We start from the raw sequence: 288,358 nt of genomic DNA, 5'->3' as shown, positions 1-288,358 counted from the left end.
CTCCATTCACGCCTGTCACGACACCACTGGAGGCGGGCTGCACGATGTTGGGGCATGAGCGGAAGACGGCCTAATGGTGTGCGGGACCGTAGCCCAGCTTCATGGAGACGGTTGCGAATGGTCCTCGCCGATACCCCAGGAGCAACAGTGTCCCTAATTTGCTGGGAAGTGGCGGTGCGGTCCCCTACGGCACTGCGTAGGATCCTACGGTCTTGGCGTGCATCCGTGCGTCGCTGCGGTCCGGTCCCAGGTCGACGGGCACGTGCACCTTCCGCCGACCACTGGCGACAACATCGATGTACTGTGGAGACCTCACGCCCCACGTGTTGAGCAATTCGGCGGTACGTCCACCCGGCCTCCCGCATGCCCACTATACGCCCTCGGTCAAAGTCCGTCAACTGCACATACGGTTCACGTCCACGCTGTCGCGGCATGCTACCAGTGTTAAAGACTGCGATGGAGCTCCGTATGCCACGGCAAACTGGCTGACACTGACGGCGGCGGTGCTTAAATGCTGCGCAGCTAGCGCCATTCGACGGCCAACACCGCGGTTCCTGGTGTGTCCGCTGTGCCGTGCGTGTGATCATTGCTTGTACAGCCCTCTCGCAGTGTCCGGAGCAAGTATGGTGGGTCTGACACAACGGTGTCAATGTGTTCTTTTTTCCATTTCCAGGAGTGTAGATAAAGGGAAAAAGTTTGTCTGGTTGACTTGTTGCAAATGCAACTAAGTTGAGAAGACATAGGCAGCTAGTTTGAATTTGATCCAAGGATGAACCATTTCAATATACATGTGTCCAATTTTGAATTCTTAAGCAAAAGGAAGAACAGAAGCAGCTACAGCAGATACACATGTAATGTAACCCATGTAATGTATGTTAGTTGCTGATGGCTTGTCCTTAATACCATCCATTTATTGGGTCACGAGTCTGACATTCCAAAGATTCATCCATCACACAAGTTGATATTAATCTACAGTTCCCAATACTACAGCAACTTCCATTCCTATTGTCATCCTTGAGATGATTGGTTGGTTTGTGAGATTGAAGGGACCAGACTACTAGGGCCATATGTCCCTTTTTCCATGCACTTGAAACCACCACAAGGAATAAAAACAAATAATGGAGATGACAAGAGACAACAAACAGGACAAGAAAGACACAGACAGACACCTGACAAAAGGAATTAGAATCAGACGGAGAGTGACAGTGGTTGGCCGACCATAAAATCAAATAAAACAAAAAACAAAAAAAAAAGGAAAAGGAAAGGCCAACCACCACGAAACCCACTAAAATCCCAGTCTAAAATCGTAGACCAAATGCCAGACTCTACACAAAAAAAAAATGACACACACTTAGAATAAGCGATAAAAACCTCCTGCATCAATTAAACTCAAAACTAAATCCGCCATCGCAACATCATCTGATAAAAGTTTAGGAAGTGTATCAGGAAGTGCAAACATCTGCCTGAGCAGCGTTAAAAGCGAGCAGTCCAACAAGATGAGGACCACAGTCAAAGGTGACCCACAGCGACAAAGGTGGGTCCTCATGCTGCAATAAATAGCTGTGCGTTATCCAGGTGCGACCAATGCTCTGCCAGCAGAGGACAACAGAGTCCATGTGAGAGACCCACAAGGAGGAGTGCCACGCACCGGTAGCCTCCTTGATGGCCCGAAGTTTGTTGGGTGAAGGAAGGGCGTGCCATTCTTCACCCCAGGTGCAAAGTACCTTCTGCTGCAAAACTGACCAGAGGTCACACTCCAAAAGGCCAATCTCCATGGCTGGTGCACTGACAGCCTGTTTGGTCACTGTGTCAACACATTCATTTCCCAGCATGCATACAGGACCCAGGGTCCACACAAAGACCACAGAGCAGGCACTACTGGCAAGAGTATGGAGGGACCCCTGGATAGCCTTCACCAGACGAGAGTGAGGGAAAAACTGGTCGATAGCTCGTAAACCGCTCAGGGAGTCACTACAGATAATGCAGTACTCACCTGAGCAGAAGCATAAATACTCTTGAGCGTGAGAGATGGTGACCATCTTGGCAGTGAAAACACTGCAGCCAGCTGGCAGTGAGTGTTGTTCATAATGTTCCTGTAGAATAAGAGCATGACCGACATGACCAGCAACCACTGAACCATCAGTATAGACAATGTCACAGCCTTGAACTGTGGCAAGAATTGAGAGAAAGCTGCAACAGAGGGCCTCAGGAAGGACTGAGTCCTTCAGGCCCAGTGCCAAATCGAGCCAACACCATGGGTGGCACACACATCCTGGGGGTATACACTGAGGGGCCCAGAAAAGAATGGAAAACGGAAAACCTCAAGCACAGAGAGAAGAGCTCTGACGCAAACTGTGAGCATACACCCTGACCTGTGCTACCATTCCAGAAGTTGGACGATTGAATGAGGGAACAGAAAACGATAAGTGGGATGCCCGGGCAAGCTACAGATGTGTGTAGCATAAGCGGCCAGTAATTGTTGGCGCCAGAACCACAATGGAGGGACAACTGCCTCCACAAGTACACTATTGACAGGACTTGTCAGGGAAGCACCAGTGGTGAGTCAGACCCCGCTGTGAAATATTGGGCCCAGCAACCACTATGCGCAAGGTGTTACCGAACCATAAGCCAGGCTTCCATAATCTAGGCAGGACTGAATTAACGCCTGGTACAGCCGTAGAAGGGTAGACCGATCGGCACCTCAGTTGGTGTGACTCAAGCAATGAAGAGCATTAAGATGCCGACAGCACATTTGTTTAAGCTGCCAAATATGAAGCAGCCAAGTCAACCAGGTATCGAAAACCCATCCCAAAAACTGATGCGTCTTCCAACACAAGAGGTTTGGTGTCAAGATAAAGCCGTGGCTCAAGTTGAACAGCGTGTCACTGACAAATGCATAACGCAGGTCTTGGCAGCCGTAAACTGGAAGACATGTGCTACAGCCCAAGACTGCTCATTTTGGGTAGCACCCTGCAGCTGCTGTTCAGCAGCTGCAATGCCAGTGGAGCTATAGTACAGGCAGAAGTCGTCAGCCTACAAGGAAGATGAGAAAGGCATTCCACCACCACAGCAAGCCCATTAATTGCTATCAAAAAGAGGCAGCCTCTTAATACAGAACCTTGTGGGACCCCATTCTCCTGAACTCAGGAGGAACTATAGGAGGCCCCAACTTGCACACGGAAGGAACCAAGCGACAGAAAATTTTGTATTAAAATTGGGAGGGGACCCCAAAGATTGTAACCATGAAGTGTACAGAGGATATGATGTTGCAATGTCATATCGTATGCCTTCCACTTGTCAAAAAAGATGGCGACCAGATGCTGATGGTGGGCAAAGGTTGTACAGATGGCAGACAACAGGCATACCAGATTATTGGTGGCAGAGCGGCCCTTACGGAATCCACCCTGAGATGGAGCCAGAAGCCCCTGAGACTCGACTAGCCAACTCAACCTCTGGCTCATCATGGGTTCAAGCAACTTGCAAAGAAAGTAGGTGAGGTTAATGGGGCAGTAGCTGTCCAACTCCAGTGGGTTCTTGCCAGGTTTCAACATGGGGATTACAATGCTTTCTCACCATTGTGACAGGAACTAACCCTCAATGCAGATATGATTGGAAAGATCTAGGAGGAATCGCTGGCAGTCCACTGAGAGGTGTTTGAGCATCTGACAGTGGATGCCATTTGGCCCGGGAGCCGTATCAGGGCAAGTGGCTAAGGCACGTTGGAATTACCTTTCACTGAACGGAGCATGGTACGATTCAGGGTGGCGCGTGTGAAATGAAAGGCTCCGACGTTCCAACGACTCCTTCAGGGAGTAAAAGGACAGTGGGCAATTCACAGAAGTGGAACTCTGAGCAAAATACTCTGCTAAATGGTTTGCAATTGTGTCTGAGTCAGTGCAGACTGTTCCAATCAGTAGAAGTGCAGGTACACTGACGAGGGTATGATAAACACAGAGTCTCCTAATCTTGGCCCAAACCCACAATGGAGAGGTACGGAGGCCAATGGTGGAGACATACCTTTCCCAGCACTCCTGCTTGCATCGGTGAATCAGGCAGTGAGCTTGCACACAAAGCCGTTTAAAGGCGATGAGGTGTTCCAATGAGGGATGCCACTTGTGATGCTGGAATAATCGCCTGAGATCTTTAATCCCCTCAGCCATCTTGGGCGACCACCAAGGCACCGTCCTCCACCAAGGGGCCCTAGAAGAACACAGAATGCCACATTCTGCGGCAGTAATGATGCTGGTGGTGACCGAGTGAACCACGGCGTCAATGGCGTCATTGGAATGAGTCTCAATAGTGGCAATGGAGGTGAACAGGTCCCGGTCAGCCTTATTCATAGTCCATCTGCAGGGGCGCCCAGAAGAGTGATGCTGTGGCTGTGACAGAAATATTGGAAAGTGGTCACTACTACACAAGTTGTCAAGCGCACTCCATGGGACAGATGGCAATAGGCTAGGGCTGCAGCTGGTAAGGTCGTTTGCTGACTATGTGCCATGTGCCACACTGAAATGTGTGAAGGTACCACTATTTAAAAGAGAAAGGTCGAGCTGTACCAATACTTGCTCAACGATGGTGCCTCAGCCTGTTGCCACTGATCCACCCCACAGAGGTTTATGGGCACTGAAGTCGCCAAGTAACAGAAAGATGGCAGCAATTGGACTATCAGCGCAGCCAGGACATGCTGCAGGTCATCACCATCTGGTGGAAGAGAGGGACTGCAGATAGTAACAGCCAGAGGCATCCACACCCAAACAGTAACAACCTCTAAAGGCATTTGTAGAGGGACAGACTCACTGTAAAAGGAATGATGGAAATAGATGCAGACACCACCAAGTACCCTCTCATAAGCTACCCTGTTCCTATAATAATCCCTGTAGCTATGGAGGGCAGGGGTACGCGTCACCAGAAATCAAGATTCCTGAACAACAATGTAGAGGAAAGGGTCAAGGCTGAGAAGTTGACTGAGCTCAGCAAGATGGCGGAAAAAACCACTGCAGTTCCAATGGAGGCTGACATTGCCCCTGGCTGAGAAAGGTGTGAAGGGACCGAAGAGGCAGATTACGCCACTGGGTCACCTGCTGCCACCGATTGAGCACCTGTGTGAGTGACATCCATTGTGTCAGAGTCAGGCCAGATCTTGGTCAGCAGAGTACGCCAGAGTCTCTACCTCGCCCTCAGATGCAGAGCTTGTAGGTTGCGGTGGGCTGGATGCCATCACAAGTTCCTTCATCTTAGAGGTCTTCTTCTTGGATTTTTCTCTCTGCCCCTTGGGTTTCACTGGCTGGGAGGGCTTCACCAATTCAGTCTCCTGCATGGAGTAGGATCACAAAGCCCTTCAATCAGCTGCTTGTGGGCACTTATGCCATTGCCGGGCGTCATCTTTCCCACTTGTGGAAACCTGGGAAGGGAGGGACCCAAGGGACCCCTTGCAAGAGAGAGCAGCTGAACAAGTTGGACATTTCTCTAGCTTAGAAGTGGGGACAGACATCCCCAATACCCAACAGGTGTGTGGGGAGGGGATGGTTGCTCCCAAAGTAGGTGGAGCAGGAGCAGCAGGGTGGCTAGTGACCCCATGGTCAAGGGGATGTTTGGACTTGATCGACTTTGTGAGCCGACTGAAATTCCCTGAGCTCATAGGGCCATCATGGTGGTGGTTGTGGTGGCATATGAGGGTGCCATTCACACAGGATGGTGTCATTCATATTCCCTCTTAGCCCCAGTATAAGTCAGTCGGTCCAGTGTCTTATGTCCATGATTTCCTGCTCCTTCTATAAGATCCGGCAGTCCGGCGAGCAAGGTGAATGAGGCTCTCTGCAGTTGACACAGATGGGAGGTGGGGCACATGGAGTATTGGGATATGATGGGTATCCACAATCTCGACATGTGAGGCTGGAAGTACAGCAGGAAGACATATGGCCAACATTGCAGCACGTAAAGCACTTTGTCAGGGGAGGGATACAGGGCTTGATGTCACAGTGGTAGACTATCACCTTGACCTTCTCCAGTCATGTATCACCCTTGAAGGCTAAGATGAAGGCACCAGTAGCAATCTGATTATCCTTCAGACCCCAATGTATGTGCCAGATTAAATGAACATCTTGATGTTCTTATTTGGCGCGCAGCTAGTCATTAGACTAAAAAGGTGGTCCCTACGGAAAATAATATCCTGGACCATATTTAAACTCTTATGGTGTGTTATGGTAACTGAAACATCCCCCAACTTGTCACAAGCAAGTAATCTCCGGGACTGGTCATAGAATGCTGTTTTTGTCAATACTGACCAAGAGCGCATTTTGGACAAGCCCTCTACCTCCCCAAACATGTCCTCTAAATGCTCTATGAAGAATTTAGACTTTTTTGACATGAAAGACTTCAGCTCTTGTACAAACTAGGAACCAGAGCAAATAAGTGTAACTGCCATCCTGAGACACTCCTCCCACAGCGTGGCCAGGGAGGGGAATGATTTGGGTTTGTATTTCTGAGCATTGAACTGAGCCCACGAATGGTTAGAGACTGCTGGTAGATGGCCACCAGCAAGAGATGATGTACCACGCTTCATTGTGGGTCATCTGCACTGATGCCACCCACTCTGACCAAGGGCCCTCCCCACAGGCACCACCCAGCCTCTACAAGGGCCACCTGGCAGGATGGCCATTGCCGGGAGTCCCGATACCCCAGGGAGATAGGCCTCTACTCCTTGGCATACGTGGGGAGTTGGCGCAGGCATCAGCAGAGTGATCCCTGTGTTGTAAGGGGGCTACAACCAACAGGGTACATGGCAGCTCCACCACAATTGACTGGCTACTATGCTGGATATTAGGTGCAAGGAAGTCCTTGGTCATCAGTTCCGCAAAAAGCAACAATGCACAGTGCCTGGTGGAAATTGCACCTAGGAATGTATCCTCACCCAAGAGATGGAGAACGAACAGAATGGCAGTGCGACAATGAGAAGGCTGGCTAGAGGTTTCTATGCACAATGGGCACAATGTACCATGTAAGGTGCCCTTCCCCAATTGGTTCGCTCTTCAGAAGAATTGGAAATATGGAGGTCAAACCCGAGAGGGGACCATCACATATAGGTTGAAGTATTTGAGGCACCTTTTAGGCACCTCTTATGACAGGCAGGAATACTGTGGGCCTATTCTAACCCCCGTACCTTGAGATGAATTTGTATAGCTTTAACATTACCTGTCCCCACCAAATAATAGTATTTGTGTGAATGGAGGATACCTAGAAATTCATTAATGTGCCAGATACATGACCTGCATTGATCAAAAGTCAATTCATCTGCATACTTCAGATGTTTGCCGAATCCTTAACAGCTTACACTAGAGGTCAGGCCATTTGGGCAAGAAAATTTCTTTAATTGTTTGCAACATTATTAGCATGATGCGAGCAAAATCAGAACTTGATCAATATGCTATTTGTTGTATGTAAGTCAACCACCTTTGACAATACCTCAGTTACAATCATCCATTCACCATCAGCACCAAAAGGATATCGCAGTGAAGCAGACATCAGCAGTTTGATTTGTACCCAAGTCATGAGTGATGACAGCCAATCGTGTATTTGTTCATCTATGTTTATTTGTTATGTTTGTCACTAGTAATTAGGGCCTTGCAGGTGTTCAAAGCCCTCCCATGACATCTTCACTCCTCTGTGCTCCAAACTATTGTTGCTATGATGGTCCATCGCAAGACTGCTCACCTCACCATCATCTTCCTGATCTTCCCTTTCTCATTGTTTCTTTTTGGAGCAATTAGTTTGTTGTTAATTTGCTTGTAAATAATTGCACATGCATCCACATGATATACAGTATGCTAGAACTCTCGTTCAGTACAAACCATGTGTGACCTGAATAATATTGTAAATCCTGTGAAGAAATTGGACATTTTTTTCCATAAAATTGTCTGTGGATCTGCACTTCACAATGTCTATATTGCACTGGGTCATACACAAGCATGGTAATGGAAAGTAAACTAATAGTTTGGCACTTGTGACAGATGAGACCTGTTGGAATATAATCAAGTATTTTGTTGCATCATTTTGCTTAATTAGGCCAGCAACTGAATGATACTGTGAATTACTGGTTTTAGTGTTTCTATTCTTTACCATGATGTTTGGTTTGTGTTCAACAAGTTATATAAAAGTGAAAATCCATCGTATGTCTACATCAGTAATTGCACTTCAAACCTTGGTCTTGCACTTGACTGGAAACTTGTTGCCTTGTTGGATGAGTCATCTCAAGCTGTATCAAGTAGATGAAAGTGTATGGGTATGGAGACAACCTCACGGATCCATAGACCCCACAAGACAGGAGGTGGAAGCTCTGTAATGGTGTGGGGCATGTGCAATTTGAGTGATATTGAACCCGATATGGAAATGCCACGTAGCTAGTGCCTCCCATCAAGTAGACAGTTAGCCTGGTGCAAGTCTTGCGAGTTGACACCACTTTGGTGACTTGTGTGCTGATGGGGATGAAATTATGAATGTAAGGACAACCCAACATCCAGTCCCTGAGCAAAGAAAATCCCCGACACAGCCAGGATTCGAACCTGGGTCGTTAAGTATGATATTCTGTCGAACTGACCACTCAAATACCAGGGATGGACACCCCTAATATGTCTAGAGGTGATAGACAGGTGACATGTACTTAAGAATCCTGGCTGATCTCTTGCATCCATTTATATCCATTGTGCATTCCAACAGACTTCAGCAATTCCAGCAGGTAAATGTGACACTCCACATATCCGGAATTGCTGCCGAGTGACTCCGGAAACACTCCTTTGAATTTGAACACTTACTCTGGTCCCCTCGTGTGTGCGAATCTCATGGGTGCCCAACAATGAGGTCATCATGATAGAAAGTGTTACTGGTACCATTTTGCGAGGACACAGTTTCCCAAAAATACAGAATATATATTGACTAAAAATAAATTGGGTTTGATGGGTTAAGTCACACAGAAGAGCTACACAGCAACAAGAAAAGAATGGCTGTAGTTTCTCCACAAGTTCAGCTGTTCATGGTACCAGCACATCAAGTCCATATTGACAGATGTTACAAGAACAAACTTGTGTTACAGGCAGTTGCCACTACAACTACTGAAAAAGAAGCTACACCACCACCACCACCACCACCACCACCACCACCACCACCACCACCACAACCACACCATATCTCTAGCCTGCTCAGGCCAGAAAAATATATTAAACAGAACTAACAATCCATAGTAGAGCAGAGAAGGTAGAGGGACATCCCACACAGGTTGAAGAGGAGGAAACAGTGCAACTTAGCAGAGTGTGCAGGGACTAGAGGTGGCAGACGAGGCTATCTGGTTTAGAATCGGGAAGGAGTTTGGGTGGGAGGGAGGGAGGGAGGGAGGGAGGGAGGGAGGGAGGGAGGGAGGGAGGGAGGGAGGAAAGGAAGGGCAAAAACTGAGCAGAAAGGAAAGGAGCACACAAAAGGAGAAGGGACTGGTTGGTGCACTTGCAGAGAGTTGTGCACAGAGGGGATGTGAATTGGGAGATGGTAGAACAGTGGGGTGAGGGTGGGAGGGAACATTTTGGCAGAAGAAGGGAGACAGTAGGTTACTGTAGGTTGAGGCAGGGATGGTTTCAGGAGCAGAGTATGTGTTTTAAGGGTAACTCCAGTCTCCAGAGTTCAGAAAAGGTGGTGGTGTATGTGACAACACAGATTGCCTGGGTTGTGAAGCAGCCATTGAAATTGGGCATGTTATGTTTATCTCCATGTTGTGCAGGGTGTTCCACTTTCCTGTAGTAGGTCATGCGTCACATTTACAATGAGCGGCAATCTATCCCTTCTGTAACTCTCAACATTATACAGCAAGGAACTTGGAGGCCAGTACATTCTGACTCTTTAATTTAGAAATTCATGGCAATCCTCCTACGGTACTAGCCAGTCAATTTCTCTCTCTCTTTGATGGGTAGAGAAGGTGAATTATGAACTTCATAGTTGTTCCGGTACAAATAACAGAGTTATTCATCACATGGCCCTCACTTAAAGAATACTAATTTCAGTTAGAATTTACAGAGGAAAATAATTATGCAAGCAGAAAAATGAAAGTTCCAGGTTAAGTTGATAATGCAATGTGCAACTATATTTTATTGGTCATCCTCATTATCAGGAGAAGTGAAGTTATCTGTCATCCTTTGGTAGGCCTGGGAGATTACTTGGGGCGATCACTGCTACAACCTTGTGACTCTGGCTAAAAATGGGGGTGAGATTCAAATACAAGAACGCAACAAGAGAGTTCTCATCTTAATTCTCCACAATCCTACCTACACATCATGGTCCTGTTAAGCTGAGCATCCAGGTGCCACGTCCTTACTATGCCAGCCGCCAACCGCAGACACTGCATCCCTGTACTTCCTTGTCATCTGCCAGAAAACATTGTGAGAAAACCCCAACAAAAGATTGTAAATTCAGTTCAGTTGCTAATATTTCGATTCAATAAGGTGGCATATTCTTTGGCTTGTTATAAAATTTTGGTAGGAGAAGAAACCTTTGGGTTTTGAAGAAAGTTTATCTTTCTGTAAAATTAAGTGGTGGCCTAGTTCCACCTAATAAAATTTTTTGTTCGCTCATGGGTTGTAATCTGTGTATATATAACACAAACTGTCATATAACATACTACTTTAGTAACGTTATGTATTTCACAATGTGTATAGTTTGTATGAATGACAGTGGCTACCATAAAGTTATTTTTAAGTTCAAATAAAGGATTTACACTTTTATATGCTTTCGGAGTTCTCTCTCTCTTGTGCATGAAATCTAGTGCAGGTAAATGAAGCATTTCTGCAAGGTGGGACAATAGCTGCTTTATCATGCTTCACTGTATCTGCTGATTTGAGTTGTTTATTCCATGCCGTCTCAATCTGGTTCAGTTATGTGTAATGCCCTTAGACCTGTGAGCACTGTGAGTACTGCCATTACATCAATAGAATGAAAATGAAGTTGATTGTCATTAAGATTCCATATACTATGTACAGCCTTTAGTTATTAAGGAGAGATTCTCTTCTAAATGAAGATGCAGTATGTCAGTATTCTTTGACAAACATTTTGCATTGTTCATAGAGAATTTAGACTTTAGCTAACATTTCAGTTACCAGTGCAGAAGAAGTTGCAAAGGTTCTGGGGTCAGGAAACCAACTGGAGTGCTGGACATAATGTTACTGAAGTTGTGGTAAATAGGATGAGCAGAAAGGGGTTTACTTCATTAAGTAAGTTGGAAGTGTGCAGGGCAGCACACAAAATCAGGAAGTATTGTAATGGCTGAAACCTCTGGGCTGATTAGATTTGTGGAAAGAGGTCAGGAAGCAATGTGATGTGAATTATATGCTACAAAATCTAACTTTCTTGGTCCTGGTGAAACTCACATGTGCTCTGCCAGGCTCAGGGGTGCTGCCCGACTGTCCCCTCTTCCCCAGTATTGGGGACAGCTCCTCTTGAAGAGGTCCTGATTGACAGAAAAAGAAATTTGCAGTTAATGCAACGAACATTTTACCTGCAAACCTAAAGCAACCAAATAAAATAAGATTGTTTCAACACAAAATGAAAGAGAATTGAATCATTTATGTCAGTCTTTTCAAATCCCTACTGATAAGTGAATGATCAGCATCTAATCTACTCAATTATGCACAAGAATCAACATTACTAACAAACTTCCAGAAAGCCAGAACTTTACTCCAGTTGGAGGCTGGCTATCTGAAGACCTTCAAGGCAAACAAACGTTTACCATCAACATTTCAAAACATTACTGAACAAATTTTAAAATTTTAAATCCTGTAGTCAACTGCCTATTAAAACACACAACCTTATGTTGCAGAGTTAACTCACTGTGCCAAGTTCTACAGTTACAAACAGTGAATAAGACTGTATAAGCAGCCTCGCTCACTGCAGGCATATACTCACACTATATTAATCCAGTCTTTTGCAAAGAGAGAACATAGTGACTAGCAAAAAGCTTCACCCACAATTCAAACTATCATGAATTTTTCTCAGGTATACCCAACACATAGTTATAGGAAAAATGTTTATCGCTTACAAGATTTTTGCTGTTCACACAGTAAAATTGCCACACCAAACACATGCAATGTAACTCTCCTTTCTTTACTTACTGATGAGTAGATGCAGCCAGGAGAATGAGTGGCAAATGGGTGGGGTATTTCTCAGCTGGATTCTTTGTAGAAGTGGGGCAGGAAGAAAAGCGGATGGTTATGACAACATGACGGAATAGGAGACACAATAGGATTGAGGTGCAAGTGGGTGATGTACCATCTGACTGCTGCCTTAAAATCCATCCTTACACCACACAACAGACAGCTGTCTGTTGCTGCCATGTTAAGGAGCCTGAAATCCAAAATCAATGCCTATGATCTTGCCTGTGACAGCCACGGTATAGTTCCCATCCATGAGCCATGTGACACTGGAGAACTTTCAAGCATTACTCCAATGGTCAGCCTTTATAGGTCACTGCAGAGTGGAGCACCACCCAATCCAAGTTCCAGGCACAACTCCAATTATCTACTTTGGAGTGCTGTGACTATATTCCCAGCAGTGCAGCACACAATATTGGTATTTCAAGTGCAGCCTATACTGATGGTGCCTACAGCAGTGTTTGTCAGTTGTTACAAGACAGAGTGCAGGAATGTAAGCTTCAACAATAGTTCTCATATTAGTGCCAATCTTTTAGTGGATCAGGACAATGTCTACCTTGCCTTCACTGGAAAGCTGTTTCATTTGCTGCATGTTACCGTGTACAATGTGTGTGTTGCAATGAAGCTCTATTCTTCTCGCCTATTCAGGAACATCTCTCTTCTTGTGCACTTTTCCTTACTTTCCTGTCTCTGAAAATTTATTTCCATTGTCTTGTGTTCCATCAGGTAGCATTCCGATCTGTGTTCATGTGCTTCCACACCAAGCTTGATGGTTCTGCTCCATGTTTAAAAAACATTGCTTTTGTTTCCTTTGGGTTGCAGATGACTATACACTTTTGTTTTCTCATGTTCTGTGATTCTTTGGCTCATTCTTACCTGTTTTATCTTGTGCCTGTCTTGTGCCACTTCATCCCTTCATTCTGGTGTCTTCCTGCCAGTGTCATTACACCACACAATCCCTCCTTCAAGATGTCCTGGCCTGATTGCTGTATTTTTCTTCCAGGTCTGCACCTCCTTGATGGCACTGCCATCTCCTCCATGGGAATAACAGTTTTCATATTTTTTGCTGCTGTTACAGTGACAACTTTACCCCTGAGTACAGCACACAACATTGGAATCTAGGACATCACCGGTGCACCTTGCAGTGCCCTACTTGCACCTTCATGAATGATTCTCTTTAGTGACAACATTACAGCCTGTCAGGACTATTTACACATTGCTTTCGCTAGGAAGCTGTTCCACTTGCTGAGTATTATGTTGTTCCTTCCATGTTGCAATGATATTCTAATGTTCATGGCTACCTGAGCACATTTCTTTCTTGTGCATGGATCATCCAGAATTGGTGGTACATCGGACCATGAGTGTGGGTGGCAGGTTGGGCAAGGGAGTTCCTTGTTGAACTCCCTATAGAAGATGAGGCAGAATGACAAACACATTGGTCTGGGAACAGACTGTAGAGAAAGGCTTAGTGGGAAAAATTTTATGAGCAAAGGCAATGGCATCCCACATAAATCAAGAGGACAAGATGTGTTATTGTATGTACATTATCTTTGGATACAGTATCTGTACATTTGTGAGGGCTAATCTAAAACTACAGTCAGGATTTTCACATGGTTTTGCATTAACAGACACACAGGTTAGTTAGCAAGGTTGGTTTTTATAGCCTATTACTGCAATGCCAGACATGTCCAGCCATTGATACTTAGTGTTAGCTGTGGTAGCTATGAGAAATGTAGAAACAGTTTTTGATGTAAAGAAATGGTCAGAATGTTAATTTTTCTGAACAATCTACTTACAAGACACAGACATAAGTTCTCTTTCATAATAAGTCATCAGTGAACATATACATCCATGACTAGAAGTGTAGCAAATATTGTAGTATAATACCTTCACTGACTTTGCCACCCACAAAGAAGGGAAAGATAAGAAGCTCCTTCCACAAAACATACAGTGCTCGGTTCTGTAGAAATACAGCAGAAATATACATTTCTAACACCAACTGTCAGCCTGTGTGGTCAGATAGTACGCAAACTCAACAACACATCACAGTACCACACAGAAATTGGACATTCCTACAGATGTGTGGACTCAGAAACAAACATTCTGGCAGGTCCCTTAAGTCCAATGGTTCACAGAAGAGTTACGGGAGCCTCTGAAAATGTTGGTACCAAATACTTCATAGGGTAGTGCTGAATTTATCAACTACAGCCTGTCAAACTAGATTCACACCCCAATATTTAATTTCATTCTCTCCCCTAAGAGGCTGTACAAAAATATTCTGTTTTGAAATTCAAATCACCCTCAATGAATGAAAAATGAGTACATAGAAAATATTTTTCATCCAAGAGCAGACCTCAAATGGAATACTCCCATTTCTAAATACTTTTGATGGGAGAATCATGAAAGTGAAGGAGTGAAATGACATGGAAGAGTGCTTGGTAGTGGAGACGTAATGTTTTCTGTTCATCTGTAGAATAGCCAACTTGCATTGGAGCTCTCATGTTACTTGATGTGATATTATTTCTTGGTCAAAGAGGCTTGGCAGTCAGAGGTTCCGCTCAGGAAATTGCAGATACAAACCAAGAAAATCTCTTGTGAATATTTGTACCCTTATTTCTACAATGATCCAATACATAAGCAAGGTCAGATACCAACAAGTGTCTGGAAAGAGTTTACATGTGCATTATCTGATATGCGATGCTCACAATGAACACATTTCTAGTTGTCATGTCACTGGTGCCATATTGGAACAGAGAGAAAATAAAACATTTTTCTCAATTACTGTTGCTGCAACTCCAGATTCAAATCACACTGAACAAACAACATTCACCCTGCATTATATTTACTGCGATAAGGATACTGATAAATGTCAAACACTTGACTAGTTTTTGGAATTTGTAGATTGTAATCAGGAAACAAGAGTAAAACTGTTAGAAATATTTTACTGAATTTCCAGTCTTCCCAGTTTTTACAAGATTTTTACCATCTTTCTCTTCCCAGGTATATTAAGATCCTTGTTACCCTATGTTTTGTTACCACAATACCACTCTAGCCATATCTTTATAAGTATCAAGTGCCTATTGTTTTGAGCGACTGATCATGAAGCATCACTGGTGAAAAAAGTATGACTAAAAAAATATGACTAAAAAAATAATTTTGTGACCTGAGAAATCATTCATGACCCTACAACCCTTGCCACACGTCCACGGCATCAGACAAAACTATATTTATGCATCAGACCAGTAATTACATGCATAATTTGCAACAAAAGTATGACAACTCTGAACCACTGGTTCTTAGCAACAAGTAATGTTATAAATACACGTTTTGATGTTCCCTGAGAATATCATCTTTAGAACCAACAGTAAAATTTTCCCTTATTTCCAATCAAAAGAAACTGCAAAAGTAGACATCCCCACAGTTTTTTTTCTTTTCGTACAGAAGAAATTGGGGATTTTGCAGCTTCTCAGGAATCCCACATGGAAAAGATGGCATATTAAAGCAACGAAAGTCCTGTCCATACCACACCTAAGACAAAAGAACCAACCAATTTGATCTCCTGGTTTTGAGGAAGTGCATAACGTTTACATTTTTACCCTGTACTGTAGGATAGTTGCACTATCACAATTCTTCCTACAGGGATACAAATCGTCATGCATAAACCAATTGCAATTGTGAAGATGTGGTTAGTGTTTTAATAAGAAATTACATATACTCTTTATTTTATCCCAATGAGCACATTTTGTTGATCTTCAATATTCCTCAAACTGTCATGTTTCATGTCAAACCACCATTAAAATAACAATAAAATTGGGTTAGTATAACAATACCATGAAAATCAATTTTTAACTTATGCAAGCTTCCAGAGCCACACCAAGTATGTTACATTGTCAATAAAATTGGGTTGCTATATTTCTAGATAGCGGCCAGCCCTGTATCATGCTCCATGGCAATCTGATGGCTGGGTTCAGTTTGAAAAACCCGATGTTTACTTTACCTGCCATTATCTTAGTGCAAACAATGACATTCACAGGAGGCATGTCTTACAATATGCCAGTCCTCCTCATTAACTTGTTCTCCCCTTATTGCACTTTCAAAAATGCTAAATGCAGAAGGATAAGTATATATTTGACAGTTCTGTGTAATGTGTACAGCAGAGGAAGATTGCAGAGACAATGACCATTTGAATCAGTTCAACAATGCCACCTGTCATGAAGCAGAATTGTGAGAAAATTATTTATGGACAGTGACATTCCTGAAGTGTACCTTTCTGCCCATCTTACAGCATGAAAGCAATGGTTCATCTTAGGGATGAGATATGAAGGTGGCTTCACTCCAAACCCAATGTCCACTATTTCCATCTTCTCCAGTATCGACTATCGAGGAAGAATGGATGAAAGTTTCCCCAAATGAGTTCAATCATTTAAAGGAGAAGTGTGGACACACCCCATCTTGAAGTCCACTAACAGGTGCCCAAACACATTTGATTCCAGAGTAGAGTAGAGTAGAGTAGAGTAGAGTAGAAACACCAACCTCCAACTGTGGGCTCTTATTGTTACTCACCTGGTGTGTGTGCAGCTGGAGACCTGGAACTGGGGCCAGGTTCCGGCTCCAGATGACGCTGCCTGGTCTTACCCCAAGCACCTCCAGCTGTAAACACACAGAGGAAAACTTCTTTTAAAATCTTTATCTACTGCTTTAATGATGTGTTCCTATTATACCTCCAGTGATGCGTATAAGCATATTTTATCATACACAGAAGTGTAGTGAGCCTACAACTCATTTCAGCAGCCATTATTAAGAAAAAGAGACCCATGGCCATTGCATGTTTGTAAAACAGAAAGAAAGAAAGAAAGAAAAAAAGCTTTTGGCATTGATCACCGGGACACACATTTTATGAACTGTGCTTATACATGATACTCCCGAAGAATGATGCACAGAACTATGCCCTATTAACAATGTACTTAAAAAAGTAATATTATTAATACAGTATGAATATAGTGACCTTAAACAACATATCATACATAAATGTACAGATATTGTTCATTAGATTTATTTGTATTTTGTATGTGGTGACATATGTCGGGGGACAATATGCACATTCAGCAGTGGACGCCTATTGCAGCGGCTTCGAGTGAGAAAGAGTGTGTGTGTGTGTGTGTGTGTGTGTGTGTGTGTGTGTGTGTGTGTGTGAGAGAGAGAGTGTGTGTGTGATAGAGAGTGTGTGTGAGTGTGTGAGTGTGTGTGTGTGTGTGTGTGTGTGTGTGTGTGTGTGTGTGTGTGTATGTGTGTGTGTTTTTGAGGGAAAGTATAATTTGTTAAATCAAAAGTAATACAGTAAGTTATTTATAAATATGTGACGTAGCAAAGGCATTAGTTATGTATTTTAAAGTAATTATTAAAACGGTTTCAGGAAAGTATAGAAGATAAGGTAAAGAAGATAGTTTGTCATTTGACTAAATAGTTACACCACAACACATCTGACTGTAGTGTTAGGAGAAAAAAGACATGAAACGGAAGCTGTGGTTGACAGAGGAGTGAGACAGGTGCTGGCGTCTTGCACAACTAAGCAAGTGAGCACAACATGTGATATTAAGTGACCACAGGCTAAATTTATAGTAGTAGGCAAAACACAAAGGGGGAACAGCACTATTAATGTGCTAATGGTAAACTGCAGGAGCGTCTATAGAAAGGTCCCAGAACGGCTCTCATTAATAAATGGTCATAACGCCCACATAGTACTAGGGACAGAAAGTTGGCTAAACCAGATGTAAACAGGAATGAAATTTTAAACTCAGATTGGAATGTATAATGCACAGACAGGCTCGACAGTGAAGGGGGAGGTGTGTTTATAGTGATAAAAAGTACAAAAGTATCGAAGGAAATAGACGGAGATCCGAAATGTGAAATAATTTGGGTGAAGTTCACGTTTAAAGTAGGCTCAAACATGATAATTGGATGTCTCTACAGGCCCCCTGGCTCAGCAGCTGTTGTGGCAGAGCACCTGAAGGAAAATTTGGAAAATATTTTGAGTAGATTTCCTGACCATGTTGTAGTTCTGGGTAGAGATTTTAATTTGCTGGCTATAGACTGCGAGACTCAAATGTTTGTAACGGGTGGCAGGGACAAAGAATCCAGTGAAATGTTTTTACATGCATTATGTGAAAACTACCTTGAGCAGTTAAACAGAGAACGTAATCGTGGCACTAACATATTAGACCTTCTGGTGACAAACAGCCCCGAACAATTTGAAACAGTTAATACAGAACAGGGAATCAGTGATCATAAAGTGATTACTGCATCGATGATTTCAGCCATTAATAGAAATATTAAAAAACGTAGGAGGATTTTTTTGTTTAGCAAAAGTGACAAAAAGCAGATTTCAGAGTACTTGACAGCTCAATGTAAAAGATTTGTCTCGAGTAGCGATAGTGTTGAGGATCAGTGGACAAAGTTCAAAACCATTGTACAGTATGCATTAGATGAGTATGTGCCAAGCGACTCATAAGAGATGGAAAAGAACCACCATGGTACAACAACCGAGTTAGAAAACTGCTGTGGAAGCAAAGGGAACTTCACAGCTAACATAAACATAGCCAAAGCCTTGCAGACAAACAAAAATTACGCGAAGCAAAATGTAGTGTGAGGAGGGCTATGCAAGAGGCATTCAATGAATTCAAAAGTAAAGTTCTGTGTACTGACTTGGCAGAAAATCCTAAGAAATTTTGGTCTTATGTCAAAGCGGTAGGTGGATCAAAACAAAATGTCCAGACACTCTGTAACCAAAATGGTACTGAAACAGAGGATGACAGACAAATGGCCGAAATACTAAATGTCTTTTTCCAAAGCTGTTTCACAGAGGAAGACTGCACTGTAGTTCCCTCTAGATTGTTGCACAGATGACAAAATGGTAGATATCAAAATAGTTGACAGAGGGATAGAGAAACAATTAAAATCGCTCAAAAGAGGAAAGGCTGCTGGACCTGATGGAAAACCAGTTCGATTTTACACAAAGTATGCAAAGGAACTTGCCCACCTTCTTGCAGCGGTGTACCGTAGGTCTCTAGAAGAGCATAGCATTCCAAAGGAGTGGAGAAGGGCACAGATCACCCCCGTTTTCATGAAGGGACATCGAACGGATGTGCAGAACTATAGACCTATATCTCTAATGTCTGTCAGTTGTAGAAGTTTGGAACACGTACTATGTTTGAGTATAATCACTTTTCTGGATACAAGAAATTTACTCCGTAGGAATCAGCATGGGTTTTGAAAAAGACCATCGTATGAAACCCAGCTCACGCTATTCATCCATGAGACTCGGAGGGCCATAGACACGTGTTCCCAGGTAGATGCCGTGTTTCTTTACTTCTGCAAGGTGTTCAACACAGTTCCCCACAGTCGTTTAGTGAACAAAGAGCATATGCACTATCAGCCCAATTGTGTGATTGGATTGAAGAGTTCCTACATAACAGAATGCAGCATGTCATCCTCAATGGAGAGAGGTCTTCCGAAGTACGAGTGATTTCAGGTGTGCCGCAGGGGAGTGTTGTAGGAACATTGCTATTCACAATATACATAAATGACCTTGTGGACAACATCGGAAGTTCACTGATACTTTTAGCAGATGATGCTGTAGTATATTGAGAGGTTGTAACAATGGAAAATTGTACTGAAATGCAGGAGGATCTGCAATGAATCGATGCATGGTGCAGGGAGTGGCAACTGAATCTCAATGTTGACAAGTGTAATGTGTTGCGAGTACATAGAAAGAAAGATCCTTTCTCATTTAGCTACAATATAGCAGGTCAGCAACTGCAAGCAGTTAATTCCATCAATTATCTGGGAGTAGGCATTAGGAGTGATTTAAAATGGAATGATCATATGAAGCTGTTCGTTGGTAAAGCAGATGCCAGACAGATTCATTGGAAGAATCCTAAGGAAATGCAATCTGGAAACAAAGGAAGTAGGTTACAGTACACTTGTTCGCCCACTGCTTGAATACTGCTCAGCAGTGTAGGATCCATACCACATAGGGTTGATAGAAGAGATAGAGAAGATCCAAAGGAGAGAAGTGCACTTTGTTACAGGATCATTTAGCAATCACGAAAGCGTTATCGAGATGATAGATAAACTCCAGTGGAAGACTTTGCAGGAGAGGCTCTCAGTAGCTCGGTACGGGCTTTTGTTGAAGTTTGGAGAACTTACCTTCACTGAGGACTCTAGCAGTATATTGCTCCCTCCTACATATACCTCGCAAAGAGACCATGAGGATAAAATCAGAGAGATTAGAGCCTACACAGATGCATACTGATGATCTTTCTTTCCACAAACAATACGAGGCTGCAATAGAAGGGAGAACCGATAGAGGTACTAGAGGTACCCTCCACCACACACCGTCAGGTGGCTTGTGGAGTATGGATGTAGATGTAGATCTAGTCTGCCCACACCACCTGTCATAGCCAAGCACAGAAAATGTGGCAAACCTAGATAATTCAAAGACATAGTGTCTGATCTTTTGGTCACACATCCATAGCAACAGACACCATACCTTTATAAATACATGTGCCTAATGGCATATTTGCCTTTCAGTCCTGATGCACGATGTTGTCTTATTTCACAGAAACACAATAGACCTGCAAGCAAAGTAGAACAACATACTGGGAAAAACATGCTGTAGTGTCCATCATATGGAGATTTGGGTTAGATAGGAAACATGCTCTGACAGCCAGAGCAATTAAGGTGACCACTCATGTAAAGTGAGAAAACAGGAAGTCAACTATGTACATATACTGCTTTGCATTATTGTGTTTCCAGTCAGGAACTACTCATTTAAGGCAATGCATTTGTAAGAAAACCCACATTGACACAGCTCCTTCAGTGATACTGAACATATTAAACAATAGGTTAACAACAAAGGGTGTAGGCATGTGTGCTAAAGGTACAAGTCCTTCTAATGCTGTTTCTGGTGAGGTTTTAAAGAACTAGGCCAATGATTAATAGATCTAGGTTCACATTCAGCACTTCATATGTACTGAGTACATCAGCACAACACCACATACCAATGGTGGTCTGCCTTGTCTTGTGTTTGGAAAGAAATCTGCTCCATTCATTAACAGTAGTTACTGTTAGCAACATAATGCATATCTTACTCTTCATCTTTGAGCTTGCATTCAGTACTGCTCAGTTCTGTCTCAGGATTGTTCTTCCACCCCTATTAGTTCTACATGAACAGTGACACACACAACTATGGATAACGTAGCTCACTTAGAATTGGCCGACATGTAGTTTTTTTATGGGTTCATTGAATGCTGTGGAATGATAACACTGTGCTGAACTATTCCCACAGCAAAGGCCACCACACCACAGTTTCATCAATGTGTAGTGGCATTAACCTGCGTTTTGTGTTTTGATGTTTAAATACGCAAACTCTTCCATTTTTGCAAAAGTTTTTCATAGTAACCATTGTAATATGGGTAACAGACTAAATCAATTAATCTTACTGTGTGACAAGCTGCTGTAGACAGTGTGTTCCTTATACCAAAATACTTAGGGACCCCTGAACAATGTCTAGACGTTTGTCTGTGGAGTTCTGGTTCACTATTTGTACTTTCTTCAAGCCTTAATATTTTGTGACAATTGTTTTCCAGCTTTGTTAATTATTTCATAAAAGATACAATTTCAATATACTGTATATTTGTTACTAAGCAAAATACATGTGTCACAATTTAACCTTGAGAAACAACAACTTAGTCAGCTTTGTTGGCCAGGTGTTCCTGACACTGAAGTAGTAATTATGTATACATTACGTATGTAGTTCAAAAGTCATTAATTACTTAAGATACTATTTCAAGTCACCACCTATCCCTGTACACTGTCACACTTTCCTAAAATTCTGATAACTTGCAGTCTGCAATTTTCTGCACATGGTGGCATCCTTAAGTTTCCAAAATAATTTGGCTCTGAGCTAAAATTATTAAAGCTAAAGCTAAAGATAAAGCTAAATCTTTGAGCTAAAATTATTAAAAATTTAAATTTTTTAGTTACTTAAAAATAGTAACTGTTGGAAATCAGGGATATCTTGTTGAATATCAAGAAAGAAGCGTCTTATGGTGTAAACCAAAGATATAAATCATTTAGTACATGAAAGAATAAGTCCTAAAACTCATCTGTTTACCACAACAACATCATTAACAACAACAACAACAACAACAAAAACATCAAAGACAGCATGAAGGATGAGTCAGAGCATCCTTGGTGTTCTTCCAATCTTAAGTTCAGAAGGAAATTCTTCACAGGCACCTTGAATGTGAACTCATTACTAACATTTGGTAAACAGGAATAACTTTGAATTCTCTTAGACAAGCATGACATACAAATTTTAGCAGTACAAGAAACAGAATTTTTCGACAAAAATGTTACATAATCAAAGAAAACAACAAAATTTTTTGGGGAGAAACCAGCAATAAGAATTATAAAAGGTATGGCAATAATTGGGACTGCATTCTATATTCATAAAAAGATTGAATATAATGTGGCAATTTGAATCCCATTCAGAAAGACACACTTCTCACCGTGAAATGCAAAAATGAACAGTATAGTTTTTAATTGACACATTCCAATTAAAGACGATAAGAAAAATATGATAGAAGTAGCAGCATTTGATAACTTTTTAAAGACAAAATACCACAATTACATAGGCTCAAAAGAGACAATACAACATTTTAAGAAGAAATTAAAATAGGAAAATCAGGAAAATGGGAAGAATTATCCAAAGCAATCAATAGGGCAGTGAAGAATCTATTGGTACAACAAAAAAGAAGAAAGTCTGGTGGAATGAAACCTGTGAAAAAGCAGTTGCAGAAACAAAATGGAAGTGTTCTTGGAAGACTAAGCACTTTGATGAATTTGAAGTGCAAAGGAAAGAAACTGAAAGAATAATAAAGGGTGCTAAATGGTCTTTTGGGAACTGTAAACTTCTTGACATACAAGACAGCTTTGCTAAAAATCACACCCAGAATTTCTATAGGTTGTTTAAAAATCACCTAAAGGGCTGCCAAGCTTTAAGTATTTACTTCAGAGAATAAAATGGTAAAGTAAGCAAAATAAGCAAATAACCTGTGAATTAATGAGGAAGTATGGTACTTTCAACAAATCTTGAACTCTGGAGAACTGAACTGTCAGCTATAATTTCCACATCTTCATGGAAAAACAGAAGCAAATCCACCACCTACAGCCAAAGAAATCTAAAAAAAGGCAATAAATACCATGAAAAACAACAAAGCCAGCGGAGAAAATTATTAAATGGTCTCAACCAAAAAAGATGAATTCAGACCGTATTTTAAGAAATATGGGAAACTGCAAAGATGCCAAAAGGCTCTAAAGTGGCTCTTAACCATCCTGTGCACAAAAAAGGCAATAAGCATAATGTAAATAGCTCCAGAGATGTATTTCTGCTGTCAGTGAGCAGGTAGAAGCAACACTTGATAGCTACTTGTGAGAATATCAGAGTGGATTTAGAAAGGGCAGATCTTCCGCAGAACAGAATTTCAACATCAAGTCCATAATCTGCCACACACTTACAAACTCTAAGGGCATAGCTTTAACATTTATATATTTTAAAAAGGCAATTAAATTTTTGGGGCAAATGGTAAATGGAGATACCATGTGGTATAACCATGAATGTTTACAACACAAGGTCTCTGTCTAACAATTTGAAAATATAGCACTACAACCCAGTTGCAGGGCCAAGTGAAGGTTTGGTGTTGAATAACAAATTACACAAATTTTAAGTGATAGATAGAAGAATCATTTGAAACATGCTCACTGTGCTAAGAAATATGGAGGTGTAGATATTGGGAAGTAACAAATAACTAAATCACAACATAGAAAACATAGTTAAAATGCTACAGAAGAGGTGATCGCTATTTTTTGGACACTTATATTGAATAAACAGCAGCAGGTTCACCAAATAGATTTTTAAATATATTTGTAACCAGAAAGCAACAACAGCATGGATTCAAGAAGTTGGCAAAGATTTGCAAAGAAGCATAAGTATAAAGATGCAACATAAAGACAGTCTTAAGAAGAAATTGATGCAAATGAAAGGATACAAGGCAGGAGGGAGAAGAGAACAGGGTCATAATTGTCTGAGGAGATAAAAGGATACATAGTGAGAAGATGAAAGAAACCAGGAGGAAGAAGAAAGAAGAAGAACAAAGGTGGAAGCATTAAGACTGCATGTGGTCACTGGCAGACCCAAATGGAAAAAGAAAAGTGGGAGAATAATGTCTGCCAAGTCATTAATATACATCCACAGCAAGGGCCACACACTTCCCTAGAGCACATCTAAAGTTACTTCTACTACGTTCTGTGAAGCTCTAGGCTGTGTCTTACCTACCAATATATCCTCAGTCTGGTCACAAATTGTATTTCCTTCGTACATATCTTAGTGGAAAAAACATCAATATTTTATGATGCTGGTACACCATTAGATTGACAAGTTTTGGAACACAGAAAAGATACATCTTTAGTGCATCCTGTTAAATCTGTTATTGGTATATATGCAGCTGATACCAATAATGGTGAGCAAATTATTCATGCCTGAAGTCAGCCTTTCCATTCTTTGTGCTTTTATTGTTAGGGGCATTACACATGATCTAACACAAGTTCATATGTCTACAGTCCAAAGGTTACAGTGTGCTTTTCCACTATTTTTATAAATTACATTACCTTGTTCTCACATAATGTGGACATATTGTCTTCAGCAAATAGTCAACCTATGGATGTTATGTTCAACAAAGCACTGCTAGCTTTTAATTTAAAATGGTTGAATGGGTAAAATGAGGGACAGTGGTGTTTATGAATAAGTGGATTTAATGCTAAGAGATAAACATGACTTTAAAATGTTAATCGCCTTTTAGTTCCAGCCACAAAAAATTAAAAATATTAGGATGGTACCCAAGTTCATATAGTTTCTGTTTGGCAGGTTGGTATTCTGATTGCTATGGGTGGCAGTATTTCCCCCATCTGCTTGCTTGTTGTTGATTAGGATTTGAACAGCACTGACCATTCCTATCCCCTATCATTAATGATGACCAAAAATTTTGTATTTATGCTTAAGTAAGAGGAAAAATGGAAAGGAATGCTTGAGTCCAAACAAAGCAGAAACTCCCCATACAAAGACATGTGTGCAACCACAAAAGATAATATTATGCAACTGGTGGAACAGAGATCATGTGGTGTTCCGCAAATTTCTTCCCTGAGGTGTTATCTTCACTGCTGGCATTTATTGTCAACAACAGACCTCCTGCAGATGCAATCAAGAACAACAACCAGGAAGGCTATGTGAAGTGATGCTAGTCCACAATAACACCCACCAGCATTCTACTAGATTGACAAGAAACACTATACCAGAGTAGGGTTCAGAAGTCATTCTGCGCCCACCTTTTTCACCTGATTTTTTTCACCTTTTCTGCTCTGTCAAATGACCTTCACTAAACTTCCTCTCAGGGTGAAAATACACTGTGAACATTGTTACACGAGTTCTTCACTACAAAACCATATTATTTCTAGAGCTGCTAATTCAGAATGTTACCCCAGTATTTACAGACTGTAGTACACAGTGAAGCAGATTATGTTACTGATGATGACTGAAGTCTCCATTATACATAACCTTCATGTTTATTACTGATCTTTAAGACAGTACTATAGTCTTATATGTCAACTTAGTATGTTCCACTGGTTATGAAAGGGTTAACATGGGAACAAGCACTAAAAGGCAAAGCCTGGAATAACATTTGCCACTGTGTGTCCATCTGCAAATCAGATATATCGTCTTAGACCTTCAGGCCAACTGGGTGAGGAGCTGTGTTGGGCAGATCAGGTGAGAAGGTCAGGATGGAGCTATGTACAGGAAAGGTCAGGATAGGTGCTAGTGAGTACTGAGGCAAGGAGGATTGTGTAACTTAAGAATGAGTTAAGGGGTATTCCAATATGTTTAAATAAGGAAAGCTGGTATGGGAGTGGAGTCTCCAGGCCACAGGTTGTGAAGCTGCCAACAAGTCAGGCATCTTGTGCACAACAGCAAGTTGTAACAGCGTAGTCAATTGCATGCTTGCAGTATGCGGATTGAGAGCAATTGTGGTTCCCAAATGGACCAGGCTATTTCAGACATCAGTCAGGTGGAAAAATACTGGTTTGGGGGAGAGGAGAAGGATTAAAGGGACACTATTCTTCGTTTCAAGACATGACAATGAGGTTTCAAATCACTGGCTATGAATGTGGTTGACTTTTTCCAGTCCCCAATAATATTGGAAATTTTACTCTTCAAGAATCTCAGCTATGTTGAGTGACAGTTGTATGCTTAAATATATTTATATCAAGATGATGAGCTGAATATGTGCCATGACTACAGAATAAAGTGTGTGGGGTCTAAACATTGCTGCTTATCGTAGTGTGCCAATTGGCAATCATTACTTACCTTCATTGTGAGCTATTTTTAAATGTCAGTTTGATACTTAACAATTTGTCTTCTTTATCTTTGATCACATTTCCCTCGCAGTCTACCACAGTAAACATTTTGAACACAACTATCTGTTGTAGTTATGATGACACTGCCAATTATACACTATGAATTATGTGCTATATAATTAATATCCAGTGTCAAGTTTTAGTATAAAATTTTGAACAACTGTTTCACTAAACTAATTTAGCATACCACAAATAAAGGATTAAAGTCAAAGAAGAAAACTAAAAGGAAAGTACCACAGAAGAAAACATTTACATGCAATCATTAATGTATAATTAAGCTACTGAAGAAAGCAAAAATCTCACCTGCCAACAGCTCCTCGAGCCGTATCTTTTTAGGAAGCTGAAAAAAAAATAATAATAACAATAACAATAACAATAATATATATGAACTGAATTTAAGTGTAAATCAAACGCCTTTGAACATGGCAGTAGTATGTCATGTCACTGCAATGCTCATCTCTGTATTAGTAAGATGGTAAATTAAAATAGTATTGGAGATAACAAATCAGGTGCAGATACAAGTAGATAGATGTGAAAGTTTATTGAAGTGTCATTTATGAAAACTGCATAATGATCCAAGTGAATAATCACAAAATATTTGAGTTTCAAGTGAGCTCAATTACGTGAATTCACTAGAGCTGCCAGCTGCCACGTACAGCCACTGTCACAGAGCAGACGAAGGTGGCCAGGAAATGCAAGTTAGCATGGTGGGAATGCAGACCTCAGCTGCCAGATATTTGAAGGTTGGTGTAAGCATACTCCCAGTGACAAACACAGTACAGTTTGCAAAAATGAACACTACCTCAGCTATGACCTGGTGAAATAGTCCAAGAGATCATGAAAAGGGAAAGGAGTAACAGACCATTATAAAATTACAGGTTGTCAGTCAGGAGGTAGGAAGTAGGAGATGATATGGCACATAATTTTCTCCATTGTATTCCAGGTTACTGGTCACCAACAGATCTAGGGCTTGGTGGTTCTAGTCCCATTTAGCAGACATCACAAGACATTCGCCACACAGTGTAGTAGAGTTGTGGTAGCTTAGAACTGTAACTTCATATATGAATCCCTTTCTTTTTTATTGGCAGTGTGATGCTGAGAAGAAGCACTAAAGGTCACATGATCACTGTGAATCCCAATCACAGCAATGTTATCTTTTTGCAAATAATGTAATGACTGCATACCTATGCAACTGGAGGACACTGACCTCAACTGTACATTATTATTTTATAAGATTTGTCTATTTATGGACAGACTGGTCTGTCCCGGGGAATTGCATCTTAGAATAATTCCTCATCAGGGTTCATTTGTTTGAATCTAACATGCTATTACCTGTCCTGGAGCATGTTGATGATGTGGTCACGGATACTTAAGATAGAGGGCCATGCAACACTTACAGGTTGCTTCTTACTGATGCACATAGACAGTTCAAGGTACAGTGTTGGTTCGGATCCAGAAAGTTATTTTCCTGCTATGTGAAAATATGTATTTTGTGTGTGTGTGTGTGTGTGTGTGTGTGTGTGTGTGTGTGTGTGTGTGTGTGTGTTAGCACACAGTCTGTTAGTCACCATAGTACAGTCGTGAATTACTGCAGTTCAAGTGGCTACAGCAGACTGCAAATGTGACAAACATAGCGCTGTGGGCATCCAAATAGCTGTTGATGGCATTCATCTGTGGCCACTGGCATCAGTGAACCAGCCTCACTGCATTGTAGCTGTACACACAGAGAAGTGAGACTTATGTGTTTCATAGCGAACACTTAATACTGTGGATGGCGTTAAGGTGCTATGCAGAAATGTATGTCTAATTTACAAAGAAGATAGTGTACATGTCTTTGAGTTGACTATGTGACAGTGGGATCGATGATATCACAATGCAAAAGTATTGTGACAGCTTAACATGTATTCATATTGACGCTGCAGAGAGGAACAGTGGGAGTGAGGAAACAGCACACCAGTATGGGAGTTCCAACATCTCCAAAATTTTATATCCTGCAACGAAATGAACCACATGTCCATGTGGATAAACTGCTTATCCAGCAAATTACCATGAACAAGTGTGGTACTCAGTAGTCATGATTTAACATTAGGCAGTCCTTATATGTAGTTAGAACTATTACAAGTAGCTAATTAAACATTTATACAAAATACAACTGCAATGTAATTTTGGATTCTGTGATGTGCAAAAGGGAAATCTTACATCACCTGGAGGAGATACAAAGTGTCAAAATGGAAGGCTTAAAATAGTCTGTAAGATCACTGTTCAATAGAGCTACAGACAATGCATCCATACTCCATTTTTGATACACTGTAGCATTTGATCAGGAAGATGCTAGAGCAGTTGATGTGCGCAATTTCGAAGCTTCTTTGTATTTTGGCCTGGTGTATCCTCTGTGATCATGACTAATACAGATGGAAGGTGATGTGACAGCAGCAGCACAATGTGACCAATGTGAACATGTCCAATAAACACAAAACTGCAAGTAAGAAATGCTTGTGGAGTCGTGACATGAGCAGGGGCATAATTTGACTGGGGCAGGCAAAGGGCTAGGGGTCTGAATGACATACACAATAAATAAAAGAAGAAAAATTAAAATGGGAACAAAAAGTGGAGAAATAGCAACATATCTTAATCAGGTCCATGAATGTCCACAGTTTGCCGTGGGGTTGCAGCAGTGGTAAGTTATTAATCCTCTGAATGGAAAGCATATCCATTTTGGTTGTAACAGCCTGTTTTGTTATGGTTTTAGGATGCAAGAATGCTACGGTCGTTACTGCCCAATCTGTGGCCTAGGAAATGGCAAAGAACCAAACTGGAAATCAGGAGCAATGAGAGTGGAAACTGACGTCATCTCACTGATACTAATAAACTTGAGATCGCTATCAGCTGAGCTCGTGTCATCTGCTAAAATGGAAGACGTATCAGGTGACAGCTGTAGATGGGTGCATAACAGAGTAAAATAGGGGCACTCAAGTAAAAGGTGTCTCACCATCCACAGTTGAGAGCAGTGGGGACAAAGCACAGGAGAACGACCACTTAACAGATGTCTATGGCTAAAAAGACAGTGCCCTATCCAGAGTCTAGTTAAAATTACCTTCTCCTGATGATGAGGTCTGGAGAAAGAGGTCAAAGCACAAGGAAGAGCTTTCACGTCCCACAATTTATTATTGAGAACTGCAGACCAATGTGAGTGCCATAAAAGAGCAACACAATGACATAAAACCTTCTGTAGATCGGTTAAGAGAACCGTGTGAACAGCAGGCTGAAGAAGAGAGACTGCAGCCTTGGCTGCTATATGAGCCACCTCACTTCCATGGATACCAACGTGTCCTGGCATTCAGAGGAACACCACAGAGATGGCCCTCAAGTGGAACAAGTGAAGACAGTCCTGAAACTGGTGGACCAGAGGGTGGACAGGGTAGAGGGCTTGGAGACTGAGGAGAGAGCCGAGTGAATCTCAGCATATAATATACTGTATCTGCTGATGGCAACAGATGTATTGGACAGCCTGGAGAACAGCGTAAAATTCCGCACTTAAAACTGAACACTGGTCAGGAAGCCGAAATTTATTAGGGGTGTCACCAACAATATTAGAACTCCCTACACCAAATGATGTTTTGGAGCCGTCAGTGTAAATAAATGTGGCATCCCTCATTTGTACACATAGAGCAGCAAATGCCTGATGATAAACAAGAGAGGGAGGGGTACCTTCCTTGGGAAACTGACAAAGGTCACTGAGCAGGCATGTCCGGGACGAAGCCAAGGTGGTGCTCTACCCCTAATTGTCAACAGAGTTTTAGGAAAGTGGAAGGGAAGAGGACATAGCAATTGACAGAAGTGGACTCCTGGTGGTAGCAGAGAGTAAGGGCGGCCTGCATACCCTAAATCCAAGAAGCTGCCAAAAACAAATGTCATGGGTCAGATTAGCAGTCATGGAAGGCAGATGGCTAGCATAATGACTCATTGTCAGAAGGACAGCTCACCGATTGGACAGCAGAGGTTCAGCAGTCTCAGCGTAAAGGCTTTCCACAGGGCTGGAGTAAAAAGCTCCAGATGCTAAACGCAATCCACAGTGGTCGACAGAGTAGAGACGAAGAAGAATAGGCATCCAAGCAGAGGAGTAAACTATGCTTCCACAGAAAAATTTCAAGTGTACTAGAGTGTACTAAGGTGCGATAGGGGCAGAGAAGGACCACTCAGTCTGCTCCCCAGGAGGTACCATTTAGGACACAGTGGATGTTGAGAGATCACAGACTGCGAGCCGTAAGATAGGATATGTGGGAGGACCAGCTCAGTTTCCTGTCAAACGTAAGACTCAAGAATTAGCGACCTCCGCAAATGGATTGTTGACAAGACCTAGATGTAGGGAAGGCCGGAGAACCTCTGTACAAAGGCAGAAATTGACAAACGGTCATACTGGGAGTAAAGCGGAAGCCAGTTTCGATGCTCGAAGAGTGGAGGCGATTGAGACATCCTTGAAGACTTCGTTCAAGAAGGCTGGTCCATTGAGAGCTGTAGTAGATCGCAAAATGGTCCACAAAGAAGGAGCCCGCGACATCGGGAAGTAGACAATCCATAATTGGATTTATGGCAATGGCAAACAGTACAACACTTAGCACGGAGCCCTGGGGTACCCCGTTTTCTTGGGAGAAAGTACGGGAGAGCGTAGTGTTCAATCGCACTTTAAATATGCGCTCTGCCATAAATACGCGTATAAAAAGGGCAGCAGACCTCGAAAGCCCCAAGAGAACAGTGTGCGGAGGATGCCTGTCCTCCAACAGGTATCGTATGCTCTCTCCAGATCAAAAAATATTGCTACCGTTTGGCGTTTCTAGAGAAAATTGTTCATGATATAAGTGGAGAGAGCAACAAGATGGTCAACGGCAGAACGATGCTTTCGGAATCCGCATTGGGCTGGTGTTAAAAGACTGCGGGATTCCAGCCACCAAGCTAAACGGTAATTCACCATACGCCCCAAAACCTTACAGACACTATTCGTGAGAGAAATGGGGCGATAGCTAGAGGGGAGATGTTTGTCCTTTCCAGGTTTCAGAACGGGAACGACAGTAGCTTCCCGCCATCGCCTGGGAAAGGTACTGTCGGTCCAAATTCGATTATAAAGGCGAAGGAGGTAACGCAGGCTATGGGTTGATAAATGCAGCAACATTTGGACATGGATACCATCCGGTCCTGGGGCGGAGGAGCAAGAAGAAGAGGGGGCATGTCGGAGTTCCCGCATGGAGAAAACAGTATTGTAGCTTTCGTGATTTTGAGAGGAGAAAGCAAGATGTCGCACTTCCGCTGCACGTTTCTTTGGGCGAAACGCTGGCAGGTAATTTGAAGAGCTCGAAATCTCAGCAAAGTGCTGACCCAATGAGTTAGAAATGGCGACGGGGTCCACCAAGGTATCATGCGCGACAGTGAGCCCAGTGTCCGGAGAGAAACTAGGCGCGCCTGAGAACCGTCGAAGCCGATTCCAAACTTCCGAGGAGGGAGTGAAGGTGTTAAATGAGCTAATAAAGAATTTCCAGCTTGCCTTCTTGCTATCGCGGATGACGCGACGGCATCGCGCACGGAGCTGCTCATATCGGATACATTTGGCCAAAGTTGGATGGTGACGGAAAATGCGAAGAGCACGTCGCCGCTCACGTATTGCGTCACGGCATGCCTCGTTCCACCAAGGAACTGGGGGGCGCCGAGGCAATTCGGAGGTGCGTGGTATTGAACGTTCCGCAGCTGTGAGAATAACGTCGGTAACATGTGTGACCTCATCGTCGACGCTGGGAAAGCGACGGTCATCGAATGTCGCTAGAGACGAAAAAAGTGTCCAATCGGCTTGGGCAAACTTCCAGCGTCACGAGCGCATATATGGCAGTTGAGGCTGCAGTCTAAGAACACATGGAAAGTGGTCATTCGAGTGTGTATCATCAAGGGCGAACCATTCGAAGCGCCGAGCTAGCGGAACAGTACCGACCGCAAGGTCCAAATGAGATAAATTTGTCGTGGGGGCAGACAAAAATGTGGGGACCCCAGTGTTGAGGCAGACTAGATCCGCTTGGTGGAAGACGTCTAGCAATATTGAGCCACGTGGACAAGGATGTGGAGATCCCCAAAGCGGGTGGTGGGCATTGAAGTCCCCAACCAGCAAATAGGGGGGTGGAAGCTGATCAAGAAGATGAAGGAGATCAGCTCGTGCCATTGGTGTAGACGATGGAATGTATACCGTACAAAGAGAGAACGTGTATCCAGAAAGGGAAAGACTGACGGCGACAGCTTGGAAGGAACTGTTTAAGGGGATTGGGTGATAATGGAGAGTATCATGGAGCAGAATCATGAGTCCTCCATGGGCTGGAGTGCCTTCAACAGAGGGGAGGTCATATCGGATGGACTGAAAATGAGGGAGAACAAAGGGGTCATGGGGACGCAGCTTTGTTTCCTGAAGACAGAAGATGACCGGCGAGTAGGATCATAAGAGGATCGACAATTCATCCCGATTGGCTCGAATGCCGTGGATATTCCAGTGGATAATGGACATAGGGTGTACAGAAAATGGAGGAACGTGACCAAGGGTGCTGTCAACTCAACGACTGCACAGAGCTTGCGACCGACAGCATGGAATGGCATTCAGTCGAAGGCAGAAGATCCTGATCCATAGGTTGGTCAGGAGCAGCTCCTGCCACCAACGATCGGCCAGTTGACCGGCCACCAGCAGTGCGCATCGGCAACACAGAAGATGGCTGAGGGCGATTTCCGCCAGGTGGTGCTGTAGATGGGACACGCCTTGGCGGAGAAGGAGAGGAACTGTGTTTCTTCGTAGCCTTCTTGGAAGTATGATGTTTAGATGAAGGAGGAACCGATGGTTGTGAAGTCGCGGTACATAAAAACTCTTCACGAGAATGATCTTTTTCCGAAGACTTGGCGTCTGACTTTTGGGCTCGAGATTTAGCAGAACCCGACGAAGGGTGAGCCATAGAGTGGGCAGGCGAAAGTGGTGAGGTTGAACGGGCGATCTTTGCACTGGCCGATCTGACGACCGTGGTACTAAAGGTGAGGTCTCAAGTCTGCGTGGCCGCCTCCTTTGTTGGCCGAGGAGAAGCAAGGACAGTGCTGTATTTTCCTTTCTGAGGCACGGTGGGCTGTCGACTTGCGAGTAACTTTCGAGCAGCAAAGGTCGACACCTTTTCCTTCACTCTTATTTCCTGGATGAGCTTTTCGTCCTTAAAAACGGGGCAATCTCGAGAGGAAGCAGCGTGGTCACCCATACAGTTGATGCAGCGAGGGGATAAAGGTGGACAAGCACCCTCATGGGCATCCTTGCCACACATAACACATTTGGCCGGATTGGAACAGGACTGGCTGGTGTGATTGAACCGCTGACATCGATAGCAACGCGTAGGGTTTGGGACATAAGGGCGAACGGAAATTATCTCATAGCCTGCTTTGATTTTTGATGGGAGTTGAACTTTGTCAAATGTCAAGAAGACAGTGCGGGTTGGAATGATGGTCGAGTCAACCCTTTTCATAACCCGATGAACAGCCGTGACGCCCTGGTCAGACAGGTAGTGCTGAATGTCTTTGTCAGACAATCCATCGAGGGAGCGTGTATAAACGACTCCACGCAAGGAATTTAAGGTACGGTGCAGTTCCACCCGGACAGGGAAGGTGTGGAGCAGAGAAGTACGCAGCAATTTTTGAGCCTGGAGGGCACTGTGTGTTTCTAACAACAGGGTGCCATTCCGTAATCTGGAACAAGACTTTACAGGACCCACAATTTCGTCGACACCTTTCTGAATAATGAAAGGGTTGACCGTGGAAAAGTCGTGACCTTCGTCAGACCGAGAAACAACAAGGAACTGTGGCAACGATGGAAGAACCGTCTGTGGCTGAGACTCAGTGAACTTACGTTTGTGAGCAGACATAGTGGAAGGTGAGGAAACCATTGCGGAAGAATCCCCCATGATTACCGGCGTCTCCGATGGCGCGCTCCTCCCTTGTGGGGGCCCTCACCGAGGGCACACCTCCCTTAGGTGATTGTTCACACCTCAGGCCACACCTCCCGACAAACGGACGGAGGGACCAATCGACACTTTCGGAAGGTATCAGCTCGGGTAATCACCCCTCCCTGGGCCTGGCCATTACCAGGGGGTACGTACGTGTCCTACCTATCTACCCGGGGCGGGGAATTACGCATTACCCCGTCACCGGCTACGCATGGAAGTGCGTGGGTCGGCCTTCAGACACGCACAGGGAGGAAAAATGAGAAAGGAAAAGGAAAGAAGAGGGGGTCTCAAACGCCGCAGCGGAGAAATGGGCAAGGAGAAGAGGGAAGGAAAAGAGAAGGACAGAGGAAGGACGAGGACTTGCAAGTGTAGAAAGCAAGGAATTTGGAACAGTTTCGAGCGTCCGTCTCCGGACGTAGGCACAAACCATACTCCCAGAGGGGGAGAAAGGGAAGGATAGAGCCAGAGGTGGGGGGGGGGGGGCAAAGATGGGGGACGGGAAGGGATGCGGAAAGGGAAGGGAAGGGATGCAGCCCGGAAAGGAAGGAGGGCCACATTAGCTCGGGGTCCCGTGCTCGCTACGCACGTGCCCACAAAAGAGTTGTGGACCCCCTGGGGGGTCTCAGCAAAGTGTTGACCCAATGAGTTAGAAATAGCGACTGGGTCCACTAAGGTATCATGCATGACAATGAGCCCAGGGATCGGGGAGAAACTAGGTGCACCAGATAACTGTCGAATTTGACTCCAAACTTCAGAGGAGGGAGTGATGGTGTCAATAGAGCTAGTAAAGAAGTCCTAGCTTGCCTTCTTGCTATTGCGGATGATGCGACAGAATCACACACATAACTGCTTATAGTGGATACAGTTGGCCAAAGTAGGATGGTGGCGGAAAACCCAAAGAGCATGTTGCCACTCACGCCTCGTTCAACCAAGGAATTGCCAAGAGGGGGCAGATAAATCAGATGTCTGAGGTCTGAGGTATTGAACATTCCATGGCTGTAAGAATAACTTCTTTAATATGAGTGACCTGATCGTCGACGCTATGAAAGTGACGGTCATCGAATGTCACTAGAGTGAGCAGGTGATAATGGGGAGGTTGAACGGACGATATTTGCGCTGGCCGATCTGATGACTGTTGCATCAAAGGTGAGATCACAAGTCTGCGGGGCTGCCTCCTTAGTAGGCTGAGGAGATGGAAGGACAGTGCTATATTTACCTGTGGGAGGCACAGTGGGCTTGTGACTTGTGAGTAACTTACGAGCAGCAAGTGTCAACACCTTTTCCTTCCCACTGATTTCCTGAATAAGATGTTCATCTTTGAAAATGGGGCAATCTCGAGCGGAAGCAGCATGGGCATCCTTGCCTCATGAAAAGCATTTGCCCGGATTTGAACATGGCTGGCTGGTATGATTAAACCACTGACACTGTTAGCAATGCCTAGGTTTGGGATGTAATGGTGAAATGAAATTATCTTGTAGCCCACTTTAATGTTTGATTGAAGTTGAACTCTGTCAAATATCAAGAAGATAGTACAGGTTGGTGCCAAGTCCTTGTCAACGCTTTTCATGACTATGTACAGTTGTTACAAATTACCAGTCTGACAAGGTCGTATTTCCTCATTGGACAATCCATTGAGTGAGTGTGTATAAACCACACTGCATGATGAATTTAAAGTGCATTGCACTTCCACCCAGACGGGAAGGTGTGTAGCAGTGAAGTTCACAGCAATTTTTGTGCCTGGATGGCACTGACTGCTTCTAACAACAAGGTGCCATTTCGTCATTGGGAACAAGACTTTACAGGAACTGCAATCATGTCGACACCTTTCTGCATAATGAAAGGGTTGACCTTCATCCAAATGAGAAACAACAAGGAACTGTGGCACTGGTGGAAGAATTGTCTGTGCCTGTAACTCATTCAATGTTCGCTTGTGAGCGGACATAGTAGATGATGATGAAACCCTTGCAGAAGTATGTCCCATGGTTACTAGCATCTCCAATGGTGTGCTCCTTCCTTGTGGGAGCCATCTCTGTGTGCTGTGATGTGATCATACTATGCCTCCTGCCAGATTTACATATATGATAATCAATTTAACAATGTTTGTGGAGAGATGAGGGTATGAAGTGTCAGAGACAAGTGGCATTATGGTTACTCCCCACTCCTCATATCATTTGCTCCTATTGAAAGGTGCAGGAATGTAAGACAGATTGCCACTTAGCAAGGAAATTTAGTGCGTGCTCTTGCTATTGTTATGTAGCACTAACTAGGCAAAATGATCAATTGTTGAGATCAGATGGCCTCTTAACAATGCTGTGCTTTATCAGGCTATGGAGCAAGCGAGATGGAAATTACATGATGCAGTGTCAATAGTTCCATTTCTTCTCCATTTACAGGAAGAACAATTTCAATGCTGTAGTCCACCCTTCAGAAAAAATTTGTCCAATGCAAACAAATAGGACATTCTTTATTATCCTATGCCCACCATAGGAAGAAGAGCACACTCCATCAATTAACTACAGCACACAAGCCAGTTTCAATATTTGAACACTATTTAGAAACTACAAGCCATTCTCATAACCTGGTTCCTGAGAGAGAGAGAGAGAGAGAGAGAGAGAGAGAGAGAGAGAGAGAGAGAGAGAGAGAGAGAGAGAGAGAGAGAGAGAGAGAGACAGGGAGATAAAGTTAGAAGAATGTTTTGATTATTTTTGGGCAAGTCCAGAGGATGGCAATAGAGTGGAAGGCGAGCAAATCAAAAATAACAAAAAATAGCTTTAAAACAATGCTCTCATGATTTATATCTATTCATGTATGTCGGCACAGATTAACTAAACAGAATATAATAATCAAAACGTAACTGGAAGTAGTTTATTTCAGTTACAAGAATGAAGTGAACTAGAACTAGCTCAAATTTTCTCATCTCATGTTTGATGTTTTCCCGTCACCAAGGGATTTTCCACTGGCCCTCAGACAGAAAAGTAAGCAGCAGAAGATGAAAAATCATTAGATACCTTATGTGTGAAAAATACATCTTCCCATGCTGCATTCAGACAGAACTCTGCAACTGCCAGCCAATGTAGCACATTTTCCTCACTGAGTTCCTGTTTTACAGTTTATCTTTGGGCAAGCAGTACCGCTTTCCCCAGCCTTCAGTTAACTGTGTCATTCGAACTGAAGTTGGTCACTCACTTCAACTGCTTCATATTTAGGAAACGAGAGGACAGCTCTTACACTCAAGCTCCATATGGCCCTGCTTTGCACTCAGTCTCTTCCTGCTCGAGCAAGGAATTCTGCTGGTAGTGCCTGTTTCAACATAATTCTTCCAATATCTCTACAGTAGTCAGTGGCGTGCCATATCTCCCACATGCATCTGAAACCAAAAACTTGTATTCTAGAATCAGAGTGCCAACTGTCTCCAACTGAATGCTACCAGTGAGTCAATGCAACTACTTGCTCGCAATGTTATTTCTTCTTGTCACTTTCATGCTGATACCTGGGGAAGAAGTAAATATGCTGCCATGAAAAGGTGTGACTGTGGTGATAGGCTGTCACTGTCTGGGCATAACCGCTGTGGTGCCTGCCTGTGGAGGCTGTGTAGGGCAAGATAGATGCTTTCCCAGGGGTTGTAGGTCTTGATCCCACCTCTGACAGAGGTGATGATTCCTTGAGTTTTTGCACATCTATTCGTATCTCTGTCCCTAAATAAATATTTATGAACCAGTTCTTAAGAAACTTATCTTACCTTGATCAATTACTTGATAACTGTACTGATGAGTCTCTGAATGCCAGTGACTATAGCAGATGTGTCAGAGTCTGATGCTTCAGAAGATATATAGATAAATGGAAAAAGTTTGTCTGGTTGACTTGTTGCAAATGGAACTAAGTTGAGAAGACATAGGCAGCTAGTTTGAATTTGATCCAAAGATGAAACATTTTAATATACATGTGTCCAATTTTGAAATCTTAAGCAAAAGGAAGAACGGAAGCAGCTACAGCAGATACACATGTAATGTAACCCATGTAATGTATGTTAGCTGCTGATGGCTTGTCCTTAATACCATCCATTTATTGGGACACAAGTCTGACATTCCAAAGATTCATCCATCAAACAAGTTGATATTAATCTACAGTTCCCAATACTCCAGCAACTTCCATTCCTATTGTCATCCTTGAGATGATTGGTTGGTTTGTGGGATTGAAGGGACCAGACTACTAGGGCCATATGTCCCTTTTTCCAAGAACCTGAAACCACCACAAGGAATGAAAACAAAGAATGGAGATGACAAGAGACAACAAACAGGACAAGAAAGACACAGACAGATACCTGACAAAAGGAATTAGAATCACACGGAGTGTGACAGTGGTTGGCCGACCATAAAAACAAATAAAACAAAAAACAAAAAAAAAGGAAAAGGAAAGGCTAACCACCACGAAACCCATTAAAAACCCAGTCTAAAATCGTAGACCAAATGCCAGACTATACACAAAAAAAAAAAAAAAAAAAAAGACACATACTTAGATTAAGCGATAAAAACCTCCTGCATCAATTAAACTCAAAACTAAATCTGCCATCGCAACATCATCTGATAAAAGTTTAGGAAGTGTATCAGGAAGTGCAAACATCTGCCTGAGCAGCGTTAAAAGCGATCAGTCCAACAAGATGAGGACCACAGTCAAAGATGACCCACAGCGACAAAGGTGAGTCCTCATGCTGCAATAAATAGCTGTGCGTTATCCAGGTGTGACCAATGCTCCGCCAGCAGAGGACAACAGAGTCCATGCGAGAGACCCACAAGGAGGAGTGCCACGCACCGGTAGCCTCCTTGATGGCCCAAAGTTTGTTGGGTGAAGGAAGGGCGCGCCATTCTTCACCCCAGGTGCAAAGTACCTTCTGCCGCAAAACTGACGAAAGGTCACACTCCAAAAGGCCAATCTCCATGGCTGGTGCACTGACAGCCTGTTTGGTCACTGTGTCAACACATTAATTTCCCAGCATGCATACAGGACCCAGGGTCCACACAAAGACCACAGAGCAGCCACTACTGGCAAGAGTATGGAGGGACCCCTGGATAGCCATCACCAGACAAGAGTGAGGGAAACACTGGTCGATAGCTCGTAAACCGCTCAGGGAGTCACTACAGATAATGCAGTACTCACCTGAGCAGAAGCATAAATACTCTTGAGCGCGAGAGATGGTGACCATCTTGGCAGTGAAAACACTGCAGCCAGCTGGCAGTGAGTGTTGTTCATAATGTTCCTGTAGAATAAGAGCATGACCGACATGACCAGCAACCACTGAACCATCAGTATAGACAATGTCACAGCCTTGAACCTTGGCAAGAATTGAGAGAAAGCTGCAACAGAGGGCCTCAGGAAGGACTGAGTCCTTCAGGCCCAGTGCCAAATTGAGCCAACACCATGGGTGGCACACACATCCTGGGGGTATACACTGAGGGGCCCAGAAAAGAATGGAAGACGGAAAACCTCAAGCTCAGAGAGAAGAGCTCTGACGCAAACTGAGAGCGTACACCCTGACCTGTGCTACCATTCCGGAAGGTGGACGATTGAATGAGGGAACAGAAGACGATAAGTGGGATGCCGGGCAAGCTACAGATGTGTGTAGCATAAGCGGCCAGTAATTGTTGGCGCCAGAACCACAATGGAGGGACAACTACCTCCACAAGTACACTGTTGACAGGACTTGTCAGGGAAGCACCAGTGGTGAGTCAGACCCCGCTGTGAAATATTGGGCCCAGCAACCACTATGCGCCAGGTGTTACCGAACCATAAGCCAGGCTTCTATAATCTAGGCAGGACTGAATTAACGCCTGGTACAGCCGTAGAAGGGTAGACCGATCAGCACCTCAGTTGGTGTGACTCAAGCAATGAAGAGCATTAAGATGCCAACAGCACATTTGTTTAAGCTGCCAAATATGAGGCTGCCAAGTCAATCAGGTATCAAAAACCCATCCTAAAAACTGATGGGTCTCCACAACACAAGAGGTTTGGTGTCAAGATAAAGCCATGGCTCATGTTGAACAGCGTGTCACTGTCAAATGCATAATGCAGGTCTTGGCAGCCGAAAACTGGAAGACATGTGCTACAGCCCAAGACTGCACATTTTGGGTAGCACCCTGCAGTTGCTGTTCAGCAGCTGCAATGCCAGTGGAGCTATAGTACAGGCAGAAGTCGTCAGCCTACAAGGAAGATGAGACAGGCATTCCACCGCCACAGCAAGCCCATTAATTGCTATCAAAAAGAGGCAGCCTCTTAATACAGATCCTTGTGGGACCCCATTCTCCTGAACTCAGGAGGAACTATAGGAGGCCACAACTTGCACACGGAAGGAAACAAGCGACAGAAAATTTTGTATTAAAATTGGGAGGGGACCCCAAAGATCGTAACCATGAAGCGTAGAGAGGATGTGATGTTGCAATGTCATATCAAATGCCTTACACGTGTCGAAAGAGATGGCGACCAGATGCTGATGGTGGGCAAAGGTTGTACAGATGGCAGACAACAGGCATACCAGATTATTGGTGGCAGAGCGGCCCTTATGGAACCAACCCTGAGATGGAGCCAGAAGCCCCTGAGACTCAACTAGCCAACTCAACCTCTGGCTCATCATGGGTTCGAGCAACTTGCAAAGAAAGTAGGTGAGGTTAATGGGGCGGTAGCCGTCCAACTCCAGTGAGCTCTTGCCAGGTTTCAACACGGGGATAACAATGCTTTCTCACCATTGTGACAGGAACTAACCCTCAATGCAGATATGATTGAAAAGGTCTAGGAGGAATCGCTGGCAGTCCACCGAGAGGTGTTTGAGCATCTGACAGTGGATGCCATTTGGCCCGGGAGCCGTATCAGGGCAAGTGGCTAAGGCACTTTGGAATTTCCTTTCAGTTAACGGAGAATTGTATGATTCAGGGTGGTGCGTGTGAAATGAAAGGCTCTGACATTCCAACGACTCCTTCAGGGAGTAAAAGGACAGTGGGTAATTCACAGAAGTGGAACTCTGAGCAAAATACTCTGCTAAATGGTTTGCAATTGTGTCTGAGTCCGTGCAGACTGTTCCAATCAGTGGAAGTGCAGGTACACTGACGAGGGTATGATAGCCACAGAGTCTCCTAAACTTGGCCCAAACCCACAATGGAGAGGTACGGAGGCCAATGGTGGAGACATACCTTTCCCAGCACTCCTGCTTGCATCGGTGAATCAGGCAGTGAGCTTGCACACAAAGCCGTTTAAAGGGGATGAGGTGTTCCAATGAGGGATGCCACTTGTGATGCTGGAATAATCGCCTGAGATCTTTAATCCCCTCAGCCAACTCGGGCGACCACCAAGGCACAGTCCTCCACCAAGGGGCCCCAGAAGAACGCAGAATGGCACATTCTGTGGCAGTAATGATGCCGGTGGTGACCAAGTGAACCACGGCGTCAATGGCATCATTGGAATGAGTCTCAATAGTGGCAATGGAGGTGAACAGGCCCCAGTCAGCCTTATTCATAGTCTGCAGGGCGCCCAGAAGAGTGATGCTGTGGCTGTGACAGAAATATTGGAAAGTGGTCACTACTACACAAGTTGTCAAGCACACTCCATGGGACAGATGGCAATAGGCTAGGGCTGCAGCTGGTAAGGTCGTTTGCTGACTATGTGCCATGTGCCACACTGAAATGTGTGAAGGTACCAATATTTAAAAGAGAAAGGTCGAGCTGTACCAATACTTGCTCAACGATGGTGCCTCAGCCTGTTGCCACTGATCCACCCCACAGAGGTTTATGGGCATTGAAGTCGCCGAGTAACAGAAAGATGGCAGCAATTGGACTATCAGCGCAGCCAGGACATGCTGCAGGTCATCACCATCTGGTGGAAGAGAGAGACTGCAGATAGCAACAGCCAGAGGCATCCACACCCGAACAGTAATAACCTCTAAAGGCATTTGTAGGGGGACAGACTCACTGTAAAGGGAGTGATGGAAATAGATGCAGACACCACCAGGTACCCTCTCATAAGCTACCCTGTTCCTATAATAATCCCTGTAGCTATGGAGGGCAGGGGTACGCGTCATCAGAAATCAAGATTCCTGAACAACAATGTAGAGGAAAGGGTCAAGGCTGAGAAGTTGACTGAGCTCAGCAAGATGGCCGAAAAAACCACTGCAGTTCCAATGGAGGCTGACATTGCCCCTGGCTGAGAAAGGTGTGAAGGGAACGAAGAGGCAGATTACGCCACTGGGTCACCTGCTGCCACCAATTGAGCACCTGTGTGAGTGACATCCATTGTGTCAGAGTCAGGCCAGATCTTGGTCCGCAGCGTACGCCAGTCTCTCTACCTTGCCCTCAGATGCAGAGCTTGTAGGTTGCGGTGGGCTGGATGCCATCACAAGTTCCTTCATCTTAGAGGTCTTCTTCTTGGATTTTTCTCTCTGCCCCTTGGGTTTCACTGGCTGGGAGGGCTTCACCAATTAAGTCTCCTGCATGGAGTAGGATCACAAAGCCCTTCAATCAGCTGCTTGTGGGCACTTATGCCATTGCCGGGCATCATCTTTCCCACTTGTGGAAACCTGGGAAGGGAGGGACCCAAGGGACCCCTTGCAAGAGAGAGCAGCTGAACAAGTTGGACATTTCTCTAGCTTAGAAGTGGGGACAGACATCCCCAATACCCAACAGGTGTGTGGGGAGGGGATGGTTGCTCCCAAAGTAGGTGGAGCAGGAGCAGCAGGGTGGCTAGTGCCCCCATGGTCAAGGGGATGTTTGGACTTGATCGACTTTGTGAGCCGACTGAAATTCCCTGAGCTCATAGGGCCATCATGGTGGTGGTTGTGGTGGCATATGAGGGTGCCATCCACACAGGATGGTGTCATTCATATTCCCTCTTAGCCCCAGTATAAGTCAGTCGGTCCAGTGTCTTATGTCCATGATTTCCTGCTCCTTCTGTAAGATCCGGCAGTCCGGCGAGCAAGGTGAATGAGGCTCTCTGCAGTTGACACAGATGGGAGGTGGGGCACATGGAGTATTGGGATATGATGGGTATCCACAATCTCGACATGTGAGGCTGGAAGTACAACAGGAAGACATATGGCCAACATTGCAGCACGTAAAGCACTTTGTCAGGGGAGGGATACAGGGCTTGATGTCACAGTGGTAGACTATCACCTTGACCTTCTCCAGTCATGTATCACCCTTGAAGGCTAAGATGAAGGCACCAGTAGCAATCTGATTATCCTTCAGACCCCAATGTATGTGCCAGATTAAATGAACATCTTGATGTTCTTATTTGGCGCGCAGCTAGTCATTAGACTAAAAAGGTGGACCCTACAGAAAATAATATCCTGGACCATATTTAAACTCTTATGGTGTGTTATGGTAACTGAAACATCCCCCAACTTGTCACAAGCAAGTAATCTCCAGGACTGGGCATAGAATGCTGTTTTTGTCAATATTGACCAAGAGCGCATTTTGGACAAGCCCTCCACCTCCCCAAACATGTCCTCTAAATGCTCTATGAAGAATTTAGACTTTTTTGACATGAAAGACTTCAGCTCTTGTACAAACTAGGAACCAGAGCAAATAAGTGTAACTGCCACCCTGAGACACTCCTCCCACAGTGTGGCCAGGGAGGGGAATGATTTGGGATTGTATTTCTGAGCATTGAACTGAGCCCACGAATGCTTAGATACTGCTGGTAGATGGCCACCAGCAAGAGATGATGTACCACGCTTCATTGTGGGTCATCTGCACTGATGCCACACACTCTGACCAAGGGCCCTCCCCACAGGCACCACCCAGCCTCTACAAGGGCCACCTGGCAGGATGGCCATTTCCGGGAGTCCCGATACCCCAGGGAGATAGGCCACTACTCCTTGGCATATGTGGGGAGTTGGCGCAGGCATCAGCAGAGTGATCCCTGTGTTGTAAGGGGGCTACAACCAACAGGGTACATGGCAGCTCCACCATAATTGACTGGCTACTATGCTGGATACTAGGTGCAAGGAAGTCCTTGGTCATCAGTTCCGCAAAAAGCAACAATGCACAGTGCATGGTGGAAATTGCACCTAGGAATGTAACGTCACCCAAGAGATGGGGAACAAACAGAATGGCAGTGCGACGATGAGAAGGCTGGCTAGAGGTTTCTATGCACAATGGGCACAATGCACCATGTAAGGTGCCCTTTCCCAATAGGTTCGCTCTTCAGAAGAATTGGAAATATGGAGGTCAAACCCGAGAGGGGACCATCACATACAGGTTGAAGCATTTGAGACTCCTTTTAGTCACCTCTTATGACATGCAGGAATACTGTGGGCCCATTCTAACCCCCGTACCTGCAGGGGGACCTTGAGATGAATTTGTATAACTTTAACATTACCTGTCCCCACCAAATAATAGTATTTGTGTGAATGGAGGATACCTAGAAATTCATTAATGTGTCAGATACATGACCTGCATTGATCGAAAGTCAATTCATCTGCATACTTCAGATGTTTGCCGGATCCTTAACAGCTTACACTAGAGGTCAGGCCATTTGGGCAAGAAAATTTCTTTAATTGTTTTCAACATTATTAGCATGATGCGATCAAAATCAAAACTTGATCAATATGCTATTTGTTGTATGTAAGTCAACCACCTTTGACAATACCTCAGTTACAATCATCCATTCACCATCAGCACCAAAAGGATATCGCAGTGAAGCAGACATCAGCAGTTTGATTTGTACCCAAGTCATGAGTGATGACAGCCAATGGTGTATTTGTTCATCTATGTTTATTTGTTATGTTTGTCACTAGTAATTAGGGCCTTGCAGGTGTTCAAAGCCCTCCCATGACATCTTCACTCCTCTGTGCTCCAAACTATTGTTGCTATGATGGTCCATCGCAAGACTGCTCACCTCACCATCACCTTCCTGATCTTCCCTTTCTCATTGTTTCTTTTTGGAGCAATTAGTCTGTTGTTAATTTGCTTGTAAATTATTGCACATGCATCCACATGATATACAGTATGCTAGAACTCTCGTTCAGTACAAACCATGTGTGACCTGAATTATAATGTAAATCCTGTGAAGAAATTGGACATTTTTTGCCATAAAATTGTCTGTGGATCTGCACTTCACAGTGTCTATATTGCACTGGGTCATACACAAGCATGGTAATGGAAAGTAAACTAATAGTTTGGCACTTGTGACAGATGAGACCTGTTGGAATATAATCAAGTATTTTGTTGCATCATTTTGCTTAATTAGGCCAGCAACTGAATGATACTGTGAATTATTGGTTCTAGTGTTTCTATTCTTTACCATGATGTTTGGTTTGTGTTCAACAAGTTATATAAAAGTGAAAATCCATTGTATGTCTACATCAGTAATTGCACTTCAAACCTTGGTCTTGGACTTGACTGGAAACTTGTTGCCTTGTTGGATGAGTCATCTCAAGCTGTATCAAGTGGATGAAAGAGTGTGGGTATGGAGACAACCTCACGGATACATAGACTCCACAAGACAGGAGGTGGGAGCTCTGTAATGGTGTGGGGCATGTGCAATTTGAGTGATATTGAACCCCTGATATGGAAATGCCACGTAGCTAGTGCCTCCCATCAAGTAGACAGTTAGCCTGGTGCAAGTCTTGCGAGATGACACCACTTTGGTGACTTGTGTGCTGATGGGGATGAAATTATGAATGTAAGGACAACCCAACATCCAGTCCCTGAGCAAAGAAAATCCCCGACACAGCCAGGAATCGAACCTGGGCCGTTAAGCATGATATTCTGTTGAACTGACCGTTCAAATACCAGGGATGGACACCCCTAATATGTCTAGATGTGATAGACAGGTGACATGTACTTAAGAATCCTGGCTGATCACTTGCATCCATTCATGTCCATTGTGCATTCCAACAGACTTCAGCAATTCCAGCAGGTAAATGCGACACTCCACATCTCCGGAATTGCTGCCGAGTGACTCCGGAAACACTCCTTTGAGTTTGAACACTTACTCTTGTCCCCTTGTGTGTGCGAATCTCATGGGTGCCCAACAATGAGATCATCATGATAGAAAGTGTTACTAGTACCTTTTTGCGAGGACACAGTTTCCCAAAAATACAGAATATATAATGACTAAAAATAAATTGGGTTTGATGGGTTAAGTCACACAGAAGAGCTACACAGCAACAAGAAAAAAATGGCTGTAGTTTCTCCACGATTTCAGCTGTTCATGGTACCAGCACATCAAGTCCATATTCACAGATGTTACAAGAACAAACTTGTGCTACAGGCAGTTGCCACTACAACTACTGAAAAAGAAGCTACACCACCACCACCACCACCACCACACCAAATCTCTAGCTGCTCAGGCCAGACCAATACATTAAACAGAACTAACAATTCATAGTGGAGCAGAGCAGGTAGAGGGACATCCCACACAGGTTGAAAAGGAGGAAACAGTGCAACTTAGCAGAGTGTGCAGGGACTAGAGGTGGCAGATGAGGCTATCTGGTTTAGAATTGTGAGGGAGTTTGGGTGGGAGGGAGGGAGGAAGGATTGGGGGGAGGGAGGGGGGAGGGGGGAGGGAGGGAGGAAAGGAAGGGAAAAAATTGAGCAGAAAGGAAAGGAGCACACAAAAGGAGAAGGGACTGGTTGGTGCACTTGCAGAGAGCCGTGCAAAGTGGGGATGTGAATTGGGAGATGGTAGAACAGTGGGGTGAGGGTGGGAGGGAACATTTTGGCAGAAGAAGGGAGACAGTAGGTTACTGTAGGTTGAGGCAGGGATGGTTTCAGGAGCAGAGTATGTGTTTTAAGGGTAACTCTAGTATCCAGAGTTCAGAAAAGCTGGTGGTGTATGTGACAACACAGATTGCCTGGGTTGTGAAGCAGCCATTGAAATTGGGCGTGTTATGTTTATCTCCATGTTGTGCAGGGTGTTCCACTTTCCTGTAGTAGGTCATGTGTCACATTTACAATGAGCACCAATCTATCCCTTCTGTAACTCTCGACATTATACAGCAAGGAACTTGGAGGCCAGTACATTCTGACTCTTTAATTTAGAAATTCATGGCAATCCTCCTACGGTACTAGCCAGTCAATTTCTCTCTCTCTTTGATGGGTAGAGAAGGTGAATTATGAACTTCATAGTTGTTCCGGTATAAATAACAGAGTTATTCATCACATGGCCCTCACTTAAAGAATACTAATTTCAGTTAGAATTTACAGAGGAAAATAATTATGCAAGCAGAAAAATGAAAGTTCCAGGTTAAGTTGATAACGCAATCTGTAACTTTATTTTATAGGTCATCCTCATTATCAGGAGAAGTGAAGTTATCTGTCATCCTTTGGTAGGCCTGAGAGATTACTTGGGCCGATCACTGCTACAACCTTGTGACTCTGGCTAAAAATGGGGGTGAGATTCAAATACAAGAACGCAACAAGAGAGTTCTCTTAGCCTCTCTCATCTTAATTCTCCACAATCCAACCTACACATCATGGTCCTGTTAAGCTGAGCAACCCAGTGGACGGTTGGGTAACCAACCCCAGTGGTGAACTGGGTCAGCAAGCTGACAGGATTGATTGATTGATTGATTTCTTTATTAATCCATGTAACAATTTACATTGTGTGGATTTCGTCAGCAAAATCATATACAATACAATATACCTACAATTATACACATAAAATTAGTATTTACACACATTTTTGAGGTATCTTAAATTAGTTTTATATCCATGTGTAATTTGTAATTTTCTTATAGTACTGTACAATTTTTGATTACATATCATAATTATTTCCTCATGTATTACAATGCAGGCTACTTTAATTACACTACATGTTTTAATTCAGATAGTCCGTTACTGCGTAATAACTTTTATTTAATAAAAAAAATTTTAGTTTTGTTTTGAACTGTCCGATTGTGTCAATATCTCTTATTTTTTGGGGTAATTTATTATATAATTTAACAGCATTGTACAACAAGCTCTGCTGAGTTTTAACTTTATTTTTCCTCTCTAGATGCAGATTGAATTGGTTTCTAGTTTCATAGCTGTGTACTAATGAATTTTTCATATAGCAGTCAATATTTTTTTTTACATACATAACACTTTGAAAAATGTATTCACAGGGGACAGTTAGGATTTCCAGCTTTTGGAAATGTTCAAGGCAGTGAGCCCTACTGCCACTCTTGGTTATTATACGAATTGCTCTTTTTTGTAATTTGAAAACTATTTGAATATTTTTACTGTTGACTCCCCAAAATATTATTCCATAGGTAATAACAGAGTGGATATAAGAAAAATATACAGATCTGACACATGTATATCACAAACTGCAGTCAGAATTCTCAGAGCATAGCATGCTGTAGCGATTCTGCTACTAAGTATTTTAATATGTTCTTCCCACTTTAACTGACTGTCAATATGCATACCAAGAAATTTTGTGTAGTCTACACATTCTATAGTTTCATTGTTTAACTTAAAGTTGTTAAAGTGTGGTTTTTTGCAGACATAGAAGTTAACAGCATTTGTTTTTTTAAGATTTAGTGTTAGTTTATTATTGGATGCCCACTCACGTACACTGTTTAGTGTTTGTTTGACTTTTTCTTTTAGTGCATCTGGTGATTTGTCACTGATTAGAACATTTGAGTCATCTGCAAACAATATTGTATGTCCATGCTTGATGCTCTGTGGAAAGTTGTTTATGTAAATGAGGAATAGTACTGGGCCAAGGACACTACCCTGTGGGACACCTATATTTACATAATTTGGGTCTGAAGTATACTTTACAATATAGTTTGAGCAACTTGAAATATGTGAGATTTCAGTTATCTGTCTTCTATTTTTTAGATATGACTGGAACCACTTTTTCACAAGTCCCCTAATTCCAAGTTCATCTAACTTATTTAACAATATGTTGTGGTCTACTGTATCAAATGCTTTAGTTAGATCAAGAAATATACCTGTTGTGTAGTTCCCTTCATCTAATGCTTCTAGAATGTGTTTTGTGAGGTGTGCTGTTGCTGATTCTGTGCTTTTCCCTGATCGAAATCCAAACTGGTCAACAGACAGTAAGTTGTATTTATTTAAATAACTGATTAGCCTATCTTTCATAATAGTTTCTAATATTTTTGCAAAGCATGATAGTAGAGAAATTGGCCTATAATTTTCAATTATTCCTGCATCACCTTTTTTGAAGAGAGGTAGTAATTTTGCATATTTTAAATAGTCTGGAAAGTAGCCCTGCTTGAAAGATTGATTTATAATATCAATTAAAAGTGGAAGTAGGCTCTTGATACAGTCCTTAATTATAAAAATGGGGACTTCATCCAGACCAGCTGAGTTTTTGTTTTTCAGTTTGCTGACTGCTTTATAGACTTCTTCCTGTGTTGTAGGGAATAACACCATTGAGTGTGATACACCATTATTTGGCTTTTTGACCTGAGGGGCTGTTAGAAAATTTTCCTGTAATTTTATTCCTATGCTACTAAAATAATCATTTATATAGTTTGCCAAATATATTGGGTCTTTTATTAAAGTCCCTTCCTCTTTGATTTTCAAGTTTGACAGATTCATTTTCCTGGTACCAGTTTCCTGCTTCACAATCTTCCATACTGCCTTATTTTTGTTTTCAGCAGAGTGCACTATTTTGGAGTTATGAGCTCTCTTTGCTGCAAACAATATTTTCCTATATGTTTTCCTATATCTTTTATAAAAGAGTGAGAAAGCAGGATTAGTTTGGCTGTGTTTAATGGAGCTCAGGTACTTTAGTGTTTCAGATGATTTTTTGATTCCATTTGTGACCCACTTGCTTTTTCCTGCTGTTGGTAATGGACATAATACTTTAGGAAATGTTTCTTCAAAATTTAATTTAAACAATGTCATGAAATTTATGAATTTTTCATTTGCATCTACCTCTGAGTATACTGAGTCCCATGTTTGTCCTGCTATCTGCTTGGCAAACTCATGTCTATTTTTTTTAGAAAAAATTCTTCTGTAAATAAGCATTTTCTTTGTTTCTTCTGGAGCCACTTGTATATTAAAGATTTGAGCTGAGTGATCAGATAATCCTAGCTCTGCTACCACCACCTCACAGTTTTCTTTGCCTAAATCTGTTAATACCTGATCAACAGCTGTCTTTGAGTATTTTGTTATTCTGGTTCCACTGTTAACCATTGGAACTAAATTGAAACTTTGAGCAAGACTTTGTAATGAGTCCCATGTAGAATCAGGATTCAGTTTATCCACATTTAGGTCTCCACATATGAGAATGTGGTTCTTTGGAGTGGATATCTTGTCAAGAACATGATTAAGTTTGGAGAAAAAAATATTGAAGTCTCCACTAGGAGATATGTATATACATAAGATAATCAAATTCCTACACCTGTATTGGTCCCTGATTTCAACTGCTGCCAGTTCAAAATGTTGCTCTTCACTGATTACACATAAATCGCTTCTGGTCTTATACTGATAATTTTGTTTTACATAAATACAACACCCTCCACACTTCATAGAAGTCCTACAGTATGCACACGCTAAATTATAAGACTGCAAGACTAACTGATTAATTTCAGCCTCATTGCACCAATGCTCAGTGAGACAAACAACTGAGCACTCTGTAGACTCCAGCTCCACTTCTAGCTGTTGGGTCTTATTTGCTAGGGAACATATATTTTGGTGAACAACTGTTAAGTAATTTTTTCCACCGCTATTTGCATTCCCACTTTTTTTCGTTTTAATGTCGTTCTGTTTTGGTTCAACTGCTTCCTTATTACGATTACACTCACGTTTTTTGTTTGCATATGTTATTCTTGGATACTCATCCCCTGCAGACCGTATTAGTTTCCCTTATTTTTTATAATTTTACATAAATCCAGGAGCATTTTACTGAAAGTCATTGCACCTAGTCTGTTTAGGTGCAGGCCATCCCTACCCTGACATTTGTCGTCGAGAAATTTATTTGGGTCAACAAACACAACACCAAGTTCGTCGCACTGTTCCCTAATGCCGGTGTTTATTTTGTTTGTATACGCGTTACTCACCGATCTTCTTTGTAGAATTCCGTTGATAACAATTCTGGAGCTTGTAAACAAACCTTTGGCTGATCGAATTACATTACGAATATCATTTATGATTTCTTCTTGTCTGCTGCTTCTAATAGAGTTTGTCCCTACGTGAATTATCACGCCTTTAAAATTTGTGTTGGAATCATTGTTGTTTTGGTTGGATTTTTCCGTGTTCCTAATGTTGTTGAAATGTTTCACAATCTGCTGTGGTCGGATTCCAGGGCGAACATCGACTTTACAGTTCGGAACCACTACATTTTTTAACATGGAATCGCCGATAACAAAGAAATCACTTTTGTCGATCTGTTTTGCTGGATTTCTTTCACATTTATCTTTTTTCTTATACGTCACAGTTTTCCACTTATATTTGCTTACAGATTTACCGCACGAATCGTTTTCCGCCACTGTTTTCACTGGGATTTGCATATGCGAGTTTACACAGGTTTGTTTACTTCCCAATAACGGAGTTTGCACGCGCGAGATTATTGAATTTCCTCACGTTTCGCTTTCTGCCATTGTTTTTGCGGGAATATGCACATGCAAGTTTTCAAGGTTTTGTTTTTTGCTCGCGAACGGAGTTTGCACAAAAGAGTCCTCACATTTGTTTGTTTTGTTCAGTAATGGGTTTCCACATACGCAGCTTGCCGATTCACTTTTTAGCTTTGCGTTTTCTTCTTTCAGAGACTGAATCTCTTTTTTGAGAGTTCCGATATCACTTTGTAACACTTTAATTATTTCTTCTTTTGACTTTATGGTACTTACAAGTTCTGATGTTTCCCACTGCAAACAGTCGGTGCATGTCCACGGAACTTCGTCACTAATGAATTTCAGGTTCACTTTTGCGCACTTCTCATGAAGCCAAAAATTGCACTTTACGCATAAGATTCCTTTTACCACACGTTTTCTGCATTGCTTACATGTAGAACCGCTGATTTTTTCCTTTTTTGTAGAGACAGGATATGGAGGACAGTGGAAGGAAATGGGAAATCACTACTGGAATTACTTCCCTAGATGTTCATGGGCTTGATCTCTTTGTAAAATATTCCAGAGGTAAAGCTTCCCCTCAATTGGTTCTCCAGGGGGCGAATACAATGAGGAGTCCTGAGATTTGGGAAAATGGAAAAGGAACGAAGGAGAAGAAGGAAGACTTATTGAGGATTGGTAGTTGGAATGTTTTAACCCTTCTCCAGGAAGGGAAATTAGAAAATGGCAAACATGAAGTGACAAGAAACGAATTGGGTATACTCTGTATGTGTGAGGTGAGTTGGGTGGTTGTGGAAAACTAGAAAGTGATGACTTCTGATTGTACTATTCAGGTGAAGATAAAAATGGAATGAATAAGGTTGAAATTTTGACAGGTGGAGGACAAGGTAATCAAGTTTAAATATGTTGGTGGAAGAATATTGATGATGAGACAGAGAGAAAAAGAAAGACTTACTTATCATCCAGGTCTATATGCCAACAAGTAATCATTCAGATGAAGAGGTATAAGAATGTTGTGAGATGATAGAAAACTTAGCAGAGAGAGAAAAGAAATGCATGTATTGTTATAATGGGTGATTGGAATGTGGTAGTAGGTGAAGGACCAGAAGGAGAAGCTCAGGGAAAATATGGACTGGGTGAAAGAAATGAGAAAAGGCAAATGCTTTTGGAATACTGCAATGAAAATTTCATGGTAGTTGGAAATACTATATTTGGTAACCACAAAAGATGACAGTGTACTTGGATACCTCGATTTGACAACAAAAGATATCAAATTGATTACATAATGATACAACAAAGACACCAAAATTGCCTAAAGAGTCTCAAAAGCTATCCAGGGACAGATACTTATTCAGATCATATATTAGTAATAGCTGATGTTCTACTTTAATTGAAAGGAACCTGGGAAGGACAGAAGAGAGATCACATTAACTTTGAGAAACAAAGACAAAGGCAATTGTGAAAAATTGGAGAATGCATATTGTGAAATCATAATGTAAAGTCAGGAAATGGAATGCACAGAAGGAAGGCAGGATCGTTTTAAAAATAGGATCAAAAATGCAGCTCAGGAAACACTGAGTCAAGGAGAGGAAAATAATAAAAAAAGAACGGGTAACACCAGTTATGATAACCAAGATCGGTGATTGCAGGAAATGGAAAACTGTAGACACAGAAGAAGGGAAGCATAACTACAGTAGTTTAAATAATGAATTAAGAAGGGAGACAGAAGAAGCAAAGGACAAATGGCTGACAGGAGAGTGTGACAAGACAGTGAAATTAGAGAAAGAAGGAAAATATGATTTCATGTACAAAGAAGCAATGGATTTGACATTCAGGGGAAAAGAGAAACGACAATGGACTGAAGGAAGTAGAGGCAGCAGATGGTAAAATGGTGAGTGAACCCCAAGAAATTATGATAAGATGGGAGAATATATAAAATGGCTATATGCTGTAAACAGCCGACCAAGTGAAGAAGACATTGGGATAGAAGAAGAAGATGAAGTTGCAGATGATGACAAAGGAAATGCAATACTAACTAGTGAGATTTAAGAGTCTATAAAGTCATTGGAGAAAGAAGGGAAAAGGGAGTTGATTGAATTGTGTAATCAAATATTCATGACAGGAAAATAGCCAATGGACTTTACAGAAAGAATCTTAATACCAGTAGAAAAGAAAAAGAACAGCAAAAAGTGTGAGAAACATAGAACAGTGTGCCTGATACACATGCAGCGGAAGTCTTGCTGAGGATGCTCAGCACAAAGCTATGTGGACAGTTGAATTGCGTACTAGGAGATGAACAATTTGGTTTCAGGTGAGGAGTGAGGACTACAGGTGCCATTGGGCTACTAAAGGTGATAGGGAAAATGTACATGGAGAGGAAAAGGAAGGTATATATTGCATTCATTGATCTTGAGAAGCCTATTGACACTGTCAGATGGGACAAACTGATGGAAATCTTAAGGAAACGTGGAGCTGACTGAATGGATAGATGGCTAATTAAAATCTATATTTGAACCAGAGAGCAAGAGTAAAAGTAGGAGGTGTGATGAATGAAGAAATTGAACTCTGAAGAGGTGTAAGACTAGGTGGTTGCTTATCACAAACACTGTTCAGTATATACCTCAAGGAAATTATTAATGAAAGTTTTGATGGAAGGGGAGGAGTTTACATAGGGGGTCGGAGAGTGGAGTGTATAAGATTTGCAGATGACATGGTTGTGATGGCAGAGAGTACAAGAGAGATGGAACAAATGTTATATAATCTAAACACAAAATTAGAAGAACATCAAATGAAAGTTAACAAGAAGAAAACAAGAAGCATGGTAATTGGAGAAAAGGGGACAAAACTCTGTATGAAAATAGGGGGAGAGGAAATAAAGAAAGTGAATAACTTCAATTACTTGGAAACTGCAATAATGGATGATATGTATTGCTCAACAGAAATTAGGAAAAGAATTGCAATGGCAAAACAAGGATTCAAGAAGAAACAAATTACTTTATGGACCACTCATCAAAAATCTGAGGAAAAGACTTGCCAAATGTCACATCTGGGGCATTGCACTATATGGTGCAAAGACCTGGACATTGAGGAAGGAAGATGAAAGAAGATTGGAGGCACTATAGATCTGGATATGGAGAAGAAAGGAAAAAGTGAACTGGGAAGACCGAGTAAGGAATGAAGAAGTATTAAGGTGAGTTGGAGAAGAAAGAAACATGCTCAAAGTCAGCTGAAAGAGAAAACGGAACTGGATTGGACATTGTTTAAGGAGGGACTGTTTATTGAAGGAAGGAATAGAAGGAATAGTGGAGGGAACAAGGGGAAGAGGAAAAAGAAGATATCCAATGTTGGACAATATGAAAGGTGGCAAATATTCAGAAATGAAAAGACTGGCTATAGACAGACAAAAGTGGAAGAGGCTTAATCCATGATAAGAGCTGCTGTAAGGCAGAATACCATACTACTAAATACTACTACTACTACTACTACTACTACTACTTTGTAGTATTCCCTGCGTGATTCTATTGAGTACCCCCTACATTAGATCAATAGCTTAGGGAGAACTGTCAACTGCTGAATCATCACATGGTAAGTTTGATGCATCATGGCTGAAATTTGTTTCAATAGAATGCTCAGTAAAAACTGAAGGTGCAAATCTAGACTTTTGAATCACTTACGAGATTGGAAGGAAAGATTTCTGTTTCTTCGAAACAGCAGTCAGGCTCATTTGTGTCATTTCTCTCAGCCAGGCACTTACAAATATCGCATCTATAACTCTTAACTTTTCCAGATGTCCAGGAATTAGGTCACCAACGTCCCAGAATATTCACATGTTTTGAAAACACATTTATCAATTGGCATACATTCACATTTAATTCCTTTATAGGCAATAGAATATTTGGTTTTCTTAAGCAGCAGCAACAATACTAGGCATCCTGATGTGATTTAGCTCCATTAAGAAGTAGGAAGGTTTTGCAAGGATACTGGCTGTCATTGAGCTTTTTCTGTCATTTTGAAACAGGTGTCATCACAGAACTTTTAATGCTTTTCATTTTTACACAGCATTCCTCTGAACAGAATTATAGGTGGGATACTTGCAATTGCAGCATCTCCACATTCAACTATTGTTACATTCTCACCATGATCACCAGCAATAATCTGAACTCTTTTTGTCTCTGAAAAAGGGTCAAGTGGCAATCCACCTTGTCCACACTAAATATATTTTAGTGTTTACCAATAAATCCTTTATGTAATTTGCAACTTGTGCCAACTTTTTCGCAATATCAGTGAAATAAATATTATCAGCCATGTCCTGCAAGCTAGTAATTTATCGTTTTGAATGTTATTAAAAATTATCTGTTTAGCAAAAGCTAAACAATCTGCCAAAAGGTATGATCTGGTTCCAGGGTTTATATTGTGGATCTACCCATATGAACCTGCTAATGAGCTGTTCACAGGTGTCAGCTGTCTCAAAAACAATAATTAATTATGGCAGAGCACAATATGAAGAAATCCTCACTAAAAGAAACATAATTCTTCTTATTACAATGAACCATCGAGGTCTTATTAGAGACCTACATTCAAACAATGAAAATCCAGGGTAGGATGTAATGGTATGAGAGTGGTGTCAGTTGCCCGAGACTGCAGTGAGTGTGTTGTGCCAATGCATGTGACAAGGTTCCGTTAGATGGTGGATCTGACTTGAGTACATCAAAAGTACCATCAAGTTGCCCATCACTTAACTGCCACCATTTAATGATGATGTAATGCAGTTCAGGCATTTTTATGACATTTTTGAGTCTTGTGGTAAATAATGAGGAATTACAGGGCACTGCTAAGCATTATCATTTGCTTAGTTAAGTAATGTGAAACTCACAATGCCACTGCTCATATTCTAGTGACTAGCACTTACTTTAATGTGGCCTTTAATATGGTTTGCAACAGATACAATAACACTCAGTTTCTTGCATCAACACGTGGGAAGAAACTTAGCACTCCCATCAATGACAAGGGCATGTGCAAGTGCATTTTATGCACTGCTTAACAAGGCAATTGTGCATGCACTGGTGGCATTACAACTAGATGCATCCCTGCAAGACATGATTATGTTTCAGCCCCTGAAAGAAAAAGTTGACCAGTCTGTAAGAACAAAATCTGAAGCCAGTCTGAGTCCCAATAGCTCCATGTCATCTGAAGAGAGAGTGCTTTCCTCAAAAATAAATGTGAATCATTGCAGATCACAAGACTACAGTACAACCATGGCACAGCACACCTGGGAACAAACAGCAGTCTCCCTCCAATGCCAAGCACTTAGGTCATTGGAGACAAATCTAAGTTGCTATTAGAAGGCAAGGATTGTCTCCATAGGAAGTGATCATCCTGTGCTTCAGTAGTACATGAAAAGGTAATCTTGCATCCAACAAATGTGATAGGACCAGTCAGTAGCTCTTCTTGAGCAACATTATTAGGAACAAAACTGAAAGTGTCCACTGTCTTGGTCACTGGAAGTCTGCTCCTCCTCATGTTTCTTCTGCGGCGGTACAGCATGGCTGTGTGCTTCATGCGGCTGCCTCGAGTCGAATGAGCATGCTGCTGCCTCTCGACACAGTTATCAAGCACCATGACGTAGGAACTTCCGGCCCCCACTCGCGCGCACAGAGCCAGCGTGCCTTATCAGTGTTGCGCAATCTTGATTTTCCAGCAACACGGGCCTAGTAATACTAGGGCCCGTGTTGCCCAGCTGCCTCACTCAGCTGCTAAGTCCGCTTCAAGGTCACACGCCTTACACAGCAGGATGATCACAGCAGTATCAAATGGTAGAGCACATTTCATCGAGGTGTTCAGTCATGTTATGCTTTGCAAAAACTTACACTGATGCTCAAACTTCCTTGAACAGATTCTTGGAGACAGAAGAACTAAATAATGTTGCAATGATGAGAAGAGCAGCAATGCAAAAACACACAAATATAGATTCCACAGGCAGGTTCAATGTTTGTCTTCTGTTTTGGAAAGAGATGAGTCAGTACTCAATTCTTTTCACACTGCAGCAAAATGCTTCTCTCAGACTGAATAGAAACTTGTGAGACAACCAAAGTTTAAAGAAAGCTATGCCAAGTTTATGAGGGAGTACAAAGACTTAGCAACCAGTAGTCATTACAGATGCCATTTTGTGTTACATGGTGCATAGTACTGTCTCTGAGGAAGGCAGATCGACTACTGACTGAGAGTAGTGTTTGATTTTTCTACCATATTGAACATGGATTAGTAACTAAACAGTTTGCTAATGACAGGACCAATCATTCAACAGGAATTGTAATCCATAATATTGTGTTTCTGAATGCACTGCATTGCCTTCACAGCAGATATAGAGAAGACATATTGACAAGTTCTGGTAGCAGGTGAAGATCATGCTTACCAACAAATATTGTGGAATAGTGGTATGTGCAACACTTCAGGAATACCAACTGAAGACAGTCACATGACAAACGGCTTGTGCAACCTTTCTTGCAGAATGGTGTTTGTTTCAACCAGCTCACAAAGAGAGTGACCACATTGAAGCAGCAAACATCATCACTAATTGTTTCACTGTGGACAATCTTTCGTGGTGATTCAGTAGGGGCAGCAATCAAGCTCCAGCAAGATCTCACAAGGATATTTATGAAAGGTGGATCCTCATTATAGAAATGGTGCAGCAACAGTGTGACTACTCAAAAATATCCCCTCAGTAGCGCAAGAAACACAATTACCTCTACTGCTTGACAGCAATGAGGACGTTAAAACTTTAAGTTCACTCTAGCATCCAGCATCTTGTGAACAGTGTCAAACCAGCCCCTGATGTCTACAGCTTCATAAAATGCTCTGTATTGTTTGTCACTTCATCACATTTTTATTCATTTGGATTAATTAGGCCCATTGTGAGCACATGCAAGATATTTGACATTGACTATGGCAATGTAAGTTAATGTGGAATGAGCCCTTGCCTTTAGAATTGCACTCCTTGTGGCAGACACTATACAGTGAATTTTTTATGACAGACAGCAGCTGTGTTGATCATAGAGTCATTGCTGGAGGGACACCTGTCAGCATAAATAAGTCAGTACAAGAACTGGCGGATTGTCAAAAGAATCACCATTTGATTCTGTTTCATGTACCAGAGACCTATCTGAATACTACATAGCTACAAAGTTACTTTTACATTACACTGCACAAACTGTGATACATGAGCTTAAACATAATGTTACTGAAGTTGTGGTAAATAGGATGAGCAGAAAGGGGTTTACTTCATTAAGTAAGTTGGAAGTGTGCAGGGCAGCACACAAAATCAGGAATTATTGTAATGGCTGAAACCTCTGGGCTGATTAGATTTGTGGAAAGAGGTCAGGAAGCAATGTGATGTGAATTATATGCTACAAAATCTAACTTTCTTGGTCCTGGTGAAACTCACATGTGCTCTGCCAGGCTCAGGGGTGCTGCCCGACTGTCCCCTCTTCCCTAGTATCGGGGACAGCTCCTCTTGAAGAGGTCCTGATTGACAGAAAAAGAAATTTGCAGTTAATGCAACGAACATTTTACCTGCAAACCTAAAGCAACCAAATAAAATAAGATTGTTTCAACACAAAATGAAAGAGAATTGAATCATTTATGTCAGTCTTTTCAAATCCCTACTGATAAGTGAATGATCAGCATCTAATCTACTCAATTATGCACAAGAATCAACATTACTAACAAACTTCCAGAAAGCCAGAACTTTACTCCAGTTGGAGGCTGGCTATCTGAAGACCTTCAAGGCAAACAAACGTTTACCATCAACATTTCAAAACATTACTGAACAAATTTTAAAATTTTAAATCCTGTAGTCATCTGCCTATTAAAACACACAACCTTATGTTGCAGAGTTAACTCACTGTGCCAAGTTCTACAGTTACAAACAGTGAATAAGACTGTATAAGCAGCCTCGCTCACTGCAGGCATATACTCACACTATATTAATCCAGTCTTTTGCAAAGAGAGAACATAGTGACTAGCAAAAAGCTTCACCCACAATTCAAACTATCATGAATTTTTCTCAGGTATACCCAACACATAGTTATAGGAAAAATGTTTATCGCTTACAAGATTTTTGCTGTTCACACAGTAAAATTGCCACACCAAACACATGCAATGTAACTCTCCTTTCTTTACTTACTGATGAGTAGATGCAGCCAGGAGAATGAGTGGCAAATGGGTGGGGTATTTCTCAGCTGGATTCTTTGTAGAAGTGGGGCAGGAAGAAAAGCGGATGGTTATGACAACATGACGGAATAGGAGACACAATAGGATTGAGGTGCAAGTGGGTGATGTACCATCTGACTGCTGCCTTAAAATCCATCCTTACACCACACAACAGACAGCTGTCTGTTGCTGCCATGTTAAGGAGCCTGAAATCCAAAATCAATGCCTATGATCTTGCCTGTGACAGCCACGGTATAGTTCCCATCCATGAGCCATGTGACACTAGAGAACTTTCAAGCATTACTCCAATGGTCAGCCTTTATAGGGCACTGCAGAGTGGAGCACCACCCAATCCAAGTTCCAGGCACAACTCCAATTATCTACTTTGGAGCGCTGTGACTATATTCCCAGCAGTGCAGCACACAATATTGGTATTTCAAGTGCAGCCTATACTGATGGTGCCTACAGCAGTGTTTGTCAGTTGTTACAAGACAGAGTGCAGGAATGTAAGCTTCAACAATAGTTCTCATATTAGTGCCAATCTTTTAGTGGATCAGGACAATGTCTACCTTGCCTTCACTGGAAAGCTGTTTCATTTGCTGCATGTTACCGTGTACAATGTGTGTGTTGCAATGAAGCTCTATTCTTCTCGCCTATTCAGGAACATCTCTCTTCTTGTGCACGTTTCCTTACTTTCCTGTCTCTGAAAATTTATTTCCATTGTCTTGTGTTCCATCAGGTAGCATTCCGATCTGTGTTCATGTGCTTCCACACCAAGCTTGATGGTTCTGCTCCATGTTTAAAAAACATTGCTTTTGTTTCCTTTGGGTTGCAGATGACTATACACTTTTGTTTTCTCATGTTCTGTGATTCTTTGGCTCATTCTTACCTGTTTTATCTTGTGCCTGTCTTGTGCCACTTCATCCCTTCATTCTGGTATCTTCCTGCCAGTGTCATTACACCACACAATCCCTCCTTCAAGATGTCCTGGCCTGATTGCTGTATTTTTCTTCCAGGTCTGCACCTCCTTGATGGCACTGCCATCTCCTCCATGGGAATAACAGTTTTCATATTTTTTGCTGCTGTTACAGTGACAACTTTACCCCTGAGTACAGCACACAACATTGGAATCTAGGACATCACCGGTGCACCTTGCAGTGCCCTACTTGCACCTTCATGAATGATTCTCTTTAGTGACAACATTACAGCCTGTCAGGACTATTTACACATTACTTTTGCTAGGAAGCTGTTCCACTTGCTGAGTATTATGTTGTTCCTTCCATGTTGCAATGATCTTCTAATGTTCATGGCTACCTGAGCACATTTCTTTCTTGTGCATGGATCATCCAGAATTGGTGGTACATCGGACCATGAGTGTGGGTGGCAGGTTGGGCAAGGGAGTTCATTGTTGAACTCCCTATAGAAGATGAGGCAGAATGACAAACACATTGGTCTGGGAACAGACTGTAGAGAAAGGCTTAGTGGGAAAAATTTTATGAGCAAAGGCAATGGCATCCCACATAAATCAAGAGGACATGATGTGTTATTGTATGTACATTATCTTTGGATACAGTATCTGTACATTTGTGAGGGCTAATCTAAAACTACAGTCAGGATTTTCACATGGTTTTGCATTAACAGACACACAGGTTAGTTAGCAAGGTTGGTTTTTATAGCCTATTACTGCAATGCCAGACATGTCCAGCCATTGATACTTAGTGTTAGCTGTGGTAGCTATGAGAAATGTAGAAACAGTTTTTGATGTAAAGAAATGGTCAGAATGTTAATTTTTCTGAACAATCTACTTACAAGACACAGACATAAGTTCTCTTTCATAATAAGTCATCAGTGAACATATACATCCATGACTAGAAGTGTAGCAAATATTGTAGTATAATACCTTCACTGACTTTGCCACCCACAAAGAAGGGAAAGATAAGAAGCTCCTTCCACAAAACATACAGTGCTCGGTTCTGTAGAAATACAGCAGAAATATACATTTCTAACACCAACTGTCAGCCTGTGTGGTCAGATAGTACGCAAACTCAACAACACATCACAGTACTACACAGAAATTGGACATTCCTACAAATGTGTGGACTCAGAAACAAACATTCTGGCAGGTCCCTTAAGTCCAATGGTTCACAGAAGAGTTACGGGAGCCTCTGAAAATGTTGGTACCAAATACTTCATAGGGTAGTGCTGAATTTATCAACTACAGCCTGTCAAACTAGATTCACACCCCAATATTTAATTTCATTCTCTCCCCTAAGAGGCTGTAGAAAAATATTCTGTTTTGAAATTCAAATCACCCTCAATGAATGAAAAATGAGTACATAGAAAATATTTTTCATCCAAGAGCAGACCTCAAATGGAATACTCCCATTTCTAAATACTTTTGATGGGAGAATCATGAAAGTGAAGGAGTGAAATGACATGGAAGAGTGCTTGGTAGTGGAGACGTAATGTTTTCTGTTCATCTGTAGAATAGCCAACTTGCATTGGAGCTCTCATGTTACTTGATGTGATATTATTTCTTGGTCAAAGAGGCTTGGCAGTCAGAGGTTCCGCTCAGGAAATTGCAGATACAAACCAAGAAAATCTCTTGTGAATATTTGTACCCTTATTTCTACAATGATCCAATACATAAGCAAGGTCAGATACCAACAAGTGTCTGGAAAGAGTTTACATGTGCATTATCTGATATGCGATGCTCACAATGAACACATTTCTAGTTGTCATGTCACTGGTGCCATATTGGAACAGAGAGAAAACAAAACATTTTTCTCAATTACTGTTGCTGCAACTCCAGATTCAAATCACACTGAACAAACAACATTCACCCTGCATTATATTTACTGCGATAAGAATACTGATAAATGTCAAACACTTGACTAGTTTTTGGAATTTGTAGATTGTAATCAGGAAACAAGAGTAAAACTGTTAGAAATATTTTACTGAATTTCCAGTCTTCCCAGTTTTTACAAGATTTTTACCATCTTTCTCTTCCCAGGTATATTAAGATCCTTGTTACCCTATGTTTTGTTACCACAATACCACTCTAGCCATATCTTTATAAGTATCAAGTGCCTATTGTTTTGAGCGACTGATCATGAAGCATCACTGGTGAAAAAAGTATGACTAAAAAAATATGACTAAAAAAATAATTTTATAACCTGAGAAATCATTCATGACCCTACAACCCTTGCCACACGTCCACGGCATCAGACAAAACTATATTTATGCATCAGACCAGTAATTACATGCATAATTTGCAACAAAAGTATGACAACTCTGAACCACTGGTTCTTAGCAACAAGTAATGTTATAAATACACGTTTTGATGTTCCCTGAGAATATCATCTTTAGAACCAACAGTAAAATTTTCCCTTATTTCCAATCAAAAGAAACTGCAAAAGTAGACATCCCCACAGTTTTTTTTCTTTTCGTACAGAAGAAATTGGGGATTTTGCAGCTTCTCAGGAATCCCACATGGAAAAGATGGCATATTAAAGCAACGAAAGTCCTGTCCATACCACACCTAAGACAAAAGAACCAACCAATTTGATCTCCTGGTTTTGAGGAAGTGCATAACGTTTACATTTTTACCCTGTACTGTAGGATAGTTGCACTATCACAATTCTTCCTACAGGGATACAAATCGTCATGCATAAACCAATTGCAATTGTGAAGATGTGGTTAGTGTTTTAATAAGAAATTACATATACTCTTTATTTTATCCCAATGAGCACATTTTGTTGATCTTCAATATTCCTCAAACTGTCATGTTTCATGTCAAACCACCTTTAAAATAACAATAAAATTGGGTTAGTATAACAATACCATGAAAATCAATTTTTAACTTATGCAAGCTTCCAGAGCCACACCAAGTATGTTACATTGTCAATAAAATTGGGTTGCTATATTTCTAGATAGCGGCCAGCCCTGTATCATGCTCCATGGCAATCTGATGGCTGGGTTCAGTTTGAAAAACCCGATGTTTACTTTACCTGCCATTATCTTAGTGCAAACAATGACATTCACAGGAGGCATGTCTTACAATATGCCAGTCCTCCTCATTAACTTGTTCTCCCCTTATTGCACTTTCAAAAATGCTAAATGCAGAAGGATAAGTATATATTTGACAGTTCTGTGTAATGTGTACAGCAGAGGAAGATTGCAGAGACAATGACCATTTGAATCAGTTCAACAATGCCACCTGTCATGAAGCAGAATTGTGAGAAAATTATTTATGGACAGTGACATTCCTGAAGTGTACCTTTCTGCCCATCTTACAGCATGAAAGCAATGGTTCATCTTAGGGATGAGATATGAAGGTGGCTTCACTCCATACCCAATGTCCACTATTTCCATCTTCTCCAGTATCGACTATCGAGGAAGAATGGATGAAAGTTTCCCCAAATGAGTTCAATCATTTAAAGGAGAAGTGTGGACACACCCTATCTTGAAGTCCACTAACAGGTGCCCAAACACATTTGATTCCAGAGTAGGAGTAGTAGAGTAGAGTAGAGTAGAAACACCAACCTCCAACTGTGGGCTCTCATTGTTACTCACCTGGTGTGTGTGCAGCTGGAGACCTGGAACTGGGGCCAGGTTCCGGCTCCAGATGACGCTGCCTGGTCTTACCCCAAGCACCTCCAGCTGTAAACACACAGAGGAAAACTTCTTTTAAAATATTTATCTACTGCTTTAATGATGTGTTCCTATTATACCTCCAATGATGCGTATAAGCATATTTTATCATACACAGAAGTGTAGTGAGCCTGCAACTCATTTCAGCAGCCATTATTAAGAAAAAGAGACCCATGGCCATTGCATGTTTGTAAAACAGAAAGAAAGAAAGAAAGATAAAAGCTTTTGGCATTGATCACCGGGACACACATTTTATGAACTGTGCTTATACATGATACTCCCGAAGAATGATGCACAGAACTATGCCCTATTAACAATGTACTTAAAAAAGTAATATTATTAATACAGTATGAAAATAGTGACCTTAAACAACATATCATACATAAATGTACAGATATTGTTCATTAGATTTATTTGTATTTTGTATGTGGTGACATATGTCGGGGGACAATATGCACATTCAGCAGTGGACGCCTATTGCAGCGGCTTCGAGTGAGAAAGAGTGTGTGTGTGTGTGTGTGTGTGTGTGTGTGTGTGTGTGTGTGTGAGAGAGAGAGAGAGAGAGTGTGTGTGAGTGTGGGAGTGTGAGTGTGTGCGTGTGTGCGTGTGTGTGTGTGTGTGTGTGTGTGTGTGTTTTTGAGGGAAAGTATAATTTGTTAAATCAAAAGTAATACAGTAAGTTATTTATAAAAATGTGACGTAGCAAAGGCATTAGTTACGTATTTTAAAGTAATTATTAAAACGGTTTCAGGAAAGTATAGAAGATAAGGTAAAGAAGATAGTTTGTCATTTGACTAAATAGTTACACCACAACACATCTGACTGTAGTGTTAGGAGAAAAAAGACATGAAACGGAAGCTGTGGTTGACAGAGGAGTGAGACAGGTGCTGGCGTCTTGCACAACTAAGCAAGTGAGCACAACATGTGATATTAAGTGACCACAGGCTAAATTTATAGTAGTAGGCAAAACACAAAGGAGGAACAGCACTATTAATGTGCTAATAGTAAACTGCAGGAGCGTCTATAGAAAGGTCCCAGAACGGCTCTCATTAATAAATGGTCATAACGCCCACATAGTACTAGGGACAGAAAGTTGGCTAAATCAGATGTAAACAGGAATGAAATTTTAAACTCAGATTGGAATGTATAATGCACAGACAGGCTCGACAGTGAAGGGGGAGGTGTGTTTATAGTGATAAAAAGTACAAAAGTATCGAAGGAAATAGACGGAGATCCGAAATGTGAAATAATTTGGGTGAAGTTCACGTTTAAAGTAGGCTCAAACATGATAATTGGATGTCTCTACAGGCCCCCTGGCTCAGCAGCTGTTGTGGCAGAGCACCTGAAGGAAAATTTGGAAAATATTTTGAGTAGATTTCCTGACCATGTTGTAGTTCTGGGTAGAGATTTTAATTTGCTGGCTATAGACTGCGAGACTCAAATGTTTGTAACGGGTGGCAGGGACAAAGAATCCAGTGAAATGTTTTTACATGCATTATGTGAAAACTACCTTGAGCAGTTAAACAGAGAACGTAATCGTGGCACTAACATATTAGACCTTCTGGTGACAAACAGCCCCGAACAATTTGAAACAGTTAATACAGAACAGGGAATCAGTGATCATAAAGTGATTACTGCATCGATGATTTCAGCCATTAATAGAAATATTAAAAAAGGTAGGAGGATTTTTTTGTTTAGCAAAAGTGACAAAAAGCAGATTTCAGAGTACTTGACAGCTCAATGTAAAAGATTTGTCTCGAGTAGCGATAGTGTTGAGGATCAGTGGACAAAGTTCAAAACCATTGTACAGTATGCATTAGATGAGTATGTGCCAAGCGACTCATAAGAGATGGAAAAGAACCACCATGGTACAACAACCGAGTTAGAAAACTGCTGCGGAAGCAAAGGGAACTTCACAGCTAACATAAACATAGCCAAAGCCTTGCAGACAAACAAAAATTACGTGAAGCAAAATGTAGTGTGAGGGTGGCTATGCAAGAGGCATTCAATGAATTCAAAAGTAAAGTTCTGTGTACTGACTTGGCAGAAAATCCTAAGAAATTTTGGTCTTATGTCAAAGCGGTAGGTGGATCAAAACAAAATGTCCAGACACTCTGTAACCAAAATGGTACTGAAACAGAGGATGACAGACAAATGGCCGAAATACTAAATGTCTTTTTCCAAAGCTGTTTCACAGAGGAAGACTGCACTGTAGTTCCCTCTAGATTGTTGCACAGATGACAAAATGGTAGATATCAAAATAGTTGACAGAGGGATAGAGAAACAATTAAAATCGCTCAAAAGAGGAAAGGCTGCTGGACCTGATGGAAAACCAGTTCGATTTTACACAAAGTATGCAAAGGAACTTGCCCACCTTCTTGCAGCGGTGTACCGTAGGTCTCTAGAAGAGCATAGCATTCCAAAGGAGTGGAGAAGGGCACAGATCACCCCCGTTTTCATGAAGGGACATCGAACGGATGTGCAGAACTATAGACCTATATCTCTAATGTCTGTCAGTTGTAGAAGTTTGGAACACGTACTATGTTCGAGTATAATCACTTTTCTGGATACAAGAAATTTACTCTGTAGGAATCAGCATGGGTTTTGAAAAAGACCATCGTATGAAACCCAGCTCACGCTATTCATCCATGAGACTCGGAGGGCCATAGACACGGGTTCCCAGGTAGATGCCGTGTTTCTTTACTTCTGCAAGGTGTTCAACACAGTTCCCCACAGTCGTTTAGTGAACAAAGAGCATATGCACTATCAGCCCAATTGTGTGATTGGATTGAAGAGTTCCTACATAACAGAATGCAGCATGTCATCCTCAATGGAGAGAGGTCTTCTGAAGTACGAGTGATTTCAGGTGTGCCGCAGGGGAGTGTTGTAGGAACATTGCTATTCACAATATACATAAACATAACAGAATGCAGCATGTCATCCTCAATGGAGAGAGGTCTTCTGAAGTACGAGTGATTTCAGGTGTGCCGCAGGGGAGTGTTGTAGGAACATTGCTATTCACAATATACATAAATGACCTTGTGGACAACATCGGAAGTTCACTGATACTTTTAGCAGATGATGCTGTAGTATATTGAGAGGTTGTAACAATGGAAAATTGTACTGAAATGCAGGAGGATCTGCAATGAATCGATGCATGGTGCAGGGAGTGGTAACTGAATCTCAATGTTGACAAGTGTAATGTGCTGCGAGTACATAGAAAGAAAGATCCTTTCTCATTTAGCTACAATATAGCAGGTCAGCAACTGCAAGCAGTTAATTCCATCAATTATCTGGGAGTAGGCATTAGGAGTGATTTAAAATGGAATGATCATATGAAGCTGTTCGTTGGTAAAGCAGATGCCAGACAGATTCATTGGAAGAATCCTAAGGAAATGCAATCTGGAACAAAGGAAGTAGGTTACAGTACACTTGTTCGCCCACTGCTTGAATACTGCTCAGCAGTGTGGGATCCATACCACATAGGGTTGATAGAAGAGATAGAGAAGATCCAAAGGAGAGAAGTGCACTTTGTTACAGGATCATTTAGCAATCACGAAAGCGTTATCGAGATGATAGATAAACTCCAGTGGAAGACTTTGCAGGAGAGGCTCTCAGTAGCTCGGTACGGGCTTTTGTTGAAGTTTGGAGAACTTACCTTCACTGAGGACTCTAGCAGTATATTGCTCCCTCCTACATATATCTCGCAAAGAGACCATGAGGATAAAATCAGAGAGATTAGAGCCTACACAGATGCATACTGATGATCTTTCTTTCCACAAACAATACGAGGCTGCAATAGAAGGGAGAACCGATAGAGGTACTAGAGGTACCCTCCACCACACACCGTCAGGTGGCTTGTGGAGTATGGATGTAGATGTAGATCTAGTCTGCCCACACCACCTGTCATAGCCAAGCACAGAAAATGTGGCAAACCTAGATAATTCAAAGACATAGTGTCTGATCTTTTGGTCACACATCCATAGCAACAGACACCATACCTTTATAAATACATGTGCCTAATGGCATATTTGCCTTTCAGTCCTGATGCACGATGTTGTCTTATTTCACAGAAACACAATAGACCTGCAAGCAAAGTAGAACAACATACTGGGAAAAACATGCTGTAGTGTCCATCATATGGAGATTTGGGTTAGATAGGAAACATGCTCTGACAGCCAGAGCAATTAAGGTGACCACTCATGTAAAGTGAGAAAACAGGAAGTCAACTATGTACATATACTGCTTTGCATTATTGTGTTTCCAGTCAGGAACTACTCATTTAAGGCAATGCATTTGTAAGAAAACCCACATTGACACAGCTCCTTCAGTGATACTGAACATATTAAACAATAGGTTAACAACAAAGGGTGTAGGCATGTGTGCTAAAGGTACAAGTCCTTCTAATGCTGTTTCTGGTGAGGTTTTAAAGAACTAGGCCAATGATTAATAGATCTAGGTTCACATTCAGCACTTCATATGTACTGAGTACATCAGCACAACACCACATACCAATGGTGGTCTGCCTTGTCTTGTGTTTGGAAAGAAATCTGCTCCATTCATTAACAGTAGTTACTGTTAGCAACATAATGCATATCTTACTCTTCATCTTTGAGCTTGCATTCAGTACTGCTCAGTTCTGTCTCAGGATTGTTCTTCCACCCCTATTAGTTCTACATGAACAGTGACACACACAACTATGGATAACGTAGCTCACTTAGAATTGGCCGACATGTAGTTTTTGTATGGGTTCATTGAATGCTGTGGAATGATTACACTGTGCTGAACTATTCCCACAGCAAAGGCCACCACACCACAGTTTCATCAATGTGTAGTGGCATTAACCTGCGTTTTGTGTTTTGATGTTTAAATACGCAAACTCTTCCATTTTTGCAAAAGTTTTTCATAGAAACCATTGTAATATGGGTAACAGACTAAATCAATTAATCTTACTGTGTGACAAGCTGCTGTAGACAGTGTGTTCCTTATACCAAAATACTTAGGGACCCCTGAACAATGTCTAGACGTTTGTCTGTGGAGTTCTGGTTCACTATTTGTACTTTCTTCAAGCCTTAATATTTTGTGACAATTGTTTTCCAGTTTTGTTAATTATTTCATAAAAGATACAATTTCAATATACTGTATATTTGTTACTAAGCAAAATACATGTGTCACAATTTAACCTTGAGAAACAACAACTTAGTCAGCTTTGTAGGCCAGGTGTTCCTGACACTGAAGTAGTAATTATGTATACATTACGTATGTAGTTCAAAAGTCATTAATTACTTAAGATACTATTTCAAGTCACCACCTATCCCTGTACACTGTCACACTTTCCTAAAATTCTGATAACTTGCAGTCTGCAATTTTCTGCACATGGTGGCATCCTTAAGTTTCCAAAATAATTTGGCTCTGAGCTAAAATTATTAAAGCTAAAGCTAAAGATAAAGCTAAATCTTTGAGCTAAAATTATTAAGAATTTAAATTTTTTAGTTACTTAAAAATAGTAACTGTTGGAAATCAGGGATATCTTGTTGAATATCAAGAAAGAAGCGTCTTATGGTGTAAACCAAAGATATAAATCATTTAGTACATGAAAGAATAAGTCCTAAAACTCATCTGTTTACCACAACAACATCATTAACAACAACAACAACAACAAAAACATCAAAGACAGCATGAAGGATGAGTCAGAGCATCCTTGGTGTTCTTCCAATCTTAAGTTCAGAAGGAAATTCTTCACAGGCACCTTGAATGTGAACTCATTACTAACATTTGGTAAACAGGAATAACTTTGAATTCTCTTAGACAAGCATGACATACAAATTTTAGCAGTACAAGAAACAGAATTTTTCGACAAAAATGTTACATAATCAAAGAAAACAACAAAATTTTTTGGGGAGAAACCAGCAATAAGAATTATAAAAGGTATGGCAATAATTGGGACTGCATTCTATATTCATAAAAAGATTGAATATAATGTGGCAATTTGAATCCCATTCAGAAAGACACACTTCTCACCGTGAAATGCAAAAATGAACAGTATAGTTTTTAATTGACACATTCCAATTAAAGACGATAAGAAAAATATGATAGAAGTAGCAGCATTTGATAACTTTTTAAAGACAAAATACCACAATTACATAGGCTCAAAAGAGACAATACAACATTTTAAGAAGAAATTAAAATAGGAAAATCAGGAAAATGGGAAGAATTATCCAAAGCAATCAATAGGGCAGTGAAGAATCTATTGGTACAACAAAAAAGAAGAAAGTCTGGTGGAATGAAACCTGTGAAAAAGCAGTTGCAGAAACAAAATGGAAGTGTTCTTGGAAGACTAAGCACTTTGATGAATTTGAAGTGCAAAGGAAAGAAACTGAAAGAATAATAAAGGGTGCTAAATGGTCTTTTGGGAACTGTAAACTTCTTGACATACAAGACAGCTTTGCTAAAAATCACACCCAGAATTTCTATAGGTTGTTTAAAAATCACCTAAAGGGCTGCCAAGCTTTAAGTATTTACTTCAGAGAATAAAATGGTAAAGTAAGCAAAATAAGCAAATAACCTGTGAATTAATGAGGAAGTATGGTACTTTCAACAAATCTTGAACTCTGGAGAACTGAACTGTCAGCTATAATTTCCACATCTTCATGGAAAAACAGAAGCAAATCCACCACCTACAGCCAAGGAAATCTAAAAAAAGGCAATAAATACCATGAAAAACAACAAAGCCAGCGGAGAAAATTATTAAATGGTCTCAACCAAAAAAGATGAATTCAGACCGTATTTTAAGAAATATGGGAAACTGCAAAGATGCCAAAAGGCTCTAAAGTGGCTCGTAACCATCCTGTGCACAAAAAAGGCAATAAGCATAATGTAAATAGCTCCAGAGATGTATTTCTGCTGTCAGTGAGCAGGTAGAAGCAACACTTGATAGCTACTTGTGAGAATATCAGAGTGGATTTAGAAAGGGCAGATCTTCCTCAGAACAGAATTTCAACATCAAGTCCATAATCTGCCACACACTTACAAACTCTAAGGGCATAGCTTTAACATTTATATATTTTAAAAAGGCAATTAAATTTTTGGGGCAAATGGTAAATGGAGATACCATGTGGTATAACCATGAATGTTTACAACACAAGGTCTCTGTCTAACAATTTGAAAATATAGCACTACAACCCAGTTGCAGGGCCAAGTGAAGGTTTGGTGTTGAATAACAAATTACACAAATTTTAAGTGATAGATAGAAGAATCATTTGAAACATGCTCACTGTGCTAAGAAATATGGAGGTGTAGATATTGGGAAGTAACAAATAACTAAATCACAACATAGAAAACATAGTTAAAATGCTACAGAAGAGGTGATCGCTATTTTTTGGACACTTATATTGAATAAACAGCAGCAGGTTCACCAAATAGATTTTTAAATATATTTGTAACCAGAAAGCAACAACAGCATGGATTCAAGAAGTTGGCAAAGATTTGCAAAGAAGCATAAGTATAAAGATGCAACATAAAGACAGTCTTAAGAAGAAATTGATGCAAATGAAAGGATACAAGGCAGGAGGGAGAAGAGAACAGGGTCATAATTGTCTGAGGAGATAAAAGGATACATAGTGAGAAGATGAAAGAAACCAGGAGGAAGAAGAAAGAAGAAGAACAAAGGTGGAAGCATTAAGACTGCATGTGGTCACTGGCAGACCCAAATGGAAAAAGAAAAGTGGGAGAATAATGTCTGCCAAGTCATTAATATACATCCACAGCAAGGGCCACACACTTCCCTAGAGCACATCTAAAGTTACTTCTACTACGTTCTGTGAAGCTCTAGGCTGTGTCTTACCTACCAATATATCCTCAGTCTGGTCACAAATTGTATTTCCTTCGTACATATCTTAGTGGAAAAAACATCAATATTTTATGATGCTGGTACACCATTAGATTGACAAGTTTTGGAACACAGAAGAGATACATCTTTAGTGCATCCTGTTAAATCTGTTATTGGTATATATGCAGCTGATACCAATAATGGTGAGCAAATTATTCATGCCTGAAGTCAGCCTTTCCATTCTTTGTGCTTTTATTGTTAGGGGCATTACACATGATCTAACACAAGTTCATATGTCTACAGTCCAAAGGTTACAGTGTGCTTTTCCACTATTTTTATAAATTACATTACCTTGTTCTCACATAATGTGGACATATTGTCTTCAGCAAATAGTCAACCTATGGATGTTATGTTCAACAAAGCACTGCTAGCTTTTAATTTAAAATGGTTGAATGGGTAAAATGAGGGACAGTGGTGTTTATGAATAAGTGGATTTAATGCTAAGAGATAAACATGACTTTAAAATGTTAATCGCCTTTTAGTTCCAGCCACAAAAAATTAAAAATATTAGGATGGTACCCAAGTTCATATAGTTTCTGTTTGGCAGGTTGGTATTCTGATTGCTATGGGTGGCAGTATTTCCCCCATCTGCTTGCTTGTTGTTGATTAGGATTTGAACAGCACTGACCATTCCTATCCCCTATCATTAATGATGACCAAAAATTTTGTATTTATGCTTAAGTAAGAGGAAAAATGGAAAGGAATGCTTGAGTCCAAACAAAGCAGAAACTCCCCATACAAAGACATGTGTGCAACCACAAAAGATAATATTATGCAACTGGTGGAACAGAGATCATGTGGTGTTCCGCAAATTTCTTCCCTGAGGTGTTATCTTCACTGCTGGCATTTATTGTCAACAACAGACCTCCTGCAGATGCAATCAAGAACAACAACCAGGAAGGCTATGTGAAGTGATGCTAGTCCACAATAACACCCACCAGCATTCTACTAGATTGACAAGAAACACTATACCAGAGTAGGGTTCAGAAGTCATTCTGCGCCCACCTTTTTCACCTGATTTTTTTCACCTTTTCTGCTCTGTCAAATGACCTTCACTAAACTTCCTCTCAGGGTGAAAATACACTGTGAACATTGTTACACGAGTTCTTCACTACAAAACCATATTATTTCTAGAGCTGCTAATTCAGAATGTTACCCCAGTATTTACAGACTGTAGTACACAGTGAAGCAGATTATGTTACTGATGATGACTGAAGTCTCCATTATACATAACCTTCATGTTTATTACTGATCTTTAAGACAGTACTATAGTCTTATATGTCAACTTAGTATGTTCCACTGGTTATGAAAGGGTTAACATGGGAACAAGCACTAAAAGGCAAAGCCTGGAATAACATTTGCCACTGTGTGTCCATCTGCAAATCAGATATATCGTCTTAGACCTTCAGGCCAACTGGGTGAGGAGCTGTGTTGGGCAGATCAGGTGAGAAGGTCAGGATGGAGCTATGTACAGGAAAGGTCAGGATAGGTGCTAGTGAGTACTGAGGCAAGGAGGATTGTGTAACTTAAGAATGAGTTAAGGGGTATTCCAATATGTTTAAATAAGGAAAGCTGGTATGGGAGTGGAGTCTCCAGGCCACAGGTTGTGAAGCTGCCAACAAGTCAGGCATCTTGTGCACAACAGCAAGTTGTAACAGCGTAGTCAATTGCATGCTTGCAGTATGCGGATTGAGAGCAATTGTGGTTCCCAAATGGACCAGGCTATTTCAGACATCAGTCAGGTGGAAAAATACTGGTTTGGGGGAGAGGAGAAGGATTAAAGGGACACTATTCTTCGTTTCAAGACATGACAATGAGGTTTCAAATCACTGGCTATGAATGTGGTTGACTTTTTCCAGTCCCCAATAATATTGGAAATTTTACTCTTCAAGAATCTCAGCTATGTTGAGTGACAGTTGTATGCTTAAATATATTTATATCAAGATGATGAGCTGAATATGTGCCATGACTACAGAATAAAGTGTGTGGGGTCTAAACATTGCTGCTTATCGTAGTGTGCCAATTGGCAATCATTACTTACCTTCATTGTGAGCTATTTTTAAATGTCAGTTTGATACTTAACAATTTGTCTTCTTTATCTTTGATCACATTTCCCTCGCAGTCTACCACAGTAAACATTTTGAACACAACTATCTGTTGTAGTTATGATGACACTGCCAATTATACACTATGAATTATGTGCTATATAATTAATATCCAGTGTCAAGTTTTAGTATAAAATTTTGAACAACTGTTTCACTAAACTAATTTAGCATACCACAAATAAAGGATTAAAGTCAAAGAAGAAAACTAAAAGGAAAGTACCACAGAAGAAAACATTTACATGCAATCATTAATGTATAATTAAGCTACTGAAGAAAGCAAAAATCTCACCTGCCAACAGCTCCTCGAGCCGTATCTTTTTAGGAAGCTGAAAAAAAAAATAATAATAACAATAACAATAACAATAACAATAATATATATGAACTGAATTTAAGTGTAAATCAAACGCCTTTGAACATGGCAGTAGTATGTCATGTCACTGCAATGCTCATCTCTGTATTAGTAAGATGGTAAATTAAAATAGTATTGGAGATAACAAATCAGGTGCAGATACAAGTAGATAGATGTGAAAGTTTATTGAAGTGTCATTTATGAAAACTGCATGATGATCCAAGTGAATAATCACAAAATATTTGAGTTTCAAGTGAGCTCAATTACGTGAATTCACTAGAGCTGCCAGCTGCCACGTACAGCCACTGTCACAGAGCAGACGAAGGTGGCCAGGAAATGCAAGTTAGCATGGTGGGAATGCAGACCTCAGCTGCCAGATGTTTGAAGGTTGGTGTAAGCATACTCCCAGTGACAAATACAGTACAGTTTGCAAAAATGAACACTACCTCAGCTATGACCTGGTGAAATAGTCCAAGAGATCATGAAAAGGGAAAGGAGTAACAGACCATTATAAAATTACAGGTTGTCAGTCAGGAGGTAGGAAGTAGGAGATGATATGGCACATAATTTTCTCCATTGTATTCCAGGTTACTGGTCACCAACAGATCTAGGGCTTGGTGGTTCTAGTCCCATTTAGCAGACATCACAAGACATTCGCCACACAGTGTAGTAGAGTTGTGGTAGCTTAGAACTGTAACTTCATATATGAATCCCTTTCTTTTTTATTGGCAGTGTGATGCTGAGAAGAAGCACTAAAGGTCACATGATCACTGTGAATCCCGATCACAGCAATGTTATCTTTTTGCAAATAATGTAATGACTGCATACCTATGCAACTGGAGGACACTGACCTCAACTGTACATTATTATTTTATAAGATTTGTCTATTTATGGACAGACTGGTCTGTCCCGGGGAATTGCATCTTAGAATAATTCCTCATCAGGGTTCATTTGTTTGAATCTAACATGCTATTACCTGTCCTGGAGCATGTTGATGATGTGGTCACGGATACTTAAGATAGAGGGCCATGCAACACTTACAGGTTGCTTCTTACTGATGCACATAGACAGTTCAAGGTACAGTGTTGGTTCGGATCCAGAAAGTTATTTTCCTGCTATGTGAAAATATGTATTTTGTGTGTGTGTGTGTGTGTGTGTGTGTGTGTGTGTGTGTGTGTGTGTGTGTGTGTGTGTGTGTGTTAGCACACAGTCTGTTAGTCACCATAGTACAGTCGTGAATTACTGCAGTTCAAGTGGCTACAGCAGACTGCAAATGTGACAAACATAGCGCTGTGGGCATCCAAATAGCTGTTGATGGCATTCATCTGTGGCCACTGGCATCAGTGAACCAGCCTCACTGCATTGTAGCTGTACACACAGAGAAGTGAGACTTATGTGTTTCATAGCGAACACTTAATACTGTGGATGGCGTTAAGGTGCTATGCAGAAATGTATGTCTAATTTACAAAGAAGATAGTGTACATGTCTTTGAGTTGACTATGTGACAGTGGGATCGATGATATCACAATGCAAAAGTATTGTGACAGCTTAACATGTATTCATATTGACGCTGCAGAGAGGCACAGTGGGAGTGAGGAAACAGCACACCAGTATGGGAGTTCCAACATCTCCAAAATTTTATATCCTGCAACGAAATGAACCACATGTCCATGTGGATAAACTGCTTATCCAGCAAATTACCATGAACAAGTGTGGTACTCAGTAGTCATGATTTAACATTAGGCAGTCCTTATATGTAGTTAGAACTATTACAAGTAGCTAATTAAACATTTATACAAAATACAACTGCAATGTAATTTTGGATTCTGTGATGTGCAAAAGGGAAATCTTACATCACCTGGAGGAGATACAAAGTGTCAAAATGGAAGGCTTAAAATAGTCTGTAAGATCACTGTTCAATAGACCTACAGACAATGCATCCATACTCCATTTTTGATACACTGTAGCATTTGATCAGGAAGATGCTAGAGCAGTTGATGTGCGCAATTTCGAAGCTTCTTTGTATTTTGGCCTGGTGTATCCTCTGTGATCATGACTAATACAGCTGGAAGGTGATGTGACAGCAGCAGCACAATGTGACCAATGTGAACATGTCCAATAAACACAAAACTGCAAGTAAGAAATGCTTGTGGAGTCGTGACATGAGCAGGGGCATAATTTGACTGGGGCAGGCAAAGGGCTAGGGGTCTGAATGACATACACAATAAATAAAAGAAGAAAAATTAAAATGGGAACAAAAAGTGGAGAAATAGCAACATATCTTAATCAGGTGCATGAATGTCCACAGTTTGCCGTGGGGTTGCAGCAGTGGTAAGTTATTAATCCTCTGAATGGAAAGCATATCCTATTTCGTTGTAACAGCCTGTTTTGTTATGGTTTTAGGATGCAAAACTGCTACGGTCGTTAGTGCCCAATCTGTGGCTTAGGAAAAGGTAAAGAACCAAACTGGAAATCAGGAGCAATGAGAGTGGAAACTCAAAAAAATGGGTAAACTAAGAAACAGAAGGGAAGCTTAGGAAACCACTCTACAAGGGGGGTTGTTTGTCCCCAAAAAGAGCTTCAAATGGCTGATGTCATCTCACTGATACTAATAAACTCGAGATTGCAATCAGCTGAGCTCGTGTCATCTGCTAAAATGGAAGACATATCAGGTGACAGCTGTAGATGGGTGCATAACAGAGTAAAATAGGGGCACTCAAGTAAAAGGTGTCTCACCATCCACGGTTGAGAGCAGTGGGGACAAAGCACAGGAGAACGACCACTTAACAGATGTCTATGGCTAAAAAGACAGTGCCCTATCCAGAGTCTAGTTAAAATTACCTTCTCCTGATGATGAGGTCTGGAGAAAGAGGTCAAAGCACAAGGAAGAGCTTTCACGTCCCACAATTTATTATTGAGAACTGCAGACCAATGTGAGTGCCATAAAAGAGCAACACAATGACATAAAACCTTCTGTAGATCGGTTAAGAGAACCGTGCGAACAGCAGGCTGAAGAAGAGAGACTGCAGCCTTGGCTGCTATATGAGCCACCTCACTTCCATGGATACCAACGTGTCCTGGCATTCAGAGGAACACCACAGAGATGGCCCTCAAGTGGAACAAGTGAAGACAGTCCTGAAACTGGTGGACCAGAGGGTGGACAGGGTAGAGGGCTTGGAGACTGAGGAGAGAGCCGAGTGAATCTGAGCATATAATATACTGTATTTGCTGATGGCGACAGATGTATTGGACAGCCTGGAGAACAGCGTAAAATTCCACAGTTAAAACTGAACACTGGTCAGGAAGCCAAAATTTATTAGGGGTGTCACCAACAATATTAGCACTCCCTACACCAAATGATGTTTTGGAGCCGTCAGTGTAAATAAATGTGGCATCCCTCATTTGTACACATAGAGCAGCAAATGCCTGATGATAAACAAGAGAGGGAGGGGTACCTTCCTTGGGAAACTGACAAAGGTCACTGAGCAGGCAGGTCCAGGATGAAGCCAAGTTGGTGCTCTAACCCTAATTGTCAACAAAGTCTTAGGAAAGTGGAAGGAAAGAGAACATAGCAATTGACAGAAGTGGACTCCTGGTGGTAGTAGAGAGTAAGGGCGGCCTGCGTACCCTAAATCCAAGAAGCTGCCAAAAACAAATGTCATGGGCCAGATTAGCAGTCGTGGAAAGCAGATGGCTAGCATAATGACTCAATGTCAGAAGGACAGCTCACCGATTGGACAGCAGAGGTTCAGCAGTCTCAGCATAAAGGCTTTCCACAGGGCTGGAGTAAAATGCTCCAGATGCTAAACGCAATCCACAGTGGTGGACAGAGTAGAGACGCCGAAGAATAGACGTCCAAGCAGAGGAGTAAACTATGCTTCCACAGACCAATTTCAATTGTACTAGAGTGTACTAAGGTGCGATAGGGGTAGAGAAGGACCACTCAGTCCGCTCCCCAGGAGGTACCATTCAGGACACAGTGGATGTTGAGAGATCACAGACTGCGAGCCGTAAGATAGGATATGTGGGAGGACTAGCTCAGTTTCCTGTCAAACGTAAGACTCATGAATTAGCGACCTCCGCAAATGGATTTTTGACAGGACATAGATGTAGGGAAGGCCGGAGAACCTCTGTACAATGGCAGAAATTGACAAACGGTCATACTGGGAGTAAAGCGGAAGCCAGTTTCGATGCTCGAAGAGTGGAAGCGATTGAGACATCCTTGAAGACTTCGTTCAAGAAGGCTGGTCCATTGAGAGCTGTAGTAGATCGCAAAATGGTCCACAAAGAAGGAGCCCGCGACATCGGGAAGTAGACAATCCATAATTGGATTTATGGCAATAGCAAACAGTACAACACTTAGCATGGAGCCCTGGGGTACCCCGTTTTCTTGGGAGAAAGTACGGGAGAGCGTAGTGTTCAATCGCACTTTAAATATGCGCTCTGCCATAAATACGCGTATAAAAAGGGGCAGCAGACCTCAAAAGCCCCAAGAGAACAGTGTGCGGAGGATGCCTGTCCTCAAACAGGTATCTTATGCTCTCTCCAGATCAAAAAATATTGCTACTGTTTGGATTTTCCTGAGAAAATTTTTCATGATGAAGTGGAGAGAGCAACGAGGTGGTCAACTGCATAACGATGCTTTTTCAAACTGCACTGGGCAGGTGTTAAAAGACTTCAGGGCTCCAGCCACCAGGCTGAATGGCAATCCACCATATGCTCTGAAACCTTATTTAAACTACTCGTGAGAGGAATGGGGGATAGCTAGAGGGGAGATGTTTGTCCTTTCCAGGTTTCAGAACAATAATGACAATAGCTTCCTGCCATCTTCTGGGAAAAGTACTCTCGGTCCAAATTCGATTATAAAGGCGAAGGAGGTAGCACAGACTGTGGTACTGTAAATGGAGCAATATTTGGATGTCGATACCATTTGGTCCCCGGGTGGAAGAAAAAGAGGAAGAGAGTGCGTGCTGGAGTTCCCGCATGGAGAAAACAGTATTCTAGCTTTCGCCATTTTGAGAGGAGATAGCAAGGGGTCGAACTTCTGCTGTACATTTCTTCAGGGGAAAGGCTGGCAGGTAATTTGAAGCGCTTGAAATTTCAGCAAAGTGTTGACCCAATGAGTTAGAAATAGCGACTGGGTCCACTAAGGTATCATGCATGACAGTGAGCCCAGAGATCGGGGAGAAACTAGGTGCACCAGATAACTGTCGAATTTGACTCCAAACTTCAGAGGAGGGAGTGATGGTGTCAAAAGAGCTAGTAAAGAAGTCCTAGCTTGCCTTCTTGCTATTGCGGATGATGCGACAGAATCACACACAACTGCTTATAGTGGATACAGTTGGCCAAAGTAGGATGGTGGTGGAAAACCCAAAGAACATGTTGCCACTCACGCCTCGTTCAACCAAGGAATTGCCAAGAGGGGGCAGATAAATCAGATGTCTGAGGTCTGAGGTATTGAACATTCCATGGCTGTAAGAATAACTTCTTTAATATGAGTGACCTGATCGTCGACGCTACGAAAGTGACGGTCATCGAATGTCACTAGAGTGAGCAGGTGATAATGGGGAGGTTGAACGGACGATATTTGTGCTGGCCGATCTGATGACTGTGGCATCAAAGGTGAGATCACAAGTCTGCGGGGCTGCCTCCTTAGTAGGCTGAGGAGATGCAAGGACAGTGCTATATTTACCTGTGGGAGGCACAGTGGGCTTGTGACTTGTGAGTAACTTACGAGCAGCAAGTGTCAACACCTTTTCCTTCCCACTGATTTCCTGAATAAGATGTTCATCTTTGAAAATGGGGCAATCTCGAGAGGAAGCAGCATGGGCATCCTTGCCTCATGAAAAGCATTTGCCCGGATTTGAACATGGCTGGCTGGTATGATTAAACCACTGACACTGTTAGCAATGCCTAGGTTTGGGATGTAAAGGTGAAATGAAATTATCTTGTAGCCCACTTTAATGTTTCATTGAAGTTGAACTCTGTCAAATATCGAGAAGATAGTACAGGTTGGTACCAAGTCCTTGTCAACGCTTTTCATGACTATGTACAGTTGTTACAAACTACCAGTCTGACAAGGTCGTATTTCCTCATTGGACAATCCATTGAGTGAGTGTGTATAAACCACACTGAATGATGAATTTAAAGTGCATTGCACTTCCACCCAGACAGGGAAGGTGTGTAGCAGTGAAGTTCACAGCAATTTTTGTGCCTGGATGGCACTGACTGCTTCTAACAACAAGGTGCCATTTCGTCATTGGGAACAAGACTTTACAGGAACTGCAATCATGTCGACACCTTTCTGAATAATGAAAGGGTTGACCTTCATCCAAATGAGAAACAACAAGGAACTGTGGCACTGGTGGAAGAATTGTCTGTGCCTGTAACTCATTCAATGTTCGCTTGTGAGCGGACATAGTAGATGATGATGATGAAACCCTTGCAGAAGTATGTCCCATGGTTACTAGCATCTCCAATGGTGTGCTCCTTCTTTGTGGGAGCCATCTCTGTGTGCTGTGATGTGATCATACTATGCCTCCTGCCAGATTTACATATATGATAATCAATTTAACAATGTTTGTGGAGAGATGAGGGTATGAAGTGTCAGAGACAAGTGGCATTATGGTTACTCCCCACTCCTCATATCATTTGCTCCTATTGAAAGGTGGAGGAATGTAAGACAGATTGCCACTTAGCAAGGAAATTTAGTGCGTGCTCTTGCTATTGTTATGTAGCACTAACTAGGCAAAATGATCAATTGTTGAGATCAGATGGCCTCTTAACAATGCTATGCTTTATCAGGCTATGGAGCAAGCAAGATGGAAATTACATGATGCAGTGTCAATAGTTTCATTTGTTCTCCATTTACAGGAAGAACAATTTCAATGCTGTAGTCCACCCTTCAGAAAAAATTTGTCCAATGCAAACAAATAGGACATTCTTTATTATCCTACGCCCACCATAGGAAGAAGAGCACACTCCATCAATTAACTACAGCACACAAGCCAGTTTCAATATTTGAACACTATTTAGAAACTACAAGCCATTCTCATAACCTGGTTCCTGAGAGAGAGAGAGAGAGAGAGAGAGAGAGAGAGAGAGAGAGAGACAGGGAGATAAAGTTAGAAGAATGTTTTGATTATTTTTGGGCAAGTCCAGAGGATAGCAATAGAGTGGAAGGCGAGCAAATCAAAAATAACAAAAAATAGCTTTAAAACAATGCTCTCATGATTTATATCTATTCATGTATGTCGGCACAGATTAACTAAACAGAATATAATAATCAAAACGTAACTGGAAGTAGTTTATTTCAGTTACAAGAATGAAGTGAACTAGAACTAGCTCAAATTTTCTCATCTCATGTTTGATGTTTTCCCGTCACCAAGGGATTTTCCACTGGCCCTCAGACAGGAAAGTAAGCAGCAGAAGATGAAAAATCATTAGACACCTTATGTGTGAAAAATACATCTTCCCATGCTGCATTCAGACAGAACTCTGCAACTGCCAGCCAATATAGCACATTTTTCTCACTGAGTTCCTGTTTTACAGTTTATCTTTGGGCAAGCAGTACCGCTTTCCTCAGCCTTCAGTTAACTGTGTCATTCGAACTGAAGTTGGTCACTCACTTCAACTGCTTCATATTTAGGAAACGAGAGGACAGCTCTTACACACAAGCTCCATATGGCCCTGCTTTGCACTCAGTCTCTTCCTGCTCGAGCAAGAAATTCTGCTGGTAGTGCCTGTTTCAACATAATTCTTCCAATATCTCTACAGTAGTCAGTGGCATGCCATATCTCCCACATGCATCTGAAACCAAAAACTTGTATTCTTGAATCAGAGTGTCAACTGTCTCCAACTGAATGCTACCAGTGAGTCATTGCAACTACTTGCTCGCAATGTTACTTCTTCTTGTCACTTTCATGCTGATGCCTGGGGAAGAAGTAAATATGCTGCCATGAAAAGGTGTGACTGTGGTGACAGGCTGATCACTGTCTGGGCATAACCGCTGTGGTGCCTGCCTGTGGAGGCTGTGTAGGGCAAGATAGATGCTTTCCCAGGGGTTGTAGGTCTTGATCCCACCTCTGACAGATGTGATGCTTCCTTGAGTTTTTGCAGATCTATTCGTATCTGTGTCCCTAAATAAAAATTTATGAACCAGTTCTTAAGAAACTTATCTTACCTTGAACAATTACTTGATAACCGTACTGGTGAGTCTCTGAATGCCAGTGACTATAGCAGATGTGTCAGAGTCTGATGCTTCAGAAGATATATAGATAAATGGAAAAAGTTTGTCTGGTTGACTTGTTGCAAATGCAACTAAGTTGAGAAGACATAGGCAGCTAGTTTGAATTTGATCGAAGGATGAACCATTTTAATATACATGTGTCCAATTTTGAATTCTTAAGCAAAAGGAAGAACAGAAGCAGCTACAGCAGATACACATGTAATGTAACCCATGTAATGTATGTTAGTTGCTGATGGCTTGTCCTTAATACCATCCATTTATTGGGACACGAGTCTGACATTCCAAAGATTCATCCATCAAACAAGTTGATATTAATCTACAGTTCCCAATACTCCAGCAACTTCCATTCCTATTGTCATCCTTGAGATGATTGGTTGGTTTGTTGGATTGAAGGGACCCGACTACTAGGGCCATATGTCCCTTTTTCCATGAACTTGAAACCACCACAAGGAATAAAAACAAAGAATGGAGATGACAAGAGACAACAAACAGGACAAGAAAGACACAGACAGATACCTGACAAAAGGAATTAGAATCACATGGACTGTGACAGTGGTTGGCCGACCATAAAAACAAATAAAACAAAAAACAAAAAAAAAGGAAAAGGAAAGGCCAACCACCACGAAACCCACTAAAAACCCAGTCTAAAATCGTAGACCAAATGCCAGACTTTACACAAAAAAAAAAAAAAAATGACACACACTTAGATTAAGCGATAAAAACCTCCTGCATCAATTAAACTCAAAACTAAATCTGCCATCGCAACATCATCTGATAAAAGCTTAGGAAGTGTATCAGGAAGTGCAAACATCTGCCTGAGCAGCGTTAAAAGCGAGCAGTCCAACAAGATGAGGACCACAGTCAAAGGTGACCCACAGCGACAAAGGTGGGTCCTCATGCTGCAATAAATAGCTGTGCGTTATCCAGGTGTGACCAATGCTCCGCCAGCAGAGGACAACAGAGTCCATGTGAGAGACCCACAAGGAGGAGTGCCACGCACCGGTAGCCTCCTTGATGGCCCAAAGTTTGTTGGGTGAAGGAAGGGCGCGCCATTCTTCACCCCAGGTGCAAAGTACCTTCTGCCGCAAAACTGACCAAAGGTCACACTCCAAAAGGCCAATCTCCATGGCTGGTGCACTGACAGCCTGTTTGGTCACTGTGTCAACACATTAATTTCCCAGCATGCATACAGGACCCAGGGTCAACACAAAGACCACAGAGCAGGCACTACTGGCAAGAGTATGGAGGGACCCCTGGATAGCCATCACCAGACGAGAGTGAGGGAAACACTGGTCGATAGCTCGTAAACCGCTCAGGGAGTCACCACAGATAATGCAGTACTCACCTGAGCAGAAACATAAATACTCTTGAGCGCGAGAGATGGTGACCATCTTGGCAGTGAAAACACTGCAGCCAGCTGGCAGTGAGTGTTGTTCATAATGTTCCTGTAGAATAAGAGCATGACCGACATGACCAGCAACCATTGAACCATCAGTATAGACAATGTCACAGCCTTGAACTGTGGCAAGAATTGAGAGAAAGCTGCAACAGAGGGCCTCAGGAAGGATTGAGTCCTTCAGGCCCAGTGCCAAATCGAGCCAACACCATGGGTGGCACACACATCCTGGGGGTATACACTGAGGGGCCCAGAAAAGAATGGAAGACAGAAAACCTCAAGCCCAGAGAGAATAGCTCTAACGGAAACTGTGAGCATACACCCTGACCTATGCTACCATTCCAGAAGGTGGACGATTGAATGAGGAAACAGAAGACGATTAGTGGGATGCCCGGGCAAGCTACAGATGTGTGTAGCATAAGCGGCCAGTAATTGTTGGCGTCAGAACCACAATGGAGGGACAACTGCCTCCACAAGTACACTGTTGACAGGGCTTCTCAGGGAAGCACCAGTGGTGAGTCAGACCCCGCTGTGAAATATTGGGCCCAGCAACCACTATGCGCAAGGTGTTACCAAACCATAAGCCAGGCTTCCATAATCTAGGCAGGACTGAATTAACGCCTGGTACAGCCATAGAAGGGTAGACCGATCGGCACCTTAGTTTGTATGACGCAAGCAATGAAGAGCATTAAGATGCCAACAGCACATTTGTTTAAGCTGCCAAATATGAGGCAGCCAAGTCAACCTGGTATCGAAAACCGATCCCAAAAACTGTTGCATCTCCACAACACAAGAGGTTTGGTGTCAAGATAAAGCCATGGCTCACGTTGAACAGCGTGTCACTGACAAATGCATAACGCAGGTCTTGGCAGCCGAAAACTGGAAGACATGTGCTACAGCCCAAGACTGCACATTTTGGGGAGCACCCTGCAGTTGCTGTTCAGCAGCTGCAATGCCAGTGGAGCTATAGTACAGGCAGAAGTCGTCAGCCTACAAGGAAGATGAGACAGGCATTCCACCGCCACAGCAAGCCCATTAATTGCTATCAAAAAGAGGCAGCCTCTTAATACAGAACCTTGTGGGACCCCATTCTCCTGAACTCAGGAGGAACTATAGGAGGCCCCAACTTGCACACGGAAGGAACCAAGCGACAGAAAATTTTGTATTAAAATTGGGAGGGGACCCCAAAGATTGTAACCATGAAGTGTACAGAGGATGTGATGTTGCAATGTCATATCGTATGCCTTCCACTTGTCAAAAAAGATGGCGACCAGATGCTGATGGTGGGCAAAGGTTGTACAGATTGCAGACAACAGGCATACCAGATTATTGGTGGCAGAGCGGCCCTTACGGAACCCAACCTGAGATGGGGCCAGAAGCCCCTGAGACTCAACTAGCCAACTCAACCTCTGGCTCATCATGGGTTCGAGCAACTTGCAAAGAAAGTAGGTGAGGTTAATGGGGCGGTAGCTGTCCAACTCCGGTGGGTTCTTGCCAGGTTTCAACACGGGGATTACGATGCTTTCTCACCATTGTGACAGGAACTAACCCTCAATGCAGATATGATTGAAAAGGTCTAGGAGGAATTGCTGGCAGTCCACTGAGAGGTGTTGGAGCATCTGACAGTGGATGCCAATTGGCCCAAGAGCCATATCAGGGCAAGTGGCTAAGGCACTTTGGAATTTCCTTTCACTTAACGGAGCATTGTACGATTCAGGGTGGTGAGTGTGAAATGAAAGGCTCCGACATTCCAACGACTCCTTCAGGGAGTAAAAGGACAGTGGGCAATTCACAGAAGTGGAACTCTGAGCAAAATACTCTGCTAAATGGTTTGCAATTGCGTCTGAGTCCGTGCAGACTGTTCCAATCAGTGGAAGTGCAGGTACACTGACGAGGGTATGATAGCCACAGAGCCTCCTAAACTTGGCCCAAACCTACAATGGAGAGGTACGGAGGCCAATGGTGGAGACATACCTTTCCCAGCACTCCTGCTTGCATCGGCGAATCAGGCAGTGAGCTTGCACACAAAGCCGTTTAAAGGGGATGAGGTGTTCCAATGAGGGATGCCACTTGTGATGCTGGAGTGCCCGCCTGAGATTTTTAATCCCCTCAGCCATCTCGGGCAACCACCAAGGCACAGTCCTCCACCAAGGGGCCCCAGAAGAGCACAGAATGGCACATTCTGTGGCAGTAATGATGCCGGTGGTAACCAAGTGAACCACGGCATCAATGGCATCATTGGAATGAGTCTCAATAGTGGCAATGGAGGTGAACAGGTCCCAGTCAGCCTTATTCATAGTCCATCTGCAGGGGCACCCAGAAGAGTGATGCTGTGGCTGTGACAGAAATATTGGAAAGTGGTCACTACTACACAAGTTGTCAAGCGCACTCCATGGGACAGATGGCAACAGGCTAGGGATGCAGCTGGTAATATCGTTTGCTGACTATGTGCCATGTGCCACACTGAAATGTGTGAAGGTACCACTATTTAAAAGAGAAAGGTCGAGCTGTACCAATACTTGCTCAATGATGGTGCCTCAGCCTGTTGCCACTGATCCACCCCACAGAGGTTTATGGGCATTGAAGTCGCCGAGTAACAGAAAGATTGCAGCAATGGGACTATCAGTGCAGCCAGGACATGCTGCAGGTCATCACCATCTGGTGGAAGAGAGAGACTGCAGATAGTAACAGCCAGAGGCATCCACACCCGAACAGTGACAACCTCTAAAGGCATTTGTAGGAGGACAGACTCACTGTAAAGGGAGTGATGGAAATAGATGCAGACACCACCAGGTACCCTCTCATAAGCTACCCTGTTCCTATAATAATCCCTTTAGCTATGGAGGGCAGGGGTACGAGTCACCAGAAATCAAGATTCCTGAAGAACAATGTAGAGGAAAGCGTCAAGACTGAGAAGTTGACTGAGCTCAGCAAGATGGCGGAAGAAACCACTGCAGTTCCAATGGAGGCTGACATTGCCCCTGGCTGAGAAAGGTGTGAAGGGACCGAAGAGGCAGATTACGCCACTGGGTCACCTGCTGCCACCAATTGAGCACCTGTGTGAGTGACATCCATTGTGTCAGAGTCAGGCCAGATCTTGGTCCGCAGCGTACGCCAGTCTCTCTACCTCACCCTCAGATGCAGAGCTTGTAGGTTGCAGTGGGCTAGATGCCATCACAAATTCCTGCATCTTAGAGGTCTTCTTCTTGGATTTTTCTCTCTGCCTCTTGGGTTTCACTGGCTGGGAGGGCTTCACCAATTCAGTCTCTGGCATGGAGTAGGATCACAAAGCCCTACAACTAGCTACTTGTGGGCACTTATGCCATTGCCGGGCGTCATCTTTCCCACTTGCGGAAACCTGGGAAGGGAGGGACCCAAGGGACCCCTTGCAAGAGAGAGCAGCTGAACAAGTTGGACATTTCTCTAGCTTAGAAGTGGGGACAAACATCCCCAATACCCAATAGGTGTGTGGGGAGGGGATGGTTGCTCCCAAAGTAGGTGGAGCAGGAGCAGCAGGGTGGGTAGTGCCCCCATGGTCAAGGGGGTGTTTGGACTTGATCGACTTTGTGAGCCGACTGAAATTTTCTAAGCTGATAGGGCCATCATGGTGGTGGTTGTGGTGGCATATGAGGATGCCATTCACACAGGATGGAGTCATTCATATTTCCTCTTAGCCCCAGTATAAGTCAGTCGGTCCAGTGTCTTATGTCCATGATTTCCTGCTCCTTCTGTAAGATCCGGCAGTCCGGCGAGCAAGGTGAATGAGGCTCTCTGCAGTTGACACAGATGGGAGGTGGGGCACATGGAGTATTGGGATATGATGGGTATCCACAATCTCGACATGTGAGGCTGGAAGTACAGCAGGAAGACATATGGCCAACATTGCAGCACATAAAGCATTTTGTCAGGGGAGGGATATAGGGCTTGATGCCACAGTGGTAGACTATCACCTTGACCTTCTCCAGTCATGTATCACCCTTGAAGGCTAAGATGAAGGCACCAGTAGCAATCTGATTATCCTTCAGACCCCAAAGTATGTGCCAGATGAAATGAACACCTTGATGTTCTTAATTGGCGCGTAGCTAGTCATTAGACTAAAAAGGTGGTCCCTATGGAAAATAATATCCTGGACCATATTTAAACTCTTATGGTGTGTTATGGTAACTGAAACATCCCCCAACTTGTCACAAGCAAGTAATCTCCAGGACTGGGCATAGAATGCTGTTTTTGTCAATACTGACCAAGAGCGCATTTTGGACAAGCCCTCCACCTCCCCAAACATGTCCTCTAAAAGCTCTATGAAGAATTTAGACTTTTTTGACATGAAAGACTTCAGCTCTTGTACAAACTAGGAACCAGAGCAAATTAGTGTCACTGCCATCCTGAGACACTCCTCCCACAGTGTGGCCAGGGAGGGGAATGATTTGGGATTGTATTTCTGAGCATTGAACTGAGCCCAAGAATGCTTAGAGACTGCTGGTAGATGGCCACCAGCAAGAGATGATGTACCACGCTTCATTGTGGGTCATCTGCACTGATGCCACCCACTCCGACCAAGGGCCCTCCCCACGGGCACCACCCAGCCTCTACAAGGGCCACCTGGCAGGATGGCCATTGCCGGGAGTCCCGATACCCAAGGGAGATAGGCCTCTACTCCTTGGCATACGTGGGGAGTTGGCGCAGGCATCAGCAGAGTGATCCCTGTGTTGTAAGGGGGCTACAACCAACAGGGTACATGGCAGCTCCACCACAATTGACTGGCTACTATGCTGGATATTAGGTGCAAGGAAGTCCTTGGTCATCAGTTCCGCAAAAAGCAACAATGCACAGTGCATGGTGGAAATTGCACCTAGGAATGTAACCTCACCAAAGAGATGGGGAACAAACAGAATGGCAGTGCGACGATGAGAAGGCTGGCTAGAGGTTTCTACGCACAATGGGCACAATGTACCATGTAAGGTGCCCTTCCCCAATTGCTTCGCTCTTCAGAAGAATTGGAAATATGGAGGTCAAACCCGAGAGGGGACCATCACATACAGGTTGAAGCATTTGAGACTCCTTTTAGTCACCTCTTATGACAGGCAGGAATACTGTGGGCCCATTCTAACCCCCGTACCTGCAGGGGGACCTTGAGATGAATTTGTATAACTTTAACATTACCTGTCCCCACCAAATAATAGTATTTGTGTGAATGGAGGATACCTAGAAATTCATTAATATGTCAGATACATGACCTGCATTGATCGAAAGTCAATTCATCTGCATACTTCAGATGTTTGCCGGATCCTTAACAGCTTACACTAGAAGTCAGGCCATTTGGGCAAGAAAATTTCTTTAATTGTTTTCAACATTATTAGCATGATGCGATCAAAATCAAAACTTGATCAATATGCTATTTGTTGTATGTAAGTCAACCACCTTTGACAATACCTCAGTTACAATCATCCATTCACCATCAGCACCAACAGGATATCGCAGTATAGCAGACATCAGCAGTTTGATTTGTACCCAAGTCATGAGTGATGACAGCCGATGGCGTATTTGTTCATCTATGTTTATTTGTTATGTTTGTCATTAGTAATTAGGGCCTTGCGGGTGTTCAAAGCCCTCCCATGACATCTTCACTCCTCTGTGCTCCAAACTATTGTTGCTATGATGGTCCATCGCAAGACTGCTCACCTCACCATCATCTTCCTGATCTTCCCTTTCTCATTGTTTCTTTTTGGAGCAATTAGTCTGTTGTTAATTTGCTTGTAAATAATTGCACATGCATCCACATGATATACAGTATGCTAGAACTTTCGTTCAGTACAAACCATGTGTGACCTGAATAATATTGTAAATCCCGTGAAGAAATTGGAAATTTTTTTCCATAAAATTGTCTGTGGATCTGCACTTCACAGTGTCTATATTGCACTGGGTCATACACAAGCATGGTAATGGAAAGTAAACTAATAGTTTGGCACTTGTGACAGATGAGACCTGCTGGAATATAATCAAGTATTTTGTTGCATCATTTTGCTTAATTAGGCCAGCAACTGAATGATACTGTGAATTATTGGTTTTAGTGTTTCTATTCTTTACCATGATGTTTGGTTTGTGTTCAACAAGTTATATAAAAGTGAAAATCCATTGTATGTCTACATCAGTAATTGCACTTCAAACCTTGGTCTTGGACTTGACTGGAAACTTGTTGCCTTGTTGGATGAGTCATCTCAAGCTGTATCAAGTGGATGAAAGTGTATGGGTATGGAGACAACCTCACGGATCCATAGACCCCACAAGACAGGAGGTGGAAGCTCTGCAATGGTGTGGGGCATGTGCAATTTGAGTGATATTGAACCCCTGATATGGAAATGCCATGTAGCTAGTGCCTCCCATCAAGTTGACAGTTAGCCTGGTGCAAGTCTTGCATGTTAACACCACTTTGGTGACTTGTGTGTTGATGGGGATGAAATTATGAATGTAAGGACAACCCAGCATCCAGTCCCTGAGCAAAGAAAATCCCCAACGCAGCCAGGATTCGAACCTGGGCCGTTAAGTATGATATTCTGTCGAACTGACCACTCAAATACCAGGGATGGACACCCCTAATATGTCTAGATGTGATAGACAGGTGACATGTACTTAAGAATCCTGGCTGATCTCTTGCATCCATTCATGTCCATTGTGCATTCCAACAGACTTCAGCAATTCCAGCAGGTAAATGCGACACTCCACATATCCGGAATTGCTGCCGAGTGACTCCGGAAACACTCCTTTGAGTTTGAACACTTACTCTGGTCTCCTCATGTGTGCTAATCTCATGGATGCCCAACAATGAGGTCATCATGATAGAAAGTGTTACTGGTACCTTTTTACGAGGACACAGTTTCCCAAAAATACAGAATATATAATGACTAAAAATAAATTGGGTTTGATGGGTTAAGTCACACAGAAGAGCTACACAGCAACAAGAAAAGAATGGCTGTAGTTTCTCCACGATTTCAGCTGTTCATGGTACCAGCACATCAAGTCCTTATTGACAGATGTTACAAGAACAAACTTGTGTTACAGGCAGTTGCCACTACAACTACTGAAAAAGAAGCTACACCACCACCACCACCACCACCACCACCACCACCACCACCACACCAAATCTCTAGCTGCTCAGGCCAGACCAATATATTAAACAGAACTAACAATCCATAGTGGAGCAGAGCAGGTAGAGGGACATCCTACACAGGTTGAAGAGGAGGAAACAGTGCAACTTAGCAGAGTGTGCAGGGACTAGAGGTGGCAGATGAGGCTATCTGGTTTAGAATTGTGAGGGAGTTTGGGCGGGAGGGAGGGAGGGAGTTTGGGTGGGAGGGAGGGAGGGAGGGAGGGAGGGAGGAAAGGAAGGGAAAAAACTGAGCAGAAAGGAAAGGAGCACACAAAAGGAGAAGGGACTGGTTGGTGCACTTGCAGAGAGCCGTGCACAGCGGGGATGTGAATTGGGAGATGATAGAACAGTGGGGTGAGGGTGGGAGGGAACATTTATGCAGAAGAAGGGAGACAGTAGGTTACTGTAGGTTGAGGCAGGGATGGTTTCAGGAGCAGAGTATGTGGTTTAAGGGTAACTCCAGTCTCCAGAGTTCAGAAAAGCTGGTGGTGTATGCGACAACGCAGATTGCATGGGTTGTGAAGCAGCCATTGAAATTGGGCATGTTATGTTTATCTCCATGTTGTGCAGGGTGTTACACTTTCCTGTAGTAGGTCATGTGTCACATTTACAATGAGCACCAATCTATCCCTTCTGTAACTCTCGACATTATACAGCAAGGAACTTGGAGGCCAGTACATTCTGACTCTTTAATTTAGAAATTCATGGCAATCCTCCTACGGTACTAGCCAGTCAATTTCTCTCTCTCTTTGATGGGTAGAGAAGGTGAATTATGAACTTCATAGTTGTTCCGGTATAAATAACAGAGTTATTCATCACATGGCCCTCACTTAAAGAATACTAATTTCAGTTAGAATTTACAGAGGAAAATAATTATGCAAGCAGAAAAATGAAAGTTCCAGGTTAAGTTGATAACGCAATCTGTAACTTTATTTTATAGGTCATCCTCATTATCAGGAGAAGTGAAGTTATCTGTCATCCTTTGGTAGGCCTGAGAGATTACTTGGGCCGATCACTGCTACAACCTTGTGACTCTGGCTAAAAATGGGGATGAGATTCAAATACAAGAACGCAACAAGGGAGTTCTCTTAGCCTCTCTCATCTTAATTCTCCACAATCCAACCTACACATCATGGTCCTGTTAAGCTGAGCAACCCAGTGGACGGTTGGGTAACCAAACCCAGTGGTGAACTGGGTCAGCAAGCTGACAGGATATGGAGGACAGTGGAAGGAAATGGGAAACCACTACTGGAATTACTTCCCTAGATGTTCATGGGCTTGATCTCTTTGTAAAATATTCCAGAGGTAAAGCTTCCCCTCAATTGGTTCTCCAGGGGGCGAATACAATGAGGAGTCCTGAGATTTGGGAAAATGGGAAAGGAACGAAGGAGAAGAAGGAAGACTTATTGAGGATTGGTAGTTGGAATGTTTTAACCCTTCTCCAGGAAGGGAAATTAGAAAATGCCAAACATGAAGTGACAAGAAACGAATTGGGTATACTCTGTATGTGTGAGGTGAGTTGGGTGGTTGTGGAAAACTAGAAAGTGATGACTTCTGATTGTACTATTCAGGTGAAGATAAAAATGGAATGAATAAGTTTGAAATTTTGACAGGTGGAGGACAAGGTAATCAAGTTTAAATATGTTGGTGGAAGAATATTGATGATGAGACAGAGAGAAAAAGAAAGACTTACTTATCATCCAGGTCTATATGCCAACAAGTAAACATTCAGATGAAGAGGTATAAGAATGTTGTGAGATGATAGAAAACTTAGCAGAGAGAGAAAAGAAATGCATGTATTGTTATAATGGGTGATTGGAATGTGGTAGTAGGTGAAGGACCAGAAGGAGAAGCTCAGGGAAAATATGGACTGGGTGAAAGAAATGAGAAAAGGCAAATGCTTTTGGAATACTGCAATGAAAATTTCATGGTAGTTGGAAATACTATATTTGGTAACCACAAAAGATGACAGTGTACTTGGATACCTCGATTTGACAACAAAAGATATCAAATTGATTACATAATGATACAACAAAGACACCAAAATTGCCTAAAGAGTCTCAAAAGCTATCCAGGGACAGATACTTATTCAGATCATATATTAGTAATAGCTGATGTTCTACTTTAATTGAAAGGAACCTGGGAAGGACAGAAGAGAGATCACATTAACTTTGAGAAACAAAGACAAAGGCAATTGTGAAAAATTGGAGAATGCATATTGTGAAATCATAATGTAAAGTCAGGAAATGGAATGCACAGAAGGAAGGCAGGATCGTTTTAAAAATAGGATCAAAAATGCAGCTCAGGAAACACTGAGTCAAGGAGAGGAAAATAATAAAAAAAGAATGGGTAACACCAGTTACGATAACCAAGATCGGTGATTGCAGGAAATGGAAAACTGTAGACACAGAAGAAGGGAAGCATAACTACAGAAGTTTAAATAATGAATTAAGAAGGGAGACAGAAGAAGCAAAGGACAAATGGCTGACAGGAGAGTGTGACAAGACAGTGAAATTAGAGAAAGAAGGAAAATATGATTTCATGTACAAAGAAGCAATGGATTTGACATTCAGGGGAAAAGAGAAACGACAATGGACTGAAGGAAGTAGAGGCAGCAGATGGTAAAATGGTGAGTGAACCCCAAGAAATTATGATAAGATGGGAGAATATATAAAATGGCTATATGCTGTAAACAGCCGACTAAGTGAAGAAGATATTGGGATAGAAGAAGAAGATGAAGTTGCAGATGATGACAAAGGAAATGTAATACTAACTAGTGAGATTTAAGAGTCTATAAAGTCATTGGAGAAAGTAGGGAAAAGGGAGTTGATTGAATTGTGTAATCAAATATTCATGACAGGAAAATAGCCAATGGACTTTACAGAAAGAATCTTAATACCAGTAGAAAAGAAAAAGAACAGCAAAAAGTGTGAGAAACATAGAACAGTGTGCCTGATACACATGCAGCGGAAGTCTTGCTGAGGATGCTCAGCACAAAGCTATGTGGACAGTTGAATTGCGTACTAGGAGATGAACTATTTGGTTTCAGGTGAGGAGTGGGGACTACAGGTGCCATTGGGCTACTAAAGGTGATAGGGAAAACGTACATGGAGAGGAAAAGGAAGGTGTATATTGCATTGACTGATCTTGAGAAGCCTATTGACACTGTCAGATGGGACAAACTGATGGAAATCTTAAGGAAACATGGAGCTGACTGAATGGATAGATGGCTAATTAAAATCTATATTTGAACCAGAGAGCAAGAGTGAAAGTAGGAGGTGTGATGAATGAAGAAATTGAACTCTGAAGAGGTGTAAGACTAGGTGGTTGCTTATCACAAACACTGTTCAGTATATACCTCAGGGAAATTATTAATGAAAGTTTTGATGGAAGGGGAGGAGTTTATATAGGGGGTTAGAGAGTGGAGTGTATAAGATTGGCAGATGACATGGTTGTGATGGCAGAGAGTACAAGAGAGATGGAACAATTGTTATATAATCTAAACACAAAATTAGAAGAACATCAAATGAAAATTAACAAGAAGAAAACAAGAAGCATGGTAATTGGAGAAAAGGGGACAAAACTCTGTATGAAAATAGGGGGAGAGGAAATAGAGCAAGTGAATAACTTCAATTACTTGGAAACTGTAATAATGGATGATATGTATTGCTCAACAGAAATTAGGAAAAGAATTGCAATGGCAAAAGAAGGATTCAAGAGGAAACAAATTACTTTATGGACCACTCAACAAAAATCTGAGGAAAAGGCTTGCCAAATGTCACATCTGGAGCATTGCCCTATATGGTGCAAAGACCTGGACATTGAGGAAGGAAGATGAAAGAAGATTGGAGGCACTATACATCTGGATATGGAGAAGAAAGGAAAAAGTGAACTGGGAAGACCGAGTAAGGAATGAAGAGGTATTAAGGTGAGTTGGAGAAGAAAGAAGCATGCTCAAAGTCAGCTGAAAGAGAAAACGGAACTGGATTGGACATTGTTTAAGGAGGGACTGTTTATTGAAGGAAGGAATAGAAGGAATAGTGGAGGGAATAAGGGGAAGAGGAAAAAGAAGATATCAAATGTTGGACAATATGAAAGGAGGCAAATATTCAGAAATGAAAAGACTGGCTATAGACAGACAAAAGTGGAAGAGGCTTAATCCACGATAAGAGCTGCTGTAAGGCAGAATACCATACTACTAAATACTACTACTACTATTACTACTACTACTACTACTTTGTAGTATTCCCTGCGTGATTCTATTGAGTACCCCCCTACATTAGATCAATAGCTTAGGGAGAACTGTCAACTGCTGAATCATCACATGGTAAGTTTGATGCATCATGGCTGAAATTTGTTTCAATGGAATGCTCAGTAAAAAGTGAAGGTGCAAATCTAGACTTGTGAATCACTTACGAGATTGGAAGGAAAGATTTCTGTTTCTTCGAAACAGCAGTCAGGCTCATTTGTGTCATTTCTCTCAGCCAGGCACTTACAAATATCGCATCTATAACTCTTAACTTTTCCAGATGTCCAGGAATTAGGTCACCAACGTCCCAGAATATTCACATGTTTTGAAAACACATTTATCAATTGGCATACATTCACATTTAATTCCTTTATAGGCAATAGATTTTTTGGATTTCTTAAGTGGCAGCAACAATACTAGGCATCCTGATGTGATTTAGCTCCATTAAGAAGTAGGAAGGAGCTGTTCACAGGTGTCAGCTGTCTCAAAAACATTAATTAATTATGGCAGAGCACAATATGAAGAAATCCTCACTAAAAGAAACATAATTCTTCTTATTACAATGAATCATCAAGGACTTATTAGAGATCTACATTCAAACAATGAAAATCAAGGGTAGGATGTAATGTTATGAGAGTGGTCACAGTTGCCCGAGACTGCAGTGAGTGTGTTGTGCCAATGCATGTGACAAGGTTCCGTTAGATGGTGGATCTGACTTGAGTACATCAAAAGTACCATCAAGTTGCCCATCACTTAACTGCCACCATTTAATGATGATGTAATGCAGTTCAGGCATTTTTATGACATTTTTGAGTCTTGTGGTAAATAATGAGGAATTACAGGGCACTGCTAAGCATTATCATTTGCTTAGTTAAGTAATGTGAAACTCACAATGCCACTGCTCATATTCTAGTGACTAGCACTTACTTTAATGTGGCCTTTAATATGGTTTGCAACAGATACAATAACACTCAGTTTCTTGCATCAACATGTGGGAAGATACTTAGCACTCCCATCAATGACAAGGGCATGGGCAAGTTCATTTCATGCACTGCTTAACAAGGCAATTGTGCATGCACTGGCGGCATTACAACTAGATGCATCCCTGCAAGACATGATTATGTTTCAGCCCCTGAAAGAAAAAGTTGACCAGTCTGTAAGAACAAAATCTGAAGCCAGTCTGAGTCCCAATAGCTCTCGGTCATCTGAAGAGAGAGTGCTTTCCTCAAAAATAAATGTGAATCATTGCAGATCACAAGACTACAGTACCACAATGGCACAGCACACCTGGGAACAAACAGCAGTCTCCCTCCAATGCCAAGCACTTAGGGCATTGGAGACAAATCTAAGTTGCTATTAGAAGGCAAGGATTGTCTCCATAGGAACTGATCGTCCTGTGCTTCAGTATATATCAGGGCAGTATCAAATGGTAGAGCACATTTCATCAAGGTGTTCAGTCATGTTATGCTTTGCAAAAACTTACACTGATGCTCAAACATCCTAGAACAGATTCTTGGAGACAGAAGAACTAAATCATGTTGTAATGATGAGAAGAGCAGCAATGCAAAAACACACAAATATAGATTCCACAGGCAGGTTCAATGCTTGTCTTCTGTTTTGGGAAGAGATGAGTCAGTACTCAATTCTTTTCACACTGCAGCAAAATGCTTCTCTCAGACTGAATAGAAACTTGTGAGACAACCAAAGTTTAAAGAAAGCAATTCCGAGTTTATGAGGGAGTACAAAGACTTAGCAACCAGTAGTCATTACAGACGCCACTTTGTGTTACATGGTGCATAGTACTGTCTCTGACGAGGGAGATCGACTACTGACAGAGTAGTGTTTGATTTTCTACCATATTGAACATGGATTAGTAACTAAACAGTTTGCTAATGACAGGACCAATCAGTCAACGGGAATTGTAATCCATAATATTGTGTTTCTGAATGCACTGCATTGCCTTCACAGCATATATAGAGAAGACATATTGACAAGTTCTGGTAGCAGGTTAAGATCATGCTTACCAACAAATATTGTGGAAGAGTGGTATGTGCAACACTTCAGAAATACCAACTGAAGACAGTCACATGACAAACGGCTTGTGCAACCTTTCTTGCAGAATGGTGTCTGTTTCAACCAGCTCACAAAGAGAATGACCACATTGAAGCAGCAAACATCATCACTAATTGTTTCTCTGTGGACAATCTTTCGTTGTGATTCAGTAGGGCCAGCAATCAAGCTCCAGCAAGATCTCACAAGGATATTTATGAAAGGTGGATCCTCATTATAGAAATGGTGCAGCAACAGTGTGACTACTCGAAAATATCCCCTCAGTAGCGCAAGAAACACAATTACCTCTACTGCTTGACAACAATGAGGACGTTAAAACTTTAAGTTCACTCTAGCATCCAGCATCTTGTGAACAGTGTCAAACCAGCCCCTGATGTCTACAGCTTCATAAAATGCTCTGTATTGTTTGTCACTTCATCACATTTTTATTCATTTGGATTAATTAGGCCCATTGTGAGCACATGCAAGATATTTGACATTGACTATGGCAATGTAAGTTAATGTGGAATGAGCCCTTGCCTTTAGAATTGCACTCCTTGTGGCAGACACTATACAGTGAATTTTTTATGACAGACAGCAGCTGTGTTGATCATAGAGTCATTGCTGGAGGGACACCTGTCAGCATAAATAAGTCAGTACAAGAACTGGCGGATTGTCAAAAGAATCATCATTTGATTCTGTTTCATGTACCAGAGACCTATCTGAATATTACATAGCTACAAAGTTACTTTTACATTACACTGCACAAGCTGTGATACATGAGCTTAAAAACATGAAGTCAGTTTTATTGAATTACTAAGCAACATATGTATGTGAAACTCTTGATACCCAGAGACAATAAGACCTGTCTATGAAGTGTGTGCGATATTGATTTAAAAACCAGTGAAGTATTTTAAGAATATTTTAGGAAGTTTGTCCGGCCACAAATGTATCAAGAGGAGTGGCTCTTCTGTCATTTTAGAAAAGTACTTGGATGTGTAATTGCAATACATATATATATATATATATATATAAATATATATAAATATTTGTAAACTGTAAGTGGCAATTGGCATGTTTAATGAATACTAACTGTCGTGACGTGCGCAGCCACACAAACACAACAGTTGGCTACCGAAGCACAGTTAAGTGGCGTCTGCAACTTACTGCCAGCACCTTCCGCCAGCCAGCACTACAGGCGTTCCCACCAAACATTCAATCAGCCGCCAACTAAGTATATGCATGAGCCTTTTACTGGCGTGGATTGTCACACTATGATATGACCATCTGCCAGTCAGGGATCACCAACGGCTGCCAATCATCACTCTGGAATCAGCGGAGGAAGACTGGAGCTGCTGGGTTAAATAGCCGCAAGAAAGGGAAACCGGCGTCCTTCAACTTGCCGCAGACTGCCACGTGGAATATACTTCAATGCAGCCAGAACATCCAGGTGCCACGTCTTTACTATGCCAGCCACCGACCCCAGACACTGCATCCCTGTACTTCCTTGTCATCTGCCAGAAAACATTGTGAGAAAACCCCAACAAAAGAATGTAAATTCAGATCAGTTGCTAATATTTCGATTCAATAAGGTGGCATATTCTTTGGCTTGTTATAAAATTTTGGTAGGAGAAGAAACCTTTTGGTTTTGAGGAAAGTTTATCTTTCTGTAAAATTAAGTGGTGGCCTAGTTCCACCCAATAAAATTTTTTGTTCGCTCATGGGTTGTAATCTGTGTATTTATAACACAAACTGTCATATAACCTATTACTTTGGTAACGTTATGTATTTCACAATGTGTATAGTTTGTATGAATGACAGTGGCTACCATAAAGTTATTTTTAAGTTCAAATAAAGGATTTACACTTTTATATGCTTTCGGAGTTCTCTCTCTCTTGTGCATGAAATCTGGTGCAGGTGAATGAAGCATTTCTGCAAGGTGGGACAATAGCTGCTTTATCGTGCTTCACTGTATCTGCTGATTTGAGTTGTTTATTCCATGCCGTCTCAATCTGGTTCAGTTATGTGCCATGCCCTTAGACCTGTGAGCACTGTGAGTACTGCCATTACATCAATAGAATGAAAATGAAGTTGATTGTCATTAAGATTCCTTATACTATGTACAGCCTTTAGTTATTAAGGAGAGATTCTCTTCCAGATGAAGATGCAGTATGTCATTATTCTTTGATAAACATTTTGGATTGTTCATAGAGAATTTAGACTTTAGCTAACATTTCAGTTACCAGTGCAGAAGAAGTTGCAAAGGTTCTGGGGTCTGGAAACCAACTGGAGTGCTGGACATAATGTTACTGAAGTTGTGGTAAATAGGTTGAGCAGAAAGGGGTTTACTTCATTAAGTAAGTTGGAAGTGTGCAGGGCAGCACACAAAATCAGGAAGTATTGTAATTGCTGAAACCTCTGGGCTGATTAGATTTGTGGAAAGAGGTCAGGAAGCAATGTGATGTGAATTATATGCTACAAAATCTAACTTTCTTGCTCCTGGTGAAACTCACATGTGCTCTGCCAGGCTCAGGGGTGCTGCCTGACGGTCCCCTCTTCCCCAGTATCAGGGACAGCTCCTCTTGAAGAGGTCCTGATTGACAGAAAAAGAAATTTGCAGTTAATGCAACGAACATTTTACCTGCAAACCTAAAGCAACCAAATAAAATAAGATTGTTTCAACACAAAATGAAAGAGAATTGAATCATTTATGTCAGTCTTTTCAAATCCCTACTGATAAGTGAATGATCAGCATCTAATCTACTCAATTATGCACAAGAATCAACATTACTAACAAACTTCCAGAAAGCCAGAACTTTACTCCAGTTGGAGGCTGGCTATCTGAAGACCTTCAAGGCAAACAAACGTTTACCATCAACATTTCAAAACATTACTGAACAAATTTTAAAATTTTAAATCCTGTAGTCAACTGCCTATTAAAACACACAACCTTATGTTGCAGAGTTAACTCACTGTGCCAAGTTCTACAGTTACAAACAGTGAATAAGACTGTATAAGCAGCCTCGCTCACTGCAGGCATATACTCACACTATATTAATCCAGTCTTTTGCAAAGAGAGAACATAGTGACTAGCAAAAAGCTTCACCCACAATTCAAACTATCATGAATTTTTCTCAGGTATACCCAACACATAGTTATAGGAAAAATGTTTATCGCTTACAAGATTTTTGCTGTTCACACAGTAAAATTGCCACACCAAACACATGCAATGTAACTCTCCTTTCTTTACTTACTGATGAGTAGATGCAGCCAGGAGAATGAGTGGCAAATGGGTGGGGTATTTCTCAGCTGGATTCTTTGTAGAAGTGGGGCAGGAAGAAAAGCGGATGGTTATGACAACGTGACGGAATAGGAGACACAATAGGATTGAGGTGCAAGTGGGTGATGTACCATCTGACTGCTGCCTTAAAATCCATCCTTACACCACACAACAGACAGCTGTCTGTTGCTGCCATGTTAAGGAGCCTGAAATCCAAAATCAATGCCTATGATCTTGCCTGTGACAGCCACGGTATAGTTCCCATCCATGAGCCATGTGACACTGGAGAACTTTCAAGCATTACTCCAATGGTCAGCCTTTATAGGTCACTGCAGAGTGGAGCACCACCCAATCCAAGTTCCAGGCACAACTCCAATTATCTACTTTGGAGCGCTGTGACTATATTCCCAGCAGTGCAGCACACAATATTGGTATTTCAAGTGCAGCCTATACTGATGGTGCCTACAGCAGTGTTTGTCAGTTGTTACAAGACAGAGTGCAGGAATGTAAGCTTCAACAATAGTTCTCATATTAGTGCCAATCTTTTAGTGGATCAGGACAATGTCTACCTTGCCTTCACTGGAAAGCTGTTTCATTTGCTGCATGTTACCGTGTACAATGTGTGTGTTGCAATGAAGCTCTATTCTTCTCGCCTATTCAGGAACATCTCTCTTCTTGTGCACTTTTCCTTACTTTTCTGTCTCTGAAAATTTATTTCCATTGTCTTGTGTTCCATCAGGTAGCATTCTGATCTGTGTTCATGTGCTTCCACACCAAGCTTGATGGTTCTGCTCCATGTTTAAAAAACATTGCTTTTGTTTCCTTTGGGGTGCAGATGACTATACACTTTTGTTTTCTCATGTTCTGTGATTCTTTGGCTCATTCTTATCTGTTTTATCTTGTGCCTGTCTTGTGCCACTTCATCCCTTCATTCTGGTATCTTCCTGCCAGTGTCATTACACCACACAATCCCTCCTTCAAGATGTCCTGGCCTGATTGCTGTATTTTTCTTCCAGGTCTGCACCTCCTTGATGGCACTGCCATCTCCTCCATGGGAATAACAGTTTTCATATTTTTTGCTGCTGTTACAGTGACAACTTTACCCCTGAGTACAGCACACAACATTGGAATCTAGGACATCACCGGTGCACCTTGCAGTGCCCTACTTGCACCTTCATGAATGATTCTCTTTAGTGACAACATTACAGCCTGTCAGGACTATTTACACATTGCTTTCGCTAGGAAGCTGTTCCACTTGCTGAGTATTATGTTGTTCCTTCCATGTTGCAATGATATTCTAATGTTCATGGCTACCTGAGCACATTTCTTTCTTGTGCATGGATCATCCAGAATTGGTGGTACATCGGACCATGAGTGTGGGTGGCAGGTTGGGCAAGGGAGTTCCTTGTTGAACTCCCTATAGAAGATGAGGCAGAATGACAAACACATTGGTCTGGGAACAGACTGTAGAGAAAGGCTTAGTGGGAAAAATTTTATGAGCAAAGGCAATGGCATCCCACATAAATCAAGAGGACAAGATGTGTTATTGTATGTACATTATCTTTGGATACAGTATCTGTACATTTGTGAGGGCTAATCTAAAACTACAGTCAGGATTTTCACATGGTTTTGCATTAACAGACACACAGGTTAGTTAGCAAGGTTGGTTTTTATAGCCTATTACTGCAATGCCAGACATGTCCAGCCATTGATACTTAGTGTTAGCTGTGGTAGCTATGAGAAATGTAGAAACAGTTTTTGATGTAAAGAAATGGTCAGAATGTTAATTTTTCTGAACAATCTACTCACAAGACACAGACATAAGTTCTCTTTCATAATAAGTCATCAGTGCACATATACATCCATGACTAGAAGTGTAGCAAATATTGTAGTATAATACCTTCACTGACTTTGCCACCCACAAAGAAGGGAAAGATAAGAAGCTCCTTCCACAAAACATACAGTGCTCGGTTCTGTAGAAATACAGCAGAAATATACATTTCTAACACCAACTGTCAGCCTGTGTGGTCAGATAGTACACAAACTCAACAACACATCACAGTACCACACAGAAATTGGACATTCCTACAGATGTGTGGACTCAGAAACAAACATTCTGGCAGGTCCCTTAAGTCCAATGGTTCACAGAAGAGTTACGGGAGCCTCTGAAAATGTTGGTACCAAATACTTCATAGGGTAGTGCTGAATTTATCAACTACAGCCTGTCAAACTAGATTCACACCCCAATATTTAATTTCATTCTCTCCCCTAAGAGGCTGTACAAAAATATTCTGTTTTGAAATTCAAATCACCCTCAATGAATGAAAAATGAGTACATAGAAAATATTTTTCATCCAAGAGCAGACCTCAAATGGAATACTCCCATTTCTAAATACTTTTGATGGGAGAATCATGAAAGTAAAGGAGTGAAATGACATGGAAGAGTGCTTGGTAGTGGAGACGTAATGTTTTCTGTTCATCTGTAGAATAGCCAACTTGCATTGGAGCTCTCATGTTACTTGATGTGATATTATTTCTTGGTCAAAGAGGCTTGGCCGTCAGAGGTTCCGCTCAGGAAATTGCAGATACAAAGAAAGAAAATCTCTGTGAATATTAGTACCCTTATTTCTACAATGATCCAATACATAAGCAAGGTCAGATACCAACAAGTGTCTGGAAAGAATTTACATGTGCATTATCTGATATGCGATGCTCACAATGAACACATTTCTAGTTGTCATGTCACTGGTGCCATATTGGAACAGAGAGAAAATAAAACATTTTTCTCAATTACTGTTGCTGCAACTCCAGATTCAAATCACACTGAACAAACAACATTCACCCTGCATTATATTTACTGTGATAAGGATACTGATAAATGTCAAACACTTGACTGGTTTTTTTAATTTGTAGATTGTAATCAGGAAACAAGAGTAAAACTGTTAGAAATATTTTACTGAATTTCCAGTCTTCCCAGTTTTTACAAGATTTTTACCATCTTTCTCTTCCCAGGTATATTAAGATCCTTGTTACCCTATGTTTTGTTACCACAATACCACTCTAGCCATATCTTTATAAGTATCAAGTGCCTATTGTTTTGAGCGACTGATCATGAAGCATCACTGGTGAAAAAAGTATGACTAAAAAAATATGACTAAAAAAATAATTTTGTGACCTGAGAAATCATTCATGACCCTACAACCCTTGCCACACGTCCACGGCATCAGACAAAACTATATTTATGCATCAGACCAGTAATTACATGCATAATTTGCAACAAAAGTATGACAACTCTGAACCACTGGTTCTTAGCAACAAGTAATGTTATAAATACACGTTTTGATGTTCCCTGAGAATATCATCTTTAGAACCCACAGCAAAATTTTCCCTTATTTCCAATCAAAAGAAACTGCAAAAGTGGACATCCCCACAGTTTTTTTCTTTTCGTACAGAAAAAATTGGGGATTTTGCAGCTTCTCAGGAATCCCACATGGAAAAGATGGCATATTAAAGCAACGAAAGTCCTGTCCATACCACACCTAAGACAAAAGAACCAACCAATTTGATCTCCTGGTTTTGAGGAAGTGCATAACGTTTACATTTTTACCCTGTACTGTAGGATAGTTGCACTATCACAATTCTTCCTACAGGGATACAAATCGTCATGCATAAACCAATTGCAATTGTGAAGATGTGGTTAGTGTTTTAATAAGAAATTACATATACTCTTTATTTTATCCCAATGAGCACATTTTGTTGATCTTCAATATTCCTCAAACTGTCATGTTTCATGTCAAACCACCTTTAAAATAACAATAAAATTGGGTTAGTATAACAATACCATGAAAATCAATTTTTAACTTATGCAAGCTTCCAGAGCCACACCAAGTATGTTACATTGTCAATAAAATTGGGTTGCTATATTTCTAGATAGCGGCCAGCCCTGTATCATGCTCCATGGCAATCTGATGGCTGGGTTCAGTTTGAAAAACCCGATGTTTACTTTACCTGCCATTATCTTAGTGCAAACAATGACATTCACAGGAGGCATGTCTTACAATATGCCAGTCCTCCTCATTAACTTGTTCTCCCCTTATTGCACTTTCAAAAATGCTAAATGCAGAAGGATAAGCATATATTTGACAGTTCTGTGTAACGTGTACAACAGAGGAAGATTGCAGAGACAATGACCATTTGAATCAGTTCAACAATGCCACCTGTCATGAAGCAGAATTGTGAGAAAATTATTTATGGACAGTGACATTCCTGAAGTGTACCTTTCTGCCCATCTTACAGCATGACAGCAATGGTTCATCTTAGGGATGAGATATGAAGGTGGCTTCACTCCATACCCAATGTCCACTATTTCCATCTTCTCCAGTATCGACTATCGAGGAAGAATGGATGAAAGTTTCCCCAAATGAGTTCAATCATTTAAAGGAGAAGTGTGGACACACCCCATCTTGAAGTCCACTAACAGGTGCCCAAACACATTTGATTCCAGAGTAGGAGTAGTAGAGTAGAGTAGAGTAGAGTAGAGTAGAAACACCAACCTCCAACTGTGGGCTCTTATTGTTACTCACCTGGTGTGTGTGCAGCTGGAGACCTGGAACTGGGGCCAGGCTCGGGCTCCAGATGACGCTGCCTGGTCTTACCCCCAGCACCCCCAGCTGTAAACACACAGAGGAAAACTTCTTTTAAAATCTTTATCTACTGCTTTAATGATGTGTTCCTATTATACTTCCAATGATGCGTATAAGCATATTTTATCTCACACAGAAGTGTAGTGAGCCTACAACTCATTTCAGCAGCCATTATTAAGAAAAAGAGACCCATGGCCATTGCATGTTTGTAAAACAGAAAGAAAGAAAGAAAAAAAAAGCTTTTGGCATTGTTCTCCAGGACACACATTTTATGAACTGTGCTTATACATGATACTCCCGAGGAATGATGCACAGAACTATGCCCTATTAACAATGTACTTAAAAAAGTAATATTATTAATACAGTATGAAAATAGTGACCTTAAACAACATATCATACATAAATGTACAGATATTGTTCATTAGATTTATTTGTATTGTGTATGTGGTGACATATGTCGGGGGACAATATGCACATTCAGCAGTGGACGCCTATTGCAGCGGCTTCGAGTGAGAAAGAGTGTGTGTGTGTGTGTGTGTGTGTGTGTGTGTGTGTGTGTGTGTGTGTGTGTGTGTGTGTGTGTGTTTTTGAGGGAAAGTATAATTTGTTAAATCAAAAGTAATACAGTAAGTTATTTATAAAAATGTGACGTAGCAAAGGCTTTAGTTATGTATTTTAAAGTAATTATTAAAAGGGTTTCAGGAAAGTATAGAAGATAAGGTAAAGAAGATAGTTTGTCATTTGACTAAATAGTTACACCACAACACATCTGACTGTAGTGTTAGGAGAAAAAAGACATGAAACGGAAGCTGTGGTTGACAGAGGAGTGAGACAGGTGCTGGCGTCTTGCACAACTAAGCAAGTGAGCACAAAATGTGATATTAAGTGACCACAGGCTAGATTTATAGTAGTAGGCAAAACACAAGGGGGGAACAGCACTATTAATGTGCTAATGGTAAAATGCAGGAGCGTCTATAGAAAGGTCCCAGAACGGCTCTCATTAATAAATGGTCATAACGCCCACATAGTGCTAGGGACAGAAAGTTGGCTAAACCAGATGTAAACAGGAATGAAATTTTAAACTCAGATTGGAATGTATAATGCAGAGACAGGCTTGACAGTGAAGGGGGAGGTGTGTTTATAGTGATAAAAAGTACAAAAGTATCGAAGGAAATAGACGGAGATCCGAAATGTGAAATAATTTGGGTGAAGTTCACGGTTAAAGTGGGCTCAAACATGATAATTGGATGTCTCTACAGGCCCCCTGGCTCAGCAGCTGTTGTGGCAGAGCACCTGAAGGAAAATTTGGAAAATATTTTGAGTAGATTTCCTGACCGTGTTGTAGTTCTGGGTAGAGATTTTAATTTGCTGGCTATAGACTGCGAGACTCAAATGTTTGTAACGGGTGGCAGGGACAAAGAATCCAGTGAAATGTTTTTACATGCATTATGTGAAAACTACCTTGAGCAGTTAAATAGAGAACATAATCGTGGCACTAACATATTAGACCTTCTGGTGACAAACAGCCCCGAACAATTTGAAACAGTTAATACAGAACAGGGAATCAGTGATCATAAAGTGATTACTGCATCGATGATTTCAGCCATTAATAGAAATATTAAAAAAGGTAGGAGGATTTTTTTGTTTAGCAAAAGTGACAAAAAGCAGATTTCAGAGTACTTGACAGCTCAATGTAAAAGATTTGTCTCGAGTAGCGATAGTGTTGAGGATCAGTGGACAAAGTTCAAAACCATCGTACAATATGTGTTAGATGAGTATGTGCCAAGCAAGACTGTAAGAGATGGAAAAGAGCCACCGTGGTACAACAACCGAGTTAGAAAACTGCTGCAGAAGCAAAGGGAACTTCACAGCTAACATAAACATAGCCAAAGCCTTGCAGACAAACAAAAATTACGCGAAGCAAAATGTAGTGTGAGGAGGGCTATGCAAGAGGCATTCAATGAATTCAAAAGTGAAGTTCTGTGTACTGACTTGGCAGAAAATCCTAAGAAATTTTGGTCTTATGTCAAAGCGGTAGGTGGATCAAAACAAAATGTCCAGACACTCTGTAACCAAAATGGTACTGAAACAGAGGATGACAGACAAAAGGCCGAAATACTAAATGTCTTTTTCCAAAGCTGTTTCACAGAGGAAGACTGCACTGTAGTTCCCTCTAGATTGTTGCACAGATGACAAAATGGTGGATATCAAAACAGTTGACAGAGGGATAGAGAAACAATTAAAATCGCTCAAAAGAGGAAAGGCTGCTGGACCTGATGGAAAACCAGTTCGATTTTACACAAAGTATGCAAAAGAACTCGCCCCCCTTCTTGCAGCGGTGTACCGTAGGTCTCTAGAAGAGCATTCCAAAGGAGTGGAGAAGGGCACAGATCACCCCAGTTTTCATGAAGGGACATCGAACGGATGTGCAGAACTATAGACCTATATCTCTAATGTCTGTCAGTTGTAGAAGTTTGGAACACGTACTATGTTCGAGTATAATCACTTTTCTGGATACAAGAAATTTACTCTGTAGGAATCAGCATGGGTTTTGAGAAAGACCATCGTATGAAACCCAGCTCACGCTATTCATCCATGAGACTCGGAGGGCCATAGACACGGGTTCCCAGGTAGATGCCGTGTTTCTTGACTTCTGCAAGGTGTTCAACACAGTTCTCCACAGTCATTTAGTGAACAAAGAGCATATGCACTGTCAGCCCAATTGTGTGATTGGATTGAAGAGTTCCTACATAACAGAATGCAGCATGTCATTCTCAATGGAGAGAGGTCTTCCGAAGTACGAGTGATTTCAGGTGTGCCGCAGGGGAGTGTTGTAGGAACATTGCTATTCACAATATACATAAATGACCTTGTGGATAACATCAGAAGTTCACTGATACTTTTTGCAGATGATGCTGTGGTATATTGAGAGGTTGTAACAATGGAAAATTGTACTGAAATGCAGGAGGATCTGCAATGAATCGATGTATGGTGCAGGGAGTGGCAATTGAATCTCAATGTTGACAAGTGTAATGTGCTGCGAGTACATAGAAAGAAAGATCCTTTCTCATTTAGCTACAATATAGCAGGTCAGCAACTGCAAGCAGTTAATTCCATCAATTATCTGGGAGTAGGCATTAGGAGTGATTTAAAATGGAATGATCATATGAAGCTGTTCGTTGGTAAAGCAGATGCCAGACAGATTCATTGGAAGAATCCTAAGGAAATGCAATCTGAAAACAAAGGAAGTAGGTTACAGTACACTTGTTCGCCCACTGCTTGAATACTGCTCAGCAGTGTGGGATCCATACCACATAGGGTTGATAGAAGAGATAGAGAAGATCCAACGGAGAGAAGTGCACTTTGTTACAGGATCATTTAGTAATCACGAAAGCGTTATCGAGATGATAGATAAACTCCAGTGGAAGACTTTGCAGGAGAGACTCTCAGTAGCTTGGTACGGGCTTTTGTTGAAGTTAGGAGAACTTACCTTCACCGAGGACTCTAGCAGTATACTGCTCCCTCCTACATATATCTCGCAAAGAGACCATGAGGATAAAATCAGAGAGATTAGAGCCCACACAGATGCACACTGATGATCTTTCTTTCCACAAACAATACGAGGCTGCAATAGAAGTGAGAACCGATAGAGGTACTAGAGGTACCCTCCACCACACACCGTCAGGTGGCTTGGGGAGTATGGATGTACATGTAGATCTAGTCTGCCCACACCACCTGTCATAGCCAAGCACAGAAAAAGTGGCAAACCTAGATAATATAAAGACATAGTGTCTGTCCTTTTGGTCACACATCCATAGCAACAGACACCATACCTTTATAAATACATGTGCCTAATGGCATATTTGCCTTTCAGTCCAGATGCACGATGTTGTCTTATTTCACAGAAACACAATAGACCTGCAAGCAAAGTAGAACAACATACTGGGAAAAATATGCTGTAGTGTCCATCATATGGAGATTTGCGTTAGATAGGAAACGTGCTCTGACAGCCAGAGCAATTAAGGTGACCACTCATGTAAAGTGAGAAAACAGGAAGTCAACTATGTACATATACTGCTTTGCATTATTGTGTTTCCAGTCAGGAACTACTCATTTAAGGCAATGCATTTGTAAGAAAACCCACATTGACACAGCTCCTTCAGTGATACTGAACATATTAAACAATAGGTTAACAACAAAGGGTGTAGGCACGTGTGCTGAAGGTACAAGTCCTTCTAATGCTGTTTCTGGTGAAGGTTTTAAAGAACTAGGCCAATGATTAATAGATCTAGGTGCACATTCAGCACTTCATATGTACTGAATACATCAGCACAACACCACATACCAATGGTGTCTGCCTTGTCTTGTGTTTGGAAAGGAATCTGCTCCATTCATTAACAGTAGTTACTGTTAGCAACATAATGCATATCTTACTCTTCATCTTTGAGCTTGCATTCAGTACTGCTCAGTTCTGTCTCAGGATTGTTCTTCCACCCCTATTAGTTCTACATGAACAGTGACACACACAACTATGGATAACGTAGCTCACTTAGAATTGGCCGACATGTAGTTTTTGTATGGGTTCATTGAATGCTGTGGAATGATTACACTGTGCTGAACTATTCCCACAGCAAAGGCCACCACACCACAGTTTCATCAATGTGTAGTGGCATTAACCTGCGTTTTGTGTTTTGATGTTTAAATACGCAAACTCTTCCATTTTTGCAAAAGTTTTTCATAGAAACCATTGTAATATGGGTAACAGACTAAATCAATTAATCTTACTGTGTGACAAGCTGCTGTAGACAGTGTGTTCCTTATACCAAAATACTTAGGGACCCCTGAACAATGTCTAGACGTTTGTCTGTGGAGTTCTGGTTCACTATTTGTACTTTCTTCAAGCCTTAATATTTTGTGACAATTGTTTTCCAGTTTTGTTAATTATTTCATAAAAGATACAATTTCAATATACTGTATATTTGTTACTAAGCAAAATACATGTGTCACAATTTAACCTTGAGAAACAACAACTTAGTCAGCTTTGTAGGCCAGGTGTTCCTGACACTGAAGTAGTAATTGTGTATACATTACTTATGTAATTCAAAAGTCATTAATTACTTAAGATACTAGTTCAAGTCACCACCTATCCCTGTACACAGTCACACTTTCCTAAAATTCTGATAACTTGCAGTCTGCAATTTTCTGCACATGGTGGCATTCTTAAGCTTCCAAATTAATTTGGCTCTGAGCTAATATTATTAAAAATTTTATTTTTTTAGTTACTTAAAAATAGCAACTGTTGGAAATCAGGGATATCTTGTTGAATATCAAGAAAGAAGCGCCTTGTGGTGTAAACCAATGATATAAATCATTTGGTACATGAAAGAAACCAGCAATAAGAATTATAATAGGTATGCCAATAATTGGTACTGCTTCCTATGTTCATAAAAAGTTTGAATACAATGTGGCAATTTCAATCCCATTGAGAAAGACACACTTCTCAACGCGAAATGCAAAAATAAACAGTATAATTGTTAATTGCCACATTCCAATTAATGACGATAAGAAAAATATGAGAGAAGTAGCAGCATTTAACAACTTTTTGAAGACAAAATATCAAAATTTACATAAACAAATTTTGTGATGCTACTGGGGTATTTTAAGAGAATATCCAGCCCATAAAAAAAAATGAACGAAAACGGTTCAGGACTTACTAATCTTCATAAAACATTTCAGTTGAAGTTTATGTCAGCTTCTTTCATAAAATGACAAGGAAAGCAAAATGGTGGCTATCTCCAAATATAATACTAGATGCAATGCAATAAGATCAAGTGGCTATTTCTCAAAACAATACTAAAGAAATCATGAATGTGAAAGTAACAAGAAACAGGGAATTTCTCTCTTATCATCACATGACAAATTAAACTCAATCTTCTCCCTAATAAAACCACAAAAGACAGCAAAAACAGATTAAATATAACACAGAGGCTCAAAAGAGACAATACAACATTTTTAAGAAGAAATTAAAATAGGTGAATCAGGAAAATGGGAAGAATTATCCAAAGCAATCAATAGGGCATTGAAGAATCTATTGGTACAATAAAAAAGAAGAAAGTCTGGTGAAATGTAACATGTGAAAAAGCAGTTGCGGAAACAAAAGAAAGGAAAAAAGTAAATGTTCTTGGTAGACTAAGCACTTTGATAAATTTGAAGGGCAAAGGAAAGAAACTGAAAGAATAATAAAGGGTGCTAAATGGTCTTTTGGGAACTGTAAACTTCTTGACATACAAAACAGCTTTGTTAAAGATCACACCCAGAATTTCTATAGGATGTTTAAAAATCACCTAAAGGGCTGCCAAGCTTTAAGTATTTACTTCAGAGAATAAAATGGTAAAGTAAGCAAAATAAGCAAATAACCTGTGAATTAATGAGGAAGTATGGTACTTTCAACAAATCTTGAACTCTGGAGAACTGAACTGTCAGCTATAATTTCCACATCTTCATGGAAAAACAGAAGCAAATCCACCACCTACAGCCAAGGAAATCTAAAAAAAAGGCAATAAATACCATGAAAAACATCAAAGCCAGCGGAGAAAATTATTAAATGGTCTCAACCAAAAAAGATGAATTCAGACCGTATTTTAAGAAATATGGGAAACTGCAAAGATGCCAAAAGGCTCTAAAGTGGCTCTTAACCATCCTGTGCACAAAAAAGGCAATAAGCATAATGTAAATAGCTCCAGAGATGTATTTCTGCTGTCAGTGAGCAGGTAGAAGCAACACTTGATAGCTACTTGTGAGAATATCAGAGTGGATTTAGAAAGGGCAGATCTTCCTCAGAACAGAATTTCAACATCAAGTCCATAATCTGCCACACACTTACAAACTCTAAGGGCATAGCTTTAACATTTATATATTTTAAAAAGGCAATTAAATTTTTGGGGCAAATGGTAAATGGAGATACCATGTGGTGTAACCATGAATGTTTACAACACAAGGTCTCTGTCTAACAATTTGAAAATATAGCACTACAACCCAGTTGCAGGGCCAAGTGAAGGTTTGGTGTTGAATAACAAATTACACAAATTTTAAGTGATAGATAGAAGAATCATTTGAAACATGCTCACTGTGCTAAGAAATATGGAGGTGTAGATATTAGGATGTATGTTGTTGTTGTTGTTGTTGTTGTGGTCTTCAGTCCTGAGACTGGTTTGATGCAGCTCCCCATGCTACCCTATCCTGTGCAACCCACATCCTTCTGAATCTGCTTAGTGTATTCATCTCTTGGTCTCACTCTATGATTTTTACCCTCCACACTGCCCTCCAATGCTAAATTTGTGATCCCTTAATGCCTCAGAACATGTCCTACTAACCGGTCCCTTCTTTTTGTCAAGTTGTGCCACATACTCCTCTTCTCCCCAATTCTATTCAATACTTCGTCATTAGTTATGTGATCTACCCATGTAATCTTCAGCATTCCTCTGTAGCACCACATTTCGAAAGCTTCTATTCTCTTCTTGTCCAAACTATTTATCGTCCATGTTTCACTTCCATACATGGCTACACTCCATACAAATACATTCAGAAACGACTTCCTGACAAATCTATACTTGATGTTAACAAATTTTTCTTCTTCAGAAACACATTCCTTGCCATTGCTAGTCTACATTTTATATCCTCTCTACTTTGACCATCATCAGTTATTTTGCTCCTTTACTACTTTAAGTGTCTCATTTCCTAATCTAATTCCCTCAGCATCACCCAACTTAATTCGACTACATTCAATTATCCTCATTTTGCTTTTGTTGATGTTCATCTTATATCCTCCTTTCAAGACACTATCCATTCCTTTCAGCTGCTCTTCCAAGTCCTTTGCTGTCTCTGAATTACAATGTCATCACCGAGCCTGAAAGTTTTAATTTCTTCTCCATGGATTTTAATACCTACTCCGAATTTTTCTTTTGTTTCCTTTACTGCTTGCTCAATATACAGATTGAATAACATCGGGGAGAGGCTACAACCCTGTTTCACTCCCTTACCAACCACTGCTTCCCTTTCATGCCCCTCAACTCTTATAACCGCCATCTGGTTACTGTACAAACTGTATATAGCCTGAAACTTCCTGGCAGATTAAAACTGTGTGCCCGACCGAGACTCAAACTCGGGACCTTTGCTTTTGCAGGCATGGAAGGGCCATGAAATTTCATATCAGTGCACACTCTGCTGCAGAGTGAAAACTTCATTCTGGAAACATCCCTCAGGCTGTGGCTAAGCCATGACTCCGCAGTATCCTTTCTTTCAGGAGTGCTAGCTCTGCAAGGTTCGCAGGAGAGCTTCTGCAAAGTTTGGAAGGTAGGAGACGAGATACTGGCAGAAGTAAAGCTGTTAGGACTGGGCGTGAGTCTTGCTTCGGTAGCTCAGATGGTAGAGCACTTGCCTGCGAAAGGCAAAGGTCCCGAGTTCGAGTCTCTGTCAGGCACACAGTTTTAATCTGCCAGGAAGTTTCATATCAGCACACACTCCGCTGCAGAGTGAAAATCTCATTCTGTAAATAGCCTTTTGCTCCCTGTATTTTACGCCTGCCACCTTCGGAATTTGAAAGAGAGCATTCCAATAAACATTGTCTAAAGCTTTATCTAAGTCTACAAAGGCTAGAAACGTAGGTTTGCCTTTCCCTAATCTTTCTTCTAAGATAAGTTGTTAGGTCAATATTGCCTCACATGTTCCAGTGTTTATACGGAATCCAAACTGATCTTCCCCGAGGTCGGCTTCTACTAGTTTTTCCATTCTTCTGTAAAGAATACGCGTTAGTATTTTGCAGCTGTGACTTATTAAACTGATTGTTCTGTAATTCTCACATCTGTCAACACCTGCTTTCTTTGGGATAGGATGTATTATATTCTTCTTGAAGTCTGATGGTATTTCACCTGTCTCATACATCTTGCTCACCAGATGGTAGAGTTTTGTCAGGACTGGCTCTCCCAAGGCCATCAGTAGTTCTAATGTAATGTTGTCTACTCCCGAGGCCTTGTTTCGACTCGGGTCTTTCAGTGCTGTGTCAAACTCTTCACGCAGTATTATATCTCCCATTTCATTTTCATCTACAACCCCTTCCATTTCCATAATATTGTCCTCAAGTACATCGCCCTTGTATAGATCCTCTATATACTCCTGCCACCTTTCTGCTTTCTCTTCTTTGCTTAGAACTGGGTTTCCATCTGAGCTCTCGATATTCATACAAGTGGTTCCCTTTTCTCCAAAGGTTTCTTTAATTTACCTGTAGGCAGTATCTATCTCACCCCTAGTGAGATACGCCTCTACATCCTTACATTTGTCCTCTAGCCATCCCTGCTTAGCCATTTTGCACTTCCTGTCGATCTCATTTTTGAGACGTTTGTATTCATTTTTGCCTGCTTCATTTACTGCATTTTTATATTTTCTGCTTTCATCAATTAAATTCAATATTTCTTATGTTACCCAAGGAGTTCTACTAGCCCTCGTCTTTTTACCTACTTGATCCTCTGCTGCCTTCACTTCTTCATCCCTCAGAGCTCCCTATTCTTCTTCTACTGTACTTCTTTCCCACATTCCTGTCAATTGTTCCCTTATGCTCTCTCTGAAATTCTGTACAATCTCTGGTTCTTTCAGTTTATCCAGGTCCCATCTCCTTAAATTCCCACCTTTTTGAAGCTTCTTCAGTTTTAATACACATTTCATAACCAATAAATTGTGGTCAGAGTCCACATCTGCCCCCTGGATACGTCTTACAATTTAAAACCTGGTTCCTAAATCTCTGTCTTACCATTATATAATCAATCTGATAGCTTCTAGTATCTCCAGGATTCTTCCAAGTATACAACCTTCTTTCATGATTCTTGAACCAAGTGTTAGCTATGATTAACTTACGCTCTGTGCAAAATTCTACCAGATGGCCTCTTTCATTTCTCTCCCCCAATCCATATTCACCCACTATATTTCCTTCTCTCCCTTTTCCAACTCTCGAATTCCAGTCACCCATGACTATTAAATTTTTGCATCCTTCACTAGCTGAATAATTTCTTTTATCTCATCATATATTTCTTCAATTTCATCATCATCTGCAGAGCTAGTTGGCATTAGAAGTTGTACTACTGTAGTGGGTGTGGGCTTTGTGTCTATCTTGGCCACAATAATGTATTCACTATGCTGTTTGGGCTTTCATCCCAAAAGCAATTGCAAGTTTTCTTATCTACGCATTCAGCCATATTGTTTTGATTTGATCCTTTTAAGGCTAAGTGTAATTTAGTGGTTCTTAGGAAAATAAACTTTTGTGTGTTTTGTGCAGCTAACAGTAACTGACTACGGCCCCCACCACAACCATAACCTGACTGACTATCCTGCAAAACCAGTTTTTACATCACCACCTTGGTCTGGACGGGCCAGTCAGTCTTTTTTTTTTTTTGTTTTAGGGCGCAAAACTGCTATGGTCATTAGCGCCCAGCCCATGACTTAGGAAACAGTAAAAAACCGAAATTGAAAACCAGCAGCAATGGGAACAAAGTCATAAAATTGGAGAAACTAAAAGCAGAAGGAAGGCTTAAAAAACCACTACAGAAAGAGGTTGATTGTCCCCAAAAAAAGCTTCAAATGACTGACGTCATTTCACTGGCACTAATAAACTTGAGAACGCGGTCGGTTGAGCGCGTGTCATCTGCTATAATCGATGATAGATCAGGCGATAGCTGTAGACGGGAGCGTAATGGATTAAAATAGGGTGTCTTACCATCCACAGCTGAGAGCAGTGGGGACAGAGTGGGGCAGGATCGCCGCTTAGAAGATGTCGATGGCTAAAAGGACAGTGCCCTATCCGAAGTCTAGTTAAAATTACCTCCTCCCGACGATGCGTTCGGTAGGAAGAGGTCCAAGCACAAGGAAGAGCTTTCACTTCCCACAATTTATTATGGGGAAGTGTTGACCAATGCCAGAGGAATGCCACCAAGATGCCCCCCAGGTGGAGCAAACGCAGACACACCTGAATCCGGTGGACCAGAGGGTGCACAGGATAAAGAGCTTGGAGACTGAGGAGAGAGCTGAGAGAATCTGAGCAGATAATGTACTGTATCCGCTGATGGCAGCGGATGTAGTGGACAGCCTGGAGAACAGCGTAAAGCTCCGCAGTATAAACCGAACACTGGTCGGGAAGCCGAAAGTGATTTGGGGTGTCGCCAACAATATAGGCACTCCCTACACCTAACGATGTTTTCGAGCCGTCAGTGTAAATAAATGTGGCGTCCATCATTTGTGCACATAGAGCAGCAAATGCCCGACGATAAACAAGTGTAGGGGTACCATCCTTGGGAAATCGACAAAGGTCACGGAGCAGGCAGATCCGTGGATGGAGCCAAGGTGGTGATGTACCCCAAATTGTCAAGAAGGTTTTAGGAAAGCGGAAGGAAAGAGAATGGAGCAGTTGACGGAAGCGGACTCCTGGGGGTAGTAGGGAGGAGGAGCGGCCCGTATACCCTACATCAAAGGAGGCGTCAAAAAAAAGGTCATGGGCTGGATTAGCAGGCATGGAAGACAGATGGCTAGCATAACGACTCAGAAGGACTGCTCGCCGATTGGACAGCGGAGGTTCGGCAGTCTCAGCATAAAGGCTTTCCACAGGGCTAGTGTAAAAAGCTCCAGACACTAAACGTGGATAGAGTCGAGACGCCGAAGAATAGACGGCCGAGCAGAGGAGTAGACTATGCTTCCATAATCCAATTTCGAGCGCACTAAGGCACGATAGAGGCGGAGAAGGACCACTCGGTCCGCTCCCTAGGAGGTACCATTCAGGACACGGAGGGTGTTGAGGGATCGCAGACAGCGAGCCGAAAAATAGGAAACGTGGGAGGACCAGCATAGTTTTCTGTCAAACATAAGACCCAAGAATTTAGCGACGTCTGAAAACGGAAGGTTGGCAGGACCTAGATGTAAGGAGGGCGGAAGAAACTCCATACGTCGCCAAAAATTAACACAAACGGTCTTGCTGGGAGAGAAACGGAAGCCGGTTATGATGCTCCAAGAGTGGAGGCGATCGAGACATCCTTGAAGACGTCGTTCAAGAAGGCTGGTCCGTTGAGAGCTGTAGTAGATCGCAAAATCGTCCACAAAGAGGGAGCCCGAGACATGAGGAAGGAGACAATCCATAATTGGATTGATGGCAATGGCAAACAGTACAACACTCAGCACGGAGCCCTGGGGTACCCCGTTTTCTTGGGAGAAAGTACAGGAGAGAGTAGTGTTCACCCGCACCCTAAATGTGCGCTCTGCCATAAATTCGCAAAGGAAAAGGGGTAGCCGACCTCGAAAGCCCCAAGAGAACAGTGTGCGGAAGATGCCTGTCCTCCAGCAGGTATCGTATGCTCTCTCCAGATCAAAAAATATTGCTACTGTTTGGCGTTTCCGGAGAAAATTGTTCATGATATAAGTGGAGAGAGCAACAAGATGGTCAACTGGAGAACGATGCTTTCGGAATCCGCATTGGGCAGGTGTTAAAAGACTGTGGGATTCCAGCCACCACGCTAGACGGTAATTCACCATACGCTCCAAAACCTTTCAGACCCTACTCGTGAGAGAAATGGGGCGACAGCTAAAGGGGAGATGTTTGTCCTTTCCAAGTTTCGGAACAGGAACGACGATAGCTTCCCGCCATCGTCTGGGAAAAGTACTGTCGGTCCAAATTCGATTATAAAGGCGAAGGAGGTAACGCAGACTATGGGTTGATAAATGCAGCAACATTTGGATGTGGATACCATCCGGTCCTGGGGCGGAGGAGCGAGAAGAAGAGGGTGCATGTTGGAGTTCCCGCATGGAGAAAACAGTATTATAGCTTTCGCGATTTTGAGAGGAGAAAGCAAGAGGTCGCACTTCCGCTGCACGTTTCTTCGGGAGAAACGCTGGCGGGTAATTGGAAGAGCTCGAAATCTCAGCAAAGTGCTGACCCAACGAGTTAGAAATTGCGACGGGGTCCACGAATGTATCATGCGTGACAGTGAGCTCAGAGACCGGGGAGAAACTAGGCGCGTCTGAGAACCGTCGAAGCCGACTCCAAAGTTCTTAGGAGGGAGTGAAGGTGTTAAATGAGCTAATAAAGAATTTCCAGCTTGCCTTCTTGCTATCGCGGATGACACGACGGCATCGCGCACGGAACTGCTTATAGCGGATACAGTTGGCCAAAGTAGGATGGTGGCGGAAAACGCGGAGTGCACGTCGCCGCTCACGTATTGCATCACGGCATGCCTCGTTCCACCAAGGAACTGGGGGGCGCCGGGGCAATTCGGAGGTGCGTGGTATTGAATGTTCCACAGCTGTAAGAATAATGTCGGTAATATGGGTGACCTCATCGTCGACGCTGGTAAAGCGACGGTCATCGAATGTCGCTAGAGACGAAAAAAGTGTCCAATCAGCTTGGGCAAACTTCCAGCGTCGCGGGTGCGTATATGGCAGTTGAGGCTGCAGTCTAAGGACACATGGAAAGTGGTCACTCGAGTGTGTATCATCAAGGGCGAATCATTCGAAGCGCCGAGCTAGCGGAACAGCACCGACCGCAAGTGCAATTGAGATAAATTTGTCGTGGAGGCAGACAAAAATGTAGGGACCCCAGTGTTGAGGCAAACTAGATACGCTTGGTGGAAGACGTCTAGCAATAGTGAGCCACGTGGACAAGGATGTGGAGATCCCCAAAACGGGTGATGGGCATTGAAGTCCCCAACCAGCAAATAGGGGGGTGGAAGCTGACCAAGAAGATGAAGGAGATCAGCTCGTGCCATTGGTGTGGACGATGGAATGTATACAGTACAAAGAGAGAACGTGTATCCGGAAAGGGAAAGACGGACGGCGACAGCTTGGAAGGATGTGTTCAAATGGCTTGGGTAATAATGGAGAGTTTCATGGAGAAGAATCATGAGTCCTCCATGTGCTGGAGTGCCTTCAACAGAGGGGAGGTCATATCGGACGGACTGAAAATGAGGGAGAACAAAGCGGTCATGGGGACGCAGCTTTGTTTCCTGAAGACAGAAGATGACCGGCGAGTAGGATCGTAAGAGGATCGACAATTCATCCCGATTGGCTCGAATGCCGTGGATATTCAAGTGGATAATGGACATAGGGTGAACAGAAAATGGAGGAATGTGACCAAAATTGCTGTCAACTCAAAGACTGCTCAGAGCTTGCGACCGACAGCATGGAATGGCATTCAGCCGAATGCAGAAGATCCTGATCCATAGGTTGGTCAGGAGCAGCTCCTGCCACCAGCAATCGGCCGGTTGACCGGCCACCAGCAGTGCGCCTCGGCAACACAGAAGACGGCCGAAGGCGATTTCCGCCAGGTGGTGCTGTAAATGGGACACGCCTTGGCGGAGAAGGAGAGGAACTGGGTTTCTTTGTAGCCTTATTGGAAGTATGATGTTTAGATGAAGGAGGAACCGATGGTTGTGAAGTTGCAGTATGTAAAAACTCTTCACGAGTATGCTTTTTTTTGGAAGTCTTGGTGTCTGACTTTTGGGCTCGAGATTTAGCAGAACCCGACGAAGGGTGAGCCATAGAGTGGGCAGGCGAAAGTGGTGAGGTTGAATGGGCGATCTTTGTGCTGGCCGATCTGACGACCGTGGCACTAAAGGTGAGGTCGCAAGTCTGTGTGGCCGCCTCCTTTGTTGGCCGAGGAGAAGCAAGGACAGTGCTGTATTTTCCTGTCTGAGGCACGGTGGGCTGTCGACTGCCGAATAATTTTCGAGCAGCAAAGGTCGACACCTTTTCCTTCACTCTTATTTCCTGGATGAGCTTTTCGTCCTTAAAAACGGGGCAATCTCGAGAGTAAGCAGCGTGGTCACCCATACAGTTGATGCAGCGAGGGGATGGAGGTGGACAACCACCCTCATGGGCATCCTTGCCGCACGTAACACATTTGGCCGGATTGGAACAGGACTGGCTGGTGTGATTGAACCGCTGACATCGATAGCAACGCGTAGGGTTTGGGACATGAGGGCGAACGGAAATTATCTCATAGCCTGCTTTGATTTTCGATGGGAGTTGAACTTTGTCAAATGTCAAGAAGACAGTGCGGGTTGGAATGATGTTCGTGTCAACCCTTTTCATAACTGTATGAACAGCCGTTACGCCCTGGTCAGACAGGTAGTGCTGAATTTCTTCGTCAGACAATCCATCAAGGGAGCGTGTATAAACGACTCCACGCAAGGAATTTAAGGTACGGTGCGGTTCCACCCGGACAGGAAAGGTGTGGAGCAGAGAAGTATGCAGCAATTTTTGTGCCTGGAGGGCACTGACTGTTTCTAACAACAGGGTGCCATTCTGTAATCTGGAACAAGACTTTACAGGACCTGCATTTGCGTCGTCACCTTTCTGAATAATGAAAGGGTTGACCCTGGAGATGCCGTAACCTTCGTCAGACGGAGAAACAACAAGGAACTGTGGCAACGGTGGAAGAACTGTCTGTGGTTGAAACTCAGTGAACTCACGTTTCTGAGCAGACATATTGGAAGGTGAGGAAACCATTGCGGAAGAATCTCCCATGATTACCGGTGTCTCCGATGGCGCGCTCCTCCCTTGTGGGGGCCCTCTCTGAGGGCACTCCTGCCTTAGGTGATTGTTCACACCTCAGGTCACACCTCCCGACAAATGGATGGAGGGACCGATCGGCACTTTCAGAAGGTATCAGCTCGGGTAATCACCCCTCCCTGGGCCTGGCCATTACCAGGGGGTACGTATGTGTCCTACCTGTCTACCCGGGGCGGGGAATTATGCGTTACCCCATCACCGGCTACGCATGGAAGTGCGTGGGTCGGCCTTCAGACACGCACAGGGAGGAAAAAAGAGAAAGGGAATGGAAAGAAGAGGGGTCTCAAACGCTGCAGCGGAGAAAAGGCCAAAGAGAAGAGGGAAGGAAAAGGGAAGGACAGAGGAAGGACGAAGACTGGCAAGTGTAGAAAGCAAGGAATTTGTAACAGTTTCGAGCGTCCGTCTCCGGACGTAGGCACAAACCATACTCCCAGAGGGGGAGAAAGGGAAGGAAAGAGCCAGTGGTGATGGGGGGGGGGGGGGGGGGGAAGATGGGGGACGGGGAAGGTATGCAGCCCGGAAAGGAAGGAGGGCCACATTAGCTCTGTGTCCCGTGCTCGCTACGCACGTGTCCACAAAAGAGTTGTGGACCCCCTAGGGGGGGGGGGGGGGGCAGTCAGTCTGTTTCTATCTTTCATCCAACAAGTAGAGTCAGCAGTCATAGTCACTTACAGTTGGGGACCATCGCAGGTAGTACTAAGTGACCAGAATAGTGTACATGGCAGACTTTTACTTCACCAGCAGTGAGGCTAACATGGTCTGTTACAGAGAACTTCTACAGCACCACCAGGACTATCTTGAGTTAAGTAATCTATTCTTACAAATAAAGAACCCAGTTAATATATGCTTGCAGTTTGCATTATAGAAAGATGAACCAACCATGAACCAACATACTGTCCTTGCTTCCCATGGTACAAGACTACAGTGACAATGCGATGACACAAAATCATGATCCCGAAACACTGTCCAGCTCATCTTGCCTGTGACAGGCACTGCGTACCTCACACCTGTGGGCCATATGACACTGGAAAACTTCCCAGTATTCATCCACTGGACATCCTTTAGAGGACACTACACAGCAGCTCACCAACCAATCCAAATTCCAAGCGTGACATCAGTTACCTACTTAGGAGTGGCATGACTATATTCCTAAGAGTGCAGCCCACAATATTAGCATTCCCCATGCAATGGGTACTGATAGTTCCTACAGCAGTGTTTGTCAGTCATCACAGATAAAGCACCCAACTGGTAACTTCATGAATAATTCTCATATTAGCACCAATCTTTTAGTAGAGCAGGACCATCTTTAACTGGCCTTCACTAGAAAGCTGCTTCATTTGATCCTAGTTATCATGTACTTTCCTCAGATTGCAATGAAGTTCTACTCTTCTTGGCTAACTGGGAGCATCCCTCTTGTGCATTTTTCATTATTTTCTTGCCTCCGGATACTTGTGTTCCACCAGGTAGCCTTCCTCTGTGTTTTTTGCTTCCATACAGTGTTTGCATGGTTTTACTCTGTTCAAAAAACATTGCTCCTGGTTCCTTTGCATTACAGATGACTGCACACTTTTGTTGTCTCATGTTCAGTGAGTCTTTGCCTTATTCTTACTTTCTCTCTCTTTTTCTGTCTTGTGGTGGTTACATTTCATTCCTTTATTCTGGTGTCGTCCTGATGTGCCATTCCACCATCTTGTCAACCTAGGGATCTCTTTCATGCTTTTGCCATTGCTCTCACTTGCTGATTTACCTCGGCTCCTTCCATGCCCAAACCTTATCTTCTGCAGCCCCCAGAATCCTCCGCACTCTGGGTGCTCCCCCTTCTCTCTCCCCTGGTACCATTGCTATATGTTTGTCTCCTCTGGTCAGATCTCATCTCTCACCTCCTGCCATGTCTCCCATCAGTCTGCTCTCACTGATGCTTTAAGCCCATCTTAGGTCTCTTCCTTCCCCTCCTGGTCCTCCTCTTTGGTCAATGTGGCTCTTGCCCTATTTTGTTCTCTGACACATGCATGGCCTGCCTTCTGTCTTTGGTCAGGCCCTGCCTGGCAGTGCTGTGGTCTGGTCACCACAGCCATCTCTTACAGCCTCATTAACTTCCCTGCTCATCTCAGTTTTTGTCTCTAAACTTTTGTTTCAACGCCAAGGTTCAACTAGTGTCTCACTTTTGGCGGCCCAGTTGCCCTTTCTAAACAATGCTGCCACAAATGTTTCATTTTTCCAGGTTTACTCTTCGCTCATCTGTCTATGTTGACCCAACAGCTTGACTCCACCAGCGATGTCCAATGCTGCTCATACCTTCTGCCAAAAGTTCATTGCTGTGATCAGCTTTCCTTCCTCCCTCTGCAGTTGCTGCACTTTGTGAAGAGAAACCTATGGTCTCCTGGTGCATTTTGCTTGCACTGTTACATCTGGCCCAGCTTCTGTTATGTCATCTCCAGCTGTTACTGCCTGTCTGGCCCCATTGGCACCCTCATGTCCCACCTGTGTGCCTCCCATTTGCCACCTGTGTCCTGTCACTGTCCAATTCCCAGCCAGCCTGCATCAGTGTTACAAAAAAGACACATGGCTGCAGCAAGGGGCACATCCAACGCCCTTTTCCAATGCTGCTAGTGCTAGTGCCACCAACCCTGGTGCCCTTTTGGATTCGAAAACCATCGCTGGCACACATGCCTCTTGTTTCTGACTTGCATACCAGAAGCCATTGTCCCCCTGTAAGCCCCTACATGATGCATGCCAGCACCTTCTCAGTCCAACGGCTGGTTAGTCAAAAGAGGGGGGGGGGAAGGGATCAAACTGAGGTCATTGGTCTCTTGTTCCATTTAAAATAATTCCATAAGAGAAAGAATAAACGACACAGCACAAAATGGGGGAGAAAAATCACAAGAATGACAGAAGGGCAACGAACACTACAGTGAACAAAACAGGACATGAAAACCAGAGAGGCAGAAGAAACAGGTTGGAGGGAGAGCAGATGACCATGATTGGCTGACCACAAGAATAAAAAAGAAGCAGCCAGCCACTGTGAAAACATTAAAACCTCCAGCCTAAAAGCACTAGGGTGAAGGGAACAGATAGATGAAGAACATGCGCTGAAACTTAGATCAAAAGATAAAACCCACCCTAATGGATAAAATATAAACCATGGACCTTGCCGTTGGTGGGGAGGCTCGTGTGCCTCAACGATACAGATAGCCATACCGTAGGTGCAACCACAACGGAGGGGTATGTGTTGAGAGGCTAGACAAACGTGTGGTTCCTGAAGAGGGGCAGCAGCCTTTTCAGTAGTTGCAGGGGCAACAGTCTGGATGATTGACTGATCTGGCTTTGTAACACTAACCAAAATGGCCTTGCTGTTCTGGTACTGCGAACGGCTGAAAGCAAGGGGAAACTACAACCGTAATTTTTCCCGAGGGCATGCAGCTTTACTGTATGATTAAATGATGATGGCGTCCTCTTGGGTAAAATATTCCGGAGGTAAAATAGTCCCCCATTTGGATCTCCGAAGGGGACTACTCAAGAGGACGTCGTTATCAGGAGAAAGCAAACTGGCGTTCTACGGATCGGAGTGTGGAATGTCAGATCCCTTAATCAGGCAGGTAGGTTAGAAAATTTAAAAAGGGAAATGGATAGATTAAAGTTAGATATAATGGGAATTAGTGAAGTTCAGTGGCAGGAGGAACAAGACTTTTGGTCGGGTGACTACAGGGTTATAAATGCAAAAGCAAATAGGGGTAATGCAGGCGTAGGTTTAATAATGAATAAAAAATAGGAGTGCGCGTAAGCTACTACAAACAGCATAGTGAACGCATTATTCTGGCCAAGATAGACACAAAGCCCACGCCTACTACAGTAGTACAACTTCATATGCCAACTAGCTCTGCAGATGAAGAAATTGATAAAATGTATGATGAGATAGAAGAAATTATTCAGGTAGTGAAGGGAGTCGAAAATTTAATAGTCATGGTTGACTGGAATTCCGCAGTAGGAAAAGGGAGAGAAGGAAACACAGTAGGTCAATATGGATTGGGGCTAAGAAATGAACGAGGAGGCTGTCTGGTAGAAGTTTGCGCAGAGCATAACTTAATCATAGCTAACACTTGGTTCAAGAATCATGAAAGAAGTTTGTATACATGGAAGAACCCTGGAGATACTAAAAGGTATCAGATAGATTATATAATGGTAAGACAGAGATTTGGGAACCAGGTTTTAAATTGTAAGACGTATCCAGGTGGCAGATGTGGACTCTGACCACAATTTATTGGTTATGAACTGTGTATTAAAACTGAAGAAGCTTCAAAAAGGTGGGAATTTAAGGAGATGGGACCTGGATAAACTGAAAGAACCAGAGATTGTACAGAATCTCCCCGATGTTGCTCAATCTGTATATTGAGCAAGCAGTAAAGGAAACAAAAGAAAAATTCGGAGTAGGTATTAAAATCCATGGAGAAGAAATAAAAACTTTGAGGTTCGCCGATGACATTGTAATTCTGTCAGAGACAGCAAAGGACTTTGAAGAGCAGCCGAATGGAATGGACAGTGTCTTGAAAGGAGGATATATGATGAACATCAACAAAAGCAAAACGAGGGTAATGGAATGTAGTCCAATTAAGTTGGGTGATGCTGAGGGAATTAGATTAGGAAATGAGATACTTAAATTAGTAAAGGAGTCTTGCTATTTGGGGAGCAAAATATCTGACGAGGGTCGAAGTAGAGAGGATACAACATGTAGACTGGCAATGGCAAGGAAAGCGTTTCTGAAGAAGAAAAATTTGTTAACATCGAGTATAGATTTAAATGTCATGAAGTCATTTCTGAAAGTATTTGTGTTGAGTGTAGCCATGTATGGAAGTGAAACGTGGACGATAAATAGTTTGGACAAGAAGAGAATAGAAGCTTTTGAAATGTGGTGCTACAGAAGAATGTTGATGATTCGATGGGTAGATCACATAACCAATGAGGAGATATTGAATAGAATTGGAGAGAAGAGGAGCTTGTGGCACAACTTGACCAGAAGAAGGGATCAGTTGGTACGACATGTTCTGAGACATCAAGGGATCACCAATTTAGTATTGGAGGGCAGCGTGGAGGGTAAAAATCGTAGAGGGAGACCAAGAGATGAATACACTAAGCAGATTCAGAAGGATGTAGGCTGCAGTAGGTATTGGGAGATGGAGAAGCTTGCACAGTATAGAATAGCATGTAGAGCTGCATCAAACCAGCCTCAGAACTGAAGACCATAACAACAGCAACAACAACAACAACAATAAGGCATTGTCAGATAAAATTAGTGGCAACAAGACTAGTAACCGAAGATTTCGTCACAGGGCAGTCAAAGTGGGGCAGTGACCAGAAAATGGGCCACTGTCAGCTGGGTACTGCATTGACACTGAGATGGATCCTCATAGTGCACGAGATAGCCGTGGTTCGCCCATGTGTGGCCAATGTGGACCTGGCAGAGAACCACAGAGTCCCTGCAAGAGGTGATCTTCAATGACTTCCACACATTCGCAGTCCCCTTAATGGCTCGCAATTTGGTGTGCATACTGAGCTTATGTGATTAAGTCTCCCAAGGCCAAAATACTTTGCAGCATATAATGAAGGCAGGTCAATTACGGGAATGCCTATATCTAGAAACTGTTTCCGTGTAGTCTATTTGGCCAGCCTGTCGGCAAGCTCATTTCCATGGATTCTGATGTGACCAGGAGCCCAGACAAACACCACAGAATGACTAGACCATTCCATGGCATAGATGGACTCCTTGATGGTTGCTACCAAAGTATGACGACCTCTCCGGGGGACACCACTTTGACAAAGAACTGTCTGTGGAGGTGGAGAGGCTTGTGTATCCGCGTGATGCTGAGGGCTATGCCTAAGGTAGAGGATGTACTGCTGGAAAGGCCTCAGCCGATGGATCAGACAAAGAGTGTCCTAAAACATCCAATCTTCCCTATCCATTCCTAGTCCTACCCAACTCCCTGACCCAACACAAGTTGTGATGGGATCTGTGCCAACAGGTGCATGGCACATAGGATTAAGATCAAACGCTTGTCTGATATTGCTTTTAGGGTTCTTGCAGGTCAGTGTCAGGGTTCTCAAAGACCTCAAAGATGGAGACAGGAGATGTTGCAGATTAATCTGCAGCACAGTAAAGGGTGCCTCTGCTGCCCTGAGTCACTGCCTGGGGAGGCAGGAAGTGGACGTGGCCACAACACAAGAAATCTATTTATATGAAGGGGAGTGTATTGGGTCTCGATGGTACTGGAGGTAAGCTATTCCATGTTAGAAATCTAAGAAACTCCAGATCATGCATCTACGTAGGAAATGGAATTTCTTTCATGCCTATGATGGACTTCTCCTCAAGGGATTTAGTGACCATTAAATTGCAGCAATTTTATGAAGTTACCACAATGTAAATTGTTTTGGCCTCAGCATACCTCCCTTATGAAGACAGCTCTCCTCCTCCCTCCTTGGAGGTGAGGAGACTGGCAGAGACTTGCCATCAGCAAAGTGACCAACTGCTGGTGGGATGTGACGCCAATGCCCATAACCTACTGTTGGGCAGCAAGGAGACCAACTGTAGAGGTGAATACCTCCTTGAATTTCTTTTAGCTATCAACTTAGAGGTCCTGAATAGGGCAATGAAGCTACATTCAGGAATAGCAGGAGGGACAAAGTAATTGACATAACCTTTGGTGTCATGATGATGGGCAGCTATGTCAAACAATGGCATGTGGTGCGGTAGCCATCCTCATTGGACCACATCCATATTAAATTATTAAATTCAAGGTTGAAATGGGAATCAGACAGACCATGAACTATAGGAAACCCAGGAAAACAGACTGGGAGAGATATACGAGGGACCTTGATTTAGACTTATTGGAAGTTAAAACCTCAATAAGGAATCCAGTAGAATTGGAAGAAGTAGAATTGGAAGAAGTAGCAGAGGCAGTTACCTCTGCCATAATGACCTCATATCAGGACAACTGCACAACCACTAAGAAGTGCACATATAGGATTGTACCTTGGTGTAATAACTTAGAAATGCAAAGGAAACAGGTATGGAGACTGTTTAATATTGGGAGACATAAAGGACAATGGGCTAGATATCATGAGGCCCTTGTCAACTACAATATTGCAATCAGACAAGCAAAGGAGGCATCCTGGGAGGCATTCTGTGAGGAAGTGGAGTGCACAGCTGCGCAAGATTTTCACTAGAGTACCAACCAATCCAGGAGATACATTGAGGAAGGAGGATATGGAATATACCACAACAGCACATGAGATGCTGGAACTGCTCCTCAAAACTCACTTTCCTCAGTATGCTCTGCCAGACCACACAGTCCAAAATGTGATCCCTGAGAGACAACAGTTCTCAGGCACTCAAAGAGAGGACTGGGAATCAGCCAAGGAATGTGTGAACTTAAATAAAATACTATGGGGGGTGGGAACATTCTAACTGTTCATGTCACCTGGCCCAGATGGAATTTTTCCAGCTCTCATTCAACAGGCAGGAGAGAAGCTCATAAGAGTTCTATGCAGGCTATTCAGGGTTAGCCTATCAGTAGGAATCATTCCCAGTGCTTTGAGGGCAGTGAAGGTTGTCTTCATTCCAAACCCAGAGACAATTTATCATACGAAGGTGAAGGATATGAGACCAATCAGTCTGTCCTCCTCCATTCTCAAAACATTGGAAAAACTGGTTAATGTATATATTAAGGAGAGGGTGCTAAGTAGTGCCCCCCTACATTCAAACCAGCATGCGTATCAACCAGGTAAATCATATGAGTCAGCTCTCCTCCAACTCGTTGGGAAGGTGGAGAAATCACTTCCTAGAAATAGCCCTGTGTATCTTCCTACATACCAAGGGGGCCTTCGGTAACATGACCTTCGATTCCATGGTAAGGGTAGCAGAGGTGCATGACCTGGGGACCACAATATGCAGGTGGACCAGGGCCATGCTTAGTGGACGGAATGTGGAGGCTACCATGATGAATGAAGAGATGTTAATTAACACCACTAGAGGCTGCACATAAGGAGTAGTTCTGTCCCCGCTATTGTGGAATCTAGTGGTGAATGAAATCATTGTGGAATTAATTTCCTGACAATGCTTCTACCAAGGATATGCAAATGACCTTGTCCTAGTAATACTACGCAAATTTACTCATACAGTTAGAAATATGGCACAAGAAAGTTTGAACATTGGTCAAAATTTGTGCATTAAACAGGATCTCAGTGTTAATCCTAAGAAGACTGTTGTGGTGCCATTTACAAAGAGACATATTCGACACTCAAGTTGGAATACAAAGCTCTTCGATGAAACTTGACCTGTGAAGGGGATAGTGAAATATTTAGGGGTAACCTTAGATGAGAAGCTAACATGGACCCGTAACACTAAGAGTGTCCATTCCAAGGCAAAAAGTACACTAGTGAGTACTAGAAGGGCTTGTGGCAAAAACTGGGGCCTAAGGCCCAGGGGTATGCACTGGATATACACCACAGTGGTCAGACCTACGATTTCCCATGGGACCATAGTTTGGTGGCAGAAGGTAGAACAGCAGGTTGCAGCTAAGGAGCTGGCTAAGGTGCAGAGATTGGCCTGTTTAGCCATAGTGAGTGAAATTAGCAGCACACCAACCACTGAAATGGAAGCCATACTGGACATGCCTCCACTACACCTTTAGGTCAGGATGGAAGCAGCAGCTGGGGCACACAGACCTAAAACTGGCAAAAACTGGGTCTCACTCAGATATCGAGAATCACACACTAACATAGTGAGTGAGGTAAATATAGGAATGGCTAGGGAAATGCCTGCTGACTACATAATAACTCCCAACTGCTTTGACAAGCCTTACAATATAATTGGAAGCAGGGAGAAGTGAGGGAACAGTTCGACACAGTACGGGGACATAATTTGGTTTACCGATGGATCAAACATTGACCAAGACATTGGGACAGGGGTATATGTGGTTCAGCCAAGACTGGAAGGCATCACCTCTCAACGAAAACTGGCCTCTGTATTCCAAGCTGAAATTACCACAATCGGGGCACATGTGGAGGAGAATATACATAGGTGCTACAACAAGCCTAGTATCTGCATCTATTCAGACAGGCAGGCAGCTCTGAAACCATTGGCAGCTCCTACAGTGAGATCTAAGATTGTTGCAGAATGCCACAGGGCTCTGGTGGAGCTAGGGGGAAGCAATATGGTAAACCTAGTGTGGGTCCCTGGCCACTCAGGGATCTGTGGCAATGAACAAGCCGACAGGTTGGTTAGGATGTGGACAACAACTCCATTTATTGGATTGGAACCTGTCCTGACAATCACCAAGGCTACGATTAAATTAGAACTATGGAACTGGCTTAGGAAACAGCAAGTAGGACACTGGACCAAGGTCCATAAACAAAAACATGGGAAGGTAATAATGCCCAAGAATCTCTTTAATCCTGGGGTTGAACAGGAAAGAGATCAAACTCATGAATGGAGTTACGACCAGCCATGGGAATCTCAAAAAACACCTACACACAATGGGTAAAATGGAAGAGGGCCCTAAATGTAGGATCTGTGATGAGGGATAAGAAACTTCATCATACCTAATCTTTGAATGCATGGCATTGGAGAGTAAAAGGTACAGAATCTTCTGAAGATCCAGACCTGAAGAAATTGTGTCTAACAAAAAACTGGTAGTTGGTCTCCTTGCAATATTTAAGGGCACTGGTTGGCTTTACTAGGTAGACAGGGAGTGATACCGTGCAATAAACTTAGTTTTGGTGTGGGCATTGGCGGGTTAGACATAAGCTGTTTTAGCTTCCCTGATAAAATCAAATCCAATCAAAATCAAAGGATGACAAGGGTAGCACTGGCTGATATATTGTAGGCTGCTCAACGACTCAGTCCACAAAAGAAACGACTCCCCAGGGCAATAACGGATATGCTCAAAAGTACAAAACAGTCACCAGCTCTGCAGTGAGAACACTGCAGCCATCAGGGAAGGAATGCTGTTCAATAGGGCCTCTGTCAATGACTGCCATTGAGCCGTCGGTGTAAACCATGTCAGAGCCCCAGAAAACGTCAAGAATTGAGAGGAAGTGACAGCAGAGAGCCGCTAGAGTAACTGAATCCTTAGGGCCATATGAAAGTTTCCAGACAAAGCCGCAGCCAAAGTTAACACCACGGAGGAGTATGTGGGTTGACCTGGAATGGAGGTGGTAAAGGGAAGGACTCCAGTTCAGACAGAAGTGATCACATGCAAACTGCAATCATAAGTGCTGACCTGGGACGTAGATGTGGAAGATGAAATGCCATGGTTGGGAAGAGTAGACAGTAATTTGGATACTCAGGAGAACTATGAAGGTGTGCAATGTAACTGTCGAGCAGTTGTGTATGCCTAACCTTCAATGGAGGGTCTCCAGCCCCCACCAGTATGCTGGTCACCAGACTCTTCCCAAAAGCTCCTGTCGCTAGTTTAACGCCGCAGTGGTGCACTAGATCAAGTGCAAACAATGCTAGGGTGCTGACGAACCATGAACCGGACTCCCATAGGGAAGGTGGGATTGAACAAGGGCTCTGTAGAGCTGCAATAGCGTAGAGCGATATGCACCCCAGTGTGTGTTGCTCAGGCAGCAGAGGGCACTGAGGTGCTGCCAGCACTTCCGCTTAAGATGATGGTAAGGTAGCCAAGTCAACTGTGATTCGAAAACCAGTCCTAAGAATCGAAGTCTCCACTACAGTGAGTGGATCATCGTGAAGGTAAAGTTCTGGTTCTGGATGAATGGTACGACGTCGACAGAAATGCATGACATGACTTCACAACCAGAAATAGGAAGCTGTGGGCGAGTGCCCATGACTGCACCTTGTGGATGGCTCCCAGTAGGGGCTGCTCAGCAGCACTAGTACTGGAGTAGCAGTACGAAATGCAGTTGTCTTCTGCATCAGAGAAGGTGAGACAGGGGGCCCAACAGCTGCTGCTAGACCGTTAATGGCCACTAAAAATACAGACAGACAATACAGAGCTCTTTTCTTTGTGGTTTTAGGGCGCACAACTACAATGGTCATTAGCGCGCAGACTAAGTTAGGAATGCACCGCAAGATACAAGGTTAAAACAGCAACTAAAAGGGACAACACTATAAAAGACGTATTAACAGGCATAGGATTTAAAAAAAAACAGCATAATCAAATGTCCTTAGACACGTTTGTGAAGTTGATAAAACGAAGAACGTGAGCAGCTGCTCCTGGGTCATCCGCTTAAATGGCATCCAGAGTACATGGCAGGCCAAGATCAAGACGCAGTGTAGTAAAATCCGGACAGGACGTTAAAATGTGGCTAACCGTCAGCAATTTCCCACGTTGGCTGAACGGCGCCGGCGCAGTCGTCAGCAGATGGCAATGGCTGAACCAGCACTGTCCAATTCGTAACAGGGCCAAAACGATCTCCTCCCACCGAGAAGGGCGTGAGGAGGACGTCTAAGCCGTGGGAAGAGGTTTCAAGGCCCGAAGCTTGTTGTCTGTAAGTGCAGCCCAATTGGCATGCCACAGCGATAAAATGCGCCGACAAATGACCCTACTACAATCTGACGAAGGGACACAACAAGAAGCCGTCCGAGGCTGGAGAACTGCAGCCTTGGCCGTGGCATCTGCAGCTTCGTTCCCAGGGATACCGACATGGCCAGGAACCCACATAAAGGTAACCGGAGAACCAACGTCCACCAGCTGCTGAAGAGAGTGTTGGATCCGGTGCACGAAATGGTGAACCGGATACGGATCGCTGAGACTCTGGATGGCGCTCAGGGAATCGGAGCAGATGACATAAGCAGAATGACAGTGGCGGGAGATGTAAAGAACAGCCTGGTAGTGGGCAAAGAGCTCAGCTGTGAAGACTGAACAATGGCCATGGAGCCGGTATCTGAAACTTTGTGCCCCGACAATAAAAGAACACCTGACCCCATCATTGGTCTCAGAGCCATCTGTATAAATGAAGGTCATATCAATGAACTTCGAATGAAGTTCGACAAAACGGGAGTGGTATACCGAACCAGGGGTAACCTCCTTTGAGAGCGAGCTGAGGTCAAGGTGAACGCGAACCTGAGCCTGGAGCAAAGGTGGCGTGTGGCTCTCGCCCACTCTAAAGGTTGCAGGGAGTGAAAAGTTAAGGTGTTGAAGGAAGCGACGAAAGCGAACTCCAGGGGGTAGCAGGGCAGAGACATACAACCCGTATTGACGGTCGAGAGAGTCGTCAAAAAAGGAACGATAAGACGGGTGGTCGAGCATTGACAGTAGCCGACAGGAACACCGACAAAGTGGTATATCGTGCTGGTAGGTTAGTGACAATTCACCGGTTTCAGCATGAAGACTCTCGATGGGACTAGTATAGATCACTCCGATCGCAAGACGTAACCCCCGATGTTGTATAGAGTTGGGGAGGGGTAAGATGGACGGCCGTGCAGAGGAATATACAAAGTTCCCATTATCCAGCTTTGAGCGGACGATCGACCGATATAGGCGAAGTAGGACTGTTCGATCCGCTGCCCACGACGTACCGCTGAGAACACGGAGGGCATTTAGGGAACGGATATAACGGGCAGCCAAGTATGACACATCTGGAGACCAGCTAAGTTTCCTGTCAAATGTAAGACCTAAAAATTTTCTTGTCTCCACGAATGGGAGAGCAACAGGACCAAGTCGTAAGGACGGTGGGAGAAACTCTTTGTAGCGCCAGAAGTTAATACAGACCGTCTTCTCGGCAGAAAAACGGAAGCCATTGGCGAAACTCCAGGAGTAAAGACGGTCAAGACAAAGCTGAAGACAGCGCTCCAGGAAACATGTATGCTGCACGCTGCAGTAGACGGCAAAGTCGTCCACAAAAAGGGAGCCTGATACATCAGCTGGGAGGCAATCCATTATTGGATTGATCACTATGGCGAAGAGAGCGACGCTCAAAACTGAGCCCTGTGGCACCCCATTCTCCTAGCGAAAGGTGTCCGACAGGACAGAACCCACACGTACCCTTAACTGTCGATCCATTAAAAAGGAACGAATAAAAAGAGGGCGGCGACCAAGAAGGGCCCATGTATGCATGGTGTGGAGAATGCCCGCTGTCCAACAGGTGTCGTAAGCCTTCTCCAAATCAAAGAACACAGCCGCGGTCGGGCACTTCCGCAAGAAGTTATTCATAATGAAGATCGACAAGGTAACCAGATGGTCAACAGCAGAGCGGCGCCTATGAAATCCACATTGTACATTGGTAAGTAGGCGTCGAGACTCGAGCAACCAAACCAAACGAGAGTTAACCATTCGCTCCATCACCTTACAGACACAGCTGGTAAGCGAGATGGGTCGATAACTGGAAGGCAAGTGCTTGTCCTTCCCCGGCTTAGGAATCGGGACAATAGACTCGCGCCAGCATGCAGGATCATGCCCCTCAATCCCGATGCGATTGTAAGTACGAAGAAGGAAACCTTTACCCCCAGGATAAAGGTTCTTCAGCATCTGAATATGAATAGAAGCAGGCCCTGGAGTGGAGGACCATGACCGGGCAAGTGCGTTTTCGAGTTCCCGCATGGTGAATGGGGCATTACAACTTTCACTATTTGAGGAGCGGAAGTTAGGTGGCCTAGCCTCCTCGGCATGTTTTCGGGGGAGGAAGGCAGGGTGGTAATGAGCGGAGCTCGAAACCTATGCGAAACAGCGGCCGAAGGCATTGGCGACATCCTCAGGGGCCAGAAGGATGTCATTCGCGAACATCAAGCCAGAAACTGGTGAGTGGACCTTAGTGCCAGACAGCCGGCGCAGGCTACCCCAGACAACAGAAGAAGGAGTAAAACTGTTGAAGGTGATTGTTAAAGCAGCCCAGCTGGCTTTCTTGCTTTCTTTAACAATACAATGACACTGCGCATGTAATCATTTATAATTGATACAATTTGCCACTGTAGGGTGGCGTTTAAAGGTGCGTAAAGCACGTCGATGAGCATGTAAAGCGTCTCTACATGCTGCGGTCCACCAGGGGACCGGTACGTGACGTGGAGAAGAAGTAGTGTGAGGGATGGAATATTCAGCAGCAGTGAGAATGACTTCCCTGAGATGTGCGACCTGACTATTGCAGCTTGCGAAGGTTTGATCCTGAAATGTCGCCCTGGAAGAGAAGAGCCCCCAGTCTGCTTTGGAGATGTTCCAACTAGTTGAGCATGGAGAGGGGGTATGATGCAGGAGATGGATAACACACGGGAAGTGGTGGCTTGAATATGTATCAGGAAGTGCATACCACTCAAACCAGCGTGCAAGTTGGCTAGTACATATAGAGAGGTCTTAATGGGAATAGGTGTTAGATGTGTCCGAAAGAAAAGTAGGGGCGCCAGTATTGAGGCAGACAAGATTGAGCTGGTTGAAAAGGTCTGCTAACAGGGAGCCCCTCGGGCAGGATGCTGGAGAGCCCCAAAGGGGATGGTGGCCATTGAAGTCTCCAGTTAACAAAAATGGTGCAGGGAGCTGAGCAATAAGTTGCATCATGTCTGCCCTAGTAACAGCAGACGACGATGGAGTGTAAATGGTAAAAATGGAAAATGTAAAAGTGGGGAGAGTAATTCGGACGGCAACTGCCTGTAGGCAGGTGTACAATGTGATGGGATCGTAGTAAACATCATCCCAGACCAGCAACATAACCCCGCCATGAGCCAGAACACCTGCCACAGGGTTAGGTCAAAACGCACAGAGGTGTAGTGTGCCAAGGCAATTTGATTGGATGGGTGTAGCTTCGTTTCCTGGAGGGCTACGACGAGCGGACGGTGCAAGCGGAGCAGCAACTTCAGGTCCTTTTGGTTGGAGTGAATGCCACGAATATTCCAGTGAAGAAGTGCCATCATGAGAAGAAAAAGCAAGAAGGGGTCACCTCGAAGGCTGCTGCCGCCGCTGTCAATAGGCAGACAGTCATCGTCCATTGGTTCTATAGGGTCATCTTGTTAAGATGGACGAGAGGGGGAGCTTCGTTCGCTGGTGAATGGCCAGATGTTCGGCTACCAGTGGTGCAGCCAGGCGAAACGGATGATGGCCTGGTGCGGCAACCGCTGGGTGGCGCAGGAGAAGAAATGCGCCGTGGCGGAGAAGGAGAACTGTACTTCCTATGAGCCTTCTTGGAAGGTCGTTTAGTGGAAGTACTGGTCGATGGCTGGGAGTTCGAGGTACGTAGGAAGTCTGCACGGGACAGTTCCTTCCTGAAGGCCCGTGCATCTGACTTCTGGGTCTTCGTTTTGGCAGAAGCTGATGAAGGTGCTTGTGTCTGAGGGGTGACTGGAGTAAGAGGAGATATCGACCGGGCGATCTTAGCACTGGCTGAATGGACGACTGTAGTGCTGAAAGTCAGATCGCATGTCTGCGTCGCCACCTCCCTGGTAGTCCGAGGAGAGGCGAGGACAGTACTGTATTTCCCCCCTGGGAGCAGCGTGGGCTTCCTACTAGCAAATAGCTTGCGAGCAGCCGAGGTGCACACTTTCTCTTTGACCCGAATTTCCTGTATACAGTGTTCTTCCTTGTAGATGGGACAGTCGTGGGAGGATGCTGCATGGTCACCCTGGCAGTTCACACAATAAGGAGACATTTAGCCACATTGTAACAAGACTGGCGAGTGTGATTAAAACGCTGACACTGGTAGCAGCGGGTAGGCGTCGGGACATAGGGGCGAACAGAAATAACCTCGTAGCCCGCTTTGATACGTGACGGCAGCTGAACACTATCAAAGGTCAAGAAAAGTGTCCGGGTCGGTAGAAGGTCATTGTTGACCTTTTTCATGACCCTATGGACAGCTGTCACGGCCTGCACAGCGAGGAAAGACAATTTCCTCGTCAGTCAATCCGTCGAGTGATCTAGTATATACCACACCACGAGACGAATTCAAAGTGCGGTGAGCCTCCACCCGGACTGGGAACATGTACAGGAGTGTGGCCCGAAGCAGTTTTTGTGCCTGAAAGGCACTCTCAGTTTCAAGTAACAAGGTACCGTTACGCAACCTGGTACAGGTCTTGACACATCTGGCTATGGCATCTACGCCCTTCTGGATAACGAAAGGGTTGACAGAAGAAAAATCCTTTCCGTCCTCAGATCGAGAAACTACGAGGAACTTTGGGGCAGGCGGTATTACTTTTGTCACTGGTGGCTGGTCAAGTTTCCGTTTGTGGGCAGAAGTCGAGAGAGAAGAAGAGAAATCCATTGCAGAGGAATCCCCCATGATGGCCAACGTCTCCGATGGCGTGCTTCTTCCTTGTGGGGACCCTCTCAGAGGGCACTCCCACCTTAGGTGAATGTTTACACCTCAGGTCACGCCTCCCGAGAAACGGACGGAGGGAGGGACCAATCGGAATGGTCGGAAGGTGTCAGCTCAGGCAATCACCCCTCCCTATGCCTGGCCTTTACCAGGGGGTACGTGCGTGCCTTACTTGTCTACCCAGGGTGGGGAATTACACGTTACCCCGTCACTGGCTACGCATGTTAACATGTGGGTCGGCCTTCAGGCACGCACAGGGAGGAAGGAAGAAGAGGAAAAAGAAGGGAGAGAGGGAGAGAGACTGTCTCAAACGCAGAGGCGGAGACCAGAGAAGGCAAGGAGAAGAATGCAAGGAGAAGAAGGCAAGGAGAAGAAGGCAAGGGAAAGAGTAAGAAAGACAGTGAGATGGAGAAGAACAAAGAAAGGAACCAACCAAAGGAAGGAAGAGACCAGAAGAAGTGAAAAACCAAAATGACCGCAAATATAGGTCGTGGAACCGTCTGTCTCCGGACGCAGGTGCTAACTACCCCCTTGAGGTGGAGGGACTCCTTTTAGTTGCCTCTTACGACAGGCAGGAATACGTCGGGCCTATTCTAACCCCCGGACCCACAGGGGGGACAGAGCTCTGTGGTGACCCCATTCTTCTGGATATGGGGGGTAACTATGGGAGGCACCAACTTTGAACATATGGAGCGACAGGAAATTTTGGATAAAAATCGAGAGTGGGCCCTGAAGACCCCACTCATGTAATGTGGCAAGAATATGAGGGACACAGGATTATCAGTGGTACGGCGACCCTGGTGGAAACTGCCCTGGCATGGAGCCAGAACGCCACGTGACTCCAGGACCCAACGCAACGGCTGACACACCATACATTCTAGCAGCTTACGAAGAATATTGGTGGGCTGATAGCTATCCACATAAAGTGGATTTTTACTGGGTTGGAGCAAGGGAATGATGGTGCTCTCCTGCCATTGCTATGGAAAGATGCCATTGCACCAGACCCAGCTGAAGATGGTGAGATGTCACGTGTAATTGGATGAGAGATGTTTAATTATCTGACTGTAGATCCGATCTGGCCCAGGAGCTGTGTTGGGGCAATGTGCAAGGGCACTGAGGAGCTCGCACTCAGAGGTGTGTTAAAGGGTTCACTGTGGCATGTAGTAAACAAGAGGACTTTCCCTTCCATCAACCATTTGAGGGCACGAAATGATGGGGAGTAATTCTCCAACACAGAGGCTTGAGCATAGTGCTGAGCGAAGTGCTCGGCAATCACATTTGCGTCATAGGTAATACGGCATTGGTGTGAACGACAGGGGCACCTGTTGAGGTCTGTACCCAAAAACAGATCTGATCTTGGTCTAGACTCGGGAAGGTGACATATGGCGCACAATGGTCAAGACATACCTCTCCCAATGCTCCTGTTTTCGTCTTTTTATAAGCTGATGAATGCTGGCATGGAGCCAATTAAATGCGGTTTGGTGCTCCAGAGATGGGTGCTGTTTATGTCGCTGTAGAGCCCACCTGCACTATTGAATGCCCTCAGCTACTTTCAGCGACCACCAAGGTACAGCCTTCCGCCGGGGCACCCTAAGGAACAAGGAATCGCGTTTTTTGCCACAGAAACGATTGTTCTGGTAACCAGCTCAACCACCAATTCGATGGTACCATGTGGGGGAGATTCAGTGGTGACAGCAGAAGTCAAAGTTTCGAGGATGCCTTGTTTAAAACCCATCTGGGTAGTCATCTGTTGTCAGGGTGCTGGGGTAGTGAAAGGAATATGGGAGGGTGGTCACTACAACCCCAAGTCACCATCGGCTCTCCAGTGGACAGAAGTAAGAAGTCCTGGGCTGCAAAATTGATAAATCAAGGGCCAAGTAAGTATCATGAGCCACGCTGAAATGTGTGGGGGCCCCAATATTTAGGAGGCAGAGGTCGAGCTTGGACAGTAAATTTTCGACCTCTCTGTTTCTGCCAGTAGGCATAGTGGCATCCCAAAATGGGTTATAGGCATTAACATCTCCAAAAGTAGGAAAAGTTTACAGAGTTTATCAATGAGTGCAACTAAAATGTTTAGGGCTACTGCACCATCTGGAAGGAGATATACGTTGCAGACAGTTATTTCCTGCAGTGTCCTTATCCTAACAGCCACAGCTTTAAGAGTGTGAAGGGGCACAGGTTCACTACATACCAAATCCAGGACATAGACAAACTCCAGACAGTATATTTGTTACAGTGCTTGTAATATCCCCTATTGCCACAGAGGCAGGGTTTCACATTGCTGGGAACCAGGTTTCCTGGAGGGAAATGCTGAAAGCAGGTGTGAAGCTTAACAATTGCCACAGCTAATCCAGGTGGAGAAAATAAGCACCACAATTCCACTGGAATATGACGATGTATGAGGCAGGGAAGGCATGAAACACTCAGTGAGGCAGGCTACACCACGGCGTCACTGGCTGCCACCAAGTACCTGTGCAGTCAATATGCATTGTGTCTGAGGACCTAGAGAGTTCTAGGTTCTCAGGGGACACCAGATTCTCAACCATCCTCAGACACAGAGCTTTTATGGAGTAGAGGCATGGGTGCCACCGCAAGGTTCGTGTTCTTGGGGGACTACCACTTTTTGGCTCTCTCACTGCTCCTTTGGTTTCTCTAGCTCTGAGGGCTTCACTGAGTCAATCTCATGGACAGAGAACCGTGATGCCCTACCACCAGCTACCTGTCATTGCTTCATCCACTGGCGGGTGTCTGCTTTGCCACTGGTAGGAACCTGGGAAGAGAGTGACCCAAGTGACCCCTTACTAGCAAGAGGAACCAAAGAAGACTTTGCTTCTTCAGCTGAGAAGTGGGGGACTCCTGTCTTTAATGGTTGAGGAGGGAGGGGGGGGGGGAGGTTTGGGCAGTGGTGGTGTTGCTCCCAAAGTAGGTGGTGCAGGAGCAACAGGGAGGGAAGTGCCCACCACCATCAAGGAGGCAGGTGAAGTCTGATGGCTCAGAGGTAACTGTACACATCAGAACAGAAGGTGCTAAAACTGTTGTCATAGCAGCAGCTTAAGTCAATGCCATATGCGCAGCCTCAGTGTAGGTTGGTCAGTTAAGGGTCTTGCATTCCATTATTTTCCTCTCTTTCTGCAAAATCCTGCAGGCTGGGGAACAAGGTGAATGCTGCTCCCCACAGTTGATGCAGATGGGAGGCTGGATACAAGGTGTACTGGGATGTGATGCACATCCACAATCTCAACATGTGATGCTGGAAGCACAATAGGAAGACATATGGCCAAGCTTCCAGCACTTAAAGCACCACATCGGGGGAGGGATATATGGCTTTGACATCACAGTGGTAGACCATCACCTTGACCCTCGAAGGCCAAGATGTAGCCACCGGTGGCAACCTGATTATCCCTTTGACACCGGTGAATGCGCCAGGTGAAATGAACACCTTGTTGCTCTAAATTGGCGTGCATCTCATCGTCAGACTGCAAATGAAGGTCCCTATGGAGTATAATACCCTTGACCATATTTAAGCTGTTATGTGGCATGATGGTAACAAACATCCCCCAATGGTGTTGCAAGTTAGTAATGCCCATGACTGGACGGAGGATGCTGTTTTTCTCAAGACTGACCCAGAGCACATTTTGGACAAACCCTCCACCTCCCCAAACTTGTCTAACTCTCCACAGAAAACTGAGGCTTCATTGACGTGGAAAATTCCCCATAAAGTATTGTACATACAAGTTACTGGGGTGAATAAGCTTTGCTGCCATCCTTAGCCTGGAATTCCTCCCATGGTGTGTCCAGGGAGGGGAACGATTTGGGGTCATACTTCTACACATTGAAATTAGACCTCGACTGCTTAAAGACTTACTACACTTCATGGCACGTCATCAGCCCTGATGCCACCCACTCCAATGCCCATCCCCTTGTGTGCCACCTAGCCGCAGCAAGGGCCACCTGTCACGATGCCACTGCCGTGAGTCCCGATGGCCCAAGGTGACAGGGAACTATTCCTTGGCATACGTGGGGTGTTAATGGCAAAGGCATGAGCAGAGTGAACTCTGTGGGGTCAGGGGGCAACAACCAACAGGCTACATGGTGGCTCACAACAACAGACTGGCTACCATGCTGGATATGAGGTGCAAGTGAGTCTATGGTCGTCATCAGTGCTGAAAAGGACACTGCATAGTGAATGGAGGGAAACACACCCAGGAAGGTGCCCTTGCCCAAGAGATTGAGAATGAGTGGGACCGCAATGCCACGACGAAGTGGGCTAAATGTCTCAGTGCACGATGGACACTATGCATCTTTTAAGGCGCCCTTCACTCTTTGGGAAAATTTTGAAAAATGTTCAAACCCTAAAAGGGACCACCACATGAGGCCAAAACATGTCGGACTCCTTTTAGTTGCCTCTTATGACGGGCAGGAATACATTGGGGCTATTCTAACCCCCAGAACTGCAGGGGTCAGTACAATGGTGGCAAATATCCATCCACATCTATCAATACTGTCCACTTCTTGTCTCCTCCAAACAAGTGGCCCTTCATTCCCTCAAGCTTCACACCCATTGCTGCTGCTCTGCACCCATTCTTGGGGTCACTACTTCCTTCCCCACCCAAATAATCTGAGTTTCACTGTAGCATCTGTAACACAATGGGTTTCTTCTCCAACAGGCACCTTCACAGCATGCCATCACCCAGCCTCAGGTCATTGCCATTTGACCCTGGTCATCTCCAATCTTTGTCATCTCCTGAGTGCCAGCCTCTTCTCCAGGGCACCGATTCTGCATCCTCAGTTGTCTTTCACTGTCACTCCTCTTCTCTGATACTGGAAATTTTGCCACAAGCGTAGCCTCACCAGATCAAGCTGCCTTGACCCACACAACAGTTTTCCTTAATCATGTCCTTGCCTGATTCCTGTAGTTTTGTTTAAGGTCTGTGCCTCCTGGATGGCACTGCCATCTAATTCATTGAGGTGACAGTTCCTTATATTTTGCTGTTGGTCCAGTCACAACTATTCCTCTGAGTGCAGCACATATCATTGGAATCTAGGACAACCCAAGTGCAGCTGGCAGTGCTCAATTTGTACCTTCGAGCAGGTTCACTGTGTTGGTGACACTCAAAGCACATCAGGACAATTTTTATGTTGCCTTCACTAGGAAACTGTTTCACTTGCTCAACATTATGTACCTTCCATGTTGCAATGAAGGGCTGCCACTCATTGCTCCTTGAGCACTTTTCTTTTGTGCATTCATCACCCACAATACTTGGGACATGTGGCCAGGAGAATCGGTTGCAGATGGCATAAGCAAGTTTTCTGCTGGTCTCCCTGTAGAGATGTGAGGCACAAAGATGAACAGATTGGTCTAGAAACAAACTGTAGTGGAAGTCATATAATGAAACATTTATGTTCAGATGGAGTGTCACCTGAAATAGAAGAAGGGAACAAGAACTGATACAGTATGTACATAACCTCTGGTTACTTATCAGCCATTCTTTTCAATGTCAACCCATTTGTCCTGTGTGCTATGCTACAGCTGTTTACATTACACTATTTACTCCCAGCACCTTCATTTCAGAGATGATTAGCTCTCTTATCTTAACATAGATCACAGAAACCTTATTTTCTGCTGAGAGGCTTCTTTATAACACTCCCCCCCCCCCCCCCCCCAACGAAGAATGACAACAGATACCTCCAAGAAGGACTGTAGCAACTGAAGACTCCAAAAAGCTATCAGGACACCCAAGACAAAATAAAGATAATACAACTGTCTCCAGTGCCCATCTCACAGTAAGTAAGAAAAATAGTACATGGGAAACCATATATCTACGTTTTTGAGTGCTAACCCCATTTACAGTTGGGATTTTTATATGGTTCTCATAAGCAGATACATGGATTAATTAGCAAGGTTGGTTTGTATAGCCTATTACTGCAATACCAGACATGTTGTCCAATGAATGATGATCAGAATTAGCTGTGGTCGCTATTATAAGTATAGGAATGTAGTTTTGAATGTGAAGAAATGATGAAAATTTTTATTTCTCTTAACCTTCTGATTAAGAGAGATGGACACCTGTTCTCTTCAAGAAAATGTTATCAATGAATATATATATGTTTAACACTATATAGAAAGCAAATAATGTAACAGATAATGTGTATCTTCACAGACTGTCACTTACAGAAACCAAAGCGAAAGATTGGAAGCTCTTTCTATGAAACATACTGTACACACTACTGTACCAACAAAGCAAAAACATTTCCCCACAGAAATGGGACATTCCTATAGTCCTAAGGACACTGAAACAAATGTGTTGATGGGATGCTTACATCTGACTGATCACAATATGGTTGAGGGAGCCTCTGAAAAATGTTAGTACCAAGCACTTCATATGGTAGTATTTCACTTAACAGCTAGGGCCAGTTATAAACCAGATTCACACCCCAATATTTCATTTCAGTTACTACCTTACTGGGTTGCACATAGATGTTCAATTTTGAAATTCAAATCTTCCTAATTTTTTCTACTAGCATCATCACTGGAGCCCCACTGTTGGACAAAGCCTTCCTCCAGACTTCTCCTGGTATTCCAGTCACAAGCTATACGCATGTCCACTCCCCATTTAGTCAGATTATCACCACAGTTTTTCTCGTCTTCACTATTATAGGATGTAATTCTCTCACCCCATCTGCAGCCCATTCCCCAAATGCATGCCACACCACTTCCTTCCCACGAAGTCTCCTACTCCAGTCTGTTCACTGATCATTTTGTTTCCCTGTCTCTCTAGGTAATTCTCTGCTTTCATTTCTCCACTGCTATCCACACAAACTTTAAATTTTGTAAGTCAGTATCTACTTGCTCCAGATAGAACTTCTCAATATTAATGAACATTATTGCAATAAAATATATTGTAATTTGTCAATTCTAATTCATTTTAGTGTGGCCAGATGACTAAGGGGTTACAGATATCACAAATAAGAATTACCAAACACTATCTGATCAAAGTACCTGGACACTTATTTAGGGCAGAATTGACCACTATATTTCTGAAGAGGTGGACCTACCATTACAGAAGGTGCCAGGTGGTACTGCTTTATCAGTTAAGGAGCAGTAATGGCAGACTTGGTCAGTCAGGAGAGCTCAGCACATTTAACATGGATTTGTCTTTGGATGTCACCTGAATAATTAAAAGAGGGAGGCATTTCAACCCTCCTGAATTTGCCCAAGTCAACAGTCATGGATGTGACAGTGAAGAGGGAATATTAAGTAAAAAACAAAGCTAAATGACTTTAAAGCCAGTACTGCCATTAGACTGTTGTTTATTTGCAGTGTTACATTTACACTTACATGATCATGATTTCGGCTTCAAACTGCCATTATCAAGTGTTAAGTTTTATACAGTGACCAATATGGCATACTCCTATATTTAAAACACACTATTAGATACATTGTCTAAGGGTTGATATTTTTGGTAAAGCCTACCTGCTTTGTTTCATCACTGAGTATACCATCTTGACTGAATGACAGTTGGCCAACTGTCAGTCAGTCAAGATGGTATAGTCACAGATGAAACAAAGCAGAAGGTTTTACCAGAAATATCGACCCTTAGACAATGTATCTAATAGTGTATTTGAAATATGAGAGTATGCCACCTTAGGCACTGTATAACACTTAAAACACTTGATAATGGCACTTTGAAGACAAAATCATGTTCGTGTAAGTGTAAATGTAACACTGCAAATAAACAACAGTCTAATGGCAATATAAGGAAATATATTATGAGTGTGGCCCCACATTATGAAAAAAATTATTAAAAGCTAAATGAAGTCTGGGCAGACCTAATGTGCTGCTGGACAGGGGGTACCTAACATTGTGGTGGGTGGTGGTAAAATATAGCTGCTGTGGTCACTTAGTTTTGATATGCTACTAGCAGTCCCATAAGAAAAGGTCTGTGCACAGGGAGTTACAAGAAACTAGTCACAATGGCTGAGCAGCTTCTGAAAATCACACATTTCTGTTCTCAACATTAAGCCATTCTCCAGGTAGTGTAAAGAGCAATGACCAAAGGACAGTGGACTTTTGGAGACAATACCCCACAGTAATCCAATGGATGAATATGGGTTTGTTGAATCCAATGTGAACATTACGTGTCATCTTTCATGCCAACAATGAAGTGCAGGAAGGCAGTATTACAGCATGCAATTTCTCCTTATTAATTTGTTCTCTCCTTATCGCACTTTAGGAAATGTCAAATGTAGAAGAACAAGTACATATTTGGCAGTATTGTGTACTATATGTAGCAGAGGAACAATTCAGAGGCAATGATTGCTTGAATTGTTTCAAAAATGCCACTTGTCATGTAGCAGCATTGTGACGCAATGGTTTGTGGATGTGGCACTCCTAAAGTGACCTTTCCTGCCCCATGTGCCACCCTGAATCGAATGGAACACCTCTGGGATGAGTTAGAAAGGTGACTTCACTCTAAATCCAGCACCCAACATCTGTACTTTCTCTGGTTTCAGCCCTAGAGGAAGAATGCGCTGCCATTCCTTCTAACAGATTAAGACATCTCACTGAAAGTGCCCCCAGAGGAGTTCAAGCCATCATAAAGGGGAAGGGTGGACACACACAGTCTTAATGTCCACTAATAAGTGTCCAGATACATTTCATTCACTGGTGTATAGAGTAGGAACACAAGCCTCCCACTGTGGGCTATTTCTGTTACTCACTGAGCACATCTGTAGCTGTCCTGGCCCCAGCCTCAGTATCGCTTCCAGCCTCTTGTGTGGGAAGCTGCTGTGGTTCAGCTGTGCCTACGGTTGTACAAAGGGAAACATCTTTTAAGAACTTTATGTATTGCTTTACTGACATGCTGCTCTTACTATTCCTAAATGGTTGCAATGACAGGTATACACATATTTTAAAACACACAATGGTATACTGGCCCTGTAACTAATGTCAGATGCCATTAGTAAGAAACAGTAATCAGTATCATCCCATTTGTGTAATAAAAAAATAAAAAAGACAAAAAAAATGAGTCCATTGGGATACAACTTTTCTGGACTGTGCATATACATATCACTCCAGGAGTGATGCACATACCTATGCATTGTTAACAATGAATGACATTTTAAAAAATGGAATTACTTATACATCATCATGTAAATAGCAACCTAATAGAACATGTTGAACATAAATGTGCAGATGTTGATCATTAGTTTTATTTCTATTTTATGTGTGGTGATTTATGTCAGGGGCCAATATTAACCTTCAGCACAGGATAGCTATTGCAGCAGCTTTCATGAGAAAGTACCTGCCCAGCTGTAGAAATAGGTATTCTGTGGGTCACCACACTGTGCTGCAGATGCATGGGCTTCCAAAGGACAGTTATTGTGAGATACGGAAGGGGAAAATTGGAAATCATTGTCTCTCTTTTATACTGAATGAATGAAGGTGGTGTTTTAGTGTAGTTCATAAATGTAAATATGAAAGAATTAAATTATTTGTTAAGTCAAAAGTAATATGGAAAGTTATTAAAAATGTGGTGTAGCAATGACACACAATCCAAATTTTAAAGTACTTTTAATACATTTTGGGAAGATGTACGGAAGATAAGACGTGGAAGATAATACCACATTGTACTAAATAGTTTCACCACAAGACACCTGACTGCAGCCATAGGAAAGTACAACATGAGAAGGAAACTGCAGTTCACAGATGAATCACACAGGGGTTGGAGTCCCGCCCAACTGAGTAAGCGAGTACAAAATGTGAGATTTGATAGTTTCAGGCTATCTATTCTGAAGGAATGGGTGCCACACCTATATAAATATATGTGCCTGACAGCATACCAGCCTCTCACGCAGATGGACTGTAATGTCTTGTGTCCCTCACAAATACAGTAGATCTAGAAGCAAGGAAGAGTAACACACTGGATACACTAGTCTGCAGTTTCCAGAATATGGAAATTAATAGGGAACACACACTGATAACCCAAGCAGTCAAGGCAACAAATGGCATGAAATGAAAAAATTTTGTTTGCATCCTGGTGTGGCACAAATGTTCATGTGTCATGATTGTGTTGTTTCTATCCATTATTCCAGTAAAAGCCAAATTTCTTTTGTCAGCCCTAAATAGTTTTCACTCCAAACGTGTTAAATGTGTGTACAGTCCCTGATTATCTCCAGTACTGTCTTCTGCTTTGTGCATGAATGATCCTGTAGCATGAGAAAGCCAATGCAGTGAGAAGTAAGACTGAAACTAATGCATACACATTGAAGAAGTAAATATGGTGGATCCAAACAATGAAGTATGGAATAAATTTCGATAGGTTGTGTATGAGAACATGAAGTTTACTAAGTACACATGCTGCTTTCCAATACTGTGTTTCCAGACAAGAACAACTGATTTAAACAGACACATTTGCTGTAAAACTGACACTGACACACCTCTTTCAGTGATACCAGCAGTAATAAACAATAGTGTAACGGGGAAATGTGTTACCATGTGTTGTAAAGTCATTTCTGGTGAAGATTTCAAAGAATTACACCAATGATTAATAGATGTAGTTGCACATGATAGAGAAATCAGTATTTTGGATGTCATGCTGCATGTCATCTCTCATGAATAGGGTTTTCTTTAGAACTAAATTTCTGGATGTTAGGAAGATGGCAATAAATATTGTGAATATCAGAGGTAAGGCACACTGATTCACTGGACATATTTCATAATTTTCTCACAGTCTCCACACACATCCCAAAATAATAAAACCTTTGGATCACCACAAAAGGTTTTTTTGCCTTGTTCTGATTTCTGTGTTGTTAGCTTGTAACAACAACAACTGTACATATAATAATTTTTTCTTCTGATTTTCGATAAATTAGTGTAATCGATGTTCTGAATTCATTTCTTTTCTTGTCATGTCATTATGTTAAAGAAACTGTAAACAATTTTCGGTGTAAATATTAATGTTTATGTCAAATTGCAAGCAATATGATAACAAAATTTAAATGTAAGAAATGTTGAAACTGTTGAAAGATGTTAAAGTTGTAATTGTGCGCCTGGTCCATACGTAGGCAATGTATTAGGATATGTAGAATGCAAAACCTTTGGTGAATACCCTGTCTGTAGGGGAGCGGTAAAAGGTGGATGGCAGGCAAGCATGGGAAAAATGCACACGGGCGCGGCACGGCATAATGGGCTCAGCAGTAGTAGTCGGAGTTGGGCTTTGATCTGAGCAACACGTTCTGGATCGAGGAGGCTCTCCTGGAAAACATGATTTCATTGAGCCTCGGATGTGCTGTTTCAGACGCCTATACAGCATGGCAATATTCCATAGGCACTAAAGGGAAAGCATTGCAACGCTATGAAGAAGTAAAGTGCCGATACATCAAGAGCCATAGCTGTGATTGTATGTGTGCTCTGCGCCTCACCATCTCGCCGTCCGCCAACTGCCACATCGATACGAACAGGTTGAATCTTTTAGTACTGTATTCATGTGGACCAGTGTTACTTTTGTTCCTGACTGTTCAATAACAACTTAACTTTTACCAGAACTGTCCTATCATTTAATTATCCTCATCACTAACCTAGACAGGGTCCTTTCCACATGTTGTGCAATCCGAGTGTCCCGAGATGAAGATTTAAAGTTTATGTTAATAATAATTACCAGCAGACCTATCTATGTTAGAACGATGTTTAAAGAACTTTGTTGTTAAAGAATATATAAGCAAATAAAATAGGTATGACAAAGTTGGAAGATAATGTTGAAATTGGTTTAGTAATGAAGTTTAATTAATTTGAGACAAAAATAATGGTAGTTAAATGAGCAGGTAATAAGACAAAAAGAGTAGTAACTCATATATTGGAAATCTTGAGTGCTTAATGCTTTCAATAGTTAATAGTTTCAATACAGTGATCATAACAGTTTCAGGGTCCCCCCCCCCCTTTTTTATTTTCTATTCATTTGAATTGTGAAGTGTACTGAACTGATTTGACCAGCAAAGTTAAAGTCAATATAAAACCAAAATTTATTAGTGTTTTACCTTTTTCAAAATTGACATTGTATGTGTGTTTTGAAAGTGCTAATTCTAGGGTAACCTATGCCCGATTTTAATCAGATCAGTAGACAGTACAAAGTTTGTAGTAAACATTATAGTGTATTGTTGTGTATTTATGGCTTGTTCATATTAGTACAGAAAGTGGAATTATTAGTTCAGTAGATTTTCTGGTTCTAAAATTTACCATATTATGCAGTGTTGTTACGTGTTGTTTGGTATGAACGTACTTCAACTTGTAGTGGGATGAAACTCAGTTAATGCCTAATTAGGCTGGCGACTGTATTATTAATAATTTGGTAGCATCTGCGGTGTCGTTTCTTGTCCGTCCTAATGAGTAGTTACACTTCAGACTTACTTGGCGTATCATGGTTGTTACTGAGTGGGTGAAAGTCCGATTTTCCCTCCGTTCAGGTACACGCGGTCGACATATATACCAAAATCCTTTCTTATAAGGTGAAGCCCGTCAACTTACCATAGTATAAGTTTTAATGACATATTGCGTATGACACTTGAGTGTTACAAGTGGCTTCCCGGAAAATTGTGAGAGGGTTACAAGCTCTAATTTAAAACCGAAGAAATCACTGAATAAAATAAGGTTCTGACTCTTTTACATTTATTAGCTTTCAAAATAAGCTAGGTGCTCCGTCAATGTAGTGGAATTCTCGGAGTGCTTTATCAGAGTGGTAGTTTTGGAACCCCTGCCATAGCAAAATAAAATACGAAACAGGAAAGAGAGCATTAGAAGTTTCCCTCTCAAACTAGAACATGGAAAGTTCATTACAAAAACCATAAACAGCTCTCCACTATAATGATCACACCATATCCTCCCCACATTCCCCGTGTTGCCCTGAGCTCTCAGAAAATTTGTTTCAAGACTTCATGTTAGCAAGTAACATCAAACAAAATGATCATATACACTAAAAATCAGATAATGTTACTCACCTGCGGAGTGTGTGGCATCATCCACATGGTGACGAAAGACTTCATCACGATGGAGCAGTTGCTGCAGAATTTTTTTCCTGAACTTCTTTATTTTGCTTTCGTACTCATCAATTATGTTAATTATGCAGCAGCAGTCATTGCAGACTACTCCATCGTGATTTATCTCTATGTCTAATATATCTTCTGCAAGAAGCTGGAGACACTTATACAGTTTTATTTTTCGTGTCTCTGTCCGCGATGACAGTGGTGATGCATTAGATACAGCAGCTTTCCCACACACGAAGCACAATGCACCCGAGTGTGATGACTGATGTAACTGAAAATACGAGCAAATAAATATCTGTAGTAAGTGCTCATTAATATTCCACTTATGTTAGACTGGGTTACGATACTGTATATTCTAGAAGGAGCAACTACTATTACCACCAGTAAGAAGCAGTACAAAATGTGATACAATGACCTCTCCCACACTATTTGTGGCTGACAACCATTACTTTCAACACTCACTCTAGCTCCTCAATCTTTATTTTAACACACACTTTAGTAGGCTGCTCCAAGCATTGATTTTATTCAGTTTCTATTGCATCAAGCTATAAAACAAATATTTCATCTTTGAATATCATTCAATTGGACCATGCAGAACTGGACAGTCTCTCAGAAATTATAGGGGATCACAAACAGAAATAACTCAGGAAAACAGGAAGCAACAGTCACAAATGCTTATATTGCTACTAGAGCAGAGGAATCCAGTCAATGCCATCTGCTTACAATACACAGCTACAGCAGGTAACTGTGTTTGAGAGGAGGATTCTGTTTGGCGCTGTGAGAGGACACACACATGGAACAAATAGCAACTCTGTTAAGTGGCATCAGTATGTCTTTTACCAAATGGACTACAATGAAAGTTAATTGGCAGCTGGAACGTTATCAGTTAAAGTATATTACCATGTAAAATACCTCCACTCAATAGTCTAAACCTGAATAAACATGATTTTAAGTACTAGTCTGCTTCTGTGCTACCACCTTTCAAAATCATTTAGCTGTAAAGCTCAAAATTTGTGTATAATTTTTGTTTGAAAGACATGACAGGGACTACGGAAATAAGCCACTGAAGAAACGATAGTATGCAGCAAATCATTACTACCACAAGATTCCAAAATCATAGATGTGGTACTATTTGGCAAGAAACTAAAACATCTGTATTATTAATATATGCTCACACATCCAATGTGTGTGTCGTGGTTTTTCCCAAAACAGACGTTTCTCTTCACCTATGTTATTCCACTATTCAGCAATAAAATGTAAGTGTGTCATTTCAGTGAAGTAATTAAAGCACAGTAGAACATAACACTATTCTCACTTGGTTAGTACAACTTGTGGACATGCTACATAATTTTAGGTGCATCTGCAACACTGTATTCCAATATCGAAAGCCACAATGAACTCCTTATCCAGTTCCTTGATATGACCTCTTCTATCCTATTGTGTTTTAATCAGTCCATTGAAACTCCACAGTTAAGAAAGCACAATGGTGTCATCCTCAAACCTTACACTGGAGCAGCAGGTGGTGATTTCATCCTTTGGTGCAACAAAATTCATCTGTATGAGGCTTGGCATTTAGGTATGTATTTCACATGGCAATTTAGCACACTTTCTTTTAGCTTAAGCACCAATGACTTGCATAAAAGATCCAGTTTTACCTGTTGTTGGAAGGTGTGTTGCAGTTCATAGTGTTCATCATCACACACTAGCCACACTGACAACAGCCTTTAAAAAATAGCCCTCCCTTCCACTTTGGCAGTTAGGGAGGTGACAGCACAACACTGTACTCTTCAGCTAGGTTGAATCACTTTATAAAAATAAAATACTAGCATCATCATTAAAAATGCACTCAATGCCAGTGATGAATTCTGAAACGCACTACAAAGTTATCATGATTTCTGAGCAGAACCAAACCCCAGAAAATAGATAGGAGACCAAATGGAGGAGTAAAGGAAGAAACTGACAATGTGTGATCTGACAGGAAAACAAGACCTAGACCCTGTCAATGTCACTGATTTCATATGATAGCACTTCCTGCCTTTCAGTGCTCAGCAACTCAAAACAAAAATAATGTTCTTGTTGTCTTCAGTCAGAACATTGGATTGATGCAGCTCTCCACAACAGCTCTCCCACCCAAATCTCCGCATGTCACAGCAGGCTCCCACTCGTCAATATTTTTTGAAATATAATTTGAAATTTTGAGTCCCAGTTGACAAAAAATGACACCATTAAATGCATGTATAGCAAGCTTAAGAAACTACACACACCAAAAGTACTTGTGCAGTAATTATTAATGGTTTGTGGCAGTAAATCAATCTTAAATGATTCATTATAAACACAATATTCCGCATTAAAATGAACTGTATTGGTGCAAGTACAAGTGATGAGGGAATAGGATTGATAAGCATCAATCTGCATGGTTTTGCTGTGAATCAGTAGTGGTGTGGGCAGGAGACAGACCCCTAATAATCTAATGCCATTCAACAATCACTTACAGTACTATGTTGATGTAACAACAAACTTTTCATCAGTGCATGGGTCAAGAGGAACTGCTATGAACAGAATTCTTCACAGTTCAGCAATACTGTCTGTTGTTAAAAGGTGAAAGAGTGATAAATAAATGTTTATTGCAAAATGTATTCCAATTTACCGAATTTTAACTCTATGATGGAATACATCAAGTATTTTATAGGAATTGATCAACTGTTTTTTAAAATATACAAGTATGTCATACAGCAAATTGTGTCTTATATGTATCTTCTCTTTACTCTTTCCTACAAAATTCTATAATAAATAGAGTATTTTTAGTGACAAATTATGGCCACAAAGGGACAAGAAGTTTCTAAACATACATACCAAAAGCTGCTGATGAAATCACTTTCATTTGATTTTTATCAGCTACATTAAATTTGTTTGCCCCATTTAAAGGCTTCTGTCATTTCAATGTTTTTACATGCCAAGTCGCAGACATTTTGAGCTCAATAGTTCCTTATACATGGAAAAACCCTACTTGACTTCTACAGAACCCAATAGTAGATTTCTTGTCAGCACCCATAAAGGCAGCCCAGTCAAAGTTGTGAAGAGTTGCACATCTGTAAGGTTCTTCAGATTTAAATTGGATTTGTTTTTAGCTGATCCATCAAGGATGTTCTTAATACTAATTGTTTTGTTCTGTGGCACAAAATCTACTAAGGTCAAATGCACCCATGCCAGGACCTTAGAACAAAGACAAAGGAGGTGTTAAAAATGGGTACACACTAATCCCAACTGACAGATGCAAAAACAGCTAAAAATAACAACTTCCTCCTGGAAAAAGATCCATAAAATAAACTGTAGAGAGGAGGCATGTTCTGAACTGAAGATGAAATGTCCATATTTCTACGATGGATAAGAAGTAAAACACAGTTGATGACCTGCACATCATTTGCTAAAATGGCCAGTAACTCACGTGGAAAAAAATTGGACTGTAAGTGGTTAAAAAATAGCCATGTTGTCAGAAAATGGTGAACCATCAAAGGTTGATGACAATTAACACAAAATTGTAAGGGATCACCACTTCACAAATGATACGGTTAAAATGACAGTGGCTAATATACAACCTACCTAAAATGATCCCTTCACTGTGAGAGGGTCGAGGAGGAGGTTGGCCAAGCAGTTGAGAGAGGTTTTTATTCCCTGGAGCTTGTTCCCATTAAAGGAAGAACAGTGGTAATGCCAAAGGGACACTACCTGCTGACCGATGGCAACACAGAGATCATTGGAAACAATGAAAGAACTGGGAGGGGGGGGGGGGGCGGGTTTGGATTGCAGCCTTGGCAGTAGTGTCAGCAACATTGTTTCAGACCAGACCAATGTAACCAGGGATTGGCAAACATCACAGTGTCACGGTGGCTCAATCAAGAGTGAGGAACAGGAGTGTATGACAGCATTAGTTAGGCTACTTCTGTATAAAGACTCCCAAACAGGCTAGTGTATAATGCACCAGTGTTCAAATGGATGTTGCAGTGGTGGAGTGTATTTAGATGGCATAAAATTGAAAGACATCCAGAGGAATAAATGGAACACCCACATTCTAGTTTCAGACAGGCAAGGGATTGGTAATAACAGATGAGGGTGGTCTGAGCCACTCCCCATAAAGTATATCACTGAGCACAAATATGACATTAAGTGACTGGGTACAAAAGGCAGCCAGGTAAGACACTTTAGAGGACTAAGAAAGTTTTCTGTCAAGCATGAGCCCCAAAAATTTTGCATTTTCAGCAAACAGAAGAGCAGCAGGTCAAAGATGTCAAAACTGGAAGAAACCCAATGAACTGCCAAAAATTGATACGAATGGTTTTATCAGTGGAAAAGCAAAAGCCATTGTCAATGCTCCACAAGTAAAAAGAATTGAGATAATGCTGAAAATGCCAACCAAGGAGACAAGATGACTGAGAACTGCAATAGGTCGCAAAAATCATGAAAAGTGGTGCCGGAGATGCAAAGCAGGAGACAAGCCATAGTAGGGTTCATGGCGATAGCAAGGACGACAACACTCAAGACTGAACTCTGAGGCACACTGCTTTCCTGAATTAAGCTGTTTGACAAGGAAGAACCCACACATACTCTAAAAATCTGTATATAAGAAATTCCTGAAGGAATTGGGGTAGGTCGCCCTGTAAGCTCCACGTATAGAGTGTATAGATGATACCAGCACCCAGCATGTGTTGTAGGCTTTCTCCAAATCAAAACCCACTACGACAGTCTTTCATTTCCACAAACATTGTCTACAACATGGGTTGAAGTCACGAGATGATGAAATGCAGAACAGTGCACTCTAAATCCACTTTGTGCAGTGGTTAGTAAATTGTGAGACTAGCCACCACACCAGCTGGGCAGGAATCAAACTTCCCAACATCTTGCAAACACAGCTAGTGGGAGAGAGGTGGAGGTAGCTTGAAGGAAGGTGTTTGTCCTTATTGGGCTTACGTATGAGTGCGACAGTGGCTTCATGCCAGCAACTGGGAAACGTGCCATCTGCCAGATGGGATTGTTCGTATGAATGAGAAAGTGCTTGTCCACAAGAGAAAGGTTCTGCAATATCTGAATGTTAACTTGATCTGGCTCTGGCATGAAAGGTCAGGATGAAGTGAAAGAATGATCTAGCTCCTGCAAATTAACAGCAGTATTGTAGTATTAATGATTCTTATAGGAGAAGGTTATCACCTGAGGCTCCTCCACTTGTTTCTGATCGAGGAAGGCGCTGCTCTACAAAATAGCCGCCCAAGGTACAGACAATAGTAAAAGGGTCCACGATGATATCATATGCTACGGTCACACTGGAAATAGTGAAAAAGATGTTGTTCCAAGAGAGCCATCTGAGGATGGCCCACATGACTGAAGAGGGAGTGGAAGTGTTAAAATATATAATAATTGAAAGGCAGCTAGCTGCTTTGTTATCTCAAAGAATGAGAGAGCACATCTCCAAGCACAAATTGCATTGTAGTATGCCTCAGTCCACCAAGGGATTGGGACATGGCATGACAAAGGTGAAGCACAAGGAATTTAATGTTCTGTGGTGTAAGGATAAAGTTTGTAAGGTATTCTACCTGGTCAGCACAACTGGGCAGATGATGTTCATCAGAGGTCGCCAAGGGGAATTAAGGCCTCCAGTGAGCCTCAGAAAGCTGCAAATTGGCTTTACACATTGGTGGGGTAGGAGTCAGCAAATGGATAGCACATGGGAAATGGTTGCTCGAGTGTCAGAGAGAATAGACTACTCAAGATAATGGGCAAGTTTGGCAGTGCGGAAGGTTCGGTCCAAATGGGACTTGGTGTGCAAGGAGTCTGAAAGGAATGTGGATGCTCCAGTTCTAAGGCAGAAGAGGTTGAGTTGATTAAGACGATCGACCAAGAGGGCATAAGCATTAAAGCATTAAAGTCACAGAGTAGCAGAAATGGGTGAGGTATATGCCCAATAATGTGAAGGAAGTCTGCCCTGGTGTGATTTAGGTGGTACAAAGAGAAAAGGTGAAATGAGGAAGGAAAATGCTGACCAGAACAGTTTGCAGCCACATGTTCAGTGAGATGGTTTGAAAATGATCATCCTGGATGAGCAGTGTGACTCCTCCATCAGATTAAGTTCCATCCTTGGGGAAGGTCAAAATATGCCAAACAGAAATGCAAGAGGTCAAAGAAGCCATAAGGACACAATTTGTTTTCTGGAGGCAGAGAACAAGTGAACATAGTGATTCTGAGAGCAGTCTGAATTCCTCCTTTTTGGATCCAACATTATGAGCATTCCATTGGAGGATAGTCATGATGGGGAAAAAAAGAAGGTAGAAAATGAAGGTGTGTCACCTCAGAAGCTCCCAAGAGCCAGCCTTTGAAGACCCATTTCTACAAGGTGCAAAGGTTGGAGGATGCTGCTCCATTAGACCTACAGAGGTGTCAGCATTCTCCCTCAGTCAGTCTGCAGACTCCAGGGCATGAAAATGGTTGGTCGCACACACCGGCAGAAATGGAGGTTGGCAGGATAAGGCTATCACGTCATGACACCACCGAAGGGGATCTTCGAGTCGGCAATGGAGAAGAATATTTGCCTTTGAGTTTCTGTGGAAGTATTCCTTATGGCCTGTTGGGAGGAGAGAGAGAGAGAGAGAGAGAGAGAGAGAGAGAGAGAGAGAGAGAGAGAGAGAGAGAGAGAGAGAGAGAGAGGGGGGGGGGGCGCAAGTGAGCGAGCGAGGAATTACAGGAAACAGGAAAGGAAAGAACAGCTGAGGGCATGCTACTTAAAAATTCAGAACATAATCCCAAAAATATCACGTTTGTGGTCCGCAAGGGAGGGGAAGAAAGAATAGCAGGAGGAGAGAGAGGCAGCACATAAGGAAAAGGTGTCCAAAGGATGGTGCACTGTGTTAGCCAAGCATGCATGCTCAAAAGAGTGGTCAGCCTCATGGGGGAGTTTACACACTGATGACTGACACCTCCAATAGGCCCCTCACGACACATTCAAGATTATTACCTCTGTAGTGCCGAGGGAGTCAACCCTATATACAGCTGATCCCCCCTATCACTGACACTGTTTCAACCAACACTTACAACACCTCTGCCCCCACTGTGAAGTACCTCGGGTGTCCTCTAGCCACATCACCATCAGATCATGGCAGTAATGTTTCCCAAGTGCTCCTCACTAACTGAGCTCAGGGGGATGGGGAGGGATGGGGAGGGAGGGGGAGAGGGAGGAGTGGAAGAGGGGGGGGGGCACACAGCTGACAGGACATCAAATTGTATAACCCCAGTGACTACCAAGTGTGGATCGCAATCAACTGTCTCTTGTTGACTGTGCATTCATTGGTGGTTTTTGATGTTTCCAGGTCATCCTTACCCTGTATTCCACACTACAGACCAAGAAAAATATGAGGGATTACTGTCATGAAAACAAATTGAAAATTTTTCCATTCTCTGACTCTTCTCTCATCTCTGTCCTATATCGCATGAAGCAAATTCTGGTGAGTATACTGAACTCCCAATCATTTTTGTCTGTCTGTGATCAAACAATGCTCGCCATCAGCATTACATTACATTCTGCTGCACAGACAATTAACTATTCAGCATCCTTTCCAAATCAACTAGAATGCCAAGTTTTATGGTAGTGTAATAATACTAGAGAAGTAAGTTGCTCAGAGCAGTTTACCTAAGATACATGTCATGACCTTTTACAGTGTAATATGAGCATGAAGGGGGCGCAAACAGTCAACAGAGCATTGTGATGACAGCTGACAGCTCACTACTGATAAGGAGACTACTCCAAGTTCAAACAGCTACAACTGATGGTAAACATACTTAAAATTTAGTATCGATGGTATCCACTCTTAAAAGCATGCAGGTGGTGCCTAGCAACAGTGTTCGCCCTCACTGCATTGCAACTGAACACAGTATAAGTGAGGCTGCTGTTGTATTTGGTAGTGAATGGGTAGATGAAAGCCAGTTAATCCTGTTAATGTTTTTAAGCTACTGCACAATAACCCAAGTCAAATTTACACATTCAATAGTGGAGATGTAAGTAAAATGGAGGATGAGGCAGTGTATGGTATCATAATGGAAAAAGCACTATGACAGCTTAAAAGGTATTTCTACTAATACAAAGGGGAGGAATTTTGAGTGAGCATGAAGGAATAGCTCATGGCTATGACAGTTCCAACAGTTCCAAAATGCCATATCCAGTAACTAAAGAAACTGTGTTGAAGTGAATAGGCAGCTGAACCCCCAAAGATATCACAAATGAAAGTGGTGCTTATGACTGAACAGTGGACAATAGTTATAGAGAATACTGTGACTGAAGTCAAAACTCTTGTAAGAAACCAATCAACAATTTTCTCAAAATCAAACTGTAATGTAACTTTATATTTTGTGATATGCGAAATTCAGGTACTACATCACTTCAAGGGAAACTAAACATCAAAACTGAAGACTTAAAGTTAAAATGTAACACTACAGCTAGACAGAGTTACCATAATGCATGGATGCTCTATTGTTGGCACACTCAAGCATGCGCTATGGAAGCTGCTAGAGCAGCTGCTCTGGACATTTTTTAAGGCTTCTTTGCATTTCATCCAGGCAAATTACTATCGTGAGCAGGGACGTGACTGGAATGGGGCACCCAGAGGACTAGCAGTGCACTGGCACCCACAACAAGGAAAATACTGTAAAGTTGAAATGGAAGCAAAAGTGGAGAAATAGAAAATACAACACGTGTCTAGGAAAGAAAACATATTGTAAAATATACTTTCTCTCGGGAAATTTGGATGATGAGAGAGCAGCAAAGAAATCTACACAAATATCTGGAGTAGAGCGGTAGATGGGATGATGGCTTAACTCACTTCAACCAGCAGGGCACATTCTATAATAATAATGTGGGGTATCATATGGTTCATTTGTTAACAGTGATTTCCAGTATTTTCAAGTGTAAAGATAATTTCCACCTAAAATAAAATTTTCTAATGTGACAAATGTTGAAAAAATTACTTCTTTTAGCAGTTAATGCCATTCATGGAGGTACTGCTGGGCATGTGTGTATAGATTCCACTGTTGGAAGTAAAAGTAAATACACTGAAAAAGCAATTCAAAACAACTTAACATTGGCAGCATCAGTGGAATATTACAGACAGTAGTAACTTGGCACTAAAAACATTTTTATTGTATTCCACTGCTGGATTTAGTATCTTCTGTGGTACATCATTTTCCTTTGGAATTCTGTAACAATGAAGCCTAGAGAGGAAGAATTACTACAACACTGGAAAATTTTGCTAGGTTAATTTTTTTCTTACAACAGAAGGGAATGAGTGTTTCAAGTACTCTATTGTTGAGGACTCTGTTTCAAGTGGTGCCCAAACCAAAGGCTATAGGCCTGACACACCATCTGAGAAATCATTGCCCATAGAGAATGGGCAACAGGTTGACTGACTTCCAGAGGACAGCTAGAATGGAAACCATAGAAGAAAACAGTGGTCAAATATACCATTAAACATCAAGCAGCATGAAACTCCCTACATGGGACATGTTCAGACAAGTTGCAAGGAGTACATTCATTATAAAATGACTGTAATTCATTAATTAACCAATATCAAGTAGGTGTGAACATCCTGATATTTAAACTGCTGTCTTTATTAAAGTTTACTTAAACAAAAGTGATTTTTTTAAAAAAATTGGAGTACTGTTGATTGGTATTTGTTGTGCAGGGGAAGACCCAGCCAGCAAACCCATGTCGACTTATTATGGTAGGTGTGTCCCACCCCACAATACCAACTGCACCACAACTATGAAGTTAGAGGAATGCAGGGAAAATAGTATCATCATTTAGATCTGCAGTGGGAGAAGAAGACAGACAGGACCTGTCACAGCTAAAGGGGCTGCATTCTTAGTAGGCTATAAGTAACTGCATCGTAGATCAGCATGAGGTTGTGATGCAGCTGGAAGCATCTAGGGCTGTTATTGTGGTAATATCCTCTGCCTTCAGATTCTTGACAAACTGTCATGAAGCTGAGAGGATCATCAAATTTCATGGAGAAATCCACTATGAATCTCAGGACCTGCCCAACAGCTGTTTCATTGTACATCAGTATGCATCCATCTCTCCTCAGGCCAGCTAGGGTAGAATAATTTGTCAGTATATGAGCCAATGTGAGGAGAGGAATACACTGAACTTGGGTGTGTTCTCTGATAAAGAAAATCATGAGTGAACTTAGTGTGGACAGACCAGTCTGCGTAAAGAGAGAAGACTCTTTCCACAAAGTTTGGCAGTGGTTTCTGTGTCAATTTTCAAGTTATTAAGGGTAGTAGAAGTTTAGCAATTCCTATCCTAAGCCTTCAGAATTAGAAGCTCTCCTTGCTTTGTAAGTAAGTACCAAGTATTCTTACATCTAGTAATTCCCTCTTGCATGCTTCCTCAGTAAGTTAACTCATTCCTGATATACTGATGTGCATCAGTCATCATACAAACATCATGGTAGCACTAAACTGGCAAAGTTCAAAAATTTTTTTCCACATGTTAGTGATGGCTAATAGCCTGAAAGTAGCATAATGAGTCACACCAGGACAGGAGCTTCTCATTGTCATTGTCATTTGTTCCAAAGTGTAACTGTTGGCTTCACAGTCTACTTTCTGCATCCATTTGGAAGGGACTGCAGTTTGTAGATACCAGTGCACAAAAGCACATACTGAACTCTATTATTTGTCCAGTAGGTGGGTGGGTTATGTAAAAAGGAGATTATTTGATGAAATAAATTGTGAATATTATCAGAAATAATGCACTGGGGGACATTTTGTCTCAAATGAAAAAATAGTTACAGAATGGGAAAGCAGCACACAAAAGGATGGTGTATTTTCATTGCTTGGAGCTCCATGCACACGAGAAGAGTGGGTGCCCTGGAACGAAAATGGGAACGAGTGTGGGGGTACTCTTTTTTTTCTTTTTTTTTTGTTGGGGTTTAAGGGCGCTCAACTACTGAGGTCATTAGCGCCCACTCACAATTGTTAGAGCACATAGAATCTAGTAAAACTCAAGGGGAGGGGGGGACACCAGAAAGTCCTTACAAAGATGCAGATAAAATAAGTAAAAGAGTTAGATGTCTTTGGACAAGCCAGTGAAAGTTATAAAACGAAGAACACGAGCAGCTGCTCGAGGGTCATCAGCTAAAATATCCTGTAAAGTAGATGGCAGGGACAGGACAACACGAGATTGACTGAAGCGGGGACACGACAATAAAATATGGCGCACTGTTAATGCTTGACCACAAGGGCACTGCGGGGCTGGGTCACCGGAGAGCAGGTAGCGGTGGCTAAACCGACAATGCCCAATCTGCAACCTGGTCAGAAGGACCTCTTCTCAACGAGATCGTCGGGAGGAGGTTGTCCAAGCAGTTGGGAATGGTTTTACTGCCCGGAGCTTGTTTCCTTGAACGGATGACCAAGTATCCCACCACAACGACACAAGCCTCTTACAAACAACCCCACTAACGTCAGATGACGGGACACAATCGGAGGCTGGCCGAGGCAGGAGAACTGCAGCCTTGGCTGCAGCATCAGCAGCCTCATTCCCAGGCACTCCTACATGTCCGGGAACCCACAGAAAGCTGACAGGAGAGCCATCATCAGCGAAAGAATGGAGGGACTTCTGGATCTGTTGCACCAAGGGATGGGCCGGATAGGGAGCTCCAAGGCTCTGAAGAGCACTGAGTGAATCAGAGCACAGTACATACGATGAATGGCGGTGGCGGCGGGCATACTGAACGGCCTGATGGAGAGCAAAAAGCTCGGCCATATAGCTGGAACATTGGTCGAGGAGCTGGTATTTAAAGGTGACGGCCCCGACGACAAAGGCGCAGCCGACACCATCATCAGTTTTGGAGCCATCGGTGTAAATGAAGGTGTGACTGGTAAGTCGCGCACGAAGTTCGACAAACCGTGAGCAATACACTGCAGCCGGAGTACCCTCCTTTGGGAGCGAGCTGAGGTCGAGATAAATATGAACCGGAGCCCGGAGCCAAGGTGGTCTCGGGCTCTCACCCTCTATGAAGGTGGTAGGGAGGGCAAAATCCAATTGTCGAAGCAGGCAACGGAAGCAGACTCCAGGGGGCAGCGGGGCAGACACATACAACCCGTACTGACGGTCGAGAGAATCGGCGAAGAAGGACTGGTAAGAAGGGTGGTCGGGCATAGACAACACCTGGCAGGCATACCGACACAGCAGTACGTCGCGCCGGTAGGTCAATGGTAATTCGGCAGCTTCAGCATAAAGACTCTCGATGGGACTAGTGTAGAAGGCTCCAGTCGCAAGACGTAACCCCCGATGGTGGATGAAGTTGAGACGGCGTAAGAGGGATGGCCGAGCAGACGGGTAGACGAAGCTCCCATAATCCAGCTTTGATCAGACTATGGACCGATACAAGCGAAGCAGGACAGTGCGATCCCCTCCCCAAGATGAACCACTAAGAACTCTGAGGACATTAAGGGAACGTGTACAACGGGTCGCCAAATAAGAGACGTGCAGAGACCATCAAAGTTTCCTGTCCAATGTGAGCCCTAGAAATTTAGTTGTTTCCACAAATGGGAGAACAACGGGACCGAGATGTAAGGATGGCAGAAGGAATGCTTTATATCGCCAAAAGTTGATACAAACCGTCTTCTCTTCAGAGAACCGGAAGCCATTTGCCACGATCCATGAGTATAGGCCGTCTAGACAACGCTGAAGGCATCGCTCCAGGAGGCATGTTCTCTGGGCACTGCTGTAGATCGTGAAGTCATCGACAAAGAGAGAGCCTCAGACATTAGGTGGAATGCAATCCATAATTGGATTGATCGCTATGGCAAAAAGGGCTACGCTCAAGATGGAGCCCTGAGGCACTCCGTTCCCCTGGAGGAAGACGTCTGACAATACGAACCCACACGTACCCTAAACTTTCGATCTGTTAAAAAGGAATCAATAAAAAGGGGCAGGCGACCGCGTAGACCCCACCTGTGCATAGTGCGGAGGATACCTCCTCTCCAACAGGTACCATAAGCCTTCTCCAAATCGAAGAAGACGGCTACCGCTTGGCGCTTTCGCAAAAAGTTGTTCATGTTGAATGTCGGGAAGGTCACAACGTGGTCAACAGCGGAGCGGCGGCGATGAAAGCCGCATTGAACCTTGGTAAGTAGCCGTCGAGATTCAAGAATCCAGACTAACTGAGCATTAACCATGCGCTCCATCACCTTACAGACACAGCTTGTAAGAGAAATGGGGCGGTAACTAGAAGGAAGGTGTCTATCCTTCCCGGGTTTGGGTATAGGAACAACGACAGCGTCACGCCAACGCATGGGGACCAGACCTTCGGTCCAGACGCGATTGTAGGTACGAAGAAGGGAGGTTTTGCCCGCCGAGAAAGTTGTGCCAGCATCTGAACGTGAATGACACCTGGCCCTGGAGCAGAGGATAGGGACAGTGCAAGCGCACGTTCGCGTTCCCGCATAGTAAAGGGGGCATTATAAGTTTCCAGATTCAGCGAGTGGGAGGAAGGTTGCCGAGCCTCTTCTGCCTCTTTCCTGGGAAGAAAGGCAGGGTGGTAATGGGCGGAGCTTCAAATCTCCGCGAAAAAGCGGCCGAAGGCGTTGGAGACAGCCACGGATTCAACAAGGACCTCATTACCTGAGGTCAGGCCAGGTACCGAGGAGTGGGCCTTAATGCCCGACAGCCGGCGCAGGCCACCCCAAACGACAGAAGAGGGAGTAAAACTGTTAAAGGAGCTGGTGAAAGAGGCCCAACAAGATTTTTTTCTGTCTTTGATGACTCTACGGCATTGCGCTCAGAGTCGTTTGTATCCAATACAATTCGCCAACGTAGGATGGCGGCGAAAGGTGCGTAAAGCACGTCGTCGAGCTCAGATAGCGTCTCTACAAGCCTCATTCCGCCAAGGGGACGGAAACACGACGTGAAAAAGAGGTAGTATGAGGAATGGAACGTTCGGCAGCATTGATGATAACAGCCGTGAGGTATTCGACCTGACTGTCACAACTGAGAAAATCGTGGTCCGGAAAGGTCGCCAGGGAAGAGTAAAGTCCCCTGTCAGCTTTCGGTATGTTCCAGCTCGAAGGACATGGGCATGGGGTGTGGTGCAGGAGACGAACGACACAGGGGAAGTGGTCGCTCGAATAGGTGTCAGAAAGGACATACCACTCGAACTGATGGGCAAGAGTGGTAGAACAGATCTAAAGGTCCAAGTGGGAGTAGGTGTGAGTAGAGTCCGAGAGGAAAGTCGGGGCGCCAGTATTGAGGCAGACAAGATTGAGATGATTGAAGGCATCCTCCAAGAGGGAGCCTCTTTGACAGAATGCAGGAGAGCCCCAAAGGGGATGATGGGCCTTGAAGTCGCCAAACAATAAAAACGGCGGTGGAAGCTGAACAATCAGGTGCATCATGTCAGCCCGACTAACTGCGGATGACGATGGAGTGTAGACAGTGCAAACAGAAAAAGTAAAGGCAGAAAGAGTAATATGGACAGCTATTGCTTGGAGTGGGGTGGTCAATGGGATGGGATAGTAATAGAAATCGTCCCGAACGAGCAACATCATCCCACCATGAGCTGGGATACCGTCCACAGGGGTGAGGTCATACCACTCCGAGGTATAGTGGGTAAAGGCAATACGGTCAGTTGGGCGCAACTTGGTTTCCTGAGGACCAAGGACGAGCGGACAGTGCAGGCGGAGGAGCAGTTGTAATTCCTCCCAATTTGATTGAATACCTCTTATGTTCCAATGTAACAAGGCCATCGCTAGTCAGAAAAAAGGGGGGAACGAAACCACGGAAGAGCTGGTCACCTTGACGGCTGCGGAGGGCCAGGTTTCGAGGGAACAACGGATCCTGTTCAATCAAGTCGTCGCCAGCTGCGGCTGCTGTCCGGGTTGCGTAGGAGGGGCAGCATCATTTGCCGACGAGAGGCCAACTGAGCGCCCGGCAGCAGAGCATCCCGGCGAAACCGAGGACGGCCGGGAGCAGCGACTCACAGATGGAGCATCAGACGAAACGCGCCGGGGTGGAGAGGGGGATAGAGACTACTTCTTGGAGGCCTTCATGGAAGTCCAAGGAGGCATGGGGGTGGTTGGCTGGACCCAAAGAAGGTCCTCACACGCGGGGTCCGTTTTGGAACGCCGGACCTCGGAAGCCGGGATCCGGAACGTTTCCCTGATGGATGCGTGAGAAGAGGATCACTTCTCAGGCGGCAGGGGGTGGAGGAGGGTTAGGAGGAGGAGGAGGAGGAGGAGGAGGAGGAGGAGGAGGAGGAGGAGGAGGAGGAGGAAGGGTGGCCCCTGGGGCAGAGGGGACGGGGGCCGCGGGGGAGGAGGATTTGGAAGGGAGGGATTTGGGAGGCAGAAGCATAGACCCCGGATGGGGGGAGGAGGTGGAGGGGGGACAGGATAGAGGTGAGGATACTGTGGAAGGAGTGGACACGACTGAAGCAAACGAAGTTGTCAACGTCACGGGATGGAGGCGGTCATATTTCTTCCCGGCCTCAGAATAAGAGAGACGATCCAAAGTTTTGAGTTCTTGAATCTTCTTCTCCTTCTGATACGCGGGGCAGTCTAAAGATCTAGGCGAGTGGATGCCAGGACAATTAAGGCACCGAGGTGGGGTGCATGTATGTTCCTCACGATGAGGATGTCCACAATCGCCACAAAGGGGCTCAGCCTCACACCGTGACGACATGTGCCCAAAGCGCAAACACCGAGAGCAGCGCATAGGAGGCGGGACATAAGGTCGCACGTCGCACCGGTAGCACATCACCTTTACCTTCTCTGGGATAACGTCCCCCTCAAAGGCGAGGATAAAGGCCCCGGTGTCGATGTGACGGTCTTTGGGGCCGCAGTGGACCCGCCGGACGAAATGCACACCTCGGCACTCCAGGTTGGCCCTGAGCTCCTCATCAGATTGCAGCAGGAGGTCCCGATGAAAAATAACCCCTGCGTCCTATTCAGTGCCAGATGCGGGACAATGGACACTGGGATGTCCCCTAGTCGGTCGCACGCCTGGAGCACCGCCGAATGTGTGGCGGAGGTGGTCTTTATAAGAACGGACCCCGAACGCATTTTGCTGAGAGCCTCGATATCCCTAAAGATGTCCTCGATGTGCTGAACAAAGCACATGGGCTTGGAGGTGGCGAACGTCCCCCCCCCCCCCCCCCCAATCAGTCCGAGAACAGACCAAATAGCGGGGGAAGTACTTCGCCCCAAGCCATAGTGCCTGTCCTTCATCCCAGGGAGTGGCCAAGGGGGAAAGGGCAGGAGAACCAGAACCGGAGAGAGTACCTTTCTTTTTAAAAGACTCAGCCGCAGAGCGACCTGATACATGTTGACGTTTCATCTGTGAAACGTCCGCCCCGATACCACCCACTCCGACCAGGGGCTCTCCCCACGGGTGCCACCCAGCCTCAGCAAGGGCCACCTGCAGGATGACCGTTGACGAGAGTCCTGATGCCCCAAGGAGACAGGCATCTACTCCTTGGCCGACGTGGGGAGGGTGCAGCTCAGTTATCAGCAGTGCGATCCCTGTGTTGTCAGGGGGCTACAACCTAGAGGGTACATGACGACCCCACCACAACGGGCTGGCTACCGTGCTGGATTTTGGGTGCCATGGAAAGTCCGTCATGATCGTAGGTGCAGATGGGGACGCACTAGGGGCGTAACTTGTACAACCCATCAGGCATTTAGGCCCAATTTGAGGGATAGTGGGTATGGTTACAACACTGTTACAATGCTAAGTGCCAAGGTCTTAGGCACAGAGGACCAGGGTACACCACATAAGGCGTCCTTCCCCAAAAGGCTCGTACTTCTGTAGAATTTTGAAAAATGGAGGTCAAACCCCATGGGGGACCATCACATGGAAGGCCGAAATGTTTGGAACTCCTTTTAGTCGCCTCTTACGACAGGCAGGAATACCTCGGGCCTATTCTTACCCCGGACCCACAGGGGGGAGTGGGTACTCGTATGCTGCTAATGAAACTCACCATTAGTGCTTCTCTTTCTTCTTGTCGTCCCCTGTGAACACCAGTCTCCTCCATAACTGGTATTGTGGGTCCTGGTTGTCAGGAAGAAAGATCAATTTAAAGTTACTGTCAAAATTTAGGCACAAATATAAGACAACTATAATACACGTGAAAGAAGGACAAAGGGTTTTTAATCATGGAATGAAAATGGCGCAAATTAAACAATAGAAAACCCAGGTTGGAATATTAACAATATTATGAAAATAATAGATTTATACTCACCATAAAGATGACATGTTGAGCTGCAGACAGGCATGAGCAAAAGACTATGTGTCAGGTTGCATGAACTTACGAACATGTATGCGTGTACATGTGGGGGGACTTACATCCATTTCAAGAGTCACCAGGTGCATTTTCTTTGGGATTTTCCATGCATTAGTGATACTGAGCCATAGATGCCACCACAAAGAAGGAGTATTTCTTGTGGGACTAGTCAAAAGTGTAGTTCCTTAAAAGGGCACAGCATCCTTTTCAGTAGCATATAAATAAGCCACTATAAGTAACTGATGTGGCCTTGTGACAACTTAAATGGTCTTTCTGTGCTGATACAGCAAACATCTCAAAGCAAGAGGAAACTACAGCCATTATCTATCAAGGACATGAAGCTCTACTGTTTGGTTAAATGATGGTATCCTCTTTAGGAAGAGACTCCAGAGCTAAAAATGATCCCCCATTTGGATTTCCAGGGAAGGACCACTCAGGAGTTTGTTGCCATATCAGGAGAAACAAAACTGGAATCATACAAGTCTGAGCTGGTAAATTGTATCATTTAATCTTTCAGGGACCCTAGAAAATGTATAAAGGGAAATGTACAGGTTGAAGTTAGATGTCATGGGAATTAGAGTAGTTTGATGGTAGGAGGAACAAAATTTCTCGTTAAGTGGATATAGGGCTGTGGAAAGGAACTAAATAGTAGTAATGCAGGAATAGGTGTAATAATGAACAAGAAAATAACAATGCAAGTAAGCTACTAAGAACAACACTGTAACATTATTGCAGCCAAGATATCTGAAGCCAAATCCCTCAGCTGTGGTACAAGTTTACAATACAGCTGGCTCTGCATATCGAGAAATTGAATGTGGTGAGACAAAATACAATATGTGGATAGTTAAGGAACACAGAAATTTAATTGTGACAGTGGTTGGAAATTCAATAGTAGGAAAAGAAAGAGGACATATAGAAGAGGAATGTGGACTGGGAAAAGGAATGAAAGAGGAAGCTGCCTGGTACAATTTTGCACAGAACAATTTAATCATCAGTAACACTTGGTTTAAGAATCATGAAAGAAGGTTACACACATAGATGATCTGCAGCCACCACAAGGTTTCAGATTGATTATACGATTTTGGGAGAAGAGAATTAGAAATCTGTGTCCAAATTCAAAGATATAGCAAGGTGCAATGCAGAATGATCATGATGTACTGGTTATATATTGTAGATTAAAATTTAAGCAGTGTCAAAAAGGTAGGAGGACATATTACCTGAATAAGCTGAAAGAGCCAGAGGTTGCTGCAAGTAATGGAGGGAGCGTTATGCAATTACTGACAATACCAGGAGAAAAGGAACACAATAAGACAAGTGTGGGCTAGCAGCCCACCAGTGGTTTTTGTGAGGCCTGCCAATACAGTCAGAATTTTTTGTAACAATTTATAACTTTCTTGAAATGCAAATTAAACTATTGCATGCTATCATTTAAGAACTGTGACCCTCTGTTAACCTCTGCCTACACAAGAATGGCCCCAAAGCCAATGATATTGCCCATTACCGCAGTAGCAGAGCAATAGGTAGCTTTGAAAGCTTGAATTATGAAGGCAGAAGAGGACCAATTATGTGAAAAGAAAAGGCTCAGTAGAAATCATTTGACAACACAGGAGACCAGAATTCAGTTGTTGAAAAAATATAAAAATTCAGCAAATGAAGCATGCAAAAGTGAATAAAAGTCAATGAGTGACAGGCAGTAACAAATTGCTAAGCAAGAAAGGCTACAGTCCAAATTTAAGGATCCAGAAGGAGATGTCACTAGGGGAAACTGAAGAGGCCTTTGGAGGTAACAGAAGCAGAAGTATGAATATCAAGAACCGAGATAGACAGCAATTTTTAAATAATGAAGAAAAAGCTGAGAGTATATAGACGATCTGTACATAGGACGTCAACCTGAGGGCAATGTTATAGAAATGGAAGAGGATGTGGACAAAGATGAGATGGGAGATATGATACATCAAGGACCTGAAGGATCTGAGTCAAAACACGGTTCATGGAATGGGCAACATCTTGTCATAACTACTAACAGCCTTGGGAGAGCAGCCGTAATGAAACAGAACTATTCCATATGGTGTGAATACGTATGAGACAGATGATAGTTAGTTGATTTACAGGTGGGATAAGGGACCAAACTACAAGGTCACTTATTTGTTCCTAATAAAACAATGCCACAAGGGTGAGAATAAAATGGACGAAACATATAACACAAAACGGAAAGAAAGGAAAAGCCACAAGAACAAAGGGAAGGCAACGAATACTAAAAGGAACAAAAGAGAACAAGAAAAGAGAGAGAAGCTAGAAACAGAAGGGAGTAAAACATGAAAGCAAATTACAGTGGCTTGCCAACCACGAGAATAAAAAGGGGAAGTCAGACACACCACAATACATTGAAACCTCCACCCTAAAACCATTAGGTTGGAGGACACTGAGGGATGAAGGACATGTGCTAAAACCTACACAGAAGTATAAAACCCACTCTCATGGACAAAACTTAAAACTAAAGCTGATGTGGAGGCATTGTCACCCAACACTGAAGACAGCGTGCTGGGAAAGTTAGAAGTCTACCGCAGAGCGGCTAAAAGTGGGCAGTCCAGCAAGAGGGACGACTGTCATTTGGAAGCCACAGCGACACTGAGGTGGGTCCTCACAACAGAGTAGGTAACCATGCGTTAGCCACGTTTGGCCAATGAGGAGCCAGCAGAGGACAACTGCCTCCCTGTGAGAGGCCTGCATGGATAACTTCCACACATTCATTGTCTCCTTAATGACACACAGTTTTGTTGTGTGTGCTGTTATGCTATTCCATCACACAAATCCGGAAAAACCATGCAGTGTAAGACAGAACGCAGGTCAGCTTCAGAGATACTGATCTCCAGAAGTGATTTCTGCGTCACCTGTTTGGCCAGCTTGTCGGCAATTTCGTTGCCAGGGATTCCGACGTGTCCTGGGGTCCACAGACACACCACGGGATGGTGGGACTGTTCCAGGGAATAGATGGACTCCTGAATGGACACTACCAGAGGATGGAGAGGGTAGCATTGGTCAATAGCTTGCTGGCTGCTCAGTGAGTCAGTACGCAGGAGAAATGACTCGCCAGGGCACGAGAGGATGTACTCAAGAGCACGATGTATGGTCGCCAGCACTGCAGTGAAAACACTGCAGCCAACTGGCAAGGTGTGCTGCTCAACATGTCCTCCATGAACATATGTGAAGCCTACGTGACCATCAGCCATTGAGCTGTTGGTGTAAACCACTTCAGAACCCCCTAACTCGTCAAGAATCGAGAGGAAGTGGCAGCGGAGAGCGGCGGGGTTAATGGAGTCCTTAGGGCCATGCAAAATGTCCAGATGTAGCTGTGGTCAAGGCATACACCATGGAGGTATACGTTGGTTGGTTGGTTGGTTGGTTGGTTGGTTGTTTGAGGTTTAAGGGACCAAACAGCAAGGTCATCAGTCGCTTGTTTCAGATAGGCTCCATTCCGCTAATGGGACATCTCAGTATAGTCAGAAAAATAAAACGGAAAAAGGTAAAACGTAAAAGGGCAGTCATGTTGTCATTGGTAAAAAACAAAAAGAGGGAAGTCAGCATAGGAAAGACCACCTGTGACGAAAAGGTACAACTGCTAGAATGTAGAAAGTACGTATGGGAATAAAAAGACTAACCAAGCCAGAAAAAAAGGGTAAAAATAGAGTAAAAGGGGAAGAAAAGAGGATGTCGATCAGGGAGGGGAATCGGGAATCTCCAAACACTGCTTACAGTGGGAGACACCCAAACAGTCACCGCCCTGCCCCAACACCAGAGAGAGATTAAAAACCTTAAAACTGAGAATAAAAACCACTCTCCCGGAGGAAACCGAGAACCTGAGAGACCATTCGGGAATCGTCAGCCAACATCAAAGGTAAAGTGCGGGGGAGTCTGTACTTAGCACGCAGAGCGAAAAGAAGGGGGCATTCAACCAAAATGTGGGCCACTGACTGGAAGGCTCCACAACCACATAGCGGGGGTGGCTCATCACGCAAAAGGAAACCATGGGTCAGCCTGGTATGGCCAATGCGGAGACGACACAGTGTGGTCGAGTCCTTTCGGGAGAGGCGAAAGGAAGAACGCCATGGCCCTGGTGCCACCTTAATTGCACGAAGTTTATTAGACAGGGGAGTAGCCTCCCAAGAATTGGCCCATGACTGTGCAAAGTGGGATTTGATGTGAAGCCGTAAATCCGCTGCAGATGGTGTTACAGAAAACGGAGGGTAAGTAACTGCTCCCCCAGCCAAACGATCAGCGAGCTCATTTCCCAGGATACCCACATGTCCAGGGACCCAAAGGAAGTCAATGGAACAAGCAGCACGGTGAATATCAGCGAGATGGTCATGGATGGCAGAGACCAAGGGATGGCGCGAAAAACACCAGTCAATAGCAAGAAGGCCACTCATCGAGTCCGTGCATAACAAAACGCGGTTGTGTTGGGACTGTTTAATAAAGGTAAGGGCCTGCGAAATTGCCATCAATTCCGCAGTAAACACCCCACATGTAGGTGGCAGCAGATGACTTTCCGTTCCAACAGAGGACGTGAAGGCATACCCAACACGATCAGCAGATTTAGAGCCATCAGCGTAAAAAACAACAGCATCCCGAAACTCCCACAAAATTTGGCGGAAAAAGGAACGGAACACCACCGGGGGGGGATGGAATCATTCGGACCGCAGCGGAGATCCATCCGAAGTCGAGGCCGAGGAACTAATCAAGGAGGGGTGGAGGGGAGGGAGCGAGGAAGACAGGACAAAGAAGGAAGCTGAAAATCACGGCAAAGAGACGTAAGGCGCAGCCCAACCGGTAAACCCGCCCGAGGGCGGGAGTCGGGTGGGTGACGTCTATGGTCTGGGAACAGGATGGAATAGGAAGGATGAGTGGGAGAGGAACGGATAGTGAGTGCATAAGACACCAGAAGCTGTGACCGCCGAACAGAAAGGGGGGATCCCAGCTTCAACCAGGAGACTATCAACAGGGCTAGTAGGGAAGGCACCGGTGGCTAAACGGATACCACGATGGTGGACTGGATCCAGCACGTGCAGTGTGGAAGGAGCAGCTGAACCATAAACTTGACAACCATAGTCCAAGCGAGACAGAACTAGAGCACGATAAAGACGGCGGAGGAGGGAACGGTCCGCAGCCCAAGACGAGTGGGCAAGGAAGCGAAGGACATTGAGTTTACGGAAACATCCTACCTTCAGAAGTCTGATATGGGGCAGCCAAGTGAGCTTGTTGTCGAAAAGAAGACCCAGGAAACGAAACTGTGGGACCAAAGGCAATCGTTGGGCAGCGAGATAGAGCACTAGATCAGGGTGGATCGTAGTACGGCGACAGAAGTGGACCACTCGCGATTTTAAAGGAGAGAATTGAAACCCGTGTGAGAGGGTCCATGCAGAGGCACGCCATATAGCTATCTGGAGCTGCCGCTCTGCAGATGCCATCGAGGAGGAACTAACCCAAATGCAGAAATCATCCACATACAGGGCAGGGGCGACCAAGGGACCGACAGAGGCCACAAGTCCATCGATAGCAATGAGGAAAAAAGGACACTCAAGACAGAACCCTGTGGGATGCCAGTCTCCTGGGTCCGTGGAGAACTAAAAGCAGTACCAACTCGAACTCTAAATGACCGATGGATCAGGAACTGGCGGATAAAAATCGGGAGTGGGCCCCGAAGACCCCACTGATGAAGGGTAAGTAAGATGTGATGGCGCCAGCCCGTGTCATAGGCCTTGCGAAGGTCAAAAAACACTGCAACCAAATGGCGGCGCTGGGAAAAAGCCTGCCGAACTGCGGATTCCAAGCGAAGTAAATGTTCGATTGAAGACCATCCCTCTCGAAAGCCACACTGGTAAGGCGACAATAGATCCCGAGATTCGAGGTCCCAATTGAGCCGACGGGCTACCATCCATTCAAGTAACTTACAAACAACATTGGTCAAACTAATTGGCCGATAGCTGTTAACAGATAGGGGGTTCTTACCAGGCTTAAGGACAGGAACCACAATGCTATCCCTCCACTGAGAAGGGAAGTCACCCTGGAGCCAGATACGGTTAAACACCCGAAGATGATGTTGCCGTTGTGGAGCACTGAGATGTTGAAGCAGTTGGTTATGAATGGAATCCGGGCCAGGGGCCGTATCATGAGAAGAAGATAGAGCAGAAAGAAATTCCCATTCAGTAAAAGGTTCGTTGTAAGATTCTGACTCACAAGGGGTGAAACATAAGGTGGAAGCTTCAGCCAGCTGTTTTTGATGAAGGAAAGCAGCTGGATAGGAGGCTGAGGCTGACGCTGACGCCACTGCAAAATGGGTTGCAAGATGTTCTGCAAGAACTAATGGGTCCGTACAAGTGCCATCTGGGAGGTGAAGGCCTGGGAGGGTGGACTGCCGATGGCAACCTTGGAGAGAATGAAGTGTAGCCCATACCCGTGACAGAGGGACAGTAGAACCTAGGGAAGAAACGAATCGTTCCCAACATATCCGCTTACCCTGTTTGATTAAATAACGGGCTTTAGCACGGAGGCGTTTAAAGGTAGTAAGGCTGGCGACGGATGGGTGCCTCTTAAAGTGTTGCATAGCTCGACGGCGATCACGGATGGCAATGGCTGTACTCCACCACGGGACTTGCCAGCGATGAAATGGTCCAGATGAGCGCGGGACAGCAAGGTTAGCAGTGCGAACAATCGCGTCAGACACGTCACGTAGGACGTCATCAATACAACCCGACAAAGAGGGAGAAAACTCGACCTGTGAAGTGTATAGAGGCCAATCGGCGCGGTGGAAAGACCAACGAGGTAACCTGTCCATCGGGGAGCGGGAAGGGAGCGTGATAATCAACGGGAAATGGTCACTATCACAAAGGTCGTCGTGTGGTGACCAGTGTAATGAAGGGAGGAGAGAGGGAGGACAAAGAGAAAGATCAATGGCAGAAAAGGTACCATGACCGGCACTGAAATGAGTAGGGGAGCCATCATTAAGAAGGCACAGGTCGTGGTCTGCAATAAATTGGTCTATAAGAAGACCTCGTCTAGATGGAAAGGCACTGCCCCACAAGGGATGATGAGCATTAAAATCCCCAAGGTGGAGGAAGGGAGGAGGAAGTTGCTGAAGAAAGGTGGTTAAGGCAGCAGGTGTAGGAGTCCTGTCAGGAGGGAGATAAAGATTGCAAACTGCGACTGCAGAGTCTAAGTGGACCCTAACAGCAACCGCTTCCAATGTAGTTTTGAGAGGAATCCACGTGCTAGCAATGTCTGTACGGACCAACGTACAAACGCCACCAGAAGCCCGCAAGGGTCCGACCCGATTTCGACAGAAAACACGGAACCCACGGAGGGTCAGTGAGTGAGCATCAGTAAAATGAGATTGCTGGAGAACAACACAAGCTGCAGAGTAGGACGAAAGAAGGGATTGCAATTCCAGAAGGTGACGATAGTATCCATTACAATTCCATTGGAGAACCACAGAACGATGGTTTAAATGAGGGCTGAACACGCTAAATCCAGTCATACCGCCGGGTCCCCACCCTTCACCGACAAGGAGGTGGCGACATCCATGAACGATAGGTCAGAATCCGGTTGTGAAGTCGGGGAAGGGACCTCTGGTGACACCAGAGGCTCTTTGTCCCGGGACTTACGTTTCTTCTTCTTTTCAGGCTGAGATCGAGGAGGGCTGTGTGGCATGAAGGAGCCAGCTGCAGCAACATCAGGAACAGAAAGAGACCAGGCGACCTGGGGGCCGACAGACCGCGGCTCTCGCGGTCGCCACGCTGCAGCAGACCTTTGGCCTGGAAGGTGCCGGGAAGGGGCATCCCGGGAGAGGCGCCCTTGACCGGCAGACGCCGAAGGAGTGGGACACTTCTCCGGCTGGGGAGGGGGAGCAGTGCCCAGAGGAGAAGGTGTGGGAGCCGGAGGGGAGGGGGGGAGGAGAGGGGTCCGGGATGGGGGTAAGGAAGGGGGAGGAAGGGGTGAAGATGTAACCAAGGCGTAACTAGATGTCATGGACACAGGGTGCAGTCGTGCATATTTCTTACGGGCCTCTGTGTAGCTTAAACGATCGAGGGACTTATACTCCTGTATCTTTTTTTCTTTCTTATATACTGGGCAATCTGGTGAACGTGGAGAATGACTACCATGACAATTTACACATACAGGAGGGGGAACACAGGGACTCCCCTCATGGAGTGGACGTCCACAGTCACCACAGAGAGGGTCCTGGGAACAGCGAGAAGACATGTGGCCAAAACGCAAGCACTAAAAACACCTCATAGGAGGGGGGATGTACAGCTTCACATCACAGCGATAGACCATAATCTTAACTTTCTCAGGAAGGGTATCCCCTTCAAAGGCCAGGATAAAGGCACCAGTATCAATACGATTATCTTTAGGACCTTTCTGAACACGCCGAACAAAGTGAACACCCCGCCGTCCGAGATTGTCCCGAAGTTCCTCATCAGTTTGAAGGATGAGGTCCCTGTGAAAAATCACACCTTGTACCATATTTAGAGACTGGTGAGGGGTAATGGACACAGGAATTGTGCCAAGATGGGTACAGGCACGAAGGGCCGCAGATTGGGCAGCTGAAGCAGTTTTTATCAGCAACGAACCCGACCGCATCTTGCTCAGGGAGTCCACTTCGCCAAACTTGTCTTCAATGTGTTCCACAAAGAATAAAGGTTTGACACTGGTGAAAGTATCTCCATCAGTCCTGGTGCAAACTAGATAACAGGGCAAAGGTTTTGCCCCTAGATGATGGGCCTGACCCTCTTCCCAGGGGGTAGCCATGGAAGGGAAGGCCGAAGGGGCAAGAGAAGCAGCACTTGAGGAATCAGAACCACACAGAGAGACGGCCGCAGAAGAACGGCCAGAGTTTTGGACCCGTATGCGTTTCATCTGCATAGCGTCCGCCCTGATACCACACACTCCGATCAGGGGCTCTCCTCACGGGCGCCACCTACCCACAGCAAGGGCTCTCTGGCACGGCGGCCATTACCGGGAGTTCCGATGCTCCAGAATGACGAGCAACCACTCCAAGGCATGCATGAGGAGGTCACAGCTCAGGTATCAGAAGTGTGATCCCTGTGTGTTCAGGGGGCTCAACCAAAAGGGTACATAGTGACCCCACCACACGGGCTGGCTACCGTGCTGGCTATGCACCCTAGCGTCAGACAACGACGTGAAAGAAAAGGTGGAATGTACTAGGAGGGCGCACGTCGGAGACACTAGGTAAGGTGCTCTTCCCCAAATGGCTCACACTACGGAGGAGAAATTTTGTAAAGGAGGTCAAACCCCAGAGGGGGACCAAGGAATGCCAAAAGGAGGAGATGATTACGCAACAAAGCCAGAGTGTAAAACCAACAGAACCAGGAGGATAGCGGGGGCCAACATAAGCAAGGACACCAATAGAGGGAGAGGAGAGGGCGAGGAGAAAGGAGCATGGAGGGAAAAGGAGGGGAAGGGAAAGGAAATGCAGCCCGGGAGAGAAAGAAGGCTGCAATGGCTCGTGGCCCCGTGCTCGCCACGCACGTATCCACAAAAGAGTTGTGGACCCCCTGCGGGGGGGGGGGGGGGGGGGGGGGAGGTATACGTGAATGGACCGCAAGTAGAGGTGGTAAAGGGAAGGACTCCAGTTCAGAGAGAAGGGACCACACACAAACCACCAACGTTGGACTCGATCTGGGCCACTGATGTGGGAGATGGACCGCCACGGATGGGAAAAGGAGACAGTAACTCCGATGGTCAGGGCAACTATGAATGTGTGCTGTGTAACTGGTGAGCAGTTACGCACGTCTGATCTGCAGTGGAGGGACACCAGCCTCCACCAGTATGGTGGTCACCGGACTCATTCTAAAAGCTTCTGCCTCTAATCAAACCCCACAGTGGCGCACAGGGTCGAGTAATTGCAATGCTGAAGTCGTTTCAGAACCATGAACCACACGCCAATAGTCAATTCGGGATTGGGCAAGGGCTCAGTAGAGCTGCAGCAGTGTACAGCGATCTGCATCCCAAATAGTGTTGCTCAGGCAACAGAGGGAATTGAGGTGCTGCCAGCACTTCTGATTAAGCTGACAAAGATGAAGGAGCCAAGTCAATCGAGCATTGAAAACCAATCCTAGAAACTGATATGTCACCACTACAGTGAGTGGATCGTCAATAAGGTAAAGTGCGGGTTCCAGGTCAATGATACAACTCCGACAGAAGTGCATGACGCTCGACTTTGCGGGTGAAAACTGGAAGCCGTGGGCTGGAGCCTGTGACTGCGCCTTATGGATGGTCCCCTGGAGGCGCCGCTCAGCAGCAATAGTACTGGAGCAGAAGTACGAAATGCAAAAGTCGTCTGCATATAGAGAAGGTGAGTCTGAGGGCCCGACAGCTGCTGCTAGGCCGTTAATGGCCACGTGACTCCAGAACCCAACCCAACTGCCGACATACCATATGTTCCAGCAGCTTACAAAGAACGTTGGTGAGGCTGACGGGGCAATAGCTATCCACATCAAGCAGGTTTTTACCGGGTTTGAGCACCAGAATGATAGTGTTGTCCCGCCATTGCGACAGAAAGACACCATCGCACAAAATCTGGTTGAAGATGACTGGAAGATGTCGCTTGTAGTCAGATGAGAGGTTTTATCATCTGGCTGTGGATCCGATTAGACCCAGGAGCTGTGTCGGGGCAATGTGCAAGGGCACCGAGGAGCTCCCACTCTGTAAATTGGGTGTTATAGGATACACTGCTGCGTGTAGTGAAAGGGGGCGTTCCCTTCCAGCAGCCGTTTGAGTGTGCAAAAGGCTGGGGGGTAATTCTCTGAGGCAGTGCCCGGCATAGTGCCCGGCATAGTGCCCGACATAGTGCCCGGCATAGTGAGACGTTTAAAGGCTGTGTGGTGCTCAAGGGAAGGGTGCCGCTTATGCCGCTGTAGAGCTCGCCAACTCTCTTTAATTGCTTCAGCGATTTCCAGCGACCACCAACGGACTTCCTTACACTTTGGGCACCCTTTCTGCCGCAGAAACAATTGTGCTAGTCATCTGCTCAACCATCACATCAATGTTACCATGTGGGGGAGATTCAGCAGTGACAGTAGAGGCGAAAGCTCCCCACTTGATCAAAGCCAATTCGGGCAGGCGTCCATGTGCCTGACACTGGGGCAGTGACAGGAAGATGGGGAAGTGGTCACTACCACATAGGTCGTCATATGCTCTCCAGTGGATAGATGGGAGAAGTCCTGGGCTCCAAATTGATAAGTCAATGGCCGAGTAACTAACATGGGGCACACTGAAATGTGTGGTGGTCCCAGTATTTAAGAGGCAGAGGTCGAATTGCGACAGTAAAGTTTCGACATCTCTGCCTCGGCCAGTTATCTTGGTACCACCTGACAAGTGGTTATTGGCATTAAAATCTCCCGAAAGTCGGAAAGGTTTAGGGGGTTGTTCAATCAGTGCAGCTAATGCATTCAAGGGTACTGCACCCTCTGGAGGAAGATATATATTACAGATAGTTATTTCCTGTGTCGTCCTTATTCTGACAGCCGTAGCTTCAAGAGGGGTGTAAAGGGGCACAGTGTCACTACAGAATGAGTTTAGGTCATAGACGCAAACTCCACCAGACAGTATTACAGTTGCTACAGTTCTTTTAATATCCCTTGTAGCCACTTAGTACAGGCGTCCACATTGCTGGGAACCAGGTTTTCCTGGAGGGCAATGCAGATAGCAGGTGTAAAGCTTAACAGTCACCATAGCTCAGCCATCTGGTCGAAAAAACTGCCGCAATTCCACTGGAGGATGACATGAGACTGGGAAGCAACATTTAATGAGGCAGTTTACGCCTCATAGTCACCTGCTGCCACCGATTTATGGCCTGCACAGTCTATATCTGTAGTGTGAGGGTATGGCGAGATCTAGGTCCTCCGCAGACGCCGAAATTTTCCATCCCATCCTCAGTCACACAGCTTGTAGGTAGCGATGGTGTGGGTGCCACTGCAATTTCCTTGGCATTAGGAAGCTTCTTGTTGGAATTCTCTCGCTGCTCCTTGGGTTCCTCTGGTCGGGAGGACTTCACTGGCTCAGTCTCTCGGACTGAAGCCATATGACCTGCTGCTTTTGGGCTTTTCAGCCACTGGTTGGTGTCATCTTTCCCACTAGAAGAAAGCTGGGAAGGGAGTGACCCACAGGACCCCATCCTAGCGAAAGGAACTGAAGAAGACTTACACTTCTCTGGCTTAGAATTGGGGACAGATGTCCCCGATGGTTGGGGGGGGGGGGGGGGGTGTTGCTCCTAAAGTAGGTGGTGCAGGATCAAAAGGGAAGAAAATTCTCCCACCATCGCAGGGGCAGGTGTAGTCTTCCGGCTCTGAGAGGTGACCTGGGTTGTCGGAGCTGATCATGCCAGAACTGTTGTACTGGTGGCTTAAGACAATGCCATATGTACAGGAAGCAGGTGTTCAAATTTTCTCTTAGCCTCAGTGTAGGTCAGTTTGTCCATGGTCTTGTACTCCCTGACTTTCCTTTCTTTCCTGCTCATCCTGCCCAGCCTTGGTTCATGGGAACAAAAACAGTCTTTTATTCATGGTCATAGCATCCCAGTTGTCAGCATCTTCACACTGTGAAACGATTAGCAGTCTATCAACAATGGCACCATGATTCATGGGTGTTTTGTAATGTGGCATAGCGCAACCATCAGGTTTTGCATCTATTTCAAATTTTTTTTTTGTGTTTCCTGTAACTCTCCATTGAAGGTACCACAAAATGTTCAATAATACATTTTTTAAATCAATGCTGAATGGCACAAAGTACTTTTTATTCCAAGTTAAATCTCGTTTTCAGAAAAAGATTAACTGTATTGATAATTAAATTTACGTAAGTTCTTTAACTAGCACAAAAATACCAAAACTATACAATATTACTTTCATTTTGAATTGTGTTTGAGAATTTCACTTGAAACAGGTTCAGAGAAGTCTTAGAATAATGTGTTTTTATTTTATTATAGTAACTGTGATTCAAAGAAACAAAGTGTCTACTTATGACAGCTGTGAGTTTGTAGAAGATTAACTCAATGTCCATGTTAGGTTACACTAAAATGAACTCTCACAAAAAATAATGTTTCCTGTTTTCCAAATTGAAATGGAACAGCCCATATGTGCCCCAGCCATTGGCAGAGCGGGGAAGTCACATGTGGTACACAGCTTAGTGTGGATGAGTGTGATGGGACAAAGTGTGGTGGGGGAGGGGGGGGGGGGGCAGAAAATGGAAGGACGAAGTTGGAGAGAAAGTTTAAGTGAAGAGAATGAAATACAAGAAACAGGGCAGGGGTGGATATGTCTGTGTGCATGGGACAGGAGCAAGTGATGATTGAGGCTTGTGGGACAAAGGTATGATATAAGGCAACTCCCATGAACTTCAATCAGATAATCTGATATTGGAGACAATGGCAGTGGTGAAGTCGGAATTCTGGGAACCCATATGCTGTGGGTCATGAAGCCAGGTAGTAGCTGAGCATCTCTTTCTTGGCAGCACATTCTGCCCATGGGTAGTCAATTGTGCTCTTCACTGCGATTTGAGATGGTCATCATGTGCCAGTTCAGGTAAAATATCATACAGAAGTTACAGTAGAGCTGGAATACATTTTGATTTTATGGATGGCCCTGCCTCTGATAGGGTGAGATATGACTCTGAAGCATGGTAAATTCCTCTAAAGGAGCTGTAATATTATCAGTTGTATTGCTGCATATGGCTAGCCTTGCATTTGGTTCTTCCACAGGCAGATGATTGATGTGGAAAGGGACTGGGAGGAAGTATGGCATAACAATGGACCAGGTTACTTAATATGTCAGGTGGCAAATTTCCACTTTGGGAAAGAGAGAAGATGCCAGAGCCAAGACTAGGAATGCAGTTAAGTTGTCCTGTCTGTAGTAATACTGGGAACATTCCTTAACAAGTGACTGAAGGATTAGAGTCACGAGTGGTACACGAGATATGTTTGGGAGTAGAGTGCTCATCTATCATGTCCTTACCAAGGTCTTCAGGATATAAAGAGGAATTGTGAGTCACTTCATGTACAATGTCAGTGTGACCATGCTGAGTAAGAGGGGATGGCAGCTATCTAACTGAACATACTGTCAGTACAAGAAATCTGTAGTTCAGCAACACGCAACACCATTCTGGAATTAAAAATTACCCTTGAGCAGTCTAATATGCCACACTACAAATCTTAATGGTGTACAAACTTTTGGTGGTATGAACTTGCAAAACATGCTCTGTAAGAATTCAGCACAGAAGAGCATTATATGATTATAGAGGAAAGAACTGCCAGTTATCACAGAAAAGCAGAGGCAATAATTACAATACGGAAAGGAGGGCCTAGTGCACAACAGGGAGATTTGGGTGGTCAGGGCACCTCAGCTCATGCGGTAGAGAGAGTTTTCGCAACTGTAATTTTGACACACATTCAAACAGCCCACTCTGATCACCAGGAACTCACAGGCATTCATCCTTCATGAAAGTTTACAGTTGTCATTCTGACACAGGAAGCTGAACACTGGTTATTAGGTAAGTTGGTGTGTGACATGAACAGCCAGTCCCATTCTGAGGACACAAACCAGCAAAACGACTGCCCACTGAACTGCAAAAGTTGGCGATGAAAAGCTGTGTGTTGAGATGACAGTAGATATGATGGATCTTCTTCCAGGATATATCACACTTGGCTGCAAAATTCCCATTTCAAAAAATTTTCTTTGACAAATAATTGAGTCCTCTGATGTCTTCCACATGAATCAAAGCTTTTTCTTCTGAACTGAGCCTCTGGGTTATACGTAACTCAAGGCAGTGATTTGGGTCACTGGTGCAGTGAGTTATTTTTGGAAAAGTTAAATTTAATTCGAGTGTCAAGAATACAACAAAAAGGAAAATTTGATCTGGAAAGAATCATTGTCCACTTACCAATAAAAAGATGAGGGAAATAAGTACTGGTGTCAGTGGTGTTGAGTAAGAGCTTACATTATTAAAACTGAATGAAGCTCCAGGCCCAGTGGAATCCATTGATGATACTATACTGAATTTGGAGCCGAATTAGCCCCTCTTTACTAGACTCCAGGAAGAAAAAACAGTGCCCAGAAGTCTATGTCACACCTGTCTAGAAGAAGGGTAGTAGAATTGGTCCACAAAACTTATGTCCAATATTCATGACATTGATTTGTTGTAGAATGTTAAAACATATTCTCAGCTCAAATATAATGAGGTACCCCTAGCAGAATGATCTCCATGTCAATCACACACATTCTGATAACACTCACCTGAACCTTAACTTGCATCTGATTGTTACCAAAGTACAATCATTAGGGGATATCATGCAAAAGATTTGACTGGATTAACTTCTTTTGGAGGAATGACATGGCTTGTGTCATGAACAGATGTTGAGGTAACTTTGGGTGTGGCACAGGGAAGTAAGTTGGGACTCTATGTTTTTATATTAATGACCTTGTAGACATTACTAGCAGTGATCTCTCATTTTTGCAGGTGATGCATTTAGCTGTAACATGACAAATGTCGTGGGATTACTCCTACTGTTGCATCAGACTTACTTTGTCTGGTATAGTGCAGCAACTCAACATAGCATCATTCAACAAGTCATTAGAAATCCCTGCAGAAATACTGAGCCATGTTTCTTCTATAGCCATCCATAAATCTAAGGGTTGCCAGTGCAAGATTTTAGGCATGAAATGGCCTCTCTATGCCCCATAAATGTTCAATGGGGTTCATGTCTGACAATATGGGTGGAAAAATCCTTCATTAAAATTGACCAAAATGTTTAACATGGCACACTGTCATCCATAAAAATTCTATTATTGTACTGGAATATGAAGTCCATAAATGACTGCAGATGGTCTCCAAGTAGCCAAACAAGACCATCTCCAATCAATAATCAGTTCAGTTGGACCAGAGAACCCATTCTACTATCATGGAGCCACCATGAGCTTTCACAGTTCCTAGTTGACAACTTGGATCCATAGATTTGTGGAGTCTGCATCACATAATAATCCTACCATATGCTATTACCAACTGAATTCTGGACTCATCTGACCAGGCCACAATTTTCCAATTATCTAGTGTGCAACTTATATGGTCACTAGCCCAGGAGGGGTGCTGCAGGCCACACCATGCTGTTAGCAAACACGTCCTAATCAGTAATCTGCTGGCATAGCTAATTAATGTCCTAATGGATGCATTTGTCACACATCCCACATTGATTTCTGCAGTTATTTCACACAGTGTTGCCTGTGTCAGCAATGACAACTCTGTGCTGCTCTCTCATTAAGTGAAGGCTGTTTGCCATGTTGTCCACAGTGCAAGATAAAGCCTGAAACCTGGTATTTCAGCGTGCTCTTGACACTATCTTTTAATATTGAATCCCTAAATGATTTACAAAATGGAATGACTAGCATGTCTAGCTCCAACTGCAATCAGTGTTTGAAGTCTCATACTGTCATGCTCACAATCATGCCTTATACAATTTCACATGAACCACTTGAGCAAAAACGACAGCTCAGCTCAGCTCAGCCGATGCACTGGCCTTTTATACCCTGCATAAGCAATACTACCGCCATCTATATACATGCATATCACTATCCCATGACTTGTCACCTCATTGTAATGAAGTACAGTGTGACATAAGTGACAATCTTCAGTTTCATCATGTCAAGATTTAGAGCTGGTGCAAGAAAATGGCATCTTCTTTTAAATGTTGAGAAATGAAATACTGAACACTTCACAAAATGAAAAACTTAACGTCCTATGACTATCACATCAATAGTCAGAATTTCTGTTGTGAGTAATGCTGCTAGCAGATTTCAGTTTATTGGTAGTATACAAGGGAAATGCAATCAGTCTACAAAGGAGATTGCTGGCAAATCACTCTCTTAACCCATGCAAGAATATTACTGATGTGTATGGGACCCACATCAATTAGGGCCAACAGGTGATACTCAACGTGTACAGAGACTAGTGGCACAAATAGTCACAGGTTTGTTTAATCTGTGGGAGTGTCACAGAGATGCTAACAAAACTGAAGTAGCAGACTCTTGAAGATGGACAAATTATCCTAAGAAAGCTTACTTGTGAAGTATAAGGAACTGGATTCAAATGATGACACTCAGAATGTACTACAACCCCTTTATGTATTTCTCCCACAGGGATTGCAAGGAGAAGGTTAAATTGATTAAAGCATGCATGGAGACATGCAAACAATTATTCTTCTGGCACCCTGTATGTGAATGGAACAAGTAAAAACCCTAATAACTGGTACAATGGGATGCACCGTCTGCCATGAACTTCACAGTTGCTCGCAGAGTATAGATTTAGATGTAATGTGTAGATAGTGTAATTAGATGGGCAAATCCAAATCAACAAGGAATGGTGTCAAGTAACCACCAGCAAATATATAGACTACCAAGGGTGACTTTAGATGAACAAAGTATTAAATGCCAAACATGAAAGTGAATTCTTGTGCTCTAGAAAATTCTATTTTTTTTCCACTTATAGTGACCTCTGATTCCTTGAAGGCAGACAGTCACTAAATGAAATGCCCAATATGGACTTTTTACAACGTTTATGCTTGTTTCTCTCTGAGACAGTAGTTGAATTATCAAGTGGGTGGCAGGAGGCATGTATGTAATGGAGAATCACAATCTGGAAGACCAAATTTTACACAATTTTCACAACAAACAGATTACAGTGGGATGTAAACAGCTTACCTGCATCATCAGATCTCCTCCTCTTTCTTCGAAAATCTGATGAATCAGAAGACCGCCTTTCCTGAAAGAACAAAAGTTCGGGACTTTAATAAACGTAAATGAACAAAATTTGAGTGCAAATCACTATCAGAAATACTGCAATACATCTACATTTATACTCTGCAAACCACTTGATTTTAACAGAAGAGGTTACATATCATACTATTTATTAGGGTTATGAGAGAAGATTAACTGTTACCATACAGATGGGGTGTCAAACAATAGACAGCAAGCCAAGACAGCATTTGGACAGTATACACAGTGTGTTCTTTCATCTGCCTCTACCTTCCCACTTCATTTCCATTCCCCAACACCACTGACACTAGCTGGAAGAGGCCCTTTGACATGAGTGTAAAAAGGAACTATCTGTCTCCACATTCCATAGGTTAGCACACTTGGTTCAAGCAAATCTGAGTGTAGTACTGAAAGACAAATTTACTACTTGCCCATTGGATAGTAGGCACTTTTGTGATAATTGTTGCAGAGCTTAAAAAGGTGACTTTAATGAAAAATCTGTATGAGCATTCAATCATATGATAAATTGATGCACTAGGTAAATGAACTATGAAATTTTGGAAGGAGACTCATCAAACCAAGTAAAAGTAGCCCCTGGCTTGGACAAAAGGAGAGTGTTGGAACACTCATCATTCTTGTTTTATGTTAGCAAGCTGACCAACAGTACAAATAGCAACCTCAGACTTTTCACAGACGACACTTATCAGTGATTAATTATTGTCAGGACAGAAGTTGCAGGAATAAGCAACCGGATGTGGAAAAAAAATCCAAGTGTAGCAGACTGGTACCAATATTTGATGTACAGAAATGTAAAACTAAGCATCTCAAAAAATAAAAAAGTACCCTACCCTATTACTACATTATCAATGATTCAATATTCTAATCAATAAACTGAGGCAATAATTTGTAGGGATACAAATTGTATTAGCTCCATCACAGGTGGATGACTCCAATTCGTGTGTATGGCCAGGCCATTTGTTCAGCTGATTCTCAATGTATACAAAGAAGGATGGCACATATGGTCACAGATTTCCTTGACTGATGAGAGCCATACTCTTCAAAAGATAGATACAAATTATTCCACAAAAGTCAACTTCTGAAAGTATAAGAACCAGTATTAGTGAATAACCTAGAAATATTCTTCAGCCTCATCCGTTTATCTGCCTTAGGAACTCCGAAAACAAAATTAGACTATTTACTGTACACGTTTTTTGTTTTGTTTGTTTTGTTTTGGTTTGTTTTGGTTTTAGGGCGCAAAACTGCTATGGTCATTTGCGCCCGGTCTGTGACTTAGGAAACAGTAAAAAACCGAAATTGAAAACCAGCAGCAATGGGAACGAGTCATAAAATTGGAGAAACTAAAAGCAGAAGGAAGGCTAAAAATTCACTACAGAAAGGGGTTGGTTGTCCCCAAAAAAAGCTTCAAATGACTGACGTCATTTCACTGGCACTAATAAACTTGAGAACGCGGTCGGCTGAGCGCGTGTCATCTGCTAAAAATCAAAGATATATCAGGCGATAGCTGTAGATGGGAGGGTAACGGATTAAAATAGGGGCACTCAATTAAAAGGTGTCTTACCGTCCACAGCTGAGAGCAGTGGGGACAGAGTGGGGGAGGATCCCCACTTAAAAGATGTCGATGGCTAAAAAGACAGTGCCCTATCCGGAGTCTGGTTAACATTACCTCCTCCCGATGACGCGTTCGGGAGGAAGAGGTCCAAGCACAAGGATGAGCTTTCACGTCCCGCAATTTATTATGGGGAAGTGTGGACCAATGCACGTGCCATAAATGAACAACACGACGACATAAAACGCTCCGTAGATCGGCGTAGGGAATCTATTGAATAGCTGGCCGAAGAAGAGAGACTGCAGCCTCGGCTGTAATATCGGCCGCCTCATTTCCACAGATACCAATGTGTCCCAGGAGCCAGAGGAACGCCACCGAGACGCCCCCCAGGTGGAGCAAGCGCAGACAGTGCTGAATCTGGTGGACTAGAGGGTGCACAGGGTAAAGAGCTTGGAGACTGAGGAGAGAGCTGAGAGAATCTGAGCAGATAACGTACTGTATCTGCTGATGGCGGCGGATGTAGTGGACAGCGTGGAGAACAGCTAAACCTCCGCAGTATACACCGAACACTGGTCGGGAAGCCGAAAGTGATTTGGGGAGTCGCCAACAATATAGGCACTCCCTACACCTAACGATGTTTTCGAGCCGTCGGTGTAAATAAATGTGGCGTCCATCATTTGTGCCCATAGAGCAGCAAATGCCCGACGATAAACAAGTGAAGGGGTACCATCGTTGGGAAATCAACAAAGGTCATGGAGCAGGCAAATCCGGGGACGGAGCCAAGGCGGTGCTGTACCCCAAGTTGTCAAGAAGGTTTTAGGCAAGCGGAAGGAAAGAGAATGGAGCAGTTGACGGAAGCGGACTCCCGGTGGTAGTAGGGAGGAAGGGCAGCCTGCATACCCTACATCAAAGGAGGCGTCGAAAAAATGTCATGGGCTGGATTAGCAGGCATGGAAGACAGATGGCTAGCATATGGACTCAGATGGACTGCTCGCCGATTGCACAACAGAGGCTCAGCAGTCTCAGCATAAAGGCTTTCCACAGGGCTGGTGTAAAAAGCTCCAGACACTAAACGTAATCCACGGTGGTGGATAGAGTCGATACGCCGAAGAATAGACGGTTGAGCAGAGGAGTAGACTATGCTTCCATAGTCCAATTTCGAGCGCACTAAGGCGCGATAGAGATGGAGAAGGACCACTCGGTCCGCTCCCCAGGAGGTACCATTCAGGACACGGAGGGTGTTGAGGGATCGCAGACAGCGAGCCGAAAGATAGGAAATGTGGGAGGACCAGCACAGTTTTCTGTCAAACATAAGACCCAAGAATTTAGCGACGTTTGAAAACGGAAGGTTGACAGGACCTAGATGTAAGGAGGGCGGAAGAAACTCCTTACGTCGCCAAAAATTAACACAAACGGTCTTACTGGGAGAAAAACGGAAGCCGGTTTCGATGCTCCAAGAGTTGAGGCGATCGAGAGAGCCTTGAAGACGTCGTTCAAGAAGGCTGGTCCGTTGAGAGCTGTAGTAGATCGCAAAATCGTCCACAAAGAGGGAGACCGAGACATCAAGAAGGAGACAATCCATAATTGGATTGATGGCGATGACAAACAGTACAACACTCAGCACGTAGCCCTGGGGTACCCCGTTTTCTTGGGAGAAAGCACGGGAGAGAGTAGTGTTCACCCGCACCCTAAACGTGCGCTCTGCCATAAATTCGCGAAGAAAAAGGGGCAGCCGACCTCGAAAGCCCCAAGAGAACAGTGTGCGGAGGATGCCTGTCCTCCAACAGGTATCGTATGCTCTCTCCAAATCAAAAAATATTGCTACTGTTTGGCGTTTCTGGAGAAAATTGTTCAGGATATAAGTGGAGAGAGCAACAAGATGGTCAACTGCAGAACGATGCTTTCGGAATCCGCATTGGGCAGGTGTTAAAAGACTGCGGGATTCCAGCCACCAAGCAAAACGGCAATTCAACATACGCTCCAAAACCATACACAAAATACTCGTGAGAGAAATGAGGCGATAGCTAGAGGGGAGATGTTTGTCCTTTCCAGGTTTTGGAACAGGAACGACGATAGCTTCCCGCCATTGTCTGGGAAAAGTACTGTCGGTCCAAATTCGATTATAAAGGCGAAGGAGGTAACGCATACTATGGTATGATAAATGCAGCAACATTTGGACGTGGATACCATCCGGTCCTGGGGCGGAGGAACGAGAAGAAGAGAGTGCATGTTGGAGTTCCCGCATGGAGAAAACGGTATTACAGCTTTCGCTATTTTGAGAGGAGAATGCAAGAGGTTGCACTTCCGCTGCACGTTTCTTCGGGCGAAACGCTGGCGGGTAATTTGAAGAGCTCGAAATCTCAGGAAAGTGCTGACCCAATGAGTTAGAAATTGCGACGGGGTCCGCTAATGTGTCATGCGCGACAGTGAGGCCAGATAACCGTCGAATCCGACTCTAAACTTCCGACGAGGGATTAAAGGTGTTAAATGAGCTAGTAAGGAAGTCTCAGTTTGCCTTTTTGCTGTCGCGGACGACGCGACAGCATCGCACACGGAACTGCTAATAGCGGATACAGTTGGCCAAAGTAGGATGGTGTCTGAAAACGTGAAGAGCACGTCGCCGCTCACGTACTGCGTCACGGCATGCCTCGTTCCACCAAGGAACTGGGGGGCGCCGGGGCTAATCAGAGGTGCGAGGTATTGAACGTTCCGAAGCTGTAAGAATAACGTCTGTAAGATGAGTGACCTCATCGTCTACGCTAGGAAAGTGACGGTCATCGAATGTCGCTAGAGACGAAAAAAGTGTCCAATCGGCTTGGGCAAACTTTCAGTGTCGCGGGCGCATATATGGCAGTTGTGGCTGAAATCCAAGGACACATGGAAAGTGGTCACTGGAGTGTGTATCAGCAAGGGCGAACCGTTCAAAGCGCCGAGCTAGCGGAACAGTACCGACCGAAAGGTCCAAATGAGAGAAATTTGTCGTGGAGGCAGACGAAAAAGTAGGGTCCCCAGTGTTGAGGCAGACAAGATCCGCTTGGTGGAAGACGTCTATCAATAGTGAGCCACGCGGACAAGGATGTGGAGATCCCCAAAGTGGGTGGTGGGCATTGAAGGCCCCAAGCTGACCAAGAAGATGAAGGAGATCAGCTCGTGCCATTGGTGTGGACGATGGAATGTATACAGTACAAAGAGAGAAGGTGTTCCAGAAAGGGAAAGACGGCGACAGCTTGGAAGGAAGTGTTTAATGGGATTGGTTGATGATGGAAAGTATCATGGAGAAGAAGCATGAGTCCTCCATGTGCTGGAGTGCCAGCTTTGTTTCCTGAAGACAGAAAATGGCCGCCGAGTAGGATCCTAAGAGGATCGACAATTCATCCCGATTGGCTCGAATGTCGCAGATATTCCAATGGATAATGGACATAGAGTAAACAGAAAATGGAAGATTGTGACCAAGGTTGCCCTCAACTCAACGACTGCTCGGAGCTTGCGACCGACAGCGTGGAACGGCATTCAGCCGAAGGCAGAAGATCCTGATCCATAGGTTGTTCAGGAGCAGCTCCTGCCACCAGCGATCGGCCGGTTGATCGGCCATCAGTAGGGCGCCTCGGCGACACAGAAGACGGCCGAGGGCGGCTACCGCCAGGTGGTGCTGTAGATGAGACACGCCGTGGTGGAGAGGAACTGGGTTTCTTATTAGCCTTGTTGGAAACAGGATGTTTAGATGAAGGAGGAACCGATGGTTTTGAAGTTGAGCTACGTAAAAAATCTTCACGAGTAGGCTCTTTTCAGGAAGTCCGGGTGTCTGACTTGAGGGCTCGAGATTTAGCAGAACCCGATGAAGCGTGAGCCATAGAGTGGGCAGGCGAAACTGGGGAGGTTGAACGGGCGATCTTTGCGCTGGCCGATCTGACGACTGTGGCACTAAAGGCGAGATCACAGGTCTGCGTGGCCGCCTCCTTTGTTGCCCGAGGAGAGGCAAGGACAGTGCTGTATTTACCTGTATGAGGCACAGTGGGCTTTAGACTGGCGAATAATTTTCGAGCAGCAAATGTAGACACCTATTCCTTCACTCTGATTTCCTGAATGAGCTTTTAGTCTTTAAAAATGGGGCAATCTCTAGAGGAAGCAGTGTGGTCACCCATACAGTTGATGCAACGAGGGGATGGAGGTGGACAAGCACCCTCATGGGCATCCTTACCACACATAACACATTTGGCCGGATTGGAACAGGACTGGCTGGTATGATTGAACCACTGACACCAATAGCAACGCGTAGGGTTTGGGATGCAAGAGTGAACGGAAATTATCTCATTGCCCGCTTTTATGTTCGATGGGAGTTGAACTCTGTCAAATGTCAAGAAGACAGTAGAGGTTGGAATGTGAACAGCTGTGTCACCCTGGTCAGACAGGTAGTTCTGAATTTCCTCGTCGCACAGTCCGTCGAGGGAGCGTGTATAAATGACCCCATGTGATGAATTTGAAGTGCGGTGCACTTCCACCCGGACAGGGGAGGTGTGTAGCAGTGAAGTACACAGCAATTTTTGTGCCTGGGGGGCACCGACAGTTTCTAACAACAAGGTGCCATTTCGTAATCTGGAACAAGACTTCACAGGACCTGCAATTGCGTCGACTCCTTTCTGAATAATGAAAGGGTTGACTATGGAGAAGTCGTGACCTTAGTCAGACCGAGAAACAACAAGGAACTATGGCAAAGATGGAAGAACTGTCTGTGGCTGAGACTCAGTGAACTTACGCTTGTGAGCAGACATAGTAGAAGATGAAGAAACCATTGCGGAAGTGCCCCCCATGATTACTGGCGTTTCAGATGGTGCGCTCCTCCCTTGTGGGGGTCCCTCTCTGAGGGCACTCCCACCTTAGGTGATTGTTCACACCTCCCGAGAAACTGACAGGGACCAATCGGCACTTTCGGAAGGTATCAGCTCGGGTAATCACCCCTCCCTGGGGCTGGCCGTTACCAGGGGGCACGTACGTGTCCTACCTGTCTACCCGGGGTGGGGAATTACGCTTTACCCAGTCACCGGCTATGCGTGGAAATTCGTGGGTCGACCTTCAGACACGCACGTGGAGGAAAAAAGAGAAAGCGGAAAACAAAGGAAGGGAAAGGAAAGAAGAGAGGTGTAAAACGCCGCAGCGGAGACAAGGGTAAACAGTAGGGGTAAGGAAAGGAGTAGGGGTAAGGAAAAGAGTAGTGGTAAAGAAGAGAGAAGGACGGAAGCCAGGAAGAGAGAAGGACGGATGGAAGCAAGGAAGGACGAAGCGAGGAAGGACGAAGCGAGGAAGGACGAAGCGAGGAAGGACGAAGCGAGGAAGGACGAAGCGAGGAAGGACGAAGCGAGGAAGGAAGGAAGGACGAAGCGAGGAAGGAAGGAAGGACGAAGCAAGGAAGGAAGGAAGGGCGAAGCAAGGAAGGAAGGAAGGACGAAGCAAGGAAGGAAGGAAGGACGAAGCAAGGAAGGAAGCAAGGATGGAAGGAAGGACGAAGCAAGGAAGGAAGGAAGGAAGCAAGGAAGGAAGGACGAAGCAAGGAAGGACGAAGCAGGGAAGCAAGGAAGGAAGGAAGGACGAAGCAAGGAAGGAAGGAAGGGCGAAGCAAGGAAGGAAGGAAGGGCGAAGCAAGGAAGGAAGGAAGGGCGAAGCAAGGAAAGAAGGAAGGGCGAAGCAAGGAAAGAAGGAAGGGCGAAGCAAGGAAGGAAGGAAGGACGAAGCAAGGAAGGAAGGAAGGACGAAGCAAGGAAGGAAGCAAGGATGGAAGGAAGGACGAAGCAAGGAAGGAAGGAAGGAAGCAAGGAAGGAAGGACGAAGCAAGGAAGGACGAAGCAGGGAAGCAAGGAAGGAAGGAAGGACGAAGCAAGGAAGGAAAGAAGGATGAAGCAAGGAAGGAAGGAAGGACAAAGCAAGGAAGGACGAAGACTTGCAAGCAGAGAGAGCAAAGAATGTGTTACATTTTCGAGCGTCCAAGTCCGGACGTAGGCACAAAACATACTCCCAGAGGGGGACAAAGGGAAGGAAAGAAGTGGCGGTGAGGGGGGGGGGCAAAGATGGGGGATGGGGAAGGATGCAGAAAAGGAAGGTATGCAGCCCAGAAAGGAAGGAGGGCCACATTAGCTCGGGGTCCCATGCTCACAAGCACGTATCCACAAAAGAGGAGGGGGGGAGGGGGGGGGGGGGTGGCTGCTGGTTGTGTAGCTGCTGACTTCACCCCATTAAGCGGAAGTTTGGTGGCACGTTGCACAGCTGGAGGAGCAGATGGGGGATGCTTCCAAGGTGCAGGGCAATTTCACAATCATGGTGCTAAATTTAAGGTCACATGCCTATAAGGCCACATCCTCCATGGAACGAGATGTAGCAACACAGGTACTGTAAGTGCCAGATGGTAGAACACAGGGTTTCCCCACTAGCCAACAACTTGTGAGCGACTGGGTGAGGCACTTTTCCTTCACCCCGATCTCCAGGAGGGCCCACTCATTGAGATACTTTGAACAGTCATGGAAGGAGGAGCATGGTTGCAATTGCAGTTGATGCAGCGGGCAGAAGGAAGTGGGAAATCACTCTCATGAGAATCCGTACCACATATTACACTTTTGGATGGGTGTTGGCAGGACTATAATGTTATTGTTACAATTACACTCATACGATTGCATTGGATTTGAAATACATGGTCTGACTGTGATAACTTCATAATCTGCTTTGATCTTTAATGGAAGGATCACTCCACCAAAAGAGAGTGAGAGTGAGTGTGGACACTTATGAGGCGTCTACTTTTTCGTCACCTGATGTACTGTAATGAATGCCTGATCAGAGAGAGATGTTTGTATGTCTGCCTTTGTCAGATCATCTAGCAGCCCAGTATAAATAACACAGCAGGAAGAATTTAGTGTTCAATGGGCCTCAACATTAACAGGATAGCCATGCAGGAGTGAAAAGCTGCAAGCAGTTGTTGCTTGAGAATCATAAGTAGTCTCAAAAGCGAAGTGCCACTCTAAAAAATAGCAGGATTTCACAGGAATGGCAATTGCATCGACACCTTTCTGAATAATTGGATTTACCATTGCGAAGGACTGACCATCTTTAGTACATGATACCACTAGGAATTATGGTGGAGTTTGAAGGTTCTTTGAATTGGTTGTTTCATTCTGTTTACGTTTTGTAGATATTGATTGTGAAAACAATTGTTTCATTGGAAGAAACTCACCCATGATTGCCACCATCTCCAATGGTGTGCTCCTTCCATCTGGGTGCTCCCTCACCAGGGGGTGCACCAGGGTGATTGTTCACACCTCAAGTCACACCTCGCAAACACCTGACCGGGGGGGGGGGGGGGTCCAATTGCCAATTTGGGAAGGTAGCAGCTTAGGCATATCACCATTCCCTGGGCCTCGCCTGTATCAGGGGTTATGTGCGATCCCTACCTGTCGACCCACGGCTGGGATTTACATGTTACCCAATCACCTGTTATGTGTCAGATGCATAGTAGGCCTTCAGGAGTACACAGCAAGGAAGAAGGAAAAGAGGAACCCCAAATGCCAAAGTGGAGGAAGGACAAGAGTAAGGAAACAAATAAAGGAAAAGGGAATGAAAAACTGGGAACAAAAAACCGTGGTTAGACTGTTCTTATGTCAGCAACAGACAGTGCAGAACATTCCCAGTAACATACCTGACATGTCCCCAAGGGAGGGGAAAAAGAATAGCAAGGGGAAAACATGCAGCATGGAAGGGAAAAGATCCTGCAAAGGCTGGGGCCACATGGTAACCAAACAATAACCATCAAAGTGTGGCGAATTGCAAACTGACCACAGAATCCAAGTGGACCCAGATAGCAAATTCTTCCAGTGTAGTATGAAGTGGGATCTGTGTACTAACAATGTCCATATAGACCAACATGCAAACACCACCGGAAGCCATTGAAGGGCCAATCTCATTCCAAAAAAGCACAGCATCTCTGAATGGTTGGTGAGTGAGCATGAGTAAAATGAGATTCCTGGAGAACAGGACAAGCTGTCAAAAGGCAATAAGGGATTGCAGCTCTGGGAGGTGATGATAGTTTCCATTACAGTTCCACTGAATAAGCACAGAGTGGGTATCTAAATGGATGGTGAACAGACGAGCCAATCACATCACCACCCATCACTGATGAGGACAGGTGGCATTCATTAATAATTGGACAGACTCAGGTTGTGAGGGGAAGATGGCACATCTGGAAGTACCATGGGGACATAGTTCTGAGACAGATGTTTCTTTTTCTTCATCTTTATCAGCTGAAAGCATGTGACCATGGGGAACACAGACTGTGTCCCATGGCCAAGTTGTGATACCAGGCCTCCAACCAGGAAGACCCCAGGGAGAGGTCCCAGAAGGGAACCCAATCACAAGTGGTTTGCCAAAAACTTAACACTCTCTGCCCAGTAAGGGAGAGTGGCTCGTGGAGGGGAGGGCGTGGGAACTGCAGGGAAGGGAAGAGGAAAGGGGGGGGGGGGGGAGAGGACTAGGGTACGGAGAAAGGGGAAAGGATGTAACAGACAAAGGCAGAAGCCATCAACACAGGTGAAGTCTGTCATATTTTTTGACGAACCTCAGTGTAAGATAAACAATCAAGGGACTTTTCTCCCTTTTTCCTTCTTATAAAACAGGCAATCTGGTGAACATCGAGTGTGTTGGTTGGAACAATACACACACATGACTGGCAGAACGTAAGGGCTCCACTCATGGGGTGGGTGTCCATGTTGTTCTAATAGAGCGGGCAGATGTGCCTGAAACACAAGCTGCATAAACACCACATGTGTGGCAAAACATATGGCTTCATGACTCACCAATAACACAAAAGCCTTGCCTTTCTCCAGGAGCATATCTCCCTCAAATGCCAGCATAACTGCATCAGTACCACTGCAATTTGCATTACGACCTGAACCATATTCAAAGACTGGTGAGGAGTAACGGACAGAGGGATGTTCTGATGTTGCCAAGATACGCAGAAGCACAAAAGGCACTGAGTGGCAGAAATAGTTTTTATGAACAGTGAAGCCAACCACATCTTACCAAGAGAACCCACATTGCCAAATTTATGTGATATTTTACGCAAACAATAATGGTGGTGTGGTGGTGGTGGTGAATGTGTGTATATGAGCATGCAACAGCTCAGCATCAGCGGTCAGGTCACTGTGTTGCCAAGGGGCTTAGCCAGATGGGTACATATCAGTCCCATCACACTGACTGGCCACATGTGCTGGTGGTGGAGTGAAGGGAGAGGCGGCAAAAAGGAGAGGCGGCGAAAGGGAGAGACTTCATTGAACGCCCATGTGTTCTGCTCATGGTTCAACGTAATTCAAGACCAATGGAGGAGGAGTGACATTATATGCTACAATTTACATTTCTGAACAATATGATGCAATCTTCTTGCAACTGTGAAGAAACCACAAAAGTACATTTCTGGACAAATTAAAGAGGCATATAAAACACTTATTAAAAACTTGAATTCAAAGTATAGATGTTCCACAAAAGCAAGGAAAGATGCCAATTAGTATTTTGCATATTGTGATGAAAGCTTCAGTTTCCCAAATTCTCTTAAATTTTTCACACTGGGGCAAGTGTAACTCATTTTCAAAGAAAAATTATATTTTTTGAATAGTTTTATAGTGCAACATCAATACCACATATTTCTGTTTTTAATTAGTGTATTTTGTTCACAGTACTGACTTAATATCCCACAGAAACACTTACATCATCTGATGAAACTGTAACATTCAGCTCCAGGCCTTTTCTGTGTTCCATGATGGGACTGTAACAAATGAACACACATTGCGCACTGGAATAATGTAATTTACTACTACTGTCACAAATATAATTAAAGATAAAATTAAGATAATATCCCTGGTACTGATGTGACATAGGATTTAATTTCCAATGCACTTGAAAATTTTTCATACTGAGAGAAATTTAATGAATTCTAATAAACTAAATTTACAAATGAAGGTGAAAACAATTTGTTACGAAAACACCACATTTTCATGATGATATAAAAAATGGTCATTGATGTCTGTCTGCAGAGTTTCATAGATAAACTGCCCTCTGAAACTGATTTTCATTGTGTATAGATGACCAGTAAATTGTCAAGTATATCTTATGAACTAAACCCTAGGTGCCCAGTGTTCAAAATGTTAATATCCACTTCCTTTCACTGCATGTCTCTACACAGGACAATTCATTTCAAAACAAAAAGACCATAAGTCGTGATACCTTCCATGACAAAGAAAGGTGGGGCACCTGTTACAATTATTGCACAATCTACCAATGCTACAGAGGAATCTGGTTGCTTGAGTTAACACCATAGTTACAGAAATATTACGTACTTACTATATGCACTAATGATTCTGAAAATTCCATCCCCAAAAATACTCACATGAGTGAAATGCACTTTGACTGTACATGGGACAGTAGTGTGTGTTTTAGCTTTGAAGGGATATGCATCTCCAGAGAACAGGGGTTATCAGTACACAATTTAAATGTGCAACAGTACAGCAGTGTGTTTTCAGCTGAGATAATCTGACCTCAAAGTCTAGGATACCATAAGGGGTTGTCAAATTGCGTATCCAGTGTCAATTTACCCACTTGGCCAGTTTATATTCAAGGTCACCCCCAGTCCCCCTCTCCCACATAGCCACTGGGAATTCACCAAGGTCAGATAAATTGATTTCAAAGTGAGTTAAAAGTCTTGTTAGATAAGGCTAACAGGGAATTCAATTATGTAATTGTAATTAGTGATCTAAACATTAACACACTGAAATACAATTGTTATACAAAGTGTTCTTAAGATCTGATTAAAACCTATAGACTTAATTTAGCAGTAGGCAGCCCCATGAGGTGCTGTGAAAATACAGAAGCGTTTCTAGAACATGTAATCATTAATACACAACAGAGCAGGCAGACAGTACAGTTCATATACATAGCCATTGTAGACCATTATAGGGTATTAGTTAAATCAGCAAACAGCATAGGAAGGCCAGAAAAAATGTTTAAAGACCTTAGACAAACTAAGCATACAAACATATGTAGGCTAGAAAGGCTATTGCAAATCCAAGATTTTAGTGAACTATACTTGACAGAAAACCTAGATGAAGGATGGGAATCCCTCTGAAATACATTAGGCCATTACATAGATTTTTCATGACCATTAATACATAGGGAAATAAATGAGAAGTATAATGAAAGTAGAGGTAAAAAGGAAGAGGTGGAAATTGTGTACAAAAATTGTTGGCTAAGACCAACCCAAATGAATAGGGATGCATGCAGCAAAAAGAAGAAATCATACACCCAACTGATGAAAGAAACTATTGACATATTATTCAAACAAGACAGCAACCTCAACAAATGTCACTAAAGTCATAGTGTCTCTCATAAATGAGGAGCGGGAAGGTGAATGTGTGGAAATGATGACTTAACATTGGAGGTAAATCTGAGGGAATTCAGGGATGCACAAAATGTCATCAGTACTTCAAACAAACATACTGAAGTTCGGGACCCATTAGTAAATCAAAATTATACTTCCAAAATAGAAACCAACATTCCATATGCTTATTCCTGACCCCAACTAATAAATCAGAAATTGCAAGAAAAATATATAGTCTAAAAACATAAAACACAGTGGGACTAGATGGTATATCCACTAAACTAATTAAATGCTGTTTACAGTGGGTAGTAAAGTCATTAGCCAGTCTGATAAACTTATCTTTAAAAAAAAAAAGGTATATTTCAAATGTCTCAAAAGGAGTAAGTTAATCCCTATACATTAAGAAGGTTGCAAAAAAGACCCAGGAAATTACAGACCTGTAATTATTACATCTCTCCTTTCTAAAATAATAGAAACCATAATAAAAGACAATATTAAATTTTATACAAACATGCAATATTCTCAACAATGATCAACATGGGTTCAGAAAGGGCAAATCCATCAAAACAGCATTTGCTGAATTCATAACACTTATCTACAGCACTTTGTGGACGGAACTTCTGCAATATGTTTCTGGACCTATCTGAAGTATTTGACAGTGTACACGATAATAATCTATTATAAAATCTCCATTGTTATGGTGTAAGAGGGAAAGCAGTTTACAACAGTCAACTGTTATAGGAAACTAGTAACTGGTGTGCTGAAATAAAGTGAAAAGTGAAAATAATACTGTAAGTGTGTTTTCAAATTTTGAAATTGTGAAGCACATGATTCCTTTGTCCACTATTCATTCTGTATGTCAATGATATGACCAAAACTGTATCTGATAGTGTAGTCATGTTGACTCTATATTTGTTATTACCAGTTCTACAACAAATGACCTGCAAGAGAAGGCTTCGCTAAATATAAAAATTGTAAACAATTATTTCAAGGAAAACAGTTTTTATAAAGGGAAACAAAATAACATATCTGCAGATACATCAGACAAAAAACCACACTGTTGACAATATTACTGTCAGGCTTGGAAACACACAACTGAAGGAGAGACAGACAGCTATAAATTTCTAGGTTTAAGTATTGATAGGTATATGACATGGGAGAATCATAAGTAACATTTGTAGCAAAACAGGACCAAGCACATTTCTGAAGAGAAAAATGTCAAAATCAGAAAATAGACACACACTACAAACAATGTACTACAAACTAGCCCATTTGCATCTCTCATATGGCATTCTGCCTTGGGGGTAATGCTGCAAATGTGCACACACAGATTATTAAGTTTACAAAAGAGAACTGTACAACACACTGCAAAAGTATCCCCTAGAGAATCCTGCAGAAATAAATTGAGGTAGCTAAAGTTTTAACAGTAGCATCAGTGTTTGTATATATGTATGTATATGAAACAATTATCTACCTAAAAACTGTGCTGCAATGCTGAACAGAGGTTACAATGAACGTAATACAAGAAGAAAAAATGACTATCATGCAGAACAAAGTAGGCCAAAATCAACAGAGAACATGTAAATTCTGGACACATATTGTACATCAGTTTACCATAGTATATCAAGATGGTACAAAATATGCCTCTTTTTAAAAGAAAATTAAAAAGCCATCTGGTCAATATTTGCCTTTACAGTGTTAAAGAATATCTTGAAATAAAAAATTAAATAGTGTGTCAGTATCCACTGAAAAGAGAAACTGTAACAGATTTGAAACTAAATATAAAATCACTTCAATTATGAATGATGTACCTAATAATATTTCATGTCAAAATGCTAATTCGACTGTACTCTTTCTCTATTTTTCTTGAGAGTTCTGAGTGAAGATCACATAATTACATTTTGTAAGTAGCTAATATGAAGTCAGGTTATGAATGTGATTATACACTGATATATATCACAGTATTTTTGCTACGTATATGTAAGCTTTATGTAAACATGGTGTCTAACATTATAAGAAATGATCCATGGACATATACAGAAAGAAGAAGTCATCCATGGGAACTCCCACACACCCTAGGCAATTGTGGAACCTATATTCAATCTCCTGACATAAATCAAAGGTCACATGATACACCCTAAAATCGTGAAGTAACCCCTCCACATGCCTCAGTCAACTGAAGCACAATAAAATGGCAGGAATCCTATCTAACAAATAAGATCAGAACTCACCCTCCTCCATTACTATAATCCTCAACTGTGTTAAGCTTCTCCCTTTGAGGTCTGAGTATTTATGGGGAGATCTTCAGGCCTGCTATAACCAATAATTATCTAGTGGAAGGGATTGGAACTGACTATTATATAACAAATTCAGTAACAGATTATGAACAACTGTTTTCACAACACATGCTTATCTTTGTTGTTTATTAATATTTTTCATTTTTATTTACAATGTTATGCATTTGATGTAGACGTATTTTTATTTACTATCTTTTGTTATTGTTTATTAATAATATTTCTTTACAAAACTGTCACATGCAGTGGTTTCCTTACAAAGCTAATTTTTCTTACAAATAATACTCAAGTTTTCTTGTTTTATTTGCACATATGTATGCACTCTATATTTATTGACCAAGTACTTTTCTGGATGCCTTATTACTCTCCAGTACATGAAAGCTAGGGAAACTACTTTAATACTACATTTTCCATTTTGTTTCTTTATATAATACCACATTAATTTTCTTTCTGATCATTATATACTCAGTACTAACATTTTAACAGTTAACAGTATATGATGATGATGATGATGATGATGATGAGTCCCACTATGCTGCTGATATGGTTGCACTGTCAGAGGATGGCATTCACATATCAAACAGCACTTACGGTGCCTTCTGTGACCACCAATGGCGTACATTAGCCCCACATAATGGCACCCCAAAACCGCAAGGAACCTCCACCTTGCTACAATTGCTCGATAGTGCATCTAACGAGTTCAGGCTAACCGGGTTGCCTCCAAACATGTCTTCATAAGTTGTCTGGTTGAAGGCATATACAACATTCATCGGTGAATAGAAAATGATGCCATTCCCAAACGGTCTATTCAGCATGTTGGGCCCCACCTGTACCACGCTGCATGCTGTCTTGCTGTCTTGGTTGCAAAGATGGACCTCACCATGGTGGTCGGGAGTGAAGTTGCACACCATGCAGCCTATTGCGCACAGTTTGAGTCATAGCAAGACGTCCTGTGACTGCATGAAAAGCATTATTCAACATGGTGGCATTGCTGTCAGGGTTTCGCAGAGCCATAATCCATAGGTAGCAGTCATCTGTTGCAGTAGTAGCCCTTGGGCGGCCTGTGTGAGGTATGTCATCAACAGTTCCTGTCTCTTTACCTCCTCCATGTCTGAACAACATTGTTTTGGTTCACTCAAAGACACCTGGATACTTCCCTTGTTGATAACACTTCCTGGCACAAAGTAACAATGCAGACAACACGAGCAATACACATCCTTCCTGGTGGAATGACGAACTGATCGGCTGTTGGACAGACTCCGTCTAATAGGTGCTGCTCGTGCATGGTTGTTTACATCTTTGTGAGGGTTTTGTGACATCTCTGAACAGTCTAAGGGGCTGTCTGTGATACAACATCCACAGTCCATGTTTATCTTCAGGAGTTCTGTGAACCTGGGTGACAAAACTTTTGTCGTGCGTACACATTTACAAGACAATGCCATCTTATGATATAAAAAGTTCCAATTGTGGTTCTCTTCCTGAAATAATAAATTCTATGCATCTACTCTTCCTGGCAATAGGACAACCAATGTCATGATGAGTGTTCAACAGAGCTAAGCCATTAAGTTGATCCTCCTCCATTATCGACCTCAGCCATGTTTTTGTATACTGCAATGTTAAAAAACTTCTTTCTACTGTATTGAAATCACTAGAATTACCATGACTTTTCTCACAGATGTGTGTTAGCTATCGGTGTGTCAGATAGAAATGTATAAAATACAATAATGTGGACACGCGTGCTACATAGGTAAGTACAACTACTTGATAACTCATTTCAGTTGAGCTAACTGACTGAAGAAATGAATGAATGAATAGCATGCGGACTGACTGGCGGGGGTGGCATGGATTGCAATATGCGTGGCTCCACAATTGGGGGAGGGGGGAAGGGGAGGGGGGCACGTGCCCCCCCCCATGTATGTGCCACATCACCAGATACAATTAGTGTGTCAGTTCTCATAGATGATGCACCAGACACACACAGCCAGACACACACAGCCAGACACACACAGAGAAGGGGGGCGGAGGGGGGGGGGTTGGTGGTAGGGTGGCTGGTTCTGGGGTTTGATAGGGGCAAAACATCGAGGTCATCAGTCCCCTGCTCCAAACAGACATACTTGTAAAATGCCTATACAGTAAAAGCGTAACCTCTGGACCCAGAGGGAGGGAACACCAAGGGGTACAGAGCTAAAATGAACACCGCAGTAACACAAAATAGAGAACACTTAAAAGGACCAAAGCAAATAGTTGACTAGAGTAAAACCGACTACAGTGGTTGATGGATCAGGTAAAAGGTCAACCACTCAACTACAAACGAAGAACCTCCAGCTGGAAAGCGTTGATAGAGGCACCAACACAACTTTTTACCATAAAAGACACTATTTTGGTATCCACGTCACAATTAAAAGTCGCTGGAGTGGGTGTAGCCTGACAAATCATGCGAGAGCGCCCACACTAGAGTGAGTGATGAAACCCAGCTGCAGGGATAAAACGTTAAACTGAGTCAGCTATAGAGGCATCATTACCTAGAATTATAGGAAGTGCAGCTGGTAAATTAAAGGACTGCCGCTAGGGGGCTGAAAGGGGGCAGTCCATCAGAAGATGGACCATCGACAGCCCTGCATCACAGCGACACTTGGGTGGATTCTCAAGGAGATAGCTGTGGGTCAATCGCCTATGTCCAACTCGGAGACGTCAGAGAACAACTGGGTCCCTACGCGTCCTCCTCAAGGATGAATTCCAGACGGCCGTGGACGACTTTACCACGCAGAGTTTATTTGGCGTTTTCAAGACAGACCATTCAGAGCTCCAGGCATCGCGGACCTTGTGATGTAGTGCTAACCGGAGGTCTCTTTCCACGAGACCAAGCTCCAGCAGTGGCGAAGTGATGGCGTGGTGGCCTGCTTGGCCAACTAATCGACACGTTCGTTTCCTGGAATTCCGATATGGCCCAAGGTCCACACAACCGTCGCTTTTTTTGTTTGTTTGTGGTTTTAAGACGCACAACTACAGTGGTCATTAGCGCCCAAGCGAAATTATGAATGCACTGCGAGGCACAATGTTAAAAAAGCAACTAAAAAGGACAACACTATAAAAGGCACATTAACAGGCAAGGGATTAAAAGAAAACAGCATAATCAAATGTCCTTAGACAGGTTTGTCAAGTGGATAAAACGAAGAATGCGAGCAGCTGCTCCTGGGTCATTCGCTAAAATTCACCCAGAGTACATGGTAGGCCAAGATCAATGCGCGGTGTATTAAAATTCGGACAGGACGTTAAAATGTGGCGTACCGTCGCAATTGCCCACATGGGCAGAACGGCGCCGGCGCAGCTGTCAGCAGACAGTGGTGGTTGAACTGGCAGTGTCCAATCCGTAACCGGGCCAAAACGACCTCCTCCCGCCGAGAAGGGCGTGAAGAGGTCGTCCAAGCCGTGGGGAGAGGTTTCAAGGCCCGAAGCTTGTTTTCAGTAAGTGTAGACCAATCGGCATGCCACAGCGATAAAATGCGCTGGCAAATGACCCTGCTAAAATCAGATGAACGCACACAACGAGAAGCTGTCTGAGGCTGGAGGACCGCAGCCTTGGCCGCGGCATCTGCAGCTTTGTTCCCAGGGATACCGACATGGCCAGGAACCCACATAAAGGTAACCAGAGAACCGTCGTCCGCCAGCTGCTGAAGAGAGCGTTGGATCCAGTGCACGAAAGGGTGAACCGGGTACGGATCACTGAGGCTCTGGATGGCGCTCAGGGAATCGGAGCAGATGACATAAGCAGAATGCCGGTGGCAGCAGATGTAAAGAACACCCTGGTAGAGGGCAAATAGCTCAGCTGTGAAGACCAAACAACGGCCACGGAGCCGGTATTTGAAACTGTGTGCCCCGACAATAAAAGAACAGCCGACATAGTCATTGGCCTTAGAGCCATCTGTATAAATGAAGGTCATATTAATGAACTTCGAACGAATTTCGACAAAACGGGAGTGGTATACCGAACCGGGGGTAACCTCCTTTGGGAGTGAGCTGAGGTCAAGGTGAATGCGAACTTGAGCCTGGTGGCGTGTGGCTCTCGCTCACTCTAAAGGTTGCAGGGAGTGAAAAATCAAGGTGTTGAAGGAGGCGACGAAAGCGAACTCCAGGGGGTAGCAGGGCAGAGACATACAACCGGTATTGACGGCCGAGAGAGTCGTCAAAAAAGGAACGATAAGACGGGTGGTCGGGCATTGATAATAGCTGACAGGCATACCGACAAAGCAGCATATCGCGCTGGTAGGTTAATGACAATTCACCGGCTTCAGCATGAAGACTCTCGACGGGACTAGTATAGAACACTCCGATCGCAAGACGTAACCCCAATGTTGTATAGAGTTGGCGAGGCGTAAGATGGACGGCCGTGCAGAGGAATATAGAATGGACGATCGACCGATATAGGCGAAGGAGGACTGTTCGATCCACTCCCCACGACATACCACTGAGAACACGGAGGACATTTAGAGAACGGGTACAACGGTTAGCCAAATATGACATGTGGAGACCAGCTAAGTTTCCTGTCAAATGTAACACCTAAAAATTCTGTTGTCTCCACGAATGGGAGAGCAATGGGAACGAGTCGTAAGGACGTTGGGCGCCAGAAGTTAACACAGACCGTCTTCTCGGCAGAAAAACGGAAGCTATTGGCGACACTCCAGGAGTAAAGACGGTCAAGACAAAGCTGAAGACAGCGCTCCAGGAAACATGTACGCTGCGCGCTGCAGTAGACGGCAAAATCGTCCACAAAAAGGGAGCCCGATACAGCAGCTGGGAGGCAATCCATTATTGGATTGATCGTTATGGCGAAGAGTGTCGCTCAAAACTTAACCCTGTGGCACATTCTCCTGACGAAAGTTGTCAGACAGGACAGAACCCACACGTACCCTGAACTTTCGACCCATTAAAAACGGACGATTAAAAAGAGGGAGGCGACCGCGAAGGCCCCATGTATGCATGGTGTGGAGAATGCCCGCCCTCCAACAGGTGTCGTAAGCCTTCTCCCAATCAAAGAACACAGCCGCGGTCGGGCGCTTCTGCAAGAAGTTATTCATTATGAAGATTGACAAGGTAACCAGATGGTCAACAGCAGAGTGGCGCTTACGAAATCCACATTGTACATTGGTAAGTAGGCGTCGAGATTCGAGCAGCCAAACCGAACGCGAGTTAACCATAGCTCCATCACCTTACAGACACAGCTGGTAAGGGAGATAGGTCGACAACTGGAAGGCGAGTGCTTGTCCTTCCCTGGCTTAGGAATTGGGACAATAGACTCGCGCCAGCATGTGGGAACATGACCCTCAATCCAGATGCGATTGTAAGTACGAAGAAGAAAACCTTTACCCGCAGGAGAAAGGTTCTTTAGCATCGGAATATGAATAAAATCAGGCCCTGGAGCGGAGGACCGTGACCGGGCAAGTGCATTTTCGAGTTCCCGCATGGTGAATGAGTATTATAATTTTCATGATTCGAGAAGCGGAAGTTATGTGGCCTTGCCTCCTCTGGCTGTTTTAGGGGCAGGAAGGCAGGGTGGTAATGAGCGGAGCTCGAAACCTCTGCGAAAAGTCGGCCGAAGGCATTGGAGACATCCTCAGGGGCCACATGGACGTCATTTGCGACCGTCAAGTCAGCAACTGGTGAGTGGACCTAAGTGCCAGATAGCCGGCGCAGGCTACCCCAGACAACAGAAGGAGTAAAACTGTTGAATGTGCTTGTGAAAGCAGCCCAGCTGGCTTTCTTTAATAACGCGACGACACTGTGCACGTAATCGTTTACAATACAATTCGCCATTTTAGGGTGCCGTTTAAAGCTGTGTAGAGCACGTCGACGAGCACGTAAAGTGTCTGTACATGCTGCGGTCCACCAGGGGACCGGTACGCAACATAGAGAAGAAGTAGTATGAGGGATGGAACATTCAGCAGCAGTGAGTATGACTTCCGTGAAGTGTGCGAACTGACTAACGCAGCTAGCGAAATTTTGATCCTGAAATGTCGCCCTGGAAGAGAAGAGCCCCCAGTCTGCTTTGGAGATGTTCCGACTAGTTGAGCATGGAGATGGGGTATGATGCAGGAGATGGATAATGCAAGGGAAGTGGTCGCTCGAATATGTATCAGAAAGGGCGTACCACTCAAACTGACGTGCAAGTTGGGTAGCACATATAGAGAGGTCTAAATGGGAATAGGTGTGAGCTGTATCCGAAAGAAAAGTAGGGGCGCCAGTATTGAGGCACAAAGGATTGAGGTGGTTGAAAAGGTCTGCTAACAGGGAGCCTCTCGGGTAGGATGCTGGAGAGCCCCAAAGGGGATGGTGGGCATTGAAGTCTCCAGTCATCAAAAACGGTGCAGGTAGCTGAGCAATAATTTGCATCATGTCTGCCCTAGTAACGGCAGACGACGATGGAGTGTTAACAGTACAAATGGAAAATGTGAAAGTGGGGAGAGTAATTCGGACGGCAACTGCATGCAGATCGGTGTGCAATGTGATGGGATCATGGTAAATATCATCCCGGACCAGGAACATAACCCCTCCGTGAGCCAGAATACCTGTCACAGTGGGTATGTCAAAACGCACAGAGTTATAGTGTGCCAGGTCAATATAATCGCCAGGGCGGAGCTTCGTTGCCTGGAGAGCTACTACGAGCGGACAGTGCAAGCGTAGAAGCAACTAAGCCTTCTCGGTTGGAGCAAATGCCGCGAATATTCCAACGAAAAAGAGCCATCGTGAGAAGAAAAAGAAAAAGCAAGAAGGGGTCACCTCGAAGGCCGCTGAGGGCCTGGCTTCGAGCGAGCACTGCTGCCGCTATCAATAGGCGGAGAGTCATCTTCCACTTTTTCAAGAGGATCGTCGGCCACCACGTTAAGATTGTCGGGATGGTGAGCTTCCTCCGACGGCCAGATGTTCGGCTACCAGCTGTGCGGCCAGGCGAAACGGAGGACGGCCTGGGGCGGCAACCGCTGGGTGCCGCAGGAGAAGAAACTCGTCGTGGCGGAGAAGGAGAACTTTTCTTCCTATGAGCCTTCTTGGAAGGTCGTTTAATCGAAGTACTGATTGATGGCTGGGAGTTCGGGGTACGTAAGGAGTATTCATGGGACGGTTGCTTCTTGAAAGCCCGTGCATCTGACTTCTGGGTCTTCGTCTTGGCAGAAGATGATGAAGGTGCTTGTCTCTTAGGGGTGACGGGAGGAAGAGGAGACGTTGACTGGGCGATCTTAGCACTGGCCAGACGGGCGACGGTAGCGCTAAAGGTCAGATCGCATGTCTGTGTCGATATCTCTCTGGTAGGCCGAGGAGAGGCGAGGACGGTACTGTTTTTCCCCGCTGGGAGCAGCGTGGGCTTCCTACTAGCAAAAAGCTTGCGAGCAGCCGACGTGGACACTTTGACCCGAATTTCCTGTATACAGTGTTCATCCTTGTAGACGGGACAGGCGCGACAGGACACTGCATGGTCACCCTGACAGTTCACGCAACGAGGAGACGGAGGTGGACAGTCGCCCTCATGGGCGTCCCTGCCATAAGTGACACATTTAGCCGCATTAGAACAAGACTGGCGGGTGTGGTTAAAACGCTGACACTGGTAGCAGCGCGTAGGTGTTGGGACATAAGGGCGAACAGAAATAACCTCGTAGCCCACTTTGAAGCGCGACAGCAGCTGAACACTATCATAGGTCAAGAAAAGTGTCTGGGTCGGTACAAGGTCATTGTCGACCTTTTTAATGACCCAATGCACAGCCGTCACGCCCTGCTCAGCGAGGAAAGAATCTCCTCGTCAGTCAATTCGTCGAGTTACCTAGTATATACCACACCATGCGACGAATTCGAAGTGCAGTGAGCCTCCACCCGGACAGGGAATGTGTACAGGAGTGTGGCCCGAAAGAGTTTTTGTGCCTGAAAGGCTCTCAGTTTCCAACAACAAGGTAACGTTACACATTGACAGGTCCGAATATGGCATCTACGGCCTTCTGAATAACTAAAGGGTTGACAGATGAAAAATCCTTTCTATCCTGATCTAGAAACTAAGAGGAACTTTGGGGCAGGCTGTAGTACTTTTGTCACTGGTGGCTAGTCAAATTTCCGTTTTTGGGCAGAACTCGAGAGAAGAACAGAAATCCACTGCAGACTGCCAGTGTCTCCGATGGCGCGCTCCTTCCTTGTGGGGACCCTCTCAGAGGGCGCTCCCGCCTTAGGTGAATGTTAACACCTCAGATCACACCTCCCGAGAAACGGACGGAGGGAAAAATCGGCATGGTCGGAAGGTGTCAGCTCGGGCAATCACCACACCCCGGGCCAGGCCTTTACCAGGGGGTACGCACGGGCCCTACTTGTCGACCCAGGGCGGGGAATTACGCTTTACTCCGTCAGCGGCTATGCGTGGGTAGGCCTTCAGGCACGCACAGGGAGGAAAGAAGAACAAGAAAAAAAGGGAGGGAGGGAGAAAAAGGACATACTGTCTCGAACGCCAAGGCGTAGAAAATGGGGTGGATAAGGAGGCAAGGAGGAGGAGGGGGGGAGAGGAGTGGAGGCAAGGAGGAGGAGGGGGGAGAGGAGAAGAGGCAAGGAGGAGGAGGAGAGGAGAGGTAAAATCGTTGGACAATTTACGAAAGTTTAAAACTAGCTACTTTCGTTTGATCATTACCTAAAATAGGTTGCAGATCCGTTGGCAAATCAGCTGCAGCCCACCGGCTGTAAAATGAAACTATCCAATAAAACGTGGCGCACAGTGATATGTACGCAACAAGCGCCACACATCGGAGGGTCCTCTCGCTGGAGCAAGAAACCATGCATCATAGGGCTGCAGTCTATATGAAAACGAGTGAGGAGGACCTCGTCATGTCAATGTAGCTGGAAGGAAGTACGCCACTACCATGTTGTGGGCTTTACTACACGGAGCGGATTGAATTGGATTGACAGTCACTTCCAAGCCATTCATCGTTCCAATACCGCAAGACTCTCGAGCGCCACAGCATGGTGATAGGAAGCACGGGCTAACACAGTTAATTACCTGAGGGTGAAGACATGCCTCATTGGCTGCTAGATCTGCTCTTTCATTCCCCGCAATTCCCATGTTACCTGGTCCCCCGCAGAAATACAATTCATTCTACAGTCATGGTAGTTGGAGGGGGCATCGTGGATAGTCTCGACTACTTTATCTGCCGGGTATGTACGTTTCAGCGAGTGAAGGGCAGTTACAGAATCGGAACAAACAAGAAATTTGGCACTGGAAAAAAGTCTTATCTGCATCAATGACAGTAAAGCCTTGAGGTAGTCGGACCTTGATGACATGATACAGGAAAACATAGAAACCCACTGAATCCCTGTTTCGACCCATCTGTAAAAACAGCTACATAATGCTATCACACCAAATCTAAAATCACTCTGGGCCTCTGCAGTAACCTGGGGACCAGACTGTTGAAACGTTGGAATTGGGGTCGCTCTTGCCCCACACCGATTAACTCCAGTACACATTGCATTGTGGCTCGTATAACATTCTAGAGATGGACGAGCCACAGTATGGTGTGTGGGCAAAGTCTGACGAACTTACATGGCTGACGCACCATGAGGAGCTGCTGCTGGATGGTAAGTGGCGATTCTGCAGGCTCAGTATGGGACGGTTCCTATAAGTACCTATGGCCAGCCAAAGCTCTTTATGGTGGACAATGACAATGATCCTCAAATGAGGCAGCCTCACTAATCCATACACCGTGCACCTGTAGTCCAGCTACAGGCACACGAAGGCACTATAAAATTGGGAGACATGGCCTCTCTGCCCCCACATGACCTGCGGCTAAGGCACTTCATGTTCAGTGTCTTCAGTGTTCTGGCTTCCAAGTCCTCAGGTGAGGCAAACACGACAATCTGGAATCAAAGAGGCTCAGAAACCTCACCGAGTCTCAAATTCGGGATGGTGTCCCTCATATGTAATCCAGGTAAATTGAAAATACTGCGAGACAAACTCACGCACACGCACACACTTTTATGCAGAAAACTAAACGCCTCTTTGAAGCCCACTCCTGTAATCTCTGCACTAAGTTGCAACTGACGGCTCACTGTTACAACACCAGAGGAGGAACAGAAAACAGCAAAATCGCCCACAAATAAGTATCACTGTACAGTACAGTACCATAGACTTACGGTTTATGGTTATGGCAAAGAGGGTAACACTTTGAAAACTGCTCTGAGTGATGGTATTCTCTGCTCGAAACTGACAGTGAGTGAACAAGTCTGCTCATAAAAACCTTCAGACAGTTAGGTGGCCACGAAAGCCCATTGATACAGTTGTGCAAGAATACAGTGTCTCCAAGCAGTATCGTTCACCTTACTGATATCTAAGAATGTGCCAATGCAGTGATGTTTATGTACGAAACCCCTGCCTATAGCATCACCCCGACCACAAGAGCAAGTATTGGTCGAACCCCACAAAGGACATGATGGGCGTTGAAGTCTCCCAGGAGGAGGAATAGTTGCTGGAATTGTGCGATAAGATCCATGAGAGGCTCATAGTCTAGTACATCTTGCGGAGGTAAATACAGTGAGCAGACAGTAATCGTTCAACACACACTAATTTGAACTGCAACAGCTTACAGGTCAGCAGCGAAGGGGATAGCAGAGTTGTGGTGCGCATTAGTGACTAACACTGAGCCACCTGCCTTGGCCCTTTGCCCTAATAGGTTATCGTTGCAGTATAGCGTGTATCCCTGTAGCACAGGGACACCTGTATCTTTAAAATGTGTGTCTCGTAAACAAAAGCACTAGGGACGAGCTTGTGCTATGAGTTTCAGTTCCTCCATAAGTCCCAAACCCATTCATTTTCCACCGTAGTGGGGAAGCCATGTCATCGGTGTGGTTTTAATTCATCCCTATCTTTGTTCTGGGGAGGTTAAGCACTTTAAGAGCGAGAGGGAGTGGAGGGGCTGCCTGGATACAAAGCATATAACTATGATATCCTCATCAGTCAGATGGTAAAAAATGACATCCGACAGGGCTCAGGCCAGCTTTCGAGCCAAACGTCATGAGCCTTTCCCTGCACCCTGTCCCTCTGAGGATGAGGGGAAAGGGGCCTTGAGAGGCACTCTGCTCTTCTTGTTCCTTCTGGGTACTCGCTGTGGAACCGTTGTTGGTCTTCCTGGTGCAACTGCCTGGATTGTTTTTCCTTACTCTTTTTCCCCTTGACATGTACACGTACAAGTACAGGTGCGTGTGGTGGATACAGGCACATCAGGTGTCGTCTGTGTCGATGTGTCCGCCTTAGAAATAGGTTTCTGCACCATGGAAGAATATGAGGAGGCATACACAGAGGGTTTCGTCGTCTCCTATTCTTTTTGCTTCGGCATAGGGGATCCGCTTACTCACTTATCTCCTATATTTTGTATTCTTCAGCGAAAGCAGGGCAGTCTTGGCTCCAGACTGGGTGGTTCCTACAGCAGTTGGTACAGATTGCTGCAGACGGGCAGTCAGTACCAGCGTCATGAGCGTCTTTCCACAGTTCCTGCAGATCACTTCACGTCCACAATTCGTGACTAAGGCCGAAACGCTGGCATTTATAGCACTGCATAGGGTTGAGAATCTAAGGCCGAACATAAGTCGAAGGAATCCCACTATACAATGTTCAGGCAGTGTCCGAGAATTGAATGTGACAATGAAAGTAGCAGTGTTTTCAGTTGCTCTGATATTCCTGCGTGTCTGTTGCTCCACATCGACTATTCCCTGCTTCATTTCTGCTATGTTCATGTCCATGATCTCTGGACATGTGACAAGGCCCTTACTGGAGTTGAGAGAGCTGTGAATCTCAACAATGGTATCATAGTCACCCAGTTTCTGCGGTTTCTTAAGAATGTCTACCTGCTTTGACCTATTAGTTTCGACCCATTATGCAAGCTTGTTTTAGATTTTAATGTTATAGAACTGCCTTCCAAAACCTTATGAATATAAAAGGGGGACAGTTTTTCAAACGCCCCTTCTTCCTCTATCACCAGAAATACGCCATTATTCACGACTCCACGAGACCTGTTACCGCAGTCCAAAGTATTATTAGGAGGACTAGCCTCTCCTTGTTTTGGATGAATGGGTGTGAATACTCCCAGGCGGTACACCCTTCCCGTTGAGAGGAGAAGATGATTCCGAGGGTTCCATGTCGGTCCCACGGGCAACTAGGGAAATAAGGGTCTACTCAGACAGAGCCCCACATGCCTGAGTAAGCCTTATACAACTGAGGTGATGCAGGTTTCCCAGCGATTGCCCACTAACGACTGTTCCGTCTCAACAACCACGCATCCCATCAGCACACAGCACACCTTGAGATAGAGGGTATTTTTGTAGAGGTTTATCCCATCCTCGCAATACGGGCGATTAAGCCAAGATCATCATTCCCCGAGACATACAACATTCCATTGCTGCACCGCTTGGTGGTCCCTGAAGCATGACCAGAGCTTATGGTGACAGGGGAATGGTGGCGCTTACCAGTCCCCAGCTCAAGAACCCCAGTTTCGCCAAGCCCATACCCAGCAAATCAATGCTGAGCCCCTGAGGGCGGCTCATTCTGACTATATGACTGTCCCAGTCCATTAGCTCTACTGAAGAGTCAAGAGACGTCAGACAGTAGGACGTCGACATTTTTACTTCGACTCTGTCGATGGTGGACGCTTAGATTTTATTTGTTGCCCTGGGTATCCTTTGGTACTGCCGTGGTACTGGCACTGCTGGACGGTGGACCAGACGACCTTTAGAGGAGGGAGCTCTGCATGTTAGCAATAACAGACTTGTCTGATGTTTTGGGAGTACGCTTGAAAGGAACTGCAGAAGTGCACTGGCAAACGCAGATGCTAGCGCTGAGACTAGCAAGCTCCATTTGGATAGCAGCATCGGTCTTCTGAACTGGTTGCTTCAGAGTGGACACAAAGGAGGTAGCAACCTTCAGAGGTTCCATGGCCTTACCGATATTTTTTGTCTCTCCATATGAGATACGTTTCTTTGCTTTGATTTACAGTACCTTCCTATCTTCAAGAGACACTCTGCAGTCCGTGCTGCAGACTGGGTGATAGCCAGAGCAGTGTACATGATGTGGAGAAGTTGCACAACCTACACCTTCATTGACAGCCTTACGAAATTTTATCCCTTACAACCTGAGGTGGTGTGTCCGAAGTGCTGCCATGTAAAATAGGGCATCAGGTTAGGTAAATAAGGCCGCACACTGAGGTGGGGGAAATCATCCTTAATGTGCTCCGGAAGTTTTGTGCAGCCGAAAGTCAGTATAAATGAGTGACTTAACAAGCTCGCCATTCACCAATTTCATTTATGTTCTCTACATCAACGATGCCTTCCTGGGACCATGCACCTGTCAGCTCTTCTCAGGGAATGTCAACTAGATCCCTTCAAGTCACAACACCTTTGCAAAGATTTAAGGTGTTTTGCAGCTCGGTTTCAGGTTCTTGACTTGTTGGCAATTGGATGTTTCTACCAACATGGATCCGTTTCACAAGCACTTCACATATTTTAAGCTTTCAGCGATTCCCTCTAACCCTTTCTGTATGTAAAATGGCGGAACTTTCTAAAAGCTCCCTTCTTTCTGTTTAGTTGTAAGAAACACATTATGGCCACCAGAACGAGTTCTATTACTCAATACCAAGCCCAAGTCTGGAGGACTGGTACCTGCCAGTGGCCCACCCTTTCCACTGGAAAGAGAAGATTTCGTAAGATCCATGCTGGTCGCACAAGACAGAGCCCCACATGCCTTCGTAAGTCTTATGCAACTGAGGTGTGGCATGTTCCCCAGAGGTTGCCCACTAACAACTGTTCCACTTAAACAGCAATGTATCTCATTAGCATGGAGCACACCTTGAGACTGAGGGATTTTTTTAGAGAGGTTTTTACTATTCTCGTGATCCAGGCAATCAAGTTGTGATCCTCATTCACTGTGACACACAACATTCTGAGGCCAAGCTGAACACTGCTCGCTGAAGCACGCCCGGCGCTTATGGCGACAGACGACAGGCAGTGCTTGCCAGCCCCAGCTCAGGAACAACGGGGATCACCGAGCCCGTACTCGCCAAATGAATGTTGATCCCCTGATGAGGGCACCTGCTCGCAGCTTTGTGTAGGCCCCCAATATTTTTTTATCACTTCTGGCGGTGTTTTTGAATGTCTCAGATTTCAGTGCAGGTGCACACATTGGTCCAAGTATCAGGTGTAGCTCAGCCCACTTCCACAGTAGTAACAAAAATTGAAGGTAGTCACATTAATTATATTATTTTATCAGCTTTGGCTCATGACATCCTTGGGGAACATTCAAACACATCCAGCAGCTGCTATCCCATGTAGGAAATCAACGAGCCTGTTGCCGTTATCTGGAGGTAATGGAGCATGGCTGTATCCAGACGTAATTAGACTCTGGCGCGCGTTTTAAAAACAACGATGAAAAGCCGAATGGTTTTACCAGTAGCATCCTGCGACGAGTGTGTTATAAATCGTCGTTTGGTGTTTTATACGACCACGAGTTTTGGTCATTTATTTCTACCCTAAATAACCAGACTTGTATGCAGGTGTATAACATGGGGTGCCCACTCGAATAGGCCCCACAAACTTTTAGTAGCTGCGATGAAATTGCGCCATGTTATTTGTAGTATCTGACGTGGTAATACTGCACTTTGCAGCATCGTTTGAAGCAAAAGTTTGTTTCTGTACATTCCTGTGACTGGAGCTCAACATTCTGTTTTTAGTGACAATGTAAAATGCTTTCCATTGTAGAGCACGCTTTTCTTGTGAACTAATATTGGATTACTGGTTTTATCAAGACACGTCAGAAAATGTTTGTTGAATGGTTTGATAAGCAGCATATACCGCCTAAATTTTGCGCACATAATTTAGTGTACAAGATGGAGAGCAGTGGAACTGTATTAGATATTCATGGCAGAAGACTACCGTCATTATTGAGAGAAAAAGTGAAGTGAAACAACGATTGTTGGGCTCTCCTGCAAACTCTGTTCGACGTTTATCTCTGGAGTTTGGAATGTCCCACGGCTGTGAAGAAAGCCGTTATGTATCCATAAATATTTACTGTTCGTGGAGGTATGAACCATCTACGCAACTAAATGAAAGCTGTTTGTTGCCATACACGCTTCGCTTCTTTTATTATTGGAAGCACCATCAGTGGCCTGAAATCAAAGTTTCTTTTTATACATACAATAAACGTATTATGTGATACAATATGCTGCTATATTACATTTTGTCGTGTTTCTCTTGTTTTTTAAATTAGATGCACTTTTGTAGCCCAAGTTCCGCATTGTGAATGTATCGTACGGTGATACGATTTAACATGTGTGTGGTTCTGGAGATGTATTTGTTAGTCTTTGTACTCCAGCTGGCCGATTTTGGCGTTCTTTCATCCACATTTGCCACATCGCATGTTTCACTTACGCTTTCCATTTGGTGGTCAACATATGCGGTTTTTGGTGTGTAGTGTTGCCAACTGATGTGTGTGTCTTTTGATGTGTTGTGTTGTATTTTTTTTCATAGGTCATATCCACCCAAGTCAAAACTATAGAGGAGTTAAATGACGATATGTTAAATGACGATATGTTCGTCCTAATGGAAAGGATAGGAACCATCTGAACTAGGCACATAGAAAAAGGGCCAAAAAACACCATACAAACCTGGAGATCCAAAACTAAAAATTAAATGGACTTCACCACATTGCTTTGGCGGATAAAAAGTAGGTAAAACGCGGGCGACAGCCCGTACGACATTTGCTAAAACAGCTGATAAATCAGATGGCAAACCAAAGATGGAACGTAAATTAGTAAAAAAAAGGCATTCCTGCAGGTAGTGGCGGACAGTTAAAATTTAGCCGCAATGCATACAAAGTGGTGGGGCAGCAAAATAGAGCAAATGACAATGGCTAAAAAAGGCTGTGCCCAAAAGGCAGCAGAGTTAAAATCATCTCCTCCTGGCGGGAGGGCCGAGAGGTGGTCGTCCAAGTTACCGGAAGAGGCTTTTTAAGCAGAAGCTTATTCCCATGAAGGGAGGACCATTGACGATTCCAAAGCTACACGACCTTCTCACAGACGACAATGCAGAAATCATCGGAGGGAATAGAGGTACTCACAGGCTGAGGTAAGAACTGCAGTCTTGGCAGCAGCGCCAGCAGCCTCGTTTCCTGGCAGACCGACATGACCAGGGACCCACAGAAACATTACATTGGCTCCGCCAAGAGTGAGTAAGTGGCAGTTTTCCTGTACACACTGCAGTAATGGATGAGCAGGTTACAGCGCACAAAGACTTTGGAGGGCGCTGAATGAATCTGAGCAGAGGACACAGTTCAGAAGGCTGTGTCGTCAGAAGTACTCCATGGCCTGATACAAGGTGAAAAGATCAGCTGTAAATACTGAGGAGTGGCCCAGAAGACGATATCAAACGACACAGGTGCCAATGATGAATGCACACCCGACCCCATGGTCAGTCTAAGAGCCATCAGTGTATACGAAGGTACTATCGCTAAGTTCCATGCGAAGATCATGGAACTGAAAGTGATAGAGCGAGGATGCAGTAGTGTCCTTAGGAAGCGAATGAAGACCAAGGTTAACGTGGGCCGCTTCTAGAAGGCAAGGTGGTGAAGGGTTCACACCCACCAGGAAAGTAGCAGGTAGTGTCTAGTTAAACCACCAGAGCAACGGCAGAAAGCAGGTTACAGGAGGTAACAGAAGAGGGAGGGAGACACCCCATCTGGCGATCGAAGTAGTCATGGAAGGAGGCATAGATGGGTGGCCACACATGTCAGGAGAAAGTGATGGTGGTAGGACAGTGGTAGGTCAGCAGCTTCAGCATACAGACTCTCAACCAGGTTAGTGCAAAAGGTGCCCATGCCCAAACAGATGCCACGATGGTGGATAGTGTTGAGACGGCGTAAGAGGGATAGATGTACACACACACATAGAGCACCCATAGTAGAGTTCCAAATGGACAAGGGACTGGTACAAATGGAGGGCGGTGGTTCGGTCGCCACCCCAGGAAGTACCATTGAGGGACCACATATAGTGGGCTGCCAGGTAAGACACATGGGAGGACCAGGAGTTTTCTATCGAGCAAGGGCCCTAGGAATTTCGTAGTTTCAACTAATGGAATAGCAGCAGCCCAAGGTGGTGGGAGAAGCCAGTTGCACTGCCATAAATTCATACAGACTATTTCGCCAGTAATAAAACTAAAGCCACTGTCAAGGCTCTAGGTGTAAAGACAATCAGGACATTGCTGAAGACCACTCCATGAGGTCTGTGGAGAACTCCAATAGATAGCAAAATCATCAAAAAAAAGGGAGCCAAAGATGACTGATGGGAGACAGGCCATTATATGGTTAGAGGAATTAACAAAGAGGATGACACTCAGGACAGAACCCAAAGGCTCGCCGGTTACCTGAATAAAGGTATCCGAGGCAAAATCTCCATGCACCTTGAAAAGTCTGTCTTCTAAAAGTTCCTGAGGAAACAGGGCAGGTGGCCATGGAAGCCCCACCTGTGAAGAGTTTGGAAGATACCAGTTCTCCAGCAGGAGCCCTAGACCTTTCCAAATCGAAAAACGCGGCCACAGTCTGGGATTTCAGCAGAAAATCATTCATGACATGAGTGGACAAAGTAATGAGATGGTCAACCGCAGAACGGTGTGCTCGAAATCCACACTGTGCAGTGGTTAGTATACTGCGAGACTAGAGCCACCATATCAGCTGGCTATGAATTGTACGTTCTATCACTTTGGAAACACAGCTGGTGAGAGGGATGGGGCGGTAGCTAGAAGCTAGTTTTTTGTCCTTACTAGGCTTAGGTATGGGTACGACAGTGGCTTCTCGCCAACATCCGGGAGATGTGCCCTGTGCTCATATGCAGTTGTTACACATAAATTGCTTGGCTGCAAGAGAAAGCAAACGGATAGCACATGGGAAGCGCTCGCTCGAGTATCTGTCAGAAAGAACAGACCACTCAGTACGATGGGCAAGCTGGGCAGCTCTGAAGTATAGGTCCAAGTGGGAATAGGTGTGCAATAAGTCACTAAGGAATGTGGTGCTCCTGTGTTAAAGCACAAGAGATTGAGTCGATTAAGAGGATCAGCCAACAGGGCACCTCTCAGCCAGGTTCTGAGAGAACCCCAAAGGGGATGACGCACGTTAAAGTCACCGAGTAGCAGAAATGGGTGAGGTAGCTGCCCAAGAAGCTGAAGGAGGTCTGCCCTGGTAACATCAAATGATGGAGGAACATAAAGGGTACAGAGGGAAAACGTTAGGTGAGGAATGAAAAGGCGAACTACAACACTTCTAAGATGGGTAGTCAGGGAGATAGGTTGACTATGAATGTCATCCCATTTTGTTTTATTTTTTTTGGTTTTTAAGGCGCAAAATTGCTATGGTCATTAGCGCCCGGCCCTTGACTTAGGAAACAGTAAAAAAACGAAATTGAAAACCAGCAGCAATGGGAACAAAATCATAAAATTGGAGAAACTAAAAGCAGAAGGAGGGCTTAAAAATCCACTACAGAAAGGAGTTGGTTGTCCCCAAAAAAAGATTCAAATAACTAACGTCATTTCACTGGCACTAATAAACTGGAGAACGCAGTCGGCTCAGCGCGTGTCATCTGCTAAAATCGACGATAGATCAGGCGATAGCTATAGACGGGAGCGAAACGGATTAAAATAGGGGCAAACAATTAAAAGGTGTCTTACCGTCCACAGCTGAGAGCAGTAGGGACAGAGTGGGGGAGGATCGCCGCTTAACAGATATCGATGGCTAAAAAAACAGTGGCCTATCCGGAGCCTAGTTAAAATTACCTCCACCCAACGACGCGTTCAGGGGGAAGAGGTCCAAGCACACGGAAGAGCTTTCACGTCCCGCAATTTATTATGGGGAAGTGTCGACCAATGCGCGTGCCATAAATGAACAACACAAAGACATAAAACGCTCCGCAGATCGGCGAAAGGAATCGATTGAATAGCTGGTCGAAGAAGAGAGACTGCAGCCTTGGCTCCAATATCGGCCGCCTCATTTCCACAGATACCAACGTGTCCCGGGAGCCAGAGGAACGCCACCGAGACGCCCCCCCAGGTGGAGCAAGCGCAGACAGTCCTGAATCCGGTGGACCAGAGGGCGCACAGGATAAAGAGCTTGGAGACTGAGGAGAGAGCTGAGAAAATCTGAGCAGATAACGTACTGTATCCGCTGATGGCGGCGGATGTAGTGGACAGCCTGGAGAACAGTGTAAAGCCCCACAGTATAAACCGAACACTGCTCGGGAAGCCGAAAGTGATTTGGGGAGTCACCAACAATATAGTCACTCCCTACACCTAACGATGTTTTCGAGCCGTCGGTGTAAATAAATGTGGCGTCCGTCATTTGTGCACATAGAGCAGCAAATGCCCGACGATAAACAAGTGTAGGGGTACCATCCTTGGGAAATCGACAAAGGGCACAGAGCAGGCTGATCCGGGCACGGAGCCAAGGCGGTGTTGTACCCCAAGTTGTCAAGAAGGTTTTAGGAAAGCGGAAGGGAAGAGAATGGAGCAGTTGACAGAAGCGGACTCCCAGGGGTAGTAGGGAGGAGGAGCGGCCTGCATACCCTACATCAAAGGAGGCGTCGAAAAAAAGGTCACGGGCTGGATTAGCAGGCATGGAAGACAGATGGCTAGCATAACGACTCAGAAGGACTGCTCACCGATTGGACAGCAGAGGTTCAGCAGTCTCAGCATAAAGGCTTTCCACAGGGCTGGTGTAAAAAGCTCCAGACACTAAACGTAATCCACGGTGGTGGATAGAGTCGAGACGCCGAAGAATAGACGGCCGAGCAGCGGAGTAGACTATGCTTCCATAATCCAATTTTGAGCGCACTAAGGCGCGATAGAGGCGGAGAAGGACCACTCGGTCCGCTCCCCAGGAGGTACCATTCAGGACACGGAGGGTGTTAAGGGATCGCAGACAGCGAGCCGAAAGATAGGAAACGTGGGAGGACCAGCACAGTTTTCTGTCAAACATATGACTTAAGAATTTAGCGATGTCTGAAAAAGGAAGGTTGACAGGACCTAGATGTAAGGAGGGCGGAAGAAACTCCTTACGTCACCAAAAATTAACACAAACGGTCCTACTGGGAGAGAAACGGAAGACGGTTTCGATGCTCCAAGAGTGGAGGCGATCGAGACATCCTTGAAGACGTCGTTCAAGAAGGCTGGTCCGTTGAGTGCTGTAGTAGATCGCAAAGTCGTCCACAAAGTGGTAGCCCGAGACATCAGGAATGAGACAATCCATAATTGGATTGATGGCAATGGCAAACAGTACAACACTCAGCACAGAGCCCTGGGGTACCCCGTTTTCTTGGGAGAAGGTACGGGAGAGAGTAGTGTTCACCCGCACCCTAAATGTGCGCTCTGCCATAAATTCGCGAAGAAAAAGGGGCAGCCGACCTCGAAAGCCCCAGGAGAACAGTGTGCGGAGGATGCCTGTTCTCCAACAGGTATCGTATGCTCTCTCCAGATCAAAAAATATTGCTACTGTTTGGCGTTTCTGGAGAAAATTGTTCATGATATAAGTGGAGAGAGCAACAAGATGGTCAACTGCAGAACGATGCTTTCGGAATCCGCATTGGGCAGGTGTTAAAAGACTGTGGGATTCCAGCCACCAAGCTAAACGGTAATTCAACATACGCTCCAAAACCTTACAGACACTAATCGTGAGAGAAATGGGGCGATAGCTAGAGGGGAGATGTTTGTCCTTTCCCGGTTTCGGAACAGGAACGACGATAGCTTCCCGCCATCGTCTGGGAAAAGTACTGTCGGTCCAAATTCGATTATAAAGGCGAAGGAGGTAACGCAGACTATGGGTTGACAAATGCAGCAACTTTTGGACGTGGATACCATCCGGTCCTGGGGCGGAGGAGCGAGAAGAAGAGAGTGCATGTTGGAGTTCCCGCACGGAGAAAACAGTATTGTAGCTTTCGCGATTTTGAGAGGAGAAAGCAAGAGGTCGCACTTCCGCTGCACGTTTCTTCGGGAGAAACGCTGGTGGGTAATTGGAAGAGCTCGAAATCTCAGCAAAGTGCTGACCCAACGAGTTAGAAATTGTGACGGGATCCACGAATGTATCATGCGCGACAGTGAGCCCAGAGACCGGGGAGAAACTAGGCGCGCCTGAGAACCGACGAAGCCAACTCCAAACTTCCGAGGAGGGAGTGAAGGTGTGAAATGAGCTAATAAAGAATTTCCAGCTTGCCTTCTTGCTATCGCGGATGACACGACGGCATCGCGCACGGAACTGCTTATAGCGGATACAGTTGGCCAAAGCAGGATAGTGGCGAAAACGCGGAGAGCACGTCGCCGCTCACGTATTGCAACACGGCATGCCTCGTTCCACCAAGGAACTGGGGGGCGCCGGGGCAATTCGGAGGTGTGTGGTATTGAATGTTCCGCAGCTGTAAGAATAACGTCGGTAATATGGGTGACCTCATCGTCGACGCTGGGAAAGTGACGGTCATCGAATGTTGCTAGAGATGAAAAAAGTGTCCAATCAGCTTGGGCAAACTTTCAGCGTCGCGGGCGCATGTATGGCAGTTGAGGCTGCAGTCTAAGGACACATGGAAAGTGGTCACTCGAGTGTGTATCATCAAGGGCGAACCATTCGAAGCGCCGAGCTAGCGGAACAGTACCGACCGCAAGGTCCAAATGAGATAAATTTGTTGTGGAGGCAGATAAAAATGTAGGGACCCCAGTGTTGAGGCAAACTAGATCCGCTTGGTGGAAGACGTCTAGCAATAGTGAGCCACGTGGACAAGGATGTGGAGATCCCCAAAGCGGGTGGTGGGCATTTAAGTCCCCAACCGTCCAATAGGGGGGTGGAAGCTGACCGAGAAGATGAAGGAGATCAGCTCGTACCATTGGTGTGGACGATGGAATGTATACAGTACAAAGAGAGAACGTGTATCCGGAAAGGGAAAGACGGACGGCGACAGCTTGGAAGGAAGTGTTTAAATGGATTGGGTAATAATGGAGAGTTTCATGGAGAAGAATCATGAGTCCTCCATGTTCTGGAGTGCCTTCAACATAGGGGAGATCATATCGGACGGACTGAAAATGAGGGAGAGCAAAGCAGTCATGGGGACGCAGCTTTGTTTCCTGAAGACAGAAGATGACCGGCGAGTAGGATCATAAGAGGATCGACAATTCATCCCGATTGGCTCGAATACCGCAGATATTCCAGTGGATAATGGACATAGGGTGAACAGAAAATGGAGGAATGTGACCAAGGGTGCTGTCAACTCAAAGACTGCTCAGAGCTTGCGACCAACAGCATGGAATGGCATTCAGCTGAAGGCAGAAGATCCTGATCCATAGGTTGGTCAGGAGCAGCTCCTGCCACCAGCGATCGGCCGGTGGACCGGCCACCAGCAATGCACCTCGGCGACACAGAAGACGGCCGAGGGCGATTTCCGCCAGGTGGTGCTGTAGATGGGACACGCCTTGGCGGAAAAGGAGAGGAACTGGGTTTCTTTGTAGCCTTCTTGGAAGTATGAGGTTTAGATGAAGGAGGAACCGATGGTTGGGAAGTTGCGGTACATAAAAACTCTTCATGAGTATGCTCTTTTTTCGAAGTCTTGGTGTCTGACTTTTGGGATCGAGATTTAGTAGAACCCGACGAAGGGTGAGCCAGAGAGTGAGCAGGCGAGAGTGGTGAGGTTGAACGGGCGATCATTGCGCTGGCCGATCTGACGACCGTGGCACTAAAGGTGAGGTCGCAAGTCTGCGTGGCCGCCTCCTTTGTTGGCTGAGGAGAAGCAAGGACAGTGCTGTATTTTCCTGTCTGAGGCACGGTGGGCTGTCGACTGGCGAATAATTTTCGAGCAACAAAAGTCGACACGTTTTCCTTCACTCTTATTTCCTGGATGAGCTTTTCGTCCTTAAAAACGGGGCAATCTCGAGAGGAAGCAGCGTGGTCACCCATGCTGTTGATGCAGCGAGGGGATAGAGGTGGACAAGCACCCTCATGGGCATCCTTGCCACACAACACATTTGGCCAGATTGGAACAGGACCGGCTGGTGTGATTGAACCGCTGACATCGATAGCAACGCGTAGGGTTTGGGACGTAAGGGCGAACGGAAATTATCTCATAGCCTGCTTTGATTTTCGATGGGAGTTGAACTTTGTCAAATGTCAAGAAGACAGTGCGGGTTGGAATGATGTTCGTGTCAACCCTTTTCATAACTGTATGAACAGCGGTTACGCCCTGGTCAGACAGGTAGTGCTGAATTTCTTCGTCAGACAATCCATCGAGGGAGCGTGTATAAACGACTCCACGAGAGGAATTTAAGGTATGGTGCGGTTCCACCTGGACAGGGAAGATGTGGAGCAGAGAAGTACGCAGGAATTTTTGTGCCTGGAGGGCACTGACTGTTTCTAACAACAGGGTGCCATTCCGTAATCGGGAACAAGACTTTATAGGACCTGCAATTGCGTCCACACCTTTCTGAATAATGAAAGGGTTGACCGTGGAGATGTCGTGACCTTCGTCAGACCGAGAAACAACAAGGAACTGTGGCAACGATGGAAGAACTGTCTGTGGCTGACAGTGAATTTACGTTTGTGAGCAGACATAGTGGAAGGTGAGGAAACCATTGTGGAAGAATCCCCCTTGATTACCGGTGTCTCCGATGGCGCGGTCCTCCCTTGTGGTGGCCCTCACTGAGGGCACTCCCGGCTTAGGTGATTGTTCACACCTCAGGTCACACCTCCCGACAAACGGACGGAGGGACCAATCGGCACTTTCGGAAGGTATCAGCTCGGGTAATCACCCCTCCCTGGGCCTGGCCGTTACCAGGTGGTACGTACGTGTCCTACCTGTCTACCCGGGGCGGGGAATTACGCGTTATCCCGTCACCGGCTATGCATGAAAGTGCGTGGGTCGGCCTTCAGACACGCACAGGGAGGAAAAAAGAGAAAGAGAAAGGAAATAAGAGGGGTCTCAAACGCCGCAGTGGAGAAAAGGGCAAAGAGAAGAGGGAAGGAAAAGAGAAGGACAGAGGAAGGACGAAGACTTGCAAGTTAGAAAGCAAGGAATTTGTAACAGTTTCGAGCGTCCGTCTCCGGACGTAGGCACAAACCATACTCCCAGAGGGGGAGAAAGGGAAGGAAAGAGCCAGAGGTGAGGGGGGGGGGGGGCAAGATGGGGGACGGGGAAGGATGCGGAAAGGGAAGGTATGCAGCCTGGAAAGGAAGGAGGGCCACATTAGCTCGGGGTCCCGTGCTTGCTACGCATGTGTCCACAAAAGAGTTGTGGACCCCCTGGGGGGAATGTCATCCCATATGAGCAGCATTAACGCCCCCATGAGACTGATTGCCGAACTCAGGGGAAGGTCGAAACGAACTGGGACGAAATGTGAGAGCACAAAAGCAGTCCTGAGTAAGCAATTTTGTTCCCTGAAGGCACAGTACAAGGGGACACTGTGATTCTAAATGCAGCTGTAAATCCTCTTTGTGGGACCGAAGGCCGTGAATGCTCCATTGCAGAAGAGTCTTTATGATAAAGAAATAAATGGGTGTCACCTCAGCAGCTGCCGAGTGGCAGCTGGCGAAGACTCGCTGCTACAGAGCATAGAAGCAAGATGATCCTGCTCCATGGGGTCCATAGAACAATCAGCTTGCTTGTGATGTCAGTTTGTTGAGTCCAACAGAGAAAAATGGTTGCCCATGCGTGCCAGCGACAGAGGCTGGTCAGGCTATAACAACATGTTATCATGTGGCAACACCGTGTAAGATAATCTTCGAGTCGACGATGGGGAAGACCTTTTAACTTTGTTGGAATTCTTTACGCCTTTGCCATTAGCAGAGGAATACTCATGTGATGTTTGGCTGGAGGGACGTAGGAAGTATTCACGGGAGTACTACTACTGTCCTTTCTGACCTACCAGCTGTTTAGCTTGTGGTGTTGCCCCTTGTGGCGACAGTATGATGGCTTGTTGCTCAGCTGTACAGGGTGATGGCGATGCTACCTTGACACTTGGCGATTTCAAAACCTCAGAACTGAACTGGATGTCGCGTGTCTGTGTGGCCATGTACTTTATGGATTGAGGAGGTAATACGAACAGAACCTAATGTCAGATGGGAGAACCTAGGGTTTGCAACTAGCCAGTAACTTGCGTGCAACTAGTTAAGGCACTTTTTCCTTGACCCAGATCTCCTGGACAGCCCGTTCATCAAGATACATGGGGCAATCCCAAGAGGTGGCGGCATGACACAGCAGGGAGGAGGCAGCGGGCAATCGCCCTCATGCACATCCCTACCACAGGTTACACATTTGGCAGGGTGTCAACAGTATGTTCTAGTGTGACTGGAATGATAACAATGCTACCAGAGCATCAGGTTTGGAATGAATGATTTGACTGTGATGATTTCATGGCCTACGTTGATCTTGGATGGAGGCACCACTGTCAAAGATGAGAAAAGGACTGCAGGTAGGCACTAAGGAGGTCTCCACATTTTTTATCATCCGATGGACGGCAATGACACCCTGATCGGAAAAGTAAGATTGGATTTTGTTCTCCATCAGACCATCAAGCAACCTAGTGTAAACAACACCATGGGAAGAATGCAGGATTAATAGACCTCAACGCAAACAGGATAGCCATGGAGAAGCGAGGGGCTAAGCAGACGTGCTTGTGAATCAGATGTGGCCCCAAAAGCGAAATGCCATTCCGTAAATGAGAGCAGGATTTCAAAGGGCCAGCAATGACATCAACACTTTTCTGAATAATAAACACATTTACCATTGCAAAGGATTGACTGTCTTCAACACGAGAGACCACTAGGAACCGTGGTGCAGCTGGAAGGGTCTTTGAATCATTAGCCTCGTTCCGTTTACGTCTTGTAGACGTTGATTGTGAAGACAATTGGTTCATTGCAAGAAAATCCCCACGACTGCTAGTGTCTCTAATGGCACACACCTTCCAACCGGGGGCCCCCTTCAAAAGGGGTGCACCTGCCTTAGCTGGTGCACTTTTCAGGACACACCTCCCAAACACCTGACTGAAGGACCAGTCAGCAATTTCAGAAGATAGAAGCTCAGACAATCACCCCTCCCTGGGCCTGGCCTCTACCAGGTGGTATGTATGAACCCTACCTGTCGACCTGGGGCTGTGAATTACACATTACCCCGTCACCTGTTACGTGTCAAATGTGTGGACTGGCCCTCAGGAGCGCACAGGGAGGAAGAAGAGAACGAGGAATCTCAGACGCCTTAAGTGGAGGAAGGGTAGGAAGAGGGAAGGGAAGCAAGGAAAGAAAAGGGAATGAAAAACAGTGGTGAGACTGTTCTTATGTCAACTACGGACAATGCGGAACATTCCCAGTAACACCCCAGGCATGTTTCGCAAGGGAGGGGAAAGCAATAGCAAGAGGATAGACATGCATCACGGCAGGAGAAAAAATGCTGCAAAGACTGGGGCCCCATGATAGCCACGCACGAACCTGCCGAAGCCCTGTGGAAGAGGGCTCTTGTGATGACGAGTGTTTTGAGAAAGATTAAAAAAAATAAACAATTCTGTTTTTAAAAAAGCATGCAATATGTTTAAGAATATCATGAAATTCATTTACTTTACCTGTGAGATGGGTGTTATTGTGTAAGACATTACATTACCAGGTCCAATTTCGGACCGGTCCTACGATAAAAGACTAGTCACTCAGGAGTTCGAAGTTTGCGAAAGCTCTGTCAGTACCTCTCGAAACGCCACAGGTCCCGTTTTCACTGAGAGTTTGCGAATAAAAACTTGTTCAATACCAAGTAACTTGATACTGATACAGTCAGAGTCATCTACTGGGTGAAAGGCTGTAATCCATGTGAAGTAATTAGGTAAAGTAATCATTAATTCGACACATCTGGATATGCGGATACTAATTATCTTTAAATAGCACAAAAAAAAAGTTATCGGCCTGATGAAGGACGAGGCAAATTGTTCAGATGGTGGAGTTAGTGGGGCTCAGATCTAAGATGTCTGCACACTGTGATGCGAGTGCCACCCAGAAGGGTCTGAGGGATGCACTGTGTGGCCTTTAAGGCCATCTCTAAGGAGGATTCAAGGGGTGAAATGGTAACTGTCGTGTAATGACTAACAGTTCATCTGTGAGAGAGTTGACTGATACCCTATAATACTCTCCATTTTCCTTGGAGACTGTGTGCACTTGTTAATTTACTTTTAGATAGTGGGTGTCATTGTTCCATATACAGGGTGTTCATTTTAACTGAAAACAATGAAAGATACTTCAAACCACATATTGGATCAAGAAAGATAGAATTCCAATCCTGTGATACCACACCCGAGCCCCAAACTCGAACCTGTTTGTGGGTGGCAGGAACAACTGTGGAATCTTCGATGGGAGCTCCCACTTTCCATTACAGATCCCAATTCTATAGCAAAATTTACATACGCTTATCTAAGCATTTTGTTCGTTTCGCCACAGATTGCGCTGTAAGCGCAGGAAAAGAAATGGGTACTGTATCATAATTTACGATATGCTTCTCAATGGCCATTGAATATCCAATGGCATGTGAGACCCCACGTCCTTGCTGCAAGGTGAGGACAGTCCAGTATTTCCTAACTTGTTATTGGAAACCCCACTAGCAATGTTATATTCTTTCGACACATCTAAGAGGGGAGTACTCTATGTGCAACTGTGGCTGTGACTTAACAGGACCACCTCTGCCGAACCACCAACCATTGAAAACACAGTCTAATACCTCCCATGCTTCAGTTGCATAATGTGCAGGGCAACAGTTATGCTGAAACCACATACGTTGTGAAACGTCCAGGGCAACATCCTGCAGTAGTACCGGTATTTCCCGTTCCAAAAACGTTCGGCCTTTAGTCCAGTGTACTATCGATAGAATACGGACCCACGAGTTTGTGCCCTAGGACGCCGATGGTGAGCTTGCCACAACATGTGGGGAATTGTTTACACTACAGTAATGCGTGTTATGCCAGTTAAAGCTGCCATGCTTTGTGAGTGTAGACTCATCAGATAATAGTACCTCAGCTATCAACGTGATGGTAGTCGTTTCCATTTGTAGATGTGCCCATTCATGAAATAGTACCCAGTTACGGAAATCTCCCCCGTGAAGTTCCTGATGCAGTGACACATGCTATGGGTGATACCCATGAGGATCCAGTATTTTAACGATATCACCTACGGCAAAACCGGCATCATGATTTAATTCCCGGGCGCTCATCCGATGGGTTGTCGTGTGCTGCCCCTAGTACTGCTATTTCATTAGCTTCTCATGTAACAAGTATGCTTTGTTCATTTCGCTGATCTGTACGCTGCCATCAGACGTAAAGGCGTTCACAGCCTTGTGAAATAACGAGCGACAGCGAGCTTTCTTTGGAAGACGCTCAGCATACAAGGCAACAGCAGCCTCAACGGTTCTCCTCCATTCTACATAAATCAGGATCATTTCAATTTTTCTGTGGCTGCAGCATTCAACCTCCAGTTGCTCGTCTGTTCCAATTATAGCTAGGTGTGCAGGCAAACACTGCGGAAGTATTGTGACGTTTAGAGCCGTTATTTGTCCTGAGCTATGGTCACTGTGTACTGCCTATTATGATAGATCGTAGTTTGCTACATGGCCACAACGGCGCATCATGTAGTCCCCTGCTTGACATGTTTGAGGAATAGAACGTTGCAAATGGCGTTTCAGTCAGAAGTTATGAAATACTGGCCTCTTCTATGCTTCCAGCATGGAGCTGGGGGTCCCATGTGCCATTGGATTTTCGAAGGCCATTGAGCAGCACGTCGTAAATTACAATTGTGTACCAATTTCAATTCCTCCGATTATAGCGCCATCTGTGGCGAAACGAACAAAATTCTGACAGAAAATATATGTAGATTTTGCTGTATAATCGTAATCTGTCATTAAAAAATGGAGATGCCCACTGAAGATTTCAAAGTCGCCCACGCCAACCACGCACAGGGAGGGTGGGGGTGGTGGGTCGAGTGTAGTTTCGTTGGATGTCGTCCTGCGAGAGAAACAAATTGGAATTATATTCATTTGATGCGTAGTTTTCGAGATATCTCAATTATTTAGTTAAAACTAACACACTGTATGTTGCACACACAAAAAACAGACAAGTACTGGTATGACTTGGTCTTTGCACTCTGTACGACCTTAATTGTGTGTATACATGTGGTTCAATCATCTTGGGAATCTAGACGATTTTTGCCTGTTATTGTCTCCAAGAACTGCTAGACTGAGGAAATACTGAAGAGGTTTTTATACTGACTAGCCTGGACATACATAAACAAGAGAGCAGGGGACTTCGGTTTATAGATAGATAGAAAATTAGTGAACTATTTATATTTACTTACTGAAACATGCAACAACTTTCATAATTTGTTTGGGTGCATTAAAGTAATCTGAGTGCTCCCAGTCATGACAACAAAACAGTATTCTAGGGCAATTCCGTAGGCTCAAAGTAAGTGTTTAAATGGCAAAACAAATCCATACGATACATAACAGGGCTAAGCCCATATGAATCATGTGGAGATTTTAAGAAACTAAATATGACTGCGCCTTGTCTGTATATTTACAACTGCCTTGTCCTCCTTAAAGAGAATCTGAGTATATTTGACTTAAGGATAGCAGTTCATTACAATAACTTAAGTGGACACACAATGTGACATATGCTAGAGTTGCAAAGATACATAAGTTACCAATATCTTGGTACTGTCTACTTCAAGAAACTGCCTGAAAATGCCTACACAGTAAAAGTAATTAATTTTAAAACTAGTCTTTCGAGGTAGATGAAAAGTAAACTAATTTACTCTTCTCAAGAGTTCCTTGAGTATGTGACAAATGACCAAATTTCCCTGCAAGAGTGAACTAGAAATTAACTGTAAAGTATACATATGCCACACTGTGCAACTGTTGCATTACTGTTTCATGTATTTGTTGTTAATTGTCTGTCATTCACTGAACTATGTAAGTCATTTGTCTTGCAATTAATCTGTTAGGAAACTTATTATTTGCAGAAATATGTATTGTATCCATATTTGAGTATATCCCTATTTAATTACATTTGTCATGTCAAAGATGGATGATTATTATTATTATTATTATTATTATTATTATTATTATTATTATTATTTCTTTACTTTCTCAGACGTTAAGTCTGGTTAAAAATGGGAAATGACGCGGACCTTGATCAAGCGTGACTTCCTTTTAACTGTACAGTATATGTTATATTGCATTTAGGAACTTTCGGGTAATTGAACATGTATCAACAATTACGGATTTCTGTAATTGTATATATAAAGTTGGATGTAGCTGTATTGTATTGATGTACTGGTGGATATTGTGTGGTATGACTCCTGTAGTTGATAGTATAATTGGTATAATGTCAACTTTATTCTGATGCCACATGGCCTTGACTTCCTCAGCCAGTTGGATGTATTTTTCAATTTTTTCTCCTGTTTCCTTTTGTATATTTGTTGTATTGGGTATGGATATTTCGATTAGTTGTGTTAATTTCTTCTTTTTATTGGTGAGTATGATGTCAGGTTTGTTATGTGGTGTTGTTTTATCTGTTATAATGGTTCTGTTCCAGTATAATTTGTATTCATCATTCTCCAGTACATTTTGTGGTGCTTACTTGTATGTGGGAACGTGTTGTTTTTTAAGTTTATGTTGTAAGGCAAGTTGTTGATGTATTATTTTTGCTACATTGTCATGTCTTCTGGGATATTCTGTATTTGCTAGTATTGTACATCCACTTGTGATGTGATCTACTGTTTCTATTTGTTGTTTGCAAAGTCTGCATTTATCTGTTGTGGTATTGGGGTCTTTAATAATGTGCTTACTGTAATATCTGGTGTTTATTGTTTGATCCTGTATTGCAATCACGAATCCTTCCGTCTCACTGTATATATTGTCTTTTCTTAACCATGTGTTGGATGCGTCTTGATCGATGTGTGGCTGTGTTAGATGATACGGGTGCTTGCGTGTAGTGTTTTCTTTTTGCAATTTACGTTCTTTGTATCTGTTGATGTTATGTGATCTAAAGTGTTGTAGAAGTCGTTATGAAATTGCAGTGGTGTAGCCGATGTATTTGTATGAGTGATTGCTTTGTGTATTCTGCTAGTTTCTGCTCATTCTAGAAAGAATTTTCTTAAATTGTCTACCTGTCTATAATGTAGGTTTTTTTATGTCGATAAATCCCCTTCCTCCTTCCTTTCTGCTTAATGTGAATCTTTCTGTTGCTGAATGTATGTGATGTAGTCTATATTTGTGGCATTGTGAACGTGTAAGTGTATTGAGTGCTTCTAGGTCTGTGTTACTCCATTTCACTACTCCAAATGAGTAGGTCAATATTGGTATAGCATAAGTATTTATAGTTTTTGTCTTGTTTCTTGCTGTCAATTCTGTTTTCAGTATTTTTGTTAGTCTTTGTCTATATTTTTCTTTTAGTTCTTCTTTAATATTTGTATTATCTATTCCTATTTTTTGCCTGTATCCTAGATATTTATAGGCATCTGTTTTTTCCATCGCTTCTGTGCAGTCGCTGTGGTTATCCAATACGTAATTTTCTTGTTTAGTGTGTTTTCCCTTGACTATGCTATTTTTCTTACATTTGTCTGTTCCAAAAGCCATATTTATATCATTGCTGAATAGTTCTGTTATCTTTAGTAATTGGTTGAGTTGTTGATTGGTTGCTGCCAGTGGTTTTAGATCATCCATGTATAGCAAATGTGTGATTTTGTGTGGGTATGTTCCAGTAATATTATATCCATAATTTGTATTATTTAGCATGTTGGATAGTGGGTTCAGAGCAAGACAGAAACAGAAAGGACTTAATGAGTCTCCTTGGTATATTCCACACTTAATCTGTATTGGCTGTGATGTGATATCTGAATTTGTTTGGATATTAAGTGTGGTTTTCCAGTTTTTCATTACTATATTTAGAAACTGTATCAATTTAGGATCTACTTTGTATATTTCCAATATCGGTAGTAACCATGAGTGGGGTACACTATCAAAGGCGTTTTGGTAATCAATGTATGCGTAGTGTAGCGATCTTTGTTTCGTTTTAGCTTGATATGTCACCTCTGTATCTATTATCAGTTGCTCTTTACATCCTCGTGCTCCTTTGCAACAGCCTTTTTGTTCTTCATTTATAATTTTGTTCTGTGTTGTATTTGTCACTAATTTCTGTGTAATGACTGTAGTTAATATTTTGTAGATTGTTGGTAGGCATGTTATGGGGTGATATTTAGCTGTGTTTGCTGTGTCTGCTTGATCTTCAGGTTTCAGATAGGTTATTCCATGTGCAAGTGTATCAGGGAATGGGTATGGGTCTGCAATGTAATTGTTAAATAATTTAGTTAGATGTGAATGTGTTGAGGTGAACTTCTTTAGCCAGTAATTTGCTATTTTATCATTTCCAGGGGCTTTCCAATTGTGTGTAGAATTAATTGCTCGGGTGACTTCATGTTGCAAAATTATCACTTCAGGCATTTGTGGTATCATCTTGTATGTGTCTGTTTCTGCTTGTATCCACGGTGCATGCCTGTTATGTTGTACCGGGTTTGACCATATGTTGCTCCAGAAGTGTTCCATGTCTGTTATGTTTGGTGGATTGTCTATTTTAATGTGTGTGTTATCTATTGTTTGGTAAAATCTCTTTTGGTTTGTGTTGAATGTTTGGTTTTGTTTCCTTCTATTTTCACTTTTTTGTATCTTCTAAGTCGTTTGGCCAATGCTTGTAATTTCTGCTTCTTTTCATCTAATTGCTCTATTGCTTCTTGTTGTGAGATTTTACCTAACCTTTTTCGTTTTTTGTCTGATATTTCATTTCTTATAAATGTCTTCTCAGTTTTTCTATTCTTATCTGTAGCCTGTGTTGCCATGCTGGTTTTGTGGGTTTCTTCTGTGTGTTGGTTTGTTTTGATCTCTGGCTAGTGTGTATATTTAGTGTAGTGAGTGCTCCTATATAAACCAGTAGTTGTAACTCTTCCATAGTTGTATTTTCGTTTATTTTGTTGTGTATGATTGTGTTGATAGTTTTCATTGTTGTTTCGACTTGTGGGTTATTTGGCGGTCTATGCAAGAATGGTCTGATGTCTGTATTTGTGTCTTTGTATTCTATATATGTCAGCCGCAATTTCTCTTCTATATCTAACACGTGTGTCTCTTCGTGTTCTATTTGTGCTTGTTCTGGTGGCTGTCTTGAGAATTTGTTTTCCTCTGATTGTTTAATTGATGCGTGTTGTTCTTTGTTTGTTTGCTCTGGGATGTTTGAGTCCATTACTGAATTTTCTTCTTCTTCTTCTTATTCTTATTGCACATTATTTTGTTCCAGTATTTGTTGTACTTGTTTGATGTTTTCTAATTCTGACTGGGGTATCCTGTTATTTTTTTATTATTACACGGATCTGATCAGCTAGTCATTGTTCTGTTAAAAATTTTAATTCCGGGTATCTGGTAATAAATGTTGTGTATACTTGTGATCTGTATCCAGTTGTGTTGGTTCCTAGGTTTGTTGCTTGGTAGTAACAGAACATGAGGTGTCGATTAACTTCATCTGCTCATCTCATCCTCTGTCTTTGTTTTCCTTCTAGGGTGGTTGCAGGAAGCATATCCTGCAAAACACCTCTATTTGGATTTAAATCATTTTCCAGTTGGCTAGCAGTGTCGTTACCATTGTGGGCGGGCATAGGGTTGAAGCGTCGTCCCCGACCATGACGGCGCTATTCCGAGGCTTCTTTAGTTCTGTCCTGAACCAAGTAATCACACTAAAAGGGGGGGGGTTAGCCCTATTAGTGGTTTGTTCTTTTTGTCGCCTTTTACGACTGGCAGAACATACCGCAGGCCTATTCCTTTCCCGGGCCACCACGGGGATTATTATTATTATTATTATTATTATTATTATTATTATTATTATTATTATTTCTCTTTCCTGTCTCAGACGTTATGTCTGGTTAAAAATGGAAAGTGACGCGGACCTTGATCAAGCGTGACTTCCTTTTAACTGTATGGTATATGTTACATTGCATTTAGGAATGTTCGGGTAATTGAACATGTATCAATTACGGATTTCTGTAGTTGTATATATAAGGTTGGATGTAGCTGTATTGCGTTGATGTACTGGTGGATACTGTGTGGTATGACTCCTGTAGTTGTTAGTATAATTGGTACTATGTCAACTTAATCCTGATGCCACATGTCCTTGACTTCCTCAGCCAGTTGGATGAATTTTTCAATTTTTTCTCCTGTTTTTTGTATATTTGTTGTATTGGGAATGGATATTTCGATTAGTTGTGTTGATTCCTTTTTATTGGTGAGTATGATGTCCGATTTGTTATGTGGTGGTGTTTTATCTTTTATAATGGTTCTGTTCCAGTATAATTTGCATTCATCATCCTCCAGTACATTTTGTGGTGCATACTTGTATGTGGGAACGTGTTTGATCAGTTTATGTTGTATGGCAAGCTGTTGATGTATTAGTTTTGCTACATTGTAATGTCTTCTGGGGGTATTCTGTATTTGCTAGTATTGTACATCCACTTGTGATGTTGTCTACTGTTTCTATTTGTTGTTTGCAAAGTCTGCATTTATCCGTTGTGGTATTGGGATCTTTAATAGTATGCTTGCTGTAATATCTGGTGTTTATTGTTTGATCCTGTATTGCAATCATGAATCCTTCCGTCTCACTGTATATATTGCCTTTTCTTAGCCATGTGTTGGATGCGTCTTGATCGATGTGTGGCTGTGTTAGATGATACGAGTGCTTGCGTGTAGTGTTTTCTTTTTGCAATTTACGTTCTTTGTATCTGTTGATGTTGTGTGATCTAAAGGGTTGTAGAAGTGTTTATGAAATTGCAGTGGCGTAGCCGATGTATTTATATAAGTGATTGCTTTGTTCAATTCAATTCAATTTATTAGCGTCCTTGTAGTACTTCATCGAAATGACATAGGGCTTGTCAATAAACATTAGAATTTATAATACATATACATGAAAATTTGTAACCGAATTTACTTGTCACTTAGACATTACAATTTTAATAGAACTTTTAGAACGTTAACATAAAAATATACAAGTAGGATAACAATGTACAAAAAAAAAAGTTAGTGATTCTCACATCAAAGATTATTTACATTCTTACATTAATACTGTTTCACACTTTCATAGAAACATCAAGTATTTAAGTAAGAGCTATTACACACATTTATTATGTCAGGGAAATAATAACTGCGCTTTTATTGTCAACGATTCATGAACTCTTCAATACTGTAAAAACTATTGCTCAATAACATGTTTTTTAATTCTCTTTTAAATATGTACAGTTTTCGTATTTTTAGTTCTTTGGGGAGAGCACTGAAGAGGATTTTGGGTTGGTATAGTACACTTTTGTGATACATAGCTGTTTTATGAATTTCTCTGTGGAAATCATTCCTATTCCTTGTTTCGTAGTTGTGAAATTCTCTGTGTAATGTAGAAAATTCATCGTGTTCTTTTAAGAAGCATATGCTTTCATATATGTATAAAGATGGTAGTGTCATGATTTTTAATTCTTTCAAAGCTTGCCTACAAGAGTCTCTATAGCCTATACCTTTTATTATTCGGACTGCCTTCTTTTGTAATTTAAATGACTGTTTTGTTAGACTGATGTTTCCCCAAAACTGTATGCTGTATCTTAATAAACTGTGCATGAATGAGAAATAAACACATAACACTGTTTTAATATTACATGAGCTTTTAAGCATTCTAAGTATACAACATGTTTGGCTCAATTTTTTGTTCAATGATGTTACATGCTTTTTCCATCTTAAGTGTTCATCAAACCATACTCCCAAGAATTTAGTGTATGATGCTTGTTCAATCTTACACTTACCCAGTTCTACTGTAAGGTTAGTTTTTTTTAATTTGTAATATGTCTGAAGTTGATCCACGTTTTTTTGGCATTCACAATGAGTGTTTTCATTAAACCATCTGTCTGCTTCGTCTGTTGCTAATGTGACTTTTTCCTGTAAGTCGGCTTCACTATTTGCTTTAACAGACAGACTTGTATCATCAGCAAACAGTACTGCCTCTGCTTCAGAGAGTTTACTTGGTAGGTCATTGATAAATATTAAAAACAGTAATGGCCCTAATACAGATCCCTGGGGTACTCCATACAAAACTCTCTCTAATCTTGATGAATATGTCCTATCTGCCTGGCTTATCTCCACCTTCTGATACCTGTCTGACATATGATTCATACCATTTGTGGGCAACTCCACGTAACCCATAGGCATATAACTTCCTAAGCAGTAACTTATGGTCAATGACATCAAAGGCCTTTGCTAAATCCAAAAACAATCCACAATTTAATTCCTTTCTGTTTATGGAATTTAGAACAAGTTGCAAAAAAATTGAAGATAGCTGTTTCAGTTGATTTATTTTTACGGAAACCATTTTGTGCATTAACCAATATTCTATTCTTAGTAAGAAATTTGTATAGTCTCTGATACATTATTCTTTCTATTATTTTTGAGAAACCTGACAACATTGATAAAGGCCTAAAGTTACTAAAGTGGCTTTGTAGTAGACATTTTAAGTTTTGATGGAAACACCCCTGTCTTAAAAGATTCATTTATAATTTCAGTGAGAAGCGAGGCTATGTTTCCTGCACTTTGCTTAATGACTGTCAGGAATCCCATCACACCCACATGACATTTTATTTTTTAGCTTATTTATAGCATTTAGTACCTCTGAATCAGTTACTGGATAAAGGAACATTGTCATGTCATTCATGGGGATTTTTACCTTGCTATTGGAATTGCATTTAGTTTTAATTAAATTTATGGCTATATTTGTGAAATGTTCATTAAATATGTTGGCAATCTGATGGGAGTCCTTAACAGTTTTACCCCCACTTTTAATGACAAAGCTGTTATCTCTTCTTTTGTGTCTACCTATATTTTTATTTATTACCTCCCAAGTTGACTTCATTTTGTTGTTCCCTTTCTCAATATAGGTATCATTATCAAGCTTCTTAGCTGCAATTATTACTTTCTTGTACAGGCTTCTATAACATTTCACATGTGCTTTCAGTACTACATTCTTCCTGGCTGATTTATTTAACTTTCTGAGAGTGTCTGATGACTTTCTAATCCCCTGTGTAACCAATGTTTTGGTTTTATGTTTAGTTTTGACTTTTTATAGGAAAGTTTCTGCGCATTCTATAAAGAATTTTCTTAAATTGTCTACCTGTCTATAATGTAGGTTTTTTGTGTTGATAAATCCCCTTCCTCCTTCCTTTCTGCTTAATGTGAATCTTTCTGTTGTTGAATGTATGTGATGTATTCTATATTTGTGGGATTGTGATCGTGTAAGTGTATGGTGTGCTTCTAGATCTGTCTTACTCCATTTCACTACTCCAAATGAGTAGGTCAATAATGGTATAGCATAAGTATTTATAGCTTTTGTATTGTTTCTTGCTGTCAATTCTGTTTTCAGTATTTTTGTTAGTCTTTGTCTATAATTTTCTTTTAGTTCTTTAATATTTGTATTATCTACTCCTACTTTTTGTCTATATCCTAGATATTTATAGGCATCTGTTTTTTCCATCGCTTCTATGCAGTCGCTGTGATTATCCAATATGTAATCTTCTTGTTTAGTGTGTTTTCCCTTGACTATGCTATTTTTCTTACATTTGTCTGTTCCAAAAGCCATATTTATATCATTGCTGAATACTTCTATTATCTTTAGTAATTGGTTGAGTTGTTGATTGGCTGCTGCCAGTAGTTTTAGATCATCCATGTATAGCAAATGTGTGATTTTGTGTGGGTATGTTCCAGTAATATTATATCCATAATTTGTATTATTTAGCATGTTGGATAGTGGGTTCAGAGCAAGACAGAAACAGAAAGGACTTAATGAGTCTCCTTGGTATATTCCACGCTTAATCTGTATTGGCTGTGATGTGATATCTGAATTAGTTTGGATATTAAGTGTGGTTTTCCAATTTTTCATTACTATTTTTAGGAACTGTATTAATTTAGGATCTACTTTGTAGATTTCCAGTATCTGTAGTAACCATGAGTGGGGTACACTATCAAAAGCTTTTTGGTAATCAATGTATGCATAGTGCAGCGACCTTTGTTTAGATTTAGCTAGATATGTCACCTCTGTATCTATTATCAGTTGCTCTTCACATCCTCATGCTCCTTTGCAGCAGCCTTTTTGTTCATTTACAATTTTGTTCTGTGTTGTGTCATTAATTTCTGTGTAATGACTGTAGTTAATATTTTGTAGATTGTTGGTAGGCATGTTATGGGGTGATATTTAGCTGTGTTTGCTGTGTCTGCTTGATCTTCAGGTTTCAGATAGGTTATTCCATGTGCAAGTGTATCAGGGAATGGGTATGGGTCTGCAATGTAATTGTTAAATAATTTAGTTAGATGTGAATGTATTGAGGTGAACTTCTTTAGCCAGAAATTTGCTATTTTATCATATCCAGGGGCTTTCCAATTGTGAGTAGAATTAATTGCTTGGGTGACTTCATGTTGCAAAATTATCACTTCATGTATTTGTGGTATCATCATTTTTTTTTGTGTGGGGGGGGGGGGGGGTAAAGGGCGCTCAACTACTGAGGTCGTTAGTGCCCACTCACTGTTGTTAAAGCACATGGAATCTAGTAAAACTCAAGGGGAGGGGGGGGACACCAGAAAGAACTGACAAAGATGCAGATAAAATAAGTAAAAAGGTTAGATGTCTTTGGACAAGCCAAAGAAAGTTATAAAACGCAGAACACGAGCAGCTGCTCGAGCGTCATCATCTAAAACATTCGGTAAAGTAGATGGCAGGGACAGGACAACACGAGATTGACTAAAGCGGGGACATGACAATAAAACATGGCGCACTGTTAATGCCTGACCACAAGGGCACTGCGGGGCTGGGTCACCGGAGGGCAGGTAGCGGTGGCTAAACCGACAATGCCCAATTCGCAACCTGGTCAGAAGGACCACCTCTCACCGAGATGGTCGGGAGGAGGTTGTCCAAGCAGTTGGGAGCGGTTTTACTGCCCGGAGCTTGTTTCCTTGGAGGGATGACCAAGCATCCCACCAGAACGACACAAGCCTCGAACAAACATCCCCATGAACGTCAGATGACGGGACACAATGGAAGGCTGGCCGAGGCAGGAGGACTGCAGCCTTGGCTGCAGCATCTGCAGCCTCATTCCCAGGCACTCCTACATGTCCGGGAACCAACAGAAAGCGGACAGGAGAACCATTGTCAGCGAAAGAACGGAGGGACTGCTGTATTCGTTAAATCAAGGGATGGACCGGATAGTGAGCTCAAAGGCTCTGAAGAGCACTGAGCGAGTCAGAGCAGAGTACATACGATGAATGGCGGTGGCGCCGGGCATACTGAACGGCCTGATGGAGAGCAAAAAGCTCAGCCATAAAGCTCGAGGAGCCGGCATTTAAAGGTGACGGCACCGACGACAAAGGCACAGCCGACACCATCGTCAGTTTTCGAGCCATTAGTGTAAATGTAGGTGTGACCGGCAAGTCGAGCACGAAGTCCGACAAACCGTGAGCAATACACTGCAGCCGGAGTACCCTCCTGCAAGAGTGAGCTGAGGTCGAGATAAATATTAACCAGAGCCTGGAGCCAAGGTGGTGTCGGGCTCTTACCCTCTATGAAGGTGGTAGGGAGGGCAAAATCCAATTGTCGAAGCAGGCGACGGAAGCGGACTCCAGGGGGCAGCAGGGCAGACACATACAACCCGTACTGACGGTCGAGAGAATCGGCGAAGAAGGACTGGTAAGAGGGGTGGTCAGGTATAGACAACACCTGGCAGGCATACCGACACAGCAGTATGTCGCGCCGGTAGGTCAATGGTAATTCGGCAGCTTCAGCATAAAGACTCAACAGGACTAGTGTAGAAGGCTCCGGTCGCAAGACGTAACCCTCGATGGTGGATGGAGTTGAGACGGCGTAAGAGGGATGGCCGAGCAGACGGGTAGACGAAGCTCCCATAATCCAGCTTTGATCAGACTATGGATAGATACAAGCGAAGCAGGACAGTGCGATCTGCTCCCCAAGATGAACCGCTAAGAACTCTGAGGACATTAAGGGAACGTGTACAACGGGCCGCCAAATAAGAGACATGCGGAGACCAACACAGTTTCTTATCCAATGTGAGCCCTAGAAACTTAGTTGTTTCCACGAATGGGAGAACAACAGGACCGAGATGTAAGGATGGCGGAAGGAACGCTTTATATCGCCAAAAGTTGATACAAACCGTCTTCTCTTCAGAGAACTGGAAGTCATTTGCCACGCTCCACGAGTATAGGCTGTCTAGACAACGCTGAAGGCAGCACTCCAGGAGGCATGATCTCAGGGCACTGCAGTAGATAGCGAAGTCATCGACAAAGAGGGAGCCTGAGACATTAGGTGGAATGCAATCCATAATTGGATTGATCGCGATGGCAAAAAGGGCTACACTCATGACGGAGCCCTGAGGCACTCCGTTCTCCTGGAGGAAGACGTCGGACAATACAGAACCCACACGTACCCTAAACTTTCGATCCGTTAAAAAGGAATCAATCAACAGGGGCAGGCGACCGCGTAGGCCCCACCTGTGCATAGTGCGGAGGATACCTCCTCTCCAACAGGTATCATAAGCCTTCTCCAAATCGAAGAACACGACTACCGTTTGACGCCTTCGCAAAAAGTTGTTCATGATGAATGTCGACAAGGTCACAAGGTGGTGAACAGCAGAGCGGCGGCGACAAAATCCGCATTGGACATTGGTAAGTAGCCGTCGAGATTCAAGAATCCAAACTAACCGAGCATGAACCATGTGCTCCATCACCTTACAGACACAGCTTGTAAGAGAAATGGGGCGGTAACTAGAAGGAAGGTGTCTATCCTTCCTGGGTTTGGGTATAGGAACAACGACAGCGTCACGCCAACGCATGGGGACCTGACCTTCGGTCCAGACGCGATTGTAGGTACGAAGAAGGAAGTAAAAGCAGAAAGAGTAATACGGACAGCTATTGCTTGGAGTGGGGTGGTCAATGGGATGGGATGGTAATAGACATCGTCCCGAACGAGCAACATGATCCCACCATGAGCTGGGATACCGTCCACAGGGGTGAGGTCATACCGCTCCGAGGTATAGTGGGTAAAGGCAATACGGTCAGTCGGGCGCAACTTGGTTTCCTGGAGACCAAGGACGAGCGGACAGTGCAGGCAGAGGAGCAGTTTTGGTTCCTCCCCATTAGATCGAATACCTCTTATGTTCCAATGTAACAAGGCCATCGCTAGTCAAAAAAGAGGGAACGAGACGAGGGAAGAGCTGGTCACCTCGACGGCCGCAGAGTGCCAGGTTTCGAGGGAACAACGCTACTACCGACGGGAGGCGGATCCTGTTCCATCGAGTCATCGCCAGCTGCGGCCGCTGTCCCTGGTTGTGTAGGAGGGGCAGCATCATTTGTCGACAAGAGGCTAGCTGAGCGCCTGGCAGCAGAGCGTCCCGGCGAAACTGAGGACGGCTGGGACCAGCAACTCACGGATGGAGCGTCAGACGAAACGCACCAGGGTGGAGAGGGGGATAGAGACTTCTTGGAGGCCTTCTTGGAGGCCTTCTTGGAGGCCTTCTTGGAGGCCTTCTTGGAGGCCTTCTTGGAGGCCTTCTTGGAGGCCTTCTTGGAGGCCTTCTTGGAGGCCTTCTTGGAGGCCTTCTTGGAGGCCTTCTTGGAGGCCTTCTTGGAGGCCTTCTTGGAGGCCTTCTTGGAGGCCTTCTTGGAGGCCTTCTTGGAGGCCTTCTTGGAGGCCTTCTTGGAGGCCTTCTTGGAGGCCTTCTTGGAGGCCTTCTTGGAGGCCTTCTTGGAGGCCTTCTTGGAGGCCTTCTTGGAGGCCTTCTTGGAGGCCTTCTTGGAGGCCTTCTTGGAGGCCTTCTTGGAGGCCTTCTTGGAGGCCTTCTTGGAGGCCTTCTTGGAGGCCTTCTTGGAGGCCTTCTTGGAGGCCTTCTTGGAGGCCTTCTTGGAGGCCTTCTTGGAGGCCTTCTTGGAAGTCTGAGGAGGCACAGGGATGGTGGGCTGGACCCGAAGAAGGTCGTCACACGCGGGCTCGGTTTTGGAACGCCGGACCTCTGAAGCTGGGGTCCGGAACGTTTCCCCGATAGATGCCTGAGAAGATGATCGCTTCTCAGGCGGCGGAGGGGGGGAGGGAGGAGGAGGAGGAAGGGTGGCCCCTGGGGCAGAGGGGACGGGGGCCACGGGGGAGGATGATTTGGAAGGGAGGGATTTGGGAGGCGGAGGCAGAGACCCCGGATGGGGAGGAGGCAGAGGGGGGGACAGGATAGGGGTGAGGATACTGCAGAAGGAGTGGACACAACTGAGGCAAACAAAGTGGTCAACGGCACGGGATGGAGGCGGTCACTCTTCTTCCTGGCCTCAGAATAAGAGAGCCGATCCGAAGTTTTGAGTTCTTGTATCTTCTTCTCCTTCTCATATGTGGGGCAGTCTGAGGATCTAGGCGAGTGGATGCCAGGACAATTAACGCACCGAGGTGGTGGGGTGCATGTATGTTCCTCACGAAGAGGACATCCACAATCGCCACAAAGGTTCTCAGCCTCACACCGTGACGACATGTGCCCAAAGCGCAAACACTGAAAGCAGCGCATAGGAGGCGGGACGTAAGGTCGCACGTCGCACCGGTAGCACATCACCTTTACCTTCTCCGGGAGAACGTCCCCCTCGAAGGTGAGGATAAAGGCCCCGGTGTCGATGCGACGGTCTTTGGGGCCGCGCTGGACACGCCGGACGAAATGCACGCCTCTGCGCTCCAGGTTGGCCCTGAGCTCCTCATCAGATTGCAGCAGGAGGTCCCGATGAAAAATAACACCCTGCGTCCTATTTAGTGCCAGATGCGGGACACTGGGATGTCCCCTGGGCGGCCGCACGCCTGGAGCGCCGCCGACTGTGTGGCGGAGGTGGTCTTTAGAAGAACGGACCCCGAACGCATCTTACTGAGAGCATCGATTTCCCCGACGATGTCCTCAATGTGCTGAACAAAGAACATGGGCTTGGAGGTGGCGAACTTCCCGGCATCGGTTCGAGAACAGACCAAATTGCGGGGGAAGTACTTCGCCCCAAGCCAGTGGGCCTGTCCCTCCTCCCAGGGAGTGGCCAAGGGGGAAAGGGCAGGAGAACCCGAACTAGAAACAGTACTTTTCCTCTTGAAAGACTCGGCCTGATATGTGTTGACGTTTCATCTGCAAAACATCCGCCCGATACCACCCACTCCGACCAAGGGCTCTCCCCACAGGCGCCACCCAGCCTCAGCAAGGGCCACCTGGCAGGATGACCGTTGCCGGCAGTCCTGATGCCCCAAGGAGATGGGCATCTACTCCTTGGCCGACGTGGGGAGGGTGCAGCTCAGTTATCAGCAGTACGATCCCTGTGTTGTCAGGGGGCTACAACTTAGAGGGTACATGACGACCCCACCACAACGGGCTGGCTACCGTGCTGGATTTTGGGTGCCATGGAAAGTCCGTCATGGTCGTAGGTGCAGATGGGGACGCACTATGGGTGTAACTTGTACAACTCATCAGGCGTTTGGGCCCAATTTGAGGAATAGTGGGTATGGTTACAACGCCGGTACAATGCTGAGTGTGAAGGTCTTAGTGCACTGAGGACCAGTGGTACACCACGTAAGGCGTCCTTCCCCAAAAGGCTCGTACTTCTGTAGAATTTTCAAAAATGGAGGTCGAACCGCAAGGGGGACCATCACATGGAAGGCCGAAATGGTTGAAACTCCTTTTAGTCGCCTCTTACGACAGGCAGGAATACCTCAGGCCTATTCATACCCCGGACCCGCAGGGGGAGGGAGGGGGTTGGAGAGGGGCCTAGGACTGGGGTAAGGAAGGGGGAGCAAGGGGTGAAGATGTAACAAGCATAGCTAGACGTCATGGACACAGGGTGAATACGTGTATACTTCTTACAAGCCTCTGTATAGGTTAAACGATCGAGGGACTTCTGTATCTTCTCTTCCTTCTTGTATACTGTGCAATCTAGTGCATATGGAGAATGATTGCCATGACAATTAACACACACAGAAGGGGGAACACAGGGACTCCCCTCATGGAGTGGACCTCCACAGTCACCACAGAGAGGGGCCTGTGAACAGCGGGAAGACATGTGTCCAAAGCGGAAGCACTTAGAACACCACATAGGATGTGGGATGTATGGCTTCACATCACATCGATAAACCATAGTCTTTACTTTCTTAGGGAGGGTATCCTCTTCAAAGACCAGGATAAAGGCACCAGTACCAATGTGATTGTCCTTAGGATCCTTCTGAACACGCCAAACAAAGTGAACACCCCGCCGTCCGAGATTGTCCCGAAGTTCCTCATCAGTTTGAAGGATGAGGCTCCTGTGAAAAATCGCACATTGAACCATATTTCGAGACTCGTGGGGGGTAATGGACACAGGAATTGTGGCAAGATGGGTACAGCACGAAGGGCCGCAGACTGGGCAGCTGAAGCAGTTTTGATCAGCAACGAACCCGACCGCATCTAGCTCAGGGAGTCCACTTTGCCGAACTTGTCTTCAATGTGTTCCACAAAGAACAAAGGTTTGGTATTGGTTAAAGTATCCCCATCAGTCATGGTGCCCCCAGCCAACGGGCTTGACCCACTTCCCAGGGGGTAGCCATGGAAGGGAAGGCCAAAGGGGCAAGGGAAGCAGCACTAGAAGAATCAGTTCCACGCAGAGAGATAGCTGCAGAAGAATGGCCAGAGTTCTGGACCAGTATGCGTTTCATTTGCGTAGTGTCCGCCCTAATACCACTCACTCCAATCAGGAGCTCTCCTCATGGGCGCCACCCAGACACAGCAAGAGCCGTCTGGCACAGCGGCCATTGCCGGGAGTTCCGATTGTCCAGGGTGACGAGCAACCACTCCAAGGCTTGCGTGAGGTGGTCACAGAAGTGTAATCCCTGTGTGTTCAGGGAGCTCAACCAAAAGGGTACATAGCGACCTCAGCACACGGGCTGGCTACCGTGCTGGCTATGCTCCCTGCCGCTGTTGGATAAGCAGCTGTAGCAGCAAGTCGTATACTCCTAGCTCACTCAATTGTTACATAGTTTAATTCTTAATTTCTTTGCGTGTTTTTGGTACTTGCATTGTTTAATTCATAAATTTCGGGCGTATTATAGTATTTGAGAGTTGCAGCATCGCGTTTCAGTACCTGAATTGTGTAAAATCGCGTAGTCTCCTTCCGCCGCCGAGCAGTGTGTCAGTAGTACGCAAGTAGGAAAATTACTGCATTTACTAGGCAATCTTGTATTTTAATAACCGTTTAAATTTTGTGTCGATTTGTTTGCGCTCTGTTGATTAGTTCAAACGTTCTTTGCACAACAGTTTTTAGCATGGATAGAGACTGCAACTGCTGTGTTCGGATGCCGGATGAGTTGGCATCCCTTCACTCCCAGCTTCAGGCAGTGTTGGCTTCGGTCACACAGCTTGAGGCTGTTGCCAATGGGCATCACTGTGGGGGTCCGGATAGGGGTTTGTCGGTGACAGCCAGCTCGTCCCATGCATCCCCCGATCGGACTACGACTGTGGTTGCCAGGGATACTGCCCGCATTGAGGCTGATCCCTCACCTGTGGTAGAGTGGGAGGTCGTCTCAAGGTGTGGCAGGAGGCGAAAGACATTCCAGAGGGCTGAACAGAAGGCCTCTCCAGTTTGTCTGACGAACCGGTTTCAGGCTCTGTCTCAGGCTGATACTGATCTTTGGCCTGACATGGCTGCTTGTCCTGTTCCAGAGGTTGCCCCTCAGTCTGCAAGACCCGGGCGGTCGCAGAGGGTGGGCTTACTGGTAGTTTGGAGCTCCAACGTCAGGCGCGTAATGGGGCCCCTTAGGGAAATGGCAGCAAGAGAAGGGAAGAAACCCAATGTGCACTCCATGTGCATACCGGGGGGAGTCCTTCCAGATGCGGAAAGGGTCCTTCTGGATGCCGTGAAGGGTACAGGGTGCACACATCTGCAGGTGGTCGTTCATGTCAGCACCAATGATGTGTGTCGCTATGGATCGGAGGAAATCCTCTCTGGCTTCTGGCGGCTATCTGATTTGGCGAAGACTGCCAGTCTCGCTAGCGGGATGAAAGCAGAGCTCACCATATGCAGCATCATCGACAGGACTGACTGCGGACCTTTGGTACAGAGCCGAGTGGAGGGTCTGAATCAGAGGCTGGGACGGTTCTGCGACCGTGTGGGTTGCAGATTCCTCGATTTGCGCCATAGGGTAGTGGGGTTTTGGGTTCCGCTGGATAGGTCAGGAGTCCACAACACGCAACAAGCGGCTACACGGGTAGCAGGGCTTGTGTGGTGTTGGCTGGGCGGTTTTTTAGGTTAGATGGCCTTGGGCAATTACAGAAAGGGCAACAGCCTCAACGGGTGTGGGGCAAAGTCAAGACATGCAGGGACCAAGCAGCAATCAGTATTGTAATTGTCAACTGTCGAAGCTGCGTTGGTAAAGTACCGGAACTTAGAGCGCTGATAGAAAGCACCGAAGCTGAAATCGTTATAGGTACAGAAAGCTGGCTGAAGCCAGAGATAATTTCTGCCGAAATTTTTACAAAGGTACAGACGGTGTTTAGGAAGGATAGATTGCATGCAACCGGTGGTGGAGTGTTCGTCGCTGTTAGTAGTAGTTTATCCAGTAGTGAAGTAGAAGTGGATAGTTCCTGTGAATTATTATGGGTGGAGGTTACACTCAACAACCGAGCTAGGTTAATAATTGCCTCCTTTTACCGACCTCCCGACTCAGCAGCATTAGTAGCAGAACTGAGAGAAAATTTGGAATACATTTCACATAAATTTTCTCAGCATGTTATAGTCTTAGGTGGAGATTTCAATTTACCAGATATAGACTGGGACACTCAGATGTTTAGGACGGGTGGTAGGGACAGAGCATTGAGTGACATACTGAGTGCACTATCCGAAAATTACCTCGAGCAATTAAACAGAGAACCGTCTCGTGGAGATAACATCTTGGACCTACTGATAACAAACAGACCCGAACTTTTCGACTCTGTATGTGCAGAACAGGGAATCAGTGATCATAAGGCCGTTGCAGCATCCCTGAATATGGAAGTAAATAGGAATATAAAAGGGAGGAAGGTTTATCTGTTTAGCAAGAGTAATAGAAGGCAGATTTCAGACTACCTAACAGATCAAAACGAAAATTTCTGTTCCGACACTGACAATGTTGAGTGTTTATGGAAAAAGTTCAAGGCAATCGTAAAATGCGTTTTAGAGAGGTACATGCCGAGTAAAACAGTGAGGGACGGGAAAACCCACCGTGGTACAACAACAAAGTTAGGAAACTACTGCGAAAGCAAAGAGAGCTTCACTGCAAATTTAAACGCAGCCAAAGCCTCTCAGGCACACAGAAGCTAAATGATGTCAAAGTTAGCGTAAGGAGGGCTATGCGTGAGGCGTTCAGTGAATTCGAAAGTAAAATTCTATGTACCGACTTGACAGAAAATCCTAGGAAGTTCTGCTCTTACGTTAAATCAGTAAGTGGCTCGAAACAGCATATCCAGACACTCCGGGATGACGATGCCATTGAAACAGAGGATGACATGCGTAAAGCTGAAATACTAAACACCTTTTTCCAAAGCTGTTTCACAGAGGAAGACCGCACTGCAGTTCCTTCTCTAAATCCTCGCACAAACGAAAAAATGGCTGACATCGAAATAAGTGTCCAAGGAATAGAAAAGCAACTGGAATCACTCAATAGAGGAAAGTCCACTGGACCTGACGGGATACCAATTCGATTCTACACATAGTTCGCGAAAGAACTTGCCCCCCTTCTAACAGCCGTGTACCGCAAGTCTAGAGGAACGGAGGGTTCCAAATGATTGGAAAAGAGCACAGGTAGTCCCAGTCTTCAAGAAGAGTCGTCGAGCAGATGCGCAAAACTACCGACCTATATCTCTGACGTCGATCTGTTGTAGAATTTTAGAACATGTTTTTTGCTCGAGAAACCCAGAATCTACTATGTAGGAATCAACATGGATTCCGGAAACAGTGATCGTGTGAGACCCAACTCGCTTTATTTGTTCATGAGACCCAGAAAATATTAGATACAGGCTCCCAGGAAGATGCTTTTTTTTTTGACTTCCTGAAGGCGTTCGATACAGTTCCGCACTGTCGCCTGATAAAGTAAGAGCCTACGGAATATCAGACCAGCTGTGTGGCTGGATTGAAGAGTTTTTACCAAACAGAACACAGCATGTTGTTATCAATGGAGAGACGTCTACAGACGTTAAGGTATTCTCTGGCGTGCCACAAGGGAGTGTTATGGGACCATTGCTTTTCACAATATATATAACTGACCTAGTAGATAGTGTCTGAAGTTCCATGCGGCTTTTCGTCGATGATGCTGTAGTATACAGAGAAGTTGCAGCATTAGAAAATTGCAGTGAAATGCAGGAAGATCTGCAGCGGATAGGCACTTGGTGCAGGGAGTGGCAACTGACCCTTAACATAGAAAAATGTAATGTATTGCGAATACATAGAAAGAAGGATCCTTTATTGTATGGTTATATGATAGCGGAACAAACACTGGTAGCAGTTTCTTCTGTAAAATATCTGGGAGTATGCGTGCGGAACGATTTGAAGTGGAATGATCATATAAAATTAATTGTTGGTAAGGCGGGTACCATGTTGAGATTCATTGGGAGAGTGCTTAGAAGATGTAGTCCATCAACAAAGGAGGTGGCTTACAAAACACTCGTTCGACCTATACTTGAGTATTGCTCATCAGTGTGGGATCCGTACCAGATCGGGTTGACGGAGGAGATAGAGAAGATCCAAAGAAGAGCGGCGCGTTTCGTCACAGGGTTATTTGGTAACCGTGATAGCGTTACGGAGATGTTTAATAAAGTCAAGTGGCAGACTCTGCAAGAGAGGCGCTCTGCATCGTGGTGTAGCTTGCTCGCCAGGTTTCGAGAGGGTGCGTTTCTGGATGAGGTATCGAATATATTTCTTCCCCCTACTTATACCTCCCGAGGAGATCACGAATGTAAAATTAGAGAGATTAGAGCGCGCATGGAGGCTTTCAGACAGTTGTTCTTCCCGCGAACCATACGCGACTGGAACAGGAAAGGGAGGTAATGACAGTGGCACGTAAAGTGCCCTCCGCCACACACCGTTGGGTGGCTTGCGGAGTATAGATGTAGATGTATGCACCCTAGCATCAGACAACGACGTGAAAGAAAAGGTGGAATGAACTAGGAGGGCACACGTTGGAGACACTAGGTAAGGTGCTCTTCCCCAAATGGCTTACACTACGGAGGAGAAATTTAGTAATGGAGGTCGAACTGCAGAGGGGGACCAGGGAGTGCCAAACGGAGGTGATTACCCAAGAAAGCTAAATTGCAAAACCAACATAACCATGAGGATAGCAGGGGCCAACATAAGCAAGGATACCAAGAGAGGGAGAGGAGAGGGCGAGGGGGAAGGAGCAAGGAGGGGAAAGGAGGGAAAGGGGAAGGAAATGCAGCCCTGGAAAGAAGGAAGGCTGCAATAGCTCGGGGCCCCGTGCTCGCCACGCACGTATCCACAGAAGAGTTGTGGACCCACTGGGGCGTTGTGGAATATTGTTATGTACATATCTCAAAGATGTCACTAAACCCTGCAAATGCTGCTGCTTTAGAAGATGTACCACAGAAAATAGTAGTACTGTGCATGACTTATTTCGAATCCCACAACAAATTGCGGAAAGAAAAACAGAATTCTAAGCCCCATCCTACAAAAGAGAAAAATGATGGATTTTCTGTGAATTTTGGATGTCTTACAACTGCTGGTATGGAGATGCTCTAAAGCCACAATGGCAAGTGGGAGACGGAATCCCACTTGTTCTAACCAGAGGAAGCTGGTGTGCTTGCACTGGTCTCCGACCATTTGAAAAAAGATGACTTTCAGATGTAACAGAATCTTCCGTAACTGCCGTGCCCCCGTCTTGTTCGAACCTGTCTGTAGAGGTTCTTAAGTCACAAACAAAGATTGTCTTGACACATCTGCGTCAAGAAACTTCCTGTCAATGGAGCTTTCTGACTGGTTCTGAAGTGGTATACAGATCACGAAATACAGAAACTACCGTCATAATTACACTGCTCTGCTCGAAACCAGTCTCCAGCAAGGGTATTTCACCACCATACCATATCGATGCTTGAGAATTCGTATTCTGTACCATACAAAGGATGGTTACCCCTAGAGAGGTAAGCCTCAACATCCTTACATTTGTCCTATAGCCATCCCTAGCATTTGTAGACTTAGAGAAAGCTTTTGACAATGTTGACTGGAATACTCTCTTTCAAATTCTAAAGGTGGCAAGGGTAAAATACAGGGAGCGAAAGGCTATTTACAATTTGTGCAGAAACCAGATTGCAGTTATAAGAGTCGAGGGACATGAAAGGGAAGCAATGGTTGGGAAGGCAGTAAGACAGGGTTGTAGCCTCTCCCCGATGTTATTCAATCTGTATATTGAGCAAGCAGTAAAGGAAACAAAAGAAAAATTCGGAGTAGGTATTAAAATCCATGGAGAAGAAATAAAAACTTTGACGTTCGCCGATGACATTGTAATTCTCTCAGAGACGGCAAAGGACTTGGAAGAGCAGTGGAACGGAATGGATGGTGTCTTGAAGTGAGGGTATAAGATGAACATCAACAAAAGCAAAACGAGGATAATGGAATGTAGTCGAATTAAGTCGGGTGATGTTGAGGGTAATAGATTAGGAAATGAGACACTTAAAGTAGTAAAGGAGTTTTGCTATTTGGGGAGCAAAATATCTGATGATGGTCGAAGTAGAGAGGATATAAAATGTAGACTGGCAATGGCAAGGAAAGCGTTTCTGAAGAAGAGAAATTTGTTAACATCGAGTATAGATTTAAGTGTCAGGAAGTCATTTCTGAAAGTATTTGTATGGAGTGTAGCCATGTATGGAAGTGAAACATGGACGGTAAATAGTTTGGACAAGAAGAGAATAGAAGCTTTCGAAATGTGGTGCTACAGAAGAATGCTGAAGATTAGATGGGTAGTCACATAACTAATGAGGTGGTACTGAATAGGATTGGGGAGAAGGGGAGTTTGTGGCACAACTTGACCAGAAGAAGGGATCGGTTGGTAGGACATGTTCTGAGGCATCAAGGGATCACCAATTTAGTATTGGAGGGCAGCGTGGAGGGTAAAAATCATAGAGGGAGGTCAAGAGATGAATACACTAAGCAGATTCAGAAGGATGTAGGTTGCAGTAGGTACTGGGAGATGATGAAGCTTGCACAGGATGGGTTAGCATGGAAAGCTGCATCAAACCAGTCTCAGGACTGAAGACCACAACAACAACAACAACCATACAAAGTCATCACTTCTGCATCCTGTATGTACCTATCGACCACTTGGCACCTGTATACTGAGAAGACAGATTGCAAAAAAACAGAGGCACATGCACCGTATACTGTCGCAGCACTAGATGTTTCCCGAGAGGTCGGTCGGCCATCCACCACAGCCAACAGTCACGAGTCAACTCCCCCCTGCAGCAAGGTGCGATTTGTGCTTTTACCGGGGGGGGGGGGGGGGGGATGTCTTAGGGGGGGTCAGTAGAATTATATATGTTACTAGCTTGGACCGTGGCGTTACGCATGGTTAAACAGCTATTTATAAATAGATGTTAATGCCGAAACTCACCATTGACGCGAATGCACTATCACATAAGCCATCCCTTGTTATATCTTTAAGAGTACATTATAGGTAAAGCTAATGTACAAAATCATCTACATACAGGTACAGTTATACAAGGGAATTCAAAAAGTAGAGGCACATTTGTGAAAATGTTGTACTTATTCTGATGATAGAAAATTGAAACATATTAATAGTTAGACTTATTAAAAACTTTCAGTGTTCGGCTCCACAAATTTAAATTATATGTAAAGTTTTACTCCAGTGCGTGGGAAAAACATCTCAGGTTGGGATGCATAAACTAAAACCAGAGGAGGGGATGGTCTGATGCAGAGGGGGGGAAATCCCTCCCATCCCCCCTGCAAATCGCACACTGCCCTGCACTCGCTAGCCTGATGTGTGATCACAGTGCCCTCTGCTGACAGGTCACACTCTGAACTGCTGTACAAAGTTTAGAACGGCAGGGCTGGCTCCTCTGGCACAAAGGTGTCCGCTAATGGTGCTGTTTCCGATCTGGCCTGCTTGCTGCCGTGGTTTCTTCAACCAACTGCGATCATCTCCAGACTATGGAATTTTAAGATTTACTTTCTGAACACATACGATGAGAAATAGTGTATTACTTTACCAATTTCGAAACCGATATCAGCTGCAATATGCAATTTTTCACGCCCCCCCCCCAAAAAAAAGGACTTATTTAGGAAACTTTTTTGCTGAAGTCATCGAGTAGCGTAAGAAAATTTCTGGAATGTCATTAATTTTCACGTAGTTTGCCGGAATATCATACCATATACGCGACTGTTCTTGGTGTCAACCACATGTCAGTACAATTCTGAAGGTAAAGAGCGGAAATTATATCTAAAGAAACCTGAAACTGAAGCGAAGCCATGTGAGACATGCTGCAGTCCAGTGAGTAACTAGAAAGTCATCTCGTCTGTGAAGATCTTTACGTGAATACTTGATAATAGGGGAAGGTTGTTCCACTCATATTTTTAACGGATACCAATGTCAGTGATACAACAGATTACATATAATCCTTGCACTTTATGAATTCAACTAAAGTTTTATACTTATAATCGTAAGTGCTTCTAATAAATAGAGAACCAGCAAACATCTCCTCCAGCTGTTTTTCACCATTACATGCACACCCAACAACCGATGTTCCCTCAACCAAATAAAGATGGGAAATACGTAGAATGGCGGTACAAGCAGTTAACAGCTCAATTTACATGGGGAGGAGTAACTGCCCAGCGCACACACTCGCCCATACTGAATCTTTTCAGATTTACACAGAGCACACACCAAACACACGCGACTATGAAGGTTACCCAGTAGGAACTGAATGGTAGTTCGCTATTCATCCACCTAGAGGGCGACACGGTTAGGTCAGCTGCATGTCGGCACCCCAGCCTGTCCAGTTCGGGTGGTTAAGTGATGGCTTCTGGTGTAATCCGTAAATTTCAATTCGTTTCAGTCATGGGCTATCTCTGTCACGCACCTGCACGTCAGGCAGAATCGTCCTAGAAAACAATCCATATACTTATCAGGGTAATTACAATTAAACATTACGATCGTATCGCCAATATGACATCAGACAATAAGCAAAGTATTAGAAATACCACCTCCTGACCACTGTGGCTTTAGAAATATCAGTATCTGCACTATTATCATGACTGCCATAATTTTCTCCGTAATATCCATCGCCCATATGGTTGTCGATTTGCTGAAACTGCAAGTCTACACGTCGTATCTATACCTACCTCCATACCAAGCAACACATCGTAACAAAAACTAGGTCATTTCACATTCCAAGACATATGTCATAAGCCTTGTGACCACACCCAATCTTACACACATCACCTACTAAGTATAATAGTTCTCAACTAACCAACTGCTGGTGACAAAACAATATTGAGTGAAAATCTGAAATGGACAGATATATATCATTTGGTTTTTTTGGGAATGGTGCCAGTGTGTCTTAGGAAGAGATACATAATCGGTGGGTTGGTTGGTTTAAAAAAAGAGGAAGGAGACCAAACAGCGTGGTCATTGGACCCTTGTTCCTAATAAAACGATACCACAAGCGTGAGAATAGAATAGATGAGACATATAACATAAAACGGAAAGAAAGTAAAGACCACAAGAACGAAGGAAACTCAACAAACACTAAAAAGAACAAAAGAACAAGAAACAGAAAGATGCAAGAAGAGAGAGTTAAAGCAGATTACAGCGGCTGGCCCACCACAAAAATAAAAAGAAGCCAGGCACCCTAAAAGCACTAGGGTGGGGGACACAGGGGGACAAAGGACAGGCGCTGAAACTCAGATCGAATGATGAAAGCCACCCTCACGGCTGAAACTAAAGCCGTATCAGCCGATGAGGCGTTGTCCAGCAACCGAAGATGAAGTAGCACAGCAGCAAAAGAAGGACAGATAGGAAGAATATGAACCACTGTCAACCGGGCGCCGCACCAACACTGATATGGATCATCACTGCAAAGGAGGTAGCTGTGGGTAGCCGAGGGATGGCCAATGTGGAGCCGGCAGGTAACCATGGAATCCCTGCGAGAGGCCCTCATTGAGGACTTCCACTCTTTCCTGGTCCCCTTAATGGCTCTCAGTTTATTGTGCATTCTGATATTTTGCCATTCCGTCTCCCAAAGGTGAAAAACCTTGTGGCGTAGTAACCAACACGGGTGAGTTGCGGGGACGCCCATCTCCAGAAGTGGTTTCCATGTAGCCCGTTTGGCCAGCCTGTCGAAGTTAATTTCCCGGGATTACGATGTGACCAGGTGTCCAGAGAAATACAGCTGAACGACTGGACCATTCCAGGGCATAGATGGACTCCTGGATGAACGCTACCAAAGAATGACGAGGGTAGCCCTGGTTGATAGCTTGTAGGCTGCTCAAGGATTCAGTACATGAGAAGACTCCCCAGGACATGAACAGAGATGCTGAAGTGTACGAGAAATGGCCACCAGCTCTGCAGTAAATACACTACAGCCATCGGGTAAGAAATGCTGTTCAATATGGCCGCCGTGAACGTAGGCAAAGCCAACACGACCATCAGCCACGGAGTCATCAATATATAACACTTCAGAGCCCCAGAACACATTAAGAATCGAGAGGAGGTGACAGTGGAGAGCCACAGTGTTAATTAAGTCCTTAGGGCCATGTGAAAGGTCCATACAAAGCTGCAGACCAGGTGTACACCACGGAGGTGTACATGAGCAGACCACAAGTAGAGATGGTAAAGGGAAGAGAAGGGACTGCACGCAAACCGCAATCGTTAGCCATGACCTGGACCGCCGATGTGGGAGATGGACTGCCGTGGGTGGGAAAAGTCAGTAATTCGGATGCTCAGGGGAACTACAAATTTCTGCTGCGTAACTGGCGAGCAGTTGCGCACATCTGGTCTGCAGTGGAGGGACACGAGCCTCAACCAGTATGCTGGTCACTGGACTCTTCCTAAAAGCTCCTGTCGCTAATCGAACCCCACAGTGCTGCACAGGTTGAGTAAATGCAATGCTGAAGGCGCTGCCGAACCATGAACCACACTTCCATAGCCAATTCGGGACTGGACAAGGGCTCCATAGAGCCGCAGCAGCATAGAGCTATCTGCACCCCAATTGGTGCTGCTCAGGCAATGGAGCACACTGAGGTGCTACCAGCACTTCTGCTTCAGCTGACGAACAGGAGGAAGCAAAGTCAATCGAGCGTCTGAAGCCAGTCCTAGGAATCGCCCGCCTTGTGGATGGCTCCCTCTAGGCACCGCTCAGCAACAACAGTACTGGAGCAGCAGTACGAAATGCAGAAGTCTTCTGCCTACAGAGGTGAAACGGACGGCCTGACAGCTGCTGCTAGACCGTTAATGGCCACTAAAAATAGACGCTCAATACAGAGATCAATACAGACCGTTAATGGCCACTAAAAATAGACGCTCAATACAGAGCCCTGCGATATGGATGGAACTATGGGAGGCCCCAACTTTTACACAGAAAGTACAGAGCGACAGGAAGTTTGGTAAATTCGGGAGCAGGCCCTGGAGACCCCACACATAGAATGTGGCAAGGGTATGATGTCGCCGGGTTGTGTCTTATGCTTTACGTAAGTCAAAAAAGATTGAAACCAGGTGCTGGAGTCTGGAAAAGGCTGTTCAGATGGACAAGAGTATCAGTGGTAGAGCGACCCTGGCAGAAGCCGCCCTGACATGGAGCCAGCAGGCCATGTGACTCCAGGACCCAACGCAACCACAGACATACCATACGTTGCAGCAGCTTACAAAGAACTTTGGCGAGGCTGATGGGGCGATAGCGGGTTTTTACCGGGTTTGAGCACTGGAATGATTGTGCTCTCCCATCATTGCGATGGAAAGACGCCATCGCACCAAATCCGGTAGAAGATGAGTAGGAGATATCGCTTGTAGTCAGATGAGATGTTTTATCATCTGGCTGTGGATTCGATCTGGCCCAGGGGCTGTGCTGGGGCAATGTGCTAGGGCACTGAGGAGCTCCCACTCTGTAAATTGGGCGTTATAGGATTCACTGAGGCGTGTAGTAAATGAGAGGACGTTCCCTTCCAGTTGCGGTTTTAGAGTTCAGCCGGCCGGGGTGGCCGAGCAGTTCTAGTCGCTACAGTCTGGAACCGCACAACCACTACGGTCGCAGGTTCGAATCCTGCCACGGGCATGGGTGTGTGTGATGTCCTTAGGTTAGTTAGGTTTAAGTAGTTCTACATTCTAGGGGACTGATGACCTCAGAAGTTAAGTCCTATAGTGCTCAGAGCCATTTTTTAGAGTTTGAAACGCTAGGGGGGGGCGGCGGGGGGGGGGGGGGGTAATTTTCCGACACAGAGGCTCGAGCAAAGTGTCCGGCAATTGCATTTTCGTCGGTAGATAACACGCCATTTATGGTAACACCAGGGACACCTTTTGGGGCCTGCTACCCGAAAGACGTTTGATCTTTGCCTAGACTTGGGAAGGTGACGTACGGCATCCAACGGTGGAGACTTCTCTCCCCCAACAATCCCGTTTCCATCATTTGTTAAGTTGGGGAAGGTGGGCACGGAGGCGTTTAAAGGCAGTGAGGTGCTCCAAGGAAAGGTGCCGCTTATGCTGTTGTTGAGCTCGCCGACGCTTCTTAATTGCTTCAGCGACTTCCGGCGACCAAGGGACTGCGTTACGACTCTGGCAACCTAAAGAGCGAGGGATCGTGTTTTCTGCTGCAGAAACACTTGTTGTTGCTGTTGTTACCTGCTCAACCGTCACATTAATGTTACCGTGTGGGAGGATTCAATGGTGACAGAGGTCAAATTTTCCCAGTCTGCCTTGTTTAAAGCCCATCTGGGCAGGCACGCACGGGTCTGACGCAGGGCCAGTGACAGGAAGATGGGGGTCACTATCACACAGGTCGTCATATTCTCTCCAGTGGATAGATGGGTGAAGTCCTAGGTTCCAAACTGATAAATCAATGACCGTGTAACTACAATGAGCCTCACTGATGTGGTGGCCCCAGTATTTATGAGGCAGAGGTCGAACTGAGAAAGTTTCGACATCTCTGCCTCAGCCAGTAAGTATGGTGCCATTAAAATCTCCCGAAAGTAGGAAAGGTAAAGGGAGTTAACCAGTGCAGCTAATATATCCAGGGGTACAGCACCATCTGGAGGAAGATATACATTGCAGACTTATTTCCTGCTTCGTCATTGTGACAGCCACAGCTTCAAGAGGGGTTTGAAGGGGCACAGTGTCACTACAGATTAAGTTTAGGACATAGACTCAAACTCCACCTGACATTATTACAGTCGTTATGGTTCTTTTAATATCCCCTATAGCCATGGTGGGCAGGAGTCCTCATTGCTGGGAACCAGCTTTCTTGGAGGGCAATGCAGACTGCAGGTGTAAAGCTCAACAGTTGCCATAGCTCAGCCAGGTGGTGGAAAAAAGCGCAGTCATTCCACTGGAGGATGACGTCATCATGAGAGTGGGAAGGCATGGAACATTCAATGAGGCAGTTCACACCTCAAGTCACATGCTGCCACCAATTTATTTGCCCGAGCAGTATATATCCATTGTGTATGAGGGTCTGGCGACATCTAGGTCCTCAGCGGACGAAAAAATCTCCACCCCACCCTCAGACGCAGAGCTTGTGGGTAGCGGTGGTGTGAGTGCCACCGCAATTTCTTTGGTCATAGGGGTTTTCTTTTTGGATTTCTCTCCCTGCTCCTTGAGTTTCTCTGGCTGGGTGGACCTCACTGGCTGAGTCTCAGGGACTGAGGATGATCGTGACACCCTATGACCAGCTGCTTTTGAGCTCTTCAGCCAATGGTGGGTGTCATCTTTCCCACTAGCAGAAACAAGGGAAGGGAGTGGCCCAAGGAACCCCTTCCTGGCGAGAGAAGCCAAAGAAGACTACTTACACTTCACTGGCTTGATAGTAGTGGGGGGGTGAGGTGCTCCTGAAGTAGGTGGTGCAGGAGAAACAGGTAGGAAAATGCCCCGACCATCAAACGAGCAGATGTAGTTTCAAGCTCTGAGGTTTTTTTGTCTTGGTTTTAGGGCGCATAACTGCCATGGTCATTAGCGCCTGGTCCGTGACTTAGGAAACAGTAAAAAACGAAGGTGGAAACCAGCAGCAATGCAAACGAAAGTCATAAAATTGGAGAAACTAAAAGCAGACGGAAGGCTTAAAAATCCACTACAGAAAGGGGTTGGTTGTCCCCAAAAAAAAGCTTCAAATGACTGACGTCATTTCACTGGCACTAATAAACTTGAGAACGCGGTCGGCTGAGCGCGTGTCATCTGCTAAATCGACGATATATCAGGCGATAGCTGTAGACGGGCGCGTAACGGATTAAAAGAGGGGCACTCAATTAAAAGGTGTCTTACCGTCCACAGATGAGAGCAGTGGGGACAGAGTGGGGGAGGATCGCCGCTTAAAAGATGTCGATGGCTAAAAAGACAGTGCCCTATCCGGAGTCTAGTTAAAATTATCTCCTCCCGACGACGCGTTCGGGAGGAAGACGTCCAAGCACAAGGAAGAGCTTTCACGTCACGCAATTTATTATGGGAAAGTGTCGACCAATGCGCGTGCCATAAATCAACAACACGACGACATAAAACGCTCTGTAGATCGGCGAAGGGAATCGATTGGATAGTTGGCTGAAGAAGAGAGACTGCAGCCTTGGCTGCAATATCAGCCGCCTCATTTCCACAGATACCAACGTGTCCCGGGAGCCAGAGGAACGCCACCGAGACGCCCCCCAGGTGGAGCAAGCGCTGACAGTCCTGAATCCGGTGGACCAGAGATTGCACAGGATAAAGAGCTTGGAGACTGAGGAGAGAGCTGAGAGAATCTGAGCAGATTACGTACTGTATCCGCTGATGGCGGCGGATGTAGTGGACAGCCTGGAGAACAGTGTAAAGCTCCGCAGTATAAACCGAACACTGGTCGGGAAGCCGAAATTGATTTGGGGAGTCGCCAACAATATAGGCACTCCCTACACCTAACGATGTTTTCGAGCCGTCGGTGTAAATAAATGTGGCGTCCGTCATTTGTGCACATAGAGCAGCAAATGCCCGATGATAAACAAGTGAAGGGGTACCATCATTGGGAAATCGACAAAGGTCACAGAGCAGGCTGATCCGGGAATGGAGCCAAGGTGGTGCTGTACCCCAAGATGTCAAGAAGGTTTTAGGAAAGCGGAAGGAAAGAGAATGGAGCAGTTGACAGAAGCGGACTACCGGTGGTAGTAGAGAGGAGGGGCGGCCTGCATACCCTACATCAAAGGAGGCGTCGAAAAAAATGTCATGGGCCACATTAGCAGGCATGGAAGACAGATGGCTAGCATAACGACTGAGAAGGACTGCTCGCCGATTGGACAGCGGAGGTTCAGCAGTCTCAGCATAAAGGCTTTCCACAGGGCTGGTGTAAAAAGCTCCAGACACTAAACATAATCCACGGTGGTGGATAGAGTCGAGACGCCGAAGAATAGACGGCCGAGCAGCGGAGTAGACTATGCTTCCATAATCCAATTTCGAGCGCACTAAGGCGCAATAGAGGCGGAGAAGGACCACTCGGTCCGCTCCCCAGGAGGTAGCATTCAGGACACTGAGGGTGTTAAGGGATCGCAGACAGCGAGCCAAAAGATAGGAAACGTGGGAGGACCAGCACAGATTTCTGTCAAACACAAGACCCAAGAATTTAGCGACGTCTGAAAACGGAAGGTTGGCAGGACCTAGATGTAAGGGGGACGGAAGAAACTCCTTAAGTCGCCAAAAATTAACACAAACGGTCTTACTGGGAGAAAAACGGAAGCCGGTTTCGATGCTCCAAGAGTTGAGGCGATCGAGACATCCTTGAAGACGTCGTTCAAAAAGGCTGGTCCGTTGAGAGCTGAAGTAGATCGCAAAATCGTCCACAAAGAGCGAGCCTGAGACGTCAGGAAGGAGACAATCCATAATTGCATTACGGCAATGGCAAACAGTACCACACTCAGCACGGAGCCCTGGGGGTACCCCGTTTTCTTGGGAGAAAGTACGGGAGAGAGTAGTGTTCACCCGCACCCTAAATGTGCGCTCTGCCATAAATTCGCGAAGAAAAAGGGGTAGCCGACCTCGAAAGCCCCAAGAGAACAGTGTGCGGAGGATGCCTGTCCTCCAACAGGTATCGTATGCTCTCTCCAAATCAAAAAATATTGCTACCGTTTGGCGTTTCCGGAGAAAATTTTTCATGATATAAGTGGAGAGAGCAACAAGATGGTCAACTGCAGAAAGATGCTTTCGGAATCCGCATTGGGCAGGTGTTAAAAGACTGCGGGATTCCAGCCACCAAGCTAAACGGTAATTCACCATACGCTCCAAAACCTTACAGACACTACTCGTGAGAGAAATGGGGCGATAGCTAGAGGGGAGATGTTTGTCCTTTCCAGTTTTCGGAACGGGAACGACAACAGCTTCCGCCATCGTCTGGGAAAGGTACTGTCGGTCCAAATTCGATCATAAAGGCGAAGGAGGTAACGCAGACTATGAGTTGATAAATGCAGCAACATTTGGACATGGATACCATCCGGTCCTGGGGCGGAGGAGCGAGAAGAAGAGAGTGCATGTTGGAGTTCCCGTACGGAGAAAACAGTATTGCAGCTTTCGCGATTTTGAGAGGAGAAAGTAAGATGCCGCACTTTCGCTGCACGTTTCTTCGAGAGAAACGCAGGGGGGTAATTTTAAGAGCTCGAAATCTCAGAAAGTGGTGACCCAATGAATTAGAAATTGCGACGGGGTCCACTAATGTGTCATGCGCGACAGTGAGCCCAGAGATCGGGGAGAAACTAGGCGTGCCAGATAACAGTCGAAGCCGACTCCAAACTTCCGAGGAGGGAGTGAAGGTGTTAAATGAGCTAATAAAGAATTTCCAGCTTGCCTTCTTGCTATCGCGGATGACGCGACGGCATCGCGCACGGAACTGCTTATAGCGGATACAGTTGGCCAAAGTAGGATGGTGGTGGAAAATGCGAAGAGCACGTCGCCACTCACGTATTGCGTCACGGCATGCCTCGTTCCACCAAGGAACTGGGGGGCGCCAAGGCAATTTGGAGGTGCGTGGTATTGAACGTTCCGCAGCTGTAAGAATAACGTCGGTAATATGTGTGACCTCATCGTCGACGCTGGGAAAGCGACGGTCATCGAATGTCGCTAGAAACTAAAAAAGTGTCCAATCAGCTTGGGCAAACATCCAGCGTCGCGGGCGCATATATGGCAGTTGAGCCTGCAGTCTAAGGACACATGGAAAGTGGTCACTCGAGTGTGTATCATCAAGGGCGAACCATTCGAAGCGCCGAGCTAGCGGAACTGTACCGACCGCAAGGTCTAAATGAGATAAATTTGTCGTGGAAGCAGACAAAAATGCGGGGACCCCAGTGTTGAGGCAAACTAGATCTACTTATTGGAAGACGTCTAGCAATAGTGAGCCACGTGGACAAAGATGTAGAGATCCCCAAAGCGGGTGGTGGGCATTGAAGTCACCAACCAGCAAATAGGGGGGTGGAAGCTGACCAAGAAGATGAAGGAGATCAGCTCGTGCCATTGGTGTGGACGATGGAATGTATACAGTACAAAGAGAGAACGTGTATCCGGAAAGGGAAAAACAGACGGTGACAGCTTGGAAGGAAGTGTTTAAATGGATTGGGTAATAATGGAGAGTTTCATGGAGAAGAATCATGAGTCCTCCATGTGCTGGAGTGCCTTCAACAGAGAGGAGATCATATCAGACAGACTGAAAAAGAGGGAGAACAAAGCGGTCATGGGGACGCAGCTTTGTTTCCTGTAGACAGAAGATGACCGGCGAGTAGGATCACAGGAGGATCGACAATTCATCCCGATTGGCTCGAATACCGCGGATATTCCAGTGGATAATGGACATAGGGTAAACAGAAAATGGAGGAATGTGACCAAGGTCGCTGTCAACTCAACGACTGCTCAGAGCTTGCGACCGACAACATGGAATGGCATTCAGCCGAAAGCAGAAGATCCTGATTCATAGGTTGGTCAGGAGCAGCTCCTGCCACCAGCGATCGGCCGGTTGATCGGCCGCCAGCAGTGCGCCTCGGCGACACAGAAGATGGCCGATGGCGATTTCCGCCAGGTGGTGCTGTAGATGGGACACGCCTTGGCGGAGAAGGAGAGGAACTGGGTTTCTTTGTAGCCTTCTTGGAAGTATGATGTTTAGATGAAGGAGGAACTGATGGTTGGGAAGTTGCCATACATAAAAACTCTTCCCGAGTATGCTCTTGTTTCGAAGTATTGGTGTGACTTTTGGGCTCGAGATTTAGCAGAACCCGACGAAGGATGAGCCAGAGAGTGGGCAGGCGCAAGTGGTGAAGATGAACGGGCGATCTTTGCGCTGCCCGATCTGACGACTGTGGCACTAAAGCTGAGATCACAGGTCTGCGTGGCCGCCTCCTTTGTTGGCCGAGAAGAGGCAAGGACAGTGCTGCATTTACCTGTCTGAAGCACAGTGGGCTTTCGACTGGCGAATAATTTTTGAGCAGCAAAGGTCGACACCTATTCCTTCATTCCGATTTCCTGAATGAGCTTTTAGTCTTTAAAAATGGGGCAATCTCTAGAGGAAGCAGTTTTTTTTTTTTTTTTTTTGTGGTTTTATGGTGCACAACTTCAATGGTCATTAGCGCCCTGACTACTCTAAGAATGCACCGCGAGGCACAAGTTGACCACAACAACTAAAAGGGAAAACACGATAAAAGACAGACTGACAGGCACAGGAGTAAAAAACAGCATCATCAAATGTCCTTAGCGACGTTTGTCAAATTGATAAAACGAAGAACACGAGCAGCTGCTCGTGGGTCATCCGCTTAAATGGCATCGAAAGTATTTGGCAGGTTAAGATCGAGGCGCAGTGTGTTAAGATCTGGACAGGACATTAAAATGTGTCTAACCGTCAGCAAGTGCCCACATGGGAAGAACGGCGCCGGCGCAGCCGTCAGCATATGGCGATGGCTGAACCGGCAGTGTCCAATTCTTAACCGGGCTAAAACGACCTCCTCCCGCCGAGAAGGGCGTGAGGAGGACGTCCAAGCCACGGGAAGAGGTTTTAAGGCCCGAAGCTTGTTGTCGGTAAGTGCAGCCCAATCGGCATGCCACAGCGATAAGATGCACCGACAAATGACCCTGCTAAAATCGGACGAAGGGACACAACAAGAAGCTGTCCGAGGCTGGAGGACCGCAGCCTTGGTCGCGGCATCTGCAGCTTCGTTCCCAGGGATACCGACATGGCCCGGAACCCACATAAAGCTAACTGGAGAACCGACGTCCACCAGCTGCTGAAGAGAGCGTTGGATCCGGTGTACGAAAGGGTGAACCGGGTACGGATCACTGAGGCTCTGGATGGCGCTCAGGGAATCTGAGCAGATGACATAAGCAGAATGTCGGTGGCGGCAGATGTAAAGAACAGCCTGGTAGAGGGCAAAGAGCTCAGCTGTGAAGACCGAACAATGGCCATGGAGCCGGTATTTGAAACTTTGTGCCTCGACAATAAAGGAACACCCGACCCCGTCATTGGTCTTAGAGCCATCTGTATAAATGAAAGTCATGTTGATGAACTTCGAACGAAGTTCCAAAAAACGGGAGTGGTAGACCGAACCGGGGGTGACCTCTTTTGGGAGCGAGCTGAGGTCAAGGTGAACGCGGACCTGAGCCTGGAGCCAAGGTGGCGTGCGGCTCTCGCCCACTCGAAAGGTTGCAGGGAGTGAAAAATTAAGGTGTTGAAGGAGGCGACGAAAGCGAACTCCAGGGGGTAGCAGGGCAGAGACATACAACCCGTATTGACGGTCAAGAGAGTCGTCAAAAAAGGAACGATAAGACGGATGGTCGGGCATTGACAGTAGCCGACAGGCATACCGACAAAGCAGTATATCGCGCCGGTAGGTGAGTGGCAATTCGCCAGCGTCAGCATGAAGACTCTCTACGGGACTAGTATAAAACGCTCCGATCGCAAGTCGTAAACCCTGATGTTGTATGGAGTTGAGGCGGCGTAAGATGGATGGCCGTGCAGAGGAGTATACGCAGCTCCCATAATCCAGCTTGGAGCGGACGATCGACCGATATAGACGAAGCAGGATGGTCCGATCCGCTCCCCACGACATACCACTGAACGCGGAGGACATTTAAAGAACGGGTACAACGGGCAGCCAAATATGACATGTGGAGACCAGCTAAGTTTCCTGTCAAATGTAAGACCTAAAAATTTTGTTGTCTCCACGATTGGGAGGGCAATGGGACCGAGTCGTAAGGACGGTGGGAGAAACTCTTTGTAGCGCCAGAAGTTAATACAGACCGTCTTCTCGGCAGAAAAACGGAAGCCATTGGCGACACTCCAGGAGTAAAGACGGTCAAGAGAACGCTGAAGACAGCGCTCCAGGACACGTGTACACTGCGCTCTGCAATAGATGGTAAAATCGTCCACAAAAAGGGAGCCTAATGCATCAGCTGGGAGGCAATCCATTATTGGATTGATCGCGATGGCGAAGAGAGCGACGCTCAAAACTGAGCCCTGTGGCACCCCATTCTCCTGGCGAAAGGTGTCGGACAGGACAGAACCCACACGTACCCTGAATTGTCGATCCATTAAAAAGGAACGAATAAAAAGAGGGAGGCGACCGCGAAGGCCCCATGTATGCATGGTGCGGAGAATGCCCGCCCTCCAACAGGTGTCGTAAGCCTTCTCCAAATCAAAGAACACAGCCGCGGTCGGGCGCTTCCGCAAGAAGTTATTCATAATGAAGGTCGACAAGGTAACCAGATGGTCAACAGCAGAGCGGCACCTACGAAATCCACATTGTACATTGGTAAGTAGGCGTCGAGACTCGAGCAGCCAAACCAATCGAGAGTTAACCATTCGCTCCATCACTTTACAGACACAGCTGGTAAGCGAGATGGGTCGATAACTGGAAGGCAAGTGCTTGTCCTGCCCTGGCTTAGGAATCGGGACAACAATAGACTCGCGCCAGCATGCGGGAACATGTCCCTCAATCCAGATGCGATTGTATGTACGAAGAAGAAAACCTTTACCCGCAGGAGAAAGGTTCTTCAGCATCTGAATATGTATAGAATCTGGCCCTGGAGCGGAGGACCGAGATCGGCCAAGTGCGTTTTCGAGTTCCCACATGGTGAATGGGGCATTATAACTTTCACAATTCGAGGAGCGGAAGTTAGGTGGCCTAGCCTCCTCTGCCTGTTTGCGGGGGAGGAAGGCAGGGTGGTAATGAGCGGAGCTCGAAACCTCTGCGAAAAAGCGGCCGAAGGCATTGGAGACAGCCTCAGGGGCCACAAGGACGTCATTCGCGACCTTCAAGCCAGAAACTGGTGAGTGGACCTTAGTGCCAGATAGCCGGCGCAGGCTACCCCAGACAACAGAAGAAGGAGTAAAACTGTTGAAGGTGCTTGTGAAAGCAGCCCAGCTGGCTTTCTTGCTTTCTTTGATAATACGACGACACTGAGCACGTAATCGTTTATAATTGATACAATTCGCCACTGTAGGGTGGCGTTTAAAGGTGCGTAAAGCACGTCGACGAGCACGTAAAGCGTCTCTACATGCTGCGGTCCACCGGGGGACCGGTACGCGACGTGGAGAAGGAGGGTGAGGGATGGAATTTTCAGCAAGCAGCGAGAATGACTTCCGTGAGGTGTGCGACCTGACGATCGCAGCTTGTAAAGGTTTGATCCTGAAAGGTCGCCCTGGAAGAGAAGAGCCCCCAGTCTGCCTTGGAGATGGTCCAATTAGAGAAGCACGGAGAGGGGGTATGCTGCAGGAGATGGATAACACACGGGAAGTGGTCGCTCGAATATGTATCAGAAAGTGCATACCACTCAAACCGGCGTGCAAGTTGGGGAGTACATATAGAGAGGTCTAAATGGGAATAGGTGTGAGATGTGTCAGAAAGAAAAGTAGGGGCGCCAGTATTGAGGCAGACAAGATCGAGCTGGTTGAAAAGGTCTGCTAACAAGGAGCCCCTTGGGCAGGATGCTGGAGAGCCCCAAAGGGGATGGTGGGCATTGAAGTCTCCAGTTAACAAAAATGGTGCAGGTAGCTGAGCAATAAGTTGCATCACGTCTGCCCTGGTAACGGCAGATGACGATGGAGTGTAAACGGTACAAAAGGAAAACGTAAAAGTGGGGAGAGTAATGCGGATGGCAACTGCCTGCAGGCCGGTGTGCAACGTGATGGGATCGTAGTAAATATCATCCCGGACCAGCAACATAACCCCTCCGTGAGCTGGGATACCTACCACAGGGGGTAGGTCAAAACGCACAGAGGTGTAGTGTGCCAAGGCAATTTGATCGCATGGGCGTAGCTTCGTTTCCTGGAGGGCTACGACGAGCGGACGGTGCAAGCGGAGCAGCAACTTCAAGTCCTCTCGGTTGGAGCGAATGCTGCGAATATTCCAGTGAATAAGTGCCATCGTAAGAAAAGGAAGATGAGAGAAGTGGTCACCTCGAAGGCCGCTGAGGGCCTGGCTTCGAGCGAGCACTGCCGCCGCTATCAGTAGGCGGACAGTCATCGGCCATCTCGGGAGGATGGCCGGGAGGGGGAGCTTCCTCCGCCGGTGAACGGCCAGATGTACGGCTACCAGCGGTGCGGCCAGGCGAAACGGATGACGGCCCGGGGCGGCAACCGCTGGGTGGCGCAGGAGAAGAAATGCGCCGTGGCGGAGAAGGAGAACTGTGCTTCCTATGCGCCTTTTTGGAAGGACGTTTAGTGGAAGTACCGGTCGAAGGCTGGGAGGTCGAGGTACGGAGGAAGTCTGCACGGGATGGTTCCTTCTTGAAGGCCCGTGCATCTGACTTCGATGTCTTCGTCTTAGCAGAAGCTGAGGAAGGTGCTGGTGTCTGTGGGGTGATGGGAGGAAGAGGAGACGTCGACCGCGCGATCTTAGCACTGGCCGAACGGACGACCGTGGTGCTGAAGGTCAGATCGCATGTCTGGGTTGCTACCTCCCGGGTAGTCCGAGGAGAGGCGAGGACAGTACTGTATTTCCTCGCTGGGAGCAGCGTGGGCTTCCTACTAGTCAATAGCTTGCGAGCAGCCGAGGTGGACACTTTTTCTTTGACCCGAATTTCTTGGATGCAGCGTTCTTCCTTATAGACAGGACAGTCGCGGAAGGATGCGGCATGGTCACCCTGACAGTTCACACAACGAGGAGACGGAGGTGGACAGTCACCCTCATGGGCATCCCTGCCACAAGTGACACATTTAGCCGCATTGGAACAAGACTGTCGAGTGTGATTGTAACGCTGACACTGGTAGCAGCGCGTAGGTGTCGGGACATAGGGGCGAACAGAAATAACCTCGTAGCCCGCCTTGATGCGCGATGGCAGCTTAACACTATCGAAGGTCAAGGAAAGTGTCCGGGTCGGTACAAGGTCATTGTTGACCTTTTTCATGACCCTATGGACAGCCGTCACGCCCTGCTCAGCGAGGAAAGATTGAAGCTCCTCGTCAGTCAATCCATCGAGGGAGCTAGTATAGACTACACCACGAGACGAATTCAAAGTTCAGTGGGCCTCCACTCGGACAGGGAACGTGTACAGGAGGGTGGCCCGAAGTAGTTTTTGTGCCTGAAAGGCACTCTCAGTTTCTAGTAATAAGGTGCCGTTACGCAACCTGGTACAAGATTTGACAGATCCGGCTATGGCATCTACGCCCTTCTGAATAACGAAAGGGTTGACAGAGGAAAAATCCTTTCCGTCCTCAGATCGAGAAACTACGAGGAACTGTGGGGCAGGCGGTAGTACTTTTGTCACTGTTGGCTGGTCACGTTTCCGTTTTTGGGTCGAAGTCGAGAGAGATGGAGTAGAATCCATTGCAGAGGAATCCCCCATGATTGCCAGCGTCTCCGATGGCGCTCCTTCCTTGTGGGGACCCTCTCAGAGGGCACTCCCGCGTTAGGTGAATGTTTACACCTCAGGTCACACCTCCCGAGAAACAGACGGAGGGACCAATCGGCATGGTCAGAAGGTATCAGCTCAGGCAATCACCCCTCCCCGGGCCTGGCCTTTACCAGGGGGTACGCGCGTGCCTTACATGTCTACCCAGCGCGGGGACTTAAACGTTACCCCGTCACCGGCTACGCGTGCGAACGCGTGGGTCGGCCTTCAGGCACGCACAGGGAGGAAGGAAGAAGAGGAAAAAGAAGAGAGAGGGAGAAAGAGGACAGACTGTCTCAAACGCCGAGGCGGAGGCCAGAGAAGGCAAGGAGAAGAAGGCAATGAGAAGGCAAGGAGAAAAAGGCAGTGAGAAGGCAAGGAGAAAAAGGCAGTGAGAAGGCAAGGAGAAAAAGGCAGTGAGAAGGCAAGGAGAAAAAGGCAGTGAGAAGGCAAGGAGAAAAAGGCAGTGAGAAGGCAAGGAGAAAAAGGCAGTGAGAAGGCAAGGAGAAAAAGGCAGTGAGAAGGCAAGGAGAAAAAGGCAGTGAGAAGGCAAGGAGAAAATGGCAGTGAGAAGGCAAGGAGAAAAAGGCAGTGAGAAGGCAAGGAGAAAAAGGCAGTGAGAAGGCAAGGAGAAAAAGGCAGTGAGAAGGCAAGGAGAAAAAGGCAGTGAGAAGGCAAGGAGAAAAAGGCAATGAGAAGGCAAGGAGAAAAAGGCAATGAGAAGGCAAGGAGAAAAAGGCAATGAGAAGGCAAGGAGAAAAAGGCAATGAGAAGGCAAGGAGAAAAAGGCAATGAGAAGGCAAGGAGAAAAAGGCAATGAGAAGGCAAGGAGAAAAAGGCAATGAGAAGGCAAGGAGAAAAAGGCAATGAGAAGGCAAGGAGAAAAAGGCAATGAGAAGGCAAGGAGAAAAAGGCAATGAGAAGGCAAGGAGAAAAAGGCAATGAGAAGGCAAGGAGAAAAAGGCAATGAGAAGGCAAGGAGAAAAAGGCAATGAGAAGGCAAGGAGAAAAAGGCAATGAGAAGGCAAGGAGAAAAAGGCAATGAGAAGGCAAGGAGAAAAAGGCAATGAGAAGGCAAGGAGAAAAAGGCAATGAGAAGGCAAGGAGAAAAAGGCAATGAGAAGGCAAGGAGAAAAAGGCAATGAGAAGGCAAGGAGAAAAAGGCAATGAGAAGGCAAGGAGAAAAAGGCAATGTGAAGGCAAGGAGAAAAAGGCAATGAGAAGGCAAGGAGAAAAAGGCAATGAGAAGGCAAGGAGAAAAAGGCAATGAGAAGGCAAGGAGAAAAAGGCAATGAGAAGGCAAGGAGAAAAAGGCAATGAGAAGGCAAGGAGAAAAAGGCAGTGAGAAGGCAAGGAGAAAAAGGCAGTGAGAAGGCAAGGAGAAAAAGGCAGTGAGAAGGCAAGGAGAAAAAGGCAGTGAGAAGGCAAGGAGAAAAAGGCAGTGAGAAGGCAAGGAGAAAAAGGCAGTGAGAAGGCAAGGAGAAAAAGGCAATGAGAAGGCAAGGAGAAAAAGGCAATGAGAAGGCAAGGAGAAAAAGGCAATGAGAAGGCAAGGAGAAAAAGGCAATGAGAAGGCAAGGAGAAAAAGGCAATGAGAAGGCAAGGAGAAAAAGGCAATGAGAAGGCAAGGAGAAAAAGGCAGTGAGAAGGCAAGGAGAAAAAGGCAGTGAGAAGGCAAGGAGAAAAAGGCAGTGAGAAGGCAAGGAGAAAAAGGCAGTGAGAAGGCAAGGAGAAAAAGGCAATGAGAAGGCAAGGAGAAAAAGGCAATGAGAAGGCAAGGAGAAAAAGGCAATGAGAAGGCAAGGAGAAAAAGGCAATGAGAAGGCAAGGAGAAAAAGGCAATGAGAAGGCAAGGAGAAAAAGGCAATGAGAAGGCAAGGAGAAAAAGGCAATGAGAAGGCAAGGAGAAAAAGGCAATGAGAAGGCAAGGAGAAAAAGGCAATGAGAAGGCAAGGAGAAAAAGGCAATGAGAAGGCAAGGAGAAAAAGGCAATGAGAAGGCAAGGAGAAAAAGGCAATGAGAAGGCAAGGAGAAAAAGGCAATGAGAAGGCAAGGAGAAAAAGGCAATGAGAAGGCAAGGAGAAAAAGGCAATGAGAAGGCAAGGAGAAAAAGGCAATGAGAAGGCAAGGAGAAAAAGGCAATGAGAAGGCAAGGAGAAAAAGGCAATGAGAAGGCAAGGAGAAAAAGGCAATGAGAAGGCAAGGAGAAAAAGGCAATGAGAAGGCAAGGAGAAAAAGGCAATGAGAAGGCAAGGAGAAAAAGGCAATGAGAAGGCAAGGAGAAAAAGGCAATGAGAAGGCAAGGAGAAAAAGGCAATGAGAAGGCAAGGAGAAAAAGGCAATGAGAAGGCAAGGAGAAAAAGGCAATGAGAAGGCAAGGAGAAAAAGGCAATGAGAAGGCAAGGAGAAAAAGGCAATGAGAAGGCAAGGAGAAAAAGGCAATGAGAAGGCAAGGAGAAAAAGGCAATGAGAAGGCAAGGAGAAAAAGGCAATGAGAAGGCAAGGAGAAAAAGGCAATGAGAAGGCAAGGAGAAAAAGGCAATGAGAAGGCAAGGAGAAAAAGGCAATGAGAAGGCAAGGAGAAAAAGGCAATGAGAAGGCAAGGAGAAAAAGGCAATGAGAAGGCAAGGAGAAAAAGGCAATGAGAAGGCAAGGAGAAAAAGGCAATGAGAAGGCAAGGAGAAAAAGGCAATGAGAAGGCAAGGAGAAAAAGGCAATGAGAAGGCAAGGAGAAAAAGGCAATGAGAAGGCAAGGAGAAAAAGGCAATGAGAAGGCAAGGAGAAAAAGGCAATGAGAAGGCAAGGAGAAAAAGGCAATGAGAAGGCAAGGAGAAAAAGGCAATGAGAAGGCAAGGAGAAAAAGGCAATGAGAAGGCAAGGAGAAAAAGGCAATGAGAAGGCAAGGAGAAAAAGGCAATGAGAAGGCAAGGAGAAAAAGGCAATGAGAAGGCAAGGAGAAAAAGGCAATGAGAAGGCAAGGAGAAAAAGGCAATGAGAAGGCCAGGAGAAAAAGGCAATGAGAAGGCCAGGAGAAAAAGGCAATGAGAAGGCCAGGAGAAAAAGGCAATGAGAAGGCAAGGAGAAAAAGGCAATGAGAAGGCAAGGAGAAAAAGGGAATGAGAAGGCAAGGAGAAAAAGGGAATGAGAAGGCAAGGAGAAGTCGAGGGAAAGAGTAAGGAGACAGTGAGGTGGAGAAGAGCAAAGAAAGGAACCAAAAAAAGGAAGGAAGAAACGAGAAGTGAAAAACCAAAAGGACCACGATTATAGGTCGTGGAACCGTCCGTCTCCGGACGCAGGCACTAACTACCCCCGTGAGGGGGATGGACTCCTTTTAGTCGCCTCTTACGACAGGCAGGAATACCGCGGGCCTATTCTAATCCCCGGACCCGCAGGGGGGGAGGAAGCAGTGTGGTCACCCATATAGTTGATGCAACGAGGGGATGGAGGTGGACAAGCACCCTCATGGGCATCCTTACCACACACAACACATTTGGCCGGATTGGAACAGGACTGGCTGGTATGATTGAACCACTGACACCAATAGCAACGCGTAGGGTTTGGGATGCGAGGGTGAACGGAAATTATCTCATTGCCCACTTTTATGTTCGATGGGAGTTGAACTCTGTCAAATGTCAAGAAGACAGTACAGGTTGGAATGATGTTCGTGTCAACCCTTTTCACGACTCTGAACAGCTGTGTCGCCCTGGTCAGACAGGTAATTTTGAATTTCCTCATCGCACAGTCCGTCGAGGGAGCGTGTATAAACGACTCCACGCGAGGAATTTAAAGTACGGTGCGGTTCCACCCGGACAGGGAAGGTGTGCAGTAGTGAGGTACGCAGCAATTTTTGTGCCTGGAGGGCACTGACGTTCTAACAACAGGGTGCCATTCCGTAATCGGGAACAAGACTCTACAGGACCTGCAATTGCGTCGACACCTTTCTGAATAATGAAAGGGTTGACCGTGGAGAAGTCGTGACCTTCGTCAGACCGAGAAACACCAAGGAACTGTGGCAACGATGGAAGAACTGTCTGTGGCTGACACTCGGTGAACTTACGCTTGTGAGCAGACATAGTTGAAGGTGAGGAAACCATTGCGGAAGAATCCCCCATGATTACCGGCGTCTCCGATGGCGCGCTCCTCCCTTGTGGGGGCCCTCTCTGAGGGCACTCCCGCCTTAGGTGATTGTTCACACCTCAGGTCACACCTCCCGACAAACGGACGGAAGGACCAATCGGCACTTTCGGAAGGTATCAGCTCGGGTAATCACCCCTCCCTGGGCCTGGCCGTTACCAGGGTGTACGTACGTGTCCTACCTGTCTACCCGGGGCGGGGAATTACGCGTTACCCGGTCACCGGCTACGCATGGAAGTGCGTGGGTCGGCCTTCAGACACGCACAGGGAGGAAAAAAGAGAAAGGGAAAGGAAAGAAGAGGGGTCTCAAACCCCGCAGAGGAGAAAAGTGCAAAGAGAAGAGGGAAGGAAAAGAGAAGGACAGAGGAAGGACGAGGACTTGCAAGTGTAGAAAGCAAGGAATTTGTAACAGTTTCGAGCGTCCGTCTCCGGACATAGGCACAAACCATACTCCCAGAGGGGGAGAAGGGGAAGGAAAGAGCCAGAGGTGAGGGGGGGGGGCGAAGATGGGGGACAGGGAAGGATGCGGAAAGGGAGGGTATGCAGCCCGGAAAGGAAGGAGGGCGACATTAGCTCAGGGTCCCGTGCTCGCTACGCACGTATCCACGAAAGAGTTGTGGACCCCCTGGGGGAAAGCTCTGAGGTGACTGGGGTTGGCAGAGGTGATGGTGCCAGAACTGTAGTAGTGGCGGCGTAAGACGATGTCATACGTACATGATGCAGGTGTTCTAATTTTCTCTTAGCCTCAGTGTTGGTCAGTTGGTTCATGGTTCTGGAGAAACCTGCAGTCTGTCGAGCAAGGCTCTCCGCAGTTGACACATACGGGAGCCAGAGCACATTTAGTATTGGAAGGTGATGGGCATCCACAATCTCGACATGCGACGCTGGAAGTACACCAGGAAGTCGTATGGCCGAACTTCCAGCACAAAGCACAGCATCGGGGGAGGGATATAGGGATTTACATCACAGCGGTAGACCATCACCTTGTCCTTCTTGGGCAATTTATCACCCTCGAAGGCCAAGATGACGGCACTGGTGGCTACCTGATTATCCCTCTGACCGCGGTAGATATGCCGGACGAAATGAACACCTCTACACACTAAATTATCGTGCAACTGATCGTCAGGCTGCAAAAGACGGTCTCTGTGAAATATGATACCCTGGACCATATTCAAGCTCTTATGGGGCGTGATGGTTACAGAAACGTCTCCCAGCTTGTCACAAGCGAATAACGTCCGTGACTAAGCAGAGGATTCTGTTTTGATCAAGACTGAGCCAGATCTCATTTTGGACAAGGCTTTACCTCCCCGAACTTGTCCTTAATGCTCAACTAAAAACTGAGGATTCATTGTTGTGAAAGATTCTCCATCAGCTTTTGAACATACAAGGTAATGGGGCAAATAAGATCCACTGCCATCCTTAGCCTGATATTACTTGCATGGTGTGGCCAGGGTAGGGAACGATTTTGGTTCACACTTCCGTGATCTGAATTGAGCTTGTGAATGCTGAGAGACTGCTGGTGTTTCACCACCAGTAAGAGATGGACTACGCTTCAGTCATCCACCCTGACACACACACACACACACACACACACACACACACACACACACACACACACACACACACACACACACACACACACACAAACCAGGGGCCCTTCCATGGACGCCAGCTAGTCACAGCAAAGGCCACCTGGTAGGATGACCATTGAAGGGAGTCCCGATGTCCCAGGGGGTGGGCATCTACCTCTTGGCATATGCGGGGTGTTTACGGCACAGGTATCAACAGAGCAATCACTGTGTGGTCAGGGGGCTACAACCAGCAAGGTACATGGCGGCCCCACCACAACGGACTGGCTACTGTACAAAGAAGTCCATTTTTCATAGTCGACACAAAAAGCGACACTGCACAGTGCATGGTGGAAAACGCACCCAGGAAGGTGCAAATGATTAGCTTTTCAGAGCATTGACACAAGGTTGGCGCCTGTGGTGACACCTACAACGTGCTGACATGAGTGAAGTTTCCAACCGATTTCTCTTACACAAACAGCAATTGACCGGCGTTGCCTGGTGAAACGTTGTGATGCCTCGTGTAAGGCGGAGAAATGCGTACCATCACGTTTCCGACTTTGATAAAAGTCGGATTGTAGTCTATCGCGATTGCGGTTTATCGTGACGCGCCATTGCTGCTCGCGTTGGTCGAGATCCATTGACTGTTAGCAGAATATGGAATCGGTGGGTTCATGAGAGTAATACGGAACGCCGTGCTGGATCTCAATGGCCTCGTATCACTAGCAGTCGAGATGACAGGCACCTTATACGCATGGCTGTAAAGGATGGTGCAGCCACATCTCGATCCCTGAGTCAACAGATGGGGACGTTTGCAAGACAACAACCATCTGCACGAACAGTTCGACGACGTTTGCAGCAGCATGGACTATCAGCTCGGAGACCATGCCTGCCGTTACCCTTGAGGCTGCATCACAGACAGGAGCGCCTGCGATGGTGTATTCGACGAGCCTAGGCGCACGAATGGCAACACGTTATTTTTTCGGATGAATCCAGGTTCTGTTTACAGCATCGAGATGGTCGCATCCGTGTTTGGCGACATTGCAGTGAACGCACATTGGAAGCGTGTATTCGTCATCGCCATACTGGCGTATCACCCGGCGTGATGGTATGGGGTGCCATTGGTTACACGTCTCTGTCACCTCTTGTTCGCACTGACGGCACTTTGAACAGTTGACGTTACATTTCAGATGTGTTACGACCCGTGGCTCTACCCTTCATTCGATCCCTGCGAAACCCTACATTTCAGTAGGATAATGCACGACCGCATGTTTTAGGTCCTGTACGAGCCCTTCTGGATACAGAAAATGTTCGACTGCTGCTCTGGTGAGCACATTCTCCAGATCTCTCACCAAGCTCTGACTAAATGCCCAGGCGTATCAAGGTCGTTATTGCGGCCAAAGGTGGTTGTTCTGGATACTGATTTCTCAGGATCTATGCACCCAAAATGCGTGAAAATGTAATCTCATGTCAGTTCTAGTATAATATATTTGTCCAATGAATACCGATTTATCATCTGCACTACTTCTTGCTGTAGCAATTTTAATGGACAGTAGTGTAGTTTGCGAACAAATAATTCGCTTTTTTTGGAAAGCATTGCTAGTAGTGAAGATATTACCATACGCCCACAGCGCAACGAGGTGTAGGACGATGAGGTTCTACGGAGGTATATAAAGCGTGTAACACATGGTGACAAATGTAACGGCTGCAGTGTTTGTGAGGGTACACTAACGTTAGCGTCTGAAGCAGGCTTACTACTTCTTTATGTAAAGTGACGGAACTGCCAAAGTTTGAACAATCAGGATCCTAACTGGACAGTACGAAAATAAAAACGGTTTCTAGTAAAGTAAAATGTGTGTGGTCCCATTCACTAGAAAAAAATCTATTTTAGCGTAACGTGTGAACAGCGCTTGCAAATGTAAATGCATCTGAACAGTAACAAAAAAAAATTTGTTTGTGATCACTATGGGGACGTTTTGTAATTGTGATTTTGTTTCCTTATGAGAGCCGAATTTTCTTACGAATTAAAACGTTCGTTCAGGCTAGATTTGAACCAGCGATCCAAGGACACCACCTTGTGATATTCGACGGTCTACCGCCCTAGCAAGTAAGATACCGAATACTCGAGATGTAGGTGGGTAAAACGATAATTTTCGCTAGAAGTTTAATTTCGTTGAATGTCGCCATCCTTCGTTCTAACAGAGGAAGAGCTTATCTCCAAGGCAAGTTAATGCTGACTTCACGCTTCTACACATTTTAAGTGAGTTAGTAAACCCTCAGAAACATTTCAGGAGTTTCCATAAATATATTTGTACAGTATGGTACTATACACCATTTGAAATCTATTTTCCAAATGAAAACCTCTGAATTAACATGACGGCCGCCGGTGCCTCGAGCTAGCCAGTGACGTCAGGGGCGTCACGTGACTCGAATGGAGCGTTTTAGGGGGTTTTCGAAGTATTTGAATTCCACTTCCGTTATTATAAATACTGAAATTCGAGAGGAAAGTAAGCATGGTGGGAGCGTAAAAAAAAACAAGCATTTAACGCAGTTTCCAGGAAAAGGTCAAATATCGTATTCCTATGACATTCACTAACAACGATACTACTAGCAATCTTACAAACACATCGACACTGAAGCGCGTGCCCGCCTTTGCAAATACTGGCAACCTGACACGTTTCGTATATCAGTCGACACGGGTTGCCGACTTCCAAGGTTTCTGGGATTTTATTTACAGTTGTTTTGACATCCAACAAAAATTGAGAGGGTACGCGTTAAAAACAAGTGACAATTTCTTCGGACAGTCACAGCAAAGTCTACAACCGTCCGCCCATCCATGCTGCCGCGTTACAATACGCTAATTGTCATGTGAATACTACAGTACGCTGAAGGTGTCGCTCAGACGACTGGTTAAATTAATAACACATTGCGCAGATACTACATAGAATCTCAGTACCAATCTCAGCTGTGTGAACCAGTTATTTCGAGTTCTGTCGTAAGCGTAGGCCTACTTCAAGTTGAAAAGCTCTTCAAAACAGGCGCTTTTCGCTTTTGACAGAGCATAAAACATGCTAATATTGTAATTTTAAGTATATGTTTTCGTTCTTTCAGTTATTTCTGGACGGAATGACAGATTTGCTTCAGAACGACGTATTCCAGATGTTTGTCAATGTTGTGTTCCTTGTTCTACGTTCTGGGGACAACTGCTTCTCTTTTCACTTTAGTAGATTCATTTTTCCTCCACTCATTTTGGAGGTCGTTTTGTCCTGCAATCAGTTCTGTCATCTTTTCATTTGTGTTCCTCTGTTTTGGAGATAGTGCCAATGACAGTTCTAAAAAAATATTTGAACGTGTGTAATGACCAAGACGTATTGTCTATTCATAAAACTTACGGAAAAGCCACTGGAACGCTCCCAAAACGTGATCTTGTCCGCTGAATGATCTTTCAGTATTCAGTGCTCTTAAGACAAAAAAGTAACTGTTACACTTCTTTGCTTATTGTATTTAATTCGCAGTTGGTGCACCTAAATATTCTAAGTAAATACGCCCTGGTTACTAAAGCAACTGGCATTTAAAGCAAGTGGCATTTAAACTCAGCGATACATACTTTCAGTATTACGACTCTCAGCAGAGTCTTTGAGACGCAGGCTATCACCACTTCTGAGGCCCCTCTAGGCACACATCGGCTGGTATAATTCCTGCTGCAAGTATAATTGAATCTTGGCAATAACATAGAATACGTTTGGCAACTGTGGCCGACAAGTTACTTTATGGCTGTCGCACAACTATACTGGTAAATTCACTTGGTCTCACGTGTCTTACCACTGAATAATCTGATTTTTCACTTAAAGTGAGGTTATCCATTCCACGTGGAAATAGCATCTAATCTCATCTTTCACATCGCAATTTACCTGTCCTAGCCATCACTGGGACAATGAGAGACTAAAAATGCAGCTTTTCAGTAGCTCAGGAATGACGTCATCGCCTGTCAAGTGAAGGTCGTGTTGACTTGTAGTTCCAGTCTTGCTGAAGACCATGTTTCTAGCTGCTCTGTTACACAGAAGCAAGGAGCCGAATCGAAAATCAGTAAGTATATCTTAAGAAAACTTCAAATATTTTCGCCCTACTTCCAGTATCTGACTGGCTTAGGAGCACAACCGATAATACCTAATTCTGGTTCTGTCGACATCGCTTTGATTTTTGTGAATACATAGTTTTATTTACAAAATTCCACATTTCCATGCCACAGAGGGTGACAACAGTACACACACTGTTTCGAGGTCCAAAGTGAAAAATATCTTACTAATTCTTGTTGATATACGTACGGTTGTGTTACAGATACTTTATATTTCATTAAAACATACTTTCGTCATAATGTTATTGTAGCAAGTTTTATTTCATTTGTACTAGGACAATGCATATTTTAACAGCAATTCCCATTAATTTACTGTACACAAAAAACATCACTCACCAAAAATCTATTGTCATTACCTCAAACAGTCTGACAATGCTCAAATAGTTTATCTACTCCATACCTGTAGGAATCTACTAGCTCTACGTTAAAGATGTCAAACCAGGTCTGAAGTGCATTTTAGTCCGGAAAGGAATTTTCTTAGGGGTTGTTTGGTAAGGAGTGGGGAAGGTAAACATCTGAGAGCATAAAACCAGAATATTAAGTTTGAGAGATATGATATCCCAAATAACCTGCTGGATAGTTTTTGTTTTGAAATTAGTGTCTCTTATCGTGTAGCAACAAGTGATGCAATGTTGTCTGGTTTGTCTTGTACTCCTACCAAAAGATGAGTCAGTTGTTGGCATACACACTGCAATGGACACGCCTCTAGGAGAGGAGCTCCTAGTGCACAGCACTGACGCCGAGCATGTTCACACTAAGCTTTGTTCGAGCATTTCGGCTCTCACATTAATTTCTTGTTAAGAAGTTAACGCAACGGAATTATAACTTGCGTAGAAGTAATAATGCAGTAGTAATCACAGTTTGATTTTTGTTGCTTTCAATTTGAGCATGGAGTAATCCTATTCCCGACTCGAACCTGTGGAAAAATCATGCCAATACGATCGTTCTTAAGAAATAAAACCTTTTCTGGAATGTTTTGCCAAAAGGCACTCGCCCCACACACGACAGAAATATTCAGAGCTGCCTCTGCTGCCTTCATCCCCTTTATTAAAACCAAAGCGAATAGTGTGTCGAAAATGTTAGTCCTTTTTCCACTTGCGAGTATTTTACAGCTGTAACAACTTTAATCCACTGTTTATCATTGTCCCTTTTTTAGGACATATTGCATTTATTTCCACATTAGATTTTAGGTAAAGGATTAATTTTCCTATTCTCCAGCTTCGCACTTGGCTGCGTTGTACGCCTGCTGGTGGTTTCTGCGTAACAATGAATTGTTATTTAGTCGCCTGGGCGATGTCCTTTTAACATTCAGTATATTTAAAATTTTCTGAAGTTGCTGCAATATCAGTTCATCTTACACACTTATGTACAAAAATTACTATTTACATTGAGATATGCTGCGTTTACATTGTATTGTATTTTCCCCACAGCTAGATGGTGTAGTGAAATGTCTTTCCATTTTATCATTCAAGTAAGATAGAAACGTATCACATGGACTTACAGTTGGATTAAGTTCTAGCAGGACCATAGTATGAAGTTAATGGAGATGAAGCTAATGACTGGTAATTATTCCACCCAATCCAGATGCAGTAATAGATGAGGAAAACGTTGCAGAAAATATTCTGAACAAAGACTGTCGTACCAGGTGTAACACGTATTTTGGAAGATATAACGAACAGGGATGAAGCTATTTTATCTATTTACCTCAAGAAGCTCAGTAAATCAGTAGGACATGAACTGCGAAGTAGCGCATTAGGTCTACCCACAAAAAGATGTGAACCGAAGCATGCCCTGAAGCTGATACGAAAAATGAAGGGTGAAAAACTTAAAGCGCCCAACGACTACATTTCTGACAAAGAGAATGAACTTCTGGTTGTGAAAACTGTGGCTACACAAACTGGTTTGTTATCGGTCAAATTACAGTTCTTCTTCTTGAACATACTCACAGGCAAATTAAAAGGAAACCTCTGTTTCCATGCTACATACCTTTGAAGAATACAGCGCACTCATGGGTGGCGTTTATCTGATGGACCAGCAGATATCACTTTATAGGACGGTAAAATCAAAACATTGAGGGTCCATAATTCACTAAGGTGTCATTTGAATGGTAAACACATGGTAAACATACCAAATTTCTAACCCAAACGAGAAGCTGTCACTGAAAGAGAATAGTGATGTTGCACATTTAAAGGTAACAGGATAAACACCGAAATGCAAGGTGACCACAAGGACGAAACTTGACGAGAGGACAGGTGACCACAGATTTAGAACTAGATACAGGGAATCGCTTTAGCTGCAAAGTAAAACAGCAAAGATGTGCATACGGCAATAATGCTCTGCATTTTGATAGCTGATTTTGCCAATGTCTTAAGAATGGAACTGCCTACAGTTTTTGTTCTAATCTAAAATTTTTCAGAACAGTTTTTCATTTCATTCAAAAATTGAAAAGTAATGTTCTGTCAAATAATGGATTAAGTTTCAAGCCTGCAAAATTCAATACGTAACTTCAAGATAAATACTAGAACTCCAAGTAAGAAAGACAGTTGACAAGCACCTGGTGTACGGCGAGGAACTCTCGAGCGTCATCTGTTGTGACCTTGACTTTCTGGAAGTTTGTTACTGGGAGGCTAGACAGTGAAGCGAATTATGTCGGATTTCATCAGACGTAACTTAAGCAGACGTCAGAAATAGGATTTCAAAATTATTCAAATGGCTCCGGGCACTATGGGATTTAACCTCTGAGGTCATCAGTTCCCTAGAACTGAGAACTACTTAAACCTAACTAACCCCAGTACATCACACACATCCACGCCCGAGGCAGGATTCGAACTTCCGACCGTAAAGGTCGCGCGGTTCTAGACTGTAGCGCCTAGAATCGTTCGGCCAGCCGGTCGGACAGAAATAGGATTTCGGAAGTAAAACATCGAGGCGTCTCGGTCTCGTGGCTTTGTATCAGCACTGCTCTGCTCGACGTGTACCACTAGATCACGAGCACATACAGTTCTATAACGGCCAGTGAAGAACGATAGCACTTGCTCCGCACGCTTCCGCATAATGTAGCGTTGCCAGATGATGCACACGGCCGGATTTACAATTATGAGGTGCAGCCAGTTGTTTTGGCCGCCTTCAGCAAGCGATGTGACAGTCTGCGAGGGCCGCCAGGTTTTATGTCAGACTTTACAATTTCACACTCAAAACCCATTCCACTTTTCACGAGTATGTGACATGTGACACCATGTAAGAATTTTAATAACTTGAATGGCAGTAAAATTATGAACGTGTCATTTCTACAACATTTCCAGTTTCTCTTCGTTGCCATGGCCACAAATTAGTTGTACATCCATAGTTTAAGTGGAGAGCAGTGGGACGTCAGCTGGTATAAATTTATATTAAAAATGAAGAAATTCCTCCAGCTGTATTTAACAGTGGCGTAGCCTGAGGGGAGACTGAGACTTAGTCTCTCCTGTATTCGTGCTTAAAAAAATGCAATAGTTATTCATAACAAAAATATAAACAACTTTCTACTAAGAGCACTAAATGTGCTAAGACATCAGCTTTGTAACCCCCGCCGCCGTACCCTGAGTATTGGTGCATCTGCCTGCTTGAGACTCGACTGCTCTCAGTCTCCGCCTCCCTACCCTTACCTGGCTGTGTGCGCCTGAGCGTTCTCGGCTCCCTCCACTTTCCCTCTCCCAAGAAGGCCGGTGCGCTGCACTTGCTACCAGGTATGGAGACTAGTCTCTGCCGCTTCCATGCTGGCTTTTAACACGGAAGTGAAATCGCGCGGTTTGTGTTCATAGTCATTCTTGTGTGATTTTAGTGCATATTTTCGTTGTGTCGCCAACATGAGTGACCCAGCAGCTGAACACCTTATAGAATTTTTATTAAAAACTTTTTTCTACATTAACGTACGAAAAAATGACCTACTCCTATACTCAGTGTAGTTTTAAGTGAAGCCAAACAAAAACGCACTTTTCAGACAGCCTGGTACGAAAAGTATGCTTGGCTGACTGCGAATGCGGTTATTAACAGATTATATTGTTGTATATGTCTTCTGTTTGGTGGTGAAAAATAATGCAGTGAGGGCATTTGTACAATAAAGAACTTTGACAGGAAAGCACAAAAGCATCAGATATCAAAACGTCACCTGCAGAACAAAAAATCATTTCAGTTAATAGGCAAAAGTAGAATGAGCACGCCCTTTCTGAAGCCTGTCGCCTGACAACAATAAAATACAACAAACAAGCTGCATCCAGCAGGAGAGTATTGGCCCGTCTTATTCAGGCAATTTAATTTCTTTGTAAACAAGAACTAGCCTTTCGCGGCCATCGAGAAGACCAATCCTCCAGCAACAATCTGGAATTGTTGGATTTACTAGCTCAAGGAGAGCAGTTAATCCGAGACCATCTGTCTTCTTCAGCCTTTAAAGCAACTTCTCCAGATATACAGAATGATGTAATAGAAATGATAACTCTAGCAGTTAATGAGAAAATAAAATCTGAAATTCATTTCGATTCAGGCTGATGAAACAGATGTGTCATGCAAGCGGCAAAAGAGTATAATATTCAGGTATTGTATTGCAGACAAAATTGAGGAAAGATTCGTTGGATTTTACAATGTTACTGGAAAGAAACTGCTGAAGGTTTGTCAAACATTATTCATACAGTACTGAAACAATGGAATGTGGAAGGAAAAGTGGTTGGTTAAACATATGATGGCGCTTCAGTAATGGCGGGCAGAGAAAGAGGGCTGCAAGTATTGGTGAAGCAGTTCTGCCCCTATGCGCTGTTTATTCATTGTTACGCACACCAGCTGAATTTGGTTCTGTTACATGCCTCCAAAATCATACGACAAGTGCGCATGTTTGTAAGTGAGCTTACTGTATTCCATTAGTTTTTCAGCAAATCATCTAAACGAACTGTATTGCTAACTGAGAAAGGATTTAAACTGCCACATGCAAGCAACACTCGCTGGAATTTTCGTTCCAGGCAGTTTCAACAACATCTAGTCATTTCTCAGGGCTATATAGTGGTTTTAATAAAATATTTGATGATACAGAATCTCAGTGGGACCCAGAATCTTTGAGCTGTGCTTTGGGAATGAAACGACGGATGGATGATATTACGTTTGTCTACTTGCTTTGCTTCTACCGAGGGTGCTTTGTTTATGTTGATCATCTCTTTAATGTTCTTCAGTCAAAATCTGTCAGTATAACTGCTTGCCACAACGAAATAAGAACTGTTTTGAGAAACGTACGACAGTTAAGATCGGAAACATTCGTTGATGAATGCATTAAATGTCGCTTGTGTTTGAATGCAACTTCTTATTCTGTGGCAGTCAAAAGACATCTCTCAGGGCACTAACTTACGATATACTGGATTTGCAAATTGGTCAGATGGAAAGAAGGTTTCAAGACCTTCCCCAAATTCAGTTTGTTGAACTTTTGAACGAAAAATGTTTCCCGAACTATCAAATAGAATTCCCAAAGTTGAAACTGCTTCAATTATTAGAACAGTACCCTTTTTTTAAACAAGAACAACTTGACAATGAACTGTGTAGTATATACGCTGATGAGAAAAAACACTTATCTCCAAGAATCCTCTTAAAGTACATTGTCAACAACAACAATTTAGACTTCGTTTATGAAGAAACAACTAAGTTCCAGCATTTGGTTTTGACCCTACCGGCAACTACAGCAAGCTGTGAACGAAGCTTGAGTATTCTTAAAACGAGTGAAGAATTAATGGAATTCAATGCCCAACATCCGGCTGTCGTGTTTGAGCACGTTAGCAATAGAAATGACACTACTTGGAGAGTTATCCAGTGATCAGATCTTTGTACACCGAGTTATAGACTTATTCGTGGGAAGAAAAGACAGGCGCATTGCACTTGTGCACAAGGAAAAAATATAAGTGCTTCTTCTCTTGCTGCTGGAGTTCTACAAATTTGTCACCGTTCCTTGAACTAGTTATTATTATTATTATTATTATTATTATTATTATTATTATTATTATTATTATTAATATTACTGGCGGTGGTATTAGTACTAGTAGTAGTTTTATCTGATGCATTTTGTTTCATTTGTTTAAATTATTATTGTACTATTTTGTCTCCCTATAATAACTGCAGTCTCCCCAAGTTTACAACCACGCTACGCCACAGGTATTTAAGGTGTCGATTTTATTTTGGCAACTAGTTTCAACTTAACACCGCCATCTTCAGGCCCTATAAAATATACCATACCTACAACAACCAATGTGACATCAGTAATCTACAAGTTATTTTGTAAGAAAATTATCGTGAACAGATGGACGAATTCAATAAAATTACATTTTGACCGTTTTCATTAAATACAATCATTCACGAAATTAACAATTTATGTGGTTCCACCAAGCACAAATTATAAGATCGCTTTTTTTACAGATCAATGTCAAGCATTAAACGAAATGGGAGTATACATAAAATTAGGTGACAAGCCGTAACGCTTACGGATAATCAACAGTGCTGATTTTTTTTTTTTTTTTTGTGGTTTTAGGGCGCACAACTTCAATGGTCATTAGCGCCCTGACTACTCTAAGAATGCACCGCGAGGCACAAGTTGACCACAACAACTAAAAGGGAAAACACGATAAAAGAGACTGACAGGCATAGCATTAAAAAACAGCATCATCAAATGTCCTTAGCGAGGTGTGTCAAATTGATAAAACGAAGAACACGAGCAGCTGCTCGTGGGTCATCCGCTAAAATGGCATCTAAAGTATTTGGCAGGTTAAGATCGAGGCGCAGTGTGTTAAGATCTGGACAGGACATTAAAATGTGTCTAACCGTCAGCAAGTGCCCACATGGGCAGAACGGCGCCGGCGCAGCCGTCAGCAGATGGCGATGGCTGAACCGGCAGTGTCCAATTCTTAACCGGGCTAAAACGACCTCCTCCCGCCGAGAAGGGCGTGAGGAGGACGTCCAAGCCACGGGAAGAGGTTTTAAGGCCCGAAGCTTGTTGTCGGTAAGTGCAGCCCAATTGGCATGCCACAGAGATAAGATGCGCCGACAAATCACCCTGCTAAAATCGGACGAAGGGACGCAACAAGAAGCTGTTCGAGGCTGGAGGACCGCAGCCTTGGCCGCGGCATCTGCAGCTTCGTTCCCAGGGATACCGACATGGCCCGGAACCCACATAAAGCTAACTGGAGAACCGACGTCCACCAGCTGCTGAAGAGAGCGTTGGATCCGGTGTACGAAAGGGTGAACCGGGTACGGATCACTGAGGCTCTGGATGGCGCTCAGGGAATCTGAGCAGATGACATAAGCAGAATGTCGGTGGCGGCAGATGTAAAGAACAGCCTGGTAGAGGGCAAAGAGCTCAGCTGTGAAGACCGAACAATGGCCATGGAGCCGGTATTTGAAACTTTGTGCCTCGACAATAAAGGAACACCCGACCCCGTCATTGGTCTTAGAGCCATCTGTATAAATGAAAGTCATGTCGATGAACTTCGAACGAAGTTCCAAAAAACGGGAGTGGTAAACCGAACCGGGGGTGACCTCTTTTGGGAGCGAGCTGAGGTCAAGGTGAACGCGGACCTGAGCCTGGAGCCAAGGTGGCGTGCGGCTCTCGCCCACTTGAAAGGTTGCAGGGAGTGAAAAATTAAGGTGTTGAAGGAGGCGACGGAAGCGAACTCCAGGGGGTAGCAGGGCAGAGACATACAACCCGTATTGACGGTGAAGAGAGTCGTCAAAAAAGGAACGATAAGACGGATGGTCGGGCATTGACAGTAGCCGACAGGCATACCGACAAAGCAGTATATCGCGCCGGTAGGTGAGTGGCAATTCGCCAGCGTCAGCATGAAGACACTCTACGGGACTGGTATAAAATGCTCCGATCGCAAGTCGTAAACCCCGATGTTGTATGGAGTTGAGGCGGCGTAAGATGGATGGCCGTGCAGAGGAGTATACGAAGCTCCCATAATCCAGCTTGGAGCGGACAATCGACCGATATAGACGAAGTAGGACGGTTCGATCCGCTCCCCACGACAGACCACTGAGAACACGGAGGACATTTAAAGAACGGGTACAACGGGCGGCCAAATATGACACATGTGGAGACCAGCTAAGTTTCATGTCAAATGTAAGACCTAAAAATTTGGTTGTCTCCACGATTGGGAGAGCAACGGGACCGAGTCGTAAGGACGGTGGGAGAAACTCTTTGTATCGCCAGAAGTTAATACAGACCGTCTTCTCGGCAGAAAAACGGAAGCCATTGGCGACACTCCAGGAGTAAAGACGGTCAAGAGAACGCTGAAGACAGCGCTCCAGGACACGTGTACACTGCGCGCTGCAGTAGATGGTAAAATCGTCCACGAAAAGGGAGCCTGATACATCAGCTGGGAGGCAATCCATTATTGGATTGATCGCGATGGCGAAGAGAGCGACGCTCAAAACTGAGCCCTGTGGCACCCCATTCTCCTGGCGAAAGGTGTCGGACAGGACAGAACCCACACATACCCTGAACTGTCGATCCATTAAAAAGGAACGAATAAAAAGAGGGAGGCGACCGCGAAGGCCCCATGTATGCATGGTGCGGAGAATGCCCGCCTTCCAACAGGTGTCGTAAGCCTTCTCCAAATCAAAGAACACA

The 288,358-nt window shown here is 44.3% G+C and overlaps 1 protein-coding gene across 1 annotated transcript; it reads right to left on the bottom strand.

Annotated features, from left to right (window-relative positions):
• Positions 1-56,252: 56,252 nt before the first annotated feature.
• Positions 56,253-255,224, bottom strand: LOC124605872 (late histone H1-like). Its single transcript, XM_047137819.1, has 6 exons — positions 255,219-255,224; positions 243,399-243,806; positions 106,370-106,456; positions 75,361-75,397; positions 65,001-65,087; positions 56,253-56,389 (listed from the first exon to the last, which is right to left on the bottom strand). Exons 1-6 carry the CDS (start codon positions 255,222-255,224, stop codon positions 56,253-56,255), a joined length of 762 nt encoding a protein of 253 aa, XP_046993775.1.
• Positions 255,225-288,358: the final 33,134 nt, after the last annotated feature.

This window comes from Schistocerca americana, chromosome 3 (assembly GCF_021461395.2).
Source record: "Schistocerca americana isolate TAMUIC-IGC-003095 chromosome 3, iqSchAmer2.1, whole genome shotgun sequence".
NCBI classification, from domain to species: Eukaryota; Metazoa; Arthropoda; class Insecta; order Orthoptera; family Acrididae; genus Schistocerca; species Schistocerca americana.
This window is presented reverse-complemented; position numbering and strand designations above follow the sequence as displayed.

Excerpts from the sequence above, each read along its gene's own strand:
- LOC124605872 (XM_047137819.1), bottom strand. Across the intron at positions 75,398-106,369 it reads TCCAGCTGCACACACACCAG|CTTCCTAAAAAGATACGGCT; the intron begins GTGAGTAACAAT and ends TTTTTTTTTCAG. Across the intron at positions 65,088-75,360 it reads GCTCGAGGAGCTGTTGGCAG|CTGGAGGTGCTTGGGGTAAG; the intron begins GTGAGATTTTTG and ends GTGTGTTTACAG.